Raw genomic sequence first — 282,060 nt, 5'->3', positions numbered from 1 at the left:
TGACTTTCTAGGTTTTAGGGGTTTGGGGTGGGGGAGGGAGAGAATCTGGATCCATCAGAGGCAAACACTTCCTATAATTTTTTTCAATCATTTATTTGGCTCTTGTCACAGAGCTGAGCCTGTGGACACAGCCATGTCCGCTGCAGAGATGTGCGCACCACCCCGGTGCACATGGCAGCTTCAAGGGGAAGCAATCGTCTGGGCCGCAGCTGCCCAGACTGTGTTCCTGGGGCCCAGGGTTCCGAGTTGCTGCCTAGACGGCCTCTGAGGGTGCAGGGAGTGGGGCACAGGCTGGCGGCTCCTGGCCTCCCACCCACCCCCACCACCCCGAGGGCTGTGTTATATATGAATTACAAGATTGCATTTGGAAAAGAAAGATTTCCTCTGCTTACGAATGGTTTAAGCTGTAGACGCAGGCAGTACTGCATCGTGGGTACACAGCCCGCGTCTGTGAGCAGCTGGGTTACCTCTGCGTGACCGCCAGGCCCGTGGCCAGGACGAGCTCCATCTCCCCGACACAAGGACTCGGCCCTGCCATCACTTCCTCTCCATCTCATCAGTTTGTACTTCGTAACGGAATTGTTTCATTAACATGTAAACCCTTACAATAGACAGGAAAGGAGGAAGGGGAGAAAGAGCATCTTCTTTGACCCCGTACAGGGTGGGGCAAACGCTGGTTTAAGTTCTTTGTATGGAAAAGACAGTAATTAATAAGCCCTAATACAAGACTAAACTGCTCTACATACTGACAACTGTGAACCTACGTCTGCCCACCCTGCTGGCTCTACCTCCTGCTTCTTCTCTTCTCTTCTCTTCTCTTCTCTTCTCTTCTCTTCTCTTCTCTTCTCTTCTCTCCTCCATGCCTCCACATTTCATGCCTCCACGTCCTCACCCCATGAGCCCTCGAACCCGCACCCCCAGCTACCTTGTCAAAGTCACTGGCCCCGAGCTCCGCGCCCCGGGTCACGCCCCATCGCCCCGGGTACTTGTCAGCAGCAATGACTGGGCTTGGCATAGACCTGGTTGTAAGAGAAGTGTCTTCCCTTGGGGTCCAGGATGCCACGCTTCCTCTTCACGCCCCTTGACTGCCCAGCCTCCTTCCTTGCTCCTGGTTCTGCCCGAGTCGGCCTTTGCCAACCTCCAAGCCTCACTTCCAAGTTCCCTTTCCCTCTTCCTGTCCAGGCCTGCGGGTGCTCCATGCTGACTCCTGCCGATTTCTGCCTCCAGCGTCCAAGCTCTCTTCCGCTGCTGGACGTTGCCGCGTGGACCTGGGAGTGGCCACTGCACCTGCCTGCCCAGAATGGAGCTCCTGCCGCCTCCCTCCTCCCAGACGCTCTGTCCTGTTCCCCATCCGCCTGGCAGCGAGGGTTTGGGCCGGGACTCGGGAGTGGCCTCTCTGGCGTCCTGCTCTTTCCCCCTCAGGCCACACTTAGTCCATCAGTGACTCCCATTGGTTTGACCTTCAAATCTGCCCAGAGCCATCTCCTTCCCATCTTCCCCTGTTGCCAAGGGGCCCAAACTGCCCTTTCCCTCCTGTGGCTCTTGCAGCGGCTTCCACCGGGTCTCTCCTCCGCCTTGGCGCCTCTGTCTACCGTGGTTCACTCCGAGAAAAGCTCCCTGTGCTCACAGCACACAGAGGACAGCCTGCAAAGTCTCTATTGCAGCCGACACAGCCCTCCGGCCAAGCTCCGGGTCACCTCCTCACCCTCTGGGAGGCCCAGTGACCACGCCCTGCGTCCATCGGCCATGAGCTCACCCACAGAGAAGGCCAGCCTCCCCCAGCAGGCAAGCTCCTCATCAGATGACCCAACAAAGCATCGCTATGTCCCCTCTGGGCCTCCCAGGATGGGGAGGACATGCCACAGCCACGACCGTGACCCCTACCCTGAAGGCAGAGCGATGGCTCCTGGTGGCGGTGTGCACAGCCCCCGATGGAGGCCGAGAGGTGGCTTAACGAGTGGCTTTTCTGGGTAGGAATCATGAACCTTCTCTTCCTCTTCTCCGTGGCTTTTGTTTTGGTCTCCTTCCGGTTTCACAGAGCACCGCCATACATGCCTCTCACCTCCTCCTCAGGGGACCTGCACGCAGACCCTCTGCACGGCCGCGCCCGGCAGGCAGGCCCAGGCTGCGAGGGGCTCCCCGCAGGGGCTCAGGGTTCCTGGCCTCACAGTTACCCTCTTACCTTCCAGCTCAGGGTCTGTCTCTCCCAGCGGGTCTGGGGTCTCTGTGATCTCAGCCCCAACCCCCCCCCCCCCCCCCCCCCCCCCCCGCTGAGCCTGCCTCACAGTGGGTCTCACCAGTGCCTCCTGCCAGCCCGCGAGGCTGGCGCAGGGCTGTGGGTTTATCACACCAAGTGGCTTTAAAAATATAAAGTGGTCACTCTGGAAGCCTGAAGACACAGACAGCGCCAGCGGTGATGCCTGCCCAGGCGGTGGTGAACACATCTATGTTTTTCTTGCCAGTTCAGAGCACAGGGGTGATGTTGGGTGTCTGAGGAAGGAGTCTGTCTTTGGCCATTAGAACAAAGCAAGCAAAGGAACTACACGGATGGAAGGAACACTGTCCGGGCCTTAGTGCGGGAGCACTTAGGAATGTCCCCCGCATCCCTCCTGATCTCTCAGGGAGGGACGCAAGTTTGGCCAGTCCCTCCGAGGTCCCGGCTTTGGTGCTGCAACCGGGACTGAGCTAGCGGCCCTCGTCCTCTCACGAGGAAACAGGAACAGGGGAACCACACACGCGGCTGAGCCTGTAGGTAGCACACGATGAGTGAGAGGCAAGCCTCCCCTCCACCAGCCACACACTGCACTGAGGACGGAGTCCCTGCACCCACAGCCTCCCCTCCACCAGCCCCACACTGCACTGAGGACACAGTCACTGCACCCACAGCCTCCCCTCCACCAGCCCCACACTGCACTGAGGACACAGTCACTGCACCCACAGCCTCCCCTTGACTCGAGGGAGAGACACCGGCACCTGCCAGCTCCCGTGAGCCACTCCTATACCCACGCCGAGGGAGGGAGATCGAGGACCCTGGCCGCCAGGGATGGGACCCCCACCCCGGGGAAAACTGGGTAACTTAGCGTCCCCGCCTTCCACTCTGATGTCACAGCATCAGTCTCCCCAGAAATACAAGGCGCAGTCAATAAGTGCCGAGTGCATGGCACCGTGCACCTAGCAGGGGCTCGACAAGTTCCATGGAACGTGTGAGAACGACACTCAGCATGAGGGAAGCTCCAGAGCGACCACCGTCCTTGTGCCCTAAATGAAGGGTTAGAGCTGCACACGCAGGACAGACCTCCAGGGCCGTGGTCTGGGTCCAGGACGGACCTCCAGGGGTGTGGTCTGGTCCAGGACGGACCTCCAGGGGTGTGGTCTGGTCCAGGACGGACCTCCAGGGGTGTGGTCTGGTCCAGGATGGACCTCCAGGGGTGTGGTCTGGTCCAGGACGGACCTCCAGGGGTGTGGTCTGGTCCAGGATGGACCTCCAGGGGTGTGGTCTGGTCCAGGACAGACTTCCAGGGTTGTGGTCTGGTCCAGGATGGACCTCCAGGGGTGTGGTCTGGTCCAGGATGGACCTCCAGGGGTGTGGTCTGGTCCAGGACGGACCTCCAGGGGTGTGGTCTGGGTCCAGGACGGACCTCCAGGGGTGTGGTCTGGGTCCAGGATGGACCTCCAGGGCCATGTCTGGTCAAGGACGGACCTCCAGGGCTGTGGTCTGGTCCAGGACGGACCTCCAGGGGTGTGGTCTGGTGCAGGACGGACCTCCAGGGGTGTGGTCTGGGTCCAGGATGGACCTCCAGGGGTGTGGTCTGGTCCAGAACGGACCTCCAGGGGTGTGGTCTGGGGCCAGGACGGACCTTTAGGGCCCTGGTCTGGTCCAGGACGGACCTCCAGGGCCGTGGACTGGGTCCAGGACGGACCTCCAGGGGTGTGGTCTGGTCCAGGATGGACCTCCAGGGGTGTGGTCTGGGTCCAGGACGGACCTCCAGGGGTGTGGTCTGGTCCAGGATGGACCTCCAGGGGTGTGGTCTGGTCCAGGACTGACCTCCAGGGGTGTGGTCTGGGTCCAGGACGGACCTCCAGGGGTGTGGTCTGGGTCCAGGACGGACCTCCAGGGCCATGTTTGGTCCAGGACGGACCTCCAGGGCTGTGGTCTGGTCCAGGACAGACCTCCAGGGGTGTGGTCTGGGTCCAGGACGGACCTCCAGGGGTGTGGTCTGGTCCAGGACGGACCTCCAGGGGTGTGGTCTGGGTCCAGGACGGACCTCCAGGGGTGTGGTCTGGTCCAAGACGGACCTCCAGGGGTGTGGTCTGGTCCAGGACGGACCTCCAGGGGTGTGGTCTGGTCCAGGACGGACCTCCAAGGGTGTGGTCTGGGTCCAGGACGGACCTCCAGGGGTGTGGTCTGGTCCAGGATGGACCTCCAGGGGTGTGGTCTGGTCCAGGACTGACCTCCAGGGGTGTGGTCTGGGTCCAGGACGGACCTCCAGGGGTGTGGTCTGGGTCCAGGACGGACCTCCAGGGCCATGTTTGGTCCAGGACGGACCTCCAGGGCTGTGGTCTGGTCCAGGACGGACCTCCAGGGGTGTGGTCTGGTCCAGGACGGACCTCCAGGGGTGTGGTCTGGGTCCAGGACGGACCTCCAGGGCCATGTCTGGTCCAGGACGGACCTCCAGGGGTGGGTCTGGTCCAGGACGGACCTCCAGGGGTGTGGTCTGGTCCAGGACGGACCTCCAGGGGTGTGGTCTGGGTCCAGGACGGACCTCCAGGGGTGTGGTCTGGTCCAGGAGGACCTCCAGGGGTGTGGTCTGGGTCCAGGACGGACCTCCAGGGGTGTGGTCTGGTCCAGGACGGACCTCCAGGGGTGTGGTCTGGGTCCAGGACGGACCTCCAGGGGTGTGGTCTGGTCCAGGACGGACCTCCAGGGGTGTGGTCTGGGTCCAGGACGGACCTCCAGGGGTGTGGTCTGGTCCAGGACGGACCTCCAGGGGTGTGGTCTGGGTCCAGGACGGACCTCCAGGGGTGTGGTCTGGTCCAAGATGGACCTCCAGGGGTGTGGTCTGGTCCAGGACGGACCTCCAGGGGTGTGGTCTGGTCCAGGACGGACCTCCAGGGGTGTGGTCTGGGTCCAGGACGGACCTCCAGGGGTGTGGTCTGGTCCAGGTCGAACGTCCAGGGGTTGGTCTGGTCCAGGACGGACCTCCAGGGGTGTGGTCTGGGTCCAGGACGGACCTCCAGGGCCGTGGTCTGGGTCCAGGACGGACCTCCAGGGCCGTGGTCTGGGTCCAGGACGGACCTCCAGGGGTGTGGTCTGGGTCCAGGACAGACCTCCAGGGGTGTGGTCTGGGTCCAGGACGGACCTCCAGGGGTGTGGTCTTGTCCAGGACGGACCTCCAGGGGTGTGGTCTGGGTCCAGGACGGACCTCCTGGGCTGTGGTCTCATCCAGGACGGACCTCCAGGGGTGTGGTCTGGGTCCAGGACGGACCTCCAGGGGTGTGGTCTGGGTCCAGGACGGACCTCCAGGGGTGTGGTCTGGGTCCAGGATGGACCTCCAGGGGTGTTGACTGGTCCAGGATGGACCTCCAGGGCTGTGGTCTGGTCCAGGACAGACCTCCAGGGGTGTGGTCTGGGTCCAGGACGGACCTCCAGGGGTGTGGTCTGGGTCCAGGACGGACCTCCAGGGGTGTGGTCTGGGTCCAGGACGGACCTCCAGGGGTGTGGTCTTGTCCAGGACGGACCTCCAGGGGTGTGGTCTGGGTCCAGGACGGACCTCCTGGGCTGTGGTCTCATCCAGGACGGACCTCCAGGGGTGTGGTCTGGTCCAGGACGGACCTCCAGGGGTGTGGTCTGGGTCCAGGACGGACCTCCAGGGGTGTGGTCTGGTCCAAGACGGACCTCCAGGGGTGTGGTCTGGTCCAGGACGGACCTCCAGGGGTGTGGTCTGGTCCAGGACGGACCTCCAAGGGTGTGGTCTGGGTCCAGGACGGACCTCCAGGGGTGTGGTCTGGTCCAGGATGGACCTCCAGGGGTGTGGTCTGGTCCAGGACGGACCTCCAGGGGTGTGGTCTGGGTCCAGGACGGACCTCCAGGGCCATGTCTGGTCCAGGACGGACCTCCAGGGGTGGGTCTGGTCCAGGACGGACCTCCAGGGGTGTGGTCTGGTCCAGGACGGACCTCCAGGGGTGTGGTCTGGGTCCAGGACGGACCTCCAGGGGTGTGGTCTGGTCCAGGAGGACCTCCAGGGGTGTGGTCTGGGTCCAGGACGGACCTCCAGGGGTGTGGTCTGGTCCAGGACGGACCTCCAGGGGTGTGGTCTGGGTCCAGGACGGACCTCCAGGGGTGTGGTCTGGGTCCAGGACGGACCTCCAGGGGTGTGGTCTGGTCCAGGACGGACCTCCAGGGGTGTGGTCTGGGTCCAGGACGGACCTCCAGGGGTGTGGTCTGGTCCAGGACGGACCTCCAGGGGTGTGGTCTGGTCCAGGACGGACCTCCAGGGGTGTGGTCTGGGTCCAGGACGGACCTCCAGGGGTGTGGTCTGGTCCAGGACGGACCTCCAGGGGTGTGGTCTGGGTCCAGGACGGACCTCCAGGGGTGTGGTCTGGTCCAAGACGGACCTCCAGGGGTGTGGTCTGGTCCAGGACGGACCTCCAGGGGTGTGGTCTGGTCCAGGACGGACCTCCAGGGGTGTGGTCTGGGTCCAGGACGGACCTCCAGGGGTGTGGTCTGGTCCAGGTCGGACGTCCAGGGGTTGGTCTGGTCCAGGACGGACCTCCAGGGGTGTGGTCTGGGTCCAGGACGGACCTCCAGGGCCGTGGTCTGGGTCCAGGACGGACCTCCAGGGCCGTGGTCTGGGTCCAGGACGGACCTCCAGGGGTGTGGTCTGGGTCCAGGACGGACCTCCAGGGGTGTGGTCTGGGTCCAGGATGGACCTCCAGGGGTGTGGTCTTGTCCAGGACGGACCTCCAGGGGTGTGGTCTGGGTCCAGGACGGACCTCCTGGGCTGTGGTCTCATCCAGGACGGACCTCCAGGGGTGTGGTCTGGGTCCAGGACGGACCTCCAGGGGTGTGGTCTGGGTCCAGGACGGACCTCCAGGGGTGTGGTCTGGGTCCAGGATGGACCTCCAGGGGTGTTGTCTGGTCCAGGATGGACCTCCAGGGCTGTGGTCTGGTCCAGGACAGACCTCCAGGGGTGTGGTCTGGGTCCAGGACGGACCTCCAGGGGTGTGGTCTGGGTCCAGGACGGACCTCCAGGGGTGTGGTCTTGTCCAGGTCGGACCTCCAGGGGTGTGGTCTGGGTCCAGGACGGACCTCCTGGGCTGTGGTCTCATCCAGGACGGACCTCCAGGGGTGTGGTCTGGGTCCAGGACGGACCTCCAGGGGTGTGGTCTGGGTCCAGGACGGACCTCCAGGGGTGTGGTCTGGGTCCAGGATGGACCTCCAGGGGTGTTGTCTGGTCCAGGATGGACCTCCAGGGCTGTGGTCTGGTCCAGGACAGACCTCCAGGGGTGTGGTCTGGTCCAGGACGGACCTCCAGGGGTGTGGTCTGGGTCCAGGACGGACCTCCAGGGCCGTGGTCTGGGTCCAGGACGGACCTCCAGGGCCGTGGTCTGGGTCCAGGACGGACCTCCAGGGGTGTGGTCTGGGTCCAGGACGGACCTCCAGGGGTGTGGTCTGGGTCCAGGACGGACCTCCAGGGGTGTGGTCTGGTCCAGGACGGACCTCCAGGGGTGTGGTCTGGTCCAGGACGGACCTCCAGGGCTGTGGTCTCATCCAGGACGGACCTCCAGGGGTGTGGTCTGGGTCCAGGACGGACCTCCAGGGGTGTGGTCTGGGTCCAGGATGGACCTCCAGGGGTGTTGTCTGGTCCAGGATGGACCTCCAGGGCTGTGGTCTGGTCCAGGACAGACCTCCAGGGGTGTGGTCTGGTCCAGGACGGACCTCCAGGGGTGTGGTCTGGGTCCAGGACGGACCTCCAGGGCCGTGGTCTGGGTCCAGGACGGACCTCCAGGGCCGTGGTCTGGGTCCAGGACGGACCTCCAGGGGTGTGGTCTGGGTCCAGGACGGACCTCCAGGGGTGTGGTCTGGGTCCAGGACGGACCTCCAGGGGTGTGGTCTGGTCCAGGACGGACCTCCAGGGGTGTGGTCTGGTCCAGGACGGACCTCCAGGGCTGTGGTCTCATCCAGGACGGACCTCCAGGGGTGTGGTCTGGGTCCAGGACGGACCTCCAGGGGTGTGGTCTGGGTCCAGGACGGACCTTTAGGGCCGTGGTCTGGGTCCAGGAAGGACCTCCAGGGGTGTGGTCTGGGTCCAGGACGGACCTCCAGGGGTGTGGTCTGGTCCAGGACGGACCTCCAGGGGTGTGGTCTGGTCCAGGACGGACCTCCAGGGCTGTGGTCTCATCCAGGACGGACCTCCAGGGGTGTGGTCTGGGTCCAGGACGGACCTCCAGGGGTGTGGTCTGGGTCCAGGACGGACCTTTAGGGCCGTGGTCTGGGTCCAGGAAGGACCTCCAGGGGTGTGGTCTGGGTCCAGGACGGACCTCCAGGGATGTGGTCTGGTCCAGGACGGACCTCCAGGGCTGTGGTCTGGTCCAGGACGGACCTCCAGGGCTGTGGTCTGGGTCCAGGACGGACCTTTAGGGCCATGGTCTGGGTCCAGGACGGACCTCCAGGGGTGTGGTCTGGGTCCAGGACGGACCTCCAGGGGTGTGGTCTGGTCCAGGACGGACCTCCAGGGGTGTGGTCTGGGTCCAGGACGTACCTCCAGGGGTGTGGTCTGGGTCCAGGATGGACCTCCAGCGGTGTTGTCTGGTCCAGGATGGACCTCCAGGGGTGTGGTCTGGGTCCAGGACGGACCTCCAGGGGTGTGGTCTGGTCCAGGACGGACCTCCAGGGCTGTGGTCTGGGTCCAGGACGGACCTTTAGGGCCATGGTCTGGGTCCAGGACCGACCTCCAGGGGTGTGGTCTGGGTCCAGGAAGGACCTCCAGGGGTGTGGTCTGGGTCCAGGACGGACCTCCAGGGGTGTGGTCTGGGTCCAGGACGGACCTCCAGGGGTGTGGTCTGGGTCCAGGATGGACCTCCAGGGGTGTGGTCTGGTCCAGGACGGACCTCCAGGGGTGTGGTCTGGGTCCAGGACGGACCTCCAGGGATGTGTTCTTGGTCCAGGACGGACCTCCAGGGATGTGTTCTTGGTCCAGGACGGACCTCCAGGGCCGTGGTCTGGGTCCAGGAAAGACCTCCAGGGCCGTGGTCTGGGTCCAGGAAAGACCTCCATGCCTGGTCTGGGTCAGAAGTCCCCTCTGCTGTCCCGGGCCAGACCCGTCAGTGCACTTCAGCCTCTGGTGCTAGTGAGGGAAAGGAGTGCCAGTCCTCGTGTGCTGTGAAGGCTGGCGGCCTCAACTCTGACCCAGGAGAGGGGGAAGGACATTCTTCTCACTCAGGTGCCCTGCACAGGCTGCTGCTGTGTTTCCCTTCCAATGGTTAGTGTGGTGTTTTGCTGTTTTAACGGCTGCCTGAAACGATATGGCTGTTATTATCAACTAGAAGCCCGTAGCATGAAGATTCGCGCAATAGGCCTTCCTTCCTCTGGCTGCTGGCATCAGTTTTCCTCCAGCACCTGGGACCCAGGCCGTTGGTCAGGCCACAGTGAGGTTTGACTTCTGTTCTTTAGGGTTCAGTGGTCACAGTGGAGAAGCCAAGCCTCTTCAGTCTTCAGTCTTCACTCTGGCCTGAGCTTCAGTCTTCGCTCTGTGCCTGCATATGCAAATTAACCGCCATCTTTGTTGGGTTAATTTGCATAGTCGCTCTGATTGGCTGGTGGGCGTAGCAGAGTGACACCAATTTGCAGGTAGTAAATTATTAGTGTAGATTATGCCACAAAAAAGTCTTAGGTATTTTGAGGGACAGACAGATAAAAACACAAGGTCTATGAGTCTCTCCTGGGGTCTGTGGTGCTGACACTTGCCAGATACACCTGCGGCCACACATTGAATCCCATGGCCACCCTGCGACCTTGTAAGACAGGTGGACATTGGTCTGGTAGCACATGGGGAACCTATGCGTTTCAAGTGAAAATTGGTCCCTTGCAACTCCCGTTGTGTAATGTGGAAGCTCGGCCATTTCTTTGGCGGTGTGGGGGGGCCAACCACCTCCAACTCCTGGAGCAGCAGGTGATCTGTACTGTGAGGAGGCGACCACTGAACCCTAAAGAGCAGAAAGCTAGCCCTCAGAAGCTAGAGAGAGGTTGGGAGACTGTGGGCAGAAAGGTGTTCTGTCACTTTCCTTGACCAGAAACCTGGAGGTCCACCTTCTGACCCTGTTCTCTGCTGACCATTTCATAATGAGGACTTCTCATTAGGCTAATGTGGGAGCCACCTGATGGCCAACAAAAAAATACGCCACTTGATTTAGCTCTTCGCCAAAAGGTCTTGTTTTGCTGGGTGCTTTATTGGGAGATTTACGGGGGCTTTTTATATCTGTTTTTATAGTTTCATAATCCAGCTAATTGCTGTTAACTGATTGAGGAGGTTTGGGGTGAACAAGAAGCATCAGGAAGAATTAAATACAGGGGGGCAGAGTCGGGCCATGAGCGAAGCATCAGGACTTTTGCAGAATTGCCGCCGTGTTTTCCATGGTTACTCAGCCTGCGTGCTCGCCGCACTCTGCAGTGAGGGCTGATTTAGCGGCTGGTCAGGAAAGCCATGATAATTTCAGGAATGTGCTGCCTCTCAGGACTGACCCTCAGGAGGACGGGCTGAGAGCCAGGCTGTGGGGTCCTTGTTGAAGGACAGAGTGAGCCGGGGCACGGAGGGCCCACGTCCATGGTGAGGGTCAAGCTGACATCCAAGGTCAGGGTCAGGCATGGAGGGCTGATGGGGAGGGTCAGGCACGGAGGGAGATGGGGAGGGTCAGGCACGGAGGGCTGGTGGGGAGGGTCAGGCATGGAGGGTGATGGCGAGGGTCAGGCAAGGAGAGCTGATGGTGAGGGTCAGCCCATTTCTAAAAGAGCAGCCAGTATGCCTTAGCAGGTTTGGCTCAGTGGATAGACATCGGCCTGCGGACCAAAGTGTCCTGGGTTCCATTCCGGTCAAGGGCACGTATCTTGGTTGTAGGCTCCTCTCCAGGGCCAGGCCCTGGTCTGAGTTCATGCAGGAGGCAACCAATTGAAGTGTTTCTCTCACATCAATGTTTCTCTCTGTCTTTCCCTCCCCCTCTCTCCCTAAAAATCAATGGAAAAATATCCTCGGGTGAGGATTCACAACAACAACCAAAAGAGCAGTAAGTACTTGAGGAGGATCCTGCTTCTACATGTGGAAAGGCTCAGCCACAGAGAGAAACCGTCTGAGACTCCGCGGCCCCCCTGCCCGCCCTGCCACTCCCGGCGCAGGCTGGCCTGTCAGCCCTGCGACTCCGTCCCCAGCCTGGGCCTGCCTGCCGGGCGCGGCCGTCAGAGGGTCCCTGCTCTCCCCACCCTGGGAGGCCCGGGGGGGGGGACATAGTGGTGCTTTGTTGGTCATCCGAGGAGGAGCTTGCCTGCTGCGGGAGGCCGCCCTTCTCTGTGGGTGAGCGCGTGGCCGGCGGACGAGGAACGGCTGGACCCTGACCCACTGGGACACTCCCGGCCACGCTGTTGGCGCCCCCGCAGGTCCCACACCTGGGTCCTCACCTGGTGGCTCTGACAGCTCCGCCTCACCCGGGCCACCATGCAGGAGACTCACTGGGAACCACAGAGCCAGGCACAGCGGGCTCTCCTCCACGGATCCGCACCCGCCCAGCGCCCCACGGGGCACCCTTTCCTCCTCATCTGGGAGGGAAGGGCCTCGGCGCTTAGCTCCGGGTCCCTGCAGACAGCGCGCTGTCTCCCCGGCACAGGGAGCCCACAGGACAGACCATCGCTCCATTGGCAGCAGGGCTGGGCTGGATGCAGACTGGCAGGCTCGTAGAGTTGTGTTCTAATTTATGTCTGTATTTCTTTTAAAGAAGAGAAGGGGAGCGGGCCTACTCCCAGCCTGAACCCATTGAGCTCCTCCCCCCCCCGCCCATCCCCTCGGAGTGTGTGCCACCGTCTTCGCAGCCACAGAGCCAGCGAATATCGATCCAGATGTGGAAATTGGTATTGACTGATGCCACGCTCTGTGCGCTCCCGGCTTTTAAAGGCACAGCGTATCGGTGATTTCACTCTGCATGTGACGTAGCCCCGGAGACTCTCGCGGGAGCTCACTAAATAATACAAATTAAAAATCAGGGTTTGGCTCTCGCTCCCCCACTTAAACCAAATGGGATCCCAAAGAGCTTTTGAACAGATGGAGATAAAAACGCGCATGCGACGCCCCACTAAGGGGAGAAGGGACGGTCAGCGCGCGCTCTGGTGTCCTGCCCAACGTGAGTGTCTCCTCGGCCGGCGCAGCAAAATCCCTGGAGACCTGGAAGCTGAATGGGCGTGTGGTCAGCCGGGCAGAGTCTGAAGCCCTAACCCCCACCCTACCCCCGCCCTCAGGGCAGTGGCGTGAGCAGCACATTTATTTCTTGCAGCAAGCAGCTCAGGAGTCTGGAGGCTCTCGCAGCCCGCTCCCTCCTGGGCTTTTGGGGGACCCAGACTGGGGAGAGCTTGGTTCCTGGTGTTCATGGGCCTGAGGTCCCAGCTCTGAGAAGCTGCTCAGGGCCTCTTTCTCCACCTTCAGAGCGAGGGACAGCCTCTCTCCCACCCACTCGGGTGCATTCCTCGTCCATTTTTAAGGCTCATGGATTCCATTGGGGTGACCGGAATAACCCCAGGTAACCTCCTTTCGCCATCGTCCTTCCCTGGGCCAGGCCTACCAGGCCCCCTGGGAGGTACCATGGCCCAGGCTCGGGAGTGAGGGCGCGGCCATGTGCGGGAGCCACTGCTCTGCCTGACGCAGAGGCCCTGGTACTGTGCCCCTCCATGTCTGTGTCAGAAATAAAAGGAAGAAGCCAGCATTTGAGGTTCAATACAGACAGCAGTGCCCCCCCCGCATGGGGAGTGAGCACCTCCACAGCGAGGTGCCCTCCCTCGTGCCGGGCTCTCTCAGCCTGTCCCCTGAGGCCAGTGACTGAAGAGCAGGCACTGTCAGCTCAGAGTATGCTGCTAGACTCAATGCCACACGGAGCACAGCCCAGGCTAGGTTTTCCAGAAACTCACCATTTAAGGAGAGACAGGCGTGGAGCAGGTGATTCCAACACAAGGTGGACCCGCCCTGCCATCCTGGTCTGCAGACCCCAGTGAGCCAGGGTGGCACCGGCCAGCGTGTGGAGGGCACACCTCGGCCCAGCACCTCCCCCGAGACAGACACATCCCGTCCTGCAGCGCCGATTGCTCGATGATGATTGGGAATGAGACCTCTGCTGCTCACCTCACGGCAGCCCATGGGAGCGTGGCCCTGTGTCAGGAGCCCTGATTCTAGTCCTACTCACGGCCACCGACGGCCCCCACAGGACACTGTGCACCAGAGGGATGACTCACTTGCCCGCACTTGTTTGGATATTCCTGAAACCCTCCCTGTGCTCCTGAGGACCATATGCTGTCATCTTTGCTCCACTAGAGCCCAACCCAGGGCAAGTCTGTCTCCCTCTCCTGCCACTCATCGTCTGTGCAGCCCATGGCGGCGTAGGGCCCTGGCTGAGGGTCCCCGTCAGCCCGGACGCTGATTCAGATGCCCGTTAGCTGGGCTGGTGCAGAGGCCCACATAAGCAGCCCTTTAGACGGGAGGGAAGGGGGGCATCATGAATATTTAATCAGATCAAAGTAAATATTAATGAAACAATTGTGTCTTTAAATGGTTCAATGACTTTCTGTGCTCCAGTCCAGCAGTCACCAAACTTTCAGACCTCATGGACCACCAGTCCGTGGACCACCGCTTGGCAACCGCTGCTTTAGACCACCTGGATGCTCTTTCTGGGAGGAAGACGGGTCTGCCTGTTCATCCAGGACCTCGGCGATCCTGACACCGTGTTTCTGAAGAGGCACGAAGAGAAACATGAGGGCGGCGGTCCTGAATGGCAGCCCCTCAGAGCTGTTAGAAAGCTCCATCTGCCCGTTTTCCAGGACGCCTATCTGTGGGGGAGAAGTCATGAAAACAACCTGGGCTCTCCAGGGGGCAAAGGCAGGACAAACAAAAGCCTTTCCCCCAGTCACAGCTGCAACACAGTCAGCACTGGCAGCTCATGGATTCCATTTGGATGACCAGAATAACCCAAGGTAACCTCCTTTCGCATCCCAGGGTCACGCCTTCCCAGGGTCACGCCTTCCCAGGGTGCACCTTCCCAGGGCCACGCCATCCCAGGGCCACGCCTTCCCAGGGCCACGCCTTCCCAGGGTGCACCTTCCCAGGGTCACGCCTTCCCAGGGTCACGCCTTCCCAGGGTGCACCTTCCCAGGACCATGCCTTCCCAAGGTCACGTCTTCCCAGGGCCACGCCATCCCAGGGCCACGCCTTCCCAGGGCCACGCCTTCCCAGGGTCACGCCTTCCCAGGGTGCACCTTCCCAGGGCCACGCCTTCCCAGGGTGCACCTTCCCAGGACCATGCCTTCCCAGGGCCATGCCTTCCCAGGGTCACGTCTTCCCAGGACCATGCCTTCCCAGGGCCATGCCTTCCCAGGGTCACGCCTTCCCAGGGTGCACCTTCCCAGGGCCACGCCTTCCCAGGGTCACGCCTTCCCAGGATGCACCTTCCCAGGGCCACGCCTTCCCAGGGTGCACCTTCCCAGGACCATGCCTTCCCAGGGCCACGCCTTCCCAGGGTCACGTCTTCCCAGGACCATGCCTTCCCAGGGCCACGCCTTCCCAGGGTCACGTCTTCCCAGGACCATGCCTTCCCAGGGCCATGCCTTCCCAGGGTCACGCCTTCCCAGGGTGCACCTTCCCAGGGTCACATCTTCCCAGGACCATGCCTTCCCAGGGCCATGCCTTCCCAGGGTCATGCCTTCCCAGGGCCACGCCTTCCCAGGGCTACGCCTTCCCAGGGTGCACCTTCCCAGGGTCACATCTTCCCAGGACCAAGCCTTCCCATGGGTCACGCCTTCCCAGGGCCACGCCTTCCCAGGGTGTTCCTTCCCAGGGTCACGCCTTGCAGGGTGTTCCTTCCCAGGGTGCACCTTCCCAGGGTCACATCTTCCCAGGACCACGCCTTCCCATGGGTCACGCCTTCCCAGGGCCACGCCTTCCCAGGGTGTTCCTTCCCAGGGTCACACCTTGCAGGGTGTTCCTTCCCAGATTGCACCTTCCTGGGGTGCAGGTGAGGAGGAGGCAGAACCCCAGCAAAGATGCTGTCTGGCATTGCCAATGACTTCACGCCTGAAAGAGAAGCCGAGATGCCTCCCCACACTTCAGATTTTTCATCCCAGTTAATTGTTCTTCCTAAATTGAATGATCTATTTTTAGAACTAAAAGAGGCGCAGTGTGGAGAGAAAGGAGCTGACAGAGCCCAAGGCCAGGAGGGAGGGAGCGGAAACTCGGGAGATGGGGTGCTGTCTGCACCCACCTCCCTCCTAACAAACACAGGCCCAGGGCGGGCCTCTGTCCTCCTCGCAGCAGGTGCGGAGGCTTCCGGGCGGGAGGTTCGCTACAGAATGAGGAACACGGGACGTAAAAATGTCACATTCCGGTCTCAGAGCCACTGGACTTGACCCACAGTGGGGGCCACGTCCACATCACCGAATCAGAGGACAAGGAATGGTTACTGTGTTTTAGACGCTCACTCATGGATAGCGCCATGGCCTCAGGCCTGAAACGGGCGTGTCTGGGTGCGGCTGCAGCTGGCGGCAGCTTCACTCCGCGTGGGCCATGCGAGCACAGGGCGGGGGCAGCGTCCACCTGAGCAAGACTCCTGAGCTACGGTCAACATGCATCTGAGAGGCCATGCTGCACACACTGTGCCCAACGAGCCAGCAGTGTGGGCACGGGCACCTCTCGTGGATGCGCTGCGTGACCCCGCGAGTCCCTCTGGTGCCCTCCGAGGCCGTGGGCTCAGCGCTCTGCGGCGCCTGCTCTCCCGCCTCCGCTGCTGTTCTCCTGGCGCGTCCATTGCTGTGATGTTTTAAAAGAGTCTTTGATGCTTTTGAATGTTTAGTGAAACTACCAAGCAGATCACAGCATTTTCTTCAAAACACACAAACATCTTGGCCTGTGAGAGAGAGACAGACCGCTCCAGGGACAACCAGCTGACGTGAGAACGCCCAGGGAACGCAGACCTTCCAACACCCCGGCCTGCACCCCTCAGTCAGTCCTGAGTGACCGGCTGAGGAGGGGGAGTGGCTGCAGGTGGCCCCCCGAGCCACAGGGGCACCGTGGCTGCCAGCACAACCTTTCCCCGGGGACCTTACAGAAGCTCCTTGGAGCCGTACACCCCCAGCCCTGGGGAACCACCGTGCCCTTCGACATCTCCGTAGACAGCGAGCCCTTGGGCAGCGTCTCCTTCAAGCTTTTTGCAGACAAAATTCCAAAGACAGCAGGACACTAGCGCTCTCAGCCCTAAGGAGAAAGGATCTGGTTCCAGAGGTTCCCGGCACAGAACATTCCGGATTGATGTGCAGGTGGAGACCTCACACCCCTGATGGCACAGGTGGCAAGTCCGTCTATGGCAGCTGTTCTCAACCTGTGGGTCGCGACCCCATTGGCGGTCGAACGACCCTTTCACAGGGGTCACCTAAGACCATCCTGCATATCAGATATTTACATTACGATTCATAACAGTAGCAACATTACAGTTATGAGGTAGCAACAAAAATAATTTTATGGTTGGGTCACAACATGAGGAACTATATTTAAAGGGCCAGAAGGTTGAGAACCACTAGCTATGGGGAGATTTGATGGGAATTTCATCCTGAAGCACACAGGTCCTGGCATCTGTCCATGGCGAGGGCTGGACCCCGCACAGGGCTCCCAGCTTTCCTCTGCACCCCAAGCCGCAGAGGTGTGTGCCAAGCGGGTGTCTTCGCCAGGTGAGCGATGGCGTGGAGGTGGCAGTCACGGAGCCGGCCAGGAAGGGCAAGGCCAGCAGCAGACCACATTGCTCACTGCGGACGCGGGTACATTGGACTTGCGTTTGATCTTAGCAGAGCGACCCCTGCACCCCCTCCGCTTGGCGTGCCCTGTCACCTCGTGCTCTTGCCGCAGCTCCTCGGGTCTGTGCTGTCCTCACCCCTTCCCGGTCCAGCTGGATTTCAGAGCTCGTGTCTGACCATGAAATGAAAGCTCAACAACAGCCTGTCCCTCCCCCTGCAGGAGTCTCCGCGTCCAGTGGACAGCGAGGCCACAGTGCTGTGGTCCCAGCACCTGCTTTCCTCCGCTCTCCGGGAGACCAACCCCAGGGGGCGGAGAATCCAGCGCGGGCACACAGCCTGTCAGCCAACAGAGCAGCCGCTCGGCCAGGTTGCACCACGGAAGGTCATGGCCTCCTCCTCACACCCGTGATGCTCAGGCTGATCCCTTTTGACCCTGGACAGTTGCTACCAAACCCCAACGCCGGTGAACTCAGATGAGTCCCACAGCCTGGAGACAGAGAGCGCGGGCTTCGCAGCAGCAGGCCTGGCCTGTGCCCCCTGGAAGGACGGGTGACCTGGCTGGTGGCTGGCCTCCGTGGGCCGGTGCACTCGCTAGGAAACGGGAATGACAGAGTGCATGGCAGGAGGGCCGCTGCGAGGGTGATGTGTGTGGCTGATGTGAAAACACTTACCACAACAGAAAGTGTTATACTGTTGTTGCTAGCACCGGTGCTATTTCTTCTACATATTCAAAACCCCTGGCAATGATGTGGTAGGAGACTGGGTTCTAGAAGATTCGGGAGAGAGAGATGGACAGTCAGGGAGGGTCTGCCCCGTCCACAGGTGCTGCAGGAGCTCAAACCCCGTCAAGTCCTGCCGGAACCTCCCTGAGTTCTTCATTTCCAGAAGGACCTGGGAGTGTGGTTACGAAGAGCAGACATCTGAACTTGAGAGGGATGTTTTTTCTAGGCGCCCTTTGACAGCCACTCTGAGTCTGTTCTTTCCGAGGAGAAAGGGGTGGGAGCACTTCTGTGACTTGGACGCGGCGCAGTGGTGTGGGGTGATTGTCTCCTGTTACCACTGGAGTCAGAGATGGAGTCTGAAGGCTGCATGACCGTGGGTCAGTTACCTAGGGCAGCGGTCGCCAACCTCTCGGACCTCACTTTCTCTCACCCCTACATCCAATTAGATCCCAGTTTTTATTCTCTTATGTTTTTATTTTATTTTATTTTATTTCTTTTTAGAAAGGGAGAGGAAGAAAGAGAAAGATTGATGCGAGAAATCTCAGTCAGTCAACTGCCTCCTGCACACCTCCTCCTGGGGAAAGAGCCTGCAGCCGGCATGTGCCCTGACTGGGAATAGAGCCATGGCCTCTCAGTGCACGGCGGACGCTCAACCACTGAGCACACCGGCCGGGGCTAGGTTCCAGTTTGGCCGCTTTGCGTCCACACCCCCTCTCAGCCCTGGCTTCTCTCCACCCCACGCCACCACCTGCGCACAAGCTCTGGCTGCTGCCTGGGGGGCTGTTACAGGCACCTCAGCAAGGCTGGGACCCTGACGTGGCTCTAGCCCAGCTTCCTCGTCATTTCTCCTTTGGTGTGTGTTTCCATCACCAGGTAAGCCCCCCACATTTGCACTTGATTTTTATTCTCATGTTACCTTCAAACACAGCTCCTCCTCAAATAATAGTGTTCTTTAATATCAGCTTTTATCATCTGCTCTCCTGAAAGTCTTCATTCATGGGAATAAACACCATCATCACAGCATCTCTCTTAAATGTTTATAAAAACCCTGGCTCTTCACCAGGGGAGTTGCTGTCTATGGAAATAAAACTGCATGTAGGTCAGTTTTTTTCTTCTTAGAAAGACCATTTTACACACACACACACACACACACACACATGCACACACACATACACATACATACACACACATACACATGCATACACACACGCATACAGATGCATACACACACACTCATGGTGAGTAGACCTGGCAGTCCATTCCCACATGAAGCGGCAGCTGGAGTCTGGCCTTGGGGATGTGCTGTGCTTAGAACCGCACAGACACCCGTAGGGGTCCTGTTGCTTTGTTCACCTGCTGCGTTTGGGTGTCCTTCAAGGGCATATCTGTGCATCATTCCACAATGACGATAAATCCATAATCAATAAATGAAGGACTAGCTATCAATGCATCCTCGTCAAATGATCTCTGAGTCTGTGTCAGGATGTCACCTAAACATCCCAGTCGCAGTGCGCGGGCCCCCTTGCTCCTTTCCTCCAGGAGACAGGTCTACGGAAAGCAGTTCAGGTGGAGCCACAATCCAATGACCTCGGCAATGCATGGACCGGAAGTCACTGGAGCAGCGGATTTGAGCTGGAGGATGCGAAGACCCACACTATTGCTCCCTCTTCAGAAGCCCAGAGAGGGATGAGAGAAGGAGGGAGGGAGGACAAGGTCTGGTCATTAGACCGCGTGCTGGATGAGACAGCTGGGGACAGACACGGTCACGAGATGCCGGGGGACCTCTGCACCTGTTTCTGTCTCTGGGAGGAGAGAAGAAGTGGGGTAGACAACAGGCCATGTGTCTCCGGGAAGTTGCATCAAGACCTCGTTTTTCAACAAGAGGAAAGGGTGCCCCTTTATCATGCTGTTGTCGAATGTTTTGATACATTTTTAGGATGAGCTCTATTTTTCACTCATTCTACTTCTTGCATAATTGCATCAGCCATATCTTGGACCAGTAAGCAGTTTAGGCCGCATCTTGAACATGAGTCCAGGTCCTTCTGTGTGTGTGTGTGTGTGTGTGTGTGTGTGTGTGTGTTTGTGCGCTCGCACGAGTGATACAGGAATAAGTGTGATGTCATTCCCATCTATATTCACAAGTACAGGGGTGGGCAAAGTAGGTTAATAATAATAGCAGTGAACAATAAAGTAATCTACACTAATAAAAGAGAAACATGGTAATTGGCGTACGACCACTACCCTTCCCATTGGCTAATCAGCGTATCCTTATGCAAATTAACTGTCAGCCAAGATGGCGGCCGGCAGCCAGGCACTGAAGCGAGCAGGGAGGCTTGCTTCCTCCAGGAACTGCAGACTCCAACGTTCCCTGCCTCACTTGCCGGCCTCTCAACTGCAACTCTAAGCAACTATTACTATGTTGCAAATAAGAAGCTAAACAAAACCAGCTTTCAGTCATCCCCGGACCGCAACATTGTATCCATGTTTTCAGCAGCGAGACCTCAGAGCTAAAGCTGGCCCAGAATAAAAAAAAGAAAAAGAAAACAAGGAGCGGTTGGGAGCTTTTAGTCAACTGCCAGAGGGAAAACAGCCCTCAGCCCCTCAGCCAGCCTGGCCAGGCACCCCAGTGGGGACCCCCACCCTGATCCAGGACACCCTTCAGGGCAAACCAGCCGGCCCCCACCCATGCACCAGGCCTCTATCCTATATAGTAAAAGGGTAATATGCCTCCTGGCACCGGGATCAGCGGAGCAGCGAGGCTCCCGGCACCAGGATCAGCGTGACAGGGGGCAGCGCCCAAACCCCCTGATCAGCCCTGCTCTGTGCCTGATAGGGGGAGCTCCCCAATCCCCCGATCGCCCTGCGGCTCTGTGTGTGACAGGGTGCAGCGCACCAACCCCCTGATTGGTCCTGCTCTGTGTGTGACAGGGTAGAACCATAACCTCTCCATTGGCCCTGCCCTGAGTGTGACAGTGGCGGCGCCCCAACCCCCTGATTGACCCTGCTCTGTGGGTGATAGAGGGTGGCGCCCCAACCCCCCTCCACGGGCCTTGCTCTGTGTGTGACAGGGTAGAGCCATAACCTCCCCATTGGCCCTGCCCTGAGTGTGACAGGGTGCAGCGCCCCAACCCCCTGATTGGCCCTGCTCTGTGTGTGACAGGGGGCGCTGCCCCAACTCCCCTATCAGCCCTACTCTGTGCGTGACAGGGGGGAGCTCCTCAACCCCCTGATGGGCCCTACTCTGTGAGTGACAGGGGGGAGCTCCTCAACCCCCTGATGGGCCCTGCTCTGTGCGTGACAGGGGGGAGCTCACCAACCCCCTGATCGGCCCTGCTCTGTGAGTGACAGGGAGCAGCGCCCCAACCCCCTGATTGGCCCTGCTCTGTGAGTGACAGGGGGCAGCGCCCCAACCCCCTGATCCGCCCTGCTCTGTGCGTGACGGGGGTGGCACCGCAACCTCCCCATCGACCCTGCCTTGAGTGTAACAGGGGGCGGTGCCCCAACCCCCCAATCAGTCTACCCTGAGCGTGACTGAGGGTGGCATTGCAACCTCCCGATCCACCCTGTTCTGTGCATGACGGGGTGGCGCCCCAACTCCCCAATCGGCCTTGCTCTGAGCCTGACCAGGGGCTGCACTTAGGGATTGGGCCTGCCCTCTGCCACCCGGGAGCAGGCCTAAGCCAGCAGGTCTTATCTCCCGAGGGGTCCCAGACTATGAGAGGGCACAGGCCGGGCTGGGGGACCCCCCCCCCCCCCCCCGAGTGCACAAATTTTTGTGCACCGGGCCTCTAGTTAATAAATAAGTAGCAATACAAGAATGAGCTCTGTCTTCCTGCACTCCCCCCTGCGAGCCCACGGTGGCCACCCTGGACACGGGCGGCTCTCGCTGACTGTACGCTTTCGTTCCACCCGCGGAATGCCGGCCCAGGACTAGCGTACTCCTTACGGAAGGCCTGCCTTGCTCTTTTGTCATCTGTTTCCTGTTTCTTTGTGTTTTAACTAGGATGCGTTCGGGGGCTGTTTCACCCTTCCAGCACCGGCATTTTTACTTTCCCTTTTCCGTGAAAATCAAAGCTAAATGAACCTCTTTCCTGGTTAGTTACTCGTTTGAATGCAGCAGAATTTTGGCATAATATAGTGATATTTAGACATTTAAAAAGAACAGATTGTAACGTAAGAAAATAATCTTTTAAATGAAGTAAATGTGAGGAACATGTATTTAATTCTGCAGTAACATCGCAGAGAGGGAACTAGTTTCTGGGAATAAGACAGAGGCGTCTCCCACTTGCCAACTTTCCTGAAACCCACTTTGCCCACGGACCTGCTTTCCCTGCTGCTCTTGATACGGGGACCCTGTGCATCAAGGAGCTGTCTGCCGTGGAGACCTTCCTGGGAGCAGACGACGAGGGGGGCAGCGGGAGGCCGGGGGCAACGTGGCTGCTAGGGGCCGGGCCAATGGCCTCCACCAGCACGTGTTGGAGGTAAGTACTTCCTTTTCGAGCAGCCGTTGTACAAAGAGGTGCATGTGTCAGAGGCCAAACACTGCAGCAGATGGGAGGGCCGCCCGGGAGCAGGTATGTCCCCGGGCACGTTCCCGCGTCGCCTCCTGGGCTGAGCTGTGACGTGCGGCTTGTTTCCGGGTGGAATTACACACGGCAGGCTCCTGTATCACAGGAGCGACAGCGCTCACTGGGGACGTGGTGACGGCGGGTCTTATCTGAGGCCTCCGGCACATCGCTAAAAGGCTGAGGTTCTGCGGGTTTAATGGGGCACGGGAGAGGCCAGGCTCCTCCCTTATCTTGACATTTGCTTCTCCAGACCATCCTACAGCACAGGCTGGCGTCTCCCTCGCCGCCCGGCCCCGCTGTCCTGCCCCCTCCTGGGGGCCGCTCCCTGGCCTCCCACGCAGCCGCGGGATCCCTGCTGGACCCGCTCCTGTGCGGAGGCGTGGTGGTGCCTGAGTCCTGGCTGATGTCCTTCACGCACCCTGGTCCAGTTGGCCAAGCTCTGACTTCCACGCGGCTACGTGCCACCGGCTCTGCCATCAGGACCTAGAAAGGCCCCTTCCCGCTGTCTAGACCCCACTCCCAGGGCACGGCTCGGCTGTGGGAGCGTGGGTAGGGCTTCTGCACACCTCAGGCTGAACACAGTCTATGTGAGGTGTAACAGGGCGTCGCCCAAAATGCAGAAACACTAACAGCTGGGAGCCCAATTTTGAAAATGAAATGTATTTTTAATAAACACCACCTTTGTAATCATTCAACTTGTGTGTATGCACATCTTGGGGGGACACCCTATACAGTATGTATTAGGCACGTATTAATATAATTCATTATGTAGTATGTGTTTATATTATGTAAATATGTTATGTAATATAAATTCTATTATACTTTATTATAAGTTTGCATACATATTATAGACATTTCTGAAGACATATTGAAAAGCAAGTTCATTGTTTTTGCGAGGCTCTCTCCCCTCCCCTCCCCTCCCTCAATGACCATACGAGCTGCTTCTCCCTCTGGGTCTGTGTCTCTGATGTGCCCACAGCCTGCCCAGGCCCCGGAGCCAGCTGCTAGCGTTTTCTTTGGCCACTTGCTCTCTCGGTTCTAATGTGTCACTAGAATCTACACATTTTATCTCTGGAATGTCTCATACCAGGACGATTGAAGACACACATGTGGTATGTGATCCCCTGACTAAGAGTCCTTGAGCGTAGACTAGGACAAGGTAAGGTAGATCGCCATGGTCTCCCCCACTCCGTTTCTCCTCACTGCCATGGCCACGTGCTCCAGACCTGGCTTCGGCCAAGAACTCCGGGCCTCATCAGTAGCCGTGGCGTACTCTTCAGAGCCTCTGGGGGTTGGACACACTGTTGCCCTGGCAGAGCACGTGCTGGTGAAATGCGGGTCTTTCCAGGCCCCGATGTCATGCCTGCATGGAGGCTCTGTGCGTCCGTCCTCCTCCCCTACATGCACTCCTGTTCCTCAGTCCCGGGGGCTTGCTCCCCCCACTGTTAGTGTGTTCCCGCTGCTTCACGCGATGAGATGCCGTGGGGTTGGGAGCTCCTTAGAGTCGGGGACTGTTCTGTTGACCTTTGCAATGCCTTACTCAGTTCCCGATTGAACACAAGGAGAACTGACTAAGTGGATGCCAGGAAGTTCCCGGATCCCATCGGGGAGGGCAGAGGGTGAGGCGCCCCCTGCGGCATGCCGAAGCGCACTCCCAATGAAACAGTGCCGAGCGCCCCTGCGAAGCTCGGACATGAGGTCACGTCCCCAGGAGCAGACGGACACGTCAGGAGATAACTAGTCCTCTCGGTCCCCGGCAAGGAGCCAGGTCTTTCCACTTTATTAAAGGTGGAGCCTCAGGAATGACTACGGGAGGCCTAGAGGTAGCGTAAGGGGCTCCCCAAGTAAAGCCATCAAGGTGGGGATCACTGGCACAGAGAAAAGTGTGTGACTTGAGTGTGCGCACACGGGTATTTAGGCCACAATGAATGAACATGGACTGGAGCAACGGCCGCCAACCGGTGGTCCATGGACCACTGGAGGTCCGTGAGGCCCGAAAGGTTGGCGACCGCTGTTCTAAAGGGCACTGCTGCGTGGGACATGCTCGCCGGAGCATCCTCCATGGAGACGTGGCCACGTTTGGGAACGGGGAGCCCCTCCGACTGGTTCTCCCGCGTGGCTCTGCCTTCCAGGTCCTCTCGGCTGGAGGAGGTGGGTGCTCCCGGGATCCTGTCGGTGAGGCGAGGACAGTGTCACTGTCCCACAGTGTCCAGGATGGCTCTCTACTCCAAGAGTTACCCAGGCACCGTGGTGCTGGCGGCGAGCAGCCCTCCTGCAAGAGGTGGGTCAGTCTGACCTCGATTGGAGTTCCCCTGTCGCTGTACAGAAATCCCAAGAGATTTTTCATGGTCTAGACCAGTGATGGCAAACCTATGATACGCGTGTCAGAGGTGACACCGGAACTCATTCTTTTGGTTGGTTTTTCTTTGTTAACTGTCATTTAAATATATAAAATAAATATCAAAAATATAAGTCTTTGTTTTACTATGGTTGCAAATATCAAAAAATTTCTATATGTGACACGGCACCAGAGTTAAGTTAGGGTTTTTCAAAATGCTGACACACCGAGCTCAAAAGGTTCGCTATCATTGGTCTAATGCATGTTTTCCAAACTGGAATTTATTAAATCAGTTTAGTGGTTTGTGGCCAGCATTTTTAAATATTTTGTTAAATATATATATATATATATATATATATATATATATATATATATTTTATTTCAGAGAGGAAGGGTGAGGGAGGGAGACATAGAAGCATCAATGAGGAGAGAGAATCATTGATCGGCTGCCTCCTGCACACCCACACTGGGGATTGAGCCGGCAACCCAGGTATGTGCCCTGACCGGGAACCAAACTGTGACCTCCTGGTTCATAGGTCAACACTCAACCACTGAGCCACACCAGCAGGGCTGGCCAGCATTTCTTTTAAATGGAATGAGATGAAAAAGAAGAGAATGGAATGCAAAAGAAGAGAATATATCATAGTATTTAGTAAGGATAAGTATCATTTCATGAAACCTTACTTTCATTGCATATATGAATTTCATTATTGTCAAATATTTAAAAGAGGAGGTAAAAAATGTATCTTTTTGTTGTTGCTGTTAATCCTAACCCAAGGATATTTTTCCATTGATTTTTAGAGAGAGTGGAAGGGAGAGGGAGAGACAGAGAGAGAGAAACATTGAAGTGAGAGAGACACATTGATTAGTTGCCCCCACACGTGCGTGGAACAGGGCCTGAAATGGAGCCTGCAACGAAGGTACATGTCCTTGACTGGAATCAAACCTGGGACCCTTCAGTCCACAGGCCAACACTCTATCCACTGAGTCAAACCAGCTAGGGCAAAATGTATCTTTTTAATACATCTTTTTATTATTAATTATATCACATATCCATAAACGTACATAAACCGTAAGTATGCGACTTCATGAATTATTATATTCATAATGTGATTATGCAGTACATTGTGTCACCATCACCCAGGACAAGACGTAGAACTTGGTGGCTCAGAGCTCCGGGGGACCCTTCACCTCCTGACCCTTCCTCCCCACTGAAGTTAACTACCCTAACTTTTATGGTAGTTACATCCTTATAATTCTTAAGTATGTCTCCCTGACTGGTTGGGTTGAGTTCTGCCCAGTTTGAACATGATGTCAATGATATTCTATGGCATCTGACCTCTTTGGTTCAACTTTACGTTTGGGATATTCTCCGATGCCGTTGTGGGTAGCATTAGTGCGTTCATTTGTATGACCATACGGTATTCCAGGGCATGAATATTCCACTTTATTTACCTTTCTACTGTTTGGATGTTTGGACTGTTTCCAGTATGGCGCTGTTATAAATGGTGCAGGTGTGAGCATCCCTCTACACCTGCTGGTACCCAGATGCAGGTGCTGTGTGGAATATACACTTAGAGTGAGACTGACAGGTTTCAGGCGGGAGCACATTTAGCTTCAGTAAATGACGGTGCGTGTACTCCCCAGGAGAGGGTGAGAGTCCCGACAGCTCCCGCCCACTGTCTCGGCACTGCCTGCATTTTCAGTGTCAGATGTTCTGGAAGTTGTATCCTATTGCAGCTTTAATTTCCTGTTCCACGATGATTGATGAGAAGGGGATACGTTTTCCTGTGATTCCTAACCATGAGAACATCCTATGTGGTGACATGCCTGTTTAAGTCTCGAGCATTTTTGTATTGGATTGTCTGTTCCTTTTTATTAATTTGTAGGAATGTTTAAAGTTACTTTCTCATCCAAGCCCTGGTAGGTTCTGTGTGCTGCAAACACCTGCTCCCGCCGAGCAGCTGGCCTTGGCGAGCTCTTACCGGCCTTGATGAGGGTTACTGCCACGTAACCTGCTTAAAGTATCATCCCGGCCCTAATCCAGGAAGGTGTCCTCCTGCCTTGTCTTCTAGAAACTTCATTTTTCTCTCACACGAGGCACACAGTCCACTGGGATGATTGCAGTGTGAAGGGGACGTGAACTTTCGTGGTTTTCTCCTGGGAATGGCTGTGTGTCACTGAGGCACTGAGGACCGGCTTCTCACCAGGCCCTGGGCGCCACCTCTGGCCGGAGTGGAGATTGCACATGAGCGCCATCCCATCCTGGCCAGGGGACTCCTGTTTTGTGCGGTTGTCCCTGCAGCAATGCCAGAGTGTTAGACCAGCGACTGCACATCTTGGTAGGAGGTGGAGCAAATCCTGCTTCCTCTGCTTCAGGATCACCTTGTCTCCGTGGCGATCTGTGCATTCACTAGATATGGAGTCCGCTTGTGAAGTTCCTCAGAAGATCCTGCTGCGTGGTGCTGACTGCAGATCAATATAATCCATACAGAAATCATTGGCATCTTTAAGCATTAGGTCTTCAACCTAAAAGCACAGCATCTGTCCCTACTACATCTTTCTAAGTGAATGATTATTAAAGTTTTCTGCATAGAGAGCTTTTGCACATTTTGTTAGATTTACTCATCAGGTTTTTATACTTGTCAATGGCATTGAAAATGGTAACTTTAAGAAAAATTTTTAGTTTCTATCTATTGTTAATTACAGAAATGTTTTTTGATTTCTGTTTATTGAGCCTGTATCCACCAAATTCACCTATCAATACCAATATACTTTGTGAATCCTTTGGGAATTTCCAAATATACATATAACTTATAAACAATGACAGTATTTCTTACATTCCAGTAATTATTATTTTATTTATTTTTATTTTTCATTCCCCTCAATAAGAGAATATTAGTTGTAATCTAGCCAACGTGGCTCAGTGAGTGAGTGTTGACCTGTGAACCGGGAGGTCACAGTACAATTCCCAGTCAGGTCACATGTCCGGGTTGAGGGCTCAATCCAGCAATGGAGGGCATGCAGGAGGCAGCCGATCAATGATCTCTCTCATTATCAATGTTTCCCTGTTTCTCTTTCTCTCTCTCTCTCTCTCTCTCTCTCTCTCTCTCTCTCTCTTCCTCTCTGAAATCAATAAAATATATTTTTAAAAAGAGAATCCCGGTATGAGTCTGGATATTAGACAACCTGGTCTTGTTCCTGATCTCAAAGGAAACTTTTCCAAAACTTAACCATTGCGGTTTATGTTTCCCGTAGGTTTTTTACAATCTTCATCAATTAAAAATACTTCTTTATGCTCCTAGTTTATGAACAGGTTTTTATTATGAATGAATGTTGGTTCTATTGCATGCTTTTAGTACAATATCCAATTGATACCATTGTTTTTTTCCTTTATTCTGCTAACGTGTCAAATTATATTGATATTTTAATTAATGCCAGCCCTATATTAATGAAATAAACTCACCTCGGTCATAATGCACCCCCTCCTGCATACGGAAGGAGTTGGTTTGCTAACAGTGTTTTTTGGATTTCTGCACCTGTATTAATAAAAGCAGTGGGACTGTGCCTTTTCTTCCTCACGTGTCTCTGGATTACCGGCATCACTGCCACAGTGCTATGGAGTCCTGCTCTCTGTGTTATTCCCAGTTCTCTGGACGAGTACGGACAAGGCCGGTGCCCTTTGCTCTTTAAATGTCACGTTGAAGACAGCAGGAGGCCCTGCGTGCGGGGCGCCTTTTATGGAGAAGTTCTTCATTAGAGACATTTCTTCAGCGGCCACGCTCTCAGCCTCGCTCCGGCATGTCAGTGGTTCAGTTTAGTAAAAAAGAGTGTCACCACATTGTTGGCAAAGTCATTCACAGTGTCCTCTTATTGCCTTTTTAGCTGCCATAGAATCTATGTGTATGGTCCCTTTAAATTCCTAATTGTCTCTTCCCTTTTTCTTGATCCATCCTGCTAGGAATTTCCCTATTTTATGAGGCTTTTGAAATATCAGACCTGTGGTTTGTTAAGAGGAATGTGTTAAAAATGTCTGCCCGAGATTGTGAATGTGTTTATTTCTCCTTGTAGTTTGGAAAATATCGTGTCTTATATATTTTGAGACTGTTTCGTTATATGCATACAAATTTAGAACAACTAAGTATCTATTTGGAAAATATTAAGGTAGATCCATATCTCCATTATATATCAGAATAACAAACAAAAAACTGCTTTAAAAATACTGAGCCCTGGCCAATTTGGCTCAGTGGGTAGAGCATCAGCCTGCGAACTGAAGGATCCCGGGTTCGATTCTGGTCAAGGGCATGTACCTGGGTTGCAGGCCATTTGGGGCCCATGTAGGAGGCAACCAATCAATGTGTTTCTCTCACACGAGATGTTTTTCTCTGACTTTCCCTCTCTCGTCCACTCTCCCTAAAAATCAATAGGAAAATATCCTAGGGTGAGGATTAACAAAAAAGAAAGAAAGAAAGAAAGGAAGGAAGGAAGGAAGGAAGGAAGGAAGGAAGGAAGGAAGGCATTTAGACTTTCCCCCAAACCTGGAAGCCCTCCAATAAAATATTATTAAATTTGACTATATAAAATGCATTTTTGTATGGCAAAAACACCATAAGTAAAACTAAAAGACAAATGACAGAGCTGGAAAAAATATTTGCAAATCAGAACACAAAGGATTAATTTCTCTAAAATATAAATCCTCCTGTAAATTAATAGCGACCTAAAAGAAAATGAGCAAAGAGTATTAATAAGCAGTTCAGTTGAAAACAAATACAAATGGTGTAAAGCTTTGACTTAGTGCTCAGTCTATGCGCTAAAATAAAAATGATGTTTGCACTGAGATGGTTTTTGCCCATCGGTTTGGCATAGATCTTAAAGGCTGGTATGCATTGGTTTGATGAGCGGGAAGAAAATAGAAACTCAAACGTTGATGGTGAAATTAAAAGTTTTTATAACTTCCATGGAGGGCAACAAACTGTGACGATATCATCTAAATACGAGCTGTCTCTGAACCAGTAATTCCACACTGAGGAGCCATCCACAAACACACGTGCACACATGCAGAATGATGCGGGTGAAAACTATTCATCCCAACCACTGTTCGTTATAAAAAACAGTAACACAGCCCAAACATCTAGCAATAGGTGACCAGGTAAACTAGTTGTGGCTTATCGGTTTACCCAGACAACGAATGTTATGCAGCCATGAAAAGTGAGGCAAGGATGTGTGTGACATTTAAAAATGTTAAATATATATATATATATAGTTAGTAAAACTAACCTAGTGCGGAGCAGTGTGTATGCTGTGCTACCACGTGTAAAAGAGGTAAAAGAATATGTACACTTGTCTGGTGTGTAGAAGGCCACATGTATGCTAGAGTGTGTACACAAGAATCTCAGCCCAGTTTCCGCTCAGGGAAGCCTGGAGGGCAGGTGCGGGGAGGAGGATTTTAGGACCCTGCTGTTTTCTGCCCTTACAGAACTTACTTCCTGTCAATAAAGAAAGAGCAAGTCACTGGTCTACATGGTCAGCCAGGCTTCTGCATGTCTCCCAGACACCACCCCCCTCAGCTTCCACACACCATCCGCCTCAGCTTCCATATCACACACCACCCCCCTCAGCTTCCATATCACACACCACCCCCCTCAGCTTCCACACACCACCCCCCTCAGCTTCCACACACCACCCCCCTCAGCTTCCACACACCACCCCCTCAGCTTCCATATCACACACCACCCCCCTCAGCTTCCATATCACACACCACCCCCTCAGCTTCCACACACCACCCCCCTCAGCTTCCACACACCACCCCCCTCAGCTTCCACACACCACCCCCCTCAGCTTCCATATCACACACCACCCCCTCAGCTTCCATATCACACACCACCCCCTCAGCTTCCATATCACACACCACCCCCCTCAGCTTCCACACACCACCCCCCTCAGCTTCCACACACCACCCCCCTCAGCTTCCACACACCACCCCCCTCAGCTTCCATATCACACACCACCCCCTCAGCTTCCATATCACACACCACCCCCTCAGCTTCCATATCACACACCACCCCCCTCAGCTTCCATATCACACACCACCCCCTCAGCTTCCATATCACACACCACCCCCCTCAGCTTCCATATCACACACCACCCCCCTCAGCTTCCACACCACACACCACCCCCCTCAGCTTCCACACCACACACCACCCCCCTCAGCTTCCATATCACACACCACCCCCCTCAGCTTCCATATCACACACCACCCCCCTCAGCTTCCATATCACACACCACCCCCCTCAGCTTCCACACACCACCCCCGTCAGCTTCCATATCACACACCACCCCCTCAGCTTCCATATCACACACCACCCCCCTCAGCTTCCACACACCACCCCCCTCAGCTTCCACACACCACCCTCCTCAGCTTCCATATCACACACCACCCCCCTCAGCTTCCATATCACACACCACCCCCTCAGCTTCCATATCACACACCACCCCCCTCAGCTTCCATATCACACACCACCCCCCTCAGCTTCCATATCACACACCACCCCCTCAGCTTCCATATCACACACCACCCCCCTCAGCTTCCATATCACACACCACCCCCTCAGCTTCCATATCACACACCACCCCCCTCAGCTTCCATATCACACACCACCCCCTCAGCTTCCATATCACACACCACCCCCTCAGCTTCCACACACCACACACCACCCCCCTCAGCTTCCATATCACACACCACCCCCCTCAGCTTCCATATCACACACCACCCCCCTCAGCTTCCATATCACACACCACCCCCCTCAGCTTCCACACACCACCCCCCTCAGCTTCCATATCACACACCACCCCCCTCAGCTTCCACACCACACACCACCCTGCTCAGCTTCCACACCACACACCACCCCCCTCAGCTTCCACACACCACCCCCCTCAGCTTCCACACACCACCCCCCTCAGCTTCCACACCACACACCACCCCCCTCAGCTTCTGCAGGAAAAGAATTGGGTGGTAACAAGGCAGGGTAGACCCGGAAGAATCCTTGAGGGTGAATGATTTATCTTTGCATCTGCAGTTTTCCACGTCCTGAAGTCCAATTAGTAAAAAATATGCACCAGGAATACTGTCGATACGAATACAAATCTTTACCTTCCGTAATGTCAACTAAACCAGGAACCTTGAACTTTTTTAACATGACCAACAGTACGAAATACATTCTGTACCTGACCCAGTATATCTACAAACACACATACACAAAGATTTGTTTAAAAAGTTAAACATTTTCTAGTGAGCTGTATAATTTTTTATTTCTCAAAAATGGTGCTTACTATCCATTTAATTGATTTTATAACCTACCAATGAGTAGCATCAAAAATTTGAAACATACCAAAGTAACAATTATATAATAATTGATATGTTAATATATTCACATTAAACAAGCCTATATAATAAAGCCTAATATGCAAATTGTCCCCTCAGGCAATTTGACTGGGAGTTTGACTGCTCGCTATGACGTGCGCTGACCACCAGGGGGAAGCGCAGGACATGGCGGGTTTTGGCGACGGCAGTGGAGGTGCTGCCAGCCCCAGTGGGCCCCGAGGAGAGCAGGACCACGGCGTGATGGTGGAGCAGGTGAGTGGGCGGCGCCAGGCCAAGGCAGGTGCGAGCAGGGGCCTGATTGCCCAGCCAATCACCTGCAGATGGCGACCAGCAGCGGTGGTGGGGGGTGGGGCCGCCTCCCAGCTCCCAGGTGCTGAGGGAGCCAGGCGGGGGGTGGGGGGGTAGGGGGGCCTGGCCCCAATCGACTGCCCCGCTGGTGGGAAGGTAGAACAGGTGAGGGGGTGGTGCCAGGCCAAGGTGGGGTGCCAGGTGGGGCTGGGGGGCTGCGAATCTGGGGGCACGAGCTGGGGCCCGATCTCCACAGGCCACCTCAAGGGACTCCACCTGTGCATGAATTTGTGCACTGGGCCTCTAGTATAAACAGGATATCACGCAGTTAACAGTGGGAGTGAGGAGGGCGTGGTCTGGGGAACGCTCCAACCCACAAAATCGCCATCGGCAAGTGCTTCTCTGTCACCCAAATAAACAAGCGTCTCTGAGAAATCTGTAAGAACCAAGGACGCGTCCTGCCGTTTGGATCGCTCCTCGGTTGACCAGAAAGACTTTTGGAGCCCAAGCCTGAGCCTTAATCCCTAATGTGAGAACGAGCTGCCGCCGCCTGATCATCTCAGAGTTGTCAGAGATTCTGAGCGCTCACCTGTGTATTCATCCACGGGCGGCAGGTCTGGTGTGTTGTAAGGCAGACTCTGCTGGGTGCTGACAATAATACAGATTCGAGCCGAATGCTAGGCCAGGCCAGGGCTCCCAGTGGATCAGGCGGCACTGGTACCTGAGACATTTCCAAGTTGTGGGCAAACCTTTGATTTTGTCATAGAAACCTGGGAAGATCCGAGGTGTCCCACCCTTTGGGACATTATTAAAAAAATATAGATTCCGCCCAGCAGTGTCGCTCAGCAGTTGAGTATCATCCCATGCACGAAGAGATGGCTGGTTCAATTCCTGGTCAGGGACAAGCCCGATTTGGGGGCTTGATCCCCCGTCGTGCAACTGATCGATGTTTCTCTCTCATCAATACTTCTAGCTCTCTCTCCCTCCTCCTCTCTCTAAAATGAATAAAAATATATTAATAAAATAAAATGTGAGAGTCCATCAGCAGAAGGGACCCGTGACTACCTCCCCATACCTCCCCCTCCCCCACTTTGCTAAGAGAACCTTGACTTCATGATCCAAGGTACCAGTGCCGGCAGTTGGGTCAAAATTTGTTTAGCCAGTGTGACAATTGTGTTTTGGCCTCTCTTGCAGCTAAGAGTGGTCACATGACCACTTCTGACCCACCATACTAAGCTGAGATTGGGGTTGCTGAGAAAGCTTTTGTCTTACTGATAAAGGAAGGGGAAATGCTGATCTCTCCTCACTTCTGCCTTCACATGAACGTAGGGACTTCCTTGTTGCCATGATAATAAGAGCCAAAATGCAAGGCTGATTGAGCAGAAATACACGAGTGTCTCAGTGTCTCCGGGCCCAGGGAGATCCTGACTCCAAGGCAGCACTGCCTGAGTTACTCTGTCAGCACCGAGACCTGCTTTTCCCACAGGACACTCCGACACCAAATGTGTGAGTGTTTTCCCTCACCAGCCAGTCCCCAGCATTGGGTTTCCTACAATTTAAGTCAATCCCCACACTATCTGCCTGGCGTCAGCATCACACCCCACAAGTTAATGGCTCAGTCTCGCAAGACTGACCCCACTTTAATCCCCAGCCTCCTGTACTCCCGACGACCATCTGTACACCGGGGTCCCCTCAACCCCTCCTTGGGCTGGATAATCTGCTAGAAGTGTTAGGGGCAAAAATAGAATGTTGGGGACTAGCTTTAGTTATGGGAAATATTAATCATGCTCTGTAACCACAATGCCTTGTGCTGGTTAAGGAAAGGACATTCTGCCCTGGCTGGGAGTTGTACGCCCCCAGGACCTGGGAGTCAACCTTGGAATGTGGTCCATTCTAATCCAAGAACTGCCTATTGAAATGGAAAGATTGACAACCTTGTTGCCCAAACAATGGAGTCCCACCACAGCATGCAAAGCCTACTTCCCCGTGCCTGTAACCCCACTTCCCCATGTAATCTTTGTCCTGGTACCCCATATAAGCAGCTGGTTTATGGGGGGGCGCAGAGCAGATCTTTGTGGACAACCTGCTGCTCTCCACTCTGCTGTAAGTATTGGAATAAACGCTCATATATGAGTCAACCCTGTCTCTGCTGAATTGGCTCAGGTAGTGGCAGGCAGCACAGACCCATTGATTGTCCGGTTACAGAATGGCTCACAGGACTCCAGAAGACACTTTACTTACTATACTGGTTCATTACAAAGGATACAAGTCAGAAACAGCCGAATGAAAGCGATGCCCAAGGCCAGGCACTGGGAGAAGGAGCACTCAGAGCTCACTTGCCCTCTCCAGGTGCACCAATGCGCCTTCACACTCTGGACGCTCTCCAGACGCCATCTGCTAGGGTTTTAGTGAAAGCTCCATTATGTAGGTGTGTTCGATTAAATCCCTGGTCCTGGTGATGGGCTCAATCTGCAGCCCCTCCCCAGAGTTTGACAGGTCGTGTTTCTAAGGGGGTGGGGTGGGGGGACTTCAGCTCCTCTGCTCATAAATTAGCCTCCATTACAGAGCGTGGGCTTCCTTGTGTTTGCACAGGACGCTGGGGGGGGGGGGGGGGGGGTCACCTTGCCACGGAGGCAGCGAGGTGCTGTGTGTAAGTGTGTCACACACTCGCCTGCACTTCGCTCCTGATCTGTGCAGGCAGGAAGGCAGATCCAGCCAGCCTCGGGCCTCAGGGCTCCCTCTCTTTTCTTTGCCCCATTTGGTAAATAATCCCCTGCTTTCAGCTACCTTATAATTTGGGGAAGTGCCATCAAAAACACTTAGTTAATCCCAACTAATGTAGAAAGTCAATAATGAGTTAAGAAAGATAGTTGCTAGTAACTTAGATACTTGATGTTCACTTTATAACGTGATGTATTGAAGAGAAACATAAACATTTCCACCACTTTATCATCATTACTTAGTCTATTAAACTAGTTTGTGCTGCCTTGAAATTTGTTGAAATCCCAAGTGCTAATTCAGGAATGTAAAGTTCATTGATTTCAATTTACTTTTTATCTACATCTAAATACAACTAAAGGGAAGAGTTCAGACAATCGGTTGTATAATTGAATTTTGAAAAGATAACAGCATAGAGTTTGGGAGCTGGAAAAGGCCTTAGAGGTTTTTGTAGTCCAACTTCTGGAAACACGAATCCCTTCCCTAGAAACAATTGCCTGGAAATAGTTCACTTTGTATCTGAAGACCTAGATTCAATGCCATGTTAATTAGAGGAAATAAAAGAAAGAGAAGAAAACATTCTGTGACGTGAACTCTCCCCGCCTGTTCTTTCCCGGGTGCGTTGAGCTGTCCCCAGCGTCCACCCACCGTTCAGGCAGCGATGCTCCGGCAGCCAGTCCCGGCAGGTACTGACTCAACAGCCAGCAGGGCCCTGATGACTGTTTGCCTGGAGGAGGTGAGGACTGGGAGCGGTTGAACTGTGGCAGGATGGGTGCCTGCGGGCACCACTGGTTACAGGATGCTGAGAGCAGGGCACCTGGGAGGAGAGGCTCCCTGCAGAGGCCACAGGGAGCAGAGCTGCAGGCACCCCTGGGGGAGATGTGGGGCGTCCTGGGGTGCCAGGCACGGGGGTCTGATCACTGTCCCAGCACCAGCTTCTCACATCCTAAAGCAAAGGGGCGGCACGAGGAGCTGGTTTGAGGAATGCCACCTCGCGGAACGGGGCTGAGGCAGGGACAGCAGGTCCTGGCGGGTGTCCAGGTTGGAGGCGAAGCTGTCCTGAGCAGTGATGTGCGGTTGCCTGTAGACCTCTGTGCTCCTCACCCACGGCTCAGAAGGGTGTGAGTTAGGGGTGCACTCAGGAGCATTCGGGGTCACGGGGCTGGAGGAGAGGAAACAGTTGTTGGCTGAGGAGACAGGCAGCTGGTGATGCCCTGGCTCAGGAAAGAAACAGAGAAGGAGAAAGTTCAAGAGGAGGATGGGGGTCAGTCAGCTCTGGTGGCCTTTCGGGTGACATCGAGGGAACTTCCATGTGGTGGGCATCTGTAGCATCTACAAGGACTCCCTCTCTCTCCAGATGCCCCCCGTCCGCACAGCTACGGCCAGATTCCCTGCCTTTGCGGGATCCCCAGACCTTGCCCACATGCTGTCCTGAAGCACCCGACGCTTGACAATGTCTCTGTTCTCAAAAGAAAATGGCTTCCTTGTTTCTTCTCCAAGTCACTCATGCTGCACTCATCGCACCCACCTTCACTTTGGGGACCAACTTCAGCAGTTACATTGGTTAAGATAGCCATGCATCCGTCTTATTGTATCCGTAATAACGTGGCTGTGATATTGTACCAGCTAGGCTACATGTATCAGTAAACAGATCGCAATGACTTCAGCAAATACGCAATTATTCGATCTCAGAGGACGAGAAATCCAGAGGCAGGCAATCAGGGACCTGTGTCGTTTTCAAGGAAATCAGTAGGGACCTAGGCCATTTCTGGTTTCTTCTTCCACCATTCACAGCAACACCGCTCAGCCTCATGGTCTAAAAATGGTCATTTTACCTCCGGACAGTATGTCTATGTCCCCTGCAATAAATAAGCAAGAGGCAGAAGTATGCGAAGTCCGTCCATTTTTAGCACTGAAACAGCTTTCCCACAAGTTCAACCCGAGACATTTATTCCTGTATCTCATTGTCCAGAATTATGGCACGTGGCCATGCTGGGTGCAAGGCAGCCTGGGAGACCCGTCAGCTAGCGGGGGCCTTGCTGTCAAAATGGACCGTGATTTGGAAGAAAGGAAGAAAGTGTGTTGAGGGCCTCCAAACAGCTGCGTCTGTCCGTCACATTTCCTGCGCAGCTCGTATTCTGTTGCTCTTTTGGATGTCCAAGCAGGCTGAGGACAGAGAAGGTGAGGTACCTACGGGAGGAGGCAAGCTGAGAACGGGAATCTAACCTGCTCCTCTGGCAGCAACTAACTCTCTAATCCTGTGTGGGGTTTTTCTCCCTCCAAATGCTCCCCTTCTTGGAAAAGAAGTGCTTGGAATTCAAAGACAATACAGATCCAGAAAGGCTAGACGACAGGAGGAGAGAGTGGTCTAGACTGGCATTACTGGGGCAAAGAGAAGTAGGCCCAGCATTACCCCTGCTGGCTAGGGAAGGAGTGACGGGTACTCAGGCTTAACAAGAACAACCAAAAGACCAGGTCAAGGGTCCACCCTGGTCCCCAACTCCCCAAATGTTCCAATCCTCCACCTCTCCCTCAGCAGTGGGATTTTCTAGCTCCTGTCATCTTGAGATGGTGAGGTGATGCCAATTTTCCAGCCCTGGAATCTGGGCTGGCCTGGGACTGGCTGTGGTCCACAGACTAGAGGCCGGTTCTGGGATCGGCCTCAGAAGACTCACGTACTCCTTGGAACCCTGACCACCACGCAAGCAAGCTGAGCTAGACCGACGGACGACAAGAAGCGCAAGACCCAACGCTGCTGGCGCCCAAACCACAGGCAGCCGACCTTCCCACTGAGTGGGGCTGTCCTAACAGTCCCACGGGTTCAGCCTAGCTTGACCCCGCTCAGTGCACAACCAGCTGCCTGGAGCTGTGAGCAAGAAAAAGGGGTTATGCTCTGAAGCTGCTAATTTGGGGTGTTTGATGCATACCAATAGGAACTGATATAGTTTGACAACTGGGGTCCCCTCCAGCAAAGCTTCCTTTCGGGACTATGTCATGGGTCACAGTTCCACTTTATTTAGACCGTGAGGTAAAGTGCGCTCATCAAACCGGAATGGGGACAGTTTCAGGAGAAAGAAAGTCTGGTTGGGAAACGAGAAAAGAGAAGGTATTCAGGCGGGTCCCTAGTCTCGCTCTGCAGGGCTTGGCTCTGAGACTGAGGAACCCTGGGACAGCGGGGCACTGTGGCGGCCTCCAGGCAGGGAAGGTCCGAGGACATGGGTGGCTGCAGGAGAAACTCCCCCAGAGGAATAGAAGGACTTAAACCGAGTCATGCACATTGTTCTCCGCCAGGCCCTCTGCCGGACCCTCAGCACTCACCACGACCTGATGTTGACCTGACTCAGTCTCAGAAACTGAAAGTGAGGCTGCAGATAAATAACCTGCTGGCCAAGGTCATGAGGGGGGTGAGCTCTGAGCCACGCCGGCTTGGCCTTGCAGCACCAGCCCTGCGCTCGGCGTGTGTGTGCCAGGGCCCTGGTGCTGGCCGTGCCCTGGAAGGCTCTTCCGCATCTGTCCACAGAGGAGACCATCCGAGCTGCGAGGCTAGGACTCTGTTACACTGTCAGCTGTTTCCAGGGTCCGACCTGGTACTCCCAGCTCAGCTGCTTCTCCCTCTCCTGTCCCGTCCCCCTCACGGATGGAGATGCTGGAGAGAGTGCTTCTGACGGCATCTTCAGCAAGGTGCGCACACGCGCGCACACACACACACACACAGACACACACATACAGACACACATGCACACACACAGACACACACATGCACACACAGACGCACACAGTCACACAGACACACACACAGAAACACACACAGACACACACACAGACACACACACACACACAATGCCTCTTGATTTTGCCATAGGTTCTTTTTTCTAAATGGTTAATCAATTGGGCAACCCCACTCTTGGCAAACGTGCCCTGGTGGATCAGCATATGCATTGGGGTCATATATGTTGCACCTTTGTCTTCTCATCTGTGAAATGGGAGCGGTGATATTTACCGGGCAGGGCTGCCTCTCCATCCCAGTGAGTGATGCCACCATGTATTTCCTCAGCCAAACCCAAATCTGGTAGTGACCTTCGGTTCCTTGTCCTCCCCCAGCCACATCCCAGCCTGCGGAGCCCTGTTGACTTTACCTCCAAAAAAGTCCCGGAATCAGTCCTGGGCCCTGTCCGGAGCCGGGACACGCAGTCACAGTGCGCCAGGCATGCAGGTGTGCGATACTTCCTAACCGTTCAACCTGCGTCACTTGCCCCACCCCACTCTTCCAATGCGTTCTTTCGACCGAGGCAAAGGATGCTTCCAGAAGGAGAGTCGGGGATGCTGCTCCCCTGTGCTCCAGACCAAGTGTCTGTGTTCCTCCGAGGCCCTGTGTTGAGATCCCAGTGCCCAGCGTGAAGGTCCTGGGCGAGGGGGCCTTTGGGAGATACTTCGGTTGTGAGGGTGGAACCTTCACGAATGAGACTCTTATCAGAGACCCCACCGAGCACCCTGCCCGCCCCGCCGTGGGAAGTACTGACACAGATCGGCCCCCTGACTTTGGGCTTCCAACTCCAGAACCGTGAGAAATGAATGTCCGTTATTCATAAGCCACCCGGTCCATGGCATTTTGTTACAGCATCTGGACAGGTGAAGGCCTCCTTCTAAACGCTCCATGCCTCCTCCTGGTTCAGCTAAAACTACTTGCCTGTTGGCTTCAATTTTCTACCACTCCCCCCTCTTGCCAACTTTGCCTTAGTTCTTGTCTCTCAAACATTCATTCCTTCCTGAGAGCCATTGTCTTGGCCATTTCTCCTGCATCGCGCCCCCCCCGCCCCCCCCCCCCCCCCCGCCCCCCGTGGCTTCTCCTGACCTTTCCCGTCAGAGCTAAACGTCCCTCCAAGGCACATCCTCCATGACCCCTCTGTCTCTACCGCGCCTGTCCACTTCCTCTTCGCTATGGAGCTCATCATTGTCCATTGTGTGCTCCTTGCTCCATCTGTTGACTGTCCCAGTAGAAGTGCAGGCTCCAGGGGAGCAGGCCACGCCCAGCCTTCAGGGCGTGGGGAGAAGCTGTTCAGTGAGCCAGTGTCTGCCCGTGGGTTTCAAACACAGTCAGTGTGAAATCCAAATTCTCCCCCTGGCCCGAAAGGCCACAGGATGCCTGTCTCCGCCTCCTCGCTGACCCCATCTTTGTATACTCGCTCCCTGGCTTCTTAAGCTCCAGTCTCTCTGGTCTTCTAGCCTTCAAGTTCAAATCCAAGCTCACTTCCTCTTTCCCACCCTACTCCTCCGAGTGCTGCTTCCCAGGACCCACACATCCCCGAGTTCCCCTCACTCGAGACCAGCCCAGATGCCAGCTTCCGAGAAAGCCTCTGCTGGCCACCCTTTCGAAGCCACCTCCCCGCTGCCCTGTCACATTGCTCCGCCTCCTGCTTCGCTTTCTGCAGAGCATGTGTGAGTCTCTGAGCGTGTAGATTTCTCTCTTAGCTTGTTGTCCATCTCCTCCTCTAGAATGCAAGCTCCGTGGGGTCAGGGTGCCCCTTGGTCTTATTGCCGTAGCCGTGCCAGTCGGTGCTCAGGCAGGGCAGCCAAGTCCAGGTTCCAGCACAGAGCCCTCCCTTTCCTGTGGATTTGCTTCCGTTGGCCCCTGCAGCGCTTAGGCCTGATGCTGAGATTGGGTTGCCTGTCTTCCATGGCCAGTCCTGTGGGCTGTCCACAGCGTGGCAGCTTGCTCCAGAGGACAGAGAGGCTCGTGTTCACTCGGAGAGCGCAGGCCGAGAGCCAGCTGCCTTCTGCACTGCTGCAGGGCCACGGTGACCATTTACTCTACTCGACAACCCACAGCTGGTGTGTGGTACCTTCTTTGGGTCTTGAAATCCCTTGCGACTCAGATAAACATAATGGGCGCTGCTCTGAGCAGGATGCAAAGTTGCACACACCACCAGCCTGCGGATGCCATTTCCAGGAGCTCACAGAGTCCCCGAGCTGGCTGATGGGCCGGGAAGGGTCCCTGCCCTGACAGAATGCAGGGCTCCTGCAGGGGGTCTCTGAACTGCCCAGGGTGGTGGGCAAAGGGCCTGAGCAGGGAGGGCACAGAGGAGGCTGGACAGAAGAAAAGGCAGGGCAAGGGCACTGGGGTGGGGGCGGAGGTGGGGCAAGAAGGAAGGATTCAGGGTGGGGGTGTGAAGGAACCCAGGAGAAGCTCAGAGAAGAGCTGAAAGGGAAAGGGGCGAGTCCTTGGGCGAGGTCTAAGGCCGGCCACTGCCCCAGGTGGTCTCCGTCCAAACTCCGGTCCTGACCCCTGGGCAGAGGAGAACTTCCCGCCGAGAGTAGAGAGTTCTAGAAACCGAGAAGCCAATTCAAACATAGCCACAAACACACAGGGGTGAGTGTCTGCTCAGAGCCTGTGGGGCACACTGCAAGGAGTTTATTCCGGCCTGTGTGTCCCGGGCCCTGCACACCTCGCCGCCCCGTCAAGAAGAGGAGAGTGCGAGCTCTTGAGGTTCCGGTGGCCTCTGGAAGGGGGTCCTCAGAGGAAATGACATCCCTACAGAGGCCGGCATGGGGAGGGGCCTGAGGGCGTTAGACTGAGGTCAGTAAGAACCACTCTGCTAGTTGGACAAATTTTGATGCAACTATGTCCTTAAACATAGTTCTGTGGACTTCATTTATTATTCATGAGAAATGCAGTGTGACTGCTAGGTCATCCATTCTCTCAGCACGCACTCGTTACACACCTGTTAGAATCAGAGCCCCCGCGAGACAGGCGACACACAAAGGGGCCGACTCACCCATGGCCACAGCCCGCAGGTAGGGAAACCCGCGTGAGTTTCTCCTCGGAGTCTACCGCTAGCCATTCCTCGATGCAAAAGGAGATTCTCATTTTAATTCTGTTTCACCTAGGGTAGTTCCTTCCTTAACTGCCTCCATTCTCTGTAATGTATTAAAAGCAGGAGAGTTTTAAATTCATACTTTGTCAAGTAGCTCAACTTCTAGGAACTTTGGTTTCTCCATCTGCAAAGTAGAGATTATAACCTCACAAGGAAGTTGTTAAAAGAAAGTGTCAAATTGTGAAAAGTTGGTGGTAATGTGCACACAGATTGAAACATAATCAACACCCAGCAAGTTGTGTCCATAGTGCCACTGGCATTCCGCCAATGCTGCCCTTCTTCCCACCACTCCTCATCCCTCTTCTCTCCTCCCTTTTCTTCTGCCACCTTCCTCCTTCATCTTCCTTATTCCATCTTCGCCAAAGGTTTTGTGTTGGGCAGCCAGATACTTCTTCCTAAAACACACTTTTCTCCTCGCCTGCTTAAAACAAGCCAGCCGCTCCCTCGGTGGCTCCCGGGTGTTCACCAAATAAAAGGCACGGATGCTGCTGCTCCATGTCCTCCCATCTCACCTTTCTCGTCACTTCCATGGTGCCTGGAGAGGTACTCTGTCCTCCTGTCAAATTCATTAGCGCCGGCTTTCGGATCCAGTTCATCCTTCAGACCTCCCTCAGAGTCTGCGTCTTGTCCCTCTAACTGGGTCACCCCTTCCCGTCCCATAACGGACACTGAAGGCCTAGTGTCCCTTCCGTAGCATTTATGAGACATCGAAACCTACTTTGGTAACATTATAGGTAATAATTAAAGGCATAGGCATTGAGGCCAGACAACGATGGTGATTAATTCATAAAGTACCTTAAAAATAACAGAATCATTGTAAAGCACCGGATAAAACCCAGCTTTCCTTGGTATCATTGTGTGTATTTCTTATTTCTCTACTAAAATGTTCCTCCATGACAAGGACCTTCTGGTGTGGGTCGTACCCTTCACCTGAGAACTTCTGTTAGATTTCCAGGTAGAAGTACTTGCTCCCCAACTGATTTCTTACAGGCTCTGCTTTACTTGTTTTTATGCTGTAAGAGTTGAGAGTTTCTTCTTTGTAAGAAATATGCTGATCACCATGATTGATGTGTGATTTCAGGATATAGTTTTGTACTCAACTCTTTATTAGTGTTGATTAAAAAAAACTCACCCGTTTACAAGTCAGGGTATGGATGTGAATGAACAGTTGTTATGAATATCACATCAGAATTATAATGAATACCTCATTGCATGCCTTCATGCCAATAAGCTCCAACTCACTTGTTAAGAACTGTTTTGAAATCCTTTCATATATGCCCCTTTTCTTGCCAAACCTGTTTTTCATAATGATTGGAAGGAGGTTGGGCTGCTGAAAAGAATACATTTTATCTGAGGATCTCAAAGCACCTGGCAAGTTCCCTCCATTTTGTGGACTGGGGAGTGCAAAGTTCGCAGCAGTTCCCTGCATTTCCCCAGGCAGCCCTGCCATCCAGGAAGAGAGCTGGCAGAACATATTGTCTTCCAGAATATTCCGGGCTTTCCTCGGTAATTTGTCTTATGTCTGTTGTGACTGCATAGCAGTCAGAATCCCCCTCTCACCTTGCCTGATGAAAAGATGGGGGAGGGGGGGGGCAAATTCATGGCCTAGCTGGAGCAATGGGATTGGACTTGACTATGGATTTCTTATTAGCTTTTTTTTCCTGATCCTATATTTTTTTCATTCTTTTTTACTCATTTTCAATGGAAGACATCTTGTTTGCATAGACTTAAACACCTTAAGTCTTTTCAAAGAAGATGGGTGATGTGTACAAAGCTAATTTTTACACGGTTCCATATTTTTGGATGCCGAGGCAGGCTGCATAGCTGAAACTCGGGGCTTCGGGAAAGAGCCACACTTGGGTTTGAATTCCAGCTTTGACACTTTGGACCAGTTATTTAACCTTTCTGAGTTCCCGCTCTGTAAAATGGAAATAAAGCTCCATAACTCACAGAGATGTCTTGGGGATTAAATAAAATAACTTGTGTAAATTACTTGGTGCATAGTAGGCATTCAATAAATGTCAGTTCCCTTCTTATCCCCGTTAATAATGCTTATTAGACTATATTAAAAACTAGAACCAGACTGTGATAATGCATTTCTTTATTACGTATTTAAGCCAAATAACTAATTTCCCTCAGGGGGAAGGGAGAGATATGCTGAATTAGTTTCATTTTGTGAACTTACTTATTAGTCTCTTTTTTTCTTTAGCATTATTTAGTTTCATACTCTGTAATTTAGTTTTCATGCAACAAAAATGTCACAGTTCCTATTCCTTAACTCTACTGCGATTAAAAACAATCTATTATTACACTGGCCACTTATTCAAAATCATTATTAATGATATTAACAGCTCGACTGTGTTTCATAAGGGCTTGGTGCTGACGGACTTTTGCCCTCAACAGCTTCCCTGAGGTCTGAGGATTTGAGAGGATCAAGTTTTAAATGGCAACCTTACAGCAAAAGGAAGACAGGGCTGGGGAGACCCTCACGGTCTGTGTGCTTTCCTGTTAATTCTCTACGCTTGCATTTAAGTGCAGCCACGTTTTCTCAAGGACAGGACCTCAGAGAGGCAGGCAAGCCCAGGAGGAGCTGGCTAAGGAGCGGGGACCATTGCACCTTTAAGGACCCAGTCTCAGCTCGGCCTCCTCCCCGGCCCACCTCTGAACCCTGATTGACAGGGCGCCGGGGAGGAGCCCAAGGAGGCCCGGGAGGAGGCGCGGCAGGAAAGTAGGGAGGAGGGACCGTCTTCCCTCCAGTGGCCAATCGCAGAAGGGGGCGTGGCCCTCCGTCTCTCAAAGGGCCAATCAGCACAGGGGGCGTGCCTCCTGCATCTCCTCCCTCTCACTGTCCTCCGCCTCCTCCTCCGCCCCTCCCCCTTCGCGGCCCCCCTTCCCTTCCCTCCTCCTCCTCCTCCTCCTCCTCCTCCTCCTCCTCCTCCTCGCAGGCTGTGGTTTCTGTGTGTTTCTGGAGTCCTGAGCCTGAGCTAAACAAAAGCAGGAGCTGGCGGGGCTGCCGGAGTTTGCGGAGCCGGAGGAGGAGCGAGCCGGCGCGGTGCCCGCCGCGGCGGGGGGCTGTGGCTCTGCTCGCCCACCCCTCTGCGATCGCCGGCCGGTGGGGGCTGGGGCCGCGGGCGGGGGAAAGTTTGCCTCGCAAGCCCCCTGCCTGGCTCTGCCTCCTCCCGATCGCTGCCTGTTTGCAAAGGGATTAAGCCGGCGATCTGAGCGCGCAGCCCTTGCCTGCCCGGAGGAGCCGGACTGCACGCCCTGAGCCAGCTCCGATTTCTTGCGTCCAGTGGGAAGGTGGTTTATTTTCCTTGCTCTTTGGAGTCGACACCCTTCCCCAGCCGCCCTCCCCCTTCGCCCCGCAACCCCTCCACGCCCCCGCCCCCTCCCCCTCCCCCTCCCCCCACCACCCTGCCCGGAGAGGCAGAGGGATTTTTTCTTCTGGGCTTCTTTCCCTGCCCTGTTTATTCTGAAAAGGATTCGGAGACAGCCGGCCGGATCGGAGCCGGTGCTTCCCGGGACCGCGCGCAGGAGCCGGGGCCGGCCGGGCTGCGCTGCTCGGAGATGGACGAGCAGCCCAGGCTGATGCACGCCCACGCGGGGGTCGGCATGGCCGGGCACCCCGGCCTGTCCCAGCACTTGCAGGACGGGGCCGCGGGCACCGAGGGGGAGGGCGGCAGGAAGCAGGACATCGGGGACATCCTCCAGCAGATCATGACCATCACCGACCAGAGTTTGGACGAGGCGCAGGCCAGGTGAGAGGCAGCCTATTCTTCCCCTTTCTTGTGTGTGTGCGTGTGTGTGTGCGTGTGTGTGTGTGCGTGTGTCCCTCTCGCCGGGGAAACAATGGGAAGCTAAGCAACACAGCGCCTTCTTGTAAAATGTTTCTTTCCCCATTTTGAGGACTGCGTGGGGGCGCGTTGTGATCTCCGTGGGCGTCCCCGCCGCGCGGTGGCCGCTGTGCGTGCGGACACGGAGGCACTCGCCGCGTCCACGCACACTCGGCACGCGACATGCTGCCACGGCCCGCGGCGGCGGCACTTTTTACTGCTTCGACAAAGTGCCTCGGAGCGAGCAGATGCTCAAGTTTTCAGCAGATTCCGTGTCTTCTGGGTGAGGGGCCCCGTGACACGACAAAATAAAATGTCCCAGGATCACGCTATTTACACATTTAGTTGACTCCTTACCCAAATTAGAGACTTCTGATTTTTTTTTCCTGGATGCACTCCTCCAAAATTAATTTTTATTTCTTCCCCTTTCTCCCCTCTTTAAAAAAAAGCAGGGTAATTCTTTGTCACTAGTTGTCAACTCTCCAGAAAATACTCTGTATCCATTTAATTATCGTGTAAAAAAAAAAAAGGCTGATGGAAAGATAAAAGAGGTAATTTTACTTTTAGACACATTTGTTAGTTTTAAGAAACTAGGACATTTAGTTGAACTTTATTGTCTCAATCTGAGTCGGGTTCCTGACCCCCGTGGCACAGAATGTCTGATCCTTTAAAAAGGGTGCGGGCAGAGCCAGCCTGCTCTCCCTGCCTCTCCCAGGACCACTCAGTGAGGCGCGTGGGAATGTGACCTGTTCCGATGCGGAAGGCTAGCCGATGTTTAATAAGGAAACATAACAAATAAGCCGTGGGCTCCTCAACTTAACCGGCTGCTAGGAACGGAGTCTCCACTCCAGGGCTTTACAGCAAACTCCCTTCCAGAATGAAACACAGACTCAGTGGCAACCCACTCCAGCTTGCTCAAGGCCCGTCTCGAAAGGAAGAATTTAAACAATCCAGTGACCACAGATGTGTTTACAGTGACCCAGCTTTGTTAAATATCTTAGTCTTTTTTTGCTTTTATTTTTTTATAACGTATACACACAATTCCTATACCTCAAAGGACTTAGTCACGGGGGAAAGACATCATTATATGTATTTTTGTCTTAGGAAAATAGGAATTTGAGTTGAGAAATGAGAAGAAACAGTTAAAAGCGTGGCTGTTAGGAATCCCACTCTTATTTCAACCGCTAGACACGCCACATGCAAACTCCCAGCGCTGGGCTTACGGGGGTTTGAAAACTCGGAAATGTTCAAAGGCCAGAGCTGTTCTAAATTTTTTTAAATTGGGGAAAGTTTTCCCCAATTAATCGCTGTTCTTTTAGAATTTTATTTTCTGAAGAAAAGCTAGTAGGTATGGTAAGTGGAAGCGTTCCCACTGGCATGCGCTTTTTGAATTGGAACAGATTTCTCCATTGCATTGTTCCAGAAAAATAAACTCCGTCATACCAATAAGCTGCTTTATCCACAAGTTTGCGGAGTGGAGGGCCGGTGAGGTGGGCGGTGAGGTGGGCGGTTCCCCACTTTACTGATGTTTCGTCCTTCTTCTTTTTGTAAAACTGAGGTGACCGAGGCTTGGCGGGTTCCCTCTTTTAATGGCCTAGATGCCAAGAGAGATCAGACAGTTTGGGGTTCGGGAAATTTCTGTTCCCTCTCTAACCTCACTGATGTGCTGTGGGAATAAATGCAGTGTTTCTGTTAAGCTGTGTAGGCTCTATTGATGTTGTGTTTTCTTTGCATTTGGGCCTATACATACGAGAAAACTATTTTAAAAGCCTCCCCCCCCCCCCCAGATCTTTGCTACATTAAAGTCTTTCCACCCCTTTTCACCCTCAGAGCCAGGTCACCACTAGGCTTCCCTCTGGTTTAACAATGTAACTACTCGGCAAAAGTGGACCTGATTTTCCTTTCTCTCTGGTTTAACAATGTGACTGCTCGGCAGACACTGGATCTGATGTTTCCTTCTGTACTTGCACCTTCTTTACATACATGGTTATCTACGAAGTGACCCATTAGCACTTTAGACACAATGTGTGTGTTTGTTTTGATACTCTCAGCTTATTCCTCCTTTGCTGCGGAGCACAGACCTTCTGGTTTCTGTTCTTCATGAGCACGGCATCTATTTTTTATTTATTTTTTTTTACGTTCAAAGGGATTAAAAAAGATTTGCATGCATCTCAAGTGCCAGGGGTTTCCATTTATCTTTACAAATTAATTTTAATTAGTACACAGAGTTCCGTTAACTAATAGCTGATACGATCAGTATTTTGTTTCCAAAACAATATCCTTCTGCTAAATGCTTCCATAGTAAAATGAGGGGAAAGGTATTGTTTTGTTCTTCAAGTGCATTCTGAATGCAAACACGCTGGAGAGCCAGGTAAACCACTAATCTAAGAGGCAGAATTGTATTTATTTTCCCCCCAATGGGTACTGGGTCCTAATTGTAAATAATTTAATTTCCAACACCTGCAAATACGTGTTGTGTGCACGAGAGACATAATGTGAACACAGAGAAATGAATTTACTCCCCATATGGGCACGCCTGCCCCCTGGCAATGCATTTCCATACTCTTTAACTCAGGGACTGAAATTTTATAAATTGACAGTTTTGCTCAGAAGACCTTTCAAGCATCTTGTGTTTATGAGAATATGGGGGAATCCTCGGAATGAATTCGAGCACATGGATGAATTAAATTTGAAAACACACACACAGACCGAGAGGCAGGCAGCTCGCGGGCTGTGGTGGTGAACACAGATTTTATAAAACTGTTAACCCGTGCTCTGGGCTGTGCGTACGCACGGCCCTGGATGGCGTTTTCGGTTTAAGAATTCCGCTTTGATTAAGCTACTTGAAAACCGAAACAGCTTTGCCTACGTGGGCAGTATTTAGGTGAGCGCTTTTCTGTAGTTAAACCCTCCTCGCCCTGCTGAGTACCGTGATTTCTTTTTCTGTGGCGGGTTCTCTATATTAAGTCATAAAACCACTGAAGCTGCCACGGAGTTATGCTTGGGATATAATTTTGGCTTAAATGTTCATTTAGCCCCTGTGCATTATCAGCAGTTTGATCCTGAAAAGTCCACCTGAGCTATGATATTGTTTCTTTTTTGTAGAAAACATGCATTAAACTGCCACCGAATGAAGCCTGCCCTGTTTAATGTGCTGTGTGAGATCAAGGAAAAAACAGGTAGGACCTTTCAGCATTTTCTTTGGCCAATTGACTCACTTCCCCAGCAATCAGGAGCCCATTATTTAAATATTAAAATTGCAGAATGGGAGTTCTCTCAAGATTGATCGCGTGTTCCAATACGGCGTCCTGGTGGCCTGTTTCCTGTAAGGGAAGCACCAAGTTTCTCAGACAGTTATTATGAAGCGTTGCTGGTTTCTTTTGCTTCACTCCGTTCCTGGCCCCTTTGAAATCAGGGTGGACATAGAGGTTCTGAAGGAAGTTTATAGAATTAGTGCCTTTCGGGGAGAAATATGAAAGTAAAAGGCTGTTTCCGAAAGGATATGTTTTGGCCCACATTTAAAACACTCCGTGGGGGGAGTTGTTTAAAGTTCCCTTTCCATTTCTCTTGCCGTCACAGGAAGCAGGCCTAGGGCCTGGTGCTGGCTGCTACCTGTGCCGGGGCTGCAGCAGCGGGGTGTCCGCGCTCGGAGCGCCTGCAGTGCACAGCAGGGGAGCGGCTGGGCTTGGGAGAGTGTGATGCCAGGAGATCGCGCTTTCTGTTGTGCTGTTACTTTCTAGATCTCATAGCATGGACTGACACACTTATGACACATCCCAGGAGGGCCTTTAAATTTTAAAGCCACAATTATAAAACAGCAGCCAGCCACCCATGGGAGGTGTGCTTCAAGGACAGCTGCTCCAGACGGGACATGTCGCCATGTCCTCTCGTTTGTTTATTTTAATCCCTAATTTCCCAAAGTGGGTGATTCTGTGTCTCTTGAAAAGAAGGAGTTGAGAAGGCGATCTGCTAGCAGGGCGGGAAGCCGAGGGCCCGGGTGGCGGCGGAAGGTGAGCGGCGGGCCTGGCTGGCGGGCTCGCTGAGGCAAGTACCTGACAGCCTCGTTATTTATTTATTTTTCCCAACAAGGAGTGTAACAGTCAATAATTCATATCTAAACCATATAAGCAAGGGCATGACATGGATGAAAGTGACAATAAATATGATTGCATGCGGGTGATACACATTGATGGGCGCACATAAAGGGGCAGGCGCACGGCTTTCTCTCTGGAGCTCTCTGTGTTTCTCTTTTGAAAAATAAATAGTTTCAAGATGTGACCGTGTGATGGACTATGTAATTACTCGGGGCCTGAATTGTATGAAAAATTAGCGAGCAGCTCCTTTGTCGAGTGCTGTTTGCGCTGCACAGCGCATCCCAGACAAAGCTCCGGGCAGCGGCCGCCAGGTTGCTCGCGCGCTGACCTTACTGCCAGCTGCTAATTGCATTGTTTTAGCTGCGAGACACCTTTTAAGAGATTTATGGGCTGTGCATACAGATATCAAGGGCTGTTTCAGTTTGTCAGACTTTTTAGTTTTTCTTTTTCTGTTCGCCGAGAGCAGGGAACCTAAGTACAGATACACATTTTTGTTGTCTTTTTTTCCCTTCTTATTTTTCCTTTTTTTTTTTTTTTAATCTTGATGCTTATTTATTATGAGTATTTGGTTTGGTGACATTGGGTTCTAATCTAATATGTGTCCACTGATCTTGATTTATAAAATGTGGAATCAAGACATAAAGACATATTTGAGAATCCAGGCTAAAGAGACTCTATTTTTGAGGACGCTTTATCAGATTTTTATTGAAAGGAAGCCCATCAGGGCACTTACCTGGATGTTGTGGCCAAAGTGTTTCATTCCAGCCTCCTAATTAAAGCCTCCCGGGGAGACGGTGGAAGTGGGCGGGCCTGGGGGAGAGCTGGCCGGGTGGGCTAGAGAGTGGTCCTTACTCCTGAGGCTGAGCTGGTGGGAGAGCAGCCACGCTGGTCACGCCGTTCTCCCAAGGTGTAATGTCTTCTCGGAATATGTATTTTGTTTTTTAATTTCTCTGTCATTTAATGACATTCATATTTGGAGATTTTAAAAAAATCTAAATTAAGGGTTCGCGTGTTGCCTCTGGAATAATATATTTTTAAAAATACTTTGTCAAGGCTGTAAATTGAAAATGGTAGGCTCACTGCCCCGTGATAAGGGGCACAGAGTTTTGGGTCGAGAGGGCATCCATGGGTGAAAGTTAGAAGTAAAAAAAGGAAAAGAGAAAAGGCCTCCCCCCTCTGTCCTTCCGCGTGCTGCGGGGAGGAGAGGAGAAGCCTGCCTGGGGTGCAGGGCGCTCGGGTTAAAGGTGGGAGTCTGTGCGGGGGTCCCAGAGCAGCCGCTCACCTCCCAGCTCAGCTCTGCCACCGGCCCCGCAGGCTTGCCTCCTGCCTCCTATGTCCTGTGTGGGTGGGAGGCAGGCATGCGGCTTGGAAAGTTGCGGGAGTGTCTTTCTCTCTTGGTCCAGAGCTAGTGGAAGGTCACTGGGTAGCCCACGGTCACGGGTGGTCCTGCATGTACGTTCCTTTGTGGTGTCGCTCCTGTTGAGCCCCCTTGCATCTACCAAGGGTTTCCCAGCCTCCCTCCACCTCCGGCCCGTGGAGGCCGGGCGCAGGGTGCAGGGCGAAGGGCGGCTTTGTGGGGTGTTGTGTCCTCCCTGGAGGGTCAGGAGGTCACGCTTTGGCTCAGCTGGGCAGGTGGGGCTCAGAGGAGCCGGGCATGCCCTGTGTTTGCTGCTTTTGCTTCTTTGGCTTTTGTTAATGATTTTAGTTGGGAAACTCAGAGCCAAGTAGGAAAACTCGCTGAGACTGTCTCACCAACCTTTTGGAAGTTTAAGGAAACACAGGCACAAGCCCCCGGAGCCGGCAGCGGCGCGACAGCACGGTTGATTGATAGGTATTTGAGTCAGAAATTACCGTGGGGATATTAGAGAAAAAAAGAAAGAGCCCCTGTGTTTTCTTGCCTCAAAGTGTGGGTAAGTTTTTATTTTCATACCTTTGTGCTTTTTAAGTAAACGCGACGAAGGAAGAATGCCTGGCGGAGCCGCAGGCGGGCTCAGCCCCGCAGAGGAGCCGCGCGGTCTCCGGCGGTTCCGAGGGGTCTGTCTGCTCCTGGGACAGATTTGGTGGGGGGTTTGGGGCCATGTGGCATGGCGTTCTCTTTGTTTCCGGAGCCACCCGGTGTCTGCCGGCAGCAGGCTGCGTCTACCTGTGTGTGTATGTGCTGGGAGTGGGCCATGAGTGCGAGAGGAGGAGAAAGTCAAAGGTCACATTTTGTAGAAAGACCTCGATTATTTCGGTGAATGTCCCTTGATTTCTCTTTTTTATTTCAATGTCAAAAATCACACAGGTTTAAAAACTAGGAAAACAAAAAATGCCGTGCGCCAGTTCCTCAGGAGGAGATTTACCGAGAGCAAGGAGCTGGGCGGCCGACAGCTTTAATTTTAGAACTTCAGGGCTCGCTGGCACTGCTCGGCGTTTTCTGCACTGGAGTTAAGTCACGGGAGGACATTAGAAAATGCTTCTTGCTGTCTTAACACCCTTTGTTCTCTCGGTCTTTTTCCTCTGTGTTTGGTTAGCACCCCCACCGGAGAGCTGTTAGTTACCACCCTGTTCCCTTCGACACCTCCCTCCAGTCTCGCCTGCCGCTCCTGTCAGTAAAGCGATTACTTATGGGAGAATAATTTGTGTGTGTGCGCACATGTGCACGTGTGTACATGTGTGCTCTATGTAGGTCGGGCTCTGGGCGGAAGCTGTGCACCACAGGGCAAGGTTCTGACGGTGAGGCCGGGAGCACGGGACAAGGGGAAGGAACTTAGACAATTCCCAGCTGCCTCTGCAGACGCCTTGCGGAGTAGAAATGGCCGGTGGCTTTCACAGAAGTTTGTCTATAGCAGAACTCATGTGTGTATGTGTGCACGTGTGTGTATGTGCGAACACATGCCTATGTGTGCACACATGTATGTGTATGTGTGCGTGCACATGTGTGCATGTGTGTGCATGTGTGTGTGTGTTCCGGGTCTGAGAGAGGCGGGGGAGCAGCCCAGCACGGGGAGCTCACCTCGCTTTACGTTCCGAGAGCACTGGGATCGGACCGTGTGCTGTTCATTGTCATCGGGGCATAGAGCGTGATGTTCGTGATGAGAAGAGTCCCTCCTCTCCAGTCGGTGTTGGATAATCCATTTTTGGGCAAATTCTGGCATCTGAGAGGGGAGGAGGGTGCTCCGAGCACTAGGGTCAGACCTACCAGAACGGGATTTGGGGAACTTGGTGTCATGTCTTCTAACCAAGGGGGTGACTGTGCGGGTTGGAAATGAGACTGAGGACGCTGGAAGAGGTGGGGTGTGCGGGAGGCTTGTGACCTAGGAAGTGGGTGTGGGTGGAGAGGCTGGGGGAGGGTCCCAGCGGGTGGGCTGCTGGGGGAGGGGCGCTGTGCTGTGTGTTCAGCTCCCTGCTGGTACCAGGCCTGTCACACTGCGGCCTCCACCTCTACTGTCAACATGAACTTCTGGTTGTTGTTGGCAAATTACAAAAAATGTCCCCAAACAAGCAAATGAACCAAAACTTGGATATTGAACATATTTAAGTGGGAAGGAGTTGTCATTGTCGCTGAAAGCCTGGCCCTGGCTTGGTCTGAGACTTGGTTCACACGCGGCTGGAGAATTCCGCTTTAGCTTTGGTCTCAAGCTTCTTTCCATGGATGCGCTGTGTTTTCAAGTTGGGGAAATGAATCTAAATATAGTTCTGTTCCTTTTTATAATTTCCTTTTACCCAGAATGCCACCTGATAGAGGCAGCGTCCAGGCCCAGCTCCCAGGGCAGTTGTCACTCATTCCCACGTGACCCTGTGCCCCCCATCCATGGCGTAGCCTGGGTGACAGGAGTGACGTCATTGGCTCCACCCCGAGATGTGAGGTGTAAGGAGCCCACTGATTGATAAATAAAATAAGTGGCAGATTAATGAGTTGTTTGCAAAGAGCTTTGCACTCTCCAGGCTGTATAAATAAAAGATGCCGTGGGCTCTGTAATAGATTATCGCGGGACTCGTATCCGACTCCATCTCATAGGACGGCACTGTGTGAACTCTTCTGGGCCAGAGGCCCCTCCTGGCTAGGACGGTCGGTGGCCAGTGGGCGTGTGAGGGCTCGGGTGCCGTCTTCTGCCTCTGCCTCTTCGAGGTGTCACTTCCCAGACTCAGCAGAGTGGTTCCCAGGAAGGAGAGTGCAGTGTGGACTGTCACAAGCTTGTGACACCTGCTCCCTTCCTGGTGGAGCGGCTTCTGGCCGCTGCTCAGCTCGGAGCTCTGCTCTGCCTTGTGACTGGCAGTGGGGCCACCATTGCAATGCGGGGAGACTCACCCGTCTTGGTTTAGGTCACAGCTTCCACTCCCATCTTCCACTGACATTTTTGTCATTAAGTGGGGACTGGGGTGCGCGTCGCACACCTGCTCTGGTTTTAGACCTACCACTAAACAGTTACAAGATGCTTGAATAACTTTAGGAGTCACTATACTAGCCGAGGTGAAGGACTTGGTCTCCGAAGCCAGACCACCTGGGCCGTGCCACGGATCTACTTTTTAGCTGTGTGACCTTATTCAAGTTCCTAAACCTCTCTGTGCCTCATTTTCCTCATCTATAGAATGGAGTTAATAGTCGTATCTGTCTTAGAGGGTTGTTAGGATTCAATGAGATAATCCATGTAAATTGCAGTGCCTGGCACAGAGTAAACAGTTGGTAACTGTTAGCTTTTATTCTTTCTGGCCCTGCTTCCTCACATGAAGAAAGAGCGGCCTGCGCCAGATGGTCCCCACAGGCCAAGCCAACTCCAAGGCGCCGAGGCTCTGCTGAAAGGAGACCAAAATTGCTGAATTTAAGATTCGCTGTCTTTTGTTTCTCTTGCCATTCTCTTAGAGCGAGAAATAGCTATCCTGGCCAAGCAGGGCTGGGCTGGGCTAGAAGAAGGGAGGGAGAAAGTGGGGATGAGCAAAGACAAAGACTGTAATTATCCGCAAACTGGACTACAAGCACGGAAAAGCTCTAGAATCGCATATGTTAGCGACAGTGTTTTCTTAGCATCGGCAACTGGAGATGTTATGTAATCACAGTGAAAATCCTCCATTCAATGCACAAGTTTCCAAGCAGGAAGAGAAGAGTGAGGTTAGGGCGACCTGACCTCTTCTTGTCTTCTTAATATGTTCCTTACTTAAGAAAGACGCTCATCATAATGGCAGCCTCGATACAGAGTAGATTTATTATTTTCTCATAGTTTTTTTGAAATACATTTCATAAACCATGGAATTCACTCATTTGCAGTGTGTATTCAGTGATTTTAGTATATTTGCAAAATTGTGCAACCATCACCACAATCTAAATTTAGAATATGTTCATCACCCCAGTCCCCATTACCAGTCAGTTTGTGTCTCTCCCTTTGCCTCGCCCTCAGTGACCACTAGTCTGTGTCTGTAGATTTTCCTGTTCTGGACATCCTATGTAATAAGAAGCTAATATGAAAATTGGCCCAATGGCAGAACGACCGGTTGTTATGATGCACACTGACCACTAGGGGGCAGAGGCTCGATGCAGGAGCTGCCCCCTGGTGGTCAGTGTGCTCCCACAGGGGGAGTGCCGCTCAGCCAGAAGCCAGGCTCTCGGCTGGCGAGTGCAGCAGTGGTGGTGGGAGCCTCTCCCGCCTCTGCTGCAGGCGAGTGGCAAGGAGCAAGGGCTTCCGGACTGCGAGAGCTCTGGACTGCGAGAGGGATGTCTGACTGCCGGCTGGTGGCCATCCCCTGAGGGGTCCCGGACTAGAGGGCGCAGGCTGGGCTGAGGGACACCCCCTGCCCCCCGCCCAGTGCACGAATCTCATGCACCGGGCCTCTAGTTTTCATCTAAATGGAAACAGACACCATGTTTTGTTACCAGCTTTCATGTAGTGAATGTTACTATAGTGATGCTGTACGCCGTTCCTCTTTTACGACTGAGTGACATCCCCGTGCGGCCGGCCCACAGTGTGTTCACCTGTTAGCCAGCTGGTGGCTGTTCCAGGTGTTGTGTGTCGGGTGGCAGTGGACGCTGCACACTCGCTTTTCGGGGGCCTGTCGCTATTTCTCAGGGTCTGTGCCGGGGAGTGGGGGTGCTGGTCTGAGGTTAGCATTTTGAGGAGCTGCCAGCTGTTCCTGGGGTGGCTGGCGCAGGTGCAGTCTCCGGGCACATTGTGAAGGCTGCTCGGCTCTGCCCCGTTGGGGTGCTCCTGCAGGGACAGGTGCAGGGACAGGTGCCGCACGCCGGGCCCAGGCGCTGTCTCCTCTGAGCCGCGCCCTCTCGGAGGACAGGGTGCTGGTCAATCCATGAGGCCTGCCATGCGGAGCTGTTTGCATTTTGAAGAGGAAGAATAGTAAGTCGAAGGGATGACTCTGCTGTGGAATCCCAGGTGTCTGGGCCCCAGAGGAAGACGTGGGCCCTGAGGATGGGACAGGAGCGTGGACTCTGGGGACGGTGGGCTCACGCCCTGGCTTGTTGTGCACGTGAGTGAGTTACTGGAGGTCTCAGAGCCCCGTGTCCTCACCTGGACCGGAGAGACGACAGCACCGTGTGGCTCGCTGGAGGCACGAGGCGGGACCAGAATGTAAAGCACATAGTTCATCGAGTTTGCACACGAAATGGCCACGGCGATTGTTTTTCTGAAACCACGTGGCAGAGTGTGGCCACTCCTGCCTTCGAGAGGCTCTGTCTGCTCAGGGGAGGTCTCCAGCGCCACCTGGGTCGCCATCTCGCCACCTGTCCCTGTGTCCATCCGCGTGGGAGGCACAAGTCTGGGGGTCTCCCCCTCCCCCCTGGGGTTCTCACGAGGAAACCCGTGGGGGACAGTGCTGCTCTGTGAGCCCATGTGTGGTTTTAACTCCAGTGTCTCCAGCGTTCCAGGAGCCACCTAGGAGAGGAAAAAGAAACAATGGACAGGAATTTATTAGTACATTTTATTTAAACCCGAATATGTCAAATATTCCACCGTGATCAGCATAAACACTGAAGAGACACTTTGCTCTTTATTTTTACTGGGGCTTGAGGTCCGTCACGGATTTCACATTCACCGCGTCTTCACTTTGGACGAGCCCACTTCACAGCCCACGCGTGGGCGAGTCCCTCCCACTGACGCTCGGCCGGGAGGGCCCTGGCAGATCTGTCCGATTCGTGTTTGTGCATCGTTTTCACAGCCTGAGGAAGACACGTGCTTCTTTCCTACTCAGATGTGTCTGGTAGGTCTGTGGCGATTGCAATCTGTTCCTGCTGGATAGAATGTTCCAGAAAGCATATCTGAGGCCTCCTTCCAGAGGAACGCTTCGCTGCTGGCAACTGCTGCGTGGCGCCTCTCTCCCCTTCTCTTTCCTTCTTCCCTCCCTTCACCCCCAACGTCGTGCTCTATGCTCTTCCCCTTGAGCTTAAGACAATCTGAACTGTTCCCTGAGATTGCACGGTGGGTGGGCGAGCCCCCTGTTCCCCCAGCAAACCCTGGGCCCAGCTGGGGCCACGGCACGGGGTCACCGGCCCGGGCAGGAGCTCCGAGGCGGATGCCGCCGATCAGGCCCGCCTGTCATTCAGAGAATGACTGCTCACCCGTGGTCTCAGGTGACCACTCCTAGAGGCTGACTCCAGAGAGCTCTGCTGTGCCCTGCGCTGTGGCTCCTGGGCCCTGCCGTCCCTGCAAGGCCTGGCTTCTGTCCGGGAACACCCCTCCCTTGTGCGGCAGTTCCGATGTGGCCATGACCCGTCTCCCGTCCAGAGAGCCAGGTGTGGCGGGTGTGGTGCTGCTGCAGCCACTGCCATCAGTCATGTCGGACTGAGAAGGTGAACTGGAGGGCAAAAAATCAGTGATCTTTTTTTCAATCCTCACCCAGGGAGTGAAATTTTTTCCATTGATTTTAAAATATATATATATACTTTTATTGATTTCAGAGAGGAAGGGAAAGAGAGATAGAAACATCAATAATGAGAGAGACTCATTGATCGGCTGCCTCCTGCATGTCCCCTACTGGGGATCAAGCCTGCAACCTGGGCATGTGCCCTGACCAGGAATCGAACTATGACCTCCTGGTTCATAGGTTGATGCTCAACCACTGAGCCATGCTGGCTGGGCTCCATTGATTTTTTTAGAGAGAGTAGAAGGGAAGGGGAGAGAGAGAGAGAAACATTGATGTGAGAGAGAGGCATAAATTGGTTGCCTCCCACATGCATCCTGACTAGGGGCGGGGAGTGAACCCAAAACCCAGGTTTGTGCCCTTGACTCAGAATCAAACCCAAGACCCTTTAGTGCACAAGTGGATGCTCTAACCACTGAGCGACATGACCAGGTCTGATGTATTTTAATTGAAGCAGTCAGCGTTGCCTGGCAAGGCTGGTTGAGGCCGCGGTGCCATCCGCCTGCTGACTTTGTTTCTTTGGCGCAGTGTGTGTGTAGCTCGGACCCTGGCTTGGACCTTGCTTTCAGGGGGCCCAGGCCTCCCCAGCCCAGGAGGCCAGGCAGCTGGGGCTTGGTTTCCACTTTGGAACTGAGTGAACTTGTTCACCACTCGACCCCCCCCCCCCCCCCCCCCCCCCCGCACCCGCACCCGCCTGTCAGGGGCTCCTGGAGACTGGGCGCGGCAGAGGGAAAGCCGGCCAGCGGGTGTGGCGCCCTGGCTGGGACCGGCGTGCGCCTGCGGGTGAAGGACTGTGCCTGGGCCTGGAGGGCAGTCAGTCAGTGTCCTGGGCTGCAGGTGCTTTGACACCAGGTGTGGACAGTGTGAGGGAATCTTCCCTGTAATCACATCGTTCACCGAGTGGAAAGGTGAACTTCGGTCCCTACCAAAGCAAGGCTCTCAGGCCCCACAAAGGCCCGGCTGCGGCTGGGCCTTCTTTGAGGCTGTCTGTGGCCACAGGCGACAGCAGGCGGAGAGACAGCTGTCCTTCAGGCGGCCCCTTCCCAGCTGCCTGTCACCCTGCCCTCTGGGGGGGCTGCTGGGTGCAGGGGAGGGTGTGTGCACAGCACCCAGGGTGGAGGCCCAGGGGCACCCACATCATGGGAGGGTGGAATTAAATCAGCTTTGTCCTGAGGCCAAGAAGGGGAAAGGAAGGACCACAGACAGGACACAGGCCAAGCGCTGGGCTAGGCGGAAGGAGCTGCTGGAGCGGGAGGGTTCCAGGACGCCCGGAGCTTGGGGAAGGCAGGAGCCGTGGTGAGCCCGGCTCAGGGGCTGGTGCTGCCCGCGGGGCCTGGGGCTTGGAGCAGTCCGCCCGCGGAGGAGGGCTGGCCTGTGACGGGTGGGACTGGGATGCTTGGGATGCCGGGAGGTGCCCAGTGTCCAGTGTCCTCCACCTTCCCCGTGGCTCCCACCCGCCCCTCTATCCAGGGTGACCTGTGGGTGTACGAGGGGACCCCGGCCCCAGGGAGATGCCCCAGGGACTCACTGCCTTTATGAAGCACCTCAGCTCAGGCCTCACAGTCCATCAGAGCCATAGTCTGAGCCGCATGTGGTGCAGAGTTGGGGGCGGGGGGGTGCTCGTGGTGGTTGCACTCGAGGTGAAGGTCAGGAGGGTGCACTGTGTGGAGGGTGTGCTCAGCGCAGGCATGTGGATTTGCAAGTTCTTCCTTGTTGGCCCAGTGCTGTGTCTCTGTGCAGGGAAGGTTCCAGATCACGCTTCATGGCTGGAGGGACCAGATACCCCAGGACCAGCTTCAGAGGTTCCTCAGCGCCCTTCTGAGCTCTCCTCTGTCCCTCAGCCCTTGCAGGGGCCCCTCATCTCCCCGGGAGATTTTTAACCCAAACAACCGTGATGTAGGTCAGACAGCCCTGCTCGAGGGCCTCAGCCTGTAAGGGGGGCGGCGGCCGGGCCCTCAGACAGCCCTGCTGCCTCCACGGTGGCCTGTCCCGGCCTAGGAAGTGCCGCTGCCTTAGGTTTGCAGGAGTCCTTGGAGAGCAGAGAGCAGACTTGGGGCGTCTGCCCGCCCTGCCTTCAGGAGGGGCGTCCCCTCCCCCACAGCTGGCTGGAGCCGGGCAGGAAGCGGCTGCCATCAGGCTCGGCCGGAGCCACATCACTTCACTTTTCTTCTTGGGCGGCTCCGCCAGGAAAGATGTCTTGATGTGTGAGAGTTGTTCCTAAATGGAGTCTGTGCTTTCCTCTTGTTGCGGTGACAGCCTCCCAGGCAGCCAGGCCCTGAGGCCCCTGGCGGCTGTGGAGAGCAGGAGTGGGCTGAGTGATTTTCCTCTTTGCTCCGAGTTGCCCAGCCCAGCCTCTGCTCCACCTCACAGGACAGGTCTCACCCCTGTGGCGGCGAAGGGCAGGGACCTGCGAGGGCGAGGTCACCGTCCTCTGGCCGTGGCAGGTGGTGACAGAGGCGCGGGGCGGTCGGAGCCCCGGGTGATGGGAGGAAGGAAGTAGCGCTGGGGATCCTCCTCTCCTCCCCTCTAGTCACCTCCACTCGCCCTTCCTGGGGGGTCCAGAGGCGGCTGCTGTGGAGGGCTCTGGACTGTGCTGAGCCCACCTGTCCTGGGAGGGGTGGGAGCTCTCAGGTCCGCAGGCTGAGCCAGTGGAGACGTGAGGCCTGTGCCTGCCCTGGTGGCTGAGTTTCCACACCAGTCCACCTCCTCATTTTAGTCCCCCGGGAGGGCGTGGGCATGGCCGATTGTCCTCCATTCTGGCCCCTTCGTCCTGGTGGCTTTGTGGGCTGTCTCCGTGGGAGGCACGATGAGCGAGGTGGCGGGACCCAGTGTGCCAGTCTCGGGCTGACCCACAAGGAGCTCGGGGCTCAGGAAGGGGCTTGTGATGTCTGCTGACCGCACCCACCCCAACTCCTGGGCCCAGAACAGCACAGCCTTAGGGTGGGAGTGTGGCTGTGAAGGTCCTCGGGCTGTGGGCGGCCGGGCTCTGGGCGAGCCAGCTCCTTCGCGGCCTGGCAGGGCCGTGTCCGAGTTCTCGCTCAGCTGGGCTCCTTGCCCTTCCCGGAACCTGTGCCCAGGACCCCCTTGCCGTTCTGCTTTCGTCCTGTTCCCTTCCTCCCTCCACCGGGGCCTCCCACAACCCAGCGATTTGCTATTTGCCCAACTTGTGACCCGAGAGCGCTTGGCATTTCCCGGGCGGCTGGCATTTACCACCCGCCGAGCAGGTGCCTGGTGACATTTGCTCACCTGGGCAGCGTGCGCTCGGTGCCCTGGCCGAGGGGCCGCTGAGAGCGAGCGTGACCTTTGCCTCCGCCGCAGAGCTTCCTGGAGCGGGAGGAGCCTCTGGTGGCAGGTGCGGAGCTGGTGGCGCTGCACTCCGGTGCGTCCAGCCCGGCATGTGGACAGTGCGCGTGCGCTCCCGTCATTACTTTAACAAGTGCAGGTTCACACTCAGCTCAGCGCTCACTGTGCGCCTCCTGCTTCACAGCCTTCTTCCTGCTCCCCTCCCTCCCGCCGCCAGGAGGTGCTGGGCTGACTAATGCCTCAAGCTATCCGATCTCCAGTCCCTCCGTTTCCGAGACCTGTGACGGCGTCCGACTGGGGTCTGCCAGGCCGGGCCGGGCTGCTGGCAGGAAATAGCTGCTTGTCTCTTTGGACCAAACTGGCCAAGGAGCTGGGTCAGCCCAGTTCCCGGGACAGGCCGGCCTGGGGGCGTCCTGGCTCCTGGAACCCAGGGACGCACAGGCTGCGTGCCCTGGCGGTCAGCCGAGGAGGCGGCCGCTGCAGGCTGCGTTGTCACCTTATCCTCCTGTTTACCGAGTCCAGTCGCAGAAGGGCTAGGGCTCCGGGCCAGGGGAGGCGGGTCACCCTCGGCTGGCGCTGGGACAGTGTCAGCGCAGCGTTGCCCTCCCTTCTGAGCCGGGTCCTGGGCGCAGGTCACACGGCTGAGGCACGGAGCCCTGACCACACACAGGCTTCAGGACAAGGACAGCGAGATACAGGGAGTGTAATGATGGTCCCTGCAGCCACACAGCTAACGGGAGGTGGAGTTGGGGCGGGTTTTACTCAGGACGTTTAAATGTAGGTTTCTCTAGGAAATGCTCATTCCCATTGAGTGACAGCCCTTCAAATTGTGATTCTTCCAAGGAAATGCTGTGGAATGTACTCAGTTGTCCCCAAACAAATCATGTTTCTGGCCCGTCTCCGTCACAGACTTGGTCTCCCCGGCCTGTGGCTGCCTGCAAAGCACAGGAGAGGCCCGGAGTCCCCAGGCCGTCTCCTGACTCCCCTCGGCCTTCCCGGCTGCCGGTGCGAATCTAGCGTGTCTTTCATGCAGGGGTGCACCTCGTTTCCATAGGCGCCTGAAGCTCGACGGCCCCTCGTGTGTGTTCATACGTGTATGCATGTGTTTATATGTTCATGTGTGTTTATGTGTAGATGAGTGTTTATATGTGCATACATAAGTGTAGGTGTATATATGTGCGTGCACGTGTGTATATGTGCACATGCGTGTTTACACATGTATATGTGTGTTTGTGCGTCACCTTTCCTAATTTCTCTGTGAAGCCTGGGGTCTTGCAGGAACGTACAGCTGGTGCAGTGCCCTGGCCTCGCGTGCCTATCCTGGCCTTGCCGTTTTTCTGTCACCTCTCTGTGCGGCCACACTCCCTGCCGGCGCATCGCCGTCCTCATGTCTCCCGTTACAGGCCCCTCTCGGCAGAACGGCTGGCCGAGCAGCTCCTTTTTGATGGGGGGGGGGGGGGAGCGGGTGTCGTGTGAGGAGGGACATCTGCTCCCCAGGAGGCTTTGGCCCAGAGAGCAGTTCCCTCAGGGCCCGGGTGGAGGTGACACCAGGTGATGGCGGCGCTCCTGGGCCTGTTCCCCTTGCCCCCCCAGGTGTTGGAGGGGAAGCGGTCTCCTGTGTTGAATGCCTTGTTTAGAAACAGGGTCACCCAGGAAGACCTTGATGAAGACAGTGTTACCGTAGACAGAACCGCACTGCCGGCTCAGGACCTGGTCCCGCCCCTGTGTTCCTTTTCCCCTGTTGTCCTCTGCCTGTATGACTTCCTTTCTGCGGGATGATGACATCAGCGATAAAATTCTCTGTGTATCCACAGTACCTGTGATATATCTGATTTGTTTATTTATCTCTCATCTCATTCCAAAGTGGAATCAAACAGCTTACCAAAAGATACAAGTGATGCAAAGAGATGTACTAAATGACTGTGGAGTTAGGGGAGAAGATTCAGCAGGAAAGCAAAAGCAAGGGGTGCTAGTGTGGGGAAGGGAACACAAATGCCCTGCTTTTTGCTGCCTGACTGACCTGTTCCTAGCAGCACAGTGTGAAGGAAACAGGCTTGGTTTAGCTTTCAGAGCCCTGAGAACTGAAAACAAATCGGCTGCTTGGAGAGGAAGACGTGTTCTGTCCAGGCTGTGCTGATGCCTCCGTCGTTCGGACCGAGGAGATGCTACAGTGACCACCCACATAGTCTACTTCATGTTTCCTAGTGCCCCTCCCTCTGCCCCTCCCCAGTGTGCTCACCAGGCTTTACTGCAACTGTGGGCTGAGGACCTGGTTCCTCTTAGACTAAGGAATTTCTGGAAAACAAAATGCCCAGTACACAGTAGATGCTCAGCTAATATTTTAAAAATTAAAACACTGTTTTACCTATTTATCTAAGGAGAAAAATCCATTTATTAACTTTTACTGAGTACTTGCTACTAAAAAACAAAAGGATCAGTAAAAAGTCTCCCCCTTTGCAGAACGGACGGTCTACTGGGAATAGATGCATCTTAGCAGATACGTTGGACTCGAACTTGGGTGCTGTCTGAGGGAGGCGGGACATGCTATCTTTTGTGAAATAAGGTCTCAGAGTGCTGGCGGGCATCTTACTGCAGCCGCCCTCCAGGGGCTCGGGGTGGATGCTGGAGCCGGCGGGAAGTGGTAAAATGCATGATGGGCACCTGGAAGGGGAGTGGCTTTTTGGTGCCATTTCTTGTCTAATTAACCCAGGTCACTGGGATCGGGGGTAGGGCTCTTTCTTGGTGTTTTCTGATTCTATCTGGCAGCTCCCGGGAGCTGGCAGCCCCTTTGTCCATTGTCTGGAGTGTGACCACCACGAGCTGTCCTGTGACGGGTCACAGAGCAAAGCCAGTCCTAAGGGCCAGAAGACCTCACTGTCCCTGGGACATTCTAGTGACATCAGAGAAGAGCCAGTGGCTGCCACACTGGCTTTTCCCATCTTGTTCATTTGTAGGGGGTCCTCTAATCTACACTGATAGTCAGAGGTGTGCCCCCTTTCCCTCTCTCTCTCTTCTTCCTTCCTTTCATTTAACATGCATTTACCAGGCGCTGCGTCTAAGCTAGGCATGATGAGAATGCAAGCTAGGCCCTGGTCCTGAAACCCCTTAGGCGGCAAGAAACAAGAGAGACTTCAGGGCCAGTGGACCTAAGTGTGCCACAGCAGGAAACCACAGCTCGCATGCAGAAGAAGGTTCCAGAAAGACGGCTCCATTTCCTGCAGGACGCTCAGCTTCCCCTCCAGGTGTGGACTCCGGAGGGCCTTGCCTCGCCCATCTTTGCATATCTGGCTTGGTGCTTGGTATCTGATGATGCTCAATCAATGTGAGTTGGAGGCAAGAGAAGAGTCACAGATAATTTATCTAAATCTAATCAGACTTATTTTTCAGACAGAACATCCTAAGGAATTCTACAATTTCTACCTCTGCTGTGAGCACAAGAGGGTGGGCACCTTGGGGTGTGCTTCCGTGATGAGTTGGAGATGGGAGGGCAGGACAGAATCATTCTTAGGTCTGTGCCACACCAGCCACGTGCCACACCCGGTGCTCAAAGACAGGTTTCTGGTTGGAATGAACCTGTTGGGGGTGGGGAGAGTCCTTCAGTGGCTGCTCTGAGTCTGAGTCTTCTAGTGACAATGCTGGACTTGGGGTATGAAGGGTGAGTAGGGTGTGAGCCCTCAGTGTGAGCCCCTCAGTGTGAGCCCCCCATTGTGAGCCCCCAGTGTGAGCCCTCAGTGTGAGCCCCCCAGTGTGAGCCCCAGTGTGAACCCCTCAGTGTGAGCCCCCAGTGTGAGCCCCCCAGTGTGAGCCCCCATTGTGAGCCCTCAGTGTGAGCCCCCCAGTGTGAGCCCTCAGTGTGAACCCCCAGTGTGAACCCCTCAGTGTGAGCCCTCAGTGTGATCCCCCCATTGTGAGCCCTCAGTGTGAGCCCCCAGTGTGAACCCCTCAGTGTGAGCCCCCAGTGTGAACCCCTCAGTGTGAGCCCTAAGTGTGAACCCCTCAGTGTGAGCCCCCAGTGTGAGCCCTCAGTGTGAGCCCTCAGTGTGAGCCCCCAGTGTGAACCCCTCAGTGTGAGCCCTCAGTGTGATCCCCCCATTGTGAGCCCTCAGTGTGAGCCCCCAGTGTGAACCCCTCAGTGTGAGCCCCCAGTGTGAACCCCTCAGTGTGAGCCCTAAGTGTGAACCCCTCAGTGTGAGCCCCCCAGTGTGAGCCCTCAGTGTGAGCCCTCAGTGTGAGCCCCCAGTGTGAGCCCCTAGTGTGAGCCCTCCAGTGTGACCCCCAGTGTGAGCACCCAGTGGGAGCCCCTCAGTGTGAGCCCCCAGTGTGAGCCCCCAGTGTGAACCCCTCAGTGTGAGCCCTCAGTGTGAGACCCCAGTGTGAGCCCCCAGTGTGAGCACCCAGTGTGAGCCCCCCAGTGTGATCCCCCAGTGTGAACCCCCAGTGTGAACCCCCCAGTGTGAGCCCTCAGTGTAAAACCCCAGTGTGAGCCCTCAGTGTGAGCCCCCCAGTGTGAGCCCTCAGTGTGAGACCCCAGTGTGAGACCCCAGTGTGAATCCCCAGTGTGAGCCCCCAGTGTGAGCCCCCCAGTGTGAGTCCTCAGTGTGAGACCCCAGTGTGAGACCCCAGTGTGAACCCCCCCAGTGTGAGCCCTCAGTGCGAAACCCCAGTGTGAGCCCTCAGTGTGAGACCCCCAGTGTGAGCCCTCAGTGTGAGACCCCAGTGTGAGCCCCCCAGTGTGAAACCCCAGTGTGAGCCCTCAGTGTGAGCCCCCCAGTGTGAGCCCCCAGTGTGAACCCCCCAGTGTGAGCCCTCAGTGTGAAACCCCAGTGTGAATCCCCAGTGTGAGACCCCAGTGTGAATCCCCAGTGTGAAGCCCCAGTGTGAACCCCCCATTGTGAGCCCCCAGTGTGAGACCCCAGTGTGAATCCCCAGTGTGAGCCCCCAGTGTGAGCCCTCAGTGTGAGCCCCCAGTGTGAGCCCCCAGTGTGAATCCCCAGTGTGAAACCCCAGTGTGAGCCCTCAGTGTGAGCCCCCCAGTGTGAGCCCCCCGTGTGAGACCCCAGTGTGAGCCCCCAGTGTGAATCCCCAGTGTGAGCCCCTCAGTGTGAACCCCCCAGTGTGAGCCCTCAGTGTGAGACCCCAGTGTGAGACCCCAGTGTGAATCCCCAGTGTGAGCCCTCAGTGTGAGCCCCCCAGTGTGAGCCCTCAGTGTGAGACCCCAGTGTGAGACCCCAGTGTGAATCCCCAGTGTGAGCCCCCAGTGTGAGCCCTCAGTGTGAGCACCCAGTGTGAGCCCCCAGTGTGAATCCCCAGTGTGAGCCCCCCAGTGTGAGACCCCAGTGTGAGCCCCCAGTGTGAATCCCCAGTGTGAGCCCCTGGTGTGAGCCCAGTAGCATCTCTCCCCTGGGGAAGAGGAGAAAGAATGGCCTGACCCTCTCTCCAGCAGGTCCCCCCCTCAGGGAAGACTCAGGGTGGAGCCTAGGAGTGCCCCTGGCCTCAGTCCTCCTGTGCCCTTCCCCAGCCATGTGCCCTCCGGGAGGAGGACCAGCCCGGCCCGCCTGCTCTGTGCTTTGTGATGGAGCCTCCTCTGGCGGGGCTGCAAGGGTCTCAGACAGGAATCCTGGGCTCTGAGGACCATGCTGTCCATAGGCATCCTGAGGCTCCCGGGCTGGGGTAGAGGTGCCCCTTTGTGTGATGCTCCCTGTGCTGCTGGCCAGGCTGGCGGAGGAGGTGCAGAGCCCACAGACTTGCGTGGGTGCAGGGCGCTGTCAGCAGGCTCCGTGGGCCCTGAGACACTGGCTTTCCCTGTGGCTCCTGTGGAGGTGAATGGTGGGCATTAAACACTGCACCAGGGTGGGCAGGTCACACCGCAGAGCTGCCAGCCAGGGTGCCATGCACACACACACACACACACCACCACCACACACATGCACACACACCACACACACCATGCATGCAAATGCACACATGCACACACACATCACACACATGCACCACACATATACCATACACACACACACCACACACACACCACATACACACACCACACACACACACACCACACACATACACACACCACACACTCCATGCACACAAATGTACACATGCACACACACACCACACACACACCACACACAGACATACACCACACACATACACACACCACACACTCCATGCATGCAAATGTACACATGCACACACATGCACCACACATATACCACACACACACCGACACACACACATACTCACACACCACACACACACCACACACACATACACCACACACATAACACACATTACACACACCATTCATGCAAATGCACATATGCACACACACACCACACCACACACATACACACACACCACATACACGTACACACACACACCCTATACACACCACATGCAGCACACACACCACATGCAGCACACACATACACCACACACATACCACATACCACATACCACATACACATGCAGCACACACACATCACACACACCACACACACATGCACACACCACACACACCACACACACCACATAACACACACACACACACACACCACCACCACACACACACACCACATGCACCACACACCAAACACATGTGCCACATACACATGGACCACACACACACTACATACATACCACACACACCACACACCACACATGTACCGCACACACATGTACCACACACACACACACACACACACACACCATACACAGAGGAGAGGAGAGGCTCGTGGGCATTTGGGGTGGTGCGTGGCGTGTGTTGTGCGTAGTGTGTGTGGTGTGTGTGGTATGTGGTGTGTGTGTGCATGGTGTGTGTGGTGTGTGTGGTGAGGTTCCCTGCACACACCTTCGCTTTCTTTTGCAGAACGCTGGCCCTGTGAACTGTCTGTCCCGTCCCTGGGTCCCTGGCGCCCTCCCCTCCCTTGTCTTTCTGCAGCCCTCAGTGGCTTTATTAGGAATTCCCTCTGCTTTAGGGAAAAAATAGAGGGAGAAAGAGACCAGCTGGAGGCGGAGGGACAAAACTGGATCCTGGCGGGCGGCCCACAGCCTGGGCCCAGGGGCTCCTGGGAGCGGCCTTGTTTTCTTAAGACACCCTGCCCCCACCCTGCCCTCTTCTTTCTAAGGGGCTATTTCGAAACTCCCCTTTTTCCTTTCTGTTTAAAGAGAAATCTCCCCGCCCCCCCCCACCCCGCCCCAGGCCTGAGTGGAGAGCAGTGATTCTCGGGGCTGGCCTCCCCTCTCCGCCCCAGCCCCCTCCCTGATGAAGAGTTCATCCAAAGTTCGCATCCAGACTCTGAACAAAGTGGTGCAGACCTTTTCCTGACTCCTCACCCTTTGTCCCCATCACTCAGTGACAGACAGGGATCAAATGCTGAGGGCCCAGCCAGGAGGCCTGGGGGAGGGAGGGATGCAGAAGAGTTCCATTAACTGCTGGGCCCTGGGAGCCCAGGAGGGGATGAGGAGGGGGAGGGGGAGCTGGGAGGAGGGGAGGAGAGGAGAGGGGGAGGAGAAGGGGGAGGAGGACCAGAGGGTGCTGGGCCAGGATGGCTAAGCTGCCCAGTTGCACACTGAGCCTCCCCCGTTCTGCTGAGGCTCCCGTGGTTTCTGTGGCGCAGACAGGACGCGCTGACCCGAAGGGGGCGGGTGGCAGGCTGCGGGCTGGTGGGCAGAGGGCGGGGAATGCTAAAGCAGGAAACGCGCGGCATCGCGTCCTGCTGCGAGAGACCACGTTCTCCGGACATGGCGGACATGGCGGGCTCACCTTTCGGAGGGGGGTTGGCCTCCTCGGGCACCAGAGGCGCGTGGAGCAGATTACTTCCTGCGATGCTAAGTGATCCCCGGTGCCCGGGAAGAGCCATTTACCTCCAAAAGGTGAGTTGTTTATTGCCTGCCAGTGGCACGTGGGCCGTCATGCGGCTCATCCATCCTCCCACGTCCCCGCGAGCCTTCAGGTGGAGGTGATGGCATCCGCCTGCCACCGCGGGGAGGGCCGGCTGGGGGGTGCGGGGGCCCTGGCCCGGGACTGAGGTGCTGGGGACGGAAAGTGACTTTTCCGGGTCTTGTGGGCAGCGCCGCCGCCAGGCCGCCAGGCCAGGTAGGTTCCAGGTTCCGGCCACAGAGAACAGCCCGAAGCGCTGCAGCCTCCGCAGCGAAGGGATGAGGACGCCGGCAGCTCTGTCCCGGCTCTCACCGCACTCAGAGGCCAGAGGACGCCCAGGACCGTCCGCCTCCCTGGGCTCTGGCTGCTGGCTCCCTGTCGCCACCCCCCTGTGTCGCAGGTCAATGCTGAGGGTTCAGGCAGCTGCTGGGGAGACGGGCAGTTGGGGAGGAGGAAGTTAAAGGGCCGGTGCCGCTTTTTGGTGAGAATGGGAGGTCACTGGGAAATCTTGGTGTGGGTCCTGGCCAGAAGACCTACCCTTTTCCTCCCTAACTCAGCACAGCCCTGAGTCTGGCTCCGGAGCAGGCCCCGCCCAGCCCGCCGCTGTGCGCAGGGAGCCCCACGTTTCTGTTGCCAGGTGAGCAGGGCCGTGCTCTGCCGAGTCAGGGCACGAGGGCTCCGTTTCTCCCTCCTGGCGTGTTTTACGGCCACGGTACCCCGAGTAAAGGACAGAGGCGCTCTTTGCTGGGAAGCTGAGGATGGTGGCCGGCAGAGAGCTCCGAACCACAGGCTTCGTGCCGTTTACGCAGGTCCGTCCACTCCCGTGCAGACCGCACGCATGTGCACTGGTGTCACCTCGTCCTCTGCACAGCGCGCTGTGCGGTGGGCACGGTGCCTGTCACAGGTGAGAGGCCGAGGCTAGGGGTCGGCTCGGGAAGCAGTGGCGTGGATTCGGGGGGAGTGGGGTGCGCGCCCAGCGACTGCACAGCGGCTCTGCGCGAGGGGCTTGGGCACCAAAGGACCAGGCCGTGTCCTTAGGGGCTGGCAACCTGGGCCCTGCGTCACTTCCGGCCCTTCAGGGCGAGGGCACCCGTGCCCGGGTCACTGCGTCACTTCCGGCCCTTCAGGGGGAGGGCACCCGTGCCCGGGTCACTGCGTCACTTCCGGCCCTTCAGGGGGAGGGCACCCGTGCCCGGGTCACTGCGTCACTTCTGGCCCTTCAGGGCGAGGGCACCCGTGCCCGGGTCACTGCGTCACTTCCGGCCCTTCAGGGCGAGGGCACCTGTGCCCGGGTCACTGCGTCACTTCCGGCGCCTTCACTGGGAGGGCACCCGTGCCCGGGTCACTGCGTCACTTCCGGCCCTTCAGGGGGAGGGCACCCGTGCCCGGGTCACTGCGTCACTTCCGGCGCCTTCACTGGGAGGGCACCCGTGCCCGGGTCACTGCGTCACTTCCGGCCCTTCAGGGCGAGGGCACCTGTGCCCGGGTCACAGGGGCTTTCTGACGACCTCAGCGGCATACATAGTGTTCCTGATAGTATGTATCCTGCTCCAGAGAACAAACTTCCCCAGGATTTAGCAGCTTCATTTGCATACAATAAATATTTTAATTATGAATGATTCTCACCAATTAATTAAAAAGCCTGTCACCACGCTGCTTTCCTGACACCATTTTTATTGACGATGAGTCTGAGTGAGCATTCAAGGAGCAATGACGTTTCTTTCAGCGTTCCCTCGCCCAGGCTTCTGGGGGCGGGACATCCCGTGAGCAGACACAGGTGGGTTTTCCTCGTCCACAGGTAGAGAGACGGGAGGCCTGTGCCGTCGGGGCCTGGGAGCAGCAGGCCACAGGGTCTGTCCCGCAGGCCCTCCTGCCGCCCCTCCGCGCTGGTGTCTGGGAGCTCCTGGAGGCGTCTGCGGCGTCGGGTCCTGCAGGCAAGCGGGGTGAGCTCCCTTAGATGCCGTCTAGACTTCCACTCCCCCGTGGCACTTGGCGAGTTGACGGGTGTAATTGATGAGTTATTCTGAGAATGTGGCTCCTGAGTAACTAGGTGGGGTGGCTGGGTTTCTGGTGGCTGCGAGGCCGGGGGAAGGGCAGGAGGGGCCGGGCGGGGAGCCAGCAGGGAAGGGGCCGCGAGAGGCTCTTTGTTCCCGCCTCGTGCTCTGGGTCTGGTTCTGACAGGGCCGCCATGTGAGCGTCCGGGGCCTCCCCAGTTCCCAGCATGCCCCGGGAAGGGACAGACACACTCCCCGTCGATTGTGAACATCCGTGGCTACCTTCTCAGTTGAGTTCCAAGCCATCCACCAAGCAGTTTCACTGTGTCCATCAACCTCGCTGCCCAGCTGTCCAAGGTCATGGCCACCCTTGATGGCTGTGGAGCTCTCACGGGTCAACAAGTTGAAGGTCTGCTGAGAAAGGCAGGGTGGCATCGAGGCCGAGGTCGTGCCTGCCTTTCCCGTGGTCATTGGAGATGAGCAGGGCCTGGTGCGGGGGGTGAAGGCGGGGCCTGAGGAGGTGAGCTGGCACCCTCACCCAGCAAGCACAGGACCTGGGGCCGTCGGGAGCCAGCTGCGTGGGCGCTTCTTCCTCTGGGGCTTTGAATTCTGTCCCTCGGGGCTGCACCCCCCTTGCCTTGCTGATGGGAAGCAGCCTCCGGGTTTTCTCGGGGCCACTCAGGTGTGACGGGGCCCCCTCACTGGGAACCACGGCTCCCCGCACCCCCACTATGCATAGACCCTTCCTGGATTCTCACTGTGGGGGTGACTGTGGGAGCACTTCTATTTCCAAGTGTTGGGTGGGCCCAGATTCTGGGGCTACTTGTGAAGAATTAAGCCATGCCCCGAGAGGTTGGGAATTCTAGGTTTACCCCACATCCCCTCCCCTTTTCCCTGATGGCAGAATTAATCAGGGAGGGAGCCTGGGGGTGGCTCTGGCTTCAGGGGTTACCAGCTGATTACCAGCCGATGACCCGGGACAGGCCTCCACTTCCCTGTTTGTTTTCATCTGTAAAAATCCAGGTGTTTGGGAGGCTGCAACATAGCGAATCATAGCGTCCCTGCTTAAGAATGGTGCTGACTCCTCCTCCCTGGAGCTTTACGAGGTCAGCCACCTGCTGTCTCACCTGGAGAAGCGTGCCTTGCACTGTGCTTTCCGCGCCGAAGCAGGGACCGTGCCCGCCGTGGCTCCTCCCGCTGCCTGGCTGGGCTGGACCCGCTCCCGCAGGTTCAGCCCCGACTCTAGGGTCCTTCTTGGCGGGCACTTGGCAACCTCGAGGTTCTCTTCCTTTGGGAGGAGCTCCCGCTCCCCAGGCTGCCCTCCCTCCCCTCACACCTGTCGCCCAGGTGGCTGCTTCAGGAGGCCCTCCTTCCAGGTAGTGGCATCAGGTGGTTCTTACAGTGACTTAATTTGCATACATTGTATTAACTTCAAATCACTTTCCCATTTCATTTCACATCAGGGTTGGCATTATCCCCGTTTTCCAGGTAAAGACATTGAGTCTCTGAGAAGCAGCTTTACACCCTGTTCTGCTGCGGACTCGGGGGAAGGGCCAGAGGCCCGGCATGAAGCTGGGCCTGAGGCTGTGGAGACCCGTTAGCCCAGCACCGAGAAAAAGATGCCCTTCCAAGAGCAGCTGGACAGTTTAAATTTGCAATGAAACATTTAAAAAGTATAGGTGAACTCAATTTAAAAAATATTCCCATCGATCCAAAACTCCGTTTCCACGTGTGATCCCTCAAAAACGTGTAAAGGAGATGCTTTACCTTCTTTCTTGTACCAAGTCTTCGAACTCGGAGTGCCTCTCACTCTCACAGTGCAGGTGAGCCCATGCCAGGTGCTCCGTGGTCACGTGGCAGCAGCCACTGTGGCAGCCGGCTAGTCTGCCGCTCACCTGGACAGAGCAGGACGCTGAGGCCCGGGACCATGATTCATAAGAAGAGGCCTCAACGAAACAAGCCCCCTTCAGACCTTTCGCCGCGGCGCCTGGCTCACCGGCCTTCCGTGTGAGGGCAAGGGCCCTTCCCTCTTGGGCTCCAGGGATTGGGCTCGACCGGCCTCCACTGGTCCCCAAAGCCATGCTGTCACTTTCCCCGTGGCAGAGGGCTTTCTGGTTGCCCGGTCTCCTGCCCTGGGGCGCAGGGGCGGGGGGGGGATGCGTGAGTCCCAGCTGGGTGCGGACCCGCAGAGGGAGGGCTCCTTGCTGCTCAGAATCTCCCTCGCACAACTTCGGAGTTGGGCATGACTCTCCCTAAACATCCTGAGAACCTGAGCATCACCCACGTGGGGGGTGAGCCAAGTGGGCGGTGTAGTCGAGGGTGACAGAGATGCCTCTGGAAGCGGAGACTGGGCAGTCTTGATGGAAAAGAAGGTCAGTCACCTGCTGGGAGGGAGAGGAGGAGCCACTTGTTAGTCCGAATTGTGGCGCGCTGTGTGCTCGGTGCTCATTGTCACACCCGCTCGGCTTCCTGTGAGCAGGTGATCTCCACACCCCTGTGCTCACCGCCGGCGGGAGCTCTTATCTAAGTGGGGACGGATGGTTATGGGTGTGGTTATGGTTATGATTATTGACAGCCGTTTTATCAGCATTGTTGCTATTAGTGTGAATCAGCAACAATGTGGAAGGGGCTCTGAACTCAGACCTGGACGCTGCCCTGGAGATGGGCTCAGAGGGGAATGACAGGCGGAGGCCCGGCCTGGGCTGAGCTAGGGAAGTCCGTCTTGTGGACACGCTGTGACCAGAGAGCCCCGTGGCTCTGATTCAGGGCTTTGGTGGCGCCCACAATGAGGCCCTGGATGCTGACTAGATAAATAGAAAGAAGAATTTCCCAGTCAAAGACAGCTGGTTGCTCAAGCCCAGTTTTCCTATGAGGCTGAGTTATAAACAACAAACCTGGAGAAAGTCGGGTGTCTGTGGGTCTCAGTGGCGAGCAGGCTGGTGCTGTGGTCTGTTGTCACTGTGTACTCTCCCCTGTTACAACGGCTTTGATTTCAGGTCACAGTGTTTAACTTTTCATGCTCACTGTCCTGTGTGAAGTCGGTTAACTGCAGGGTAGATCGTGTCTTGAGAATTAAGATATTGCTATTTCGATGACAATTATTCCACCCTAATTTTGTTTCCGTATTAACCTCTGAGCTTTCTCTCGTGTATCTCCACTTCTCTAAAAAACACGTTATCCAGGAGGAACCTGGACCCAGAGAAGTTTAGGTCTTGGCTGAGGCCACACAGCGGAGCGGCTGGGATGAGGAAGGCCAGTCCCTGCTCTGGGACAGGAGTCCTCTGTTTTGCTTTGCTCTGGTTTATAATTTGCCCAACGGTGTGAGCTTTCTTTTGGGAAATGGTTATTGCAGTTAAAAACATTGAAAATGCTGCCTTAAACCCATCCCTGGAAGAGAGAACATTGAGTCAGACTGTCCTAAAAAATCCGAGATGTATTGTCCCTGTAAGGTTAGACCAGTGTGGCTCTTCCACAAAATACCACGTGCAGGCGCGCACGTACAGTGCGATTTCAACTTCGTGGCCACACTCAAGGGGACAAAGAGTCGCATGTGGCTTGAGAGCCGCAGTTTGCCAACTACTGGGTTAGACTAAAGGATGAACCTGTGAAGGACCGAAGTCTCCACTGTGTTTCGGGCCTCCTCGCGGTTCTGCTGACCAACCGGGACACACTGTGTGGTGGCGAAGCTGCTGGCTCCTGCCACCGTGAGGGGCTCCCATGGGCCGGGCCTTCCCTGCAGTCCTCGGCCACAGACTCCACCCGGACAGGGTCTCACCGAGGGAAGTCACGGTCTGGTCGAGAGCGCAGTGACCCAGACAGATGGGCCAGCAGGATGACCTTCCCGCCTGATGGCCTGCGCTTCAGAAAGATCAGAACTGCAGACCATGCGGCCAGGTAACCGGATCACTGTTCACCAGCAGCCACCACGGGGCCTGGACCAGGCAGCGATGGCAGCAAGGCACAGCGCGGGGTGAGGAGGGGGGGGCGGTGACAGGCGGTTCTCTCGGAGGCATGTGACTCGTGGTAGAGGGGTTTCCCAGGGCGCCACACCCGCTGGCCAGGTGACTGATCTGACCACTGATGGGGAAGGGAGTAAGCACCCCAGTGGGGCTATTTCTCACCCGGGGAGGAGCTGGCCGCCTGGTCCCTGCAGGAGTGGGAAGGACGCTGCATGGCTCTAACTCAGGTTCAGTAGGAGGGGCAGGGCCAGGGGTGGCAGCTACCCGGCCCAGGGAGAGGGTGAGCCTTGTCTCCGTCCCTGCCAGTGGCTCCCTCTGAGCCTGCACTGCATTTCCCTGGGATCAGGTGGCTGAGGCTGTCCTTGGCCGGACGCCTGGAAGATGAGCCCTTAGCCTGTGGGATGAATTGTCACAGAGCCACTGGGAGGGGCTGGAAAGAGCACCTTAGAACGAGAAATGAGGACAAGACCTGCTTTCTCCATCCGGGTCCTGGCTGAGGGCAGCACCAGCCTCCAGGCCCTGCACCCGTCCGGGGATGACCCATGTGGTTAAGCTGTTAGTAAGCGGAACCTGGTCAGCGCCCGTCCCCTTCGCCTCTGCAGCAGGAGCCAGGACCCTGCTCTGGCTGGTGGACAGGCTGCTCATCGAGGCCTGAGGGAGGCAGCCCAACCAGCTCCCAGGCCCTGGTTAGTGAAACCCGCCCCTTTGCTCGCAGGTGCAAAGCCCAGGAGAATGGGCAGAGAGCTTGTGAGGAGGTGCTGGGCCATACCCCCGCTGAGTGGGGATCTGGGTGTGGCCCTTCTCTTCATCCTTAAAAACCTGTGTGGCCAGGGGACCGCCCCGTCCCTGTCTGTGCCTGGGTAAGGGGCATCTCACGGGAAGCAGCTCCATGAGTGAGAACAAGGATCCTCAGAAAGACCTAGAAAACACGCCCGCATTCCCCACCTCCGTGTGGTTTGAAGCCGTCTGTGTGTTTACGCTGCGGCCTGTAAGCCGGGCAAGGCAAGAGGTTCTTTTTTTTTTTTTTTTAATATATTTTATTGATTTTTTGCAGAGAGGAAGGGAGAGGGATAGAGAGTTAGAAACATCGATGAGAGAGAAACATCGATCAGCTGCCTCCTGCACACCTCCTACTGGGGATGTGCCCACAACCAAGGTACATGCCCTTGACCGGAATCGAACCTGGGACCCTTCAGTCCGCAGGCGATGCTCCATCCACTGAGCCAAATCAGTTAGGGCAGCAACGGGTTCTTTTGGTTAACAAACTTCTGAGCTTGTTTAAGGGGTGATTGACTTGACCCCAAATCCTCCTCTTCTCCACTGGTACTGAGGACACTGCGGGGGAGTCGGGGGCGGGGGGACCCTCCATCGTCCTGTCCTCGGTGGTAGCTCCTCCACCCGCAGTTTCCACTTGAGCCTGGTGTGCTTGGCAGGGAGCAACTAGTAACTGCGCCTGGCAAACCGCAGCGTCATTTGACACACATGCTTTTCCGTAGACGTGGTGCCAAGCACTGTGGACCCGTGTCGTTGCGTGTTGCTATCCTTCCTGTGTAGGCAGCGAGGAAGCTGAGGGCTACAGAGCTTAGCCTCCCGGGCCCGCCCACCGTGTGCTGACCTGCTTGTGGTGTTCTCCCTCCGCCTCCCACTATCCCACTGCTCTGGGGATTGCAGTGTAACCTCTGAGGCCCCTTCAGCCCTGATATTCCTTCTTCCCTCCTTCTGCTTCCTCCCTCCCTCCTTCCCTCCCTCCCTCCCTCCCTCCCTCCCTCCTTCCCTCCCTCCCTCCCTCCCTCCCTCCCTCCCTCCCTCCCTCTCTCCCTCCCTCCCTCCTTCCCTCCCTTCCTCTGCTTCCTCCCTCTCCTTCCTCCTTTCCTCCCTCCCTCCCTCTGCTTTCTTCCTCCCTCCCTCCCTCTCTCCCGCTCCCTCCCGCCTGTGTCCCGAGGGCCCCCTGTGTACCAGGAAGCCCTGTCACTCAGCCCAGCCCTTGGTGATAACAGGACCTAATGATGCAGCCCTAACACCCAGGAGTGGACATGGCTTCTCTGTCCTGTGAGCCTGGCCTGTGCGTCTGCTTCTCGGAGGCACCCATATGCCACAGATGACTTTATCACAATAGCCGTGAAGGGCCGGCAGACACGGCGAGCTGCTGAAGGGGCGGCGTGACATTGTAACCTCAGGAATTCTTCATGATACGCTGAACATGCCTCTTGGTGTAGAGCTGGGCCATTCTTTTGAGGCTTTCCCTAAGACCCCTCATGTCAAGGAAATACTTTCTTTGCGATGAATTGCATTTGAAATGTGTTACTGTTTCCAAAATACACGAATTAACAAAATAAAGATGGGAGAGGACAGGACCAGCATCTTCCTTTCTTCCGTGAGGTCAGTGCATCTTTGCTCATTGCTGGAGAGTCCTCAGATCCACCCCAGACCCTGGTCTCTCAAGGACAAGGCTGCTGGGGTCCAATCCCAGCAGGTCCAGGGGTCCCCAAAGGTGTGGACGGAGTTGGCGAAGAAGGAATGACACGAAGACAGCCTTCAGTTGGTCAGCAGCCTAGTCAGGACCTATAGCCAGGATCTCCAGCCAAAGTTCTGGTCGGAGTTCTGGTCAGGAACTGATGAGGATCTGACGTTTATTGTCTTATTACATCCATATTTATACCAGCCGATTCCAATCCCGTCAATTTCTATTACAAGGGTTAAGGTGTTTCTCATCTCCATTCCAGGGAGTAAAGACCATGTAGCTTAATTACCCGCCTGGCACTTAATTAAGGGGTTGTATCCCCTCCCTAACCTCAGCGAAAGATCCCCACCTGGGGAAACAACCTTTCTCGGAGAGGTGACCTTGGTTAAAACACATGGTGCTAAAGGGAGCAAACATATTAAAAACAGTATGCTACATACGCCAGGTCCACTGAAACACATGCTGTGCAGATGCCTCTTTCCTGCAGCGACTGCGTCAAGCAGCAAGGATGGACCGGCCTCCTGTAGGAATGAGGCCCCGCCCTTCTGTAGGGACAAGGCCCGCCCACCTATAGGGACAAGGCCCACCCTCCTGTAGGGATGAGGCCCCGCCCTTCTGTAGGGACAAGACCCGCCCACCTATAGGGACAAGGCCTGCCCTCCTGTAGGGATGAGGCCCCACCCACCTATAGGGACAAGGCCCCGCCCACCTATCGAGACAAGGTCCGCCCACCTATAGGGATGAGGCCCCGCCCTCCTGGAGGGACAAGGCCCGCCCTTCTTGAGGGTGTGGTGCTGGGATGGGGTTGGGGAAGGCTATGGGAGCAGAGGCTTAAGGATGTCATCTCAATGTGGGGGTGGTGAGCCCCACAGAACTCTCTCCGAAGAGCTGACAGGTGAACAGGGATCGGAGATGAAGGGGAATCGCTGGGTGGGGTGGGCGTAGGGGTGCAGAGGAGCAGAGGGGCAGAAGAACAGTTTGATAAAATGCATTGGTTTTGGAAAAGATCCTTTTGTCCTATGAAATTCTACAGCAGAGCTGGTCAGGTGCGTGACCCTAAGGCAGGTGGACGGACGCTGGGCATGGGCTCCTGCCTGGAGGGTGAGGACGGCCTTCACACCCAGCAGCCGCTCATGGCTTTCCCCCTTCTTGCCGATGAGGCATATTCAGACCCCGTGTTGGAAGGCGTGGGGACTCGGGAAAGCTTCTCCATCAGAGGCAGTTGGCCAAGCATGTAAGTAATGTAACTTGTAAATATATGCTGAGTATGGAAATGTGCAGGGTGCGGGGTTTGTATACTCGAGCTTGCTCAGGGCCTGAATAGCCAGTTCAAAGAGGCCAGCTTTTAGGAGGCGTTACAACTGGACGGAATCCGCTGGCGCCCAGCTCACCTAGGCTGCTCCCAGGAGTGGGCCTGCGAGGGCCTCTGTGGAAACGCCCAGAAGTGGGGGGCCTCTGTGGAAACAGCACCCAGGTCCTGAGACGGGCTTAGATCCTTAATGATTCGATGTGGGTTCAGGAGGGACTGGTGGCCGCTCGCCCTGGCGTTTTCATTTCTGCACTGAGGCCTCCTTCATTCATCATCAACAATATCCACTGAGCACCAACGTCCGCCAAGCTCTGTGCCCACAGGTGCCCAGCAGATGCCTCCTGAAAGGAGGTGGGAGGCAGGGTGAAGGCCGGCGGCAGCTTCCCTGCGGCGGGAAGGGACTGACGGGATGGAGTGCGGAGAGCCCAGCCCAGCTGCCTCTGAGCCCGCCACCGGCCAGAGCCGCTCCTCAGCCCAGGTCCCGTGGACAGGATGCCGCTGCCAATGAATGACCCAACAAACCCTCTTCACCTGCATCGGCGCCTAACGCCGAATCTGGCGTCCCCTGGTCTTTGCATGACTCAACCAGAGCGGTGGATCGCGTGCTGTCGCCCGTCCTGGGCAGACGAGAAAAGCAGCAGGTGCACCACTGGGGGGTGAGCTGAGCGGCCCGGACCCAGGGCTGTCTCCACCTTGGCCAGACTTCCGAGATCACAGAAGGCTTCGCCCCAGACCCCTGGCTCTGCCCAGGGCTCCCCGCTCTGCCCTGGTCCCCGGGCCTCATTTTTCAAGGGGTTCTGTGAGTCCACAGGGTGACAGGCAGCATTTGGGGTGGCGGGAGGTGTAGGAGGAGGGACAGTGATTGGCTCCCGGAGGCTTCAGCAGGCTCCCCACTCATGATTCATGATTCTTTCTCTGGAGCTAATTTCTGTTAATATAGGAATTCCAGGCATCTTTCGGGAATTGGGGGAGACTGCGCTCTCCTGAAATATGAACCATCTGCGCTAAGTCTCTGTGGAGCTCCAGTGTCTGGGGGAAAACAAGGGAAAGAGTTGATATGAAACAGACATTGTTTCAAACAATAAATTCCCCTTTGCTCATTAATGAGAAAATAAATTCAGGGGCAGAGGTGTCAGACGTTTCAGGAGGCCTCGCTTAGCACGGCTTGCCCCCCGAGAAAGTGAGAAGGTCCGAGCAGGAAGCGGGTCTGAGCGCCCGGCAGCCTCCCCGGGACCCCCTGCCTCTCGCAGTCGCTCTGGGATCTTCTTCCTGAGCACTGGGGCAGAGCAGGACAGGACCTATGAGCCATCTCAGCAGGGCGTGGGGACTCCTCAGAGCCCTGTCCTGCTCCCACTCCCTGCCCCATTCTCTGCCCCCAGTTCCTCTCTCTCCTGGGTCTCCTTGAGGCCTCCAGGGCCCACACGGGCACTGAGCTTCCTGGCCTCGCCCGGAGCCAGCATCGCTCCTGTGCAAATCGCTGAACCCCTGGTGTCAAGAAGAGCTGTGCACGTGGGGAAGGGAAAGGAAAGCCGGCCACTGGCAGGGCGGGAACCACTCCCCTTTACCTCTGCACCCCCAGCTCCCGATGCAGCACCACACACTGCGGGTGCAGAGTCTGTCCAGTGAAAGGAGGTGAATGTGGGGGCCATGGTGAAAGGAGGGGCTACTGCATGGCCACCTTCCACAGAGAAGAGAGTGCGGGCAGGGGCCAGTGAGGGGGTCCCAAGTGCTTCCTGGCCGAGGGACACAGCGACTCCGAGACCAAAACCCCTACGCCCCGGGCCTTTCGAGACCCCAGATGCTCCTGCTGTCACAATCAGTACCGAGGCCAGTGGCGGCTCTCTCGTCCCCGCCTGCCATCCGCACGCAGGCCTGCAACCCTCTCTGGCGCCAATAACAGTCTCCCCACGGACAGGGGGATGGGGGCCAGGACTGGGGGACATCAGCTCTGAGCTTGGAGGGTGGTCCAGGCCCCTCCCGTCCCTTCTTTGAACCGGGCAGCGCTGGCTCGCCGAGCCCTGGGCCCCATTCCCTGTGGTTGGGGCCTGTGGTTTCCAAAGACAATGAGTGGGTCCACATGAAAGTGGGTGTAGCAGCCAGAAGCCAGCTTCCAGGAGGCACTGGGAGGGGCAGCTTCCTAAGAGGCGATGCTCCCTGTGGGGGCGCAGGGCCAGCAGCGCTGGTGGGAACAGGCGGAAACCAGGAGGAGAATGCATGATCGCTCCGCCCCTCCTGTGCTCGGGCTCACGGTGGCCGGCGGCCCGAGTCAGGCCGCTGTCCTGAGTGGCCGCAGGGCTGGCACCACGCTGGCTGGGGCAGCCGGGCCCTCCTTAGAGTCTGGGCCGGGAGATGGGGGAGAAAGAAAGGCGAAAATTGAATTAAATGTCTGCCCAGCAGAATGAATTCTGTCTCCAGCCAGGCTGGCTCACATCTGTCCGCCTTTTTAGTTTCTGAACTTTCTCTCACCATAAATCCTGTTTCTTCTCCTTTTATCATGAGGATGTTTTATGTCTCTGCCAGCCCTCCGGCTGGTCCATGCCTGCCCAGCCCGGTCCTCCCGGCCTTTATGTCCCCGTCTCCCGATCCGGACCCCAGCCCTTCACTTTGAAGCACCTTTTCCCTTTTTCCCATTTCAGGATTTCTTGCTTTATGGTTGGTGTTCCCTTGACCTTTCCGGGGTCGTTTACTTCTCTAGTTTGGGCCGCATTCCAATTTCTGTCTTTCAAGTAAAATTGTTCCTCTCACGCAGCCTCACTGGGGCTCAGTTCTCTGGTGTCTGCGCAGAACCAAATAAAATGGGCCCTGGCTCGGCCATGCTCCACCAACTGCTGCCTCGCTCTGAGGCGTGGCTCATGCTCTCCGCCAAGAACAGAAAGGAGAGGGACCCCCCAGGAGTCGGGGACACCGTCTTGTGGGGCTGCTGCCTGATTCTGGGGTGTCGTAGCCAGGCCTGTGGAGCTGGCCCCCCCAGCCTTTCTCCCATCGCCCTTCACCTCCAGCCCAGGAGAGGGACAGCCCCCAACAAAGGCCCCTTTCTTCCAGGCCTCTGTTTTGATAGTCTCAGGTTACACCCGGCCTCCCTGCCGTTTATAACCCTGACACGGGCAGCATGATGTCATGTTATTTTTCAGGATCTCAAGGAGGGACTTTTTGCCCGGGGTCAGGGGAATGCCAGTTGATTTTTGCTGAAATGAACCATGGCAGCCACCACATGGGTTCCCAGTTCAGGAGGGCGGAGGCGAGGCAGCGTGCACTCCGGCTCTTCCGCCCCACACCTGGGCCGCCCTCTGCGGCCGGGCCGCCCTCTGCACGGGCCGGGCCGCTGCCCTGCAGCTGTCCCGCTGGAGTCTGTCGTCCTTGTCTTGACTTCCAGTGTCTGGTCATTGAGCTGAGACTGAGCGAGGAGTGACACAGGAAGGAACAAGGGACATGGGGCTCGCCTCTCCCCCTGGAGCCTGGGGTGATCCCCGGGGTGCTCACAGTAACTCCGACTCCCAGAGAGAACCATTCTGGGATATTCCTGTGGGGTGAGCTGATGGGGAAAACTTCAGACAGAAGCAGCTTCAAGCAGAAACCAGGCCTCTCTGCTGAGTAACACTCGGGGCAACGCGCAACTCTCGGGCCTGAGTGGGAGCGCAGGGCACAGCAGGAGGCACACTCAGCGGAGCTGCTTGCACACAGCTGTCCGACCCTTCCTTACCAGGAGAGGCTGAGGCAGCGCGGTTCAGAGACGGGGCGGGGGACCCAGACCTGTGCCGTGATGAAGGCCGCCGTCTGCCCGTTGGAACAGTGGTTCTGTCTGAGCGGCCAGGCTGCCTGCTGGGTCCCAGTGTGACCGTCAGGCTCGCCCAGCAGCCACGGGCGCCTCCTCTCTTCTTGTCAGCCCCCCTGGCTCCCCTCCCCCCTATTCTCTCCATCACTGAGGACATGACTCCCACACCCATGGCACTACCTGGTCCCTGACCTTTGCCAACGGGCTGGTGAAGCATCTGCCTCCATGTTCACCCTCGGAAATGCAGAAGCAGCTCATCACTCCGCAGATCTAAATGCAGGCTCAGTGCAGTGCAGTTCCCGTGTCCGTGCCCGTGCCCGTGCCCGTGCCAGGCTGGGAGCACGCCCACGGAGGCCTGGCTGGCCTGGCCACGCCCATGAACTGCGAGCATGGCAGCTTTTTCCTTCATTTTCTTCAAAACAGCGATTCTCAGGTCAGAGGCAGTGGGGGCAGATTCTGCAGGGGTCACCGGAGCGTGGCCTGCTGAGCTGGGAGGGATCTCATCTGTTTTCTCTTATTAACGATCCTGGTCTCGTCAACCACTGTTCCCCCTGCTACTCGTGGCTGAATGGGCTTTCAGAGAACCACAAGGAATCTGTAAAAAGCGAACTCATTATTTTTCCTCCGCATCTAATTTCCTCTGCACTGATAGATACAAAAATAACGACGCGACAGCATTGTTTTTCTGAGGGAGTTTCTCCTTTCAGGCGAGCCACTCTTTAAAAGGTGGAATATTCCTGATGGCATCACCGGTGGTTCCCCACCCAGGACAAGTTGCAGACGCTCGCCTTCTAAATGTTAGGTGCCAAATGGACCTTTTTGTGATCAATTTGTTTTAATCCCGAGTTACTACCAGCAACCGCGTCCCACTGATGGGGGCGAAGTGGTGAGGTGAAGCAGTTCATCCTGGCCCACGTCACCAGGCTGCCCTTTGTGTGGCTTTGTTTCTTGCACACAGACTCGGAACAGTGCCCACCCCAAGTCAGTAAGCCAGATGACCTGGGGAGGAAGAGGAGGAGGCCCGGCAGCCCACAGCCCCTGTGAAGGACCGGCCTTGGGGGTGGCTCCCCTGCCTGAAAGACCTCTCCGAGGTTAAGAGCCAGGAGCCCCGGGAGGTGAAGGGTTATTGTATTTGGTGATGAGGTGCTGTCCAGGTGGTCACCATGGAAACCCTTTGCACTGGGGTCTCCTGAGATGACGAACCAGCCGTGTCCGTGTGGAATACAGTCACGTGGATGTGGGACAGATCGATGGCCCGGCCTAGTCTCCGTCTATAATTGGTCTCTGGAGCCTCGGCTCTGTGACTCCCAGCAAACTTTCCAGTGGCCGTTCTCCAGACCTGGCTGACTCGGCGCGGGGACAGGTCGGGGCCAGCCCTGACGCAGCCACCAGTGCTGCTCCCGGAGGTCGCCACTGCTGCTGCCCTGGGCCCTGGGGTCTCATATCTGTTGGCCGGCCCTGCGGCCCTCTTTCCCTAGGCCTCCGGCACCTGTCCCTCCTCCTGCTGCTGGGCTATGCAGCAGGGAGCGCCGGTCTGGTCTATGTTCCAGTGTCGGTGGAACCCAGCAGGCCAGGCCCAACGATAATTCCTTGCATTATTCAGTATCATATTGGGTGAGTCCCCTTTGAGCCATGCATCCCTGGGAGTGCACCAGTGAGGTGAGTTTCCGGCAGCTGAATCACATCCTACAGCTACTGCGTGATTCATTTAGGAATCTGTTCTCAAGGACAAACACCTGGCCAAGGTCATCTCAACCACACTGACATTTTTAGTGAAGGTTTAAGAGGCAGATCCATGATAAATTACAAGGTCAAAGCACTTTATGTAACGGGGTGGGGGACATCCAAAGTGGCATTTTCTTGGTGCTAAATGGAGAGGGAGCTGCATTTCCTGAGCTTATTCGGTCCTTTGAAATGTGGTAGCAATGGCTGATATTTATGATCTTTACCGTGTGCTGGGCCTAGCGCTAGATCCATGGACATAGATCATTTCCTGTAATCCTCATGATAATCCTCTGAAAAATGGGATATATTTATTCCAATTTACAGATTTTGAGCCCAAGGTCCAACTAAGTTAAGTTAATTTGCCCAAGGTCACCAGCTGCTAGATGCAGGCCTGGGACTGAGCCCACCTGGAGTCCAGTCCAGAGGTCGTGTCGATTTCCTCTGGACTGTTCCTTTCCTGTTGGGGCGAAACAGCATACCTTCACCTCAGATATTATTCTAAAAGATCAGGAAGTTCATCCGCCCAAGCCATGTCCATGTGCCGGTGCCTTTACATTTCATTTCCCATGGAGATTGTAACTACGGCCAAGGTCTGGGGCTCGTCAGCTCAGCTGGTGAGCGCTAATGGGGCTGAGGTGACGAGGTTCGACCTCCAGATGAGTCTGTCGCTGGGCTCAGTTTCACGGCCACAGAATTAACCTCTCACCCGGGCCAGCTGCCTCAGTGCACGAGCTGAGCTGAGAAGGTGCGAAGGGGATTGTGCATAAAACGGCTCCACTGGCCGCCCAAGACTGGATGGACCTCAGTCACGTTCTCTCTGGAGTTTGGGGTGACAGCCATTTGTGATGGCTGAGCACAGCACTGAGCCCCCGGCTCTCTGGCTCAATGTGTGGGGCTCGGAAAGGCTGCCTCGTGCAGGGGGGTTGGGGCGGTAGCTTCGCGAGCATCTTGCTCCCGGGCCTTCCTGGGCTGACCGTGTGGTGAATCCAGAGGGCCTGGTGCGCCCGTGGTGTCTGCAGAACCCATCTGACCCGAGGCCTTCTCCCTGGACAAGCATCCTTAGAACCCCGCCGCCCCCAGCCCCAGAAAACGTGGTTCTGTTGATTGTCAGTCCCGCAGCGGAGTCTTCCCTCCGCAGGGGGCAGTCCACCAACGCACATGTGGTTCTTTGCTCAGCACACGGTATCTTTACCTCTGAAGTCCTCCCCATCGCGGCCCCGCTTTCTCTCCTTTGCCTTAATTGTGTAAGTGGGATTCTGTGGCTGCCACAGCACATGCCCGGCTGGGCCACGGTGGAGACTAGAACCCAGACCTCTGGGCTCTGGCCCTTCATCTCCCTCACGGCCTGTGCTGCCTCCCGGTGGACAGAGCATTGCAGGGAGCAGAGGCGAGCACCATGGCTTTCGAGGAGGCGTGGCTGGTGACGGTCAGCATTCCCTCCCATTTCCCACCTCTGGGCCAGCCCAGGCAGCCCCTCAGCACCCACATGGGCTGCACTCTTCATAAAGACTCAAAAGCATCACTTCCAGGGCCTAAGAAGACTCCAAGCCAACTTTCTACTGAGAATGGTCACATTGGAGGGACAGGGACACGGGCACCGGCCCCACCTTCCCCGATGCCCTTGAGTCTGGAGGGACGGTCTCCTGTCCAGGGCTCTCTCCTCGGTCACTCTGCTCAACTCGCACAACCCCACTGGCACCGCTAGTGCGCTGGTCACTTGGAAAATAGCTGAAAAGGGGAAGATAAATTTACTTTACTTTAAAAAGTCAAACTTGAGCAAATATCTCTACGATTCCCCAGTGTTACTCAGACACGACTCTGGAGAACAGCAAAGCCTCGGGGCTCCCCCCGTGCTGCACTCAGGATCCAGCCCCCCCACACCCCTCAGGCCGAAGCAGACACATTAGGGAGCCTGGTCTCCATGTCTCGGGCGTTTATGAAGAACTGAGGCTCCCAGCCAGCCGCGCAGGTGAAGTCCCGGCAGTCAGTTCAATAGCCATTGGTGGGATTGGATGGCAAATACAGGCGCCCTGATCAGTGCCCGATGTGGCCATGCGTTGTTCTTCCTTCTGTCAACCCGCATAAGTATGGCTATCTAAGTGGCTGCTGCGTTTAACATAGTTACTTACCTTTCACTTGGCTTTGTTGTCAGCTCAGATGTGTCTCCATTGGGACTCAGATGCAAAGGGGAGGTGACCAGGCTGTAAGCAGAGAAAGGGTGCCCTGATCCCAGACAGTTAAGCGCCAGCAGGAGGTTAGGGGTAAGCAGAGGGAGCGGCTCAGAAGGAAATTCCAGGAACCTCCACACCACCCTGCCCTGCACACGCCCACTGACACGCCTTCCATTCCCTCCTCAGCTGTCAGGGGGGACAGGTGCACCCAGTGGAGCCACCATTTACCAGCGGGATCACAGCCTGGCCTCCTCCCTGCCCCCAAGATCCGAGCCAGAAGGGCGTGCGGGCATGCAGGTCGCTGTGCACACTTGAGACCCTGAGTGAGGGCTGCTCGGGAGCTGCTCCAAGGAGCTCCTGACGGTGTCCAGGCACGGATGCTGATCCTGTGGGCGAGGCCTGGGAGGTGACCTGCAGGCAAGGCAGACCCGTGATGTCAGCACCGCACAGGTCTCAGCAGGTTTTTACAGAAAAGCAGGTGTGTCCAGGCTCGTCACAAACACCCGTTTGTCTTAAAAGCTTGGAGTGCAGGCCCGTCTGTGTTACTTCACTTTGTAAAAGCGGGTCTGCTGGGTCGCCCTTGGAGGCTCGGTTTCGTTGGTGTGATTCTCCGTGACCCTAACCGCACGCATGCAGACGCACATTCCCATGGCTTTACAGTGGTCTTCCTCAGCTTGGGCTCTTACCTGGGCATGTGCTCTGGCCCATGTGTGCGCCCATGTGTGGTGGTGCTTTCTCCTGCCCTCACGGCCCGTCCCCCCTGAGTCCCCACAGCCCAGCCCCGCTGGTGCAGGGAGCACTGAGCACCTGAAAGGCTTTGTAACGTGGACTTCAGGTTTGGGGAGGGAAGCCAAAGACATGGTTCTTTTCCATTTTTTAATCGTCCTCCAACTCATTCTCTCTGCTTTGCTCCCCTTTGGTTTACATCCGGAGGGAGAGAGAGGTGCCTGAATCCACAGTGGACATTCCCCCGACGGCCAGGACGGGGAGGGCAGGGTGGGGAGGAGCCTCCCCGGGGCCCGCTCCTCAGTCCCACGCTGGCTGCTTGGCCAGGTCATGAGCCGCAGGGACTCGCGGAGGAAATAATCATGGCCTTTGGCCCCACAGGCCGTGGAGTCGGAAAGGGCTCGTGGTCAGCGCCCCCTCCCCCCCGGACACCGCTGCATGGAGACGGCATTCAGGTGGATGCTGTCTACCTTTGCTTCCATCTTTCCATCTTTCTGAATGAGACAGTCAGGTGTTTCGTGCCCAATCTGCTAACTGACTTTTGCTCCCCGAAGCCCTGGCTGTGTAGACGCACTGGGTCATGGGATTGTGGATACACCTTCAGGGCCCTCGGCCCATTCAGGGTCACTTGGGTGGACACTTCCATTTGGGTGTCGAGTTTGCCCCACTCTCTGCCACGTGGCCCCGGCTGGAGTCCCTGCAGTGCCAGTGGGTGGGTGCTGCTTTCCGCCCCCGGGCAGCTGGGAGCAGATACAGGGCAGTGGGTGGCTGCCGTCCGTGCGTCTTTGCTGGAGTCTTTTCCGAGCCGCCGTGACACTGTGTGTGCGGGTGGCGTTCACACCTCAGCTGCTCCAGGTCATCTGTAGAAATGCCAGACCCACGCAGATTCGCCCAGGGCATCTTCACGGCTGAAAGGCTGTGCGGCCTTTGGAACCCACGTTCTAGAATGATCTCTTTATGTGGCAGTGGCCAAAGGAGTGAGGGTCTCTTGGTTGCTTCTGAGGCTGCTGCCTTCTCCCCTCCACCATGACCGAGGCCTAACTCCCGTGGACGGAGCTCAGGTGTGCACATGCTCAGACCCAGCCCTCCAGTTTCCTGCGTCTTCTCTACCCATCTGCTTGCCACTTTCCTAAACCAAAGGCTTCATGCTGCCCTTGTCCTGTGAATCTTCACAGGCTCGCTGAGAAACGTTTCCGTGAAGTGCGGAAGGCAGGCCATGCAGCACTGCTGGTGCGCACTCACACACACGCCACACATGCCACACAGACACCCAGTTGCCATTTTTTTAGTGACACCACCTTCCCTGCACAGAGCACGTCTGTCACCTCTGGAGGTGAGGGCCTGCCCATCACACACGATGGTCACTGACGCAGAGGTGACACCGACGGGGCGCGAGCAGTGTGTTAATAATGGGCCCGAGGGGCACGGGATGCCGGCCGTTCCTGCAGGAAGACCCAGAGGGGGGCAGCGGAGGGGCATCTGTGTCCCGGGTGTGGGGGTGGGGGGTTCCCTGCTGTGTTTCCTTCTTGTCTGGAAATTCTGGAGCCTCTTCGGCTCAGGCACGTTGAGAGCCTTGCTGGTTTCCCTCCAAGCGGGAAGGATGCCTTCGGTCTCACCTTCGTGTCCAAATAGCCCCCCGAAAGCCAAAGGCACCAACTTCCTGCTGCTCGTTGGGGTGTTTCTCTGGCCCCTCCTTGCCTTCATCTGTCTGTGTCCCTGTCCCTACCTGGTGGCCCGACATCGCACGGACGTTCCACCTCTCCGTGCCCCTCCGTTCCTGCCGAGCCTGCCTGCGCCTCCCATCACCACATTAACAAACTCGAGTCGTGCCTAACGAGGACGCCTCATACGTTATGCTAATGATCAAGAGACATGTTAATGATATTTTAGAAGCCTAATTAGTGGAATATATAACTATATGCAATTTGGTAATGGACTGTGACAACAAGTTGTTAAAAGGGGGCTTGACAAATCCAGTTGCATGTGGCCTCAGACAAACAGGAGCGGAGAATGGATGAGGGAGTCAGGCTCGGGAGCGGGGGAGGCGTGTGCGGCTGTGCACGGCGTGGGCGTTGACGTGGGGTCGTCTTCCTGGTGGTGCTGTGGCTCCCCTGCCCTCCTTCCACTGTCCTGAACCATCTGAGGAACCAAAGGGAAGAATTATTTACCAATGTTTCTTAAACAACTGCTACTGCTGCCATCGATCATGAACACACATCTTTGTTAGAAATGTTATTTTGATTGTGTTATTCTCCATGATACCCTGTCTTGCAATTTGTAGCAGAAGATGTATACACCGAAGATAGAGGAAGATAGACTCTTGTGCCAAAGAGAAATGTTATTGTATTATAAGCCAGCAGCCTGCAGACTGGGAAATTATTTGTATTGTGCCTGTCCAAATGTTGCTAGTGTTTGTGGGAGCAAAGGAGTGGGGCGTGCAAACCATGCAGTGTCTTAGATGTCCTTTCCTCTCAATGCATGACTTGGTTAGCGGCCTACATTTCCTCGATTGGAATCTTCCTTTGTCCAGTGCAGAGATTCCGTTTGTGGGCCATGGACCTGGAGGAGCCTTGAACTTGGGAAGGTTTGGTGAATCCATCCATGTGCATGCCAAGCACTGTCTGTAACCAGGACAATGTCACGCACACACTCGCAGACGCACTGACAGGTTCACCTACGTGAGTTCTTTGGACGTAGGAGATGCTATTTGGTTGGTAAAATGCACATTCATGTAGGAAAGTATTTTCCCGTTCCTACTGGCTTTTTGTCCAGGTGAGTCTTTCCAGCATCTGTAGAAGCTAAAATAGGGTGACCCTTTTGTGGCGGTTCCTATACTTTTTCACCTTAAAAAGGAGACTATACATTATGAAGGTAGGGAACTCCCACCTGGCCTTTGTCATAAGGCCGCCTACAAAAACGTAAGCAAGTAACTTTCCCTCTGACCAATATTTTTATTCTAGGAAATGTATTTGTGAAAATGTCCTTTAAGTGTTTCCTTCAAGTGTAAATTACTGTGAATTTGGAAATATATTTCTATAGGGTAGAAGCTCCCCTTAGTCAGGATTGAACAGATTGCGAATGGAACGTGTCAGGCCCACCGCACGGCCCCTGGGGCGCTGCAGCGTGCAGGTGGCACTGGCTCATGGCGCTGCACTCCCAGGCGCCGCTCGCTCTGCACAGGGCTGGGAGCCGGAGAGGCAGGCCTGCACGCATGCTGAGGCCTTCCCCTTCCAGTGGGGCTGCGTCCTGATAAGCCTGTCCCGAGCTGAAAATACATTGAGTGCACCCCCCTACCCAGCACCATAGCGTAGCCATGCCCACCTTACATGTGCTCAGAACACGAACTCATTGGGTGTAAGCACCTGTAATGGTCTCTTCCTCGCCTCACCAGGAGCAGGAGGCACAGCTGGGCATTTTGTAATAAACATGGTGAGATGTGAAAACAAAACAATATCCAAGAACGCTGGTGGCCAGTGCCCTGCAGAGGGTGCGGTGTCTCCTTTGTGTCGTGATCGCGTGGCTGACGGAGCCTCAGGTCACCACCAGGAGTGAGCATAGCGCCACCGGGGAAAGAGCCAAACTCCAAATCCGAGGTACAGTGTCTGCCGAGTGCGCAGCGCTTACACCATCGTAAGGTCCAACCGTCAGACCGCGGTGGTCGGGACCATCTGGGTGCGGAGTGAGCGCGTCCCCAGTTTGCTGCGTCTTGAGGGATGAAGACAGTTACCAACTGGGTTCTGTGTGTCCCTCTGGGCGCCTGCGGTGGGTGTGACCAGGCTGTTGGCGGCAAGGGTGGCTTCATTGCTCAGGGAGCACCTCTCTGTGCTGGGGTCTGAGGCCTTTCTGAGCTGGTTCAGGCCTCAGCATGTGGCCCGCTGGTGCGGTGCTGGGACCCGGCGTGGGGCCCGAGGGGCCTCCCTCCGCAGAGCTTCAGTGAGCTCTCTGCTGGCCTCCCTTTGCCTCTCTCTGTGCTGCTAACGAGGAAAAACAGGTATCACTCAGCTTATTAAATCGTGCCCTCCTGACACCCAAGACGTTTGGTCTTTCGAATTTAGACACTCCCCGTGGTCGGGCTGGGCCCCCGCTCACCGGAGAGGGACCTTGTCTAGCGAGGGCAGCAGTGGTTGTATCAAGAAGATCCCTCCACCCCCCAGAAGCCCTTTAAAATATATATATTGATTTCAGAGAGGAAGGGAGAGGGAGAGAGAGAAACATCAATGTTGAGAGAGAAGGGTGAGAGAGAATCATTGATCGGCTGCCTCCTGCACACCCCCTACTGGGGATCGAGCCCACACCCCGGGCATGTGCCCTTGACCTGAATCGAACTGGTTCTCTTCAGTCCCCAGGCCTGTGCTCTGTCCACTGAGCCACACCAGCCAGGGCCTGAAGCCCTTTTTCAGGGTCGAAAGTCACAGGCATGTGGCTCTGGTGCTCGGAGGGACTTGCATGTTTCTCTCTTGTGTTCTTGCGCCTCCTGCCCCTCCACTCCCCCACCCCCGGGGAGACTAGAGCCTGGGACCCTGACTTGAGGACCTGACCCTGTGATTGGGGGTTCCGCCCGTGGAGCCACTCACACCCGCCGCCTCGGTGTCCCTCTTCCTTTCCGGCCCCCGAGTCTTTACTTTGCAACGTCCGGAAGGAAGATGGCGCCTGAGCTCGGGCCCCATGCTCACACCCGACCCTCCTGTCCAGTGAGAGGGCGAGCGGCTTTGGGAGGCGGCGCAGGGACGTCTCTGCGCGGTGCTTGTGGAAAGGCTCCTTTTCACGTCTCTCTCTGACCGGCTGGGAGCTGGGAAATTAGCCGCCGCTTTGAAGCTGGCTCTTTCATCTCTGTGTGTGCAAGTGTGTGTGTTAATATTGAGCTGAGATGCCTTTTCTTGCCACGTTTTTGTTTTTCCTGCTAATAATGGAATTAGAGTGAGATCTTTGATTTTTTTTAGGGAAAAACACTTTCCTTGAATTATTCTTGGCCCCTGCCCTGTGCCTTTTGTACAGTCTGTCCCGCATCCTAGGCCTTTGTCTCTGGGTCTGAGGCAGAACCAAGGAGCCGGAAGCAGAAATGTCCCCGTGTGCTTTGTGGGGTAGGACACCAAGTGTCGGGCAGGAAATTCCCTTCCCCGCACCCCCAGTCCTGTCCCTGCCCTGCCACTCGTCCTGGACCCCAACTCTGGGGTAGAGACAAAGGCAGGAGGTGGTGTTTTTGCAGCTTAAACCTTCCATGTATTTGGGGGGCACATGCTCATCCCTTTAACCTGGGGCAGAGGATGTCCCCCTGTCTGGCCGCAGAGGCCACGTGTTTGGACCGTGGAGCCTCCCGCTCAGGGGGGGCTCCCTCCCCGTGTATCCGTCCCTGCACCTGCACCTCGATTGGTGGGACCCATGTAGACAGCGCTGACTCGGCTGCAGTGCAGCGTGTGGGCCAAGCAGAGGAGCCCTTGGTACAATGGATCGTGTAGAGAATATTCCAGAAAGACACATTCCCTAATTCAGGAATTTCTCTCGCAGCAAAGGCAGTGCGGTGGTCTCTCCCACTGAGCACTTCAAGCCTCAGCGTCAGAAGATTCTCCCATCATCCCACCTAAACCTTTTCTGCTTCAAAAGTCGGAGAAGGCCGCGGCTGCTTGCGGTCCTCACACTCGGGAAGAGTGGGGGGTGGGGGGTGGGACGCAGCAGAGGCTGCCTCCCAACCATGGCGTTTAGGTGTTTCTGATCCATGCCGATGACAGCCTCTCGGCCTGCCTCCCACTCGGTCTGCAGTCCCCTCTCCTCCTCACCGTTAACCAGGTGCCAGGAGCCAAGCCTCTACCAGTTGGTGATTTCACACTATGGGTCAGAGGTCAAAGCAGAGGAATAGACAGCAACTGTAAAATTAACTGCTTTCCGATTTTACAACACCTTCCACGGCAGAGAGTCTTATAAATTTAATATTAATTAAACACTTAGCTTTTAACCTCCTCCTGCACCTACTTTCGGCTGGTGGTTGGAAAAATTAATTGGGCATCTTAACTCTAGTGTTATGGATGCCTGGGGGGGCTCAGAAGCACTCCTGACTTCAGCAAATGCACTTGGAGCATTTGTCCTTCCCCTCACCTATTGAAAGTGCCCTTTCCCCTTCAGAAGAATGAACCACTGGCTGAGGTTTTCCAAGGAAGTCTGTCCTGCAGTCCCCACTCCGAGCCTGAGCTAATTCCACCCCTGGCACTCTAACCCCTCACAAGCCGGGAGCCGGGAACCACCATTGTTGTAAGTGTCCTGTGACTTTGGGATGCGTTGGTCCAGGGGTATGGCTGGCGGTGGCCTGGCCTGACCACTGTGCCGCCTGCAGGCCCTGTGCTCACCCAGCGAGAGTGGCCTCCTGCTCTGGTGAGTGTGGTAGGGACAGCGGCAGGGCGAGCCCACGTGGGGACCCAGAGGTGGTGGCACTTGAGCGTGGACCCTTGGCATGGTCAACAGGAGAGTCAGGGCAGCAGAGAAAGGAAATACCAACCCACTTGGAGGAAGTGCCAGGGGATAGGAAGGCAAGGTGACGGGCGAGGTGTTTGGGGGAAGCCAGATGGGCAGTTGAGGTTCCACAGCTGTGGACCGGACGGCCCTGGGCCTCCTTGGGAGTGGACCTCCTCTCTCGCCGATAGCAGGTGCACCTGGGTCTCAGTGGAAATAGCAGCACCGACAAGCGCCTGTCCACAGCTTGCCTTCTCCGGAGAGCGGAGCCCTGGCCTCACGGGTCCCTGGCAGGCTTTCAGGTGGGCAGGCTCCAGGCTGAGTGCCCCCCTGCTCCGCCGGCTGCCTGCGGGTGGGTTGGGAGCCAGAGCTGGGCCCCAGGAAGGCATCTTTCTGTTCCTGTCTGCAAGTCGGGGGCTCGGGGGAGTGGGGCACGGATTGCTTTTGGGGACATCTGTTCTTAGCGCCGTGCTCAGTGGCAGCATCTGGGTTACGTATCCCTCACTTTGAGAAAACTCATGAGAAACTAAATTTTGGGGGGAAATTAGAGAAGTCGTCATTCATTTTCTATAAATGGTTTCCTGCACGTGTGCTTTATATCACTGTCTTCTAGTCCCATAACCTTCTAATGAGACTGTAAACGTGCGCAGCTGGCTCCGGGCATGTTGTGGGTGAGGTGGGGGCCGGCGTGGGCACAGCCGTCTCACCTTGTGTGCTGGGCTCCACGGTCCTCGATCTTCAAGTCCTCGAAGGTGGCCTTGTCCACCCTGGTGGCAGCAGGGAGCATTGACTGTCACCTCGGACCCTGAGTCCCTGCTTCGGCACCCGGCCGGTCCGCACCCCCTCACTGCGCTGAGCCCTGCACCGCTCAGAGCGGCCGGATGGGCTGCGGGTTTGATGGCCCTCACTGCGCTGAGCCCTGCACCGCTCAGAGCGGCCGGATGGGCTGCGGGTTTGATGGCCCTCACTGCGCTGAGCCTGCACCGTTCAGAGTGGCCGGATGGGCTGCGGGTTTGATGGCCCTCACTGCGCTGAGCCCTGCACCGCTCAGAGCGGCCGGATGGGCTGCGGGTTTGATGGCCCTCACTGCGCTGAGCCCTGCACCGCTCAGAGTGGCCGGATGGGCCGTGGGTTTGATGGCCCTCACTGCGCTGAGCCCTGCACCGCTCAGAGTGGCCGGATGGGCCGTGGGTTTGATGGCCCATACGTTAAGGCGATTTTGGAATTGAGCGACTCCATAGGAGGTGGCATTTTCAGAACGCGTGGCTGCGTGGGCCCGTGCTGGTGAGTGGACCTGCAGATCTTTACCTGCCATCTCTGCCTCTCCGTCTGGAAGTCTGTGATTTGTGGGTGCAGTAAGTTTCTGTGTCTGAGTTTGGGTTGACTGCCTTATGACTCACCAGTGGGCCCTCGGGCCTCCTTAACAAGCGGCAGTAAAGGCTGCACGGCACCCTGAGCACCGCACGCTTTTGTCCGGGCCACGTATTGTCTTTCTGTTTTTAAGTCTCCCTTTGCTCTGGCCCCCCTCAAGTATCCTTGTTGCCATGGCAACGGTTCCATTCTGGCTTTGGATGGAGGGAATGACATTGTCCTGCCAGATTATATAAATCACTGCTTGTTGGGGCCGACCCCACACCCTCGGCCGGGCTGGGGCCCTCACCCTGGTCATTGGTGCACTTTTTTTCTTTTTTCTGCCTGAAACACTGCTCCTTAGATGGCATGGCCGTCCCTACAGCCATCATTCTTTGAGTCTCCATGGACCTGCCCTCTATGGAAAGTGAAGAAGTTGACACTCATGGTCCAAACATTGAAAAAGAAAAGTGCTAAGCATTATGAGTCAAATCTGGAGCCATGTAAGTGGTGGCCACAAAGTAGTGTGGCCAGACAGACGCCGAAGGAGGCCCGGCCCCTGCACAGCAGAGAGAGGCCCCCCACACAGCAGAGCGAGATCCCCCCGCAGAGCAGAGCGAGGCCCCCGCCCAGCAGGCCCTAGGAAGCAGTTCCCACGGGGCTCTGTCTCTGCAGGTCACCTCGCTCTGTTAGGTTCTGGGTGTCCCCAGGTGTCCCTCCAGCAGACTCTGCCTCTCCTCTGCACGTACACAGACTCCCCCTCGGGGGTTGGTCAGGTCCCTGAGTTCTGGCCGTGGTGTTTGCTGGGCTCATGGGCCGTGGGGTTATCTGGGCTCACGGGGCGTGGGGTTTGCTGGGCTCACAGGGCCGTGGGGTTTGCTGGGATCATGGGGCGTGGGGTTTGCTGGCTCATGGGCCATTAGTGGAGCAGGTGATGGAAAGCCCTGTCTCCCAGCCCAGCTGGATGTCAGTGTTGCCACTATTAGTTGATTCTTTAAACAGAAATTATTTAAAAGGTGCAACTGTTGGGTCAATTTCCCATCAAGCCACCTGAGCATTTTTGCAAAACGTGAGGCAGCCGCAGTGGAGAGATCGTTGGCACAAGTAGACAGGCGCTGAGGAAGCGCACCCCCAGATCTCTCCCTTCTTCCGACAGGCAGGTGGGCTTGCCAGCTGCTTGATAAAAGGTAGGAGTTCCCATAATCTGTTATCTCAGCCACATTGGGGATGCTGGCATATATGACTACATATATTTATATATTTTATAAGGGCAATATTTTGACTGTTTCTTTTTTGAAAGACAGTGTGAATGAGTTTGCCAAAAATCGCAGATGATATGAGAAATGCTATCAAAAAAAGCCACTTTTTCAGGAAGGTGAATAAAACAATGTAAAAATTTCCCCCATCATTTTGCAAAATCATTAGAAAAGCTGATGCCCGTGATCCGTGGGGGATGTCGTGGCATACTTCGTGGCTGCCATCAGGGACCTGGATCAGGGGAAGTAGTTCAGACCAGGCGTCGTGGATGGGCATAGAGGGAACGATTACCTCAGCCGTTCTTGGGCGGCATGAGAAAGAACCTGAATACGTTTTTCCTTCCTGAGCGGCTTACGTCTGAGTAAGGTGTGTTACTTGCGCAGTAAACGCCTGGGTGAGGGGGCGTCTTAGGGGCAGGTTGGTGTTAGAGCTTCTCATGGGGTTTCCGCTGGGAGCTGGTCTCACCCCCGGGTTGAGGTGCCTTTGTCCTCCCCCGGGGGTTCAGGTCGTGTGGCCTCACCCACAGTGGCTGCGGGGGGAGACACATGGCAGTCGGGGGTGGGCTTGAGAGGACGAGCCTCACACACACAGGGCTGCTCACGCTTTGTCTTGCAGGTGAGCGTACGTAGCTGTTGTCTCACTTGTTTTTTAAAGACCCGCTTTAAAAGCCTGCACCTGGCTTAGGTGCCGGATACAAGTTCTAGTGAGAAAGACACACGACTCCATAGGCCGGGGAGAGACCATTCCCCACGCTGTTCAAAGTGCTTTTTGAACAAACCAGCATGTCTGTGGATGCCAACAACATGGAGGAGCCGGCAAACCCTGCTCTCAGATTCAAGCAATAAAATTGGGGGTGGAGGCGGGGGCGGAGGAGTGGGGGCAAAAGTGAAGTAAAAGAGGAAGGCAGAAGCTGAAAGATGTAAGTGACAAGGGCACGTGGTGAACTCAGCGTTTGCTCATCGGAGAGGCGTGTGGCCAGGCACAGCGTGGGAAGGAGACAGCCGCCATGGCCGTGTCGTCGCGATGACATAGAAGCAGCGGATCGCGGGTAGCTGGGCACTTGGTCAGACGCGCTGTCAGCAAAGGAGCAAATCCGAGGGTGAATCAGCCTTGGCAGCAAATGCAGGAGACGCATGGAGGAGCTGGAGCCCCTGGCTCGAGTGGACGGTTTCCGGTTTGAAGACACCCTGTGGAGGCCGCCCTGCAGCAGAGTCAGAGCTGGAGAGCTGTGACCTTGATCCGCAAGCCCAGCCTGGACACTCACCTTCCCGGGCCATCAGCCGGACACTCCCAAGAGCCGCCTGGATCTGTGTGGATGGGCCCTTCCTCGCTGTGGGGATGTGGGAGGCCCCAACACTGGAGGCTGGGCCTGCGCTCGACCTTGGGGAGCACCGTGTCCCCTCTACCTTGGGAACATAGTTCCACGCGCGTCTGCCCAGCTCAGGTGGCAGAGGCCATGCTGTCTGCCCACAGAGAACCGCGTGGGCAGGAGCAACTCCAGGCTGCCTCAGGCCCAGCTCCTTTCTTGCTCCTAATAGGAGGCCAGACATGCCACTCAGGGGAGGTTGGAGTGTGTGTGGGGAGGGGTGCTGTAGGTGGGGGAGGGGGAACAACTGTAAAAAATGTTAATTTATTAATCACTGAATATATAGCAGTTCATCTGAAATGCTGTTGCCATGCCAACACCCTGGGAGTTTATTTTCTTAATCCAAGAGAGGCCGCTCAGCCCCCGCTCCCCTGCTGTGTCATTTGAAATTGCTGCTGCCACCACAGTATCTGTTTTAAAAAGTGGGGGTCGAGGGGTGGGGGTGGGGGCTGGGCGGAACCACCAAAGCAGTCATATGCAAAGCAGTCCTAGGCCTTTCTCCCTGCGACTTAGTAAAAATGACACAAATTAATATACTCTACTTAAACCAGACCAAGATTAATGGTTCTCTTTCAGTGCGGCTTAGCCCGACTGTCACTCGACAGGCGTTTGTCGGACAAAATCAACACTAATCAACATTTATTCGTCTCTTGCCCTTGGGTCTGAGGAGCGCAAGCGTCTGCGCCAGTCCCAGCTCCGCTCGCCACGCTTTTCACCCTCCATCCAGCCTCGCCATACATCACCCTCCTCGGGGCTCTCCGTGGACGGTCCGCACGCTCGGCGAGCAGGGAACATTAGGGGCATGATAGATTTTCTGTTTTAATTTACATCTATTATGTGACAACGGGGCTGCTTTGATTCTGGGGAGCTGGCCTCCCGTAGCCAGCCTCCTCGAGGGTCCTGCAGCAGCTGATTAGGGCTCCCTGGGATGCAACGAGGGACTCCTCCCTCCCGGCTCCTTCTCTATCCCTCATGGCCCCCTTGGCCACTCAGCGAGGACCTGTTGGTGCCTACTCACCAGTGCAGCTCCCTCTGGGGCCTGGGCTCCCTTTTGCGGGGCCACAGGAGACGCGGGGCCACAGGAGATGCGGGTCCCATGGAGACACAGAGCCACAGGAGACGCTGGGCCACAGGAGACGCGGGGCCACCGGAGATGCGGGTCCAATGGAGACACGGGGCCACAGGAGACGCTGGGCCACAGGAGACACAGAGCCACAGGAGACGCTGGGCCACAGGAGACGCGGGGCCACCGGAGATGCGGGTCCAATGGAGACGCGGAGCCACAGGAGACTCGGGGCCACAGGAGATGGCGCCCTTCCTCCCTTGATTGGACTTTGCTCAGCCAACAGTGAGAGCTGAGTGCTCCCTCTCTGTCCCTGGCTTGGAAATGGGCCCAACAAATCTGATGGCCTCCAGTCCCTGGCGCCCCTCCCAGGCTTTAGTCCGAGCTCCCGAATCCTTTTCTTCTCTTGTCCCCCCTTTTCCTTTGATCTCAGTTATAGTCAGACTTTATTTTTACTGAAACACAGGTCTGCAGACTGAGGGGAAAGAGGGAGAAAACAGTTGGTGGGTGAACCACGGAGAAGAGGGCTGAAGGGGGATGGAGGCCTGAGCACCTTAGTCCAGCGTGTAGCCAGGGAGCAGGGCCAGCTTAGAGCCAGGGACAGGTCCGGCTTGTTTTCAGCCTGTGGGTCGTTGTATTTATTGCTCCCGTGTAGACTCGCTGATGAAGTTAGCGTTTAATTTTTATCCATTTCTCCTCCTTCCTTTCACCAGAGATGGTGCTAGGTTTTATTTGGTGACAGTATTTCCGTGGTTTGGGTGCCACTGGTGATCTGTGGCTGCTGAGGCGACGTCAGGCTTTGGGCATCTGGTCGCTGCTAGCTGGCTACAGAGAAGACCTGAGGGGGCCCGAGGGCCTCCTGTCTGCTCAGGCCCTTTGCTCTGGGTTGCTTCACGTGTGGACACCGTGGCTTTGTCAAATGCCAGGGAGACGGTCCTCAAATTGTCTGTAAGCTGGATCCCTGGCCACTTAGAAGGCCTGGCCACAGGCAGGGCAGCCACGGCCGAGGTGGGGTGGGGTGTGTTCTGTGCGTGGCTGCTGAGGTACAGCCTGTGTTAGGAGGACACCTTAGGACTCCGGTTCGGTTTCTTAGTAAAGGGGGTCTCGCGCTCCTCACTCAGCAGCTCAGTCTAGGGACCCACGCTCCACGGCAGGAGGCCCCTTGCAGCTCGGGAAACTGGCCGCGCTACCTTCAATGAGGGAAGTACCAGCAAGGCTATCACAGTGATGCTCTCGCTGAGTTCAGAGTGGAGTCCGGACAAGGCCTGGGGGGTTTCTAAACGTTAGGAGACCATGCACAGCCCCCGGTGGCACCAGGAGGCCTCCTCCTGGCAGCAGAGCGGACTCCAGGCCCTGCGGCAGGCCTGTTGGGACAGTGCACGTGCAGAGAAGTTGACCCACAATAAACTGAAAAAAAAAAAAAAGAGAATGAACACGATTGTTAAGTGGATTCAGCCTGCAAACAAGGAAGCTGGGCCCACGGGGGCTGGGACAGGCGACGAGCAGTCACGCCTGAGCGGGGCCGCTGGGACGCCACCGTCCCCCGGACTTTGGGCAGGAGTTGGCCGAGGGGGTCCGCTGTGGGCCAGCAGATTCCCTGTGGCCACGGTGAGGAGCTGACGACGTGAGCAGAGAGGAGAGGGGCCGGGCACAGTTATCCCTCCGTGAGGAGAAGCAGAGCCATGGAAGGTGTGTGGCCCTCGTCCTGTGTGCCCTCCACTTCACAGCTGAGCCGAGGAGCCGGCCCTGCCAGATCTCCTCGGAGGCGTGGGGCCCAGCACAGCTTCTCCTCCTGAGGCCCGAGCCTGCCGCCCAGGCTCTTCCCGGCCATGCACGCCACCGCCCGCAGGGAGGCTCTGCCCCATCAGGTCCAAATGCCAGTGTCACCACAGGGGGACTTTTGGGAGAAATGGGCACCGTGCCGGGGCCTCTGCCTAGCCCCGGGATGCCAGGTGCCAGGGACAGGGGCACCCATTCGTCCTCACACACTCCCCTCAAGTCCCACCCGTTCTCTGAGGGCTGTGAGGGGAGAGCTCAGGGCACTGTGGCTGTGAGTGTGTGACAGGAAGTGCTGGTTGCCAAGCAGCAGGAAGGGACCTAATCCTGCTGCTTAGCAACAGAGCAGCGTGGCCACTGTGCCCATGTCTGCACCTCTTCCTGCTGGGCCTGCTGGGAACACAGAAGCTTCCAGGGCGGCACCTGCACGCGTGCACACGTGGATACCGTCGCTCTCCTGACCGCATAGGGCCGGGCCGGCCTCAGAGTGGCATCCCTGTTTCCCCAGGGAGGTCGCAGTGCCCAGGTGGCCCGAGGGGCCCCTGAGCCCAAGAGGCATCCACAGGTGCCGGGCTTCCCGGTGCTGCGGGACTGGGTGGGCAGCCTGCTGTGCGCGTGTGAGCATACCAGCAGCCAGCTTTCTGATGGACACGGAAAGGCCGGAGGAGCAGCCGGACCTGTGCTGTTCTTGGGGGTCGGGAGCCCCAGACAGACGCCCTGCTGGCTCGCCCCTCCTCCCTGCTCTGACGGCCACCTCTGCACAAGGCTGTGACGTGGGGCGAGGTCACCTGCTCACCTGGGGGCCAGGCTGCCTGTGGCCTTGGCTCCTGCAGTGGTGGAGCTGAGGGCCTGGGGAAAGGCTGGTGCTTAGGAAGACCACCCGGCAGGGAGCATGGGGCGTGGGTGCTCCCCATCTCACCCCACGGGCGAGGTGCCTGTCCCTTCCTGTCCATAGGAGCCCCGTGGTGGCCATGCTGGCGTCCAGAGGCCCCCACAGACAGCAGTGAGCTCTGTCCTTGTCTCCAGCGGCAGCGTCTGCCTCGAGGTTCCGGCGCACTGGGTGCTGGTGCTGGTGCCCACTGCACACGGGGAGCTGCTGTGAGCTTCTGCCCCAGGCCAGAGGGCAGGGCGCGGGCGGAGGAGCCGAGCCTGGCACCCCGCCTGTCGGTGCCGATGTGGCCTTGGCTTCCTCCGCAGTCTGCGCCTTCCACAGGAGTCCTGCCCCCTGAGGCTGGGGAGGGCCAGGCCGCCTGCTCCCTGCTCGCTGGTGCACTTTCAGCAGGTGCAGGGCAATCCTTCCGGAATTGGGCCGGGTGGTTTGTGTGCGTTGCACGGACGATGGGACAGTTCCATGGAGCAGTGAGATTGTTGGGGACCTGGGGACCCCTGGTCCCAGGAAGAGGGGAGTCCCAGGCCTTGGGGCCCGTGGAGCCGCTGGCAGAGCCAACGGGGAGGAGTGTGGGGCCAGGAGGCTCTGGGGCTGGGCGGCTGGAAGTTTGGGCGTCAGCATCGCCCAGCCAGCAGTGCCCTCCAGGCAGAGGGCAGCCGCCCCCGGAGCCCTGCAGCGGCCGCAGGGAGGCCGTGGCTTCTCGGCTCTGTCTGGACTTGAGGTCTGTCACCGGGCGAAGGCGTCCCTTGGGGAGGCTCCCATCTCTCACCTGGTCCCCCGCTGATATCCTACTAAGCGCTCTTGTCCTCGGTGTCCAGGCTCGGGGAGGTGGACCTGATCTCAGAGGGAGGGAAGGCTGCGTTAGGATGCTCAGCTCTGGTGCCCCCACTCAGCCAGCGGTCCCTCCGGGCCCAGCCCCGGTCCTTGGAGACACCGAGGATGGCCACGAGGGACAGTATCTTCACTCCCATCGGCCACCTGTGTCTTGAAGCAAACACAGGCACGACTTCGGGACAAGCAGCCTGATTTCTCTGTACGTCACAGGAGGGATCTGGTCTCTCAGAACCTTCTAGAGGACTTTCCAGGCTCATGGAGAACCTCTCCAGATCCTCCACCCCGATCTCCGAGTGGGAGACACCGCGCCTCAAGGCCGCCATTCGGGGCCCTGCAGTGTGGCTCTAAGATTCCACGCCAGCTGTTCCCCTCGCCGCCGCCTCCCTGAGCCATGCGGACTGTTGCGTTCCATGGCCCCATGCCACTGCCGCCTCCTTACACTCATCTTAGCCTTTTGCGTGGGGCTGGGGGCTGGGGGCTTTGGGGGAGGGGAGCAGAGAGGAGACATGGTGGGGCCTGTTCACCATCTATCCCTCGGCCAGGGGGCCGCGGCTCCCACCCCTGCTCCAGGAGATGAGGCTGGCTCAGGCCCAAGGACGCCGGCCCCTCCCTTCACCCAAAGCATCTCCTCAGCTGACCCTCCCCCCCCCCAATATCTGCAGGCGGCCTGCTCCTGGCACCCGGTCCCACGTGCCTCTCTCTGACCCGGCAGAAGCGCGGTGCCACCAGAGGCAGGTTGAGGGGCAGCGGGTGGTCGTCCCTGCGGGTCCCGCGGCTGATCTCTCGGTGGGCGCCCGGCGAGGGAGGAGCAGGGGTAGCAGGCTGGACAGCTTCAGCTTTACTCCGCGTTCCTCTATGTCGGGGCCATTGTGGGGAAGGAGAGGGCACTGTCCCCATCAGCCCACACACGGTGCGAGCGCGGGATTGGTATCCTGTGCGCGGCCCGGGGCCTTGCTGTTCGGCCAGCACCCTTCCTTTAAGGGAAGTACAACACGTGATAAGTTTGAAGCCTTTGTCTTCACAAACACCCCTGGGAAACAGAGGTCCTGGAGCTAGAGGACCCTGATTCCTTATATAGCACCCACACTGCGTTTGGGGTGTTCCTCCCTCTCCCTCCCTCCCTCTCATTTTGTTAGAAATCAGAGTGGACCGGAGTGCAGTGCAGGGATATTCTAGCCCTGGGGTTAGCCCCTCAGGCTGTGTATCGCTCGGGGGCCTCGCCCAGCGCCTTCGTCCCCATGTGTCCGAGCGGTTCTGTGAGAAGTGAGCAGGGGGACCCCCTTTGGGACTCGGAACCGGCTTGTTGCGCATGGCAGAGATGGAGCCCGAGTGAGGGCCAGCATCTTGCCCAGGGGATGAGGCAGCTCATAGCAAATGGGAACGAACACAGGCCCCAGACGGTCCACCTCTCTCACCCCCTGCGTGTCACGGCTCGGACAACAGGAGACAGAGAAGGAAACGGACAAAACCGCCCGCCCTCAGGGAGCTCGCAGTCCAGCTGGGAGGCAGGCACCCACCCTCTGTTCTCTGCTGTGACCGGTGTCACTGGGACCCTTCTCAGGCGACAACGCCTCTCTTGCTTGCCCAGCCAGCTGTTCCAGATGTCAGGAGGCGGTGCTTCGTGTCCGGATCGAGTGTGGAAGCGGCTGGCTGATGGGTTATAAACTGGGCATCCAGGAGAAAGCTTCATTCTGGGCGTTATGTATTTCATGAGGAGCCTCCTGGGCATTAATTCTGCCATTAATGTTATTAGAAGCTCAACCAAACACAGGGAAGTGGCGACACTCGAGGCTGGTCTGACCTTGATGAGGCAGAGATTTCACTACGGTGACGGCCCCCATCCATCTGCACCCAGCAAGGCCGCTGCGGTATGCCAATGCAGCTGGAGATGGGGCCGGGGGGAGGGGGGGATGGGGCCATGCCACTCGTGCCCAGAGCTTTGCCGGATGCAGAGCGGGGCTGCCAGGGCAGTGAGGTGCAGTCCCGCCTGCAGAGTGACGGGCCCATCAGAGTCCTGCCCCCAGGACGGGCTGCAGAAGCTCGGTGTCGGGCGAAGGGCTCGGTCTCCGTGCTCCCTGTGACTCGCCGGAGCCTGTCCACAGAGGAAGCAGGCGGCCACCCTGAGCGGCCAGGTGGTGAAGCGCTCTGTCTGCACGTCCCAGCCAGCGGCTCCCGCGTCCTCGGCTCACCTGTCACCATGCCCGCTTGCATCTCTGTGTTTGTTTCCAGTGGTTAAATGAACCTTTTTATAAAGTTGTAATTTATTGGGAATGTATTGCATATATGACATCCATACATCCTGGGCACACTCCCAAGTTTTTTTTATGCCTGAATCTAATTAAATTCTTTCAGACGCCCACAAAGAAGTGAAATTACAGCATATACTTTACAGATGAGGCTTGAGAGGTTAAATTCATGTCCAGGATCACGTAGCCAGTAAGGGGCGTGGTTGGGGCTCACACATGTCCAACCAGGCCCACAGCCCTGGTGTGACTCATCCACGCTCTCCTGTGGATGTGTGTGGGAACGCTCCTGACGCTGGGGAGCTGGGCTCTCCTGTAATCTTGCACTTCATATTCCCCGCAAAATCCCATCTTTCCTAAATAGAGTGCAAACCCTGAGGCCCGGCCTGCCCCCACCCCCTCAGGCCCCGGCCCCCTGGCGCCCCGAGCTGCTCCGTGGAGCTCCTTGGGCCTGGGCTTCGGCAGTGGGTGGAGGATGAAGCTGGCCAGCCGCCCGATGGCTTTCATACATTCCATGAAGGCCATTGAGGGTTTTATTTGTCTTTACCAGTTAATCCTGCAGGAATCACAGGAAAATTTCAGTTTGTTGGTGGACTACTTCTGGTTCCTGCTGGCTCACTGGCTCCCTCCTCCCCGCTCTCGGAGACCGCGCAGAGCATGGCTGCTCTTCACACAGCAGCTTTGGCCGGTCCATTCGAGGGGCCGTGTGCAAAACGGTGCTGACCCCAGACGTGAAGGGAGCCAGCCCACCTCTTTCCCCAAGTGCCCACCCGGAGCTACCAGGTGGTTAGAAAACTTGGCACAAGAAAATCCCAAATCTAAAATGATTATCAGCCCTCACTCCCACCCTCTTTTTTTTTTATTTTTTTTTTATTTTTTTATGGAGATGGGGGAAAGCAGAAGCTAAAAAGAAAAAAATAAAGATGTATTTTAAAAACCAATGTGAGATGCGAGGAACATAAACTCCTGAGACAGACTGAGCTAGAGTTCAGCCCACGGGCCTCCTGTCCGTCCTGGCGTTCGGGAGTCGGTTCTGAACTGGGGCCCTGACTCTTATTACAGAGCAGCTCCCGGGATGCCAGGGTCCCAGTGTGTTGGCAGAAGGTGACCTCTGCCAGGGGCGCGGTGGCTGCCGGCTGGCAGGTCCGACGGGGCTGCTCCTCCTCACCCTCTGGTCCTGGGTTCAGATGCCGTAAATCTTTCTGGATAAAGCTGTTTTTCAGATCTGACTTTGGACCAGGGACTGCTTTTTCTCCCAACGCAACAGCTGTTAAACATGGTGTGCTGGGCACGGGTGCTTCTCTTTGCTTAGTTTTGGTTTTTAGTAAGAGCAGAGACATAAAGGGTGGGAGGCGCCGTGGGTTTTTTCCGCCCGTGGGTCAGCCTCTGTGTTTGGAAATACGGCCTCCAGCCTCCACAGGCCGCGGGCTCCACAGGCCACTCACCCTTGAGGACGGAGCCCGTTGTCCCCGAATAACCAGCACGGGGCCCCTCCTTTTGGTGACAGAGAATGTGGGGTTCGGGGTGCCAGCCAGGCCCCCGGCCCTGTCCGTCCTGGTACAGGGGAGAGGCTTCACCCCTTGCCCTCTCGTCCTGTCAGGGCCTCTGTCCCCAGTGCACGGGGGAAAGGTTCACAAAAGAAATGAATTATGCATATGGCATTCATTTCCTGGATGAATAGGGAACCTGAACACACTCCCTAGCTGTTTGGTTTTAGGGCATAGGGACGGGTGGCAGGACTGGGAGTAAGGGGGAGGGGTGATCAAAAGGAATCGGGAGCAGGAGGTGGGAGCAGAACCAGAACCATGGCTGGACTTGGGCTGGAAGTACTAAGGGCAGAGTTCATGACCATTATTCCTTTTTCTTTTCTTTAAAATATATTTTTATTGCTTTCAGAGAGGAAGGGACAGAGAGAGAGAGAGATAGAAGCATCAGTTTTGAAGGAGAATCATTGATAGGCCGCCTCCTGCACACCTCCCACCGGGGGTCGAGCCTGCAACCTGGGCATGTGTCCTGACTGGAAATCGGACCATGATGTCCTTGTTTACAGGTCGATGCTCAAGCACTGAGCCACGCCGGCCGGGCCACAACCATTATTCTTGCCAACACACCCACACAGATACACAAACTCACTCCCAATGGGTGTGCACGCTTGTCAGCAGAGGGTGGTGGTGGGGGGTAAGAGAATCCTGGGGAGAAAGGGTGCCCCATAGTGACATAGTGACAGGAGCCTGCAGGTTAGCAGCGGGCACCTGGCCTGGCGAGGCAGGAGCTGCAGGGGGAGCGCACAGTGGGAGGTTTGGCCCAGCTTTGGGACAGGACATGCCCGCCCTGTGGCCTGGGCATGTCCCGGAGCCTCTCGCAGCCTCAGTTGCATCTTCTGTGAGTGGGGAGCATGGCGTCCGCCTTGTGGGGTGACACAGAGTGTACCACGCTGAGCTGAGAAGTGTCCCCAGGAGTTCCCGCGTCAGTTCTGGGGTCTCGCCTTCTCCCCTCGACAGCCATCTCCACATCCAGACCCGGTCCAGAGAGCCAGGCGCCCTGGAGCAGGATGGAGGGCCGGGGTGGGGGCTCCTCGGCTCTCTATTAACGTCATTTGACTTCATCGCCTGATGCTTTCCGCAGCGTCGGCCTCGGGCGCTGCTGTCGTGCTGCCTGACTGGTGGGTGAGCGTGGGCAGCTGGCACCAAGGCACGCGGACCTGAAGGTGGCCCAGGCCTCTGCAGGCCGCCCCCGAAGGGGTGCCTCTGTCCTGGCGCTGAGCACAGGGGTGGGCCGGGCGGGACCCGTGGCCTCGCTGAGTCCTGCTAGTCTTCATCACTCCCTGCCTGAGCTGGAAGGAGGCCTGGGCACGTCACCCATGCAGAGGTTGGGGTGTTGCCTGCTGGGCGGAGCGGGGGCCTCCAGTCCAGGCTCAGGATCCACTGGGCGAAGCGGGCCCACCCCCTGTCTCTCTCCCTGGTGCACTCGTTTATGACAAGTGCCAGCTCTTCCTTGTTTTGGGGGATTGTGTCCTCGGCTCTGTGTGTCCGAGGGCTGGGGTTCCCCATCCACGGGGCCCCGGAAGGGTGAGGAGTGCCCACGCCGCCCTCCTGGCTGGGGTGGGGGTTGAGTCCAGTCCAGCTTCAGCCACTGCCCTTCTGCTTCTTGGCTCTATCAGTTTGACTCTGGGTAGGGGTCTGCTTCAAAGAAGTGTTTGAAAGCCAGCCTTGGGGAGAGCAGACCGACACTTCGTGTGAATTATTTATTCGTTTATGAAGATTTTCATGGCATCTTCCTCTCCTGCTCCAGGCATTCAAGCTGATGGCATTGGCACCGAACACGGAAAACCAGGCTGGCTGAGAGGAGATGCGGGGTGGGGGGTGGGGGGTCAGGGTCACAGGAGATGTGGGGAGGAGGGGCGAGAGGAGATCCTGGGAGGAGATGCTGGGGTGGGGGTCAGGGTCTGGAGGAGATGGGGGAGGAGATGGGGAGAGGATATGGGGGAGGAGATGCTGGGAGGAGATTTGGGGGAGGAGATGCTGGGAGGAGATTTGGGGGAGGAGATGGGGGAGGAGATGGGGGGCAGGGGAGGAGAAGGAAAGAGAAGGAGAAGAGGAAAGGGAGTGGGGTTGGCAGTTCAGGCCCAGAACCAAGGGAAGCAGGTGAAGAAGACCGGCCTGCCTTCAGTCTGTGGGCTGGTCGGCCTCAGGGAGTGCTGGGGGGCGGGGGTGGGGGGCATGAAGTCACTGGCTCTCTGGGTCTCCCTCACCTGGCGCCCTCGGCGTGGAAGTGCGAGCGGCCGGAGGTGAGCAGGCCTCCCCCGCCAGTCAGTGTGATGAAAGCGTTCCTATGCTCCGCTTTGCGCAAACCTTTCAGGAACCAGTGTGTTTGGTCCAGATGGGCTTCAACCTGGCTGCTCAGGGAGCAGTGAGCTCGACGCTCGGCTGTAAAATGCTGCCGGGACCCGGGGAGGAGATTCGGGGGCGAGGGGCAGGTGTCCCAGGAACAGGAGCTTTATTCTTGGGGTGATATTCCATATCACTGTGATGCTGTCAGAACATAGCTCATTCTTGCATAAGTACTTCCTTTGGCACATGGGTGAGTTTTCACACCGTCAAGGCCCGGGAATGTCAGCGCCCCGGCACCTCCTCGGGGACCTTCTCAGCTGCCTGTTCCTCTCAGAGGGTATCACCCCTGTTCCACTCCCCGTGTTTACGTTTTACACAGCAGAGGGGTCCTGGTGCCACTTTAGAGGGGGGGAAACTGAGGCCCAGCAAAGCTACACAATCTGCTCGGGGCCCCAAACTTGTCTACAGTGGAGATCGAACCCGCTTATCTCCTCTAAAGCCACCCCGCGAGCCCTGTTGTCACTGCGTCCCAGGCGGCAGGACTTAGTTTGTAGCGAGCCCTCTGGGCTGGGCAGGACTTCCGTGGAATCGGCTTTGCAGGGTTTCCACGGATGTGTGCAATGGCACATACTGGGAGCTGGGCCTCCAGCCTCACTCAGGCCAAGCTTGAATCAGAATGCAGCCGAAAGGAATTGTGGGCAGTGGGAGCGTGAGGGCTGTGGAGACCTGCCTGTGGTGCCATCGGTGAGCTCTCTCCTCTCCCGTTGGCGGGTGGCAGGCAGGGGGTGTTGCCTCTGTGGTCACGACAGACGATGGGCACCGGGCTGCCCTCAGGTGGCCTGTGCCCAGGCGCCACGTGGGCCTGCACACCTGGTCCCACCCTGTCCCAGAGCCAGGCCTCATCACCCCTCGCCGCCTTCTGCAGCACGTGGCTGAGCGTGCCCCCTTCCCGCTGCAACATGTTCTACAATCACATTTTCTTGCTTAAAACAAAATCAGTCTCTTAAATGTAAAGCACTTCCGAAGCCCTTTTAGGAAGGGGCTGCTTTCCTTCAGGGCTGTGAGTGTGGCAGAGGGCGTCTCCTTCCGGCACCTGTTCTGGGGAAGCTAAGGCCTGGCCAGTGCTGAGTGCAGGCAGAACAGCTCTAGGCCTTAAACCCGGGCCCGTTCTGTGACCCTCAGATCTGCTTTGCTCCAGGAAGTGCACCAACAGGCAGTTCTCTGATCTCCGTGGTTCATCCTGTGGCTCCCTCTGGCACGGCCCACGAGGGTCGGGGAGGAGCACCATGCTCTTCAAGTCCCTGCAGCAGGCCCTGCCGCAAACTTGCAATTAGCTCTCTTGCCCCTCCCCGCCCCCCCCTGCCGCCGGCCTCCGCCTGCCAGGGGTGCTGCAGGGCAAGCTCTCCTCCATGCTCTGGGCGGCCATGCCGTGGGCCTGTCTGGGAGTGAATGTGGCGGTGGCCCAGCCTCCCCAAGAGCTCTCTCCCTGTCGTCAGTGCCAGCATGGTGGCTCTTTCCTCCCCATAATAATATTGCTGCTTTTGGGGGGGTTTGAAATACCCGCTTAAGAAATTCATGGCCAAAGAAAACAATATTTGGCTTTAAAGTATAGGCTTTGCTCACAACATGCTCCCCAAAGAAGGCTGGACCCAGTAGAAGGTTCTGGGAGGGGGCGTGGAAGAAGCTCCCAGCTTGACCCAGACCAGCCCCGGGCCCACCTGGGGACCAGCCCCGGGCCCACCTGGGGACCGCTCCCATGTGTTGGGCAACCTCAATGAGCTGGCTCCATTTGGAGATTTGGAAGCCCCTTCGTCTCGGGGAATGGCGGGTTACGGTGATATCCCTGTGCTCCTGTGGAGGTAGGATTATTCCCATCCAGACAGAAAGCCTGCGGTCTGATTACCCACAGTGCCCTTCTTTGCTCTGTGTGCAGAGGAGACTGTCCTGGTCCCTGAGACCGTCCTGGGCGGTGAGCCCTCCGACAGCCGGGGACTGAGCAGGTCTTGCCTGTCCCTGCGCGCCTGCAGGCTTCGCTGCGGGGTCCTGGTGGCCCCAGTCTTCTCCGTCAGCCTCCTCCCGGCCCCACACCTGGGAGCAGGGCACCACCTCCGCTCCTTCCTCCACCTCTGTCCGTGCTCCCTGTGGTGTCAGAGAGACCGTCTCAGGGCTGGAAGGGGGGGCAGTGATGCTGCTCAGGAGAAGATCAACCAGGTGAGCTCAGGGCTGGAGGAGGCAGGGACCCCCCCGCCCGCCCGCCTCCCTGTGCCTCCCCTCGGAAGGAGGCTGATGAGCGGCTACGCCAGCACTAAACTGATAAATGAAATTTGTATGTTAAAGCCGATCATTTAATTGTATTCCTTCCTTCGTTCCCATGCACACTTCCTTCTCACCCTCACCTCTCACTCTGCAGCAGGGGGGGGCCTGGGGCTGGGGCCGGAGGGGGCCCTGCAAGCTGTCGGTTTGCATTGTGGGGACGAGCAAGGTCTCTACCTGGCTCATTTTGTCCCCTTTGCTGAGGCTGTCACCGCTGACAGTCCTCATGTTTATTTCATCTCGCGTGGCGGCTGTCTCGTTTCCCTACCCCCGATGTCATTAGCGCACAGAGAGCGGCCTGCAGTGTGGCGCCCTAATGAATTCCCTGTGGCTGCTCTGCTCCCGCCTCGTTACCAAAGCTCTACGTGTCAAATTAAACCCAGCCCCAGAGAAAGTGCAGAGAGAAGCAAGAACGTGGGGGCGGGGGGCACGGTTCACTTAAACAGCCGTCAAAGAGAGCAGGAGGGCGTGGGGGATGGAGAGGACCCCGCAAAGGCAAAGGGGCGCCTTCCTGCAGCCCACCTGACCATGACCTCTGACTCTCAGCGGGACCCATGGGGGCCCCGCACGTCTGCCGTGGGGAAGTGTCTTGCATGCTCTCATTCTGGTTGATCTACCCACATGCTCTATGCAGGCTGGACACCGTGCAGAGCAGCCAGGGCAGCCCTCCCAGAGCAGGACAGACAGCACTCAGGAAGGAATGTGTGTATGTGGTGTGTGTGTGCGTGTGTGCATGCATGGTCTGCCCATACGTGTGGTGTGCATGTTTATGGTGGGTGCTTGGTGTGTGTGCATGAAGCATGTGTGGTGCATACATGGTGTGTGGCATGTACGTGGTGTGTGCGTGGTGTGTGTGTGTGTGTGTGTGTGTGTGTGAAGGAAAGATGGAGGCCAGCGTGAATCCTGGTCCGGCTCTGATGGCTGCAGACATCATGCGCCCGTTGGTGGAAAGAGAAAGTGACCACACACGTTAAAGCCACCCCAGCAGGGCCCTGCCCCCTGATTGGGGTAATGATTCCCTTTATCTCTGTGCACATAACATTATGCCATGCACAACACCTTCTTCAGTTACCGGCATCTTATCTTTGAGCATTTTGTTCCAAGCAGCCAAGCAGCCGTGGACAGGGTTCCCCTTTTACAGGTGGGGGAGGTGCAGAGTGTGACCCTGAACCCCGGGTTCAAGGGCACAGGGCTGTGAGGGGAGAGGACAGGGTTTCACTTCAGCTGCCCCTTTCCCAGAGTTGAATGTCTCCCCTTACACCACTACACCTCCCACATTCACTCGAAGGCAGGCGGAGGCTGGCTATGACTAAGCTTGTGAACTTTAAAAACTGAAGTAAACTTACACCAGTAAGGCGGGTGGTCCTTCAGCACTCCCTGTGCAGCAACCCCTGGTGAGGACAGATTTCTCCGTCACCAGAAAGTGTCCCTCCGCCCTGGCACTGCAGGGACCCTCCCCACAGCCAGCCGCGTCCGGGAGCTGCGTCGCAGGTGCATCCTGGCAGCTTCCACACCACGGGCACGGAATCAGTGTGTGCACTGGTGCCTACCCATTGCTGGTCAGAGTCTGAGACTCCACACGCTGCTGGCACCGATGGTTCGTGCTTGTCGCCAGGTGGGTCTTCCTTTGTAGGAATGTGCTGCAGTTTATCTACTCACTTGAGGTTTTTCTTTAAGAAAAAACAATCTTTTGAAAATAATTTAATGTTTACGACACAATTGTTCCAATAGTTTTGGAGCACATGGTGCACTCACCTGGCGCCCTGGCATTGCGGCCATTTCTCACAGCGTGGCTCAGTGTCTGCAGCACAGCGTCCCCTCCGCTGGCGCTCCGTCACTCTCTGTTGGTTATGCGAGCCTAAAACTGTGCTCCCCCTTCTCTCGACATTAAAGGGAAGCTTTATATTTGAGAAATTGTCACCATTTTCTTCCAAACAGTAGAGCGAACTCAAGGACATCACAAGTTGGAACTGGAGACCTGGGACAGACTTTCTTAAACGCAGTTGGTGGGAGGGTCCGGCTGTCGGAGCCTCATTTCCTAGATGGACAGTCTGGGACACTTTGTCAGGTTGTTTGGAAAATGTAGAAAAGCACAAAAATTCAGGTCCCCTGACTGGGAGCCCCGTGCCTTCACCTGGGACCAGGCAGAAAGGTGTATTGGTGTCTTCATGTGTGTCCATGTGTGTATCCATGTGTTCATGGTTTGTGTTCATAGGTGTATGTATGAGTGTGCATGTGGGCGTGTGTGGGAATGTCCTGTAACTATCTGCCTAACACATTAGTAACATTGTGACCCAGCCACGGCGGGTCGTGGCTCCGAGATCTCAGGGATCGATGGCCAGCGGTAGCACCAGGATCTTGTCCACGCAGCGGTTCAGAAGCACAGGCCGAGTTTGTGTCTTGGAGACTTTTGCCCATTGGTGACTCTGTATTCTAATGACTCTAATCTAACCCATATTTTGCAGAGTCAGAAAATTTAATAATAGGGTGCATCTCATCTGAGCTCCTCCAGGTCAACACACTGGTTATGCGAGCTTGTTCACTTCCCTGAAACTCAATTATGAAAAATGCTTCCTTGTAGCACCTCCAGACTAAGTAGGCTTCGCGTCCGTATCGGGGCGCACGCCATCCATCCCCTTCGTCTCCGATGAAGTATGAGCAGGAGACTGGGGTTTGGCTGAGACGTGGCACGCCGTGGCTGCCACTGGAGGATTCGCTGTGTCAATTTAAGATTGAGTGATGGACAACGAGGAAATGAAGACAAACCCTGCTCAGTGGGAAGTGGGAAGTCTAAAGGACAAATAAAATGCTGACAGCACAGAAACTCCTGTGCTGTGACGGATGGGGGCAAGGCAGTGGGTACCGGTTCTGCCGCTGGCATCCTAATGCCGTATAAATGGAATACTGTGGTGTTATCTGTTATGGTGCCTATTACATGTTGCATATGACACATTGACTCTTGTACTGAACCAGCCATAGATGATAGGTTTTTACCCACTGGTGACCCAGGTGTGAGTTTGTGGGTGGGTTGACTATGGATTATATGTGTGACATCAAACCTGTGTTAAAAATGAAAAAAAAAAGAGCCCCAGGAGGGGTATTTGACTATAGCAATGATATTGGACAACATTTTCTAGTCCCAATAAGCGGATACTCTTGTGTCTGACCAGCAGAATGAAGCGAAGGGGTGCCCTGGTGTTCTTCTCCCCAGCAGTGGGTAGCAGGAACGTGTAGAGAGATGAGGGGTGGTGTGACTTGGGCAGACTTCCGAGATGTGGCCGTTGAGGTGGACGGCTCGCCTCAGTGGCCGGGGCTCTGCATTTTAGGACGGAGCAGATGTGTCTCGAGCTGGTGTCTGCTCCGAAGGTGGGACATCTGTCTGTCACAGGATGGGGAGACGTTCGTGTCACCATAGGCAGTGACAACGCGGGAAATCACACCCTGGATTATCATGACGTATTACGTCTGGATTAAGTGAAGCAATAAAATAAAAATAACAGTAAATGCTTGTGCGTTAAGTAAGATTTGCTTCAATAGCAGAAATAAAACGGTAATTTCTCACTTGCGGTGAATTTCCCGAGACCTGTTTTGCAAGGGCAGGAGCCGACCCGGAAGCCACGTGAGGCTGCCTGCTGCCTGACCTCTCACCCGCGCTGTGGGGCATGGCTGCATCAGCCCCTTCATGCCAGCTCTGAGTACCAGTGGCTGCAGGGCGGCTGTGTCGGCCGTGGCAGGTGGCCCAGGAGAGGAAACGCCCTCTTTCTGAGTTAGATCTGCTGGCCCTGCCTCTCGTCCCCTTGCGCTGATCGGCGTGGCTGACCAACGCGGAGGTGAAAGCCACGCACCCGCGTGCCATGGGGGAGGAAGGTGACGGGCGGACAGTCCAGGAGTTAGACAGACCTGGGGCCCCTGGCCCTCCGTGACCTGCCACCCTCATTCCGGTGGCTTTGGGGACGGCCTCTGGTGAAGGCACCTGCAGAGCGGCTCCCAGCAGCCCCAGGGCCAGGGCCACTGGCACCTGGCGCCCGTGTCAGGTGGATGCGGGGGGAGGGGAAGACGCTGGGTGGCAGGTGGGTGGCGGCCCAGGACACCTGGACTCCAAAGGCGGGCCCCTCTCTCTTGACCACATGGCGTTCAGAAGTTGTGGTTCTCTCTCAAATAGCAAGTAAGAGAGAAAGCAAAACAAGGAGAACTGGGGAAAGGACAAAACGAAAACACAAAACAAACCAACCTTACACCCCCTCCCCCACCCCTGCAGCCAAGGCCGCGCCCGCTGTGCCAACACCAGGCAGGAGGCAGGCGGTGGGAGCCAGTGCTGGTCCCTGGTCATCGGCGTGCCTGGGAGTCTCAGCTCTTCCTCTCTAAGGACCAGCCTATAGACAGGTGGTCCTTAGGCCAGTGACCTCCATGTGGGGCTCTGTTCCCCTCATTTTCTAGCCCAGGAAACGACACGGGGCCTGAGAACCTGCCCCACGCACCCCTGGTCCTGGTGGAGCCAGGCTGTGATCCGAGACGATTTCTAGGACCCTCACCCTGTGGGTGGCGATCATGTGGGTCACTGTCTCACAGGGGGGCACTGGGGAGCTCGTGTCCCATCACCACCCTCTGCCCCTGCCGGGGACGGTGTGGGGGGCAGAGGGGAACTCCCCCCCGGGCTGGGAGTGAGGTTTGCTGTCTGTGGCTCTGGAAGCCGCATCCTAAGGCTGTGCCCACACTTGCCCATCTGTATCACCTCATCTCAGCTGCGGGGGGTGAGGGTCCAGGGAAAGGCCCTTTGGCCCCGTGGCTGCCACCTCGTCCCTGGGGGGCTGCCCCACCCCACCCCTGTGCAAAACCCCGCTTCTCCGAGAGCAGCCGCTGTCCTTGTATTTGCCGGGCATCCCCTGAGCTCCCTGCTCAGCCGGTGTGCTCTGTGCTGACACTCGGTGGCACCCTGTGGGGTCTGTGCCAGTGAGGGCTCTGGGCTTGTGGCTGGGGAGAGGAGGTGGTGCTGGCATGGAAGCAGGAGCCTGGCCTGGTTGGCAATACGGGCCCAGCCTTGAATTTGGGGGAGACAAGCAGAGGTGGCCTCAGGATGGAGAGGCGGCCGTAGCTGGGATGCGTCCCCAAAGCCAGCAGTGGGCGCCCGTCTCAGACTGGCTTGTGCTCGCTGAGCTTGCCCTGGTCTCCTGAGCTGGGCCTGCGCTCTGTCCAGTCCATCCCTGGCCTTCCCGGCTGAGCTGGGCCCTCTCCCATGGTCTGCACCTGACCGGCTGGTGAGGAGGGCGGGCCAGGGCTGGCTCACGCAGGCAGGCAGGCTCACGCAGGCGGGCAGGCTCACGCAGACGGGCAGGCTCACGCAGGTGGGCAGGCTGGAGGAGAGTAAAAAGGAAAACACACTCAGGACCTCCGTCAGTTGTCTGAACGCTTTCTTCTTAGACACGGAGTCCCTCCCATCAGTGCCCTGGACTCGGAGCGGGAGCCCCTCTCCCTCCTCAGCCTGTTTTTGGAGCTTCCGTCCTGTGTTTGGGGGCCACGGTTCTGGGGGTCTGCTGTCGTGCACGAAGCCCGGGTCTTCCTGACTAGCCTGGAGCCTCCCAGCCTGTTGTGGGGTTCAGGACTGAGCACTGGAGCCTCCCTGAACCTCGGCCTCTTGCCCAGACCGGGGCGGGGATGCGGGGGGAGTGTGCGTGCCGTTCCGCGCCCGAGCCACGCGGGTCATTTGCATAGTTGCCCGGAGTCTGGTCACACCCTGGCCACTGTTGCCTCCGTGCGTGAAGCCTCGTCACTGTGAGGCACACTCTCCAGGACGCTCGCGCAGATTGGCTGCTTCGGGTGGCGAGCGCAGGCTTTGGTCAAAGGTGCCCTTTCCTCCTCCGGACCTTGTCCTACTGTGTTTCCACGAAGAGGTGCGTCTCTGAAACACACCTGTTTCACGCTGGCTGACACCGTGGAGGCAGGTGCTGACACAAGCCCTCTGTGACTGAGCGTCCTGCCCGCGAGGTGACTCTCCGACGTCTCCCAGAAGCCACAGCCGATGCGCGTCAGCAAACGCCAAATGCAAGGCGCTCATTATTTTCTTGTCAGTTGTCCATCTGAGACTTGGTCAGAGCAGAAGGCGTCTTTATGGGGCAGCTCCGAGGGGGCAGCTCTGAGGGGCACCATTGACTATATTTATCGGGCCTCTTGGTGACCTGCCCAGAGGGGGGCGGGGTGGGGCACGGCCCTCAGCTGCCAGACCCAGGCTCTGAGATGAAGATACTTACTAGCGACACGCTGGTGTTCTTAAAGGTAACGCGATATCCGAGATACTTACATCTAGTGAGAGGATGGCGCCTGTCAGTCATTGCAATTAGAGCACGTGAGCTGGCAGACACGATCCGGAGCGGCTCTGGGGTGATGTGCAACCACCGCCGCCCATCACAGTCCTGGCAAAAGTCACCTCAGCGGAGGCTAGCATGATGGAATCCTGAGTCAAATAGCCACTGCCCGGTGAGCGTGGGCGAACCCGGGCACCCCGCAGGGCAGCGCCGACTGTGCAGGGGATGCTGGGGGCTCGCTGCTCTCCCAGGAGCCCATTGCTGGGGAGGCTGGGACGGGGCCTGCGCTGTGACAGGCACGCCCTGAGGGAGCAGCGAGCTGTGCAGTCAGAGACCAGCAGCCCCTGGGCACGTGGTGAATCTGAATGTGAAACCACGTGACCAGGGAGGGGCTGCGTGTCAGGGACAGCACACAGGAGTCCCCCCTGGAGTGACGGCGGTCCTGGGGTTTGGGGAGCAGTTTCCCTCCGCTCATGAGGTGTGGGGTTGACTGGCTGGGAACCTGGGGGTCCTGAGCCCTGAGGCTCCCTGCTTCCTCTGTGAGGCAGGAGCTTAGGGGCGGCAGCTTCCCTGTCACTCACAGGTGCCACAGCGCCAGTGGTGTCAGCCAGCATGGGCTGGGGCTGAGCTGAACCCCACGACACAGGGTCCTGGTGCCGCCTGTCCCGGTGCCCGTGTGGCACAGACATGGAGTCTGTTGTAACAGGTAGGGGGCTGGTCCTGCAGTGGAGTCTGGCAGTTTGGTGACGACATCTCGTCCAAACGGGCAGAAAGATTCGCTGGTCATTTCAGATCACATCGTGGCCGCATTGCCCAGAGCCTCAGCTGCATTACAGATAATGCACAGTGGTGCCTTTAAGCAGGATTTTAAAATTATGAAAAGATTTTCGGTTTGAAGAAGCAAAAGTTAAGCATTACCTGGGAGCCCGGGAGCTCTGGGTGGCCCGCAGGCCCAGGCTGTGTGCCCTCCACGGCAGGAGGCTCATCCGTGCAAACCCCCTCCCTGGGCTGTCGGTGGCCGGGCATGTTGGACCGCTCCTGGGACTCAGCCCTTCTGTCCCTTCGGGGCTCGTGCCTCGTCACTGCAGCCAGAAGATTAGGCCTGAATCATGGCTGCTTTTCTGACGCCGCTCCTGAGGCTTCAGGAGCTGGATGGAGCCCGTTTTCCCACCTGTTTCTCGTGGCCTCTCGTTGTCCCGAGTCGGGGTTTCCATGTTGGCCCTGGGACTGGGGTCCCCCAGTGTAGGAAATGGTCAGAATCACAGTGTTGAAGACATGAGGCTGCTGTGAAATGAGGGATGGGATTCTCAGTTTGAGGTAACTCCGGGTCAGGGTTGCCCTGCCCACGACCAGATGGAGTTCAGGCTGTAGGATGGGACCCCGGCACTGCCCCTGCTCCCATGAAGGCCTCACGTCCCCAAAATGCCCCGTCTGCCACCCTCGGGAGCACATCTCAGTGGCTCTCTCCTGGGCCTCCTCTGCTGCCTGGGCAGCCCTCCCCCAACGGCTTCCGGCTGATGGAAGGAAGGAGGAGGCTGTGCCCACGTCTGCACGCAGCGGACACGCTGTGAGTGCAGAAGCCGGTGCAGGTCCGTTATTATCATTATTCTTATGTGACGCCTTTGTGTATAAATATGCCCAGGGTTTCAGAGATTCTGTGATGTATTTAGCTAATGCTGATGTTGCCATAATGCACTCATGTGTTCATTTCTCAGATTAGTCTGAGAAAGAAAAATGAGATCATGCGAGCTGCTGGGAGGAGCCCGGTAAGTTCTGGCTGATGGAGCAGGTACTCTGCGGCCTGATGTACTCGGAGGGCTGGGCTCTGTCGGCGCCCGGGAGAGGCTGGCCGTGCAGACGAGGGTGCGAACAGATCCTGAGGGCTTCCAGACACTAAGGATCTGACCTTGGTCCTCACCCCTAAAGGTCACGATGAATAGTGATTGCATAAGGACCCCACTGCATTGAGTCCTGCTGACGTGCTGAGGTCTTTGCTACGTCACCTTATTTGAACTTCACAGAACCCGGTGAGGGAAGCCCTGGCTCCACGTTTCTCAGATGAGTAGACTGAGAATTAGGGATTTTATGGAACCAGCTTCGGCACACAGCTGGGCACGGGCAGAGCGCCGACGTGAACCTGGGTTTGCTTTCAGCAGGAAGCTATGCCTTTCTTAGACCTCAGATCACCTTGCGTGCGGTGGCTCCGCCCACTCCAGCTCACGTTCTGAAAACCCCTGTGGGCTCCCCACCCACATGGAGCTGCTTGGAAGGCGTCTCAGCACCTGCTCCATCACCTGCTCCATCAGTGTGACCTGACCCCGCGACCTTCCCTGGCTCTCACTGGTCTCACTTGGTCGTCCAGCCTGTGTTTTAGTTCCCGTCTTTACGTGGCCATGAGCTAAGTGAAAAGCAAGTGTGTGAGCGAGGGTCCTGCCTCGTACAAGTTTACACTCTGAATAAATAAGTGTGACAGAGCAATAGCTCCGGCTCTGATGGGATGACAGGGTGGAGAGAAGCGGAGTACATTTGGGCCAAGACGGGAGCCTGGGGTCGTGGCCCTGAGGGCGTCTCAGGCCCTTTGGCTGCTTCGCTGCCGGCCGTGCGGACAAGACCACGGCATCAGCAGGGTGAAGCGCCTGCTTTAAGGAGTTGGTCTGTTAAAGGAATGACCACAAATGCCTGCAGCCTAGAACCCCTTAGTCTCGCTGAGGCGCCCCTTAGAGTGACTTGTGCAGATGTGAGTCGTTCCGTGGTGAGAGCCAGGTTTCCAGGGCAGGGGCTCTCCACGTGGGGCTCCTGTCGGTGTCGTTCATGCTCCCGCTGTTTTGCTTCCTGGCCTGTCCTAGTCCCGTGCTGGCCTTGCGAGGAAGGAGGCCGCCGCCTTCACACACCACCCCTCGCCCCCCGATGGTGGGACTTGTCTGTGCAAATGGGACTGATGTCCACTTCCGTGTGCTTTGCCTGGGGAACTCCCCCTGCACGTGTCGGTCAGGGACTGTCATCGCTGCCACCCTCCCATCGTCGGGGCCCCAGGCGGCCCTTTGTCCCATGGTCCTTAACTTGCCTTTCCAGGATTCTGTGAAGCTGAGTTTCTAAGAAAGGCGTAGCCTTGTGCCGAAAGCAAGTCCAAGTTCAAGTCCCACACCAGAGGCTGGTGTTTCCTTGGCGTCCATGGTGGCTGACCTCAGCCGGTGTGTTGGTGAGGGGATGGGTGTGCTGTGTCCATTTTTATTTCCCCACCAAACCTGACTGCGTCTTCCCTGGGGAGATGGTCGACCCTGAGGCTCGGAAAGATTGGACAGCATGTGCAGTCCTGGCCCCTCCCCACCCGCATCTCCTCCCCGCCGCCTCCACCCGACACAGTCTCCCAGCCAGGGCCCGGCCGGACAGGGTCCCAGGTGGCCTGCGAGTGGGCGCAGCCAACAGGGAGCCCCAGGCCCTGCCAGGATCACCTGGCCACAGCCCCCAGGTAATGTGTGAGGCCGGTGGTAGCAAGTCAAAGCATGGTGCACTGGTCCTCGCTCCCTCCGGCCCGGCGCGGCGCGGCAGCCCTGAAGGCCTTTATCAGACGAGCCTGGCAGCACCCCGACAGGCTCCTCGTGCCAATGTGGAGGCAGCCACAGCCCCTCAGCTTGTTAGACTGAAAGAATGTGCCGTTTTAATTAATGATATGTAAATATCCTTGAATGGGCCGCATTTGCATATTAAGAGAGATTTGCGGAATCTGCGGAGTAATATATTTTAATTAAGGATTAATTAAAAATAATGGGAATTTCATTTCGCCTGGCAGAATCCGTTTAGATTTTAGCACACGTCTGCTTGGGAGTCTGCTAGGAAGGCTCTGTGTACGATTCCCGTGATGACGGAGGCACCCCTGTGTTTATGGTCCTGGAACCCCGTTTGGGGCTGGGGACCAGAGAGGGGTAAAGTCTCCTGCCGCCGCCCCCATCCCCCCCTTCCCTCTGTGTTTTAGGGCTGTTTTGGTATTCTTTATGGGGAAGTAAGTAAATGGCTCTGAGACACGGAACACTAGTCGTGTTGGCAATTATGTTAATGGGATGCTATTAGGCTATGATTCTCTATGAGCAATTGGGGAGAAGAAGCGCCTTACGGAGGACGCCGCCGCAGACGTCTGTCGCCTGACAGAGCTCAGAGCTGCTTTCTGCATAATTGCACTTGGCCACTTTCTTGGGGGGGGGGGGGGGGAGGGTTGAGGCGGGAGCCCGGGACCCGCGGGGTTGGGGTGCCCACAGGTGCGCAGAGGACTCGGGGTCACACAGGTGAGCGTGCCGGCTTCTGCGGCTCCTGGCCGTGTCTGAGGATGGGCTGAGCTCGGGCCCAGCCGCCCTCCTGAAGGGGATTTCTCTGGAATTTATGCGGCGCAGTCTCTCTGACCGTCTGTCAGTGCGATGGCCCTCTCCTGAGTCCACACAGCAATCCATCCTCTCTCCAAACTCCTCCCTCCCTCTGGTCAGCCCCAGCACTTCCTGCCGCCCAGTGCTGGAGGGCTGCGAGGCCAGTCCTGCCTCCCACCCAAGGCCACTGCCAGCATGGAGGTTGGCCCCCTGCTTGCCGTCCTCCAGGGCTGGGGGTGTCTTTGGCTCCGCTGCCTGCCTCACAGACGCGAGGGCGCAGGAGGGGTGGGCAGCCAGCACCAGGGCCCCCGCAGGACCTCTGGGCGCTGCCTCCACGGAAGAGGCTTACTGGGCTTACTGGGCTATCTTCCCGGGGGACGCCCTGGGGAGACGGGGAAGTGGCCTGGGACCCCTGTGAGATCCAATGGCCAGAGGCGTGTGTCTTCAGCAGATTTCCGGGTTGTTCTGCAGAAATGGTGGGAGGAACCTGGGGGCCCTGGGCCAGCAGGAGGCCTCCCCTAGCCCCTTTCCAGGGAAGCCCGGGGGTGTCAGCTCTGCCTCTAGAAGCTTCTCCGCTGTCCCCGGCTCAGGATGAAACAGGCTCATCAGCCACCTGCCCCTGGGACTCCAGTCACTAGGGAATGTGGGGGTCACTCAGGAATGTGGGGGTCACTTGGGAATGTGGGGGTCCACCTGTGAGCTCTGCCTGGCCTTGCCCCCTGGGCCTCCGACATCTCAGGAGCAGCCCGCTGCCCGAAGGTGGGGTTCAGGGCTGACAGGAGGGGTCGAGTGAGCAGGCGACATCCGGAGGCCGGGCCCTGAGAGCCACCAGGGAGGCTGGGAGGGGAGTGGCACCAGGGTGGCACCAGGGACCAGCTCGGGACGGGCCCAGGGGCCTGGAAACTGGGCCTGTGGGGACATCGCAGAGCCCGGGAGGCCTCCGCAGGGTGCCCTCTGCCCATGTCCGCCTCTGAGCACCGGCCAAGGCAGCCTCGCGTGCCTAATGCAAATGGAGAAAATGCAGTTTCTGGTAAGTGTTCCCTAATAAATAACATCAAGTCTTCTTCCCTATCAGCCGGGGACATCCGCATTCCTCTTCGCTCCGCGCCAGCCGAGACGTGTAATGATGTTCTGCTCCTCTCGGGATGTGAGGTCCATGCTAATCTCCGTCACGGGCAGGACTCACACACGCAGATAACCCAGATACAGTGTCCTTTTTCGGAAGTCAGTGCGGCCTTGTGTTTTCTTTCGAAACGTGGGAATCCGTCCAGGGCTAGTGCTTGGTCTCTGGAGGATTTCATTAACGGGGTGAAGTAAAAATAATCCATTTCAGACGCGCCCAGTGTGTGTGGTAATGGCCTCTCCAACCATTTTGATTGGCCGGGTGCAGTGAGGTTTTTCTTTTAAATGACGACACATTGACATTGAACATGGGCAGACTTCAGGTGTGCGTGTGCGTGTGCGTGTGCCCCGCGGTGCCTGGTGGAGCGGTGGGGCCTGCTTCTTGCTGCCCCCCGACCCTCCACCCTGCTCCTGTCCAGGATCCCCGTCCCTGAGCTGCTCTCCCTCCTCACAGTCTGGCTGTTTCTGGGACCATGTCTGAAAGGCCGGGTGTTTGTAAGTGGTGGGGGAGGGGAGGAGCCCTTCAGTCGCACTGGGATCAATAGGCAGCCGCTGGCCGGGTGCAGGCATCTGAGTGGATGCCTGAGTGGGTGCCTGGAGCTGGCGTGCATCCGGGACCACCAACCCACCGGGGTCTTCACCCCGTAGGAACCTCCCTCCTGCCTTCCTAGACCCCCTGCACTTTCCGAGAATGAATACATTACCTGCAGCGAGTCCGCAGTGGGTTTTCCATTATTAATATGGTTCTTTTTATTTATTTTTCATGCGTTTTTCTTGCTCTGGCTATTTTCTTTTCTTTCTTTGTTTTTTGTGGGGGTTTTCTTGCTCCTACTCCCTGGTTAACTCACCAGGCTTCCAGCCCTGCCCCCTCCACTCTGCACACGGCTGGGGCTTCTCTGCAGCCCCTGTGCAGCTCCACCCACCGCACAGATGGGCGCACACCAGCCTGTGTGAATTGGGCACTTTTTCCATTTGATGAGCCGTCATCTGTGGGCACTGCTGGGGATTTGACCCCGGTGACCCCCGACCATGGAGCACATTGAGCACCCGCGGACCCTCCCCTCTGCCTGTGTCTGCGGACCATTCACTCCCCTTAATGAGAATTCCTCCTAATTATTTCAGCGGCTGCAGCAGGGACCGCAGTGTACTTAGATCTCGGGCCTGGGACGTGACTGCGATGCTGATAAAGGCGAGAGATCAATAATTTAGGCCCAGCTCTAATGGCAATGCCGGGAGCTCAAGTGTCTGCATTCAGGTGGCGTCTCAGAGGTTCCCGGGGCCTTGATGGTTTCCAGAGGATTTCTCCCCTCTCAGCTGCGCGGCGTGCGTGCCCTCCTGGACCGTCTTTGTGAAAGACGTTTCCTCGTCTCTGTGAGCATGTGTCTGGATGTCACACGGGTGTGCAAGGCATGCATGTGTGCCCATCTGATTCTCTGGAAAGGTGTGTGGGCCCGGTGCACTTGTGGGTTATGTGTTTCTTCTCAGTCCTGTGGCCTTGACCTTTGGGCTACCCCTGGCCTGTCCTTCCTAAATTGGCAACTGCAGACACTTCAAAGGCAGGAGAAACGCCTGCCTTTTCTTTCCTTTTTCTTTTTCCTTCTCTGTCTACTTCCCCCCGTCTTGAAGCTACAATTGTACTGGACGGCGGGGCGACACCGAAGTCCTTGTCACAGAGATATGCATCTGCAACACAGTTCCCGGCTGTTACCCAGTGTCACTTTTCAGGAATTCCAGCAAACCTATCTGGGCCTCAGCATGTCCAGGCAGTACATACATACTCACCAGCCAGGTCAAAGCTGAGAAACGATCGCAGTATAAGGCAGTCTATGTTCAGGTGGGAAGGCAAAGGCAAAAGCATAGCCATGTTAAGGAAATTTCCGGAAGACGAGCCAGTGCAATGCTCATCACAGACAATCTAAGTCTGCAGATAAGGTGGGAGCTCCGAAGAGGGGAGGACACTGCCCCCCAGGAGGCCATGTCCACAGTCACCACTCTCCACTGCCACCTGGCCACCAGGGGGCAGAGCGGCAGGCAAGGCTGCAAGGTTGGGAGGAGTCACCTTGTCCGTCCTGAAGAAGCACAGCTATGGGAACTTGTGCTTATACGTCGGGAACCTGGGGCACAAAGATGAAGTGACCCTGAGCTGAAACCATGTCATTTCCAACAACGAGAGTGTGAGACGTTCCCCATCCAGGTGGCCTTGCGTCACATGCAGGTTCTGTTTAACCTTCTGCCGCCAGTCACGGGTCTGCCTGCCTCCCAGCTTCCCGAGTTCACTCAGGCTGGGTTGTCGTTCTCGTGTCCCTAAAACGCTTACTTCTGGAAGCAGATGGCCTCAGTCTGCTTATCCCCGGCCCTGGCTTAGCCCAGCAGCAAGGAGGAGTGAGGGAGGCCCGGAGCCCGCCACGCCCAGCCTTGGCACCCTGGTGTGTGGGGCTGAAGTAGGCGAACCTCCGGTGTCCTTCCGCTCTAGACGCTGCTCTGCCAGGCGTCACCGCTCTGCCACGTTGGGTGCCTGACCTCCTTTTCAGTAACTGCAACCACAACCCCTTTTCCAGTTCAGAGGGAGCCCAGGGACTTGGAGTGAAAGCCAGGAGTCAGGGGGCCTGAGAAGACCATCGAGAGGCCTGGGGTGTTCTGGGTAATTCTGTGGTGGAGGAATTAATTCCAAACCACTAAGCACCATTAAGACCCGATGCCAACTCCATAGGCAGGAACTTGTACACCTGCTGCCAGAACTTGGAAACCACCTCAGGGGAGTGGAGCTGCTAACGAAACACGTGGGAGGAAATGAAGAAACACCTGGAAGTCTGCATCCAGTGGGTCAGGAGGCCACTGGCCCTGGGCTAACGCAGACCGAAGGCGAGAGGGAGGCGGTCAGCAAGGGCCTTACACTGGGGGGAATGACGTGTGACTTCCCGGGACCCCGACATTAACCCCCTCTTTATAGTTTATTCCTTTCCTGCCACGAAACAACCCTAGGAAGTTGGCAAAGGGAACCTCACGCCTCCTTTCAGACGAAGAAGCTGAGTGCCACGCAGCTGGCTGGCAGAGCCAGGCTTACCTGCTGTCCTGGGCTGCTAGGTGATGCCACAGGCCCTCCCCGAAGAATTTGGGTGAAAATATTGTAAAACGCCCTCAGCTGTACTCCTGGGCCGTTTTTCTGCCTCCCTCATCCCTCACTGAGGTATTAATAATAGCCATCACCCTCCGCCCAGCTCCTCCCGGTGGGACAGCGTCTCCGCCTGTCCTACACCGCCTGGCACCCAGCACCGTTCACACTGAGCCCCAGAAGCAGGCCTGGCGAGCGGTCGGGCTCTTCCGGTCAACAGGGTGTCGGGAGCTAGAACGATGGGTGACATGGGTCAGGCTGCCCACCGTTAGGAGGGTCGGGCACTGGCCTTCCCCACGTTCATCGTCGGGAAGAAACGATCCAGGCCTGGGCCTGACACCAAGGCGCTGCTATCGATCCCCTGGACACGCTCAGAGGAGACGTCGGAGCAGAGCCCGTGGGGACTGGTGGCCACTCCTGTATTTCACCAGCTGGGCCCTTCCTCAGCCCAGGAGCTTTCACACGGCGCAGGCCCAGCTGGCGGAGCACAGGCGATTCTCACAGCCTGGCGCTGGGAAGTCTGAGGTCGCGGTGCGGCAGGTTCAGGCCTCGGCGAGAGCCCACCTCTGCTTGCAGCCCTTCTCGTGTCCTCACGGGGTGGAGTCGAGCTCTGGGGTGTCTTCCTTGTCCCTCAGGGGCCCGCGTACACGACCTCATCGAAAGCTTCACCTCCTGCTGGCCCCTCCTCAGGCCATCACACTGGGCTGGGGCCTCGGCGTGTGCGTCGGGGCACACACAGCGGTCCACACACTAGGGCAGGCGTTCTGTGCTGTGTTTGGTGTCGTCTACGAGCCAGGCTCCGCCCATATCTGCACTTGGAGTCTGGTGACTCTCACCGCCTTTCCCTCAAAAGGCCTCTCCCATGATGCCTTGCTGGAGCCATGGCATAAACTCGTGCAGGAGGCAGGCTCGGTGCCCTCCCCAGTTCTTGAGCCCACCTGGGTCTGAGCAGCGCACCGCACGGAGGGAGCAGGAGGAGGGCATGCCCTGTGCTGCCCAGGCCGGTCTTGCATTGCCGGGCAGCCCAGGCCCGGGCCCAGCACTGGTTTATAAGCGGGCTGCACGCGCCGCCCAGTGCCCGGGCTTCCTTCCTCTTTCCATTCGTACCTGAACAAGCTGACCCTGGGGTACTGGGTTTGGGCAGTAGAGTAGGCCTGACTCGAGACCCACAGACAGTGGAACTCAGGGCGAACCGAGGTGTGACAATCAAATCAAATCCGAGAAGGAAAGTGAAACTGAGATGCCAGGTGGAGAGGCAGGACGAGTGTGAGGGTGGGAGCCAGGCCCTGGCACGAGCTGGATGGTCCCTAAGGATCGGGAGATACAAGGCCTCCAGCCCTGGGCCTGGCTGCTGCCGGGCAGTGTGCAGAGCATGAGGCTTGTGGCTCAGATACCAGGGCTGGAAACGGAGGTGCAGTGCGTGGCTCAGCGCCTGGCCCCCAGCCCCCTGCCTGCGGCTCAGAGATGCAGCCTCGTGGCTGCTGCCAGTGCCTCCACTTCTACCCCCCGGCCACACCCCACTCCTGGAGCTTCAGTGTTACTCTTCTCTCTTCATCCTCAATGACAAGTCCCGGCATCTATGGAGCCCACTCTTCGGGGGCCTGGCATTTCGAAGAGTGCACACTGTTCCTGGCACGTCTCGAGGAGGGGCCCGGGGAGAGGACTCGGTGGAGAGAGCGTGACTCCCGCACCTTCAGGTGGCATTTAAGCCTCTGAGTCACCTGGTGTGTATCAGTGAGCGGATGATGACCTGCGTGGCCCCAGCGCAGCAACACTGGCATTGGTGTGGTGGGCGTGGCTCCCCAGGTACCTGGCAGCTGGCACCTCTGTTGTTCCCCTCGCCTGGTTTTATGGAAGAGGAAGCCAAGGCTCCAAGCAGTTTGCTGGGGTCCTGCAGAGCGTGCCTGAGTGAGACCTCCACTCTGGGAGGCCAGTGCCCCTCCCCCCGGCCACACTGTGCACCTGGCATGGTGACTCCGCGGCAAATGAGAGAAAAGGGTCCGGTCATTGTTTTCCCTTCATGGCAAATGAGAGAGATGGGACCGTGAGGCCCTGCCTCCTGGTGGCCCCAGTGGCAGAGCCAGACCCGGACCCGGACCCTCTGGGCAGCTCACTGATGGGAGGTTGTGTGTTCGGGGGTTTCTTCTTCCTTTTCGAGTTGATGGGGTGTCACTTCAAGATTTGCAGTTATTCTTAAGAGTCCCTTCCTGTTCATGTACAGAACCTCTAATAGGCAGACTTGCGTTTCAACCCACGCGTAAATATCCCCCCACTTCCAAGCTCAGTGTCCCTCCCGCCTGCTGTTCGCAGGTGGACCCACAGATCTCTCCCCTGCATCCGGCAGGTAGCACTGTCAGGAGGCCCGTTTCGTGATGTTTGGGGAAGTTTTACAGAAATGAAAGGACTGGCTTTGTTCTTTGATCTCTCTTCTGCTTCATGAGTTCTGAAAAATTGAGGGAGAACAAAGGAGATCTCTGTGCTAGTGCTTTCCCTAAGTTTTGAGAACTAGGTTTTAAAAATGCTTTAAACATTTCAGAAGCCCAAATGGAGAGACACCAGAAAGAGGGTCCTGAGTGGTCCCGGCAGACAAGGCTACTCCCGAGTCCGGCCCTGGGTGGAGACGGTAGCTGGACCTCTCTGGGCATCGGGGTGCGCGGACGTTACGTCCCGAGGACAGTGAAGAAGGAAGGGTGCCCACCCGCCTCGCACATCCAGTCGCTGAAGACGGAGGAGCTGCTCGTCCTGGGAGCTCCCTGGACGTGGTTCTCACGCCACAGACACTGGCAGGAGAGACGAGCCCTGAGCCCTGTCGGCACTGCCTTGCCGGTGCACAGGCGCACTGCAGAAGACAGCCCGCCTGCACTCAGACCCACAGAACACAACACAAGTAAACGTGACCTCGTGTTTATGGTTGAGAACCATGGGGTCCTGTGCGATGAACTTCAGTAAGAAATAAAACTCACCTATAGATTTAGCTCATTTAATATTTAATCGTCTCCATGACCCTGGGAATTAGACATAAATTAAGAGAGCCAATCAGTACTAAGGAAACGGAGTCTGAGAGAAGTGAAGCGACTTCCTCAAGGACCCAGGATGTCACAGTCTAGGACAGGGGTGGGCAAACTTTTTGACTCGAGGGCCACAATGGGTTCTTAAACTGGACCGGAGGGCCGGAACAAAAGCATGGGTGGAGTGTTTGTGTGAACTAATATAAATTCAAAGTAAACATCATTACATAAAAGGGTACGGTCTTTTTTATTTTTAGTTTTATTCATTTCAAACGGGCCGGATCCGGCCCGCGGGCTGTAGTTTGCCCACGGCTGGTCTAGGACGAGACTCGGACCTCGTCTTCCGCGTGGAGAGCTTGCGCTGTCTGTTAGCGCGTCCAGTGACCTGAATAAGAACCCAAAGTCTGAGCAGACCTGCCCGGAGCCCAGTGCCTGAGGCCCTGCTGTTGGCTCCTGGGCGGGGGGAGGGCCTTCCCCAGCTCTCTCTGCATGACGTGGGTGCAGTTCTGCTTTGTTCTGTCTTCGTGATCATGCCCTTTCAGCTCATGGACGTCGCATCGCAGCCGCTCACGACGGTGCTCTGGGCAGCGGGGTCTCCTCTCCCCACAAATGAGGCCCCTAAGGCGGGGGACGCAGAGCCAGCGCCCCCGTGGGCATCAGAGCCAACAGTCGCTCCTCCTACCCCAGAGCCCACGCTCCGCCCTCTGTTCCCCCTGCAAGGGCGGGCCCTGGCGACCAGAGAAGTCAGATTCATAGATTCTGTACAAGGAACAGGGCCAGGACCCCACTGTCCGCAGTCCCAGAAGGTGGGCACCTTCTCCATTTCAGACGGGGAGCTGGGACTTGAGGGACGTTTCCAGAGTTGCCAGGTGGTGAGAGGTGAGGCCCCAACAGGAGCTCCTCAGGGACGTCCTCAGCCTTGGATGAGTTGTGGGGCCAGTGAGTGATGTGTGACCCAGCCAGGTGGAGCGCACAGGCCCTGGGGCCGGAGCCCGGAGCCTGTGGGCTGGGTCCTTGGGAAGTGCAGAGGGGCGCTGGGAGGCTGAGAGGTGGGCACAGCTGTGGGGCGCTGGGAGGCTGAGGGGTGGGCACAGCTGTGGGGCGCTGGGAGGCTGAAAGGGGTGGGCACAGCTGTGGGGCGCTGGGAGGCTGAGAGGTGGGCACAGCTGTGGGGCGCTGGGAGGCTGAGAGGTGGGCACAGCTGTGGGGCGCTGGGAGGCTGAGGGGTGGGCACAGCTGTGGGGCGCTGGGAGTCTGAAAGGGGTGGGCACAGCTGTGGGGCGCTGGGAGGCTGAAAGGGGTGGGCACAGCTGTGGGGCGCTGGGAGGCTGAAAGGGGTGGGCACAGCTGTGGGGTGCTGGGAGGCTGAGGGGTGGGCACAGCTGGGAAGCCCCTTTCCAGACTGGAAGGAGTCCCGATAGAGTGGAGTCTGCTGTGTGGCAGCCCCGCTTGTGTGACTGCCAGGATTTCCAGTGCGAGTCTGAAGAAGCCGGAGACACAAGCAGGTCTTGCGAGTGTCGTGGCCACATTGGCAGCAGGAGGTGGCACCGTCGTCCAGTCGCCATGGCAGCACTGCTTCTGGGTTCTGTGCTGGGCTCTTGTTTGGAAATGTCTCTGGAGAAGCTGTGGACGTAGCCTCACCTGAGGAGGAAATCAGTGGCCTTGCCCAGCTGTGCCCGGCCGGGGGCCCTGGCGTGGCACCTGGGGTGCGGCATCCCCAGCATGGGCTCTGGGCTCTTCCCCTCGGGCCTCCAGGGAGCTCCCCCAGGTGGGTCTTTGTGGCAGATGTCTTTGGGGGCCCCTGCCCCTCCCGCTCTCCCACTGTCACCCAGGGCCCACATGTCCTGCCATCGTCACCCTCACTCTCAGCCTCAGCCCGGCTGTGTGTGAGACAGTCACCGCCTTTAGCTCATCACTCACTGGAAAGTGCCTGTTCGGATACACGTCCGGGTGGTGGCGCCCATTGTCGAAAGCTTCCCCGGTGTGTCTGAGTGTGTGTACAGGTCAGTCCTCGCTCGGAAGGGGGGCCTGGCGCATCGCTGCAGGTGCGATCAGAAATCGAGATACAAACGACCTGTGTTCAGTCCCCTCGCTTTACACAGCCCATCCACACGTGTCCCCGTGACATGTGCGGCCCTGATGCTTGGCAGCACGGGCGCGCTGCACATACATGTCTGACACCCGTGGGGGTGGCGTCAGCAGCCCCTCCATTGCACCGCCTCCTGCGCACCATGTCTAGGGTCTTCACCGGTGACAACTGGCCTGTCTCCACCCCGTTCTTCTCCCAATACTTCCCTGTCTGATGCCTTTGCTCTTCTCCACACCATGGTTGGCCTCAGATTTAGGCCAAGAACAAACTAGGATTTCCTTTCCTTTCCAAAGTCTAGTTTGCACACAGCGGCCCTCAGGTCGCCCTGACGCCCCTCCATCCCACTGTCCCTCCCGGAAGGGCTGCGTGGCTGGAGGGTGGAGCCAAGTCCCTGGGCTCCTGGGATCGAGCCGGGAATGAGTAATTAGGACTCGCCAAAGTGTTTAAACACCAGGATTGAAATTAATGTCCCCTCATGGCTGGCTCCGCTGACAATACATTACAGCAAGCACCTTCCCAAAGTAAAACGAATGTTTGTTTATCCTCATGAAATATACATCGAAACACACTGGCGGGAGACGCATTAATGAGGGCCGGGCCCGTTTCCGGTTAACCCGCCAAGAGTCAGCCGAGGGGGAGGAGGAGGTGGCCCTCCTTCCTTCCTCCTTCCTCCCTCCTTCCTCCTTCCTCCCTCCTTCCTCCCTCCTCCCTCCTTCCTCCTTCCTCCCTCCTTCCTCCCTCCTCCCTCCTTCCTCCTTCCTCCCTCCTTCCTCCCTCCTCCCTCCTTCCTCCTTCCTCCTTCCTCCTTCCTTCCGAGTGACCTGTCCACAGCTGTGTCTGGGACATGGATGTGGCTTTAATGAAAACTCCAGTTGATCTGTCCAAAGATATTGATGAGCGTGGCCCGGAGTATTAATCATCTCCTGAGGGAGGAAGCGCGGCCGTGGCAGCCGGCCCGTCACGTGCGGGTCCAGATGAAGAGGTGTGGAAAGAGCGCTTCCAATCCTCCGTCGCTGCATCCGTTTCCTGGGACGTGGGCCGGGCCAGTGGGGACTAGAGGGACCCCACAGCACAGGTAGTTCGGGGCACATTTCGCGTTCACTCATGATGCTCGTGCCAATAAGCCCGTTACTGTTAATTATATTGAGATGGCCAGCAACCCATTGACAATAGTCCCCATCGATTTTCATTCGCCGGGAATCGATGCCCCGGCTTTAATCTCTTCGTGTTTTCATCCTTTTATTTCTTACCCCCTCCTGGTCCCCCCGCCCCACCCTTCCCCCCGGAGCCTCTGCAGCTTCTCTCTGTGATGCAGCTCGCTCCCCGAGTGCCAAATGTTTCTTGATAGGAACAAGCTACATTTCTTTACGGCTTATGGCAAGCTGCCTTGATTACTTCTACTGCTGTACCCATTATGTGAATTAAATATGTATTCGGTGGCATGCTGCTCGCGGTGTTATTGCCGGGTGACATATGGTACCGACGCAATTAGAATGAAACTAGCATTAGATAACCCTTCTGATTACAAGCATCCTGACCGGCCCCGCCCGCCTCCCCTCTGCGCCCGCACGCTCTGCACGGAGCCGCGGGTCTCTATTCCGGGTGCTCATCTCCAGGGCCCTGGATGCGAGCAGGTGGGAGGGAGGGGCTGTGGGTCTCTGCAAAGGAGGACCTGTCAGACAGACAGACAGACAGCAAGGCCGGGGAAGGAGGCTGGAGGACCCTCGCTTGCCTTTGGAGGGGTTCCGGGAGGCTGTAGTTGTGGATGGGTTGCCCCGCCTGCTCTCAAAGAGGCCAAGCATCTCTGGGAGGTCGGGATATCAGAAAGGGAAGAGAAAATCGTGAAATGAGGCTGTGTGCATGGTTAGCTGGGCCTTACCTTGAAATTGAGGCATTTGGAAGTCACCTCCTTTCTCCCGCGGTGGAGAGCTAAGCCTTGCTCTAACCCGGAGTGTGTTTTGTTCTCGGGGACTCCTGCAGCCCGAGGAAGCTAACCCTGGACCATCCGCACCTGAGGCCCAGGTGGAGCAGCAGTCCCATCCCCGTCACACACACGAAGCTCGGGGACACGACGAGGCTGTGTCACCTGATGGTTCAAGGTCAGAGAATGGCCATGGCGACGTGAGGAGCAATCCTGAAACAGTCAGAGGTCTGAAGGGCGCCGAGGGCGTCAAGGAAGGGATCGAGAGTTGTCAAATCTTAAATGAGCCAGCAAATCCCCGGAAGGCACTGCCGGGGCGGGCACGGGCGGGAGCATGGCCCCACCTGAGCCACACAGCTCGCGCCTGAGCCGGTCGGCTTTGTTGCAGGTGGTCCGAGCTTCCTTCCTTCTTGCTCCGTCACAGCTCCTCCGCAGAATGACCTAGAGACTTAGGCAAACGTGGCTCACATCCTGGGCTTTCTCAGGACTGAGGGGAGGCTGCTGGGCCCTGGGACCCCTTGCCCATGCCCAGTTCGGGCTGCAGGCGAGTTCGAGCAGCTGGGGTGTGTGTGTGTGTGTGTGTGTGTGCGTGCGTGTGTTCCACACCGTACGCTGTGGGAAGCATCAAATGTTCACAGTCTTTGGTCACCGGGCAGAGGCGGTTCATCCCCGGGACGTCCTTGATCACAACACATCCACCTGTGTCTTCGTGGAGGACAGGCCTTCCCGCTCTCACCCGCCTCTGCGTCCAGGCGAGCAGCATAACGCCTGCAGCAAGCACACAGCCAGTAACCGCTTATGGGGCAAATGGTGGATGAACCTGCTTCCAGACAGACCGATTCTGCTTGTTTCAGACCCGCACGTACGGCTGCCTGGCCGGTGCTGCGTCCGTGTGCAGCAGGTATCGTGCCGCCCCTCCCGGCCCACCCGCCTCAGGGCCGTCCCTGAGCCTCAGGTGCCCCCGTGGGCCTTCTCTTTCCACTGCCCAGTCCAGAGCCCTGAGTGTGGCGGCCTCCTGACCACTGGTAAACACGCCCAGCTACAGCCACGCCTTCCGCTCCCCGCCTGCCAGCGTGAGGTCGAGCCTCCCCGTTGTCACGGAATTGTGCGCTGACCCTCCTGGTGTCCCTGTCCTGATACCGCCGCCCCGTCCCCGTGAGGCCTGTCGCTCAGCTGCAGACCCGCTCACCACCCGCTGAGAGTCTCCACCAGCAGCTCAGAGCCAACGTGCAGGCCCCCCGTCTCAAAACCCGGTGCTGCCATCAGCCCACTGTGACCCTCACATAGTCCACGGCCTGAGGTGGACCTTCTGTAGAATTTTAAACCACTTCCATCACTTTCGCTCCCCTGAATGCCCACGCGATTCCCGAGAGGAGGAGCCGGGCAGAGTGCGGCTGCGGGGCTTGCGCCTTCCCTTCTCGCCCTCTGCGGGGCCTCGATCTGATCCTCGGCGAGCACGTGTGCGAGCACAGAGGCTGAGGCTGCGGAGGAACCTGAAGCCCTGGGTCCAGCTGTGCCTGCCTCCCCGGAGCCATTTCCCACAGACACGCTGAGTTACCCGCGGCACGGAGCCTGCGCCCTCTCACCTTTGAGGGTTGTCTCTTCTCCTGGGACTCCCTGTATGACCGTGCTCACCGCGAGCGACTGCGCACTCAGGTCCCTCCCAGCAGTACCCTGCCCGCCCGCTCGCCCGCCCGCCCGGCTTGGTGTGCACTTTGCTCTCTCCCTTCATTCTAACTTCCAGTCCCTAGTCTTTGTCCTTTAATTTTTACCGTTCATTTTCCCGTTGGATTGCAAACACTTTGAGGTTAATGCCATTTGACATCCTCCCTGTGTTTCAGGAGGGCTTGGGTATACAGTCGGTGCCCCATAGTCACGCCTCGTATGCACTGGGGAGTCACGTGGAGAATGTTACCCACGGGTGCCAACGTTCTCCAGACGCAGGACACATCAGTGCTGAGTCACACCGTGATGGACCAGAGAGCCGCGACAGGGCGTTGGGGGCCCGGCCAGCTCACCCACGCGTGGCCCTGCGGCTCTGTACACTTGTGCACGGTCTGCTGCAGGCCCCGGGAGGCGGCGGCTTAGCCCAGAGAGAGGCTGTGTGCTGGGAAGTATGGGAGCTGGTGCCTAGTGGGTACCGGGAGCTCTGGGGGCTGGCATTGATGGGGGTCCTGAGTGTTGGCAGAGGGTAGACTGTGTAAGAGACCCACTGGTCCCGGAGCAGCGGGCTATTCACGGGAACCTAGGGCTCTTCGTGGGAACCTGCATAGAGGTGCCAGGCGGAGACCAGGGGCCTGGCGCAGGGCAGATGAGGGTGTTTGGGATGAAAGGGGTCAGGCTGTTCTGAAGGAAAGATGGACAGAGCCCGGGGCACCTTCAGGGGGAGGGGAAGGGAAGGTGTGAGTCATGGATGACAGCATCTAATTCATTTATGGATTTGGAGTCCCCGGAGCTGGAGCTGACGATGACTCAGTGCAGTGAAGACCTGTTTGGCGGTCACAGCTGCCCCAGACGGCCCGGGGCGGCCACGGAGCCTGCTCCGCTGTGACTGTCAGGGGTGAGGGTGGGCCGGCTGCGGAGAGGCGTGGCGCACGTCCCGTGTGAGCCTGACCCAAATCCGCGCACCTCCCGCCCTCCTGTGTCTGGTGATGGGTGTTCGGATCTGGGCCCCACAGTCAATTGCGACCACGCCTGTGTAGCTGCTGGTTTTCCTGTGGCCGTTCCGCTGACGTGCCTCTGGCTTATCTCGGCGATGAAGCGTGGTGGGCTAAACCCGGGCTCGATTTTAGGGTTCCGAGGCTGAGCCTCTGGTTCCAGGATGTCCCTTCTGGGAGGGGCCAGACCTTGTTGGGGACCAAAATGGACACCCTGGGCCTCTGTCCCCTGTCCTCCTTCCACTGTATGACACGGGGTAGGTCCCTAACTTCTCTCAGGTCTGTCTTCTCAATACCAGGAGTGGACTCCGTGGTTCAGCCTGCTTCCTAGGGCTGGGGAAGGATTGTGATACATCGCTGGTGTGAATGGAGGGTTCTGTCCGGCCACTGTTAACACACTCAGGGTTTCGTTATATCCTCCTGCACCACTGGTGACATCTGCACTGCCAATGCCTCTGTTACTTCGGCAAGTAAACTGAGCTGAGGGGCAAGTAACGGCTCTGAGTTCCCGGTAGGAACGGCCTCCATGGGGCAGAACCGCAGGACAGAACCGCAGGGCAGAACCACAGGGCAGAACCGCAGGGCAGAACCACAGGACAGAACCACAGGGCAGAACCACAGGGCAGAACCGCTGGACAGAACCACAGGGCAGAACTGCAGGGCAGAACCACAGGGCAGAACCGCAGGGCAGAACCGCAGGGCAGAACCACAGGGCAGAACCGCTGAACAGAATCAGGTTGAATGACCAGCTGCTGAGCCCTTTGTGGCCTGAGCGCGCCCCTCTCGCGAATGCCACTCTTTCTGTGGAGTGTGGCAGCCCGCTAAGCCGTTCAGCTTACTCACGCCTCTCCCACGTTCTATAACACGCGCCTGCAGCTTTAATTAGCGTGTATTTTATCACTTTCTACCTTTTACTTAACCATTCATTTTAGCCATTTGTTCCTATATTCCTCTCTTCACTAAATTATAAACTTTTGATGCAGGAACTGTGCGGACCTCCGCATTCCCTCTGATGCCTCCTTTATATATGTGAGGTCGGAATGTTAATCCACAGGGAAGGAATTATGTGAAAGGCTCCCTCCTTCCCCGGGACACCTTGGATGCCAGGAGGCCGCCTTTGCCTTTCTGTCACCAAAATAGAAACATTGGAGTGCCCAGGAGTGCTGTGGGCAGCATGGGAAGGGTCGTCATGGGAAGTAATGAAACCTGCCACGCAGTCGGATCATGGTGCTGTCCGGACATCCACCCCAGAAAACGTCACGACGGCAGGATGATCTTCCCTGGGAGAGGGGTTGCTGGTGGTTTGGCGATGGACAGGGAAGGGACAGTCCCTGCGGCCCCCGCACCAGGCCCGCTGCAGCCCTTCCGGCCTTGCTGCTCTCCGGGGACACTGCTCGCGCACGTCATTCTGAAGCTGAGCCGTGAGCGCCTCGACGTGCTGCAGAGGGACAAGACATGAAGGGTGATGGGAGCGGGCAGGGGATGGATGTGAGTCCCAGGGTTCCCATTGTCAAGAGGGTGGGGCCCCACACCCAACTTTTCTCACTGCAGGCACCTGAGGGACAGCGGAGGGAGGAAGCAAGACCCTCCTTCCTCTGGGTGTAGCAGTGCCCGATAGTCGCCTGGGCGCAGCGTCCAGTGAGAAGATGGTCCTGGGTGAGGGAGGTGCCAGGAGTTCCTACGTATCCAAGCCCCCGTGCCCAGCGCCCTCCTCCTGTCTGATGAGAAGCCTGGGTGCCCGGCCACAGGGCCCGAGTTCTGGCCCAGAGTTCATGAAGGCGCTGTCTCCTCCTTGTGTCCCGGTCCCGTCGCTTCCTTTCCCAAGTGGGTCTGTGCCTGCATCTCAGCGTCCAGAACTCAGGCAGCAGCGGGGAGCCGGACACCAGCCCCGAAGGTCTCTCTGTGACCGGAGTGAGGCTCCACGCACGCCGGCCTGTGCAGGTGGCTCGTTAGAGCCTAAGGCCCCCCGAGGCCCCTTCCCTCTCAGTTCACACTGGATTCTCCCTGCATGTTCGTCGGGTCTCCCAGCTCCAGCCACCGCACCTGCATGGTCACCAGCAGCACCACTAAGTGAAGGCGCTGTCCTCAGCTCGCAGGCGCCGGCTCGGCGACCCTTACCGCCACCGGGAGCTCGGCGACACGCTTGCCTTTATGTCACGGTGGCCCCAGCAGGTTCAGGAACAAGGACCCACAGCCGTGAATAAGAGCCTGGCCTACAGGTTCCGACAGGACCGTGGAGCCCAGCAGCTGGGGGCAATGCGGCGAGGGAGATTTGGCGCGGAGAGGAAGCCGCAGCAAGCCTAGGTTGCCCACCCTCCCTCGGGGCAGCCCTTAAAGAAGCTCCACGGATCTATCTCCAAAATGATGCGCTCTGAGGGACAGGGAGCCCCTTTGTGTGAAGGGAAGAGCCAGGGCTGGCCCTCAGGTCTGTGCTGTGTCCGGGGCCAGGAGGGCCGCTCTCCGTGGCTCCCGCCGCCCCCTTCGTCTCCGTCCCTCGCAGGCCCTCTGAACGTGCGCAGCACAGGGCCGCGCGGCACCGTCCCGCCTCGCTGTTATTTATTTTCCTCAGTTGCTGCTCTGGAGGCTGGAGTTGACAGAGCGGTTTTGTAGAATAGAAACATTATAGACTGTTACTGTCAGGGTGTTAAATGTGATGGATAGAGAAGCAGGCGAAGGAGGGGACCGCATCCTGAGACCAGGGTGCTCATGGGAAGGGAAGCCAGCCGCGCAGAGAAATGAATGAGGTAATGGGTCTCCGACAGCCGGCCGGGCAGGGACGCTCATCACGGGCCTTCCCTGGGCTCTCGGCTGCCCTCCGCACCCTGGGGACCACGTGGTCCTCACGAGGCTGCTGGGACACGGTACCCGGAGGCGGGCCGGGGAGACGGAGCTGTTGGCTGGAGGCTGTGCGTTCCTCCCCTGCAGACCTGGGAGGGGGCTTGGTCACTTGGGGGAGAAGCACATCCAGGTGACTCGTCTCCGTGGGGGCACCCGGGGATTTCCTGGCTCTTGGTTTCTGAGTCCAGCACCGGGGGGGAGCGAGGGCAGGGGCGAGGGGAGACCTCGCTGAGTGGTGGGTGGGGGCAGGGGAGCAGATGTCACCCCTCGTCACTGCAGTGCGTGCCGTCCAGGTGACGAAGGTGAGCACTGCAGGGCCGGGAGACTCTGTCAGGTGGGATGACGGGAGGGCCCAGGCGGCCCAGGGCAGGGAGCTGAAGGGCCTCAGGCTCACTGCTGCTCCTTTGTCTCGGGCTCCAGTGACCTGTCCTCCTGCCTGTCCTGTGGTGGCCGGCCCCGTGCCTGGCATAGGACAAGCATGTACTAAATTCTGAGGACCAGCCGATAGGGGCCCCCAGCCAAGCTCGCGGCGACCTGCTGTGTGACCTTGAGCAGGTCACGTCCTCTCTCTGGGTGCTGTTTCCTCATCTGGAACAGAGTCATCCACGATGGAGCGTAAGCGTCCTAGGAAGTGCTGGCAGGCTATGAGCGTTGCACACACACCACGGGCTGCCATTGTTTCCGCTGTTAGAAACAAAACAGCACGTGTGTGTGCACAGTGATAAGAACTTCGCCACGAAATGCTGTTTCCCAGCCCTGCCCTTCTCCAGACCTCGCTGTGCTTGTCCAACGCTGAGCGGGTTCCTGCTTTCAGGGCTCTCGCTGAGGACGCCGGCGGGTGTGCACTGTCAGCACTGGGGCCGCAGGGCCGCGGGGGCTGAGGGCCAAGGCCAGGTCCTGCGGGACCCACAGGGAACGTCTGTCAGGCCTGCTGTGGTTTGGAAAGCGCTCCAGGCGGAGGCCCAGGCCCCGCCTCCACAGCCCTTGGTCTTTCCACCTCAGCCTCCTGAGGTCGAGCCCCTGAGCCCTTCCTCCTGAGACGACGAAGGCCACATCCTGGGGTTTTGCTGGCCGTTTGCTTGCACGGCTCCTCGGTCCACCCAGGAGCAGAGGCCCCAGGCCGGCTGCACGGTCAGCAGTCAGCACTCTGCTCCTGCCTCAGGTCAGCACGCGGCCGGCAGGCCCGGGGCCTGTCTCGCTCCTTGCTTCCTTTTCCGTTTCCTGCCTCCTGCCTCCTGCCCCCGCTCTCTGTCCTCTGTGCACAGACATCTAGTCTCCATCCGCCTTCGAACGTTGCTCCTTTGACTGCAGCACCAGGGCTTGCGTCGCGCCCTCGCTTTTCTGATCCACGAGTCTGTCCCGCTGGGGGAGCAGCCGGCGAGGCCGGTGTGGGTGTCTCTGTTCTCTCCGTGGGAGTCTCTGGTCTTCCCAGGACGTTACACTTTCCTGGAGAAGAGCTGTGTCCTGTGTGTGCGGCTCCACGGGGCCTCCTGCTCCCTCTGCAGCCATGCTCTGGAGTCGGTAGCTTTCTCTTGCTGGTCCCGTCTTCCTGGCGAGCCTGGCAGTCCTGCCCGGAGCGAGCACCGGTGCCTTCTGTGCCCCCCGCATCCGTGGGTGGCCTCCTGTTTCTTCAACTTACTGGCAGGTCCAGCAGGAGCGTCCGCTCCCTACCCCGCCCCCTCCCAGGTCAGCCAGGAAAGGGCCATGCGTGAGTCACAGATTGTGCCAACCTGTGCCCAGGCCTCCTCTCGCCCTAAACAATGTCACTGGCACCTTCGAGAAAGAGGAGCTCCGAGGCGAACATTGGCGGATGCTCTGCTCAGGCAGAGGGAAGCCTGGCCTGTGGCCATCAGATGAGTCCGTCAGCGCGGTCGTTATGGTGACGCTGGGGGCTACAGTGGCTCCATTTATATCGGGTAGCGTTCCATCCACGTGGCCTCACGTAGCAGATGGGCCCTGATGCTGGGGAACAGGGACCCCAACCCCTCCAGCACACTCTCGTCGCTGGTGTCCTCCTGCCCTTCCTCGTCCAGGAGTCAGGAACCCGTCGGGGTGCCCGTGGCATCGCGGTGCCCTGTGTGGCAGCAGCGGGGGGCGCTGACCGTCCCGTGCGGCTCCTGAGGGAGCCAATGTTAGGGTGCAGTGAGGTACAGGTTCCGGTTGGTTTGAAATGTATGAGGACAGTAACAAAGGAAGGGGAGAGGCCAACCCCTGGCCTTTTTGGGAGACGCCTTGCCTTTCTGGAATTTCTGAAACCCTCGGAGGTGCAGAGCAGCCGGGCGGGGTCGGGGGGCAGGAGAACTCGGCCTCCAGGCCAGTCCTGCCCTTGCTGACCAGTTACTTTTCTAAACCCCTTTCTTTTCTGTGTCAAAGCAGTGTCAGAGTTTGGAAGTCGCCGGCTGTTACCTCAGAAATTCGAGTGCTGTGGCTCAACATGTTTTAAAAGGGGGTGAGTTGGGGACCCTAGGCCGCCCTGCCCTCAGGAGTAACCTGGGTGTCTGTGAAGTGGGGCTCACAGCCCCGCCTCAGAGGGTCTGGCTGTGGCCTGGGCGTCGCGCACCTCACTCTCGGGAAGCCTCTGCCCCATCTTCCTGGCTGCTGTGGGGAGAGCTCGCGCCTCTGACACGTGGGCGCGGGGAGTGGCGGGCCGTGCGTGGGGCATTGGCGGGCCACGCGGGGAGTTGGCGGGCCGTGCGGGGAGGTGCGCCATTGGTGAGCATGAAACATTTTCCCCCGAACTCACAGCTGTGGTGTGCGCACTGTTCTGTGTCTGCGTGCGGCCAGTTTAAGAAAATAGCACCGACGGCATTTTATGGTCCTTCCACTAGTGTCCCTGTGCCGCATGGCCCCAACCCAGGAGCCTCTGACCCACATGAGAACCACAGTGAGGAGGGAAGAAGCAGCTCATGGGCCTGGGACCTCAGCGGGCAGCTGCTGGAGGGACCGGGCACAGAGTCCTGTACGTGTTGTTGAGCTGGGGCGGGGGGGTGCCAGGGGAGGGAAAGTGGAGCCTGTGTGCGCATGCACATACATGTGCACACACACGTGCACACACACACATACACACATACACATACACACACACATGCACACACACATGCACGCACACACAGGCTCTTTGCTGGTTATCCTGAGCCAAACTCATTTCAGCAGAGGGGACCTGCTCCAGGAGCCCATGCCGGGTGGACAGCTCTGGGTCTGTCCCTGCTGGCCCTGGCTGCACCCCCACCCCACCCCCGTCTCTTCATCCGAGGCTGGGAAATGGCCACTTGTGCCTGCTGCACTCGGCCTCCCCTCTGAGCCCAGAGCACAGCTACCCTCACACTGAGATGGGGCGGGAAGGAGCAGGGCCCCCCCTCCCCCGCCCCTGAGCCTCACCCCCACACACAGCCAGCAGCACCCGCGAGGACCCAGCCGCCGCATCCCAGGGGGCTCCAGCGCTCAGAGCAACTTTCCTACAAATCTGCTTTATTGGCGTTCCCCGATGCAACCGGCCCTGCATCGCATCCGAATCAGCCGAGAGGGACAGCAAGGAGCGGAGGGAAGAGCCCCCTCGCTCCTGGAAAGGCAGCTCACAACCAGCCTGACTTGGTAAAGCGCTGCAATAGATGGTTGTCAGAAATAATTTATTCCTGTTAGCTGTAATCTGAAGGAAAACAGATACAAGTCCCACAGTTAAAAAAAAGGAAATAGTCTTGCTTTTGCTGACAGTACAAAGGTGTCACATACAGAAAGGATTGACACAGACCAAGGGGTCTTGTGGGAAATATGATAATAACTATAAAGAAGACAGATTATTCCCCAGTCGCCAACATTCAAACCTTTTTACAGTCAGTTCAAACATATAAAACTTTATTGCTCTAGTAGAAAGGGGAACAATTTCTGGCTACACAGCTTTCCCAGGGCTGGGTTATACTGTCTGTGTTATTGCTCTGTAGTGGCATTTTAAAGTTTATTGAACAAGACTTTTACAATTGAAGGAAGTATATAAAACTGTAAATTTATTAGATTTTTCAGGATAAGTGCCCTTTCTAGTTGTGCTCAAGAATTCGGAGCTGTGAGAAATGGCTAGTTACAGGACTTATTAATATGAAAGGCTGGGAGTGCGCACACTTGATACCTTAACCGAGCTCAAAAATAACAGTATTACCGAGCGTCAGGGACCTGGTGCTGTAGAAGTGGGTGGGGGCGGACGTGGACGACTGTCAATACCAGATGCGTTTGTTTTCTACGGCCTGAAAGTTAGCTGTCGCTGTGTCTAACTGGGCTTGACCAGAGCCCCAGGCCAGGCGCCCTCTGCCCCCGGGAGGGTGTCGCAGGGGAAGGACCCCCCTCCTCTCAGGGCTCCGGGGCTCGGGAGCAGGTGCAGGTGGCCTGACGGGCGTGTTTCCGGGAAGTCCTGTGTTGCAGCAGCAGAGAAGCAGCTATACTTTCGCTCATCACAATGTGGCTAAAAGGTTTTCATGTTTTCCAACTTCCTGTTTTTTATTTCTTTAAAGTTTTTCAGGGACCTGATTTGAGGGATCATGGAATGTTTGTGACAATCTGTACCAGCTTTTTGACCTTTGCACCATTGAGGTTTGGGGCCAGAGAATTCTTTGTTGTGGGGGTTCCCTGCTTACCGTGGGGTGCTCAGCAGCACCCCTTCTTCACCTCCAACGCTGGCACCTCCCACCTCCACTGGGGTGGCCACAACTATCTCCCTGGGCAGCCTGTCCCTGTGAGAAGCACCCATTTAGGCAGGAGCAGAATATGTCCCAGAACATAAGACATTTTATCACAAAGGTAACACAGGCCGTGTCTGGCAATAAAAATACTGTAGTCACCAAATATGGTGACATAAGGGTTATTCTGTTTCAGAAACAGGTCTGACCACGGACTTGCCATAAATAGCGACTCCTGGAGGAATGCCGCTCGGCTCACATGCCTGTGACTTGGGACCACACGGCCGCAGGAGGCCCTGGTGCCGCCACAGTCCGAGGGCCTGTGCTGCGGGGACATCCACTTTCAGACCCGATTGCACCTGCTTTTCCTATTCCCTCCCCCTGGGCCCTTCCAGGCTCTGCCTCCGACTTCCCAGGTGCACGTGCAGACTTCGGGACACAGACGTGGACGTGTTCCCGTCCCCGGCCACACGGCGAAGGGTTGGAGAAGCACAGACCCCGCGGTTGCAATGCTCTCTCCCGGGGTCCGTGAGCGCCTTTCACCCTGTCTGTGCTCCGCAGCGTCTGGGCCGTCGGAGGTGTGATGAGTGGACACATGAGCAACACCCACAGGGGCTGTTCACGCACCTGCTCGGTCCGCTGCCTCCTGCCGCGGACGCATCTGGGCGCGGATGGCGCTTTGATCTAGGATGTTGTGTTCGCTTGCCTAATGGCTGCCACGTTTACGGAAATAATTAAGATAATATGTGTTCAAGAGATTAAAGTATGACAGGCCTCCCGCTTTTCACTGCCTGAGTTTTGGAAGTCTGTGTTTCTGTGTTTGCTTCTTCTCCTTTTTAAAAATTCTAGACAGGGCCCGATTCTGTGACTTTGTGGCGCCTCACCTGTTCCTGGCCTTGCAGTGCCCTGGATGGTGAGGGCAGGCGACACGGCCTTTCCTCCCGCTCATGCCAGCCACGCACCACTGAGCCCGCCGGGAGCTGCACCGGGGCTTTGGGGGAAGCTGCGTGGCGAGGGTGGCCTCACTCACATCATCACCGACTGTCTTTGTGATACACTGGCGAGAGCTGTGACTGGGCAGCAAATGTTATTAGAAATGCCGGGGGGTCTGGCCAGACGCCCACAGTGATCCTTCCCGTAGCCCGGGACCCATTCCCATTGCCTGACTCACGCCCGGCTTCTGAAATCACAGCGCACCTTGCTCCAATGTCTAACCTGGAAACATGCCAGTGTGGCATGCGTGGTGCATGGCAGCTGTGGAGTCACACCCATGGACACACGGACGCAGGTAACGTCCTGCCTTTGAGTGTGGCCGCCAGGAATGTGTGTGGCTGTGTGGTCTGCAGGAAACTCGCACAGCCCGTGGCCTCCCTGGTCTCACGGACCTGGGGGTGATCCCACACATGAGGTGAGGAGGCGGCTCCATCGGCCCCTCAGCCTCCGGACTGAGCCCCATTCCTGGTACCGGGGACTGGGGACTGGGGATGCGGCAGCAGGGAGGTCATCCCAGAAGCATCCGCCCTGCAGAGGGAGCCACAGCAGAAGCCAGAGCCCAGGCGTCCAGCTGGGTTCCCAGGAGGCCAGCCTGAGCCGTCCTGGGTACTTGGGCCTCTTGGCGAGTGGGCAGCGAGGAGTCGGAAGGGGACCGAGGACTCAGGAGGCTGAAAGGGCTGCAGGGGACGGAGCAGAAGGACATGCAGAAGCGAGCGGTAGGCTGTGAGGCCCTGGATGCTTCACGCGACCGCGATGTTCTGTCCCAGCTCTGCGGAGGCCAAGGTTGGTATACAGGTTGCAGAGGGGGCGCCCGTGCTAAGCCAGGTGCTGTGTGTGAACTCACTGCTAAGCCAGGTGTTGTGTGTGAACGCACTGCTAAACCAGGTGCTGTGTGTGAATGCGATGCTAAGCCAGGTGCTGTGTGTGAACCCGCTGCTAAGCCAGGTGCTGTGTGTGAACCCGCTGCTAAGCCAGGTGCTGTGTGTGAACCCGCTGCTAAGCCAGGTGCTGTGTGTGAACCCGCTGCTAAGCCAGGTGCTGTGTGTGAACCCGCTGCTAAGCCAGGTGCTGTGTGTGAATCGCTGCTAAGCCAGGTGCTGTGTGTGAACCCGCTGCTAAGCCAGGTGCTGTGTGTGAATCGCTGCTAAGCCAGGTGCTGTGTGTGAATGGGCTGCTAAGCCAAGTGCTGTGTGTGAACTCGCTGCTAAGCCAGGTGCTGTGTGTGAACCCGCTGCTAAGCCAGGTGCTGTGTGTGAACTCGCTGCTAAGCCAGGTGCTGTGTGTGAATCACTGCTAAGCCAGGTGCTGTGTGTGAATGGGATGCTAAGCCAAGTGCTGTGTGTGAACTCGCTGCTAAGCCAAGTGCTGTGTGTGAACTCGCTGCTAAGCCAGGTGCTGTGTGTGAACCCGCTGCTAAGCCAGGTGCTGTGTGTGAACTCGCTGCTAAGCCAGGTGCTGTGTGTGAACCCGCTGCTAAGCCAGGTGCTGTGTGTGAACTCGCTGCTAAGCCAGGTGCTGTGTGTGAACTCGCTGCTAAGCCAGGTGCTGTGTGTGAACTCGCTGCTAAGCCAGGTGCTGTGTGTGAACCCGCTGCTAAGCCAGGTGCTGTGTGTGAACCCGCTGCTAAGCCAGGTGCTGTGTGTGAACTCGCTGCTAAGCCAGGTGCTGTGTGTGAACCCGCTGCTAAGCCAGGTGCTGTGTGTGAATCACTGCTAAGCCAGGTGCTGTGTGTGAACCCGCTGCTAAGCCAGGTGCTGTGTGTGAACTCGCTGCTAAGCCAGGTGCTGTGTGTGAACCCGCTGCTAAGCCAGGTGCTGTGTGTGAACTCGCTGCTAAGCCAGGTGCTGTGTGTGAATGGGATGCTAAGCCAAGTGCTGTGTGTGAACTCGCTGTGGCTTCACAGCGAGGAGAGGTGGCGAAGGAGGAAGCTCCACACCAGAGTCCATGAGTTCTCTGCCTAAGAGCTGGTCTTGGGAAGAAACCTGAGGTCCCTGTTTTGGGAAAAGGGGAAACTCCATAACTTGGAGCCTGGAGGCCAGTGGGAGGAAGTGGCCCCGAGTAGCTGCTCCTCCGGTCCTGCTGCAGTGAGCTGTGGGCAGGAGGCCTGTTGGGGTGCCAGCACCGAAGGGAGTTCAATTTCCAGCACAGGCTGTGCAGAGCAGGCACGGTGCAGACTGGGGCCCTGGTGTTGGTTGAGGGCACAGACAGGGCCTGGAGAGCGGTGCAGGGTGTGTGTGCAGGGTGTGTGCAGAGGTGTGTGTGGGGTGTGTGTGCTGAGAGTGTGTGTGCGGTGTGGGCAGGGGTGTGTACTGAGGATGTGGGGGTGTGTGCAGGGGTGTGTGCAGGGATGTGTGCTGGGGGACTTGGGGGGATGTGTGCAGAGGGGTGTGTGCAGGGTGTGTGCGGGGGTGTGTGCGGTGGGTACTGATGTTGTGTGCTGAGGTTGTGTGCTGAGGGTGTGTGCCGAGGTGTGTGTGGGGGGGTGTGTGCTGAGGGTGGGCAGGGGTGTGTGCGGGGTGTGTGTTTGAGGGTGGGCAGGGGTGTGGGCAGAGTGTGTGCCGGGTGAGTGCGGGGTGTGTCCTGAGGGTGTGGGGTGTGTGCAGGTGTGTGTGTGCTGAGGGTGTGTGCAGAGGTGTGTGCTGAGGTGTGTACCGAGTTGTGTGCAGGGATGTGTACTAAGGGTATGTACAGAGATGTGTGTGAGAGCATTGAGGTGTGTGCAGGGGCGTGTGTGGGTGTATTAACGTGTGCGCGGGGGCGTGTGTGGGTGTATTGAGGTGTGCGCGGGGGCGTGTGTGGGTGTATTGAGGTGTGCGCGGGGGCGTGTGTGGGTGTATTGAGGTGTGCGCGGGGGCGTGTGTGGGTGTATTGAGGTGTGCGCGGGGGCGTGTGTGGGTGTATTGAGGTGTGCGCGGGGGCGTGTGTGGGTGTATTGAGGTGTGCGCGGGGGCGTGTGTGGGTGTATTGAGGTGTGTGCGGGGGCGTGTGTGGGTGTATTGAGGTGTGTGCGGGGGCGTGTGTGGGTGTATTGAGGTGTGTGCGGGGGCGTGTGTGGGTGTATTGAGGTGTGTGCGGGGGCGTGTGTGGGTGTATTGAGGTGTGTGCGGGGGCGTGTGTGGGTGTATTGAATTGTGTGCGGGTGTGTTGAATTGTGCGCAGGGGTGTGTGTGGGTGTATTGAGGTGTGTGCGGCGGGGTGTGGGTGTATTGAGGTGTGCACAGGGGTGTGTGTGGGTATATTGAGGTGTGTGCGGGGGCGTGTGTGCGTGTATTGAGGTGTGTGCGGGGGCGTGTGTGGGTGTATTGAGGTGTGTGCGGGGGCGTGTGTGGGTGTATTGAGGTGTGTGTGGGGGCGTGTGTGGGTGTATTGAGGTGTGTGCGGGGGCGTGTGTGGGTGTATTGAGGTGTGTGCGGGGGCGTGTGTGGATGTATTGAGGTGTGTGCGGCGGGGTGTGGGTGTATTGAGGTGTGCACAGGGGTGTGTGTGGGTATATTGAGGTGTGTGCGGGGGTGTGTGTGCGTGTATTGAGGTGTGCGCGGGGGCGTGTGTGGGTGTATTGAGGTGTGTGCGGGGGCGTGTGTGGGTGTATTGAGGTGTGTGCTGGGGCGCGTGTGGGTGTATTGAGGTGTGTGCGGGGGAGTGTGTGGGTGTATTGAGGTGTGTGCGGGGGCGTGTGTGGGTGTATTGAGGTGTGTGCGGGTGTGTGTGTGGGTGTATTGAATTGTGTGCGGGTGTGTTGAATTGTGCGCAGGGGTGTGTGTGGGTGTATTGAGGTGTGTGCGGCGGGGTGTGGGTGTATTGAGGTGTGCACAGGGGTGTGTGTGGGTATATTGAGGTGTGTGCAGGGGTGTGTGTGGGTGTATTGAGGTGTGTGCGGGGGCGTGTGTGGGTGTATTGAGGTGTGTGCGGGGGCGTGTGTGGGTGTATTGAATTGTGTGCGGGTGTGTTGAATTGTGCGCAGGGGTGTGTGTGCGTGTATTGAGGTGTGCACAGGGGTGTGTGTGGGTGTATTGAGGTGTGTGCGGGGGCGTGTGTGGGTGTATTGAATTGTGCGCAGGGGTGTGTGTGGGTGTATTGAGGTGTGTGTGGGGGCGTGTGTGGATGTATTGAGGTGTGCACAGGGGTGTGTGTGGGTATATTGAGGTGTGCACAGGGGTGTGTGTGGGTGTATTGAGGTGTGCGCGGGGGCATGTGTGGATGTATTGAGGTGTGCACAGGGGTGTGTGTGGGTATATTGAGGTGTGCACAGGGGTGTGTGTGGGTGTATTGAGGTGTGTGCGGGGGCGTGTGTGGATGTATTGAGGTGTGCACAGGGGTGTGTGTGGGTATATTGAGGTGTGCACAGGGGCGTGTGTGGGTGTATTGAGGTGTGCACGGGGGTGTGTGTGGGTATATTGAGGTGTGTGCGGGGGCGTGTGTGGATGTATTGAGGTGTGCGCAGGGGTGCGTGTGGGTGTATTGAGGTGTGCACAGGGGTGTGTGTGGGTATATTGAGGTGTGTGCGGGGGTGTGTGTGCGTGTATTGAGGTGTGCGCAGGGGTGTGTGTGGGTGTATTGAGGTGTGTGCGGGGCCGTGTGTGGGTGTATTGAATTGTGCACAGGGGTGTGTGTGGGTGTATTGAGGTGTGTGCGGGGGCGTGTGTGGATGTTTTGAGGTGTGCAGGGTGTGGGGGTGTATTGAATTGTGCGCAGGGGTGTGTGTGGGTGTATTGAGGTGTGCACAGGGGTGTGTGTGGGTGTATTGAGGTGTGTGCGGGGGTGTGTGTGGGTATATTGAGGTGTGCAGGGTGTGGGGGTGTATTGAATTGTGCGCAGGGGTGTGTGTGGGTGTATTGAGGTGTGTGCGGGGGCGTGTGTGGATGTATTGAGGTGTGCAGGGTGTGGGGGTGTATTGAATTGTGCGCAGGGGTGTGTGTGGGTGTATTGAGGTGTGCAGGGTGTGGGGGTGTATTGAATTGTGCGCAGGGGTGTGTGTGGGTGTATTGAGGTGTGCACAGGGGTGTGTGTGGGTATATTGAGGTGTGCAGGGTGTGGGGGTGTATTGAATTGTGCGCAGGGGTGTGTGTGCGTGTATTGAGGTGTGCACAGGGCTGTGTGTGGGTGTATTGAGGTGTGCAGGGTGTGGGGGTGTATTGAATTGTGCGCAGGGGTGTGTGTGGGTGTATTGAGGTGTGCACAGGGGTGTGTGTGGGTATATTGAGGTGTGCAGGGTGTGGGGGTGTATTGAATTGTGCGCAGGGGTGTGTGTGCGTGTATTGAGGTGTGCACAGGGCTGTGTGTGGGTGTATTGAGGTGTGTGCGGGGGCGTGTGTGGGTGTATTGAGGTGTGTGCGGGGGCGTGTGTGGGTGTATTGAGGTGTGTGCGGGGGCGTTTGTGGGTGTATTGAGGTGTGTGCGGGGGTGTGTGTGCGTGTATTGAGGTGTGCACAGGGGTGTGTGTGGGTGTATTGAGGTGTGTGCGGGGGCGTGTGTGGGTGTATTGAGGTGTGCAGGGTGTGGGGGTGTATTGAATTGTGCGCAGGGGTGTGTGTGCGTGTATTGAGGTGTGCACAGGGGTGTGTGTGGGTGTATTGAGGTGTGCAGGGTGTGGGGGTGGTGTGCGGGGTCCTGCAGTGCCAGGCGTGGACCTGCCTCGCTGGAGCGTGACCGTCCTCAGGTCTGGGGGCCATACCGTCTCTGGCCCACCTGCAGGTCACTGGGGGCGCGTGACCACACTGGCCGCGGGCCGTGGAAGCCACAGAGAGGCTGAGTGACCAGGTGGCCGTGGGTGTCCTAGGACGCTGGATCGGAACCTGTCAGGGCAGGTCAGCCAGGCAGCAGCTCCGTGCGGGGCAGGTGGGCAAGAGTGAGGGGCCTCCCTGGGGGTGAGAAGTACTCCCCGGGTGGCTGCTGTGTGGGCGCTGGGCAGTGCTTCCCACACCAGGACCGCGGGTCAGTGCTCAGGCCAGTCTCCTGCTCCAGAGGCGGGAGCAGGGGCAGGCCTAGCGGGAGGGAGCCAGGGAAGCCCTCGGGGTTGAGACTAGGCTGCCTTCAGAGGACTTGGCCTTGAACACCCACCGGGGCAGGTGTGGGCCGAGCACATACATCCCTTCCTCTCAGCCATCATTTGTCGAGGGCCTCCTGCATGCCAGGCTGCAGCTGGGTGCCGGGAGGCAGCGAGGAGGAGGCAGCGCCCTGGTCCTTCGGGCTCAGTCACGGGCCACCCACCCGGCCCCGCAATGCGTGGGAGGGCAGGACCAGGCCTCTCAGGGCTGCCAGCCCCGTGTGGCGCAACAGCAGACAGGAAGGATGGCTGCAGCCCACCCACGTCGGGGTCACTGTCCCCCTGTGGCCCTGAGGCTCCCTCTGCCTCCAGGCGGGACGCCGAGTGGGCCGGCCTCTGTCTGTGACAGTGATCCTTCTCAGAAGCAGGGTCCTGGCGAGTGAGGAGCAGACCCCCGAGAAACAGCCGCTCGAAGCAGGAAATCTCCGTCTCCTTAGCCCGAAACCGAGGACAAAGCTGGTCCATGGGAACAAAGAGAATAAGAAAACAAGCAGAAAAGGGGAGAGCGTTCAGTTGAATAAACGACCTCTGAGCTGACAGCTCAGGGCTCAGGTTTCCAGGGTATTTTCAGGTCCAGATGCTGATTAGGGAATGAGGCTGCCACCTTGTCACCATCCTGTCCGAGCTCCAGACCACCAGGCCTGGCCCTGCCCACCAGACCCCGTCCCGCCCACCAGGTCCCCCCCCCCAACCCACCAGGCCCCCCCAGCCCACTAGGACCCCCTGCCCATCAGGCCCCCACAGCCCACTAGGCCCCTCGCCCACCACGTACCCCTCAACCCACCAGGACATCGCCCTGACCACCAGGGCCGCATCCTCGCCATATTGTTGGGAGAGCACAAGAGTCAAGGCAGGTGTTGAAAAGTCACAAAAAAAAAAAAGGAACTAAAACTGAAACGTGCCCGGGCTCAGCTCAGCCAGCAGCAGAGGCCTTCTCCCCCTGGAAGGTGCTGCTATCACAGGAGCATGGTCACGGACTGGGTTTCCACTGGAAGGTGGGCTGTGGCAGCCGAAGCCACAGTGCTCTGTGGTCCATGGGGTGGCGGACCGCACAGACCAGAGGCCCCGAGACAGCGCTCCCTGGGGGTGAGCAGGACGAAGGGGACCCTGGGATTGCGTAGCTGAGCCAGGAGGTCCCGTAGGTGGGATGGTGGCATTAATTGTGCTGAGGATTACCAGCAGGTTTATGGAGAATGTCAGGCTGGTGCTGGCACAGGCACGGTGCTCGGGGAATACACTCACTGCCCCGTCCTCCTGGGCAAGCGGCAGCGCCCGCCATCTCTGCCGAATGGAGGTGTCCGGCAAGGGGTCCCGCTGTGGTGGGCGGCTCCCCTCCTCCCCCCTCCTCTCCTTCCTCTGGATCAGGAAGCCACCGGTGGGATTGAAAGGGCGGCCCTGCACTGGCTGCAGGGGGCTGAGCCTGGCTCTCTGTGAAAGGGGAACACGAGGCTCTAACGAGAGGGGGACAGAGGGGGGGCAGGACGGGAGGCCACGTTGAGGGTGTGTGATTATTGGAAATATTGAGAAGCGTGGGATGAGAGGAAGGGGGGTCAGTGACGGCTGAGCCGGGGTTCTGAGGACGCGGCCGTGGGGGACAAGGTGAGGCGGTTAGGCCAGGCTCCGACCTGGATGTGGGGGCTGAAGGGAGAGAGTCCCCCCAACCCCCCTCGTGCTGGTTTTGTGTGTTTTTTTTCTGTAAGAGAATCGGAAGGCCCCCCTGCCTGTCAGGGAAGGGCCACTCATGGTGACCGCACATCAGGGCGGGCCTGTCCTTACGCCCCGGAGCACCCGCGGTTCAGGCCTTGGAACAGGGAGGACGAGGGATTAAAGCCGGGGCTGCTGCCAGGCGGGCAGCGCTGCCTGCCGTCTGCGGCGACCCACTCGTTACAATTAAAATGAAGTGTCCGTCAGCGGCTATCTTCTCTGTGTGGCCCATATGTTTCTGAGCTGATACTGTCCGGATTATTCTGTTCGGGAGGACGATAACGGCTGTTTATAACCTTGGCAAAGACTGCGGCCTAATCAGACCGGCGCACATTTCCAGCGACTGGCTGATAACAGGCTGTTCGCAGCCTTATCGCCGCGGAGAGATAGGCCCGCGCCCGCTGCCAGCGCCCGAGCAGCGGGCAGGCTCTCTGCGCTTTATTTTTAGATCCCTTTCCAGGCCGCTCAGAGGAAGAAGGGGGTGGGCGGTCATGTGCCCCTCGGGGGTCAGAATGAGGCCAGGGGATGTTTAATCAGCGCGGAGGCAGAGGGTCGCCCTCCAAATGAGGGAAAACTCGTGCGGGTCCAGGGAGACAAAGGCGGGGCGGGCCTGTGTGTGGGCCGAGGCTCCCTCAGAGCCGCCGGCCTGGGTGCTGAGCTTCCCGACTCCGCTGCAGGGCCCGTCTGCGTTCTGTCCCCATGGCTTCCCTCCAGGACCCACTCACCCTCCTTGCTGGGGCTTGGAGACCGGGCCTGGGGTGACAGGACAGGGGTGGGTGGGGGGTTGTGGGGGGGACACCAGGCCCCAGAAAGGCCTGTGTGGATAATGGAAACTCTGACCCTGGGAGGAGCTGAGTCGGCACAGAAGTCCCGGTTTCTGCCTCTGGGGGAGCCTCAAGGCCCTTTGAACTTGTCCCTGGACTGACAACCTGATTCTCCCATCTGGGCCGGGATCCTGTGTGTGTGTGTGTGTGTGTGTGTGTGTGAGTGTGTGTGTGTGTGTGTGTGTGAGTGAGTGTGTGTGTGTGAGTGTGAGTGTGTGTGTGTGTGTGTGTGTGTGTGTGTGTGTGTGGCTCTGGAGCAGTTAGGAACGTGCTGGGAAGGTACTAGCTGAGGTCAAGCATGTGACCAGCACGAAAGGAGGAGGTAATTTGGGGTGTTGTTTGCATTAAATAGCAAGACTTGTATTTCCTGTTCATTTTCAAAATCCTCTCGACCGCAGAGTGCGTTAGACTTTGACTGCTTATCTGCCTGTCTGTCTATTTGTCTGTCTGTGTGCATCTCTGGGCTCCCCTCCTTCCTGTCCGCCCCCGCCCTCTGTGCCGCTGCCTGACCCCCAACTCCCAGCTGTGGGCCCCGGGGAAAGGGCAGAACCAGCAGGGTCTGGGGTTGGAGGCCGGCCCAGAAGGCAGAGAGCAGCAGGAAGCCTCCTGCCCACTATTTTGCTAACCTGTTTAGGAGGCCCCTTTAGTCATTGATCTTGAAATAGAAGCCCTCACAGCCTGAAATGACCACCTGTGCCTCCAGGACCACAGGCCTGAGTGCGGAGGATGGAAGGGAAGGACTGAATATAATAGGACCCACCCCCAGCTCTGTCCTTACCTCTCCCCTGTGACCTCACAGCTCACATGCTGCAAAGCAACCAGCTGATTGGTGGTTCAGGAGACACCCCCAAGTTGAGAGAAAATCTCAGGGAGGGTCCACAGTGAAATGAAATTTTTAGTTTGTCTTTAAGAAACCCAAACAGAGGTTTTTCTTTATTAAAATTGAATTTATTGAGATGGCATTGGTTAGTAAAATTATATAAAGTTCAGGGGTATGATTCTATATACATCATTTGTATACTGTATTTATTGTGGGTCCACCACCCCAAGTCAAGTCTCCTTTCTTTACCGTTTATCACCCATTTAGCTTCTTCTATCTCCCACCCCCCCCCCCACCCCCCTTCCTTCTGGTAATGACAATATTTGTGTCTGTGTCTGTGAGTTGTGTATATATACCTGGGACCCTTCCGTCTGCAGGCCGACACTCTATCCACTGAGCCAAACCAGCTAGGGCTGTGAGTTGTTTTTTGCTTAATCCCTTCCCCTTTTTCACTCAGCCCCCAAACCTCACCCCTCTGACACCTGTCAGTCTTTTCTCTGTCTCTATTGGTCTGTTTCTGTTTTGTTTGTTAGTTTATTTGCTCGTTAGATTCCATACACAAGTGAAATCATATGTTATTTGTCTTTCTCTGACTGGCTTATTTCACTTAGCATTCCCTCTAGGTCCATCCATGCAGACACAAAAAATAAGATCTTTTTTTACAGTCCAGTAGGATTCCATAGTGTAAATGCACCACAACTTTTTTATCTGGTTACCTACTGATGGGCACTTGGGCTGCTTCCATATCTTAGCTATTGTAAACAATGCTGCTATGAACATAGGGGTGCATATATGCTTTTGAATTAGTGTTTCAAGATTCTTCGGATATATTCCAAGGAGTGGAACCACTGGGTCACAAAGCAGTTCCATTTTCAATTTTTTCAGGAAACCCTACTGTTTTCCACAGTGGCTGCACCAGTCTATGTTCCTTACCATCAGTGCACTAGGGTTCCCTTTTCTCCACACCCTCACCAGTGCTTGTCTTTTGTTGATGGTAGCCATTCTGACAGGTGTGAGGTGATATCTCATTGTGGTTTTAATCTGCATCTCTCTGATGATTAGTGACATCGAGCATCTTTTCACATGTCCATTGGCCATCTACCTATATGTCCTCTTCGGAGAAGTGTCTATTCAGGTCCTCTGCCCATTTTTTAATTGGATTGTTTCCTTTTTTGGTGTTGAGTTTTATAAGTTCTATGTTGATTTTTTTTGTTTCCCTTGCCTGAGGAGATATAGAAAAAAATATTGCTTTGAAGAATGTCCATGATTTTTTTCTTTTTTTTTGCCACCCCGGTTTCCCCCCCCCCCGCCCCCGCCCCCACAATGTCCATGATTTTAATGCCTGTGTTTTCTTCTAGAATTTTTATGGTTTTGAGTCTAACATTTAAATCTTTCATCCATTTTGAGTTTATTCCTGTGTATGGTATAAGAATATGGTCTAGTTTTATTTTTTTTGCATGTATCTGTTCAATTTTGCCAATTTATTGAATAGATTTATTGAATAGATTATCTTTTATTTCATTGTATGTTTTTGCCTCCTTTGTCAAGAGGAGACAAAAACAAATATTAATTGACCATATAGGTGTGGCTTTATTTCTGGGCTCTCTATTCTGTTTTATTGATCTGTATGTATGTTTTTATGTCCATGCCATGCTGTTTTGATTACTGTGGGCTTGTAGTATAGTTTTAATATCCGGTATTGTTCTTCTTTCTAAACATTGCTGTGGCTATTTGAGGTCTTCTGTGGTTCCATATAAAATTTTGGAATGTTTGTTCTAGATCTGTGAAATACGCCATTGGTGTCTTGATAGGAATTGCATTGAATCTACAGATTGCTTTGGGTAGTATGGACATTTTAATGATGTTAATTCTTCCTATCCATGAATACGGTATATGCTTTCACTTATTTGTATCTTCTTCAGTTTATTTCTTCAGAGTCTTATAATTTTCTGAGTACAAGTCTGTCACATCCTTGGGTAAATTTATTAATAGGTTGTTGTTTTTTTGAGGCAATTGTGAATGGGATTGTTTTTTTTTTAGTTTCCGCTTCTGATATAGTTCATTCTTGGTGTGTATCAGTGCAACTGATTTCTGGATATTTACGTTGCATTTTGCTACTTAACTGAATTCCTGTATCAGTTCTGTTAGTTTTTGGTGGGTTCTTTAGAGTTCTGTATGTGCAGTAACACGCCTTCTGCATATAATGACAATTTTACTTCCTTTCCAACTGGGATGCCTTTTTTTTCTTCTTCTTGTCTGATTGCCGTGGCCAAGACTTCCAGTACTATTTTGAATAAGAGCGGTAAGAGGAGCTGTCCATGTTTTATTACTGATCTTAAGGTAAATGCTTCTTTTTAGTTTTTGCCCATTGAGTATGATGTTGGCGGAGGGCTTGTCATATATGGCCTTTATTCTGTTGAGGTATATTCTTTCTATTCCCATTTTGCTGAGAGTTTTTATCATAAATGGTTGCTGGATTTCATTAAATGCTTTTTCTTCATCTATTGATATGATCATGTGATTTTTATTCTTCATTTTGTTTATGTGATGTATCACATTTATTGATTTGCATCTATTGTACTAGCCTTGCATCCCCAGAATAAATCCACTTGGTCCTAGTGTATGATGTTTTTAATGTATTGCTGGATCCAGTTTGCTAATATTTTGTTGAGGAATTTAGCATCTCTGTTCATCAGGGACATTGGCTTGTGATTCTCTTTCTTTGTAGTGTCTTTATGTGGCTTTGCAACTAGGATAATGTTGGCCTTGGAAAATGAGCTTGAGAGTCTTCCCTCCTCTTGAATGTTTTGGAACAGTTTGAGGAGGGTGGGTGTTAGTTCTTCTCTGAATGTTTGGTAAAACTCCCCTGTGAAGCCATCTGGTCCAGGACCAAGAAGTTTTTCTATACTAATTTCCATTCTTCTTTTGGAAGTCAGTACCCATACATGGGAGACCATGATTCGAGTTGATGCTTTTGGTTGAGTCCATAAAGGAATCTTCCCATTATCTCCACTGAAAGCATAGAATATCATGTAGAAGGCGAAGGCTGGAAGGGCCCCTCCAGGATGTAGCTCAGTCCTCTCGGTGGCTGTGACACCGTTGATTAAGAGCCTGTTACATGCAGCCCAAGCCCCACTGGTCACCCCACACGTGACTGGTGCCATATCTGGGGGCAGCAGTTTGCACAGGGAGCCCGCTGCCCTGCAGACACGTGTAACCCTGCATGACAGTTCGCTGAAGGCAGAGGTAGGGCGGGCTCAGGACTGCTTCGCCGTTGTTGCTAAGATGGCAGAGGTGCCCGTAACGAAGTCTACGGAAGGGGACATACCCATGTAGGCCTCAGCATCTTCTAGGAAGGAAACAATAGCAACACGAGGAGCGGCCTCCATGTTCCCCTGGTAGGACCTTAGGAGTTAGCTCAACCACAGTTCGTATTCAAGTGTGTCCCTTTGTCCAGTTCTTTAGTGCTAACCTCCAGGCCTCTCCGGTAACAGCGTGTGAGCCAGAGGCTCCTGGAGCGGGAGGGCGCTCTGAAGAACCACCCTTTGTAGGTGCAGACATCCGAGCCCTGGGGGGGCTGGGCCTGCCCACCACGCCCGACCGGGACTGGACCTGGAGGCCCCGCCTTCTAGCGCGTGCTCTTTCATCTCTCTGACGACTTTATGTGATGGCTTAGTCATAGGATGAAGTATTTAAAATAAACCCCTCACTGTCCATCTGTAAAATGAGGATCGAACTTCACAGCCGATTCTCAGTTCCCCTCAAGCTGGACGGTGATATCCGTCTGTGTCCCACGGCGCCAGCTCGTACACTGCTTTGCACACGGAGCAGCACGGTACGTGTTGGCAATTGAATAGCTGAATGGATGAATGACAGGACTCTTCATTGGACTTCTCACACGTCGGCTCTTTCGTTAGTGAATTTCTGAGCTGCGTGCACGGTCTCCGCCCTTCATTTCCCAGGGTCCCTGGAGCAGCAGCGATAACGAGGATGGTGCCTTGCAGATGCGAGGGACGCCTCTCAGGGGCCCCTCAGGATCCGGCATTTTCGTTGTGGGTTTTCTGTGCCGACGGAGGTTCAGGAACCTCAGGAAGCCTGGTGTCCTCAGGTCCTTGACTTTGAGGGTCTCAGTGGCGGGGTCACTCTTCAGGGCAGTGCCGTGGGTCTTCTCACTCACTGGTCCTGAGGGTAGAAAGAGAACCCACGCGGGTCATGGGCGGGACCTCATCACCTGTGTGCTGCTGCGGTGAGTGCTGCGGGCCCCTGGGTCGCAGCAGGGAGCGCATCCGTGTGCACGCTCTGCTTTTGTGCGAGAAGCCTAGGCCGCCAGCGTGGGGGGCCCGGCTGGGGGAGTCCTGTGGTTCCTTCCCGTGAGTGAATCATGGAATCTGTGTCTCTGATTAGGGATCCTGGCCAGGACAAACTCTACCCTCAGAGTGTAATTCCATCAGTCCGTCAAAAAGCTGGATCTTTGGATCAGCATTCACCCCGCCAGGCCCTTGGTACCCGGAGCCTGCTCTCACCACCAGCGTGAGGTGACTGCCCAGAAAGCCGCTGTCCACTTCCGCTTCCAGAAGCTGCCATTCACTGATGTCCAGTCCCAGGCGGGAGATTGGGGGGGGGGGGGGGGTGGAGGGGTGATTGGGTTATACCACAATTCCAGTTTTATTGGCTCTAACTCGCTTCTCAGAGACACAGGACATGGGTCACTGACTGTGAAGACGTTCTGCCTGTGAATGACGCCGGCTCGTGGTGGTGACCACTGAGCGCTGTTCTGCGTGTGTGACTCCCCCCCACCCCCTCGGCCCCTCAGCTCTGTGTAGGCCGTGCACTCGCCCTAAAGGCAGCAGCATGCGCTCAGGACAGCAAGCCTTTCACCAGCACCCGTCACTACGGCTCCTGTGAGTTAAATAAATAATGGGATCCTCACCCTCTTGAACAGAATGTGAAGCCTAAATATTGAAAAATTAGGCGCTTTAGCCCGAGGCGAATGTGCAGAAGCAGCAAGAGGGGGAGAGCTGAGTGCCGCAGCCGGGGGCTGAGCGGAGAACTCCTGCACCCGCAGCTGCCACTGGCTTGGCGAGGCGCTTCTGGCAGCTCCGAGGCCGTGGCTCCCACCCGGCGTGCCTGCTGCTGAGCAAGAGACCGTGAAGGAGAAGCAGCACAGGACACATGCAAGTCCTTTCTCACAGACCCGGAGGCGCAGGCCTGCGGGGACGTGGTGGGAATCGTGTTCGTGGGACACACGGTGACGCTCCAGGGGTAGCTGGGGCTGGTGGCTGGGAGGGAGGCGGGGCTGGGGGGGGGAAATGGGGGTTGGACTCGGTAGGAGGTGACCGCATGGAGAGGAACCCAACAGGCGGAGGCCAGCAGGAAGGAGGGTGGCGCGTGCATGGCATCGCCTCTGGGCCTCGCTTTACTGGTGGGAAGAGGGGAGCGATGCCCACGCGGCAGCAAGGCTGGGTGACTCCCTGTTAGCGGCCAAGTCGGCGCCCGGGCTCCACCCGCCTCAGCCCATGCTGGCGTTGGGCTCTAGGGTTTCTCCGGAGCCTCTGGTTAGGAACTCGACATTGGAGGGGCTTCCTCCACCCACCGGCCGCACGATGCTAAGCCAGACCCAGGGCAGCCGGAGGCTCCTGGGCCACCGAGAATACAGACCAGCAAACCGGGTTGGGGCGGGCGTGGAGCTCCCATGGCCCTCCCTCCCAGAACTGGGCTCCGGCTAGGATTGTCAGGCAGGTGTTTGGATAAATAATGCGGCTAAAAATACTTCCCCGGCACCCGAGTAGCTCTGGGAGGGAGGGAGCACAACCCCGGCCATCGGGGCAGGTGTCGGCTCCAGAAGTTGAGTGCAAACAGCCCCCAGACACATCTCCTGGGGGGACCAGGGCCCGTTTCAGAGAGAAACCAGCAGCATCTCTTCCCTGCAGACCTGCCTGGGGAGTAGGCAGGCCTTGGCTGGACCCCACAGGCAAGCCCCAAACCAAACGATTCCAGAGGCGCCCACCAGGGGGCACTGTGGTCTCAGTGGTGGTCGGAATTCCACTGTCCACTCCCTGCCCTGTTCTTGCCCGCCACCAACAGGCCTGCCCAGCCTCAGGGAGGTTCCTGTCTAGTGGCCATCGTAACAGTAACTGAACAGACGGGCAGTCTTTTACTCAGCACTTGCTTGTGTCAGACACCGTCTCGGTTGTTTCAGTTCATCCTCAGAAGAATGCCGAGGTAGGTAATCTCCCCAACTGCGTGGATGCAGATACCGAGGTGTGGGCCACCCGGGCTGGGAGTTTGGTCCCGTCTGACCCCTGAGCTACCCATGCTGCAGTCTGATTGGGACTTGGAGCTCCAAGTAGTTCGTCAGTGACAGCGTGTCTTCCCTTTGTTGACTAACCTTACACAGGTAAGTTCAGGTGTAACACTCTGCGGTGGTGCTGGCCCTGTAGCGAATCCGGACTAATTTTGGGGAACCCAGATTATTTTTTGCAAAAGGCTCTGTCGTCTCAGCCTTACCTGGAGGGAAGCCGGGTGCTGCCCGGGGCAGCTCCTGTGGGGCCACACGCGGGGTCCCAGGCCTGACTCTGAGAGGCCACCAGCTGGTGACAGCCCTCGCCTAGGACGCTGCTCCGTGGGGCTCACTCGGTGCGTGCAGGCCTAAGAAGAGTATTTGACAACCACACGTGTTTAGGATTTGGGTGACAAATGTCGTTCTTAAAGTGCTTCCCACAGGTTTACTGTGCTCATTGCTGCTACAGTGCGTCTCCGTGGGGTTTGGACTGAATGCCAGGCTCTGGGCAGGAGCTAGGCCCCCGGGGACAGTGACATCAGCGCTGAGGACCGGGTGGCCCGGCTGAAGTCGCCTGAGACTCATGCTTCTGCCTCTGACCCTCCAGACTTAGTGTAAAGATGCTGAGATGCAGGCGGCCTTCCGCCTTCATGGCAGGGACTGGTTTGGAAAGAGCAATCTGTTCAGAACATCAGATTCAAAATGCAAAAAAGTGTGCTTCAGGGAAGGTGTGGTTTAGCTCTGGAACGGGGACTGGAGTCCTGTTTTCCTTCTCTGCGGGGCCCCTCCCCCCGTTAAATCGCACTGGCATTTACGGGAAGAGGAGCGCCTGGCCCTGGGGAGCCGGCCAAATGACTACTTTTGGCTGATAAGAAGCATCTCAGGCTTCTGCGCAGCCCTGCCCCAGGCCAGCGACCCTGTCAGATCTGATCCTCCGGGCAGGCTGGGCCGGAGCTGCTGGGAGGCTGAGCAGGGTGTGGTCCTCCGGGCCACCTGGGCCCTGTCCTGGGAGCTGGCGACTCCACGCTGAGCCGCATTCCCTCTGTTCTCGGTCGCATGTAACTCAGGTGGGTGAGGAGGATGCTGCCAGGGTTCCGTCCTGAGGGGGCGGCAGGCAGCAGCGCCTCACATCTCAGGTGAAAAGTGATGTGAGCGGGACCCCAGGTGCTGCTACCCCTGACACCCGTGCACCACCACTGTGTCCAAAGGGAGCTGTTCCCTGGGCCTGACGTGTGAACGCTGGGGGCTGTGGATTGGATCGTAGGTACCGTGTTCACGGGGCCGGGTGCGGCCCGCTGGCGTTGCCTGGAGACCTGTAAGCGCTACGCGTGGGGTCTTTCTCTGGCCGTGGGGAGGCCTGGGCGCGTGCCCCTCCCCGCTGAACTGAGACCCATTCTGCGGGTCCTTCTACCCCAGTGTCCCTGTGTCCTGCTCGTCGGACACGCCTGTGCTGGCCCCGTCTTCCTGTCTCCGATGTTGGGGCCTGGGGGCGCATTTGCCGAACAGCCCCAGGCGGGACTCCGAGTCCCGCTGCCTTTCAGGAAGCATTACAGTCAAGCCGAGCATCCCCACTTCCCAGCCGCCCGCCCCTTGGGAGAGCACTTCCCCGCGTTCGTGACAATTGGTTCTGATTCCGAGGCCCTAATTTGTATCGAATGCAAAATGTCCAGCTTCACAGGAAACCAGAAAGGCCCCTGTCCAGGCGGGTCCAACACCGTGTCTTATTGGGAAGACAGGCCAACAATGAAAGGTTGTGTTTTCTGCTTCAGAACACCCTGCCGAGGCTGCCCTGCGTTTCTCAGTCCCCTGGGCCTAATGGCAGCAGGCATTCCTGCAGCCTCGGGCTCAGGGAGAGGCCCCGCGGCGAGGCTGAGCTCCCGTGGCAGAACCCCCGGCGGGGACTGTGTGTGAAGCGCGTGTGCCCGGGACCTGGGTGTGCACAGCTGACCCCTCCGAGCGCCTCTGGAGATGTGGTGACATTTGCGCTCGTGCCAGAGGCCTCTCACTCCACGTAGCCACTGAGCCGCGCTGCTCCCAGGACCGCAGGACGTGTCCCAGGGCCCGGAAGGTACAGGAACACAAGCTGCTGCTTCTCGGGCTGACGTCTGCTGACGATCTGGAGCCCCTGGAGGAGGCCTGTCCAGTGCCCAGACAGGCTCAGGAGAAGGACTGTCCCGGGACGGCCATGCCTCCTGCAGCAGGCACAGCCAGTGGTGCCGGGCAGCGGGCGGGGAGCGGCCATGAAGGCAAGGAGACGCCCCTGCAAGTCACTGCTGGGCCCGAGGCAGGCGCTCCCTCCGTCCTGAGCCGAGGCCCCTGGGCTCTTGCAGTGTTTGCTGGGCACATTCTTGCACAGCGGCTGTGCTCCATTGCGAGAAGTCACATTTGAGGCGCATCTTCTTGGGCAGGGGAAGGTGTGCCAGGACCTCTGGTGAGCATCCGTTCTGTTTACTCGCGTCCATGACCCAGGGCAGGTGAGGGTCTGCTAAGGTTTCTTCTACCCCGAGGGGGTGTAAGCATCGCAGGTTCGCGGCCACTGTCCACTCCTGTTCCTGGCATTTGCGTCTTGGAATTGCCGGCGGGGCTGGGGTTCCTGTGGTGAAAGGTCAGCTGTGCGTCGGAGGCGGCCTCCGCGCTCTCCCTCAGGCCCTGGAGCAGGTGGGACGGCTGCCTGGGGGTTTGGGAGCCAGAGGGTCTGAAGACTTTGTCTGACCCCCAGAGTGGCCAGAATTCTGAGGCGCTGCTCAGTCCAGTGGCTCCCTCTGTAAGACTGGGTGGGTGGAGTTTTTATTTTTTATTTTGTTTGTCTCTGTACAGGATCGGGAGAGATCGGAGGTGGAAGCATAAGGATTAGAAACAAAAACAATGTGTCCTTTGAGCTACAGAGCTCGGCCTCGCTTCCCACTGTAGGATTTTCTCCCAGGCAGGCCTTTGTCTGGATCCTCCCCCTCTCCCGTTGCCGTCATTAGCACGGATGCGCGAGCTGCTGAGATTCACGCGTGTTCCCCAGCTCTGAGCACCGAACGCCTTATTTAGCTTCTCATTGACGGCTCACCTGGGGGTCCCTGCCCTCCCCCTGGCGCTGGCTCACCCCAGGGAAACGGGGGGATCAGGGCCAAGGACCGTCAGGGGTGCACACATTCGGTTACAATGTCTCATTCATTCATTCAGCCCGTGTCTGGTCTCAAACAAGACTTTATTAAGCATCTTCTTTGTGGACACAACCTGAACAAAACTGGCAAAATCCTTGCCCTCCGAGAGTTTCCACTCAGTGAAGGAGATAGAGTGACTGTGAGAGGACCCGGTATAAAACCAGACTCTGTCCTACACACTAACACCCATTAAACCCAGTTCCGCGTCAGACCCTGGACTGGCTGTGAGAGCCAGGCTCCCTGGCACGTGGTCCCTGGGTGCCACGCCCGCTGCCACTGCTCCCGGACCCAACGCTGCAGCTCCAGCATTTCCGTTTCAAGGTCCCCCTGCTGCTCACCGAAGCCTCCATCTCCTACGCCACGATCCACGGGTGTGCGCCTTCCCGCTCATTTCTTAACCCTTCCTGCCTCCCTCAGCACCGCCGGTTCCATTTTTCTTTATAGAAGTCAGGTCTGCCGTACCTACTGATGGCTTCTGGGAGCCGTGGGAACCTCCCTAATTAATGCCGTTAATTCCAAATCCCATGAGGGTGGAGGCCCGTAGATGTCTGAGGCAGCAAATGGAATGCCCAAGTTCCCACCTTCCCGTCTGCAAAACGTTGGGCCACCGAGTCGCCGGAAGGAAGGGCTGTGGTTTCACTCGCCTGAGGAGCGTTTCAGTGGCAGGGCTCGCATCTCAGCAGATGCAGGGGGGATGGGCGCCTGGCCCTCCCTCTCCCTTCCCCCCTCCCCCTCCCCCATCAGGAACCTGTCCTCGTTCTCTCCTTCTCTCATGTGTGTCCCTAACGCTGGGCGAGCTGGGCCTTGTCTGGGCAGCCAGGGGTTTGCTGAGTTCTGTGAAGAAGGGTGTGGGCGCCCCCTGCCCCCCCCCAGGACTCCTTTTCTGAGGGGAGCTGCCGGGTGTCTTCCGGGAACACACAGCTGATGCTGGCAGTGATCTTGTCCAGTTACAGAAGGCTGGTGTAACCGCTGGAGAGATGGAGCGAGGGGCCGGGCACGGGTTCTCCATCCTGCTGGGCATCGCGAGGTTGGGGAGGGTGGCCTCTCAGGACGTGCGAGGTCGGCCTCCGAGGGGCCGTGGCGATGGCCAGTCCCCTCATTGGAGGAATGCGAACATGGGTCAGGGCCTTGGCCCCACGTGGGCCTGCACGTGCCAGGCCCTGGGCTGCTGGGACTGTGTGGTCACTGAGGAGCACAGGGCATGTCACCAGCTGCAGCAGAGCCCCAATCCCTTCTCATCTCTGCACTGTGTCCTCCTGAACCAAAAAACCGCCATGACGGGGAGGCTCTGTGCGAGGCGTCTGTCCTCAGGGGCTGCGCTCCGCTCTGCCCGCTCAGTTAGCGGTTACTGTGGCCCGTCCTCAGGGACTGGGCGCCAAAGCCAGGTGCTGGCCAGCGCGTCATGCCCAGAGCGTTGGCGTCCCCAAGCGTTACTGTTGGTGAGTGTGGCTGGTGGGAAGGGGGCCTGGAGGGAGCCCCTGGTGCCACCTGCCCTTGTGAGTTTGGGCGTGGAGGAGAAGGGTTGGGGGCGTGGAGGAGAAGGGGTGGGGGGTGTGGAGGAGAAGGGTTGGGGGGCGTGGAGGAGAAGGGTTGGGGGGCTTCTGCGGGGGGAGGGTGAGGCGGGGCTATTGCTACACGGATCTCTCTCCCCCACTAGAGCCTGTCTCCCAGGCAGCTGGGGATGTTTTAATGAAGCTGGAATTGTCGAGTCTGGCGCTGGAGAATCATAAGCTGCCGAGTCAGAATCAAATTAATAATTCATGAAATTAAAGTGTATAATTAATTTGAACCGTGCAGATGAGAGGAAGGGCTGGAGCCCACAGCTGGGGAGGGCTGAGTGGGGGCTGTTTGCTGAACTGGGCTCGGTCCGGCTTGGTGGAGCAGGGCCCTGGGCCCTCCGGCCTGCACAGGTGCGCACCTGAAGCCAGGTACCCGCACCTGAGACGGGGACCCGCCTCCGCAGGTCTCCGAAGCCTGGCTGGTTTCCACCCCTCCCCGGGGCCCAGGGGCCTGGCTCCAGGGGCAGGGAGGGGGCAGGTGTTTGCAGTGTGGGGGCTGCTGAGAGCTGTCAGACCTTCACGCCTCCACGTTGCAGGGATGTAAGTCAAATCCCAGAAGTCAGAGGTTTTCTGATCTTCGGGGCCCCTTGGTTTCTGGGGCGCACACACAGACACGTAGCCCACGGCGGACGTGACTGGCTCCACGGACGGCAGCAGTGGTGGTGTCACCGCGAGTGCCTGAGGGGCCCTCACGTGCCCTTGGCAGGGCCCTGTGGTGCCATTCTCAGCCTCCAAGGGAGGGGAGGAGCCCGTGATCCCGGCTCCCAGGCGAGAGCAGGGCTCCTGCTCGTCGTGGGTGATGCTGGTTACCGTGCCAGGCGCTGCCCGTGGTCCCCTCGGTTTGGATGACGAAGCTGGCGCTCTGAGGAGCAGCGGGGCCTTTGGGTTACGCTTCTCACTGGAACATCCTGGTGCTGCAGCCGCCCAGGCCTGGTGCCCTTGTCCCATGGAGACTCGCAGAGCTAGGGGAAGCGCCCCCCCGCTTCTCAGGCCCGGAGAGCCCGCACTCTGAGGGGCACAGGGCTGGGCCTGAGGCCATGCCCCGCAGAGACCCCCACGGTGCGGTTGATTGGCTGCTGACTTCACAGCCTGGGTCCTGAGAGAGCTTCGCCCTCCTCCAGGGCTTGCTCTGCTGCCTCTGCAGTCACAGCAGCGGGAACCCCAGGTCTCTACTCCTCACTCAGTCCATGGGCTTCCTGGTCCTGCCTTGCTGGCTGGCCTGGCCTCCGCAGCGCCCCCTGCTGCCACAGTGCAGGCTCACACCCTGCTTGCCAGAATGCTGACCAGACAGCACAAGGTCCCGCCTGGCTCGGGCGTCCTGATGGACGCATTTCAGGGCAAAGACATGGATGTCCCTGTAATCTGTCTGCTTCCTCTCTTCTGTGCATGGCCACACGAAGGTGGGCCCTGCCTGCGAAGGGCGATCCGCCATGATGTGGCAGGAAAGCCAAGATGCAGTGACAGGGACTCAGCAGGTCGCGGGGGGACCGCCCACGGTGGGGTTTGCTCAGTCTCTGCTCAGTGGGTGGCCGGACTCCTCGGCAACCCCAGGGTTTGGAAGTGAAATGTAACCACCCGAGAGCTTCTGGAATTTTCCGTGGGTGTTCAGTTGACAGTAGTGGCTGCCTGAGTGAGTGGATCTTCGTTATTCTACATGGTTGCTTGTACGGCCCCTCCACGGGTTCAGTGTAGAGAGAAAGGACAGGACAGGAGGCCGGACCCAGACCCTGCCTGTCCGTCAGAGTGGGGCACGCAGAGCCCTGCTCCCCGCTTTCCCCAGAGCCACTCTGCGCCTCCGCCTCCGCAGTGCAGCAGCAGCTTCCCTCGTGGGGAGGTCCCTTCCCCTGGTCAGACCTCCTGGCTGCGCATAACGAGCCTGTGCACGCTCAGCAGGTACCTACTGAACCTCTGTGCTTGTTGGAGCTGCGTCCTGACTGTCTGTCCTGATGGTGGGAAATGTTGGCAATTGTGGGGGTCTGGGTGGCAAGATCCTAGGAGATGGGGGATCCTGCCTGGTGGCGCCCCCTTGCGTGTGGGTGAAGCCACATGTGGTTATGACTCAAGGGGTCCACATCCCACACGGCATGTGGGCCAGCATCTTTGTCAGAGCTTCAGAAGCGAGGAGGCAGATGCCCTTCGCTGGCGGCTCTGCGAGGGCTGGTCTTTCTCCAGGAAGGTGGCCACCGCCCCATCCACTCCCACGAATGCCCTGGTTTCATTGCTGAGGGTTACAGCTGGCTGCGAGCTGTCCACACTGGCGGTGGTTAGGGGAGTCGAGTTGATTTGGAACAAGAGTCAGCAGTCTCCTCCCGCCTCAGAGGTGACGCGCAGCCACACCCGCTGTCCTCGGGCCACATGTGCCATGAGCGCTGCCCGTGTCGCTGCCAGGCCGGAGGTGCAGGCCCCGGGACACGGGCTTTTCATCTCTGGGGTCTTTGCCGCAACTTCCGAGTGAGCAGTGAGCACTCCTCCCCCTGCCTGGCAGGGGCGTGTGCCAGCTGGTCTGCCCCTGGGCTGAGGGGCGCCTGCCCCGGCGCTGGCCGGACCCCGCGGTGTTCCTGTGGGCGGCTCCTCAGCACTGGGCCTCCCTCCTCTGCTGCAGGTTCAGGGCACAGAGTGGCTTCCCTCGTCCTTCTGGTGAGGACCGCGTGGCTGAGCCCAGGAGGGAGACGGCCTACGTGAGTGCGGGTCTCTTCCTTCTGCAAACCAACCATTTATTTGTTCTCCACAAAGAAGCCAAAAGCAGAGATGTAATTGGCAATTTTCAGAAACTATTTACTGTCGTGAGAGCATGTCCCCAGGCAGCTGCCCTCCCTGGAGTCAGACGCGGCCTGAGCAGTGAGGTCAGAGGAACGAGGAGGATGTGGGTGTTCGTGTCAGTAAACACGCCTCACTCAACGGAAAGACTTGTTTCTTTCCCCCCAAATGCTTTTTTTTTTGCTCAGGCCTCTGGGTTTTCACTTCACACCACCAACCGAGAGGCACTGAGTCGCTGAGCTGCATCATCTCTCAGTTGCACTGCGTCTCCTTCCCGATATCCACACCCTCCCCCCCCACCCCCCGTGGCAGCGCACTTCAGGGTGAAAGGCCTGCTGTTCTGCATAGAGCCGGCTTGCATGGCTGGGAAGTACAAAAGCCTTCGGAAGGAATTCCAACCGACACGCCACATGGGTCAGCCGTGCAAACCTCCAGGAAACCACAGGTAACTGTGGCGTCGCTGGTGGGAGGCGCCTCGGCTCCTTTGTGGTCACTGTTCCTGCGCGACTACCAATGGCTGCTTCACAGGCGCCTGGGTAAGGGTGGCGGGTGTGCATCTGCAGGGCAGAGGTCGGTAGCTGACCCAGAGGTAAAGCAGCGGGAACATATGTGTGCCTGCGCGCTTGCCGTTAGGAGGAATAGATCTTGGATAAATCTCGGACAGCCTCGCTCCCATCATCACAGAACCTTCGCTGATAAAAGTGAATGTTCCCTGAATGATGTCCTATTGATAGCGGCGGCTTGTGGGAAGTGGTCAGGTTTGACCTGCTGAAGTTTCTTCTGCCATTGATGCACCTGCTTCCACATTCGCCTTCATTTTCCCCTCCTTTTCCTCATCTTTATCATCAAAAGGAATTCATTAAGAATCCATTCTATGAAGGTAGGTAGGTTGGGCTTGCTTTCTAGGGACTCGAACGGTAATACAAATGCTTTTTACATGGATATAAAGATTTCAAAGGTATTGCCAAAAGATAATGTAATATATCTTTATATGTAATACACATTATTTTTAATACATAGTAGGCGGCATTTATATAGCACTTACCTATGCCTGGCACTACACTCAGCATTTTTTAGCCAATTTATTTCAAAGAAGCAGATAAAGTAGGTACAGTGTTACCCCTCTTTTGCAGCTAAGGAACACTAGGCCCAGAGAGGTTAAGTAATTTATCCACGGTCACACAGCTCATAAGTGCGTATTTAGTTAACGCAGGTGGGCAATCTGGCTCTCCAGCCCATGCTTTCACCAGCATATGCGCTGTTTCTCAGTTACGTGCATAAGCAAAGGACAGATATGAAAAGTAATAAGGTAATAATAATTAACAAACTGAATATTTCCGGTGCATCAGCATCATGACCTCACGTAATCCTCCCAGTCAGTTGATGATGTAGGTGCATTAGTGTCCCCCAGGGAGCACAGTTCTCCCCTGGCCTCACCTCATGCATCTGGTGAGCTGCAGGGCCGCTGGTTTTCCTGGGCACTAGAGGGGCCTTTGTGACATCTGAAGGCCTCCATAAACAGTGCGGGTGCAGGAGGCAGCGTGGGCTGCAGGAGGAGCCGGCCGGCCGGCAGGAGCACGGTGTCCGTGGCAGTGCTGCTCAGGACATGGCCCTGGGCGGCGGCCAGTGCTGATGGCGATGTGAGGACAGCGGTGCGGTGGACTGGCACAGACCATCCCCCAGCCAGATCGGCTACCAGACGCTGGTGCCCTCAGTGGCTGTGACCTGGCGAGGCCAGCGGTGCCCCCAGCGCTGGGCGTGTGGATCCTGACCTCGCAGCGCTGGCTGCACGGAGTGGGAGGTGTGGGTCAGGGCGGCTCCACGTGTGGCGATGATGAAAGGGTGTCACCATCTCAGCCTCATCGTAGGGTGAGTTCGGTGTCAGAATGGGGGAGGCGATTCTGTGCTCTCGCCTTCTCCCCAAGGCTTCTCCTGTCCCCCAAGTGATTTGCTGAATCAAAGGCCTGTATGCCCCCCCATTGCTTTAGCCCCCACAGCTCAACTGGGATCTGACCGGCCTGGCAGGTCAGCTCCAGATTCTCCACCCAGGCCTGCTGCTCCGTGTGGCGTGCGCGAGGCAGAGCGGCCGTGGAGGCGCAGGCAGGGAACTCCCTTGCGCTGGCCCTGGCCCGGGCCCTGCTGTGGAGGAAGCAGCCAGGAGAACCATTTATTGCCATGTTTTCTCTCCGGTGAAGGATTTTGAGTGTATGCCCTCATTTCAATGAGCAAGACTGTGATGCTGGGGTGGGTAGCACTCACCTAGGTGAGGTCAGAAAAGTGTCGGACTCCGGTGTTATTGTGCCAATGCGTTTATTCTGTGTGCGCATGTGTGTGAGTGCGTGTGTGCAAGTGCGTGCATGTGCGTGTGCGTGCGTGTGTGTGCATGTGTGTGTGCACACACGCCTGAGTCTGTGACCCGGGAGCCACCTCCCGGAGGCTCCGCAGGAGCTTGGCCCCCCCTGACCTGTGCTGTCAGGTGTCTGCCTTTTCCACCCCTGCCTCCCCCTCAGACATGGTAATGGCTCCTATCATCTTTCCTTTTCATCAGCCAAAAAACATCCCGCTCGGCTTCTCTGATTTCAGCCTGTCACTTGATGAGGCCCCTGCTATTTATATTATTTATATTTTGTCGTTGAGGAAGGAGGGGGCATATAAAGAGAGCTGGGCGACCTGGGCCTCGCTGGCGGTGTGGCTGCGCTCCGTGGCCGCGTGGAAAGGGTTACGGGAAGAAAAACAAAAGCCATGGCTGCGCACCGGGCACTCAGTGGCCGCGTGGAAAGGGTTACGGGAAGGCAAACAAAAGCCACATGCAGATGAGGCCAACAGGTAGGCTTAATCAGGGCTGTCGGCGGATTCCGCGTCTCTGATTGTCGCCTCTCCGTGCCTCCCGTTCGGAAGCCCTCATCTGCTCCAGATGTGGTTTAATTTACTGCGACTTGGCTAATTACTGTAATTAAGGATTAATTACTGTTAATTACTTTCACATAAACTCAACGCCAGTCAAAGAGCGGAGCCTTATGAAGTCTGCCACAGAAGTGAGCGGGCTCGGTGGCCTGCGTGAGCCCTGCGGTCTGCGTGTGGCGGGCCCAGCGGCCACAGACCTTCCCAAACCCCGCGACCTCCAGCATCGCCCGCGGGACGGGAGGGCTGAAGGCGAAGGAGGGGTCAGCGCTCGGGCCCTCGCAGGGCGTCCACCAGCAGGACAGGGGCCATGCCGGGGACAGGGCCTGCACAGCCGGCGAGGCCTGCAGGAGCCCGGCGCGGGCTGCTTTTCCTGTGATTACACGGTTGGTGTTGTGAGCTGTAAGAGGCAGCATCCCATCTTGGCGCTGAGCGTGGCGATGTCCATCACAGGTAATTGGAGCAGAGATAAAGCAGGAGGCGGGAGCCGGGGCCAGGCTGCCACTTCCTCCCAGGCACCGCCGTCCCTGACCACGCGGTCTTGTCCTTGGAGTGAGGAACGGCCAAGGGCTGGCTGAGCCACTGCACATCCCGAGTCCCACAGACACCTGTGCCCCGTCCCCTGGCCCTCGGCCCGGCCAGTTCATACTTTCACTTGTGAGAGCGAAGCTGGGTTCTCCTTGTGACTTCAAAAGTGTCCTGTCCGCAAGTCCTGGGCAGCCCCGCCGCGGCCACCCCGCCTTCCCCTGAGGTTGAAGGCCCTCTGAGTCCCACATGGCTCCGCCTGTGTCCCTCCCGACATCCTTTCCTGCTCTCTCAGCGAGACGCAGTGGGTCTTGCTGTCACTGTCTCTCGCCACCTGCTGCGCTCTCCCGTGTGGTCCCTGCAGCCATGGACCTCGTGTCCGTCAGTCCACAGACCTGCCCTGGGCCAGCGTCTCCTACTGTGCCCGTGCCTGTTCTTCCTCTCGTCCCTCACCTTGTCCAAGACGCCCTAGCGAGTGCCACCCAGGCCGCAGCCGCTGACCGTGAGGACTTTTCCGTCCTCGCCATCCTTGTGTTGACCTTCCTCCCTGAGCTCCTCCGCTCCTGCCGGGACCTGGGATGCTGGGGACTCTGCCCGCCCCCCCCCCCCCCCCCGGCTTCCCTTTCTCCATCAGGCCCCCGGGGTCGGTGTTGCTGCAGCTCTGCCCCCTGACGGGTGGATGGAGCTCATCTACTCGCTTGCTGGGTGACCTGTCAGTCTCAGGGAGCTGTGATCCCCGCGTCCTCATCGGCCTCCCCCTTGGGGTGAGAGCTGCCGAGCACATAACCAGGATCCCGCTGATCTTTTAAGAAAATCCTAGGACTAGATTGTTCAACGTGGGGTCCAGAGAGGGTCTTTTTCGACGTGACATTCCAAAGGCTGCAGCGCGGGGGCTGGCGTGTCCCCCCTGGCGCAGCACCTGTTCCTAAGGACGGCCGCCTGCACGCAGACGCTCGCCGTCACGGGCGAGGATGCTGCTGACGTGTGAAGGGAACATAACTTGGTGCTAAAGAAACTAATTAACATTTCACTATATCCAATTAAACATTTCAATACATTAAAAATAAAAATATTCAACAGCTTAATAGTTGAATCAATTATAAGGGAGATTTTAACTTTTATTAAATATTTTTAAATCTTATACTAAACTTATCAATAACTTAAAGGGAAATGACATATAATGAAACCAAATTTTTTTAAAAATAGATTTTTTGTGGCTTGTCCACAGAAATACTCTATTAATTTTTCTCCAGGTAATTTGCAGTGGATGGCTGGCCTTCACTGTGTTACTTGCTGTGTATCGCTGCTGTGACGCGTGGTTCATGGTGTACGTGCGCTTGTGTTTCCCTGAGCTGTGCAGACTGGTTTTCACGGACATTCAGATGTGTGTGGTGCGGTGGGTGTGGACTTTACGTGCCATGCAGACACAGCAGACCTCCCGCACACAGGGCCGCCTGTTGTGTGCCACACACAGTGCTAGACCCAGAGGATAGCACGGTGTCAAGTGAATTATCTGCAGAGATGAGCAGGTGTGATAAAGAGACACTGGGCCGTTTCCAGGAGGGACACGTACAGTTTGACATGGGAACATCCCCCTCGAGGAGTGGCATTTGCTTAAGGGCCGGGAGAGCAGCGCAGGCGGGGGGCGGGGGGGGATGTGGGTGCCATGACCGAGGGGTCAGTCTCCACAGACCACTCTCCTGCCAGTGAAGCCAGTTGCTTCAGGACTCCCCGCAGGAGGTGGCGTCAGGTGATGTCATAACGTTGTTTCCAGGCTGCGGGGCAAGTGCTGTAGATTTTCAGTGAACAAGAGACCTAGGCCATTCCACATGCCTCTACACCCATCACCGCTAGGAGATCAGAAATACGCATCTTGTTAGGACGTGATGCAGATGCTCAGGTGTTTGTATGTGTCGTGCAATTATTTACACTATGTTGCATAAGCTATATATACACCATAGCCTGAGCTCATCTACAACATACACGGGTTCTGTATTTGCAACACCACTTTCACTTAAAAAATATGTATCGCCTTGTAACTTGAAGTGTTTAGATATAAGTCTCCATTTGCTGTTAGGCAGCATAAGAATTCACCACATGCAAAGAGAGGACAAAAATAAACATGCGCAGACACGCATGACCTGCATACAGTGAGAGTAAATGGCTTATGTTACAGTATGGAGAATGCATATTGTGGCACCTCAGGAACTGGTGTGAGTGTGGTATATTCTGTGCTACACGCGTGCTGCATGCGTGCTTCCGCAGAGCCGTGGGTGTGCTGGGCCTCCGTGGGCTGCGGGCGCCGAGCTGCAGAGGAGGCGGCGTGAGGAAGGAGGGCCGAGCAGCATGTGTAGCCGGCATTGTTCGGCCCGTCCCCGCCACCTGCCGTTGTTTCCAGACGTGGAGATGGAACGTCCATTTAGCCTTCAGAACGGATGGCTTTAATAAGGGCAGAGCGGAGGTGGGGTGACGCCGGTCACTGGAGAGACCATCAAGGCCCCCCTAAGGCCATTGCATCTGCGCCAGGACCACACGCCGCGACCTCTGCGGTGAGGACAGGCTCTCGGCGTCCGGGCTCCTTCCTGCCTGCAGCGCAGGGGTCACTGGAGTCCTTGGAGGGGAGATGCAGGTCAGTCCTCACTGGGTGCTGGCCTCCCTCTGAGGCTGTCTGTGGTGAGGCGGTGGGAGGGCCGGCAGAGCAGAGGCTGGTCCAAGCCCCGCCAGGAGAGCAGTCGCGCCACGGGCCACAGTCTGCGCCACGGGCCCAGGAGTCAGGTGGCCCTTCTGTGGTGGAGGGACCCTCCTTCCCCAGCAGAAGCTGGTTTCAGGACAAACCTGGGGCTGGGAGGGTGGCGCTGGGCTGGACAAGCTGGTTAAGGTCAGGAAGCACCCACGCAGCCTCTTCCCGCTACCCCACCCCCAACTCTGCATTAGTCAGCCTCAGGCCGCCATGGCCCTGCTGAGCCTCAGATCATTGTAATTACCAGTATTAGAATGGCTGCAGGGCAGCGGGACACCGAGGCAAATGCGGGAGTGTGGCCGGTTCCGGAGCCACGGCCTGAGCTCAGGGGACCACGGGCGCGGGGTTCCAGCAGGGCCAGCGAGTGCGACGGCTGTCAGCTCCACTCGCCCCACCTGTCAGCAGGGCGATGCGGCAGGATTCATTCTTTTAATTGACACCTTCCTCTCGCATTGCACGCTCTGCCGTCTCAGCCGGCTCCCCTTTCATCTCCCTTCTTTGAGGAAAATCCATCCCTGCTCCCGGGGAAGAAAAGGGGAAAGGCACACGAGGGACAATGACAGACGCATTGTCCTCCAGAAAACACGTCGGTCCCAACAAAGGCCCCAGCCGGGAAGTGCGCTAAAGTCAGGGAAAAGGTTGTCAACCAAATAGGAGGCAGAGACGATGGGCAGATGGAGGAGAGAGACAGAAAACACGTCGCCAAAGCAGGATGGAAAGAAAGAGAAAAGGAAAAGACTTCGCCTAAACACCGGGAGGGAGAGGAGCTGGAGGAGCCGATGAGAACACTGCGTCCGGTCGTCCGGTCCCGCTCCCCCGTGTGAATGCCGCCGGGGCTCACGGGGGCGGGAAGCGAGGGGAGCACGGGGCAGCGCACACGGCCTCAGGGTGGCCAGGTTCCAGTTCCTAAGCCCTCCCTGTGGGTTTCGGGTTGTGAGCTGAAAGGGAGACGGGAGGAGAGGGGTGTCCGGGCGGCTCCCCCAGAGTGTCCGGCGGCTGCCACCTGGGCTCCCGCAGCCCCGGGACCCGCCCCAGCACCTGCGGCGTTGGTGGGGTCGAAGGTGGACTGCGTCTGCCCCTGTCAAGAAATAGACTGGGATGAAGTAAGGGAAATAGACGAGTTACTGATATCTCTTGTTTCTTTTCTTAGTGATTTTTAATGAACTCAAGGTATAACGTATACAGATAAACACACCTACTTTTGCATTCAGTTCCGTGAGCTGTGACAAATATAAGTATCTCCCCAAACCACCATCCTGATCAAGACAAGGACATTTCTGTCACCTCAGAAGTTCCCAGCGCCCCTCGCAGCCACGCCCAGCACATCGCCGTCCTGGGGACCGGTCTGCCTGCTGCCCTGGAGCTCAGTTCCTCTCTCCCAGAATCCCTGTAGGTGAAGTGACGGGAGCGCAGTCTTCCGTGGCTTCTTACTTACAAGGTCCCTCCCAGGACAATATTTTAACATCCTCCGCCTTGGTGCGTGGCTCTGGGATTGTTTCTCTTCATTGCCAAGTAGGACTTCCTTGTGGGCCACGCCACGGTTTTGTTTATGATCCCCCTCTGGGGGACACTGGGGTCATCTCCAGTTTGAGGGTCTTATGAATAAAGAGAAGGTGGACACTTGAGTCTAAATCTTCATGTGACGTAATATTTTCACTTCTGTTATGTGAGCATCTGGGACGGGGTGGGCAAACTTTTTGACTCGAGGGCCACAATGGGTTCTTAAACTGGACCGGAGGGCAGGAACAAAAGCATGGATGGAGTGTTTGTGTGAACTAATATAAATTCAAAGTAAGCATCATTACATAAAAGGGTACGGTCTTTTTTTTTTTAGTTTTATTCATTTCAAATGGGCCGGATCCGGCCCGAGGGCCATAGTTTGCCCACGGCTGATCTAGGACTTATATTCCCAAGACCTGGGGTAATTTTATATTTAATTATTTATTTAAAAAAACATTAAATTGTTTTACAATGTGGTTACACCTTCAGCTCTTCTTGAGTGAGATCAAACCATCTTTTCCGCAAAGAAAAGAGCAGCTATTACATGTAGTGAGGGAAATAGGCATGGCCAGTTGATACAGGCACCTTCTGCTTTACAAAGCTGCCTTCACAGCCGGATGCACAGGCCAAGGTCCTCCTCGTTTATGGCTGCACAGCGTTAGGACACATGCTGCCTGAACCGCAGGCCTTGCTGGATGGTTGCTGAGCTGAATTGCGCAGTCGCTTAGGGAGAGAGAACATGGTCTCTACCTGATGCGTTAGGCTCCGTTTCTCCTGCGCTCCAGTAACCTCCCTAAATAATTCCACCCTGAACCCCCCAAATTCTCCTTCGCCCCACTATCATTTATGCAGATTAGGCGGTGGCGCCCTCTGGAGGGGCGTGTTCTTGTACGTGTGCGGTTGTTCCCAGTGGGTGTGATGTTGGTCTGTTTAGTGACACCCATGCGGGTGCACGTCCTCTTAATGGTCACCATGCAGCGTGCTACTGTTGCGCATACCGTCGGCACCCAATAAACACTCGCCTGGTGAACATGGGGACATGGTCCCCAGAAGCCGTAGTTCAGGAAACTCCCTGCCACCCTGTCGTCTAAGGTAGAATGTCCGAAAGCACACGTAGTGTCCCCTGGAGGAATCCGTCCTGGACGCTCACACGCGTGCGCCGTCTCCGTGTGTGTCAGGAAACCACCTCGCCTGCTCATGTGCCTTGCATGGGCTCCATAGCCACCTCCCTGCCTCAGCAAATACCTGTGCAGCAAAGCTCAACTGTATTCGGTTGACGGTTTTATTCGTCACCTCGGCTGCTGGCATGTTACCTCGCGGGCCGATCTGCACCCGCTGGGCTCACTCCCCCGCGTGTGGGGAGCACATTTATCCTGAGACTCCGTGAAGATCTGCTGCTGAGCAGCTCCCGCCCGCCCCGCCCGCAGTCTTTGTAAGGGTTATTGAGAGGATTGTCACAGCCACTGACCTTAGCAGTTTTACTTCGGAAGAAATGAGCCTTTTCTTCCCGTTCCTTTCTAAAAGCAGAGCTGGCAATTTGCTTAAATTGCTGTCTTTAAAAGTTTAGATGATTATACTTCCCCCTCGTGCCTTTTTCCTTTTTTTCATTTAAGCAGCACAGCGGCGTCTCTTTGTCTGGGATTAGACGCAGTTCCTGCTGCAGTATTTATGAAATGGTTGTGTGTGTCTGTGTATGTGTGCACGTGTGTCTGTGTGTGTGCGTGTCTGTGTGCATGTGTGTGTTTCTGTGTGTACCTGTGTCTGTGTATAAGTGTATCTCTATGTGCATATGTACATGCATGTCTGTGCATGCATTTGTGTGAGTCTCTGTGTGCATATGTGTGTGCTAACATGTGTCTCTCTGTGCATACACGTCTGCACATATGTCTGTGTGCATGTGTCTATGTATGTTTCTGTGTGTGCATGTGTCTGAGAGTGTGTATGCATGCATTTATGTGCATGTCTGTGTGCATGTGTGTACATGAGTGTCTGTGTGTGTTTGTGTGTGGCATGTGTGTCCTCACACAGTAGCATTCATTTATCTAAGATCTCAGATTATATTGAAATACTTGGTTAACATTTTATATTTTAATTCTAAGGCCCATGTTTTTGGAGAGACAAATACTAGAGGTTGATAGCAAAAAAAGAAGAAAAAACACAGAACAAAAATAAAAAATAGTCTGCCAGGATGGCTTAGTGGTTGAGCGTTTGACCTATGATACAGGAGGTCATGGTTAGATTCCCGGTCAGGGCACATGCCCCGGTTGCAGCTCAATCCCCAGTGCAGGGCGTGCAGGAGGCAGCTGATCAATGAGTCTCTCTCATCATTGATGTTTCTATCGCTCTCTCCCTTTCCCTTCCTCTCTGAAATCAATAAAAATATTTAATTAAAAAATAAAAAACTACAGAAATCTCTGCCTCCTTGTGAAAGAAGACCTGCGGCCAGTTGTCCCCGAGGCTCGGAGCAGGCGTGCCCGGTGATGTTCTGAGGATTTTCCTCCTGGAGAGCAGACGGTCTGCTGTAAGGGTGGGGCTGGGACACAGTGGACAGTGTGGTGGTGCCGGAACGCCTGGGCCGGTTGGTACAAGCGTGAGCATCTGATTCACGGCCCTGTTTCTGTAGTTCACAGTTTTCTTTACTGTGATCTGTGACCATGGCAACGGAACATCTCGGGCCATTCCTTCCTGCCATGTGCTTTCTATGTGCTGAATCATGTGATGAAGAGAATTCATTTTAAATCATAGATGGGAAGGCTGAAAAATGTGAAAAGACTCAGTTCTGTCTTCAGGAAGCTCACAGCCTCATGGCCATGAACTTCACCCCCAAAGGGGCCAGCTGTGCCTCCAATAGGCGACCTTGTCGGGAGGGCTCCTGGGTAGGCGATGAGCCCGGGCCCCGGCCCCGCTGTGTAACACGGGGTTCGTGTGTGTGCTGAGCGCCCAGTGTGCGCAGGCGCCTGTGGGAGGTGTTTGGGATACAAAGATGGATTCGTGAATGAATTCATGAAATATTGAGTGTGTGTGTACGTGCCAGGCATGCATGCGACATCGCTGCTCTCACGGAACTCGGTTAATGTAGAGACAGACACGTAACCAACTCTTTCAGCACGTAATAGTAGTGTTTTGCGATACAGGTTTCAGACTTCTGTGGGAAGAAGGAAAGGAAGGGAGGCCTGCCTGTGGGACTGATACGCGTGGTGGTGACTGGGTGCAGGATAAAGATTGGGAACCGTCAGACCTGCGCATTGTTAGCTATGCAGCCAAAGCAAATATAAACGTGCAAATCTAACATGCCCCTGATTTACATGTGCGAGCGTGGGCATTTGCATGAGCAGCGGGCTGCTCTCCCCTTCTCCTGCGCTGGGCGGGATCAGCGGCTTGCCCGTCCTCACTGAGGTCTAGACTGAGCGGCACAGCTTCTTAGAATAAGCAGAGAAGGTGGCCATGTGGACTCTGTGGCTCTTGGTGCTCATGGCGAGAAGCCGGCCCCCATGGGCCACGGGGGAGATAGCGCTGCACCTGCTGGGCCAGCAGGACCTCCGGAACAATTCTTAATGACCCGGGTTCCTGGGCCCAGCCGCAGCCCTGCTGTGCTGAAGCTGCTGGGGGTGTCTTAGGTGATAAACCACTATTGCTGCTAACAAGACCCAGAGAGAGGAAGGGTGCCCACTGGGCAATCCTGTCTTTGGCTCCTGTGCTTTGAAAGTGGTAGCTGCACAGGACGGTAGCTGCAGGCGTGGCCGGCGTCCCCGTTGGCTGCGCGGGTGGATGGACACCAAGCTCCCTTTTCTTCCCTTTGCACTGCACTGCTCTGCAAATGGGGGTCTCAGCACGCCCCCTGGCCGTCGGCGTTGTTGTGATCTCTGGATGAAGACAGTGGGGTGAGGCTGGAGTCAGCACACGTGTGTGTGTGCTTGCGTGCCTGCATCTGTGTCTTTCTGTTCATGTGTGATCATCCATGTATCATATAGGTGCGTGTGCACGGGTGTGCTTGTGTGTGCGTGCACACGTGTGCACTTGACTCAAACTACTAAAGCTACAATGAAGTAGGAGGTGAAAACTACCTCCGTTAACAAAGAAATTGCAAGAGGTACTTGTAAACCCAGAGCTAACAGCGGATGGTTTAATTCTTTTGAGTAGAACATTCGTTAGCCTTCAGCTGGAACAGGTCCTGCCTGGAAAACACAAATTCATGAGCAGGAAGGAGGCCAGAGTTGTCGTTTCCTCCAAGAGCCAGGAGACACACCAGCTGAGAGGGTCTTGCGGGCCTGGGGCGCGGGTGTCTCCTGCACAGGCCCGGGCAGCTGCAGACGGAGAGAGCGGCGGGGGCGATGTTGGCTCTGAGCCAAGGGAAGAGTCTTCAGTGCCTTCAAGGCTTGTAGGGTCTTGGGACCCTCGCGTATTGGACACTGAGCACCCCCACCCTGGTGCCCGGGCAGCAGTGGGCTCCTTTACACCAAGGGAGTGAGTGGGAGAGTGGTGCCTGGAGGCCAGTGTCTGCCTCCATCTCACGTGTCTTTCAGGAAACCGCTATAGAAACAGTTTGTTTTTAACTAAATTTGTTTGACCTCTGACTTACAACATGGAATCAGAGGGCTGCCCTGGCCCCAGAGCAGAGCCCACGGAGACCCCCGGACCAAGGGGGGTGTCCATGTGGCGATCCGCACCACGGGAGGCGGCAGGCCCGCTGGCTGCGGGCAACGCTGGGGGCAGGCTTCCCAAGGTGCCCGGAGCCCCGACAGTGATGGATGTGCCATAGGAACAAACAGCTTCACAGCAGAGCTGACGACACGCCTGGCGTCCTGGTTCCTGGGCAAGAGTGGCCCCAGCCCCGACTCCCATCAGGTAACTGTCCCGCTGTGGGGTGCGTCCCTGCAAACAGCGGTGTCAGCCAGAGGAGAAGGTTCCGGGCGAGAGCGGGACCGACAGAGACAGAGCCACCACGCTGGCCTCGCGGTGCTGGCCGCCCTTTAGCTGTGACGCCCCCTCCACATGAACATCCAGTCGGTGGACATGATAGGATGGCCGTGATGACAATACCCATCACACGGTAACAAAGTTGGTAAGGGCTCTAGTGATTGTATCCGTTCACTCCTTCCTCCACTGAGGTCTGATCCTGGTTGGCCCTAAAGTCCTGAATGGTTCCTTTTCTCTCTCTCTCCCCCCTCTCTCTTCCTCCTCTCTCTCTCTCCTCCCTTCTCCCTCCTCTCTCTCTCTCTCTCTCTCTCTCTCTCTGGCATCCTAGGACCCGCGGACCCCCACTCCTAGCCTTTGCCATCCACTGTGTTGGTTTTGTACTGAGGTACTTTTCTCCCCCTGCCGCTGTTGGGGATGATATAGGTCCAGCCGTACTTTGACAAAACCACATGCGCTGGACCCTCCGACTTCATGAGGCTCTGTCTTCGCCTCGCCTGCTGTGCGCTCCCCATATGGGTCCACAGCAATCGGGTTCCGTCAGACAAATGAGCGCTGGATCGCCCGGGATGAACCTGTCGCTGGCAGCTCTACATGTGTGGTGTCAAACTGCACCCCCTGACAGGAGCGCCCGGGAACCAGGGCCTCCGAGGCCTGCATCTGACTTCCGGCCTCGAGGCCCCACCTGTCCGACGTCCCTGGTGCGTCTCTAGGCATGGCCTCGCCGTTCCAGCAGGAAGGAGGGGAGGAGGCTGTAAAGGGCGTAGGTCTCATCCCGGTTACTTCCCTTCAAGGAGCCTTTGTGAAACTCCACGTAGTACATCTGCCCGCCCGTCCATCCATCCGTCCGCATGCAGTTCTTCTCCTGGTGTTAGGAGAGCTGAGATGTGACATCCTCCCCCCCCCCCCCCCCCCCCCCCCCGTCCCTGCCGGCCAGGCATGTTCTCTGAATGAACAGGATTCCGTTCGTAAGGAGGGAAGATATTAGAGTGGACATTGGCTGGGGACTGGGTTTCTGGGTGTCTGCTGGGACCCACGACACACTCGTCCATCTTGATCACTTCACCTCACCTCACAGCGTCAGAATGCACATCAGGGAGAGCTCCTGTTTGTTCCGAGATGCCCTGTACTTGCTGCTGAAGAACTTCCAACCACAACATCTCGTGTCCATCTAGTGAGCAAGCAGCCTCTCCTGTGCGCGGCCATCGCAGGCCCAGCGCTGACATCTCTGGCTCCCATGTGGCCAGGTCTGCTGGCCAGAGGTTGCAGGCGTGGCCTCTGCTCTCCGTTAGCTGTTGACCAGGAGGTAGGAGGTACATAGGTAGTAACCTCAGGAGCCTTTATTCGGCAGCATAAGCAGGAAGCTGCACGGCTCCCAGATCTGAGTTGAGGTATTTGGGCAAGTCCGCTCTTCCCGAAGCCGGGTGCGGCGGACAGAGCACAGGGCCTGCACCGCGCTCCGTGCCTGTCGCCTGCTGGGTCCAGGGAATATCCAGACTCACACGGTCGGGTTTTTATCCTCTACACCCAACCTGCAACTTAGCACTTGCATTCTCATTTTAAATCGGGAAATCGACTCCCAGAGGTCAAGAAAGTTGCTCAAGGTCACATGGCCGTGAGTGGCAAAGCTGATATTGAAATCCATATTTCTTCCCCTCGGCCGTATTGCCTCTCCAAGGAGAAATATCACAGCAGGAAACTGGAACTGCACAGTGAAAGGCAGAAGGAGTGCGCAGCCGCAGGCCCAGCAACAGCCCGGAAATGGTGGCTGGACCCCGTCTCCGTGCTGCTCGGCCTGTCGTCCCCGCAGGGGGTCAGCGTGCTTCTGAGGACTGAGCCCTCCGCAAAGGCCCTTTCATCTTGGTAACAGCCGCATGTTTACCCACGTCCTGCCCTCGTGAGATTGGGCTAATCACGCCGTTTCTGCGCCGGACGCTATGGCATGAGCATGTCGGAGGCGCTCAGACCTACAGATGCGGCACGTGCCTTTTCAACGCTGCAGCAGAGCATTTGTGGAGTGATTCTGGACCTTCTGGCTGAGCTGCATCCTTTAAACGTAAAGCCCCAAGAAGGAGGTAGTAACTGGCGACAAGCAGAGTGGCCCGGCCCCAGGCGAGGCCAGAGCTCCGTGCGTTTTGTGCTGGAGGGTTTGCTCCTGCTGTGACGTGTCGCATCGTGTGAGTAGAGTGGGAGCCTGTCTAGGTCAGACCTTCCAGGGGCCTTCAGAGAAGCCTAGTGGACCCCCTGCGTGCCGTCGTACCTTCCTGTGTGACCCACAGTCATAACGTCACCTGCCTGAGTCCCGTTCTCCTCAGACCCTTCCACTTCCCGGCCAAGCGAGTGGACATGACTGCGCCCTCCCTCACTGGCTCCACCACCACCGCCCACCAGGGTCAAATCATCGCTCCTCGCTCTGTTCGCTCCCCTCGGTCTTAGCCGGAGCTGGGTTGTTCCCAACATGCACGTGAGGATTTGAGGCTTAAAACAATTGAGGGTCCTAGAGTCCCTAACTCCTCCGTCGCTGAGCACAGCTCAGACCCCGGCCTCCCAGCTCTCAGTTTTGGTCTTTTCCCACCAAATACAAATGACTCCTCCCCAAGGTCAGAATGTTGTGCACCTGAGTGGCCGGATTCCTCTGGCTGGCCAGCTGCGGAGCTCTGTGCCGCTGCGTCCGTGTGCAGCGTCGCTGCAGGCGCCGAGGAGCACACAGTGCCGAGTGGGACCGCAGGTGCTCGCCAGGTGCGCTCATCGAGCTGGCGGCCCGACCCGTGCGGATGCGAGGTGTCGCTGCACTCCTGTACCGCCCGTGGTCTGTGTGCTGGCTCTTAGGACAGCCACGACTGCCCAGCCACCTCTGAACCGTGGACGATGGATGCGGGCTCCCGGGAATGGAGGGGCATTTGCCAGCTGCATGTGGCGAGTGGGCAAAGCAGAGTTCTGTTTGTTGTCTCCTCTTGGGCCGAGGATTAGGGCACGTGTGATAGTCAGTAGCCCTGTGAGTGGAGGGGTGACTGGGCCTCAGTGATGCTCAGGGATCCTGGGACTGGGCCCGGATGATTGGATGGGACCGAGGTGGTGACTACCTGCAGGGACCGAGGTGGGAGGGCCCGTGGACAAGGATGAGCTGGGCCCGGCCACTTTAGAATGTTATTTAGGCCAGAGGTTGAGAGCTGGAAGGTCAGGTTGACAGTTCAGAACAGAAATACACACATATCTATGTTGACAGACACAGATTGAGAGCACTACAATAACACACAGCATTCTGACTCCAAAATGAAGGCAGCTGGCCAATGGGATAAGTAGTATGGGTGCCTTGCATTCTCTTTTATTGTTGGTTAGTCAGGGAAAATGATAGTATTATTAGCTGCTAATAATACCAACAGATGAACAGGATTTGAGATGCAAAGTGTTTGAAGCTAAGAGCATCAAATCCAAATCCTTTATTCAACATACAAGATACAGAGAGATCAAAACACATCATAAATAGTTATTGTACAACACAAAGGGTGTGTGCATATGTGTATACATATCTATCTGCTTGCATGTGCATGTGTACAGACATGTGTCTGTATATGTGTGCATTGTGCCCCTGTGTGTGCCTGTGTGACTACGTATACATAAAAGTACATGTGTTTGTGTGCATGAACATGTTCTCTGTGCATGTGTGTGCACATGTGTGCATGTATTTGAGTATGCCTCTCTGTGTGTGCACCTGTGTGTCTCCAGGGAATGCAGGGAGAGTCATTCATGGGGTTCCACTGTCCTGCTCTGTCCCCTGCTGGCTCTGAGAAGCACTCGTGTGCACCTGAGGACAGGCCGAGAGATAATTGAGTGGAAATAAGGGCTCTCCATCGGCTGTTCAGATGGACGTAGCAGGCTCCTCGTCAGTTCTGACTCCTGGCTTGCTGCCTAAGGTCAGCCCAGCAGTCATTAGAAGAGGCAGCCACTCTGTGCTCCCTATCATCTGAGGTTAAGTAATACGCCAGGAACAGGCAGTTCTTTCCCTGTGACTCACGTATTCTGCAGGAGCCGCTGGCTTCCGGGAACTTCTATCACAGCTTTCAGAGCTCGCTGCCGAGATGTCTGCGCCCTGCCTTTCGGTGGGACTAGAGGAGGCTCCCCTCACTGAGAGAATGGGGACTGCGGTCACAGGTGCCAGTGTCCATGACACTGCCCTTCACTCTGGATGAGGAGCGGGTCAGCCAGGGCATCAGTCTCCAATGGGGACATGAAAGCCACACCCGCACCCTGTGGATGGAGTGGGAATGGGGAGACCGTCTAAGCCAGCCGTGGGCAAACTACGGCCGTTTGAAATGAATAAAACTAAAAATAAAAAAAAAAAGACCGTACCCTTTTATGTAATGATGTTTACTTTGAATTTATATTAGTTCACACAAACACTCCATCCATGCTTTTGTTCCGGCCCTCCGGTCCAGTTTAAGAACCCATTGTGGCCCTCGAGTCAAAAAGTTTGCCCACCCCTGGTCTAAGCCATCAAACGTAGAGAAATTGAGCACAGCTAGTGCCTTTTAAGATGCCCTTTCTTTTCTTCATGAGTGGCAAGGCAATATTAAAGCAACACTGCAAGTTTAGAAAACAAAGGGAGAAATACTGATAATCAATCCTATCCCACAGTTTTTAGTATCCCCTCCCATTTTTATTTGTGGACTGGTAGGAGGGTAGGTAGGTAGAGATTGAGACAGATATAGAAATAGAGATAGACATAGAGATAGAGATAGAGAGATATAGAGACAATAGCCAAGATAGATAGATATATAGATTAGATAGCTAAACTTGGAACATACACAAGTATCTTCCTTATCAAACTCACAACTTAAAAAGTATAGGAGGTTTCCATGTTGCTCTATCACTTTCCAAAAATTATTTTTAACAACTGCTTAATATTCTGTTTCTTAGATAGAGGTTTAAGGTGTCATTACCCAAGAAAGAGGGAAAAGTAAGGGTGAATAGCATTTATTACTTTTGTCAGTCCTGGGCAGGCATAAGGAGATAATGATCTATTTGTGGTTTTTCCTTCTTCAAATTCTACCAAACACTACTTGTCAGTGAAACAAAAGTGGAACAAGGTACAGTCAGGTAGGTGGTTTGAGTTGCTGGATGTTTTTGGTAGATTTTATTCTTCATATGAACTTATTGTGATTAGCAAGGCTTTGACCCTTTGATTATACCAAACATTTTATAGAAGAACAGTAGCTAGGGGATGATTGGATGGATCGGTAGATGGGTAGGTTGGTGAATGGGTTGATAGATGGGTAGGTGGGTGGATTGGTGGGTGGATGGGTGGATATATGGATAGGTGAGTAGATGGGGTGGGTAGATGGGTGGGTGGGTGGATGGGTGGGTGGGTGGTTGGGTGGGTGGATGGATGGGTGGATGGGTGGGTGGATGGGTGGGTGGGTGGGTGGGTGGGTGGGTGGATGGGTGGGTGGGTGGATGGGTGGGTGGGTGGTTGGATGGGTGGGTGGATGGGTGGGTGGGTGGGTGGATGGATGGGTGGGTGGGTGGGTGGGTGGATGGGTGGATGGATGGGTAGGTGGGTGGATGGATGGGTGAATGGATAGGTAGATGACTAGAAGAGTAGATGGATGATGGGTGGATGGGTTGGTGGGTAGGATGGATGGATAGGTGGATGAGTTGTTTGGTAGCTGGATGGATGGATGGATGGATAGGTAGGTGGGTTGGTGGGTGGGGAGGGCAGGAGGAGTGGGAGGATTTGCGTGTCTTTGATCAAAGCACCCACCAGTGCCCGGGTTAGGAGAACCATGGACCAAACAGGCCGGGGAAAGGTCTCCTCTGTCTGGTGGTGGTTACCACCATCTCAGAGATCAAGAGTCAATACCTGGGAATGTTAGTTTGAATGAATACAGACATGCCCAAGCCTTTTGTGCTTTACTTAAAAAGTTAGGACTGAAATGAAAACATTACTGTATAGGAGAAACCACATATTATCTTTTTAGTAAAGGTATTTAAGCTCTTCCATAAAAATACTTCCAATGTAGTGAACAGGTCACTAAGGCCAGAACATTGGCGTTTCCTTTAACAGGAGCTTCCATATTGGGGCTGGGTGGTGTGTGTGCGCGTGTGCACGTGTGTGGTCCCTGGATGCTCATTGCTAAGTGTGTGCTGGCCTTTCTTACTAAAATGCATGTGTGTGTGTGTGTGTGTCTTTGTGTATGTGGAGATATCTGAGAATCCAGTATTTGGACCCCGTTAGTGAGGATAAAAATGTACAGATAAGCTGTATCAATTATGCTTATGATATGGCTACTGTCAAAATAACATGCTATTTTGACAGTTGCTTTATCTTTACTCTTACTGCATCTGCAATAAGAAACTTGTTTCTTAGCAACTAAAATACATCCTGAAACAAGAGCATTAAAAATAAAAAAGCACCCACAAAAGAAGCCATATGCGCGTTGAAATCTGGGCCTCGGCCGCACCGCCGGCATGTCTCTGAGAGTCGGTGCGGAGGCGTGGGGAAGGCTCATTGTTCTTTTTTGTCTTCCCCTGGACGGCATTTCACTTTAAACGGCGCCGTTTCTTACATGCGAGGTAAGAAAGTTCAGTGAGAGCGAGTCAGCTCGGGAACGGCAGCCTGTGTTCCGATCGGTCTTCACTGTGCCAGTTGCCAGCGGCTTCCAGGCCCTGCCGGGGCTGGGGGACAAAGAGGGGCCACCTACTCCAGGCTGCGGCGCTATGTCTGTAAAGCGGTGAGATCACCGAGTGACCGTTCTCAGAGGACGGCCGGGGCCCCCAGCCCTTCCCAGGACCACAGAGCTGTTTTGGTGATAACGCAGGCGCTGTTTTCTTTCTCATGCCGCATCTTTCCTGCGTGCACATGGTTTTCTTGGCTGTGAGCTGTGGCATTGCCACCTAACCCTGTTGTCAGACATTGAAAAGATTTGCAAAAACTAAAACAAACCTACTCACTTTTTGTATCAAAAATAGTATCTATAATAATAAAAGCGTAACGTGCTAATTAGACTGGACGTCCTTCCTTCCGGACAAAGCCACAGCCAGTGGGGGCTGGGGCCAAGGCCCTTGCACGAATGTTGTGCAAGGGCCTCTAGTATTTCATAAAAACGTGTTATTTACATTCATGTATAAGGGGCTTGTCTTAGAGTGAATTAATAGACGTGAGAACTTTCTTCGTTTCCACTTTCTGACACAGTGATAGTGATAGTCAAAAGAAACAGAGCTCCTTGGAGTCCCCAGAACTTAGAGGGTAAGAGGCTCGAAAGCCCCAGACACTTGAGAATCACTTGTGTGACTCGTGGGCTCGGGGAGTCTCCAGTTCCAGAAAGGGATTCGAAACAGCTCCCCCAAATGGGCAAGTTCGTGTGTCCACATAGCTCCCTCCAAGGCTGTTTCCCGGACTTTCCGGTAGAAATCAACCCTTTTAAGGCCTCCCTCTGCCTGTGATTTTCTTCCTCTGATGCCACACCCATGGTTCCTAAGGACAGTGGCCCGCCGGGCACAGGTGCCAAACACCACGAGCCCAATACCGTGGCAGAGCGTCTGAGCCTCGCGGCGAGGGGGTGCTGAGTGTGGGAGAGGAGAGGGGAGTTGTGAATTAAGCTCTATTAAACATTAGTTAAAATATAAATTCAAAACCTCACCAACTCCTGACAGTTGTAGAAATCTAATGAGTTGTGGGGCCTCATGCCCCACGGTTGTCGTCGGCGTGTGTTTATCCCATCATCATCGTGAGGGCTTTGGATCCAGGCGTCGACCTTGAGGGAGGTGGGTGGCGGCAGTGAAGTGGACGTGAAGAACGGAAGGGAGATTCTGATCTGGGCGGGGCCCAGGGAGGGCAGCTGTCCTTGGGGTGGGGGGGTGAGACTCTCCGTGCACCCACTCAGGTTTTCGTAAATGTCTTCCGCACCCAGGAAAGACTGTCAGATCCTTGGGACTAGTTTCAATGCAGTAAACTCTCCTGGGGAGGAAGCGTGTGTGTGTGTGTGTGTGTGTGTGTGTGTGTGTGTGTATTGGCATCAGAGGGTCAACAGAACATCGCTGGGAGGGTTTGGAGACGAATTTGATTTCCCAATAGCACACGTGGGTGAGTGTGTGCGTGTTTTGCAGCCTTTTCAAGGCCAGAACGGTGTGGGCCTGCAACCTGCCCGCCCGCCCTCCCCGCTGGGAACCTGCCTCCCGCCTTTTCCAGCCGGGGGTCCGGGAGGATGTGTGTGTGTGTGTGTGTGTGTGTGTGTGTGTGTATTGGCATCAGAGGGTCAACCCGGGAGGGTGAGAAAGCGCACACTGCTGTCTGCGTGCTCTTGCTTCCAGTGGTGTATGATTTTAGGGGAATGCACACTGGGGGTTGGAGATTTGTAGTTGATAGAACTGTTTTGAAAATAATGACCGCAAGTTAAATGGGCAACTCTTACTCCTTATTTTAAAGCCTCCAGACCAGTGTGGCAGCCACTGTCTGTGTCAAGCAGGCACCTGACTTCTCCGTGTTTCCTCGGTCTGCGTTGCTCTTTGTGGTTTCATGTTGTCTCGTAGCAGGACTTCCTTCTCCTTTTAAACAGCATTTAGCCGTGGCCCTGAGAGTGGAAACCCCGCGTGGACAGGGGCTGCCCCGCGGTCCCAGGCCCCCCGATGTCCCGCCGAGGGTGCGATGGTGCTGGGCGGGCTCCCTTCTGCCTCCTGGTTTCACACCGTTTCTGGGGCAGCAGTCCCCCAGGCTGGGAGATGGCGTGTTAGTTTTAGGGCAGGACTTCCTCGGGATGTAAACGTGCTTTCTGCCAGGCTCTGCCAGCCCCTCACCCCCAGTCTTGGCAGTGTGGTCGCTATCCCTGGGGGCGCCTGGCGGTGTCTGGGCCGGGGGAGTGGACTAGAACTGTCACTCCCGTATGTTAACAATTTTACTGTGGTCTCTTATTTCCTTTTCAATTTGAGTCTGAGCACTCTCCCGAAGGAATGTGGGTGCAGGCTGTCTGGGTTGGAGCGGGAAGAAAGCGGGGGAGCAGTCGCGCCTGTGAGGGGTCCCCCAGGGGGTTCTGCCTGGGGTGGCCTGGGTGTGTCAAACAGGAAGCACTGTGCTGGCATGGGGTGGGCTCGGGGACGAACTGGCAGGCTGCACTGGGCACTGAGGGGTTCGGCCCGGCCCCCTCTGCCTGCCCGGCCTCTCTAGTGACAGTGAGCCTGCTGTCCTGTCTCATACGTGCCCGGCTCACGGCGGAGGGTTCTCCTGGAAGCGGTGCTGGGTCCCGGGCCCGCGCTGCCCAGGCTCAGACACGTGGGTGGACGGCGGGAGCCAAGGATCTGCCAGGCTTGTCGGGAGCACCTTTATCATTCCTGTCAGTTACATCACAACTCACTTGTCTCCCCATACATCTTCCTAAATGTGACAGAATACTCAGCTGTTATTAATTGAATCCTCTAATTTCACTGCTAGCAGGAGAAGGCTGGGCTGTTTCCGCACGCGGAGCGGGCAGCGACCTGTGTGTGCTTTCAACGCTGCTGCGGTTCGGGGCCTGGAAAAGGTCGTTGCATGAGGAGAAATGGCTGCCCCACCTTCCAAGGGGAACTGAACTCAGGGCGGGCGGGTGGACGCACGGGGACCACACCGAGGTCCAGGCGCCTGACACACCCTCAGGGACGATGGACTAGGAGCCTGAGCCGGGGCCCGGCCCGGTGCTTCTCCTTTACCTGGAAGGTCGGAAGAACGCGCCTCATTACCCCTTCGTTCTCTCCGTAACCCACGGCCTGCGTGCGGCGAGCCCGCCTTCTCTCTGCTATGGAATGCGATGGCAAGGCCACCCATGGGAGAAATTGAGAGAGAGAAATGCAAGGAGCTGAGGGTGGATTTTGAGAAACTAGAAGCACCGCTTCCCTCTCCTTGGACCCTTGAAGGAGGAGCAAAGACCCATCAGCAGAGGGTCCCACTCGTGGCTGTGGGAGAGGCCGGTGTGAGGGGCTGACATGCATTTATGTGGTCTCCACTCTGGGCCTTTTAAAGAAGATATAAAAATGCCCTCAGTGCCACATGCCTCCAGGTACATGTACAACATATTCTTCCCTTAAATTAAAGAATTCCCAGTGTGACAGTGAGTAGAAGGCAGACTTGGCTTGCATGGGACACCCTGGGCAGGCAGACCCAACGGAACAAAGGACTGTCCCCGCCGCCACCAGGAAGGTGGGCACCTTGCAGAGACGGATGAGGGCTCCGGACTTGGGTGGGGAGCGTGTACCTGTGGTCCCTGCGCTCGCCCATCATGGGACTATTAGCTTGAGCGTTCTAGAAAACATTATTACCCCCAGGGCGCCATGTAACTCCCGGCCTGACGAGCTGCCAGCCTGGTCTCCGGGCTGCAGAGCTGCAGCTCTCCTGGCAGCCGGCCAGGGTCTTAAGAAGGCTCTGGGGCCCCAGGTAGCCCCCTGGTGCCAGTCAGCACTCATTGTAAAGCCGGGCTCAGAGCCACCCCCACGGCCTCTCCTCCCCCCCACCCCCACCCTCGCTTTTCCTCTGCACAGCTGGCTGGCACACGGCCTGGTTTTAGACTGGCTTTGCTTTGGGATGGCATGGAGAAGGGGATTAGTGCACTGTGGCTTTTGATGTCAGCCATCATTGTCATATTCTGTGAATAGCATGGCAGGGGGATGGCCAAGCACAGAGGCTGGGCCCCGCCCGCCTTCACACTGCCCCCTGTAACCCAAGCTCATGTCCGAGAGGGCTTATGGATTCTCTCGACCCGCATAGGTAGTCTTATGGAAAATATGGCCCCTGTTGGAAACTTCCATTTTCAAAAAGTCCCTTTTAATTTGGGCATTTGCAAAACATGTTAAAAATTAGAAGAGTGTTTTTTTCAGAGAGATAACTTACACATTTTTACATTGAAATGCTGTACACATATGCTGACAATCATATTTATAAATGCTTTTTCTTTGCTGCAATGTAAACATGCATTTGGCTACAAGGCCTTAGGGCCCCCTCATATTGGGTACATAGTCCAGAAAATAAAAGCATCTCATACATTTTGGTAATTCGGAACCGTGAAAGTCCCAGAACCACGGAATCTACACACTAGAGGAAAGCTGATCTGAGAATTCCTGGTGCAGGTCTTTGCTCCCAGACTCAGTGTTTATAAGACAAATGGAGAACGGCGATGCATTTAGCACAGACTGCAGGTGTCTGGATACTTATGTATAAACATAGGCGTGTAGACTTATCATGACGTGAATGTATGTGCACAGGGGAGGGTGTAGATGAAACTCAGACAGTTCCTTCTGTGATAATGTAGCAAAAATCCTAATGCAAATGGTTGTCAAGGATAAAGTCTAGATGAAGAGAACATTGTCTATTTATGTAGCAGCTCATGGAAGAACTCACTCTTGCTGGATGGTGCATTGGGAGTGGTGAGGGGAGTTGCAGTTGGAGGAGCAGAGGGGATACTTAGCCATTTTTCTGAAGCTAAATGACCTGGAGGTTGTTTGTTTTGTTTTTGTTTTTGTTTTTTGAGTGGGGGGGTTGGTCGGGAGTAAGATGCTTTTTTTTGCACCAAGAACAGGATATAGTGATGAATAAGACAAGGGCCGTCTCGTCCCCTAGGGAACCCAGGCTCTTGTGGAGGAGACCTGCATAAACGAAGCTGGGCCCAGGGCATGGCCTGATGGGTACAGTGATATTTTTGGTGGCTTGACCATGACTTTAAGGTTCAACTTCAAAGGGTACAAATGGAAAAAAGTCTTGAAATCATTTTGTTTTGTTTTTTATTAACATGACCCCTGGGAAGGTCTACAGGAATGCCATTAAAATCTAACTAGTGTGGACTTTCAGCCTGGCCTGCGGACATCCCCTGAGGGGTCCCGGATTGCAAGAAGGTGCAGGCTAGGCCAAGGGACCCCACCTATGCACGATCTGGGCTGGGGAGGGACCATGGGAGGGCTCCAGGGCATGTCCCGATTGGCCAGACCCCAACAGCAAGCTAACCTACCAGTCGGAGCATCTGCCCCCTGGTAGTCAGTGCACATCAGAGCTACTGGTCAAATAGTCGAACGGTTCCTTAGGCTTTTATATAGAGAATAGAGGCCCGGTGCACAAAAATTTGTGCACTCGGGGGGGTCCCTCAGCCCGGCCTATCTCCTCTTGCAGTCTGGGACCCCTCAGAGGATGTCCACCTGCTGGCTTAGGCCCACTCCCTGGGGGATTGGGCCCAAGCTGGCAGTCAGACATCCCTCTGACAGCCCGGCAGCCCTCGGGGGATGTCCACTTGTCAGCGGGGAGCAGGCCTAAGCTGCAGTCGGACATCCTTAGCACTGCTGAGGAGGCGGGAGAGGCTCCCACCACCACCACTGTACTGGCAGCCGTCAGCTTGGCTTGTGGCTGAGCAGAGCTCCCCCTGTGGGAGCTCACTGACCACCAGGGGGCAGCTCCTGCATTGAGCATCTGCCCCCTGGTGGTCAGTGTGTGTCATAGTGACCAGTCATTCCCAATCGTTCTGCTGTTAGGGTCAGTTTGCATATTACCCTTTTATTATATAGGATAGAGGCCTGGTGCATGGGTGGGGGCCGGCTGGTTTGCCCTGAAGGGTGTCCCAGATCAAGGTGGGGGTCCCGCTGGGATGCCTGGCCAGCCTAGGTGAGGGGCTGATGGCTGTTTGCAGCTGGTCACACCCCCTTGAGGGTGGGGGTCCCCACTGGGGTGCCTGGATAGCCTGGGTGAGGGGCTGATGGCTGTTTGCAGGCTGGTCACACCCCCTTCAGGGTGGGGGTCCCCACTGGGGTGCCTGGCCAGTCTGGGTGAGGGGCTGAGGGCCATTTTCAGGCTGGCCAAGCCCCCCGGTGACAGAAGCTCCCAGCATCTCCTTTTTTTCTTTTTTTCTTTTTTATTCTGGGATTTATTTACCTTCTATAATTGAAACTTTGTAACCTTGAGAGGAGCTGAGAGCTGGCCAGGGCTGGTGGGATGGAAGGCTCCTGCTCACTCCAGCTCCGTGGCCACAGCCAGCTGAAAGCAGGTATCTGGGGTTTATTTACCTTCTATAGTTGAAATTTTGTTGCTTTGAGTGGAGCTCAGAGCCAGCCACAGCAAGCGGGAAGCTTAGCTTCCTCCATCATTGGGGCAACCAAGCCTCCTGCTTACTCCAGCTCCGTGGCTGCCGGCCGCCATCTTGGTGGGGTTAATTTGCATATAGTCGTTCTGATTGGCTGGTTGGCGTGGCTTAAGGCATGGCGAGGGTACGGTCAATTTGCATGTTTGTCTTTTATTAGTGTAGATAATAATTCTTAACTCTTCAGATTCCTATTTTTATTATTGTCTGAAGTCTGAGGAAATGGGGCTGACAGAGGAGTTGAGCCCCACAGTAACACTTCAACTTTCCAATGACTAAAAGGTTTAGGGCCTGGAGCGGTGTCATCCACCCTTTTAGCCGCACACATTGCATCACCATTTAACAGAGGCACTGAAGTCAGGGGGCCCCCCAAGTCCCCTGGGTGCTGGCAGAGAAGGAAGGAGAATTCCACAGGACATTGCTCAGCCTTTCCTTTGACCTCTATGTCACACCCTTACTCCTTCGTGCCCATGTGCTCCGGTGGGCAGTCACCAGGTCGTGTTGACCCAGGAACAGTGGCCCAGCTTTGCTACCACCAGCCCTGGCTCGCATTTGCTGAGGGCGGTCACGGCAGCCCTTGGGTCTAGGTGCTCCCATGTTTAGTGCTCACATCTGACACTGTGGTTTCTCGGCTTTGGAGGTGAGTGGGCTTTGGGGGCAAGCTGAACTCTGTGATGCCATTGGCAGGTCAGCTCACAACCAACCTGTGGGCCATGAGACCCTCACCCAGGACCCTCGTGTGTTGACATGGCCCCTTCTGTCACCACAGGATGCTGCCTCTGATCCCGCACGTGTCCCGTGTGACTGTCACCGGTCTGCCGTGGGCTCTGTGCCACCCTCACTGAGGGTTGTCTTGACCATTTCAGTGGTTGTCTGAGACAACCACCACCTCCCAGTTGTTATGGCTTCAATACATCATCACAGGGGGAGTCATGGCTCACGCTGATGGCTCCACGCGAGTGGCTGCGGCCCGGCCAGGTGGGAAGCGGCCTCGTGAGCGGCAGGCAGGCTGGCGCGGGGCAGGTTTTAGGTGATCTTGGCAGCACAGTCAGGAGGACGGTGGGAAGGCCGATGGCGGTGCCGTGCTCGGGTGGGACAGCCCTGCCTCTTTCTCATCCGTCCCCGTCAGAATCCACGCTGCAGCCTGCCTGTTCCTTCCCACCAGCAAGGGCAGGAGGAGCGAGCGGGCTCCATGTAAATGACCCCTCGAAGTGTGCTTGCCTGAGCCCCTCTGCCTCCTGCCCGCGGCCATGCTGGGAACTAAGCATGGCTGCTTTTCCGTCCAGTTTAGTCACACACTCCCCGCCCCCCGTATTCCTGCTTCTGGTGCCAGCAGGCCCGGGCGGCGTGCAGTGCTTCACATGTGTGGAGGCCCCACGGGCGTGAGGAGGAGCGGGATGAAGGGAAATTCAGTTCAGCAGGAAGAGCCTGAGTTCCAGAAGGTTGGCTGCCCCGCTGGCCGGGGACGGCCCCGCGGGCGGCAGGCGGGCGGCGAGGCCTGGGGCTGCCGAGATGTCCACCCCCTGACCCGGCTCTGGGCTCTGGGCTTCGGGCACCCGTGGAAATCCACCCACCACGAGGCTGTGATCCGTGTGCTTTTGCTTAATGTGTCCTGCTCTGCAAGGAAAATAAATGTAAAGGGCAGTGTCTGTGGTCACGCCACGCGGCGGGGTTGTGCGGGGGAGGCAGCAACTGAGCGTGGGCCATGGATGATGAGATTACCCGCGGACCCGCGTTCCAGCCCGCGCCATGGTGGCGGGCACTGCGGGCCATCCAGCTCTGCCGCACGGGTGGCGTTCACGCAGATCTCGGGGCTGGGCCCCTCCTGCAGCCCCACCCACACCCGAGGCGCCCACATCTGTGCCTCCGATGGCGCGGGAGCCGGGCTGCTTCAGAGGCGTCTGCTGGCTTCCATTTGAGCGTTTTCTTTTGTGAAGAGAGAAACATAAGGAAAACATTTGCTTTGACATTGAGTGCACCCCCACATGGAACAGTAATTGCAGGGCCTTCAGGAAAAAAGTATCGTTCCAATTTGGGGCCAACCAGCCCTGACAACATCGTTAAACCTTCCGCGGTGACGCCAGGCTGCCTGGCACAGGTGGGCAGGCGGGGTGAGACCCGGAGCAGGGGGAGCTCCCGGGGCCAGAGACGAACGGCAGCCACGCTGCCCTTCTGGGCATCCTCCAGGGCCAGGGCCTCAGCCTGGCTGGTGAAGAGGCTGAGGCTGACCGCTCGCTCGGGCTTTCGACGGGAGCTGGTCAGTGGCCAGTAACTGAGACCCCGCCACTGGGAGCCTGACCAGACGCCCTAACAGCAACAGTCCGAAGTCCCAGCGCCCAGAGCTTCCCGCCCCGTCTCCGGCGTCTGTGGAGTTCAAATCCCCAGTGAAGTTACTGCTCCTACCCCTTTATTTAAGTGTAGTTTCACACTCCGTTATGTGCAGTGACATCTTAAATGGAGCCTGACCCGCCCCCCCCCCCCCCCCCCCCCCCCGCCCCGGGAGCCTCTGCGAGGGGCTCGCGCGGCTCCCATGTCACACATTAGGCAGCCTGATTAGGGGTCAGAACAGCAGCTTCAGCCCCACCCCCCCTACATAGGGCCCCTGTTTTCACACAGGAAGATTTAGAACAATAGGGTCCTGCATCTAAAGTGAGAGGACTATGAGTGGGTGGAGTGAGGAAGCATCTCTCTCTCTCTCTCTCCTTCCCTCTCTCCCCTTTTTTCTTTAGCTGTTCTGAAAAAAATAAATAAATAAATTTAAAGGTCCCTCTTTATTCCCCAGAGCACGTTCGGTATGCATTCTCTCTCTCTCTTTGAGAATCGTGTTTTGTTAGGTTAATTGAAGACCCCAAAACAACAACAAAAACACGACAAAACCAAACACCACATTCCGGTCCCCTCCGCCACCAGGAGCAGCCTGCAGCCATTTGAATATTTCATCCCGGCCGCGCTGCCTTGCAGACGGCACTGGCGTCTCCTTCTGGAACCGGTTCAATTATAGATGAAAGTAGGAGCTGCGATTCGCCGTCTTGTCTCTGCTTAGCTGAATAACACAATGAAGGGTTAGGAATTTCTCCAGCTGCCGCCTCCGCCTCGGTGGGTCTCGATCGGTCCCTCCGGCCGCGTGCTGTGCTCCGCAGGAGCCAGGCGTGGGGTGTGGGGGACTTGGGGTGTGTCCTGTCCTCTCAGGGACAGCATTCTGAAAGCTAAAGTGCCCGCCCCCCACCGAGCCTTTCCTTTTGGGTTTCTATTGATTTTCGCCGGAACCTAGAGGGAAGCCACTTGCCTCCTCTGTCCGTCAGCACGCTGCTCAGGACACGCTGGTGGCCAGGCCCAGGCTGTTCTTCACATTGAGACACGCAGACCGGCTGGGCTCAGCGGCTCAGCACATGGAAACAGAGGACATGTGGACAGTGGATTATGCAAACTTGGGAATGAATCGCATATGCACACATTTATTAGACATGAGTAGTGTTTGTGTGTGCGTGCGTGCATGTGCATGTGTGTGCATGTTTGTGTGTGCTTGGGTGCCTATGTGTTTGTGTGTGCAATGGGAGCTTCCTGATATGGCCACACTCCGTTACACGAGAGCCTTGGGTGGAATGGCCTCTTAGCGCCGGGGCGGGCCCTGGGGGGCACTGCGCCTGGGGTAGAACCAGAGTGAGAGCCTCAGCAACCACCTCCCCGAGCAGGTGAGACAGCCGGGTGACCGTTTCCCTGTCCAGCTCTGACTCAGAACGGGGCCGGATCCACTGGACACCACCTGCAGGAGACAGAGGCCGCCTGGCCTTGTTAAGGAACGCCTGCTAGGTTGGCGCGAACGTGTCTGCAATGAGGGGTGCTTCCAGAGCCACCGAGACACTGCGTCTGGCTCTGATCCAGCCGGTGACGACCCTGAGACAGGGGGACCTTCACACTCTGGTGTCAATCCTCCAGGCTCTGTGCGCGTTCCCAGGAGAGTGTTTCTTTAATGTAGAGCCACAAACCCACAGCCCGCGCTGTCCCTTCCACTCGAGTCCTGAAGGACGGCTTTGGCCGTGGGGATTATGGAGTGGCCTCCACAGCCCAGGGACCCAAAGGCCCCACGGCCCAGGAGGGGCTCCCACTGCCGCCTTCACTTCTGGGAAAACATCCAGGTTTCACAATCGAGGGTGGGTACATTCTGCTGAGGAGCCCAGATCCCATTCCAGTCGGTCGGAGCAGCTCCGGTGGGCGCTTCCCTCACTGCCCAGGGCACGTCGCAGCCACTAACCAAGGCCGAGGTGCTCTCATGTGTTCGTTGTTGTTAAGGAAGGAGAGGGGAGCCCTGTGTCCATGACGGGAGGCATGTGGCGTGTGTTTGTGTATCTCTGAGCAGTCGCCCATGGTGTACGTAGCCCAGCCGTGGGCAAACTACGGCCCGCGGGCCGGATCCGGCCCGTTTGAAATGAATAAAACGAAAAAAAAAAAAAAAGACCGTACCCTTTTATGTAATGATGTTTACTTTGAATTTATATTAGTTCACACAAACACTCCATCCATGCTTTTGTTCCGGCCCTCCGGTCCAGTTTAAGAACCCATTGTGGCCCTCGAGTCAAAAAGTTTGCCCACCCCTGCGTTAGCCTCTGACTGTGAGTTTCCTCAGTTCACATGCCCATATGGAGTGTTTGATGGCTGCTCTCAGGCTGTTGTCGCCATGACACGGGCTGACCGCATCCATCAGAGGGCGCGCCGGTGTCTCCGGGACCCTAGGAGGAACTTTCTGGGCCACCTGCCCAGCGCATATTTTGTTTGGGCCCTAGGTGGTCCGAGCCATAATGCAGCCGTCTTATTCTGTTACATTTTCGGCTGTGTCTTCTTTCTTTCAGCTCACCCTTGTAATCCTATTGGAATTTGTCTTCATAGCGCTAGTCCAATACCTGGAAAAAGACTTCGTTGTGGCAACTTTGGTCCTTAGGCCTCTGTGCAGTGCAAGCTGAAGTGCACGGTGAGATGGTGTCTGTGAAAGCTTGCCCACGCTTCCGATGGATAACAGGCACCTGTTTCCTGACCGGGCCTGACGCTGCTCTCCGCCTTTCTGTCTAAGGACACTGTGCTCCTCACTGAAGGCTTCAGCGACATTTGTGTCCGTCGCCTGCCACCATCACTGCTCTGTGAGCGGCCCCTCACTTGGAAAGGGCGCTGCATCAGGAGGCGATGTCCATTGGGTGGAGGTGAGGATGCCTCCCTCCGTGCCCGCCTCCCCGCGGAGGGGCCAGCAGTGTGTGGGGCAGACGTAGCCCCGGCTCAGGCACACGGGGAGGGCGCCTGGCCGGACATGGCGGCGTCGGGCGACACGGTGCCCAGAGCCCTCTCCTAATGCCCCAAGTGAGTCTCTGCCCAGCAAGATTAGATGTTAGTTTAAAACTCGTCTTGGGTGGTTATATGTGCATGTCTGTGTGTGTGCGTGTGCATGTGCCTGCGTGTACATGTGCATATACAAGTGTGTGTGTGTGTGTGTGTGTGCGCGCGCGCGCGCGCGCGCGTGCAGTGGAGTGGGCATTGAAGTGTGTTTCCTGACTGGAGACATCAGGACACTGTTTGTTCTGATTTGTTTTGGGAACGTGGACCAGGAACAGGGAACTGGTTTGTCTATGAAGACTGGCTGCCTTCGGGGCCAGAGGGGCCCAGCTGCACCCTGGGCCGGTGGAGAAAAGGTGGTGCGCTCCGGCCTCCTCCATGCCGTGTGCCTGGCTCGTGGGGCCCTGCCGGCCGCCCTGCGGGACGACAGCCTCCGTCCAGTTTACTCCCCGGGCCCTGCCTGGAGGACACTGCGCTGGTTATAGACAGGCACATCCGGTCACTGTTCCCAAAACAGCTAATTTAATAAGGAAATACATTCTGAGGCGGGACGGACTCTGTAACGTGTGGGCTCAGGGCAAAATGAAAACGCAAGCCCCTGTTCAAAAATTCTAAATTCAACCTGTGGCATCAGCGCATTAAACCAAAGGCAGGTACTAGGGAGACGGGGCCCAGGGGACAACCCTGGCCGGTCGTCCACGGAGCAGGAGGTTTGGCTCAGAATACAGGGCAACCTTTAGCCCTGGACGCTTCCTCGGGGGGTCCTGGATGGTGTGGGGAGGAGGCATTCGCATGGGGGGCTGGAGAGGGACAGGGCGCGGGGTGCAGGTGGCCTCTCTGTCTGCCCAGCAGGGGTGAAGCAGGAGCGTGCTCACTCCCCACCACACAAGGAGAGCTCTGTATCACTCATTCTTGAATAATTCTGACCTGGAGCCGCGGCGAATGGACACGTGGGAGGCAGCACAGACACAGAAACTGGGCCTCTGTCCTCGCTGCCACCCCGGGTTTGGTTCCTTGTCGAGTTTGTGAGTTTATTCTTGTAAGTGTGGATAAGCCATCCTCACGACATGTTGCAGTGCCTTCCCTGCATATTTGTGGCACAAAGCAGGGAGGATGGAGGCCCACTGAGACCTCAGCTGCGGCTCTGGGCGCCCTGCGAGCTGAGAGCGTCCTGCCACCATCACAGGCGTACACACAGAGCAGTCCCCAAGAAGGACTCGCTGTGGGACCAGAGCATGTGATTAGCTCTGTGTCTTCTGCAGAGGGCCTTTCTCCATATATACGGGCCTTTCTCCGTGGATACAGGCCTTTCTCCATGTACATGGGCCTTTCTCCATGTATATGGGCCTTTCTCCATGTATACGGGCCTTTCTCCATGTACATGGGCCTTTTTCCATGTATACGGGCCTTTCTCCATGTATATGGGCCTTTCTCCGTGTATATGTACACATTGATACTTCCCAGTACGTAGTTCTCCTCTGAACCATCTGTCAGGAGGGACATGAGAAGGGGAAAGTGAACATGTATTTCCCACCAGCCTCCTGCGAGGCCCAGAGAACCGTTGAAGGAACAGTTCTGGACGTCATCCGGGCCTCCCGCCCATGGGGGTGGCGAAGGTGGGGCTTCGAGTCTGAGCCTGTGCTCCCCACAGCAGGGCCTGTCGGTTCCAGTTCCGATTCCCCCAGCAGAGCTGGTCGGGGGAAAGGACCCGGCCCAGGGGCCTGCTGTTAGGATTCGCTGGGTCTTTAGGGGCTGAGGTGCTTTATAGCTTTCCTTGTGGAATAACCAAAAAATAAAAAAAATAGCTTCGCTTGTGCCCCTCAAGTGTTTTGGAATGTGGCTTGGATTTGTAGCTTCTGTCATCTCTCCTGGGGGGAAGCCCGTGGTCCCTGACCCCCTCCCCTGACAGAGTCTCCTTGTCGTGTACTTTATGGCCCTCGTCCTCCTGCAAACCCGGCCCTCGTGGTGTCAGGAGTATGTCTGTGCAGCTTAGACACTGACGGCGGCATTGCAAGTGAGCGTGGGACCTGGCTCCCAGAGTGACCGCCCAGTGGCGGCCTTGAGCCGTGTTTAGAGCCGTGGCCCCAGTGGGGTAGCAGATGACTAGCTGTGCGTGATGATGAGACGCTCTGTTACTGAAAGGGGTTTGGGCCCCACTCCGCCATCATGCCCGTTCCCTCCGTCCATGCCTGTCACCTGTCCCTTCCTCATGGCGGCCCTGCTCCACCCCTTTCCACTGCCTCCCCAGCTCACAGCAGGGTGACTGGCCTGGGACCATGAGCCCTGCAGACTACAGGCAGTGAACGCGTCTCTGGGGACCAGCACAGCAGCCCAGGCTGGTGCAAAGAGCCTGGCCTTGACGGACCGGACTCGAGTCATCTGCAGAACCCTGGGCTGAGTTCAACACCTGTGAGCCAATTCGTAAAAAAAAAGAATGTCTAAGATCTTCTGAAGACCGACATCAGGGTCCGAGGCGCTGATGGGGACGCGCTGGCAGGAAAGCCGCGGCGGGGCGCGGGGGAGCCCTGGAGGAGAGCAGTCCGGATCTGCCGCCGGCTGTCTGCCCGCCCTTCCGGTCAGCAACGGCCTCCGGACCCCCGAGCCCTCCCTCACTCTGCCCGGGTCCCAAGGCCAAGCGGCAGACCAGGGCCTCGGCCTCCCTGGGAACCCGTGCTCTTCCCACAGAGGCCACAGGGGCCCCGCTGCCCGGGCCTCAGGCAGTGGCGGTCCCTCCGCCAGCCTCCACCTGCATCCGCGGCTGCGCCGAGTGCCGGGCCCTCTCCTCTGGGCGTGGCCAGGCCGTAGTCCCACTTCCTGCAGTGACCTTGGAAGCCATCACCATCGCTCCCTGTTATGCTTGTGGATCACACGCTGTCCGTGAGCAAGTGTGGTCTGAGCCGAGTCCCAGCACCCCGAGTCTTTGACGCCCCCAAACCCTTTTATGAGATGGTGTTCATTCCAGGGGTGTGGGAGTGTGCAGGGCGGGGATGAGGAGGGCGGTGGCCTCCGAGAGAGAGGCATGAGCTGGCGCCAGCAGCCCCACGCAACACTCATCACAAAGGTCCGTCCAGCAAGGCCGGCTTGGAAGTAGGTGTGTCGTGTCGCCTGGAGTCCGCTCGCAGGAGCGCCCGTCTCCAGCCCGGAGGCCTCTATCCCCACCGCCATCCTCCTTCACCTGAAAACCTCGAGGAATTGGGAACTTCCTGCCACATCTTCAACCAAAGGACCCGGGGGCTCAGCATTCATTGCTTTCTGCTCTGAGATGGAAACAGCTCCGGCCAGCTACTATTTGGAAACATCCGAGTATTCTTTCTTATCATCCAAAGGAGAAGGGAATTCTCTTGCAGCTAAATGAGAAATTGATATCTTTGTTGCCCTGATGGGTGTGTATGCCTGTGTGTGCAGGTGCTTGTATGTGTGCCTGTGGGCATGTATATGTGTGTGCCTGTGTGCATGCATGTGTGTATGTGTGTGCTTGTGCATGCACATGAGTGCAAGTGTGTGTGAGTGTTGGTGTATGTGTGTGTATGTTTGTGCCTGTGCATGAGTGTGTGTCTGTGAACGCTTGCATGTGTGTGAGTGCAAGTGTGTGTAAATCTGTGTGCACACGTGTCTGTATATGTGTGCATTAGTTTTAGTTTGTGCATGTGTGTGCATGAGTGAGTATTTGTGGGTGCTTGTGTATGTGAGTGCAAGTGTGTATGTGCACTGGCAGGAGTGGTGGTGCCCAGCCTTCGCTGCCTCCATTCCTGGCTCCCGGCAGCCGCGCTGAACCGCAGCAGGAGGGCCGGCTGCTTTTCCCCACAGACAGGCAGCTCCGTGATTGGCTCTCCCGCCTCAGGCCGTGTCCCTGCGCCCAGGCGCTCCCGCCTGTGTTGTCTGCACGGGCACTTGCTTGTCCCGAACACGCAGCCCTCTGCACTTGACAACTGTACAGTCTTTCTGCCTTTTCTCTGAAACAGCCTTTTTAAAGCCCCAAGGGACCCTTAAAAAAGAATGCAAATGGAAATTGTCCTGGAGCAGAGAGGAACGCTGCTGTGAGTCATGGGATCCTGGCCACATGGGGACAAACTATTTTTTATTTGGGTAGTATTTCCTCCTTGGCATTTATTACCTCTGTTAAACCCGGCTCATGCGACTCAGAGACAACCAGAGGAAAAGCTGGGAGCGGAGCCATCATGGGCAGGGCGAGGCGTTGGTCATAGCGGCCATTGACCCTGACAGGCAGATCGCCCACCTGCCCCGGCCGCTCGTCTGCGAGGCCTGGCCTGGGCTGGGCAGCGGGAAGCAGGTGGATTGCAGAAACTCGGGCTCAGAGCAAGGAACAGGGAGCTGAATTCAAGTTTGGGCCTCATCCCAAGAATAGAAACCCCACTGGTCTCCAGAACTCAGGCAGCATCTGTGTCTCTTCCTCCTTCCCATGACCGCTTTCACCCAAAGGCCAGCCGCAGGTTCGCCTTAGGGACAGGACACTCCGCAGGGAGGTGGGCGGGCGTGGGGCAGCGCCTTCAGTGCTGCAGAGCTCCTGTGGGATACAAGTGTCACAGGTTTGCCACACAGGCCAAGACTCTGCCATGCAGACCTTGGGGCTCAGCAATGCAATATTTTTATTTGTGAAAAGCGTATGATTTTAAATCCGTTCATATGTTCTAAATCAGAAACTGACATGCAACCTGCTTGCCTTAGTCTGACAGCCGCTCTCAAAGTGAGTGTGTTCATGGGGCGCCGTTGGCGGTGGGGGCCGTGTCTGCGGGGCCTGGGGAGTGCCTACACGGCTCACAGCAGGTTTGAAGAAGAAGGCAGCGCCCCTTCTGCAGGTGGTACTGCTGCACACGGGTGCGGGGACGGGCTGTGCACAGGTCCGTGCGGAATGGACGTTGGCTGGGAGTGTGGCCCTGCACAGCGCTGCCCAGCCCCCTCCTGCCACCCTACACTCAGCCTGCACCTTTTGGGTGTGGTATCGGAATGCAGTGAGATGCTGGGTGATTGGAAAAGTGGAGTGGCTGGCCCCGCGGGACCTCGGCTGTCTGTCTGTGTGAGGAGATCTGGTAGAACTTCCAATTGGGCAGCCCCTGAGCGCCCTGGCCAGCTGAGGGTAGAGCTGTGGGCAGACCAGCGAGGGACGCTGTGCTCAAGGTTGGCTCTCAGAGGTGGCCATGCCCGTTCTGGGCCTAGCACCCACTGCCTTGGCTACCAGACTGAGGGCCGTTCCAGCAGTGGCACTCACCACCGAGCGGGTGGAGGGTGGCCGCCTGCGTTTGCTGGCTTTGCCCGGAGAGCACCCTGTGTGTTGGGGCACAGTTGTAAACCCTCGCATTATTTTGGTTGCACGCTGGAGTGCATGTAAGCTCCCTCAGAGTGTCTTCAGCTCACATCGCTCACGAATGGAACCACTTCCTCCCCGACCAGCCCTTCCCATGTGACCCCGTTGTCTTTCCTTCGCCTCTGGGCCGATGGATTGGACCCTGATAGACAGAACTGGGTGGCGCACTGGCTCCCAATCGCCTAGGGACACAGTGACACCCCGTGTCCTGCGCGTGTCAACAGTGACACTGGGGTCTGTTCGCCTCTCAGTTTTTCCGAATCCGACAGTTTTGGTCTCAGGATCTCCTGTCAAGATGAAAGCCTCTGCTGTAGGTTCCCACAGGCTGTGGTTGGTGTGGGGAGTGCTTGAAGGGGGCGGGAGGGTGTTGTAAGGACTAAGAGAGTGAGGGTCGGCCAGGACAGGGGGAGAGGTGGTCCAGGCCCAGCATCTCAGAGCCCTTCTACGCCCACTCCCGCGGGCCATGGCTCCTTTCTCACCCTGGCTTCCCTCCAGAGGGGCTCCCGATGCACCTGGAGCACCTGCTAATGCCATGGCAGGCGGGTCCGGGAGGAGTGCCTGGAGGGAGACTTACGGAAGAGCAGCGGTGGGGGAAGTAGGAAGTGGCAGTGGGGGTGGGAGGGGATGGGGGCGGGCAGAGCGGCAGGCAGGTGTGTCTGTGCAGGGCAGCGGCCTCCAGAGAGGCAGGGACACGCTTCCCGGGTCCGCCACGATCGAGGAGCAGTTTCCTAAGGTGTCCTGTCCATTTGGAAACACGGGCAGGAGGAAGGGCGGAGGGCGCGGTGGGTGAGGAATGCCAAAGGGCGCCATGGTTTCTCTTCTCCGGAGGAGGCGGCAAGTCTTGGGCCACGTGGGGCTGTGACCGGGGTTAGGTTCATCGCCACACGAGGCAGAATAAGAAGGGACCGGAAACAGTGTCCTTCTCAGGCAGGCGCAGGCTCTGGGAGGCCGTGCTGTCTCCTCCCCTGGGATTCACTCGTCCTCCGCCGGGGCGCCAGGAAGGGCTGGTCGGCGGGTGACAGGTCTCAGCGGGGAGACACACAGCTCCTCTCGCATGCGGGCGGGTTTGGTGACGCCAGGTGAGGGGGGATTCTTACGTTATTGACTGGGATTCCCAAGGCCGGGCCACAGGCCTCTGTCATCTGCGTGGCCGTGGCCGTCACTGTGGCAGAGTTTGCAGGCTCTGTGCCCGGCGCCCTGCTGAGGCGCTGCCCTGGCCAGGGGAGGGGATGTGCCTGGGTTGTGATCTGGGGACGCTGTGTTTGTGCTGCACCTGGAAAATGTGCTCAAATACAGCAACGTCCAGACTTTCCCAAGGACCCGGGGGAGCAGGTTTTTGTCCCATAAAAACCTGGGTTCACCCTTTCTCAACGGCCACCTTCCCGTGTGGTCGCCCGCGCAGCCATTTCCTGTCCCTCCCTGGAGGTGCCCAAGTGGCCAAAGCCGCCAGCCCCGCGGGACCCAGCATCAGTGCGGCCGGGAACACGTCCGTGTCATTCAGCGGCTCATCCCCTCGGGGAGAGGCCTGCCCACGGGGTCAGGTTGTCAGGTGTGTGCTTCGTGCAGCAGGACGGCTTCCGGGGGCTCCTTGCTGGTCGCTCCGAGTTGGGCCTGAGGAGCTCCAGCTCAGACCCAGGAGGGGAGTGAGGTCTTGATTTCAGCTGCTTGCCTCTCAGCCTCTGCACCAGCCGCTAAATGCTGCTTCTCCGGTGAAGGGAAGGAGCAGACCTCGCTCTAGGAGCCTGGGACCTCGCCCCCAGCACCGCTGCCGGAGGCCACCACCCCCACTGTGCACAACCTGCGTTGGGGGCTGAGGGAGGGAGGGCAGGGGGGAGTGTGTGGTGGACTCAGCAGCCACTCCCCAGGCCCGCCCAGGGGGCAGGGTGGCGCAGGGACCTCGAAGGCATTCTCAGGGCCCAGTGCTTTCCTCGAAGCCATGCAGCCTGGAACCACTGGGAGCCAGGACGCTCCCTCTGAGGCGGTGACTCATCTCTGCAGAGTGAACGGTGTAGCCATGAGGCCACAAGCCCATCCTTGTGTTCATGGCTTGAGCTTCTAGCACTCATGGTGGACCCCAGGGTCTGTGTCCTGGGCTCTGTGTGAGGGGGTGGGTCTCTTGGCAGATGGAGGGGCCAGTGGGCAGGGAGCCTTCTCTCCACACGTGAACTGCGAGAGCCTGGATCTCTCAGGACCCACGTCTGGGAGAACCATCCTGAAGCCCCCTGTCATCTTTGAAATACCCTCAGAGATAAGGGGACTAGAGATGCCTCCCAGCCCGGACGGGGCGCTGACCTCGGCGTCTTCTCCAAGGATGATAGACCGACGGCTGTGGGAGACTCCGGGTCCTCCAGGCACAGAGCCGCCCCAGCAGCCACCAGGCAGAGGGAAGAGAAGAAGACCTGGGCACTGGGGTTCATTTCAACTGAGCCGCGAGGCTGTCACTCAGCAAAGCAGACCCGACCCGTCTGGCAGGCCAGGCAGAGTGAGCTGCACAGCAAGTCGGATCTGTTCTCTGCTGGGTCTCTATGTCCCACCGCCTTCTCCCACAGCGGGGACCCCTCTCTGTCCCATGGGGGCCCCTCTCCATCCCTCGAGTCCTCGTGTCCTCATCCCAGAAGACTCTGCATGGGCTGGAGGGCAGGCGGTCTGTGGGCTGAGAGATGTCGCCAACTCGAGGAGAACAAGACACATTTTCAGGCAAATAGAGTAAGAGCCCCAGTAGCTAAGGCCTGGCCTAGGTGGACAGGTCTCTGAAGGGAAAGGGAGAGCCTGTTATTTAAATAACGGGAGTGGCGAGTTATTTCCACCGAGTTGCCATCATGTGCCGGAAGCTGGCTCCTGCCCAGTGTGGCCTGGAAATCGGGCGTGGCGTTCGGGGAGCCTGTTCAGGATGGAGCTTGACGATTAGAGAAACGGAAGCCCCTGGACCGCCAGGTATTTCTGTCTTCGGGGGTCTGGCCCCTTGGATGGTGCCGGTGGAGAGGAGGGGCCCCTCGGAGGACACCCAGCTCAGCACCCGTCTCAGCTCGCGGAAAGGCCCCAACCGGAGATGGGAAAGACGGGGAGCAAGGGCTCCGCAGACTCTTCCCCAAAGCGGAGACATCACCCCCCACTCCCTCCAGTCACCGCTCTGGGCCTCTCCTGTCCCAGGAGCTGGTTCTCTCCGATGTGGAGGCTGGAGAGCGAGGCCCGAGGCAGGTCTGCCATGGTGCCCTTAGCCCCCTGCGCCCTCCCTACTCCCCCCCCCCCAGCACCCCCGGCGTGAGTCTAGCACACCTGCCCGGGGTGGGGTCTAACACCCACCTTCCCGCCCGTCACAGGTCACAGGCTTCGTGCCTCCAGGGCTGCTGGGATGTCCAAGCAGCAGCAGAGCCCTGTCTGCCCGGCCCCGCAGCCCTGCTGCCCCGTGCCACTGAGCCCACTGAGCCCACTGAGCCACACGGGCCGCACGGAGGCAGGTGTGGCTGGGAGGGGCTTTTTCACCCGGTGACCTTCCGTTCTGAGTGCCTGGGGTCTTCTTTATGGCGGCTTTGGGGTCTCTCCCCTCTGGTGTCTCTCTCCCAAGCCGCAGAGACAGACAAGCTACACCCCTGCCTCCAGCCCGGGGTAGCCCTCCTCGGCCTCCCGCAGGTCCGGCAGCATCCTCTCCTGGCTTTCAACCTGCAGCCACCAGGCCCCCCAGCCTTCCCCGTCCAGGCTGCACTGACCACCCAGCACCCCTGTCACTCACCCAGATGTCCCATCTCCCAACTCAGCCACGTGCCCGGCAGGACCCAGAGAGTCCCCTCCAAGGACTGAGGCTCTTCTGTCCGCTGCAGGCCTCCTCTCCCTGCAGATCCTCCCCGTGGTTGCTCGGACTTTTCTGTGACTTGCCTCTAGTTACTAACCTGCCTCTTTCTAACTCCCCTGTGATGTAACCAACGTGAAATCACTCTGCCTTCTAGAGCTCTCTCTTCCTTCCTTCCTTTCTCTCTGCAGCTTGTGTTTGCTTGGGTTGGTTAAGCTCCCCAAAACAAACAACCCAACCCTCCCCAAACCCCAAAAGAACTCGGCTAAATAAAATTCAAGTTCTCTCTCCCTGTCCTATACAGTTTCTATCTGGTTTCCCTCCCTCAGGTGGCTTCCATTCCCCAGGCCAATTCGTGGTCCAGAGTGGCTGCTAGAGCACCAGCCATTGCATTCACCGTCCAGCCGGCAGCAGAAGGGCGAGGGGAAGGAATGCTTTCCTGTGTTTGGACATTCCTAGGAGCTTTATGTCCAACTTCCACTGACCAGAATTTTGTCACAAGAGACATGACCACATGATGGGGGGCAAGAAAGTTCCTCTCCTCCCGGTGGCCATGAGCTCCCCTAAAATCAGGGCTCTGTTAGTCTACGGAGGGGGGTGTTGGAAGAAACCAACACATCAACCTTTCCCTTCATCTCTGTGCAGGTCCCAGGCAGGAGAGAGACACATTCTGCAGCTCCTATCCCGACATAAGTATTAGAGTTCAAGTGCACATTTGCATGGTCAGCGGTGGCGGCTGTGGGCAGGGTCAGTGTAGAGGTCAGCGAGCCCTTCTTGCCTGTTCACTGAAAAGCCTCCTTTCACGCCCACGTTCGACTTCCCGTCGCTTCCTCAAACCTCGATCTGAATGGAGGCTCTCGACTCTCCTGGTTATAATTTATTTATTTTTTAATGGAAAGTTGAGAGCAGCTATTAGAGATGGCTGGCAGGCCCGCTCGTCGGACACAAGGTGAGGTTGCCTCCCAGCTAAGTGGTTCCCAGAAGGGTCTCAGCTTCCAGGACGCGTCTTCCGGGGGGAACTGTGCCAGGTCGGCCACCTGGACGCTCCCTGGCCCGGGAAGGCTGGCTGGCCGGGGCTCTGCTCAGCAGGAGGCGTCCAGAGGGCGGAGGGCGGGGGGCGGAGGGCGCACAACTGCTCTTGAGCTCTGGGAGGAGGAGCAGGAACGGCCCGAAGGAGGAGAAAGAGGCGACCCAGGAGAGGACACTGCCCCCCCACCCGCTGGCCTCGGGTCCCCTTCTGCAGTGGTGGGCGGGGGGGGGGGGGGGCACAGACCCCCGTACACAGAGACAAAGCCTTAGCCCTGCCTCGCTCGGCGCTCTGTGCTCCCGCGGCCCTTCCTCAGGGGGCTGATTGAGATCCAACCAACAACTGCAAAGCTCCGTTACCAGCACTGACATGTGCTTTTATAAAGAGCGCGATTGCATCCTTCAGAGAGCTACAGTGTGGTTGGTGTTGTCGACACTGAGTGGTAAGGGAACCGAGAGGAAGGGGCAAGGTCACGCGGAGGGCATCTGGGCCCGGCTCTGTCCCATGCGCTCCTGTGCGCCCCGAGCGCCCTGCCGCGGGCTGGCAGGAGGACCTGCGCCCTCTGTGCGTTCTGGGGGCACTAGAGGAAATCTGCCGTGAATTTGCTCCCCCGGGGAAGCAGGCAGTGTGCTGGTGCCAGGTCCTCTCAGCCACCCGGTAGGTTCATCTCTAGGCAAACGAATATGGAGGCTTCTCCTGCTTCCTCCCCGGCCACGTCCTTTAGAAACTGCCACCGTCGAGGCGTCCCCGTGTCCAGGGGACACAGGGCACACTGACGGGGTGACGCACTTCTCACGCTTCGTATGTACAACTTGGCAGGAAGCCGTTTCCCGCTGTGGCTCCCTCTCGGGTGGTCTAGGCCCCCCAGGGCTTCCTGTCCCTCCACCTCTGGGCCTGGTGGGCTGGCCCACGTGGGTGAAGTCCCACCTCCCACTGTCCTCCGAAGCTCCTCTCAGGCAGAGGCCCGAGCAGCAGGCCTGGCCCGAGCCACCGAGGCAGAGGACACGCGCCCCGTCCTGCGTGCGAGACCAGGCCTCTCAGATCCTGCTGTGCTGTGAAGCCCTCGGGCCCCGGCCTTCTACCTGCTGAGCCCGGACAAGGAGAAGGAGAAGGGGAGTGGAGGGGGCTGCAGGACGCCTGTCTGCGAATCTGACCCCTGGCTGCCTCTGCGGCCCCAGGCCTGTGGGTCCCACCGCGCCCCTGAGCTTGGAAGGTGGAGAGACAGACAGCACAGGGTGCTCCGCCAGGTTGGAAGGTCCCAGGGACTGGCCTTCTCATCCACAAGCTCCCCAGGCCGACGGCAGGGCGTGGGGCCTGGGTCAGTCTGAGGCACCTTCTCTCGAGCCGGCGTGTCAGCCTCAGGAGCTGACGTTGTGACTCCTTTCCACTGGATGGATGGACGAGAAACTGAAGCCCACACAAAGGAGTTTCCCATCAGCCACCTGGGCGGAGGCCGGGGTGAGGAACAAGAGGACACGCTTTCAGCCCACCTTTGGTTCAGAAGCATCGAATGGTGTCACTGTCACTCCCAGTGGAGGGAGGAGCCTCGGGTTGCGATGTCACTGCGCCTGGGAAGTGAAACGAGGGAGGAGACCAGGGTCGCCCAGGGATGGTGGGTTGCCGTCTCCACACCTCCTCTGGCAGCCGCCGCGTCCACAGGGCAGCTGGTTGAGGTGTGAGGGTCCTGGGGGTTGGAACCCGGGGGCGTCTTGAAGCCCATGCTGAGTCCTGGTGGAAATCCCAGCACCCACACACTCCTGCACCTGCTGGTGCCGGTCAGTGATGGGTCCGTGAGCCGAGCGTTCCTCATGGGCGCCCTTGCATTTTCAGGAATTTAAAGAAATTCAGACGTCAACAAGGACTTCCTCCTTCCCTGCCTCATCCCAGGATCCATCAAGACCTGAGCATCAAAGGCAGTGTGTGTGTGTGTGTGTGTGTGTGTCTGCACATGTGCATTCACATGCGGATCCTTTGTGGGAGAGGCCGGCCTCAGGCTTCCCGAGTCCAGGCTGGAGTCCAGGACCCAGGTTCCGGGCGGCCCTGCCCTTTGCTTGGCCCTTGTTTTCCGTTCTCTGCTCCGTGACTTTGGAGTTCACTTCACCTTTTATGAGGTGATTCCACTCTGCGGGTGCGAGCGCTCGTGAACAGATAAAAGGCGTAACTGGTATTTCAGGAGGCCAGCACGTGGCTCTTTCTGTGAAAACGCAAGGGCATCTATCTCCATCCGACTCCTGTCCGAGTTCTGGCGGACGGGGTGGCAGAGCCACCTGGGGCGAGGCAGAGAGCCCTGCCTCCCGTTCCTCCCCCCGGGGGTCGTGAAGCCCGGCCTGTGGACAGTGGGACTCCCTGCCTGGAGGGACGCCCTGTGCCTTCCCATCAGACAGACAGAGTGGCCAGAGAGCGGGAGGGCACCCACCGGGGGAGGTCGCCTCACACCTGCTCCCGAACACCTGTCTGCTGTCGGTCTGTCTCTCAGCCCAGGTGTGGTCCCTGCACTGCTGTTCACATCCAAGGACAATGTTCTCTGAGCTCCGGCCTCCTCCCCACCTGTGGGTGTGAATCCAGCCTGGGCGGCTAACCTGGGGCCTCCCAGCCCACCTGTCCTCGGTGAAGAAACAGTGCCCTCTAGTGGGCCCTGTTGGAAGCTGGTCCGGCCTGGTCGTGGCTCAGGCCAGACAACCCGCTCCAGGGCTGAGCCTGGCGTTGGTGTGTTTACCTGGAGAGGAAAAGCGGAGTATGAACAGGGGGGTCCTCTTATCTCGGGGGTTTCAGTAAAGAATTAACCCAGGGCCAGTGCGGGAGAGGGTGGGTGTGACCTCAGATGCATGTAAAGGGGTGTGACAATTTCTATAGAAATCACTTACCTGCTGGGACTGGCCTCTGACATGAGGGGGTAGATTTGTGAGAAGGAACTCTTCCTTTAAGAAATACGGCCAAGAATTCTGAGCCGCGGCCTATTAAACCCCTTCATGCACAGGCAGCAAGGGGGATGGCCCTTTAAGGCCGGCTTCGGTGGCAGCTGCTGGGCTAGGAGCGCGGGAGGGCAGGGCGGCGGCGCCGTCAGGGCCGGAACCTGATCGCATGTGATGGCTGTGGATTAGGTAACAGCTCCGCCATGGAATTGGATCTGGAGGGCTCGTTTGAGTCCTGCAGGCGCCCGGAGATAAAAGGGACCTTTTAAATAATCATTCCGTCTCCTGCTCGCCAGCGTCAGAGCGTCGGTTCTGCTTAGGCCATCGCCTTCTTGTTTATTTCACGTTGGCGGGATTTGTTTAACTGACTGGTTTGCCTATCAGTCCCACACCCATGTGTCGTGGGCCCAGATGTGCATGCAGGGTGTGAGCTGGGCACGTGGCTCCCTCAGGCCCCGGTGGCAGCCCCGGGCCGTCGGAGGCAGAACCTGCCCCTGAACAGAGTGGAGGCGAAGGCTTTCTCTTATCCTTGCTGTTCCCATAGGTACAATTTTTTTCTCTGAAATTTCTTATCGGAGCCCCCAGCATTTGTGGTGCCTCGTATTTTTATCATACCAACTTCTTATTGTCCACATTTAGAAACCAATTAGATTACATTTCAGTAGATCCTCATTTCTTTTGGAAAGTATTTCCATAGGACTCAGAAAAGGACAGAATCTAAGTGAAACGCTCACACTTCTACTGTGATTTTTAAATTCTCCCTCAACTCAATGGTCCTTCATGTGTGCAGGCACCCACCCTTGTCCGTCGGACCCTCCGCAGCGGGCACGGCTGCCTCCCGGGGTCCTTCCAGCCATAGACATTTCCTCCCTTGTTTTATTGAAAACCAGGCCTTTGTCCAGACCAAGAAAAATAGTAACTAGGTCGGCATGTGGGCCTGTGCGTCGCTATGCTTCCTGTTGGTTGTTTAAAAGAGGAAGCGAGGCCTGGCCGCCAGCTCAGTGGTTGGAGCGCCGTCCCATGCCCCAGGAGGTTCCATTCCCGGTCGGGGCATATTCCTAGGTTGCGGGTTCGATCCCTGGTTGGGGCGTGTCTGGGAGGCAACTGACTGCTGTTTCTCTGTCATTGCCTTCTACCCTCCGCTCTGAAGGCCACCGCGGGTCCGCGCGGCCCATTGCACGGGCGCGTGCCTCAGGGATGTGATGCAGGAGTGGGTTTCCTGGTGAACCACTCTTCTGCTTGGTTCTCGTTGTCTGTTAGACACTCACAGCCCTTCCCTGGCACACTCCCGGGCTCACCAGGTGCACCCCTCCCTGAACAGCTCTTGCCCCGCTGGTCCAGTGGCACGTCTCCATGGGTCACAGGACCCTGCCAGCCCATCCCCGGCGTGTGGACAAACTCGGGACTGCTGCTCCCGGGCCTCAGTCACTCCCCTCCTTTCCTGCCCCTCCCAATGCTTTCCCATGTTTCTTCATTGGACATTCTTCCCAGGTTCCCTCTGGACAAAGACCTGGCTGCTGGCACCCTCACTGGGTGTGCTGAGCTGTGTGCCGGGTGCAGGGTGTGCCAGGGGTGAAGGAACCACCCGCTGCCCTGCTGACCAACTAGATCACTCCCTCCCTTAGTCCACCCTCTCCCCATCCTTTGCCTGCCCAGGCACCACTCTGCAGGCACCTGCAGCCCCGCCCTTCACCGCCCCCAGGCACTGTGAGTGCTTTCAGTTCTGGTTTTCCCCATCTGGTGCCCACTAACGCCCCTCTCTGTCTCCCTGCAGTTCTGAGCATCCGAGGCGCCCAGGAAGAGGAGCCCACAGACCCCCAGCTGATGCGACTGGACAACATGCTGCTGGCGGAGGGGGTGGCAGGTCCCGAGAAGGGGGGCGGCTCGGCAGCGGCAGCGGCGGCCGCGGCGGCCTCTGGAGGGGCCGGTTCTGACAACTCGGTGGAGCACTCGGACTACAGAGCCAAGCTGTCGCAGATCAGACAGATCTACCACACGGAGCTGGAGAAGTATGAGCAGGTAATGCCCGCCGGGCCTTGCTCCGCCCAGACTCCGTCACCTGCAGTCCAGCACGCCTTCCTTTCACATCGTGGGGGCATGCGCGGGTGCCCTCCGCCCCCATGAACAGAGCGGGGTCTCTGGGGCCCTGGAGTCAGACAGACGCAGGTTCCAATCCTGCCCTCTGCAATGGTGTGGGGCCTGTGTGACTATGTCTGTGAGTGTGTGTGGGAGTGAGTGTGTCCCCTGCAATGGTGTGGGGCCTGTGTGACCGTGTCTGTGAGTGTGTGTGGGAGTGAGTGTGTTCCCTGCAGTGGTGTGGGGCCTGTGTGACTGTGTCTGTGAGTGTGTGTGGGAGTGAGTGTGTCCCCTGCAATGGTGTGGGGCCTGTGTGACCGTGTCTGTGAGTGTGTGTGGGAGTGAGTGTGTTCCCTGCAGTGGTGTGGGGCCTGTAGGACCTATGAGTGTGTGTGGGAGTGAGTGTGTCCCCTGCAATGGTGTGGGGCCTGTGTGACCGTGTCTGTGAGTGTGTGTGGGAGTGAGTGTGTCCCCTGCAATGGTGTGGGGCCTGTGTGACCGTGTCTGTGAGTGTGTGTGGGAGTGAGTGTGTCCCCTGCAATGGTGTGGGGCCTGTGTGACCGTGTCTGTGAGTGTGTGTGGGAGTGAGTGTGTTCCCTGCAGTGGTGTGGGGCCTGTAGGACCTATGAGTGAGTGTGGGAGTGAGTGTGTCCCCTGCAATGGTGTGGGGCCTGTGTGACCGTGTCTGTGAGTGTGTGTGGGAGTGAGTGTGTTCCCTGCAGTGGTGTGGGGCCTGTGTGACTGTGTCTGTGAGTGTGTGTGGGAGTGAGTGTGTTCCCTGCAGTGGTGTGGGGCCTGTAGGACCTATGAGTGTGTGTGGGAGTGAGTGTGTCCCCTGCAATGGTGTGGGGCCTGTGTGACCGTGTCTGTGAGTGTGTGTGGGAGTGAGTGTGTCCCCTGCAATGGTGTGGGGCCTGTGTGACCGTGTCTGTGAGTGTGTGTGGGAGTGAGTGTGTTCCCTGCAGTGGTGTGGGGCCTGTGTGACCGTGTCTGTGAGTGTGTGTGGGAGTGAGTGTGTTCCCTGCAGTGGTGTGGGGCCTGTAGGACCTATGAGTGTGTGTGGGAGTGAGTGTGTCCCCTGCAATGGTGTGGGGCCTGTGTGACTGTGTCTGTGAGTGTGTGTGGGAGTGAGTGTGTCCCCTGCAACGGTCTGCGGGACCCAGTGTTCCACAAGCTGCCCCAGGGTGGTGGTTCGTGGCAAAGAGCTGAGCTCTTGGAGTTGAGGCTGTTACAGGAAAGGGTGGGAGCGGCTGCGAAGGGCAGAGCCATTTGTGAGGGTGAGGATTCTCATTGAAGGGCTCCTCCAGCTGAGACCTCCCCTCTACACCTGCACGCTCATTCACACACGTGCACTCACACACACATACACTCACTCTCACACTCACACTCAGTCACACACACAACCTCACAATCTCACACACACACTCTCACACACTCACTCTCACACACACAATTTCACAATCTCACACATGCATTCACACTCACACTCAGTCACACACACAATGTCACAGTCTCACACACACTCATACAATCGCTCACACACTCAGTCTCACACACAATCAACATCTCACACACATGCACTCACACTCAGTCTCTCACACTCACAGACACAGTCACACATGCTCACACACACATGCACTCACACACACTTATGCATTCACTCACACACACTCACAGACTCAGTTACTCATACACACTCACACTGACTGACAGAGTGACACACAGTCATACACACGTGTACTCATACACACTCACACTGGCTGACACAGTGACACACACTCATACACACATGCACTCATACACACTCACACTGGCTGACACAGTGACACACTCACACATCACACTGTCTCCGTGGCCAGCATGAGTCCCTACACCAGCCTTCCCTCATTGATTGACAGATGTCTGGTTTCCCCGCCTTGACGGCAGCCTTGTCTGGACACCACAGCTGACTTCCTCCCTTGACTGTCAGGCCCCTGGCTTTCTCTCCTTCCTTGGGTCCCAAAAGAAGAGGGAGGAAGAGCAAAAGGGGAAGGCCCTGCCCTCCAGTCCACTTACGACTGTCTAGGTCAGTGTTGGCGAACCTTTTGAGCTTGGCATGTCAGCATTTTGAAAAACCCTAACTTAACTCTGGTGCCGTGTCACATATAGAAATTTTTTGATATTTGCAACCATAGTAAAACAAAGATTTATATTTTTGATATTTATTTTATATATTTAAATGCCATTTAACAAATAAAAATCAACCAAAAAAATGAGTTCGAGTGTCACCTCTGACACGCGTGTCATAGGTTCGCCATCACTGGTCTAGGTAGAAGGCAGATGCAAACTTAATAGACAATCTAACTTTTAAAGTAGAAATAGGCATTTAAGAAGTTAAAGTGAAGAAGGTTTCATTGTTGTACTCAGATCTACCTACCTTCAAAGTGCATTCTGCCAAGGCCCTTCGTTAATGAGATAAACTGGCGCTTGGGCCAGGCCTGGTGAAGCAGACGGGTGGGAGGCTCGGCCGGGAAGCCAGCTGTGCCACCCCTGCCTTCAGAACCACGGCCCTACCGCAGGTTGGCTTGTGTGGACATTCCCGGGCCCAGGGGTGTGCGTGGAAAGCTGGCTGACCCAGGAGCCAGGGAGAGGGCAGTCGCCCTGAGGGATGGGGCACCCTGGGAAGACACGGGGACATTCCTACGAAGGTTCCCGGCCTCTGGCTTCTTCCTCCTTCCCTCCACCAGTCAGCCTGTCTCTGGCATAACTGCCTGGCCTGGCATCCAGGGAGCTCACGCCCAACTCCCGGGCACAGGAGAGCCTGGAGCGCGGCCTCCCCCCTACACCCAGCCCTGGGGTGGACGTTAGATGGGAAGGTGTTGGGAACTGGCTTTGTTCTCAGCATAGAGCTGACTGTCTTCCTGATTTAACCCCAACTCCTCTGTCACCCCAAATGAGGAAGCCACGACTACTGCATTTTCCTCCAGGGCATTCTGTGCCTGGGTGCCCGGGACAGGTACTGTCATCATCTCCGATGGGTACAGGCGAGGAAATGGAGGTCTTGAAGGTCAGATGATGTGCCTGGGGCTCAGCCAGTGTGGGCAGGTTGCCCTGGGGCCCGGCTGTGGCCACAAAGGGCCGAGCCCGCCCTCCGTGGCTCTGTGGACTACTTGCTGGCCCCAGGAGCCTGGAGTCATGTTCACCCTCAGCAGCTCCTCAGGCAGGTACCTGTGCCCCTGACAAAGGTGCTGGGTCCTGGGTGCTCCGGGGAGCCCGTCGTCACAGAGCCCTGCTCACGTGTGGTGAGGATGGCCCTGGCCATCACTCTGAAGAAGGACTGAGAAATCACCGCCTCACCCACGCGGGCATTTCCGGCTGAGAGCCGAATCCACTCAGCACATCTGTGTGCTTAATCTCGTGCTCATATTAGTTGTGCTGCTTATTATAGTGAAGAGCAGGTTGTAGGGGCCTGTGCCTATGCCGTTAGCCTTCCAGCTGGTCTGACTGAGACCGATCTTACTCACTTTTCTGTGACCATTCCTCTGGCAGCTTTTGAAAAGTAGGAAAGCTCAGTAGAGGAAATGGTGTTCGTACCTAGATGCAATGATCAAGTTGACTCTTGAATAGTTTTGTGTGTGTTGTTTTAATTTTAGTTTGTTGCTGGTAGAGAACCAGGTGTAAGGAGCCCTGAGGGCTTCCCGTAATGTGCCCTCCCCCCCACCCCTGCACCCCGCCAGCCACCACAGCTGCCTGCACCGCACTGCCCACCGGGTTACTGGTCCGCAGCTGCTGAAGACTCTCAATAGAAAGAAGGGGAGGAATTGTTTTGTTCCTTAGACGGGGTTGGTACACGTCTTCAGCAGCCACCCTGAGGCGGAGGCCTGGGGAGCTGGCTGTTCTAACAAAGCCGCCATGGCGGGAACCTGGGGGCTGGCCCACATGCTATCTTCAGAAAGCGGGGCTCCCGCGGCTTTGCAAGCTCCCAGCTTCTGTAAGCAGTGCTGCCGGAACTTGGACGGGCCAGTCTCCAGGGCTGACCTGGGCTGGTCGCTCGCACCCCCGATGAGACTGGCCTCCCCTCCTGGGGGAAGGGTTAAGGGAAGAAGGTGGATGTAAGGCCGATCCAAGGCCCGGAGCCAGACTTTCTCAGAGGCGTTTGCTCTCCCAGGAACAGCCTTTCAGAAACCGCCACCCCTGGGGGCCGCTGCAGTGCTGGCTCCGGGAAGGGACCGTCCCATGACCCTCTCCAGCAGTCCCCTCCGTCCCAGAAACCACCCACCTGTGTGGGTTGCACTGACTGGCAGTTGTAACCCGGCCATGGTTCTGAGGGGGCAGCCCAGCACCAGGGCTGAGCCTGGGGGACGGAAAAGGGATGCAGGCAGTTGAGGTCTGGAGAGATCTGGGTCGGGATGTTCTGTCCGTCTTCCCGGACTTGGAATGTCGTAAGCTGCCGGCCACACATCTGAGCAGCTGGCCAGCAGCTGTCTGGCTGCCCCTGGGCAATGGGAGGGGGACTCCACTGTCTGCCTGTGGCTGAGCAGGAGGCCCCAGGGAAAAGGCCCTAACAGCAGGCAGTGTGAGTACTTTTATTCTCAGCAGCGAAGCACATTAATTTTGGCCCCGCCCGTAGCTTTGCGGTGGGAGCCAGTGCCCTTGGCAATGCCTTCTCATTGGCCCCCCGAGGTGGGGCTGTGGAAAGCCGCTGTGGCTGCCCCAAACCCGCACCCCAACCCAAGCCTCCTGGAGTCCCACAGCTCACTGCTGAGTTTACCCCCTTTTCTGTACACAAAGTGGGGTGCTTCAGGGCAGAGGAAACTTATAATACAGAGCCTGTTTCTATGGCAGCATCTTAGTGGAGAGCAGAGGCCACCTGCACCGATTGTGCATGGATTGGTCCTCAGCAGGTGTCTGCAGAGTAGAAGGAAGGTACCTAGGAGCCCTTTTGTTTTTACCAGGAGGGAGTCTGAGGCCTGGAAGAGTTCACCCAGTTGTGATAATACTTTGGTTCCTAAGTTATCGGTCTTTGAAGAGACAGTGATACACGTTTAGATGGCCCAGTAACTCAGTTCCTGCTCGCCGTACCTCCCAGGTGGGTGTTGTCACCCACGTCACTAATAAGCAAGATGAGGCAGAGACGCGATGTTAGGTGACTCCCGAAGGCCCTCAGCCATGGGAGTCCCAGAGGGGACTCCTCCTCGGCCTCTGCTGTGTCCCAGCGATGGGCCCCACCCGCAGGGCACGGCTCAGGAATGTGGGCACTGCCAGGCTCGCTAGAGGGTCAGGAATGGTCGCGCCCACCCAGATGAACAGAGGGAGCTCTGGGTGGTGAAAGGGTTCACCCAAATCCACGAGGAGGCAGGTCAAGACCAGCCTCCCAGTCCCAGAGGGTGCATCTCTGCACACCTTAGGGCAGGCAGCCTCAGAGGATGGCTCGGGGAGGGGCCGTGGCTGGTACTGTCGCTGCATCATTGACCAACAGTAGGGCTTCGTGCTGCTGGAACGTGGCAACGCCTGTTGTCGATCACGAACGCATTTCGTGGTTAAGACTGGGCTGGACCCTCTGAGTCTTGGGTTCTCACAACAGCCTTTTCCTTTACACATCGACTCCACTCTGACGGCATTGCGTGAGTTCACCTGGGAACAGGTGCTTTACTGAGTGCCGAGCTGGGGAACCTGGCTACAGGTGATAAGGACAGACACTAAAGGAAAGGGCAGCGGGTCAGAGGGGAGGCCAGGATGCCTGGGCCCGAGGGCACCGCGGTTACACCCCACTAGTGTGTGCAGGGCGAGCCCCTGAACCCTCTAAGCCCCGCGGTGAGGCTATGCCTGCAGGCCCCTCGCGTTGTGGGCACAGGGCCTCCCAGAGGCCAGCGAGGAGGGACTCCTTGTGACAAAAGCAGGAGTGGAAATGGGTTGGTGGGAAGCTTAGAATCCCAGGATCCCACTCTTCCGTGGACGAGGCAGGACGTGCTTTTGTGGCCCCACACTCTGTGGCTGTGAACATGGGGGGGGGGGGGGGGTTGTGACGTGTATTTTACACTGAAGTTATCTTCTTGTCCTTTACAGTAGTAAAATCATGGGGGAAAAAGATCGAAACATGGTTAAGAATTTTCTTTTCTCTTAAAATCTATATGTGGCCCAAGGTTAGCATCAGGCCGTCACTTGGTCTGTGCCTCCGACTTGACAGAATGCCACTAACGCCCTGTGGGTCGCTGCACCCACATCCCGGGCGCCGCACGCCCGCCAGCCCTCACTGCGTGTCCTGTCCCCGCAGGCCTGCAATGCCCTGTGGGTCCCTGCACCCACATCCCGGGCGCCGCACGCCCGCCGGCCCTCACCGCGTGTCCTGTCCCCGCAGGCCTGCAATGCCCTGTGGGTCGCTGCACCCACATCCCGGGCGCCGCTTGCCCGCCGGCCCTCACCGCGTGTCCTGTCCCCGCAGGCCTGCAATGCCCTGTGGGTCCCTGCACCCACATCCCGGGCGCCGCACGCCCGCCGGCCCTCACCGCGTGTCCTGTCCCCGCAGGCCTGCAATGCCCTGTGGGTCCCTGCACCCACATCCCGGGCGCCGCACGCTCGCCGGCCCTCACCGCGTGTCCTGTCCCCGCAGGCCTGCAATGAGTTCACCACCCACGTGATGAACCTGCTGCGTGAGCAGAGCCGGACCAGGCCCATCTCCCCGAAGGAGATCGAGCGGATGGTGAGCATCATCCACCGCAAGTTCAGCTCCATCCAGATGCAGCTCAAGCAGAGCACGTGCGAGGCCGTCATGATCCTGCGCTCCCGGTTCCTGGACGCGCGGTGAGTCGCCCTCCGCCCGGCCTCTGGGAGCGTCCAGGGGGCTGGGGCTGCGGCCGCTCCAGGCCCGGGTTTCCCCAGGGAGCCGAGGAAGGGCGTGGGCCAGGGAGGCCACTGTGGCCAGAGCTGCAGGAAGCGTGGGGCTGGAGGGGCACGTCCATTCCGGAGCAAGGACGACGTGGCTATGGGGACAGCAAAGGCAGGGCTTTTTCCTAGTACGGGGGCCTCCTTTTTAAAATTTATTGATTTGAAAGAGAAAGAGAGACCGGCTTGTTGTTCCACCCATTTTTGCATTCATAGTCGATTCATTAGTTGATTCTGTATGTGCCCTGACTGGGGATGGAACCCACAACCTTGGTGTATGGGAGACAACGCTCTAACCCACTGAGCGCCCGGCCGGGGTGGGGACCTCCTCTGTGGGCCCGTCTTTATAGGGTCTCACTAGCACGCAGCCCGACACGTTCCCTGGAAAGGCAGTTCCGTTTGAGAGCTGGGACCCGCTCCGGGCCGTGTGCAGGCCGATCGCCACTGCCACGCTCCGGGCTGAGGTTAGGAGAACAGACGGCGAGACACGGTCCCGGGGGCACAGGGAGCGAGGGCTGGTGCACAGGGGCCGAACCTTGGCTCAGGTTCCATGTTTTCTTTGGGATTGCTGCTCAGGGCCTCGTGTGAGTTCAAAGAATTCAGTTGAAACCATGGATACAAAGGCCCTTTAAGACCGAACCTGAGAACAGATGACAAGCCATGGCTCTCAGCCCCTCCTCCCCAGACCAGAGGGTTCGGGCAGTGCTGGACTTCTCCGGCACCCGTGTGATCTCGCAGACGCCCCTCGGAGAGCCTGCCTCTCTGGCTGCACCTCGTCCCCAGGGGCATCTCCCACGAAGGCGGAGTCACCTTCCTTGTGCCATTTTCTGAAGACAATCCCACTCTCCGATTTTTATCATTAAACAGATGTATCAGGGGTGCACCGTTTCACGGTCATGGCTTTTTCAGACAGGCTGGCTGCTCTCTCTGCATTTGTCTCCCCTGGAATCGTGTGTTTCTCTCTGCTCCATCGTGGCCTTTGCCACCCACAGGCCCGGCATCCCCTCACTCCCTGTTGTTCGGTGTGTTGTGGGCCCCCCTGGAGCGTAGCGTGAGAACGCCAGCCAGCAGCCTGCCTCTGGGCCGGCGGAATAGCCAAGAGAGAGTGAAACTGAAGATGGCTTTTCCTGGCTGGGCGTGCCGATGAGCGGGGAGGGGGGTCCCCGAGGCAGGACCCTGCGTCCCCCTCCTCCAAGGCCGCCAGCCTGGCTTCTCTCACGCAGGCTCTTCCTCGAAGGGCGGCCTGCAAGTGACGGGCGGCCTCCGGTCCCTCCCTGAGTGCAGCCGCCACTCTGCCATCCCCATGGCAACACCCCGAGTTAAAATGCTGGAGTTGGTATTTATGTTGGCAGATACTGAAAAAAAGAAAAGTTGGACCCAGAGTGAGTTCTTTTCAAGAAAGGAGGCGGGGAGAAGGGGGCAGGCCGGCGCCCAGACTGTCCCTGCTGCATCCGGGCCGCGGTCGGACGCACAGCCAGGGCCTCGGCTCCCATGGCCTCCACGCTGACCATTTCCTGTGGCCCGAGACCATCCCTTCCAGGGAGCTTCGTTCCTGCTTGGGGTGCGACCTCTGAATCACGGCCTCTGAGCCACGGTCCCAGTGAGCACAGCTGAGCCAGTCGTTCTTGGCGCTTATTCTCAGGGTATATTTGGTGTCAGTGAAAGAATATAACCCCCAACGCCATCCAGGGCCAAGCCAATGGCTTTCTGAGCACAAATATAGTGTGCGGCGCCTGCCGGGCAGTCATGGCCCCTCCCCGCTGCCGCGGGCCAGGCTGCGGGGGCTCAGCAGAGAGCGAGGGGTAACGGGGAGGGGTAACACGCAAAGGGGATGCATGTGTGCTAGGTCACCACACATGTAGATGCACATGTTCCTGCTGTGCTGTGCACACCCCTGTGTTCACTCCCAGTTGTCTCCTATACCAGCCACAAACTTAGCCGCTAAAACAGTGCCTCACCGTCCCTGCTGCCTGGGCTCGCAAAGCTGTGACCCAGGTGCCGGCCAAAGCCGGACTCACCTGAGGCCCAGGGCCTCTTCCAAACTGTCTCCATGGGGCAGAGTTCAGTTCCCACAGCTCTGGGGCAGGTCCAGGCTCTGGGAGCCGCCCCCCCAACAGGCGGCCCGCACGGCCGGCAAGGGGGTCCCGCCATGGCAAGCGTTAGCCCAGTGCCCCCTCTCCTTGGACTCCCACCCGAGGACCAGAGCCTGCGCTGCTCTCAGTGTCCCCCCCCTTACCCCCCACCCCCCGCTCCCAGGAGCTGTGAGTGCGGGTCCCCACGGGCTCCGTAGAACCCGCCTCCCCCTCTTTCCCTGAGCTCTGCCCAGGTTTCGTCCATGCAAGTCATTTCCTTTTCCTCTGCCTTACGTTGGCTTAACTGAGCCAGAAAATGGCGGCTTAAAAATTCCACTCATTCATTAATTCACCCATTCATTCAATGTTCATCATCTCATGCCATGCACCAAGCCTCGTGCTGTGCAAGTGTGGAGATTAAAGCGGTTTACGGGCAAGGTGCCAGCACAGAGACCTAGCAGGCTAGCGCTCAGAATCCAAACTCTACTCCTTTTCTTTGCAGTTAAAAGAGAGAGGACTTATAAACCCCCTTAATCAGCGGTCGCCAACTGGCGGTATTTATGTTGGACTGGTGGTCCGTGAGGTCCAAAAGGTTGGTGACCGCTGCTCTTAATGATTGTCTGGCAACAATTTGCCTTTTTCCATAACCTTTTGCTGGTGAGAACAGCAAGAAGGTAACCATGGTGAGAAGTGCTGTGTGCGCCTCGCCCGATAGAGGGGCTGCAGAAAGGGAACAGCGATGGGGCCATGGAAGAGGAAGGACCGGGAGGGAGGCGCTCAGAAGGGCTCGGTAGAGATGGATTTGTTCACCGAATAGAGTCCAGATGCTGAGCTAGCACTGGAACAACAAAGATGAAAAAGGCGTGCATGGGCCCAGCCTTCAGGGACCTCATCTCATGGCACAGAGGCTCTTAGACACGTGAACTCCTGGGACACAACTGCCAACCCCGAGTGGCCAGGAGGGAGTCAGGGTGGGCACAGGCCTGAGTCTCAGAGAAGCGTGAGGTCAGCGTGGCAGGAGCCATGGACAGCGCCCTCCAGCAGCCACACAGCGCGGCCTGAGTGCTCACTGTGGGCTGGCACTCGGGTTTTAGATGAGCACGGGACAGCCCCTCCCCGTGGGGACCGCCCGGCAGTTGGGAGACATACACCTGTGCACATGCTGCTGAGAAAGGCACGGCGGGTGGGAAGGCAGAGTGTGGAAGCCAGGAGTGTCTTTGGGGGACGGGGCGCATGTGGTGTGGCTGGGTGAAGTTGTGTAAACATGGGTAGGATTGGGGGCAATGGGCACCAGGGACAGGATGGCCCCCCTGGAAAGCCAGAGCTGTGTCCTGTATCCAGGACCAGGGCACTGCAGGGCTCGGGCTCAGGTCAGCATTAGGGGTAGAGTCAGGGGTGGTGTTAGGGGTAGGGGTAGGGGTAGGGGTAGGGTTAGGGTTAGGGTTGGGTTAGGGGTTAGGTTAGGGCAGGGGACAGCATGTATGGTGCTTAGCAACGTAAGTCCACAATGCCTACGTGTCCCACAATAAAATCTGTCAGATTCAAGGAGTTTTTTCTCTAATATGCTGCATTTATCCGGGAATAATTCATCCACATCCATATTTCTTAAAATCAAAGTCTAAAGACCGACTCTCAGAGGTTTGAATGGCCTGGTTCGCGAGCTGATAACACTTAAAGCCAAAGCGAGTAGCCCGGTGTCTGCGTCCCTGCACCTATCCTGGGAAGTGTGTCACTTCCGCTAAGTTTCTTAAATCCTGACAAATCCTGGCCCCGGGGTTTCGCCGGCCTAGCTGTGTGGCCTAGGCTGACACAGCCGGGAAGGAGTGGGGAAGCAGGCCCACCAGGCGGTGAGGCCTCCCGGGAGACTGCCCCCACAGGAGCAAGGCTCTCCCCATCAGGGCAGCGTTCGGGGCGCAGCGCCCAGGCCCCGAACAACTCTCTCCAGGCCCAGAGGAAGCCAGAGGTGATGCGCGGACAAGCTTGGTACCGAGGCAGCTCGGGCTCCCCCCGAGACCCCGTCACACGGGAGCTTCAGACACTTGCCTACTTTTCAGTTGGGTTTTTAACTCAACTGCCCAGTTCTGATGCTGGTGACCCAGAAACCCAGCGTGATCGGGGAGAGCGACTCGTCTTGCAGTGTCTGGACAGATGTGGCTCATACCTGTGGACAGATGGTGCTCACCCGGTAAAATCAGGCACTTCATCGTGTTAATTAATCCACGCGGGACCGGAAAACACAATATTAGCTGAATTTCCTGTCTAGCACGGTGGTCCGTGCTTTCTGTTGGCTAAATTGGGAAACTCTATCCTGGCACAACCAGGGACGTTCTGGGCATCTTGTCCATAAGGAAAAGCTTTTGATAGAAGCAAGAAAGGCAAGTGAGCTAATTTTATTTTAAAGAAGGAGGCCCCCACTCGGGGGTGGGGCGACGACCAGCGTCTGCAGTGCGCGGTGTCCCCACACAAGGCCTTCCTGGAGGAGGCAGTGAAGGAATTCTCACTTTAAATTAGTTCAATTAGCACTTTTTTTTAAAAGGCAGAAAAATGCTTTTATTCAAAAAGTGGTCTTGGGCTCAGCCACCTGTGTGTGCATGAAAGCAGGCAGCAGGCATCTGATCTGCCATGTAGGGCTGTTCTTACCTGGAGATGCCGCTTCGCTCCGGGGCCGGGAGGGCAAGCCCTCGGTCCTTCTGCCTCGCCAGGCCCTCTTCCGGGCACAGTGGGTGTCTCGCAAGTGGGTGTGTGATGGCTGTGGCAGCCGGCCCCTTGGCACAGTCCTGTCTTCTCCCAGTGGACCCCTTCTCTCCCTGTTGGTGTGAATTTGGTGTGAACTCGTTTTTGTGTCTCGTTTGCTCCCTTTCTCCCGTGCAGGCGGAAGAGACGGAATTTCAACAAGCAGGCGACGGAAATCCTGAATGAATATTTCTATTCCCATCTCAGCAACCCTTACCCCAGTGAGGAAGCCAAAGAGGAGCTGGCCAAGAAGTGCGGCATCACCGTGTCCCAGGTGAGGCCCGGCTCAGCCTGCGCCTGGGGGCAGCCCCGGGGCCTGCAGGCTCTAGCAGCTGAAGCCCTAAGACAGCAGGGTCAGCCTGCGCTGTGTGAATAGGGAGCTTCGGGCCAGGGCCTGGGGAACTGGCCAAGGACCAGCTGGAACCAAAGACCCAGTGGAGGGCTGTTGAAACCAGGGCTCGGGTTCCTCCCACCGACAGCCCGCTGCCTCCAACACGGAGGAGCTTTCAAGGAAAGTTCTCCTGTAGTTTCTCAGACACAGCCCATGCCTTAGCCCACTTTCTGCCCCACCCAGGAACTCCACAGCCAGGGGACCAACTGTCACGTGAAAGGGACAGACGTTTCTTCTCTCTGCGCTCACTGACTAGGGTGTGGGGAACTAACGGCCCGGTGTGCACTGGAGTGGTCGCACACATCTCCGAGTGCCCCTCCCCCAGAGAGCCATGATGTGACTGGTGTCCGTTGTCAGGGCAAGATGCAGTATGTTCACAGACTCGAGTCTTCAGCATTCGTGTGAGAAGGAGAGGAGGCAACATTCATACGTAAGAGGGTCCGTGCCAACTTCTCGCTCAGTTGGAACCTCGGATTCCACACTGATCTCTAGCTGGGACCAGGAGGGAGAGTCTGAGATCTACCACAGAAAGACTTCCTCGGCATTATCTCACGTGCAAGAGACCCAAATGGGTCTCCATGGCGGGTGGGGGTGGGGTGGGGTGGGGGATTGATGTATTGCGGTATTGTGGAGTTCGCTAGACAGCTGCCTGTCCTCTTGAACAAGCTGCGCAGCTGTACTTTGTTGAACCGAGTCCTGGCTCCTGGTACTCCCTGCAGGGCGCACTCCCATCAGCCTGCGATGAGCCCAGCAGAATTAGGCCTGGCCAGAGTATAGTTTCAACACGGGACCCCAATGACGAGCTTGCCAGGGGCTCCCCAACAAGCTGTGTGATTTTGCAGCAGCGTTAGCAACACCTTCCAGGAAGATAAGGTGGGAAGATCAACCCCTTTGCAGCTCCACCTTCCTTAGCCGCTGACCCAGTGGAAGGTCATTTCCAGTCCCAAAATCCCAGGAAGCACCACCCCAGGGGCGGGGGCGGGGGCCCTCTGTCTGGGCCTCACCCATTGTCCTCTGAGCCTAGACCCGTGGTCCACGAGGAAGGAGAAGTGACTTTTCCGCCTTTGCTAGGTGTGTGGTGGCGCCAGCTGTGGACCAGGTCCCTGATGCCCAGCCAGGGCCCTGCCTCCCTCCCTTCCTCCCTCCCTCCCTTCTTCCTTAACAATGGCCCCTCACAATCCTGAATCAAAACCTCAGGGGCAGGGAGGAGGGAGTCTGTTCAGCAGCTCCCCATGCCCTTGGCTTGGCGAGCACTGTTCTGCATGCTGAGGGACCTCGTCCACATTCACGGCCGCAGACATACCTGCTCCCCCGGGGCGCCAGCTTCACGGGGACTCTCCATGCTGTGCCCACGGGCTCTGGGGGCGTCGTAGGTTCACCGTGCCCTCCAAGTCTCTCCAGAGGAGCTAGGGCTCCACCGGCCCGGGACTGCCTGTCAGACCTCAGGCCATGATGCTGAGCAGTGAGGTCATTAATGAGACACGGGTTCTATGTGTCGCCCAGGGCATGCGACAGCCCCTGGTGGGCCACCAGGCATTCCGGACAGAGCTGGCACCTTCCCTCCCGTTTGGCTGTTTTCTCCTAAAAGGGAACTGTCCCCAACATGTCCCCCTGCACCTCTTCCTTCTCCTGTTTTCTCGCTTGTAGCTGATTTCACCATCCCTCAGGCGTGTCCTTTCTTCCTCAGAAGTCCCCCAAACTACCATCATCCCCCGTTTCTCAGCTCACCCAGGCCCTCCAAGGAGCCCTCTCCTTCCGCTCCCTGTCCCACCAGCAGTCAAAACGCAGCCCAGCTACGTTGATGCTCATGGGGTGGGGCGTTGTCCAGGGAGAACAGGGATTGGGGGGGACTGCACAGCGTCAGAGAACGACCCAGCCATGCCCTCCTCTGAGTTTGATTTTTAAGCAGAGCCTTGGCGTTTCTGCTGTATCACCCACTGCGCAGAGCAACGGGGGTCAGCGTGTGAGACTGAATCTCGCTCACATATTCTAAAGTCGGTGTCGTTTGCAAGAATTCCCTTTGTCCGCCTTCGGCACAGACGCTGTGTGTGCCGAGGTGCAGGAGCACCGCCCGCCCCCGCCAGGCACAGCGTCCGCTTTGTGTTACGTAAGCCCCGGCATTTCAGTGCTAAGTCACATCTGGAATCTGGGGCATACACGCGCCTTCCTAGGCCGGGATCGGGGAGGGAGGCTCGCGGGCGCTGCCCCAATTGTGTCTGGCAGAGGCCGGGACAGCTGCTGTGAACCTTGCCAAGGGACTGAATTCACAGCGAACGGGAACCAGGCTTATTCCGAGTGTTGGCTTGCACGCGGGAGCCTGGAGCCCCAGTTTCTCCCCAGGTCGAGCGGGTGGCCTGGCACACACAGCGAAGCCTGTGGGCCTGACCCCACGGATGCTGACACGGTCTTAGCACCACGGCTAAGCACCCAGTCCACATGAAAGTTACCTAACCCCGAAGAGTCTGCATTTCACCCATCATTGTTGACCTAGGTTTACATGGATATTTAAAGGTCAGTGTATGTTTATTGCCCAAAGTCAGCGTCAGCATTGCTATGACAAAGAAAATTCTTGCCAACACTGCACTCATTGTTCTTTATTTTATTTTAATTTTTTAAAAATATGTTTTTATTTTATTTTAGAGAGAGAGAGGGAGAGAGAAACATTGATGAGAGAATCATTGATCAGTTGCCCCCTACTAGAGATGGAGCCCCAAACCCAGGCATGTACCCTAACCAGGAATCCAACCGGCGACCTCTCAGTGCCCAGGACACGCTCAACCAACTGAGCCACACCAGCCAGGGCCAAAACTACACTTATTTTTTAAAAGCATTTTGTTTTAGTGTCATACTTAACAGGTCAGCAAATTCCGGACGCTTGCCCGGCCTGAGAGGGTCCTGGTTTAAAGAGTGGCTCCTCCTGGGGAGTTTGTGTCGCTGTGGTTGTGTGAATTGTGTTGTGTTCAGCGAGAGAGTCTCGTGTTATACCGTTGCTGCTCTCGACTCTAACTTCAGACCTTTTCCTCAAGGTTGTGAAATCTTAGCTGGAGAATCCCCGCACCCACCTCTCCGGCTTCCCCTCCCCCTCACAATGGCCCCGTGTGGAGGAGGAAATGCTAACCTTCTCTTCTTCTCTCACACGCTCTAGGTATCAAACTGGTTTGGAAATAAGCGAATCCGGTACAAGAAGAACATAGGTAAATTTCAAGAGGAAGCCAATATTTATGCCGCCAAAACGGCTGTCACTGCCACGAATGTGTCAGCCCACGGAAGCCAGGCTAACTCACCCTCAACTCCCAACTCGGCTGGTTAGTTTCCTCTTTGATTTGGTGGGGCTGGGCTCCGTGTTTATACTTGCTTTTTCTGCATCGGGGTTTCCTTCAAACCTTCAGGTTTCTCGGTTTATGAATCTGCGTGTCCTTTGGTGTCAGTGCCCCTGAGGGGTTTCCCTTTCATTTCCAAAGAGTGATGTGTTCCGCTGTTTTCACGAAGGGCTTGCCTGGAGGTGAGCACAGGTGTGTCTGTTTACGGTAAATCGGTTGGTTTTGAGGAGGTGACGCCACGTTCCCCCTTCAGAGATGCCGGGAGGAAGCTCGATGGCTACGTGGGTACGTGGACATGGTCCCGGGTCCTAGCCCTGGGTCCGTTTCATGGAACTTGACACTTGTCCCTTTGCTGCATCACATACTGGCTGGGTCGCCTACGAGCACGGCTCCACGTGTGAACACTCACTCTTCCAGCCAACATCTCGGTGGGTGTTCGGTTCTGCAGTCAGACTGTAATATCTCTATACCTCTGGTAGTTGTTCTTCTTTGCCATTTTATTTTGTTGGGTTTCTGTATGTAAACTACAAAAGGAAATTGCCAGTCATTGATTCAGATGATTCAGGATTCAGTCTTCACGTTATGCTCAGTCCTGTGCTGTGTTCCTGGTTTTATGCACCAGAGTTTAGGCTCACAACTTATGTTTTGGGGTGTGCTGTCTCTCATCCAGTCTGCACTTCCCCCTGCGGAGAAAACATAGTCAGAATGCATAAACTGTAACCTTAGTGTTTGTGTGCTGTGGAGGATATGTTGGTGCTTTTTTCCTAAGGGAAAAACCAGAAATTTTCCTAATGAAATTAGTTTGACCTTAGATTATGGCAGTTTACCCCATGGCTGGGGTGCACATGTGAGAAAATCGATGCCTCCAATTTTAAAGAGTCGCACATTTAAATATGTGAGCTCTTAATATTGAAAACTAATGCCCAGCCTTTCTGGGGGCACATGGTATCTCTGACTCCAAAGCTTGCTTGTCCACTAAGGTCCCCCTCCCAGCTGTGGCGGTTGTTCTTGGAGACACGAGGCCCCTGGACGCACAGATCTATTGCCATAAGGTTCTCCACATCTCGGGGCTGTGCCCTTTCTTTAAATGGAACCCACTATGGAGGGGCCTGGGCTCTGCAGACTGGCGTGGGGAGGCGCAGCATCTGCCCAGCTGTTTCTCCCAGCACCCCAGGAGGGGGCGCGGAGCGTACGTGCTGTGGAGGTTCTGTGTGTTTCCTTCTCCCCATTGTTGTGTAAGACTGAGGATCGAGGCCAACAGGTTAAGAACCAGAGCTTCCTCCTGCCCCATTGGCCCGTGATGGAGCGTGTCAGACCCAGCGACCCGGTGGGCGTGCACCGCGAGCAGGCGGTTCTCGGCCTCTTTAAGAGAAGGACAGTTTGTCAGCAAAGCCCACTCCGCACTCCGCAAAGGTTATCATAACGCAAAGCAGAGGTGGAAACGGCTTTCCTCTCCCGTAGATCTGCCCCGCAGATGGCGGCGTGATGCATGGCGCGTCCTCGGACCGACGGGCCCTGCAGACTCCCCTCATCACTACTCCGTGACTGTTCCTCCTCCCTGAGGGAGGGAAGAGAGAGCAGGCAGCACGCACCCCTGCCTGGGTGGGAGGAGCCTCTGGCCTCTAGGAATGTCACTGATTACAGTTTCCTGAGAAGTGTTTCTGGTGGCTCCAACTTCATGTGACTATTCTGAGCACAAAGTGAATGATTTCGGGAAACCTGAGCCAAGCCCTCCAGTTGTTCTGAAGTCGTTGGAAATAACGTGTAGAGGAGCCCTGCGTGCGCTTTCTCTAAAGCAGAGAAAAGGGAATGTGCGGTGTGTGCAGCAGCGGGACTCCTAAAGGACACGCGTCAACAGGAGACACGGGCGGCTTGTCTGCGCTCTTGGGCTCTCTGCGCAGCCCACATCGCCCACAGGGCAAGGCAGAACGCGGACGTGGCCGAGCCGTCACAGGCTGTTTCTAATGCTGTGTCAGCTCTGCGATGAGTAAAGCATAAGTGACCGTGAAAGCAGACGGCAAGTTTAAACAAAAGGGAATCTGGAACTGTGTTTGGCTGAGTTGGAAGCCTCCTGCTCCGGAAGCCGGGATCGTTCTGGTCCCTGTCGAGGCGGGAGCGGTGTCGGAGGTTTGCTCGCTGTAAATCCGAGTTCCTCCTGCAAGGCGGCCGCCGGGCCAGCACGGCTCCCCGAGGCTCCCTCCAGAGCTGCTCTTCCTCCCGCTATGCAGCCGCTTCTGAGTATCCCTGTTGGCTGACAGATGCACGTCTGTTTCCTTAAGCATATTTCATAAAAATCACTTAAAACTGGGACCTGGGGCGGATTAGTGAGCACCTAGAGATTAGTGAGCATGCTTGGCAAATGTCATATTTTGTACCAGCAGAGTTGGCAAAATGGATGCAGCAAAGAGGAAGAATAAAAGGAAGAAAGAAAATGTAAAACAAAAACAGAATGCAAAAATGGGGGCCCATTGAAGTAGTAATTATAGCCCTGGGTCCAAAATTCTTCTGGGAAGACCTTGAGGGACAGTCCCCACGACTCATGGTTGATGAGATCACAGGAAGTGTTGATCTCGGATAAAGGGGGCCCTTTGGGGAGGGAGGATTGTCTTCTGGGAAGCTTGGAGGACGTTTTCGCGTCCAGGAGAGAAGAAATGGGCTGTGCTTTGCCAGTGTCCACGGTGGCAGCACCTACATTAGCATGGGATCCGGATCTGTGACCAGCGAGGCACGCCCAGGTGTCAGCCTTTCTGCTCAGCGGCAGGGATGTGCCAAGGGCAGCGGCAGGCCCCACGTGGCAGGCCGCCCTCCGGCCCCGTTCACTTAGTAGGAGCCCTGGTTCATGTTCGCATTCCTCCTGGAAATAGGAGGCCTCTGCTTTGGGGGTTGGTGGAGGATTGTCACATCAAAGCCTGGACCCTGGCTTCCTGAGAGAAGGCCACGAGCCCAGGGAGGGTGACTGGCAGGCCCAGGAACCCCCAGAATCCTTGTCATTTGTGTTCCAAGACCAAGTGGAAGACTCTGCCCAGCTGGTGGTTCTGTTGTGTCCTCGCTTCCTGTGTTCCTCCCCTTCACATCTCAGTGGAGAACAACACAGCCTCTCGGGATTGGGGCTCAGAACCTCCACCCACACCTGCCGTGGGGATCCCTAACCTTTCCCCTGAGCAGGAAGTAGAAGGGAGTTCGAATTGGGAGGAGGAGGAGACATGGAGAACAGAGAAGCCGGCAGAGACACTCAGCCTTCCTCGAGCCGCCCCTGGTGTGGGGCCTGACGGGGGGCCCCTCCTCTGTCTGCAAACAGAGGCCGACCTCCCCGCCGCTACTTCACACAGACGCAGTGGAGAGAACGCGCAGGGCTCCTCCCCACGCTGAGCTCCTCCGGGAGGACAGCACGTCTATCCTGTCACCGCGCTCAGCGGGGAGCTTGCGTCCCGGGGACACGCGGGACTGTCTGCAGGCACTTGGCGCTGCCCCCGTTTGGGAGGGTGGAGAGGCCAGGCACGTGGGTGATCATTCTGCCGTACAAGTCCGTAACACGTTCCCACCGGAAGACTGGGGCCAAGAGGGCAGCGGTGCCGGAGCCGGAAACCCCGTGCAGCATGGAGATTTCATCATTAGCATTCTCTTTTTTGGGTGATGAAGTCGATTGGTTTTCTTTTTCCTGCACAAATGTACGTGTCCTGAAGGCTCTAGACGTGCAGTCTCCGGGACCCCCGCACTCACACGTCTGCCTGCGCCAACGCGTGGCGCCCACGGGGACCCAAGCTCCCTCTCGGTCTCCTTCAGGCAGTGTAGCTCCATACGAGCCCCGAATGTCGGGGTGGCAGCTGGAACCCCGCCCCTCCCCAAGTCCAGTCTGAGCCTGTGGGCTGGCCAGCACGTGCGCAGCTGCTGGACTAATTGGTGGTGATGTTACTGCCGCCCACAGGTAAGGTCCCTGTGACTGACAAGCAGATGCTTCCATGGAATGGGAAGGCCACGGCACCGCGGAGCCGGCCGTGAGCTGTGCCCCTCCCGCTCCCTCCGGGCTCCCGCGCAGGAGGAAGGACCTGTCTTCGGTTGCTTAGATGGTGGTGTGACCGTCTGTCCCTGAGTGCAGTCGCCGCCTCCAGATACACATCAGGGTCGGGAGCCCTGGTTGTGTTACCCACGTGCAGGAGACAGCCCCGCACACGGGAGCCCGCAGTTACTGCTCCGAGCCCTTGCCCTGCGCCCGTCCTCTGTGTGTCTGTGATGCCCAGGCACAGTTACCATTACTCTGTGCTCGTATATTTCTGACATCGTGTGTTGATGGCGGCGTAACCTTGTAACTGGCACATCCCGGCCTTCGTGGTCAGGGATGCCACATTCCCTGGCGTTGGGTACGCCTTGGGGTTCTCCCGGTTCTCGGTGTGTGTGCCACCAGCCAGCATCTGGAGGGTAGTGTTCCTGCTATTTGACTGGGAAGGGTCGCACCCCTGCGCTCAGACTGCGCGCTCCTGGGAGCGCCGAGAGCCTATGAGCGACTCCAGTTGGTTCTCAGAGCAGCCGGTCCTGGGTGCTGATGGCATTGGCATGGGAGTGCATGTTGTCACACTTACGGGAAAGTGGCTTTCATTATTTCGCTTCTATTTCTGGGATTAAAAGGAAGATTCAAGAGGGAAATATCGAGGGCTTGGAGGCCTGGGAGTGACAGGTCACCGGGAGGCTGACTGGGGCCCTGGGCATCACCCCAGTTGGGAGCCAGAGCCGGAACCGCACAGACCTTGGGCCTTTGTTGCCTATTTTGCCTAAGACCCATCTTTTCTCATTTCTTTGGGACGAGCTACACAGAGAAATGTGCCAGGCGACACAGGGTGTGTGCAGAGCTGTGGCAAGGCCAGCGTTCTCCAGGCAGTGTCAGGGCGCCCACCCCCAAAGAAGGAACTTCCTGTTTCCCATCAGAAGGGAGCGAGCGCGAATCAGCTCATGCAGCAAAATAGCTGGGTCCTTGCGTGTTGAGGAGCGTCCCGAAGAGCCCAGAGAGACGCTCTTTCCATCTCGAGGCTGTCCCAGGCCGGTCGTGCTCAGCTCACCTTGCTTCCTCTCATGGCTCTTGAAGCGTGAGGCTAGGACAGCTAGTTAGCGTAGGAGGCACTGCTAGAAGGCCTCCTCCAGGAGAGAACCGGAGCCCCACCCGCGTGGCGGAGCCCTCCTGCGGGAGGCAGGTCGCTCCTGCAGAGCCAGGAAGGAGCCCGAGCTCAGGCAGGAATCCTTGTTGGGCGACTCCAGAGCGTCTGGCTGGAAAGGACAGAGTGGAAGGACCTGGCCCTGCGTCTCCTCTTCCAGGCTAACGTCATGACTTAACCACACCTTGCACGTCGGGCTTCCTTTCCTAATGCGCTGAGCTGCACGCTGCCTTCAGAGTAATCCTAAGCTTCCCACACCTGGTATTTAGGTTGTGAGGGTAGCTTTTCCCAGGGGAGCCGGGGTGGGGCCAGGATGGACCTCCAGGCAAACTCCAGGGAAAGGCTCCATCTCTGGGCAGATGCTTACTGCGCCCCTGCGGGCCCTGAGCTATTATTACTATTGTTATCAGCACTCCATACTCACGCATGCTCGCCCGTTCCTGGCCCATTAACCCTGCTTCCTCTTCCTCCATAGCGGCAGGTAGCAGGGGAGGGTAGCTCATTCTCACACGTTTTCCCCACCCCGGAGGCTTCTTGGGCTGTTTGCCACCCAGCAAGGAGCTTCACCTGCTTTCTAGAAATCAGCAATGTCAGTGGAGTCACACCTGGGTCCAGCCCGCGAGGGCACTGCTTCCCGCACCCCTCCCCGCGCTGCCCAGTGCAGGCAGGTGGGCTGACAGCCGCGCATTCGGACGCAGCTGCCCAGCTCGTGCGCTCCGGCGGGGGCGACCGTGGTGTGGACCAGCCCGCGTTTTCCCGCGTGCGGTCCCCTGGCTAACCCTAGACCCCAGGGGCGGGGAGAGAGGCCTTAGGCCTGGGACTGCCCCAGACCCACTAGATGAGCGGACAAGAATGTGCGGCCTCTCCCCCAGCTGGGAGCTGCTACGGGGCCCGGCCTGGGCGCCTGCCCACTGTGGCTCCGCCGCACGAGGACCCCTGCACCTCTGTCTGCTCTGTTCTCCATGCTACTAACCAGGCGTGGGAGGGGTTTGGGTGCAGTTTCGTTTGGGGGTTGCTTTGCATGTTGCTCTTCCTCTCGCTGTCAGTTGCGGGCGGAGCCTTTTCCTTTCTGTGATTCAGGTGCCTCATCCTTTCCTTTCCAGGTTCTTCCAGCTCTTTTAACATGTCAAACTCTGGAGATTTGTTCATGAGCGTGCAGTCACTCAATGGGGATTCTTACCAAGGGGCCCAGGTTGGAGCCAACGTGCAGTCACAGGTAGGGACCAGCCACTGTGCCGGCAGGGGGCACCTGGAGCCCAGAGCCCTCGGTCGTGTGGGCACTTCCTGGACGTGCTGGCACTTCCCGCTTCTGTCCAGAAAGAGGGACATGTAGAAACAAACCTTAGCAACAACCAAACCAAACCGAAACGGACAACCATTGTCGGGGGGAGTCTCGTCCACACTTGGTGAATGCATTTGGCTCTGGCTTGTCAGTCACACTGGGAAGGCGGGGCAGGAGCGAGGGGAGTCAGCCCTCTGTGCTCACTGCCCGGGTCGGAGGGGCTGCTCGGGCATCGGCTCGCTCTCCGGTCTCCCTCTCACGCCGGGTTTCCACTCGGTATCTGCCCGACACAGAGGTGAGTCCTGAGAGGCAGCCTTCCTGCGGGTCCAGGGACCCGTTCTGGTGCCAAGTCCAAGTCCATGCTGGGAAGCAAAAGTGAAGCGTGTGGTGTAGCCCAGGGCCCCTGGCAGCTCACCCTCCCATCCCTGATGGGTGAGGGGCGGTGGGGGGCTCTGGGTCAGGACGGCCCAGACTTTACCAGCCACGCCCACCCGTGTCATCAGCACGTGGCCAGGAAGCACAGCGCGCCCAGAATAGACCACGGGCGGGCGCTCCAGCCCTCACTCAGGAAGTGCCTGGGTCACGTGTGAGGAGATACGGTCACACCTTGGCCAGGTCGCAGCGCTGGCCATCATGTGTCCTCAGACAGATGCGTGCCAGCCACACCTGCTCTCGGGCGGTGGCTGGCCGGGTGCCCTCTATGGGACTCCAGCCGGGGAGAAGCTGCACGGAGATGTGGGGGGCAGTCCTCCCTCTCCCGTGGTGCCCCCCCCCCCCCCCCCCCCGCCTCATGCAGCTTCCTGGAAGCTCAGTGGGGCCCCCTTTCTGTTACCGTATTCCTGTCGCCTCACGGAGCTTGAGGGGAGACTGGGTTGTTGGCTTAGAGAGGAGCCAGCCTCCTCCTCCTGGACCCCCGGAGGAGCGTCTCCGAGCGATGGTGCGGGCCTGGCGTGCCGAGCGGTAGTGCCCTGACTAACCTCCTCTCTCGTTCCTCCCGCAGGTGGATACCCTTCGCCATGTTATCAGCCAGACAGGAGGATACAGTGACGGACTGGCGGCCAGTCAGATGTACAGTCCCCAGGGCATCAGTGTAAGGACACAAACTCCTCCGTTCTCTCCCTGCCAATTATTTCACAGCTACTGGGCTCACAGTGACACTTAGTGGGACTCAGCTGAGCTTAGTTTCTCGTGTCTTTATCGGTGTCGCCGTCGGCAGCATTCTGACCACAAAACAGAGGCGCTGGGGTGGGGTCAAGCGGGCCCCTGGCGTCCGGGGCTGCCAGACACAATCAGCGTTGGCAGGCACCTGCGGCCATATGCCTCCTCTGCGGGGAGAGCTGAACAGGTGACCGACGACAGGGTGGGAAGGTTGCCGAGGCCACCTGGGAACGGGAGCAAAGCTGGTAGCCGGTGTCCATCGCATCAGGTGTGTGGTCTGAAAGAGAACCCTGTCTCCGACCCGTTGGAGGCCGATTAAAAAGCCATCAACAGAGAGGCGCGGTTGGCAGAGGCACGGGAGGGTGCTGAGTCTCATCCACTGGCCCTTGGGTCCCCGCGGCTCCCGACCAGCATGAAAATCCATAGCGACAAGCTGTGTCGCACAGAGTGAAATCGATCAGACAGACACAAGGAGAGCCGAGTGTAGATTTGGGACAGCAATCCAACTCGATTCCTCAGATCAGCCGTCCGCTCCCTCACAGCGGTGACAGCAAGCTGGGACAGCTGAGGGTCCTGGGCCTGGAGCCCCGAGGCGGGGGCCCCGCTGGCCGAGCCTGTGCTGGGCGGGTGGGGATGGTCTCTGTTGTTTCGTTGGGATGATTAGACTAAACTGGGGAAGGAAGGAAGGAAGGGAGGGAGGGAGGGAGGAAGGGAGGGAAGGAGGGAGGGAGGGAGGGAAAGAGGCATGACAGGTCATCCTCGCTGTACTGACTGGGGTGTCTCGTCTGCCATGGAGGTGACGGGGCCCTCCGCTCCGTGGTGGCCAGTGGCATGGACTGCGGACCAGGGAACCCCAGCTGCTCCGTCAGAGGAGGCCTGGGTGCGAGGGCGAGGAGTCAGCCGGGACAAGAGGAGAGCGGAAGCACGTGCTGGCTCGGACGTTCTGTCCCGAGAGTCTGGGCTCACCACCAATGATCCACTAGAGCAGTGGTTCCCAACCTTCCTAATGCCGAGACCCTTTAATACAGTTCCTCATGTTGTGGTGACCCCCAACCATAAAATTATTTTCGTTGCTACTTCATAACTGTAATTTTGCTACTGTTATGAATCGTAATGTAAATATCTGATATGCAGGATGTATTTTCATTGTTACAAATTGAACATAATTAAAGCATAGTGATCAATCACAAAAACAATATGTAATTATATATGTTTTCCGATGGTCTTAGGCGACCCCTGTGAAAGGGTCGTTCGACCCCCAAAGCGTCGCGACCCACAGGTTGAGAACCGCTGCACTAGAGGGTCGGGGCCGCTGGGGGCAGCCCAGAGGCAGCAGCCACGCCAACGGGATGGGCCGTCTCGGTCTGAGTTCAAAGCGGGCAGGGAGTCAGAGCTGACCCTCGTGGGCTCTGGGCAGTCGAAGACCCTCGTCCTCTGGTGCTCATGCGAATTGCTATTCCCGTAAGACCTGGTGAGTCGCCAGTGCCCCCCCAGAAACCACCCATCCGTGGGGAGAAGTGTGGGCTCGGAAATGGGTTCCAGATGAGCTAAGTGCTGGGGTGGCGGGGGGGCTCCAGGCCATATGCATTCACCCACTTCCTGACACAGGGTTTTCCAGAAAGAGCTTTGCTCTGTGTGATGGGGATGAGAGTGTGGCGCGCTCACAAAGGAGCCGAGGCGTCTGCGTGCCGGGGCAGGAAACGGCGGGCAGCCGCGTTGGCATCTTTCCTAAGCGGGGAGCACGGGCTCGGACGTCACCCTGTGGGCTGGGCACCGTGTCTGGAGTGTCGTAACCGAACATGTGCAGACAATCACGTCTGATTGCACAAGCCGCGCAGACACGGCTTCAAAACGCAGCTTGAAAGAGCCTCCCGTTCGCTCCCTGTGAACTTGTTTATTTTGTTCCTGGTTTAATGTGCGGTGGATGAATCAAAGGCTGGCCCGACAGGGTGTTCCCTCCATGTCAGTTTTAAATTGTGCCACCTGCCGAGACCAAGCTTGTGAGGGTGAGATGACTTTTTAGTGGTGGGATGAGCTGGGATGTGTATGTGTCCGTGTGTGTGCATGTATTGTGTGTGTGTGAGTGTGTCCTTGTGTGTGTGTGTCCTTGTGTGTGTGCCCTTTGTGTGTGAGTGTATCCTTGTGTGTGAGTGTGTCCTTGTGTGTGTGTGTCCTTGTGTGTGTGCCCTTTGTGTGTGAGTGTATCCTTGTGTGTGTGTGTGTCCTTGTGTGTGTGAGTGTGTCCTCGTGTGTGTGCCCTTTGTGTGTGTGTGTGTGTCCTTGTGTGTGTGAGTGTGTCCTCGTGTGTGTGCCCTTTGTGTGTGACTGTGTCCTTGTGTGTCTGTGTTGTGTGTGTATTGTGTGTGTGTTTGTGGTGTGTGTGTGCGTGTGTTGGGTGTGTCCTTGTGTGTGTGCATGTGTGTGTGCATGTGTTGTGCATGTGTCCTTGTGTTGTTCTTGTGTGCATTGTATGTATGTGTCCTCATGTGTGTGTTTTGTGTGTGTTGTGTGAATATCTGTGTTGTGTGTGTTGTGTGTCCTTGTGTGTGTGTGTTGTGTGTGTTGTGTGCATGCATGTGTTGTGCATGTGTTGTGTGAGTGTGTACACTGTGTGTGTGCACATGTTGTGTGTGTTCATGTGGTGGGTATGTGTGTGTGCACGCAGCATGGGGCTGTGGCTGCCAGGAGAAGGAAGGGAGACAGAGAGGGAGGGAGACCAGAAGAGACAGGACAGGAATGAAAGGTTCCAGCCAAGAAATGCAATAAACGCCCGCAGCCCGGCGGCGCTGGAGCCCAGCTGGGCCCTGGCCGTGTTTCATCCGAGCAGGACGCTTTCTGGGCAGCCTCCTCGCTCCCCTGGCGCTTCGCAGCTCCCATGTGTTACAGCCAGTGTCCGTGTAAATCCGTGAAGCCACACCACCTGCCCTGAGTGAGACTGAGGGGCAAGGGGGCCCAGGGGCGGCCCGAGACCTCCATCTGGAGTCAGGGGTCGGCCCGCATGTGTGTCCAGGGAGGCGTGGAGCCTCCTCTAGAAGATGGGTGGTGGTTGCACCCTGATGCCTCCAGGGCTGCCGGAGGGAAGAGACTGTGGGTGGGAGAGGCCCTGGCCGGGCGTCCCGGTCCCCTGGGGTGCCGTCGGCAGCGTTACAGGGATAACGTGCTCATTGGCCTCTTTCTCCTCGTGGGCAAGGGTGTTCACAGGGGGTGTTCCCCGCGAGGCGGTGACGGTGTCACTGGCTGTCCTGAGGGGGAGGTGTGCTTCCAGGGATAGAGCTACCCCGGGCCCCTCGTTAGCACTGACGGGACCTGACACCTGGCCTGCTTTGTGCCCACGACAAGGGCGACCGAGCTGGGTGGGGGTGGCGGGGAGTCACGGGCGAGACTCCAGGCGCCTGCCGCTCACACCGCCCTCTCCATCCCGTCACCGCGAGGTTAGAAATAGAGCGTTATCTGGACGGCTGTGTATTTCCTAGTCGCTGTCCGGGCCTCTCGCTTCTTTCTCCCGCGGGTCCCTGAACGCTGGCCTTCCCTGCCCGGGACCTCGGCGCCTCTCCATTGCCGCCTCCGTGCGTTCAGCCTGAGACCCACCACGGCCCCCACACCTGGCCCAGTGGCCTTGGGTGCCGGTCGGTGTGGCCAGCTCACCACTCAGGATTTCACGACCAGAGGCTTTTCCATTCAGCTGTGAAGTATCTAGTAATGATTTTTATTTTAAATGTTTACTAATCCACAATACTCTCTTTTTAATTTTAAAAGGTTCTTCAGTCTTGTTTTTTGTAAAAGGTTTCTAAGCTTTTTGGCCAATGCATGCTCTCTGGGAATAAGATTCAAATCTGCATTAACCGTGGGAAGGGGATGGTGACGCTGTGAGGCCCTCCCTTGAGCCTCCGGCTCCGCCTGTCCCAGAGCACCGCCTGTGGGCTCCCACCGGGTAGCCACTCGGCGGCCTTTCTGACGGGGTGGTTCCGTCCTGTCTGCCAGGTCCGGGACTAGAACTGCCCCTGGGACAGGATCGCGTCAGTTTTGCCGCTCAAGTCGGTCCTGCCTTCTGCTCTATAAAGAAATCGTTCGCAACCTCCAAAGGGCAGCTCGTTCCCGGGGTCGCTCCGTTCCTCTACACTCAGGAAACAGTAAGCGAATAGACTAGATTTAATGCGGGGCCGTCAGCACTGATTTCCGAAGAGGCCTCTCGCCTCCTCAGAAGGAGGGCCTGGTTCTCCCGTAAGCTCGACTTTGGATGAAATAATGGACCTCTTTCTTAGGAAAAGTCAAGCGTAGTTTTTAAACTCTACTTATCTCTGGCTTGATTTGAATTGGGGACGATTCTTTTCCACATTCCTGAATATTAATATTTAGATCTCTACACACTGTCCATCTGAGAGAATAAGCAGAAGGCAGGACCGACCTGCATCTGGGACAAGTACCAGAGGAGGAAGGAAGTGAAGAGACGCCTGCTCCTCCGCATGCTCCTGAGCGCCTGGCTGCAGCACCTGGAACGTGGAGGCCTCAGCCCCACAAGCCCGAGGCAGCAGCCGGCAGGTGGGAGGTGCCTAGTGCAGGCCCTGCGCCTCCCCCAGGAAGGACCACATCACCCAGGAGTCAAGGTCATATTATTTTGAAAGCACCTGGGGAGTGGCCCTTGTAAGAGGACTTATATCTGATCCCTGTCAACTGAAAATGCATGTGTTCATTACAAGCAGGCGCTGGCACTGCCTTTCCTCATAGATTTTGCAAGTGGCAGCACCACAAGCCCCTTTCCCTGGCACGTGAGGTCTGAAGGTCCTGCCACGGGTGGGAACTCTGGTCACTGCTGTCCCACACGCGCCGTTCGCCACATGAGGCTGGTGGGCACCTGAGACGTGGCGAGTGTGGCCAAGACAATGAATTTCCATTTGTACCTAAAGTGAATGAGTTGATGTACAAATCAGCTTCATGGGGCTGGTGGCTGCCGTGTTGGGCAGAGCGGTTCCAGTGCCCCGACAGTCCTTTAGTGGCCACCAACGGCAGAGCAATGGTGTCAGGGAGCTGGCCACCGCGTGGGAACAGCGCCATCCTCACACAGAACATAGAAAACCCACTGCTTTCTGCTTAAGTATGTGTTTCCTCATAAAAACCTAACTCTTTATTAAAAATTAACTGTGTACAAGAGGTTAGCTCAGATTAGCATATAATGTGCTCTAAACACTGAAATAATATGGAGGGAGGATTTAAGATATCTATAATAATAAAAGCATAATATGCTAATTAGACCGGATGTCCTTCTGCATGACCTTCCAGATTAAGTCGCAGCGGGTGAGGGCTGAAAGTGTGGTGGGAGGGGGCTGAGGCAGAGGTGGCCACCGCGGTGGCGGGGGCCAAACCCCTGGCACGAATTCGTGCATTGGTCCTCCAGGAAATATATAAATGCCTACATCTGTTACTAGCAATGGTCAGCTCAGTCAGCCACTAATTCATCGAACCCAATAACTTCTCAAGCCTAAGCTGGGCCCAGTGGTCAGGTGCAGCAGGGCCGACCTTAGGTCCAGTGTCTCCGTGAGAGACTTGGCAGGTCATTACCACAGGTGGCAAGACTGTTCCAGGAATCTAGGTGCCAAATAGCAGCACAGGTTACCTTTTTTAAAACTCTGGGACCGCCCTGGCCTGCGGGGCATGGTTAGAGCATTGACTGTGCGTTGAGGGGTTGCAGATTCAATTCATGGTCAAGGGCATATACCTGGGTTACAGCCTCCATCCCCGGCCCCACTTGGGGTGCGTACAGAAGGCAACCAATCGATGTGTCTCTCTCACATGATGTTTCCCTCTCTCTTCCCCCTTTTTCTCTCTCCCCCTCCCTCCCTTCCACTCTCTCTAAAAAATCAATGGATTCGGGTGAGGATTAACCAAATACAACAACAACAAAAATTCGGGGGATGGCCAAGTGGGAGAAGAGTCCAGTTTTGCCTATTTAATAGACTAGACCCGTGGTTGGCAAACCATGTCTTGCGAGCCACATGCGGCTTTTTGGCCCCTTCAGTGTGGCTCTTCCACAAAATACCACGTGTGGGCGCGCATGTACAGTGCAATTGAAACTTCGTGGCCCATGCGCAGAAGTCGGTATTTTGTGGAAGAGCCACACTGAAGGGGCCAAAGAGCTGCATGTGGCTTGTGAGCCGTGGTTTGCCGAGCCTCAGTTTGCCGACCACTGGACTAGACAGTATTGGAGAGGCTCTGGAGGCAGCAGGCGCTCCGAGCCTCCAGGAGGCTGAGCAGGGCCAGTCGCAGCCGGGCCAGGACTGCCATCCTGCCGCCCCCTTGTCAGCTCTCTTCACTGAGTGAGAGCGTTACTGCTGCAGACTGCAAAGATAATACATGTGAACCAGAGTTAGACAAAGAAATAGAAAATAGAAAAGTAATGGCAAATTAAATTTGAAAGAGCTAGGAAATAAGAAAAATAGAGAAGTAGGAAGAAATAATATACGATTAAACTACAAGCCGGTGGAGGATGAAGATGGCAGGAGAAGGATAGCACGCCCGGACATGGCGAGAGGAAGTGCACAAATACTACGGAGAACGATACAAACAGAAAAGCAGCGCGGGCGCGTGGTAAACCCCGGCCTCGGAGAACGTACTGGCAGAGATTATACAACAGACCGAGCAGCAATAAACAGCAAGTGCCGTAAAGCAGGAAATTAAAGAACAATTAAAAATATGGATAGAAAATTAACAGGCTCAAACGACGTTTAATAATTGCATTAATAACTAACACTTACTGACTTGGTCCCCTGTGCTAGGCAGTTTATACGCATTAACTTATGTAATTCAAGTTTAATAACACAATTAGGTCGGTTTTAAAATGTAAACAAGAAAGTTAGGAGGCATCAGAACGATAACAACAAGATGGAAGCTCGTGAGACAGACCTGCAGACGTGGTCTCCCGCCCCGTGTGCTGTGGGCCAGCCCCGAGGACCCGCAGGACCTTCCTGTCTGGACACTGTGCAGAAGCGCCTGGCGGTTCTCCCGCCTGTTGGGAGCGCTCCGTTCCTGGAGGCCATTCCCAGCAGTTACAGTGTTCCAGCCAGAGAATTCCTGTCCAGTGCCTCGGGCAGGGGCAGTCCCGCCACAGCCCTGCTCACTCAGCACCTCCCAGGTCCTGCAGACCACGCCTGCGTAGGGTTCCCGGATTCTTGCTCTTACTTCCTCTCCAAGCCCTAGTTCTGATGACAAGCGTCCTGGTTTTGTAACCAGGCCTGATACATAGTAGGTGCTTAATGCATACTTTTTGAAAGGAGTCTACTCTAACCTTTGTCAAGAGGTCTTCCTTCTCCTCCCGCCTTCCCGCCCTCCCTCCCTCCCCTCTCCCTTCCTTCCTAACCAGCAGGCAGGCTGTGGCTGACTTGTGGCTGAATTGTCTGCCTGCCTCCAAAGGCTTATTTTTCATTTTTGTTATTTGGGGAGTCTTTCCCACAAAAGAATGATTTTTTCTTCCCTTTTTTTTTCGTTTTTCACAGACTGATACCCATATTTGAACCCCACCTTATCTAAACCTTGTACCCTCTAACCCTAGCCAACTCCCACCAGAAACCTGTGGGTGTGTATTCAGGGACCGGAGCAGTGGTGTCTTCTTCCTTCTCTTCCTCACTCTTTTTCTGGGACAGGTGCTGTCGCAGTGGCCGTGAGCTTGGTCCACAGCCATTCCTTCACTCGCTCATTTGTTCAGCGGGAATTTGCTTGGACTTGTAGTAACCATTGGACGTGAGGGCAGGGACATAAAAGATCTACTGCCTATCCCCAGGCAACTCCCATCTCCGTTAAGCTAAGGGCTATGTGGAGCGGTTTCCTTTACACTTTAAAGGGACAACAACCATTTAACTCTTCCAGGCCCCTGTATGCTGGAGAGAGCTGGGAATCCCTTGCTGACTCCCATGCTGGGCGGGTCCGGCAGCTGCTCTCCCGGAACTGAGGCAGCAGGGACTGGTCCTCGCCCACAGCTCTGGGGTTGCCAGGGCATCTCAGACACACCGAGACCTACATTAGCTGCGGACTCTCCTTCACATGCTTTGTTTAAATGTTACAGGCTAACATGTGATGTGGAACATCTGGGGTGTGCAGGAATCACACGGAAGGAAAGGACTGCTAACTCTTTTCTCAGCAGCCTCCGTGTGTGTGATGCATGTGGAAACGTGATCATATAAAAAATGTCATTTTGTAACCTACTTATTTTACTAAAAATACATTACGAGTGTTTTTCATAACATTAAACATGTCAAACATAACTTTAGTAACTACATAAGGAACCTGTTATAGGGAATGCCCCTAGTTTATTTAATCAGTCTCTACTGCGGACACTGAAGCTGCTTTCTTTTTACAATTTTAATAATTCTGTGGCAAACATCATAGTTAAGGGAATTAGGTGCATGCTTTCTGTTACTCCTTGGATACATTTCTGAAAATGGAGTCGACGGAGCAAAGGGCAGAAGATGTCTAACCCTTTTCTCCTGGAAACATCTATGCATTTGTTCTTCCCACCAGCAGCTCATGGTCTTCCCCAGTTCGCCACAAGCTCAATGACAATGACTTAGCCGTGTTTCGGATTTGTCAATTATCTATCTATATAAAAGGCTAATATGCTAAGTGCCCGTCCAAGTAATGACATCACATAGCAACGCCCGGCTTCCTCTCCCTAGCGACTAGCCTCCTTGCAGTTTCTTCAGCCCAGGAACATGACTTGCTTTATAGCTGGGTGGAAACATTTTACACTTCAACCTAATGTCTGTGAAGCATTTTTCCGTGCCTCATCTCATTTGATCCTCACAGAAGTCCTGGAGTAGGTAGATAGGAGACTCAGTGGAATCCTATTTTCTTTTCATTAGCTGGAAAACAGAGATTTAGAAAGCTTAGAAACTTGACCTGACTGAAAAGAAGTAAGAAATGGTGGACCTTGACAATGACTTCAGGTTTTCTCACTGCATAGAATATAGTCAAACACTGCTGCAGTTAAATATTTTATCCTTTGTTCTCCCTGCATGATCTACAATAATAATCTGCTTCGTGTTGATATTTATGTAATCTGCCGTGTTGCTGACAATTACCTGAAAGAGAAGTTGGGGTGCTTCACTGGGCTGGGAAAAGTTTAACTACATCAGAAAGCAGGTCCAATTAAGCAAGTTTACTCTAATCTATAAAAGGCTACGTTGACTCGTCCATGCATGATACATATAAAGCTCTCGCTGGCGCCAATCACACAGGTATGTTTCGATCTGTCATTGTCGATTGTGAATTTGGTTGACACTTCTATTATAGAGAAAGAGCAAATAGCGATACTAAAATATTTCTTCTAATTAATTTCCTTTCAATGTGCACGAATTTGTGCACCAAGCCACTAGTTAAATTATAAAAGGGTGTCTCACTTTCACTTGACTTTAATTTGTTTCTTTTTGATTACTCGTGAATTTCTTCATGTTTATTAGCCTTGTAAATGTATTCTTGAAATGTCCACCTTTTTCTCAGTGACTTCCCGAACTCTTCTGCAGTGTGATGTCCCACCACTGCACTGAGGGCGTGTGGAAAGTGGAGAAAACTCTGCTTCTAGATGGCAGGACGCCCGTGGAGGAGGCCTCCCCACCCCGTGTGCCATTCTGTTTATTTCAGTGGAAAGTTCTTCGGCAGGAAAGCCGTTGTTATCCTAGAAAACTAAAGGCAGATCTGTTAGTGGTACTGTTATTGATCTTAAAAAGATAAGAACCAAGCTGCAGTGGGAATATAGAATACCTTCTCTCTCCGTCTAGTCATTGCCCTGGCTAATCCGGACCCGCCACAGCCACACTGCTGGGGTATTTCTGGGACAATATAAAAGGGAAAAAGCTAAAATTTAAAAAGGCAGTCCACGTTCCATGAGGACAAGAATCCCAGCCTAACGAGGGTCCCGCATCAAGGATGTGAGTGGGAAGGCCGCGTGCGTTCACAGTCTGGATGCGGCGGTCTTCAAGCCTTTCTCTCGCATCACCTGTAAACAGTTCTGAGCGAGACGCCTCCCTGAATGAAGAAGGCAGCAGGGAGGCTGTGCCCCCTGCACCCCCCTCCTTACCCCCCACGCTCTGCCGGCCGCAACCCTGCAAGCTCTCAGCGCCATTTGAGCGCATTAAGCAGCCAGCTCTCTGGTGACATAGCAATTAGGGGTCTGAAATAGATTTGGTGCGTCACGGAGGATAAGGGCTTTGAAAGTTTCTGTTGTGATTACAGCTTGTACCTCCCACAAATAATAGGCTTCAAAATAAGTGGCTGCCACCGCGGCCTTTGTGGCTTTGTCTCAGTGATGGCATGTAAGTTGCTATTACTGTCCTGGCTGTACTTGAATATGCCAGTCTCTGGGCGTGGAGTTGGCTCCGTGTCTCTCCGCGGCATGTCACTGTGGGTCTGGTTATCTGGGGTGATGGCTGTGTGGACGGCAGACGAGTGAGAGGGGCTTCAGCTTCTGTGTGATGGTCAGTGGCCTTGAGGTGTCCACCCCGAGTGATGTGTGTGCTCCGTGGAGACCCCATCACGTGGAAGTATGTGTGTAGCCTCCATGTGCACCGTGAGTAAAGGATATCTTTCAACAAAGCAAAGCAAAATCAGAGGTTATAAGAATAAAACGAAGAACTTAGGGCTGTAGAGAGTCAGCCCATCAGATCACTTATACTGAGAGTAAAACAAATGCCCTTTGCTTGAATTACCCGGAGTTGGCTATGAGTAAACATAATAGTCTCTTACAGCTTTCTTCCCGCAGCGTGTGTGTGTGTCCGCGCGCGCACGCTCATTCCTGGGGTGCTGATGTTCTGAATGTGTGTCCAGTCTATGAGAATACATGCATGTGTGTTCTGCACACTGTGCCGATGTGTGTAAGGGGACATGTTTGGGGGTTTGCAGGTCTGAGTGCGGAAGGTGTCTATTCAGATAGAAATAGTTTTCTGTCCTAAGACACCTCTATTTAGCCAGACAAACTGAGCGTTTTTTTTCTCTCTCTCTCTCTCTGAAAAGATAATTAAACAATTCGTAAGTTTTAACTTCCTGTGTATACATCAAACCTACGGAGTCTGCAGGATGTGGAAACGTTCTGCTTAACAGTCACATTTGCACTTTTAATAGAATTAAGAAAGCACCTGACCCTAAAGCTGGGAACTGTACCCACGTGAGGGGACGGCCTCGACCAGCCCCTCCCGTGTCCCACGTGCCTGACATGGCGGCATGAATGCTGGGTGTTAGCCACAGGTGAAATAGAAAACAATGACGCTAAGAAGGTGCCAGGGTAGATCTCGATCCCAGAGCCCACTGACAGGTGCCCTCCAGTTGGATGGCACTAGGTGCTGGCAGGATGGTGCTGGTGGACGCATTGGCAGGTAGGGTTGTGTCTGGATTGTGACAGGGCACCCATAGATGGCAGTTAGAGTGTGTGGCACAGAAGGCTGAAGAAGTGACTTGTAACAAAAGAGTTCACATGTTACCAATGGACAGAGGGCAAGTTGACCGTCTTACTGTACAGTCTCGGCCAGGACCCCGCAGTGCGGTGTAAGAGAAGCCGAACTGACCAGCAGTGTGGTCCTGCGCAGGGTGGCATGTCAGGAAGTAAACCTGGGCGTATATGTCTCAGTACAGGCTGTCAAGGCTCTCGCGGGTATTTCCTGGGTGTACATGGCCAAGTACAGGCAGCCAGGCTCTCTCAGCTGTTTCCTGGGTGTACATGGCCAAGTACAGGCGGCCAGGCTCTCTCAGCTGTTTCTTGGGCCTACATGGCCAAGTACAGGCAGCCAGGCTCTCTCAGCTGTTTCCTGGGCCTACATGGCCAAGTACAGGCAGCCAGGCTCTCTCAGCTGTTTCCTGGGCTTACGTGGCCAAGTACAGGCAGCCAGGCTCTCTCAGCTGTTTCCTGGGCTTACGTGGCCAAGTACAGGCGGCCAGGCTCTCTCAGCTATTCCTGGGCTTACATGGCCAAGTACAGGCGGCCAGGCTCTCTCAGCTGTTTCCTGGGTGTACATGGCCAAGTACAGGCAGCCAGACTCTCTCAGCTGTTTGCTGGGCCTACATGGCCAAGTACAGGCAGCCAGGCTCTCTCAGCTGTTTGCTGGGCCTACATGACCAAGTACAGGCAGCCAGGCTCTCTCAGCTGTTCCTGGGCTTACATGGCTTGGTATTATGGTCATGGAGGTCACCCACCTGAGACCATATATCTCTCCACAGCCAGTGCTACTACATGTTCCCTCACATCTTCGCTTGACCCTCTCGGACATTGTCTAACATCTGTGAGGTGCAGGCACTGGTAGGCAGCGTGGAATCGGCCAGGAGCCCCGCAGTGGTGCTCATGGTCTGGCGGGCGAGGACATGCCCGTGGCAGCACCAGTGCCTTGTGATGTGACAGAGGACAAGGCTGCCCCCAGGAGACCATGCTAGGGGCACATGGGACACGTGCGCACCCTCAAGGTGGAGACAGCAGGTGTGGGTGGTGGGGACTGGGTGAGCGGCCCTCTGCTATGGGAACTCCTGAGTGGCGGGAGGGGGTGTTGAAGCATGAACCACGAGCATTGAGCAGGGCAGGAAGCGCAGGCCTGCGGGGGACACAGACCCTCAACTCAAAGCCACTGAAGGTGGAGGAGGGGTGGGGAGGAGGTCAGAGCTGCATTTTTAAAGGTCGCAGCTCTTTAAAAAAGGTGGGTCTGCAGTGGCTAGGCTGAGATTTCCCAGGGAGCATCCTGGCAACTCAGAGCAGCTCTCGGAAAGCTCCCTGTAAAATGTTGAGAAAGCACCTGCCGGGAACCTGGTTGCTCCAGCTGCTTCGGTGGGAGACGGTGGCTCTGGCCGTGCCTGCCCTGGTGAGCGTGTGGGTGCCCGTGCGGGTCATGGGGGCGGGGCCTCTGTGTCTGTGTTTCCCTTCCTGGCCTCCCACCAGCGCCGGGGACAGCCCTGAACTCTCCCCCCTCCCCTGCCACGCCCGAGACTGGGCTGCTGGCATCTGCCTGTGTGCAGGCCGAGCTCCTCGCGGTGCTGACATCAGCCGCTTTGTGGCACCTCAGCGCGTTCTGGGCTGCAAATGAGAGTTTCTCAGTGCCAGGCTCACTTGGCTGTCACATCCGGTGATGAATTCTCTGCATCAACCCTGTGCTACTAAGGGGAGTTCAGAGGAAGGAGGGGAGGAAGGGCGGGCCTCAGCCCAGCGTCACTGCTCTGGGTCACAGTCAGCTGCATGGATGCTCAGGACCCAGGCAGGCGGCCCCTGGGCCAGCTCAGGGCAGGTGCAGGGAGAGGGGATCAGGGCAGGTGCAGGGAGAGGGGATCAGGGCAGGTGCAGGGAGAGAGGATCAGGGCAGGTGCAGGGAGAGAGGGGATCAGGGCAGGTGCAGAGAGGGGATCAGGGCAGGTGCAGGGAGAGAGGATCAGGGCAGGTGCAGGGATTGGGGATCAGGGCAGGTGCAGGGAGAGGGGACCAGGGCAGGTGCAGGGAGAGAGGATCAGGGCAGGTGCAGGGAGAGGGGATCAGGGCAGGTGCAGGGAGAGGGGATCAGGGCAGGTGCAGGGAGAGAGGGGATCAGGGCAGGTGCAGAGAGAGGGGACCAGGGCAGGTGCAGGGAGAGGGGATCAGGGCAGGTGCAGGGAGAGAGGGGATCAGGGCAGGTGCAGGGAGAGGGGATCAGGGCAGGTGCAGGGAGAGGGGATCAGGGCAGGTGCAGGGAGAGAGGGGATCAGGGCAGGTGCAGAGAGAGGGGACCAGGGCAGGTGCAGGGAGAGGGGATCAGGGCAGGTGCAGAGAGAGGGGATCAGGGCAGGTGCAGGGAGAGAGGGGATCAGGGCAGGTGCAGGGAAAGCCTATTTTTTCTGGTCTAGAAAACGTGTCCAGATCTGCTCTTTTGCGATGGGTGGAGACCTCCCCTCATGCTTCGGGGAAGAGCTGCCCCCCCCAATGCCATAGTCACCCCTGACCCTGACCCCAGATATCCCAGGAGCGTCAGGCCTGGTCCGGGCCTCCGTCGCGTGTTCGGAGCAGAGGGCCGTTATCTGGGAGGGAAGGAGATTAGTGCCTTTCACACACACGCTGCGTGGCTCACACAGTCCGTGGGCGATCAGGGGTGGAGTCACGAAGTCGCAGCCGCAGCACGTCCGGCCGGGCTATCCGAGCGCCGGGTCCTTGTAGGGGTGCTCACTGACGCAGGTCCTGTCGGAGCCGTGTTGCTGTTTGGATGCTCTGGACTGAGCCTTAGGAAAAGAATGTACAAATGGAGGCCAAGCGTCGACACCCGGCTCACCGCCTCGAGACATCTTCCCACAGGCCAGGCCGAGGCGCTGGCTGAGCGCCCTCTTCTCCCCGGTCGCCCTCTGTACTCTTCGAGGTGCCTCCTCAAGACGGGGTTCGCCTCCCTGGAACCTTCCTCGCAGCCAGGCTGTGCATTGCTGGGTCCTGCCTTGAGTCATAGTTCCCCCAGGTGTGGTCAGTGCCTGCTGAGGACAGGAACGGCCCCCAGCCATTCACATGTGCCGGAGGCGCCTGGGACCCGGGGCTTGGGGAACTCGGAGCTGGAAGGGCCCTTCGGAGGCAGTTGGGCAGCCTTTTTGTTTTTCTCAAGGGGGACTCGGGGCCAAAGAGGTGGGAGTGCCCGGCCAGAGTCAGCACCGGGACTCGGGCCCCTGGACCTGCAGGGCAGGTGGTCTCACCTGACGGAGGTGCGGGACTCGGTATCACAGGCACAGGGAGGCCCCAGCCACTGAGGGGGCGGGGGAGCGACCACAAGGACAGCCTGCTGACCAGTGCCCCCTGGCAGGCCCTGAGCCGCCTTCTCACGGCTCCTCCTTGTCATCATCATCATGTGCTCCCACTGCCCTCACAGCCTGACTTCTCTCCTTCTTCCCTTCTAGGCTAATGGAGGTTGGCAAGATGCGACTACCCCCTCATCAGTGACGTCCCCTACAGAAGGCCCTGGCAGCGTTCACTCCGACACCTCCAACTGACCTCCCCGCACGCGCATCCCGGCTGACCCTGCGCCCGGCGGGCGGGGCCGGAGGGAGGGTCTCCCACGCTGAAGCGGTCAGACCGGAGGCGCAGCCATCAGCAGCCACCATGAGCTCCTCCCGCTCCTCCCGGGAGGCCCTCCGGCCAATCTGGACACTTCTTTATACTCTGTCCCTTTTTCTGGGTAGAAGCCAGCCTTCCCTGCCAGCAGCATCAGCCTGGTGCCCTCACCGCCCCTGCCCCTGCCCTCCACTCCCTGGGCCCCTGCCCGCTACATGTCACTGAAGGATATTTTCAACAATTAGAGGAATTTAAAGAGGGAAAAAATGCAAAGAAAACAATAAAAGCGTTTGTATGTGTTCACGCTGGTGGTATGAGGAGCCACGTTACCTCATCGAGCCCCGTGCCAGGCAGCCCTGTCTCCCATCACTCACTACCTCTCACAGGAACCGCCCCGCTGCCCTGCTCCTCGGCCTCCCCCGCCCGCTGCCTCCCAGCCCGGCTTCCCTGGGTCCTGCCATAGCCGGGCTCCCAAAGGCGCTATGTCCTGGGTTCAGCTCCACCAGGTAGATGCCAGGCAGGAAGTCAGCGACAGGAGAGGGCGCGGCCTGGGAGGCAGCGTCCAGGCTTCTCGTTGTCCTTGGACAGCTCCTGGCAGAGGCAGACTTGGGGGGCCAGACGCTGTGGAGCCAGGTGTGGGTCAGCGTGGTACCAGGTGCGTCACAGAGGGGGATCGTTCTCTCCTGAACCCTCCCCTCACATGCACGTGCACACATACCTGTAGGCACATGCACAGGCTCTCACATGCACAGGCTCTCACATGCACCGCCCCACGATCAGCCACATGTCTCATACAGATGCCTACATTAGTAACAGTGCCATGCGCCTTGTGAGCCCATGAGAGAGATTCTGTGAAGGACACAGACAAGCAGCCCGCGGCATACAGGACCGGCGGCCCCAGCACACACACACACACACACACATATGCCAGAACCACCCCACAGGGCAGGCCAGCTCCCAGGGTCCCTCCCTGCTGGCTCTGCCCGAGCCTCAGGCGCGGGCACGCGGGCCGTGGAGCGCTCTGTTCTGTCTTTGTCTGGGCGCTAGGGACCTGCCATGAACTGTTCAGTTCTGTGCACCGCGTCTAGGTCTGGAGGACGCAGTGGCGTGAGAGCTCGGCGCGGTACCTGTTCGCTGGCTTGTCTGAGGACCTGCGAGTGGCGGAGGCGGGAGGTCACGGTCTCAGCGAACTCCTCAGGTGACAGTCGCGCTGTGGGCCTGTCCAGGGAGACGTGCAGGGAAGCTGTCGTCTGTCGAGTGGGCAGTGCTCAGCTCTCTCAGGGCCTCGTCCCGGATCTGTGACGCGCAGACGGTTCTGGCCGGGCTTGCGAGACAGGACGCGGGGGCCCTTCTCCCCTAGCTGCAGGGTGAGGGCGGGAGCAGCGTCTCTGAGAGAAACTGGCTGAGGTCAGGCGGCAGCGGATATCCTGGTCTAACGTCTGGTCACATCGGCCCTCCGTCACCGTGATGGCAAAGGCAGGTCATGGCTGTTGCTTGTTTGGTTGCTTTGGTCTGTTTGGCTCCTTAGAAGAGAGATAACCTCCCACATGGAAACATCGGCCCTGGTTCTCTCAGTTTGTGCTTGAATCTAATGCTGGCCTTGCCAGTGCCCAGGCCCGGCTGCTGCAGGGTGTCCGGGGTGTGGCCCTGAGGGCGGCTCCGCGTGGTGCACTAATGGGCAGAAACTGCTCCCGAGCGTGTTGGAGGGCGTGCATGTTGGAAGGGAGAACGGGGAGATGTTAGGATCATGCTGATGAGGAGCGTGAGGAAGCCACGCCGGGCCGCTGTGCACCCTGAGCCGTCACCGGTCGGGCTCCACACAGGGTGCCGAGGGCACCGCGTCTCCATCCAGCCGAGGAGACCCGTCTCTGGCAGGGATACGCGGACGCAGGCACAGGGATACCTCGAGGACACCTGACCTTGGGCGCAGGGTTCTCCTGCAGCCACAGGAAGCCCGGTTTGGGCTGAAGGGTTTCCATTTCGGGTCAGTGGGAAGATGGGAGCAGAGTGCGGTGCCCGCCCTGCGGCAGCTGCACTCGCTGTCACCGCCACCACGCAGCCCTCTTTGCACCTTTACCTTTCTCCCTCCACGGCCACGCCCACATCCACTTGGCGCCCGGAGGTCTCTCAAGTTAAGCAAACCCTGAGAGCACAGTCAGCCAGCGGGCGGGGTGGACAGAGGGCCTGTGGGGGGCATTGCCCTGGAGCTCCTGCCCCTCAGGCCCACCCACCCGTGTGCCCAGGACTCCGCTTCCCAGGGACAGGGGAGCGGGCAGTGTCCTGGCCGGGGTGTCCCCTGGGGTTTGCCCACCTGTAACTGCTCATCGCCCCCCTTGCCATCCCTCGCTCTTGGGTGGGGTGGACCCCCGCACACGCTTCTGCCCGGTGGCACCTTCGTGACATGGTTTTATTTGGCTGCTGGTTGCCTTTTCTCTCACTTACCCTCCCCCCTTCCCTTCTGAGTTTTATTTTTCTGCCCAGAAAAAACCTGACTTCGATACCAAAAAAAGATAAAACTACAGAAACTCAAATTTAAAGAAAACTTTTTAAAAAAATACTCAACAATCCTCTCAGCTTTATTAACATTTTCCATTGTTTCTTGCGACTCGTGTCTTGTTCTTTGTAGTACTGATGACGAACATTTGATAATGAATGTTCTTGTATATTCAGATAAAGGGAAAAAAACCAAAAAAGCGGTCTGGATTTAATAGTGTTTATAATAAAAATTTTAAAAATGACCCTCACAGCACGAAAAGCAGGACGGGGTCGCCTCCGTGCCCACACCCTCATCTCCACGTCTGTTTTCACACGGAACGACCCGCATTGGCCATGCTCCCCATTTCTCTTTTATTTTCTTGCATTTGTGAATTAGTTCAAGAATGCTAGACAAGTGTCGAGTTGTGCACACCCATTTCCTGTTCCACGATGTTTAAAAGTGACCGTAATTCATTTTGTAAACTAAAAAAAGAAAAAAAGAAAAAAAAAGTTGGGATAGTGAGCATCATAGAGGTACAACCTAACACATTATTATGTTTCTTAACTTTGAGACCCAGAAATGAATTCTTTTTTCCCCCTTTATTCCTGCTCTTGAAAATATAACAAAAAGAATGATGTTTTGCTTTGTGTTATTTTGGTTTGTTTATAGGGGTGCTTTTTTTCATTGTCAGGAGTATGATCTTGCTGTTTTCTTCCTTACACATGTACCAAGGCGGTGTGAAAAGATGGCAGCCGGACAGAGGCTGTTTCTTGCTGCTTCAGTTTTGTCCCAGAACTGAGCTGACCTCACAGAGATCAGGCCCATGTGGACGTCACGCCCTGCGCCGGGAGTGAGTGCGCACCCGCAGTGCGCACCCGCAGGCGAGGCTGGGTGGCCAGGGTGCCTCCCCGGCCGAGGGGACTTTCCTTGCAGAGACTCCCGGGCGGCTGGGGTGGCACCGGGGTGGGCTGGGGGTCCTGGCTTTGGACAGGGTCCCGGATGTGATTCTCACGCAGCTTTTCGGCCGCCGTGCAGCACACAGTGAGACTGGCTGGGCTCGGATGCTTTTTTAGTTCCAGGAGAAAAGAAGGCGGTATTATCAGGAAGGAACTCTCTTTTAAACTCTGTCATTTAACAAATGACCGCGAGTTCCGAAAGCAGCCAGCACCCGGGTGAGGAGAGTGGAGAATCAGAGCCGGGCAGCGGCACTTCCTGACGGTCTCTACCCGAACCGCCGGCCGCTGGCTCTGTCACAGCCGAACGGCCGCGCGCTTTTCACATCGCCTTGATGGTTCACTCCCTTGTGCGAAGCTTTCTGGAATCTTATTTTTTATAACCTTTTTTTTTGCCTTTTGTTAAAATAAATGAAACATTCAATGTGTTCCCCCTTTTCTCGCTTCCTCCTTCCCTTCCCTTTGGCGCTTCCAGTTATTTTGAAGTGTTTCCCTCGGCTGTTGGTTTATCTCTGCTTCCTACCCTGCTCTTATATTCAGAGTGTAACCCTGCGAAGCTCTGCCCTGTTTGGTTTGAAAGTTGAGCTTTTCTGCTTCTGTGAGCACTGGCTTCGTTCCTTTGATCCGACGGAAGCTCTGTGTTCTCGATGATACTAACACGGTGTAGATTTTACAGTCTCCTAATTTGTACTGGTAATGCATATTCCAAATAAATAGTTTCTTTTGTTGCAAAAAATACACTTGTGTGTGGTGTAAGTGTTCTCTTTCATGCTGTCACTTTTCATCCCCCAGCGGAGGGCCGGGCCTGTTCGGACTGTGGTCTGTCACCCTAATCATCTTACAGTCTAGTACATGGTCCTGGGGCGGATGACTCGGCCACAGACCTCACCCAGGAAGGGAAGGATTTTTTATCCTCACCTGAGGATGATCTTTATTGATTTGAGAGAGAGAGAAAGGGAAACATCATGAAACATCGATCAGCTGCCTCCTGCATGCCCCCTACTGGGGATCGAGCCCGAAACCTAGGCATGTGCCCGACCGGGAATTGAACTGGCGACCTTTCAGTGCATGGGAGGATGCCCAACCCACTGAGCCACCCTGGCCAGGGCGGAAGGAAGGACCTTGTATGGGAAAAAGTAGCCGTGCTGCAGGAGGGCAGAGCACCCCCTCTTGCCTGCTTGTCTGTCTGTAGCTGGTGCCCCACCTCCCCCAAGCACCAACTACAAGTCTAGGCAGGTGCTCATACAAATTTTAAGTCTGCGAGTCAGCTCTTTGCCAGCGACTCCAATTCCCTTCTCTTTGTCTGTGATTTGGTCCCAGGAAAATCATGGGACCTAAGAGGTGTCCCCAGAGAAGGGACCGGGGTTGGAAGGGCTCTGCTCTCAGAAGCAGGGGGAGCCGCACAGGTCCGCACACCCCCCTGAGTTGTGTCTGCTCCCCCGCTGTTGCACTCCCTGCGCCCCGACCTTTGGGGTCAGAGTCTGTTAGAAGTGGTGTCCGGTGTCCTGGCTGGGACAGCGCCCAGCCCGCAGCGCCAGGCAGTGGTGGGACTTGTGCTCTGGCGGCCCACCTGTGCCCCTGGGGCACCACCTGCACTGTTTCCAGGGCTCCGTCAGGGCCCAGGGGGGCAGGTCTGTACCCAGTGTCCCCATCACCCTCTTACCTCATCACCGTTTGATTCTAATCAACAGAAAACAGCAAAGGAATGGAGAGTGGATGGGATCAAATTATCGTTTTTATGAAGGGCCAGCCTGAGGGCTCCATGGCCTCAAAAGTATCAGTTCACCTGCGAATGTTGGTGTTGAGAACATGGCCAGAGGACAGAGGCCTCGGGTCCCCTCTTCCGATCGGAACATTGGGACACGGGGTCTGGTGTGCAGGGCGACTTCAGGCCACTTCCCTGCTCAGCTGCCCAGACTCTGTGGACCTACTCACCCCGGCTCACTAACCAGAGTGATTACTGAACTGTCACAGCAAAGCGACCAAAGGACACAATGTGTCCACAGCAGAACCCAGTCCGTTTCACCCGAGAGCCAGAGACGTGCTCCAGTGGCTGCTGGCCTCGTGTCCAGGCGGTGCCTCCGGGATCCGGCTCCTCCCGGGCTGTGCCCCGCCCCCCAGGAATGTGCCCCCCCCCCCTCTGGTCCCAGAGGGGACAGGTGTGAGGGCTCACCTCTCCTTCCACTCACGTTCCTAAATGCCCTGGCCCCTGGCACTCAGCACACATGGGCGTTTGGATAGCTGGCCACCTGTCACACTAGTGGCCAAGAAGAATAGGCAAGAGCAAAGCAAGCCCACGATGCTCCCTGCACGGGACCCACCAGGAAAGTGCGTCGTCCCTTCCCAGGCAGCTTCCGCTCTTCAGTGAGGAAGGTCCAGAAAGGGTGTGGCCCAGGCCTGTGCACCCAAGACTCTCTCTCCCCGCAACATGCTCCATGGGGGTGCTGTCTAAACTCGGGGCTCAGCACCAGTCTGTGGTCCTGGAGGCAGCCGTCCACCTTGGACGGTCACTCCACGGGTTAATCGCTGCTGGAGGGGTCCCCTGGGAGCGCCGAGTTCCAAGGCTTAAACGCACAAAACCTGAGATGTTCCCCCATCGTGACTCCTGCCCGCGGTCCTCGCAGTCCTCCTCACCGCCCCGGCCGGAGCCGGGTGACCAGAGCAGGTAACAGTGTGTGACCACCATGCGTCATCCAGAACGTAGCCTCCTCTGGAACGGCCGCATGGACAGGCGGGAGCGCAGGTCTTCTGGGCCCTCTCGTGCGGGAGCCCAGGAGGGTGTTTCTTTAACCTGATGTCTGGACTGGCGCTGGAGTGGGGGTGGGCGCCCCACTCTCCTGACTCCCAGAGGAGCTCACGGTACAGTAGAGGGCGGCAGGGCCGCCAGCCCTGAGCCACTGAGGCGCAGCCGGCTGCGGCAAACTCCCAGGCCCCTCTGGGCAGTGTGGGTGGGAAGATAAGTATAAAGGGCTGTGGCGGTGACCACACCCAGGCCACACGCCTTGGACACTGTGGTCCTGGCGGACCTCCGGGGCCCGTGCAAAAGGCAGGTCGCCTGGAGCTCTGGATGCCTGGTCAGATCAGTAGGTCCACTTGTTAACGTCCAGGTCACTCTGCGCCCGGAGCCGAAGTCACTCAGCGCACGTCCAGGGCAGCTCGAGGCTCCTCGCCGCGCTGCCTGATGGCACACAGGCCCAGAGCTGGAGTGCCCTTGGTAGAGCCTCCACTACTGAGTGCCCAGAGAGAAACTGGAGTTCAAAATAAAACGCTTCCCTCCTTCTAAGTTCAAGCTCCAGGCGATGCCAGTCCACTGCTGTCCCTTCCCTGACAGCCCCCTCCCCCCGCTGTGTATTCCCAACCAGACGTCCTGCTCTGTCCCCAGAAGCAGGGAGGCCCCTTCCATCGAATGGGGTAGCCACGCCAGCCCCTCCTCGTCCAGTTACTCCAGACTTGCATCTCGCCAGTGCCCATGTTTTCCAAAAGGTTCCTAGAGGCTCCCCTACCCCAGATCACAGCCCTGTGACCGGCACCACTGAAGGGCCTCGGGGAGACGGTGTCTGGGGAGGAAGAGAGAGCTAGGAGAGCCGGTGAGGAAGCGGGAGGAAACCTCAGCCCTCGCGCAGGTGATGGGTGAGGGTCACCCCCTGGAACTGAGGACAAGCCTCTGAGTCCAGCGGGGACGGCAGCCTCTGCTCCGCCTTCTCACTCCAAAAACCAGCTCTGAAAGAGGCAGGACTTTCTGCAAAGAGGCCCCTCCCGGAGGTTGCCCCAGGGTGCTCACTTACATATTCAAGGCTTATCTCCAGACCCACTTCCCCACCAGCCCTGCCTTCATACTCCCAGGCCTGCCCGCCTCCTCCGGTGGCCCTACCATTGTCTGTGCTGAGCTTCTGTCTCAACTGGCATGACTTCCCCCGCCGCCCGCAGGCGGCACCGGTGCCCGAGGGGCCGTCCGCCCACAGAGCCCTGCACCCCTTAACCTGGGGATCCCAGTTCTTAGGAAGCAGCAGAAACTTCCCTCCTGCCATCTCTTTGGGGTTTGCCTGAGGCTTCTCTCCTGTTGCCCCTCAACTCCTGTTAAGCAGAGACAGCCAAGTTTAAACAGCCCATCGCCGCCCCAGTTCCATCCCTCTGGGCTTGTGAAGAGCTCTTTCTCTGCAAGTCCCGGCTCCTGTCCCGGGGGTGGCGTGCTCGGCACAGACGGTCCTGGACTGAGCGGTCCGAGCAGGGGGCCAGCCTTCAGGACCCTCACCTCTAGTGGGACCCTCACGGCAAGACTTTTTCCATAAGACAAACAATCAAAAAAACAACCTTAACCTCTAAGCCTTTGTCGATGATACAAATGCATTCCTCAACTTACAAGCGTGGGCAAGAACTTACAATCATGATGTCCACTAACAAAGCCCTCAGCTGGGGAGGAGAGCGAGCTGGGCTCGTAGGACAGATGTGGATTGACTGGAAACAGCTAATCCCCCGAGAGCAGAACAAGAGGAAGCTCTAGAAGCCGCTGCCGGGATGTGGGACCGATTATTTAGAACATCATGCTTCGGGCAGAGGGGGCGGAAGTGGGTAGGAACTCCTGACCCAAGAGCAGGACGGTGTCGGCCTCCCCAAGCCTGGACGACGGTTTCTCTACTTGCCCCAGTCCCATCTCACCCAACCCAAACCTCCTGGCCGCTGAGTGCTGGGCTATGCAGGAAACAAGATCACTAAAATCAGTCAGCAATTGCTGTGTGTGTGTGTGTGTGTGTGTGTGTGTGTGTGTTTTATTGATTTCAGAGATGAAGGGAGAGAGAGAGAGAGAGATAGAAACATCAATGATAAGAGGGAATCACTGATTGGCTGCATCTTGCACTCGTACTACTGAGGATTGAGCCTGCAACCTGGTCATGTGCCCTTGACCAGAATCGAACCAGGGGCTCTTCAGTCTGCAGGCCGATGCTCTACCCACTGAGCAAACCGCTAGGGCTAGCAATTGCTTTCTTACTGGTTGCTCTGTTGAGGTAAAGACACAATGTTAGAAGGATAGAAAATAAATATTCTGAATTTGGGTGGACCCTCCTTAATCTACCGTCCTTTTCCCACAGGCTGAAATAGCACTGCTGGTGGCCCACGGCCTCCTAGCAACCCGAAATTCCTTTCCTCTTCCTGCCTGCAAACCTCGCGTGGTGCCATGAGTATGGCCCCGTCCGCAGGCCCTCACACACTTGTTCTTGAAGCAGGCATGTGTCTGTGAGCCCACCTGTCCCTCCAGCTCCTCAGTGTGTCTTGGCCCAGCCTCCACTTGTGACTAAGTGTCTCGTCTCCCCATGTAAATTGTTGGCTAAGGGGCCAGAGCTGTCCCGGAAGGACCGTGTTACCTACACAGATAGGTGCCCAGGCTACAGGGAGGGAGAGAGACAGGCAAGGAGAGAGGGGGAAACTGGAGCGCAGAGGAGGGACAGGAGGAGGGGAATGGGAGGAGGAAAGCGAGGAGGAGTGTGGGAGGAGGAAGGGAGAATTAGAGGGGGAACGAGGCCATTCAGGTAAGTCCTCAGGGTCACGTCACATCCTTCTCCCTAAAGTGAGGTCCCTAGCACGGGGGTAGGAAGAAGCCTGAAAGGGGGAGGGGGTGGGTAGAAGAGAGAAAAAGGTTCCCAATACAGTGCCCAGCAGGTGTGAGGACAGCCTTCCATGGTGACCTCACGGTGTCGCTGCAGAGCCGCTCTGCCGACCCCATTTCTGAACATCAAGTCTGTGGTTTATTTCCAGAACCTAATGATTTAGTGTAAGAACCCGGGTGTGTAGCAGGCCTGTCCCGGCCGGCGTTTGGTTTGCATGCATGGTCTTTGCAACTACCGTACATTTATTCTCTCATCCAGCAAACGCTGAAGGCACTTGTGCCAGCGCCAGTCTGGCAATGAGGGCCCCAACAAGGCCCCAAATCTCTGTGGCCAGGGAGCTGAGATCCAGGGGTCGGGGAAACAGGCAGCAAACAAAATGCAGGAGTAGACGAGGGGTGGGGGGCGTGCTGTGCAGGAGAAAGGGGGACCGCGTGCTCCTGTGAGTGCTGACGGCGGCCTGGGGGCTGGCCGAGAGGGTGCTGCGAGGTGCTGCTACCCTCGGGATCTGAGAAGATGGTTCCAGGCAGAAGGGCAGCCGTGCAAAGGCCCTGTGGCTGGAGCACACCTGCGTCTGAGGAATCACCCAGGGCGGCGGAGTGGGACAGAGAGCCAGACGAGACCCAGGAGACACGGTCAGAACAGTCACGGGGAGGGTGCGGGGGTGCAGGCGGGTGGCACAGGCCAGATAGCCCCTTGTGTGGCTTGGTCAGGACCTGGCTGTTCCCTGAGTGAGCCTGGTGGCCTTGGAGGGACCAAGGCCGAAGAATGACATCATGCCACTTAAGAAAATGCGCCTGGACACAGGGAGGCCGGCAGGAAGGAGACCTCGGTGTGCGGAGCCAATGGTGGCGCAGACCCAGAGAAGCCGTGCGGGTCCTCCTCGGGGCCTGCCTTTGCCCAGCACCTCCTGTGCCTGCCACGACTCTCCCGCTCGAATGCCTCCCGTGCCAGGACTCAGTGCCCACGTCATCCATTCTGTTTACGTCCCAGTTGCGTCCCAATTACTCGCTTCCTTCTGCTTCTGGTCTAAAGTGTGGTTTCAGCCCTGACTGGTTTGCCTCAATGGATAGAGCGTCGGCCTGCGGACTGAAGGGTCCAGGTTCGATTCCGGTCAAGGGCATGTACCTTGGTTGCGGGCACATCCCCAGTAGGAGGTGGGCAGGAGGCAGCTGATCGATGTTTCTCTCTCATCAATGTTTCTAACTCTCTTTCCCTCTCCCTCCCTCTCTGTAAAAATCAATAAAATATATTTTAAAAAATAAAAATAAAAAAAATAAAGTGTGGTTTCAGCCGGGGTCACTCAATGGGGCTGGAAGGTGCAGAACTGTCGCCCGATGGCAATCAAACGGCAATCAAGTCCGGAGAAGACCCAGCAAGGACTCCCACACTCCGCACGCTGTGTGGCTCCGGCTGCCACGTGGTAAGTGGACAAAGCAATCTACCAGGAGCCACGCCGCCACGGCTGGAGGGGGTCCCGCCTGCAGGGTGTCTCAGGAGCCCCCGCCTGGTGCCCGTCCAGCTGGGATGGCAGCCCACAGGGGCCGCGCTGAGGGTCCCGCCGTGAGCGAGGGAGACGGCAGGTTCCGGAGGGGGGCGGGGGCGGGTGATTGCCGGCCTCCGTGGACGCGTCTACCGCTGAGTCCTGCTCGCTGATGCAGACCTGTCTCCCTGGAGTCTCTTGGTGACATTTGTTACTTGGCATTTCAGTCCTTAAGCAGAAATTCTCTGCTTTTCACTGAATTGCTCTCCATTGCTAATGTCTGTCTCCCGAGTCCCGGGCCGGGCGTTTGACGTTTGTTATTGTACAACAGCATCATTTGCTGAGTGTGGGAAAAGGGTTCCCAAGGGGGGATGACTGATGATCTCGATCGCCTCCCGCTTCCCTCTTCCTCCAGCCACTGCAGCCGCCACCGCAGCCGCCACCGTAGCCGCACAACCGCCACAACCCCCCGATCGCTGTGCTTTCTGGCTGTGGACCTGTGGCTGTGATCACGTGGTCTGGCTGTGGAGGGCCAACGGGTATGGGTTGTGGGGTAATAGCATGTGGTGAGGTCACGACCTTGCCTCATGGGGTGACGAGAGCCCTAAGTCAGGCTCTGGTCCTCCAGTCAAATGTTCCCTGGAGCTCCGGAGCGCCGGGCCCTGCTCTCAGTGCCGGAGTCACCAGCCAAAGAAAACTTCCTAGTCCCCCCTCTCAGGTGCTTCCTGTCCCGCGGGGGAGCCTGGCCTCATCACACAGACCTGCGTCTGCAGCGAATAGAAGACGGGGCGCGGGGAGGGTCTCGGGAAGAGAAGGGGCATCACGGCTCTGCGCTGCCTCCCAAGGATTCGCTCAGATGCAGGAGGGAGGCAGGTCCAGGCAGGGGGGCGTCGGTACAAAGATGTGCTGCAGGAGGAGGGGACTGAGCAGGGACCAGCCCCTGAACACAGGCCGGAGAGCACCCAGACAGCCCAAGGAGACGGGGCTGGGGAGCACGTGGAGGCCGTGCCACAGCCACCATCTCCTCACCCCTGTTCCGGAGGCCACTCGGAAGCTGCTGGGTGTGGAGCGCGGCTGTGACAGAGGAATGGCTCGGCCGTCCATCCCCAACATGTGCCTGTGAGCAGCCACTCTGTGCCTGAAGTGGGAATAACGCAGTGAGCAGTTCACACTGGTCCCCGTGAAATCACAGGTGGGGCGGTGCGGAGCAGCCCGGGCCCACGCTGTAGTGTGCCCACGCTGCGGCTAACCGCCGTGCGGTCAAGTTGACTCGAGATTGGTGAGTGTAGAGGGGCCGGGGAGGGGAAGGTCGCGGCCGCTGCTTTGAGTGGGCTCAGCTGGCCTCTGCTCCACCTGAGCGCCAGAGCTTGTGAGTCCCCACCGCTCTCCATCCTGGGCCCTGGCCCTTCAGCCCGCGTGCGGCTCGAGGTGTAAATCTTTCCGGGAGAACTGCTTCTCCTGTGGGCGCAGGAACAGGCCGCCCAACCTGCCTATGGGTGAGATACGAACTGGTCCCCGGAGCCCAGCCTCTGTGCCACGGCATGAATTGTGGGGCTCCCGGCTGCCGGCACCTTACTTATTTATTTGTTTGCTTTCGCATATATTAATCCGATCGTTAAAGCGCAATCTGCCACCCATCTCCAACCCCGGCTGTCTTCCCTCGGAACAGATTTTTCACAGGTAATGATACCTATAAACTTTCAGGATGGCAGCTGCCGCAGTGGCCTGGGTGGGGGCAGGGGCAGGAAGACAGGGCACCTGGCGGGCCTTGGCCATGTCACCATTGCCCCGACTCAGCCTGGCCAACCCCGGCAGCTCGAGTGGCCGGGTTCTCCTGGCAGCCCCCGTGGCCTCTCTAGGCTGAGGAGCGTGTGCTGGTAAGGCAGCGTAGCCCCGCCCTGGTTCTCAAAGTGTGCCCTCGGCAAAGGCTCCCAGCCGCGGAGTGTGCCCGCGGCAAAGGCTCCCAGCCGCGGAGTGTGCCCGCGGCAAAGGCTCCCAGCCTCGGAGTGTGCCCGCGGCAAAGGCTCCCAGCCTCGGAGTGTGCCCGCGGCAAAGGCTCCCAGCCGCGGAGTGTGCCCGCGGCAAAGGCTCCCAGCCGCGGAGTCCACCCAGAACAGCGTGGATGCAACTGCCAGTTGAACTTGGGTCAACTGAAAAAATATCCGCGTCTAAGTGGACCTGCACAGTTCAAACCTGTGTTGTTCAAGTGCCAACTGAAATCTAATTTAAAAATAAACCCATTGCATGGCACCTGAGATTCAAAAGGGACTCAGAAAGCCCCTGGCCCGTCCCTCCTCCTCGGCACTGACACAGCTGTGCCATTCAGTGTGTGGGCTCCGCCCACTGACAGTGGTGACTGGTGGTTTTCAGCAAGAGAGAGGCTTTTACTGAAAACCTGGGTTTCTGAGCACCCCCGGGGGTGACTGGAATAAAGGGAAGGAGGACGGCACCAGGAAGTCCACCGTGATATTAGGAGCTCCCCGAGCCCACGCGGCGCAGACAACGGCTTGCTCGCGGCTCCGGAGAGCGCCGGGTCGGGAAGACGGTTCCACTGGTCGGGCTGGACCATCTTGAGAAAGTGACCCAGCCTCTCTGAGCCACAGGGCCTGCTCCTCATCTGTGAAGGGTCGGCAGGATGAGGGAGGCACTGCATCCCAAGGGTGGGGGCACTGATGCCTGTGCATTCCCGACCTCCCACCCTGGGCGTCCCACTCAGGACAGGCGGTGCGGGTGGGCTCCGCAGCGTATCCCAGCGACCATGCCGACCAATGCCCCGAGGGAGCGAAGGTGCCAAGGAGAAAGCCACCATTTGCAATTTGAAAATTCCTGCGCAGGAGGCGGCCGGGCGGATGAGGAGCTGGTGGGTGGGTAAGACCACCTCCCATCATGCCGCCTGAGCGCCGCCTGGTCCTGCCCACGCACCCTCTCCACCAGCTCTGAGGGTTTGGGATACATTTTGCAGGAAGAACAGAGGCAGCCAGATGCCCAGGCAGGAAGGGAAGGGGAGCAGGCTGGGTTTCAGTCACTGCTCACCAACCGCCTCGTCTCCCCACGGGTTTCTCATCATTGATTATTCAATCTCAGGCCTGACCTTTCTATTCTAAATAACACAGCAATATCAGCGCGGCCCAGCCCACAGCTTCTGCAGGAAATTAACTGTATCTCGCTCTCACAGGGACCCCAGAAATCCCCTCAGTAACTAAGCCCAGGCTGGTTATAGAAAAGCCGCATTATCTCACATGCCGCCTAATCCCGTCTAAATATCACAGAGCTCCCAGCTGTTTCAGTCTAATAAATACTCATCTATTCGCAAAACAGACAAATGTTAGGTCTCGGTGGGCCCAGCACTTGGGCGGGCGGAGAAGCAGCGGAGGACGGACGGACGCTGGCCGCTGGCTCCGGTGCCCTTAGGCACGGCAGCTCCCAGGCGGCCAAGGGCTGCAAGGTCAGCCTTCAAAGGGAGGCCGCTGTCACGGTGTGCGTCCGCCCTGAGCTGTCCTTCCTTCCGTCTGTGCAGTCTCGGGTCCCAGAGTGGCCCACGCAGGGAGGGCTCTGCGGCCTGTGACCACGCAGGGCCCAGGGCAGCGTGGCGCCGAGGTGAAGGGCTCCGGCTGCCACTGGGAAAGCTTCCCGCTCTGAGGCGGTGTGTGACCTGAGTCCCGTGAGCCCCACAGGACGCTGCGCGGTGTGAATGCGAGGGGCTCCTTGAGTTCTGAAACCCAGTGTATTTGCAAACAACATGGTCCAAGGGGTGGGTGGGGCGAAGGGGAGAGTCACATGACCTTCCGCCTGGAAAATACTCAGCGGTGGGACGGGGAGCATGAAGACACTCTGTCCTGGTTTCTTAAAGAGTCCGCGTTTGCTGGGAGATGAGAGGGGGCTCTGAGCCCACACAGGGAGCCCCACAGAGTCTGGGGCCTGGCCCTCCCGGATATGCAGCCGGGAGCCCCGTGTGGACATGACTCGGTTCCCTCAGTCCTTCTAGGGGCCACTTACAGCCTGGGCCCCAGAGGCCTGGGTGGGAGGCCTTTGGCACAAGGACAGCTGCTGAGTCCATCCCAACACTGCCTCACCCACGTCAGCAGTTCTCTCGGTGGGGACCCGGGCGGGGGGGCCTTGAGGGGGTCTTGGGGGGACCCTGGCTAGGGGGACCCTGGGGGGAGCCCTGGGGGACCCTGTGGGGAGGGCCCTGGCTGGGGGTATCCTGGCTGGGGGGCCCTAGGGGTACCCTGGGGGCCCTGGCTAAGGGGACCCTGGCTGGGGGTATCCTGGCTGGGCGGCCTTGGGGGTACCCTGGGGGGCCCTGGCTGGAGGACCCTGGTGGGGGGCTCGTTGGGGGGACCCTGGCTGGCGGATGAGTCGTGAGTGGTGCTCTGGGCCGTGAGTGCTCCTGGCGTGGCAACCAGGCCTCTGGCAGTGTGAATTTTGGCTCTTGTCTCTGGCATGAATTAATAATGAACTTTTAATTTAGTAAAACCTAAACATCCCCTCAAACAGCCTGAGACGGTCTGTCCGTTGGCTGAAGTCTGGTGAGAGCGCTGTGGCCGCTGACAGGGCCGTCCAAGGGGCTTCCACTGCACTGCGAACGTGACCTCCCCAGCAGACCCTTCCACAACCGAGCCCACCTGCCTCCTCGGCTCCTCTGGCCGGGAGCCTGGAGACCACAGGAGGAGGGAACTCCCAGATTTGACTCCACGTGGCTCGGACGGTTCCTGGAAGAACTCAAGGACGGGGTGCGGCTGCTGGTCTGGCCTTGGCGTCCGTGCTCCTGAGTGTCCCCACGGTGCCCCGGACTCTGGCTTCTGTCCCGCCATCGCTGCCATCGCTCGCTGAACAAGACTTACAGACCCTGCTGTGCACCGGGCCCGGTTCAAGCACCGGGAGGGACTCTGAGAACACAGCTCACCGCGTAGCGCAGACAACACACAGCGAGGGACCAGTTAGAATGCCAGCCGCTGGAGCCGAGGAGACGAATGTGGCCCGGGCAGGCGGGAGGCACGTGTCGTGGTGGTGGGTTGGCTGGGGGAGGGGTCTCTAAGCAGGTGACACTTGAACAAGATCTAAAAGAGGCAGCAAGGCCCCTGGACATCGGGGTGAAGCAGTCCCAGCAGATACAGTCTGTTCCAAGGCCCTGGGGCAGCAGCGTGCCTGGCATTGAAGGAGCAGTCTGGAGGCCCGCGTGGCTGGAGCAGAGGATGGCAGTGGGTGCTGTGACTCGGAGCCCCTCGGCCATTGCAGGGGCTCCGGCTGCTGCAGCGTCAGCCCCCAGCAGCCCCCAGGGTTGGTCAGAAGAGCACTTACTTGAACTCGGGCCGTCTAGGTCCTTGTCTCGGTGCTGCTACTTGCAAGCTCCATGACCACGTAATGTTAATTACTCTCATCTTAAAACAACTTCACTTGTATTGACCTTGGTTCCATCACCTTTAAATGAGGAGTGTGCCCTTCTGAATCCATTCTCTTCCCAGCTCTAACATCCTGTGACTTTAGCCAAACAGACAGGTTTACAGTAAATCGAGGAAGGGAGGGTGTGTCGGCATCGGAAGGGCCCCCTCCTCGTCCTTCCTCGCCCGGGGCCTCGCACGGTCACAAGGACAGACCGGGGCCTCAGTCCTCACTGTTCAGTTCAGAATGTGGGGACCGCGGCGGGTGGAGAACTCACCTGCATCTCTGTGGGGTCTCAGGTCCACTCCCCATTCACAGGCACTTGTCTGCCAGGCCGGGCTCATTGCTGGAGACGCTCCAGTGTTCTCACCAGGATGCCCTCCTGGGCCGGGAGCTGTGACGTACTTTGGCGGGAGAGCTCCCGGGGCCCAGACAGGCTCCCCTCCCGGCAGCTGATGGTCTTATCAGGCAGAGCTTGTCTGTCTGAACCAAGACAAAATGTGCTCCAGGGTCCCGGACAGAGTGGGACGCGGTAGGTGCCTGAGGAGAGGTGCCCACGGGCTGCTTCGGGCTCAGGGGCCGGAGTGCTCTCAGCAGGCAGAGGCTGGGGAACTAGGAGGGACGGCGGTGAGAGCCCGGCCTGGCAGCGGGCGGGATCCCGAGGGGCGGGTTTGCCGCCCGTAACTTTGGGCCCGCTAACTCAGGCAGTTTGACGTCTGTGCCCACAGACATGGGCAGTCGGGGATTCGGAAACATAGACTTGCAAAGTTCATGCCCCACATTTTAGGACACGGTCCTGGGCCTGCCCCCACACAGGCCCACAGGCCAGTGATCCCCAGACCGTGCTGGGTTCTCAGGAGTCCACTGTTTTGCCAAATCTCCATGTTCCTGGGGTCCTTCGTGAGTCTGTGAACATAACCTCCTTCCAGAGCGGCGAAGGGGGCAATGGGCCTCTTGCCCCACCTGTCATAGTTTCCCCAAATTCCAAATGGGGAGGCACCTCCTCCCAGGAGGCCAGGACCCCTCTCCTCCCTGCTCCGCCTTCACCCCTGCCTGTTGCACGTGCTCGCGTAAAGAACACAAACTTGAAGTTTCGCTCCAGAAGAACAGCGGCAGCATTTTACTCCTCTCCCTGCCCCCAGCACCCAGCACATAGCGGGCGTTCAGTGAGTTGTGAGCCGCCATCTGCCAGCCCAACTCTCTTGATCTTTCAGGGGTGCCTTCAGGCTCCAGAAAGGATCTGCAGGAGGCCCTGAACCCTCTCCCCGGAGAACAAGTCCTATGGACACACGGGGTTTGGTGAATGCATTCTGGGGGCCCCGTGCTGCAGGCTGAGCCCGGCCCAGGGGACACGCTCTCACATGGGGATCATGTCCCACAGTCACTCCTGCTGCCTCAGCCTGGACACGTCCAGCTCCCTTCTGGGGAGACGGCATTAATGCTCAGTGGACCTTCTTCCTGAGTCCCCATCATCTAGTTCTCCCCTCATACCTCCCATAAGGAATGTGCTGGGGTGTGTCCCCCGGGGCTCAGATTCATCACACACACGACCTTCACTCGGAGTGTACATGCGTGGCCCAGCCTCCCGGGGCCTCCCTTCCCCCGCTGCTCTGTGCTCTGATGGCGCTGCTGTCTCCTCAGCATCCCGATCCTGTGCCACCCGTGCCCTGTGCAAGTGCTGCCCGGAGGGGGCCATGGAGACAGGCGTTCTGCTCCCTTGTTCAGACCATGGGCTTGCCTTCCAGGCCCTGAGCTCACCCCACAGAGCAGGGCCACGCAGCCCCCCTGTCTCCTCCGTGCACCAGCGAGAAGCCCGCTGGCAGCACGTGCTGACTGCTCAGACCTAACACAGTCCTTCCCAGGCGTCCTTGTTCAAAGCTCTCCTTTCAGATCTGGTCCTTCAGGCCAGTCCGGGGAGCCCTCTGGTCCGGATGCTGCCGGTAGCATGAGAGTGCGTGACTCAGACGGTTTCATGCAGGACAGAGAGCTAGTGTTTGCAGTCTTTCTCCGACGGCACTGCGCGTCTCACCCGACACAACGGGCACTCTCCCCATCCTAGTCTACCCGGGACTCAGAAAGGGACGGGTCCAAGGACGCACAGCCCGTCTCAGCAGAGCCAGAATGGGAGCCCGGCTCTGCCCGAGTGAAGGCCACGCCGGCAGCACCAGGCACGCTGCATCCAGCCGAGGCGCTAACGTGGTGGACAGGCTGGCGGGGCCTGGCGAAGACTGAGCTCTGAGGGCTGAGGGCTGACTTCTCCCTTTTGATTCCTTCCCCTTGGTTGGCATGTCACAGCCACAGCGCCCGCCCTGTCCGGGGAATAAGAGGACTTTGCTCAGGGCTGCTGTGAAGAGCCGTGGCTGTGGTAATGTAGTGCGGGCCCGGGAGCTCCCACCAATCGGAGATGCCGAGAGTGTGGTGTGGCTGGTTTTGGCAAATTCACCCTGGCCTCTGACTTCCAGGCCCCTTCCCACGCGCTCTGCAGAGACGGGTTAAAACAACTGAGTTCTGACTGCTGCCCAAGAATTTTGCGGTCAAATAGTGAGGCAGACCTGAGCGGCCTCCAGGACCGGGGGTCGCCCTTCCACCAGCTCCACGTGGGGCAGAGGACCCTTGAACTCAGCCACGGTCTGAGGGGGACCGTGAGCAGTGATAGCCAGGGACGGAGCTGGCAGGGACCCTTCTGGAAGGAGAGAGAGCAGTCCTGTCCACAACTGTCACGCAGCTGGAATGGACGTGCGGAGGTTCTGTGTCAGTTCCAGAAAGATGAGATTTCAGTGACTTACAGCACAGCAACGCTTGTTCATTCATTGTGAAGTAAGAGTATTGTTGCAACAGATACACTGCAAATGCAAAAAAGAATGCGCCCATATACACGCCAAATCGTTTTTCATTAAATATCTTACAGCAGGCACTTGGCCAGCGGTTGGAAGTGGCCTAAGGTGTCTCCAGAGGGGAGGTCGGTGAACTCGGCCGAGCCCTCGACTTTTCCATTAGTGAGCAGTGAGACGAAGTAATAAATAAGTTATGATTAAGCACTTTGCAAATAGTGTATGTAAATGCTAAATAATCATAATAATATAGTAGTTTGCTGATCTTGATAAACGGGGCGGCTTCCATGTCATTTAAAATGGCTGGCGCAGCACCGGCCGGGAGGATGAATGAGGTCCGAGTCCCAGCTCAATAGCGCGGGGCTGTGCTGCCCGCCGGCTCCTGGGGCCGCAGCTTTCTCCGGTCTCTGTGGGACAATTAGCGCAGAGAGGGATCCTGGCCAGCTGCAAGGGGCCCTCAAGGCTCCGAGTAGGGCTGTTTGACCTGGGCTCAGGTTAGAGCGCGTGCATTTGCATTTCTGAGAAGTCAGGTCTGGTCTCTAAGGGGCGGGGCAGGGAACTGACATTTGCCAGAGCCGCCTGTGGCCCAGAAGGGAGCAAGGTGGATGCATGGCTAGTTGCTGTAGGAAAGCAGAAAGACTGGCCCCGCGGTGAAGGCCTTTGTTTTTCGTGTTCTGGGCAGGAGTGGAACCGAGACAGGGGGTTGCGGCCCCAGGGAGCTCCCAGTGACTGACCGCAGCCCCGAGTGCTGGGACCTCCCAGGGCACACACTCTGTGACGACGAGTGACTTCCTCCTTCGGGGCAACACCCAGAATAGCCTCCTCCTCGTCCCCTGCTGCACCCCTGGCTCCGGACAGCAGAGCCCGGTGCGGCCTCCTTCAGACCCTGCACCTGTGCCTCTGGGAAGCTCCCCTTTAGAGTGGGGAACAGAGCATGGGAGACCTAAGAAAATGAACCTTGGTGTAAGAAAGGCCTCGGTGCAGGAATATTACAGGGAAATCCATAGGCCTAGTGTCCACCTAGAGGTGGGCACGAAGGAAAGGCTGGATCTGGCTTTGGAAACCGAACCACCCCAAAGATACACAGATTTTGTAAACAAGGCAGCTTTCGGTATCCTTTCTGCGAAGAGCGCGTTCTTCCCAGCATCCCACCTGGGCCTCCGCCTTTGCAATTTCCTGGTCCTCTATTTTATCTTCCTGCTGACAGGTTTGACAGCCCTGGGGACTGGCTGGAGCTAACCGCTTTGGTCAAGTGCTACCTCCCACAGGTGCAGGACTTCCTTGGGAGGGCCCGTTCCTCCCACACCCCCCACAGCCCCCCACACCCGCTGGTCGGGAGGGAAGCCCGCTTATCAGTTCCGCACAGACCAGGGAGCAGCTGCAAAACCAAATGAGCGCCCCTGGCTGGCGCTCAGGTCAGCTAATTAAATGCGCTATTGTTGCATTACTGATAAGGGCCATTTGGAAAGGGAAGACAGCCACTCATCCCGGCAGCCAGGAGGCCAAAGCCAAGAAAATGTGCTAATGGGAGCACTGGAAGGAAAGCCCGCTCCCAGCAGCGGCACCGGCACCAGGGTCTCTGCGGACTGTTTCCGGGACATCTGCCCCAGCTCGGTGCTCCAGCCCTCCCTGGCGCTGCTTCTACGAGTGTGGGTGCTGCTGCTCTGCGGCTCCCTGGGACCCAGCTGAGCCAGGGCAACCCTTCCCTGCCCCTCCCACCAGCTGCCCATCCTGCCGGAGTCAGGAGAGAAGCAGGGCTTTTCCTGGGAGAGGACAGCTCACTCTTGTGGGCTGACATGTGGTCTTTCCATCACATAAAAGCCAGTTGGTATTTATTTGCAAGAGCTGCCTAGAAATAATATCCAGGCCTCCGTTGTATGTCAGCTCCAGGCCCAGAAAAGCAGCAAAACCAGGCAAGCAACACCAAGGCTGCCCCCGGGACCAGCTGCCTTGGACAATGACCCCTAACCTGGCTCTCGCCACAACCCGGGAGACCACAGCCTGAAAGGACACCCCTGGGCAGCTGCTGGGTATTCCCTCGAGCTCCTCCCCGGGGACCTCCCCCACGTCTCCACCCTTAACACTCAGGGGCCACATCTTTGCTCTCCTCCCTTCTAAGCTCCAGGGCCCTTCCTTTGCCTCTGTCACTTGTTCCCTGGGCCACTTCTATGAGCTACTCCTCCCCGTCTGTGATTTTCTATGTCAATGTTCTCTAACAGTTTGAGTCCTGGCTCTGAATTCTTTCCCAGCCAGAACCCAAGTACCGAGGTCACGGAACCCAGGTCCGCTCTGAGCCCCCTGGTCTCACACCTGGTGCTTCCACCACCCACATGGGCTCACCTGAAGGTCAGGGAGTTGCCTTCCCATCCTGGGTTCATAATTAACAGCTATGTCACCTGGACGAGTTCCTATTCCTTGGACCAGTCACGTTATCGGTAAAGCCTGGGTGATAATCACTGCTTCTAGGGTGGGTGCTGAGGGTCAGACAAGCTGATGTCAGAGACAGCGCTTCAGAAGGGTCCCTGGGTTAATTACAAAATAAATTATCAACAGGTTACTTCATTGACCTGCTCCTAATATTGATCGTGGAGAATTCCCCCATTATCTGGATGAGAAAGTCACTTCCATTCCTTGATAGCTGATGAGTCCTCTCCTGAGTCCGCTGGGTCCAGCTGGCCAGCTGCTGACGGAGACCCTGCGGCCTCGACGCTGACAGCCGTTCTGATGGGACCTTCCTGGGCTGAGGGTGCTAACGTTGCACTAAACTGGAGTGTTGCCTTCTTACCAGGAAATTGCAAGAACCTGCTGACCTACCGATGGTGGGTGTCCTGGTGGTGGCGGCTGCTCATCTCCTGTCGTACAGAACAACCACACTGACTTTTTGGAGGAGGAAGAGACCAACCCTATTGACGTAACAGCCCTGGGGAGAGGGGCTGGCAGGTGGCATAAGCAGGTGACTTGTGCATCCACAGAGGCCAGAGGCCCCCCTCTTCCTTCTCTTCTCCAAGGTTACAGCGATCAGACAATCGCCCGCGAGCATTCACCAGGCACCGCCCTGTCCCGCCACGTGAGCGTGTGCCTGGATGTAGGAGACCCCTTAACAGCCCCCAGTGTGATAAAACATCAAGAAAGCAAGAGCTGGGCAAGTACCCCAAATCTCAGTTAAGCTCTTTCCACCATAACCAGGGGCCCCTAAATGGTAGTCTGAGCCTCCTGCTGGTGGCCGGTGTGTTGTCATTCATCTGTGACAACGTATGCCAGCGGAAGCTTGCCAATTTCCCTTTTGGACAAGCCTGTTTTTCATGACGAGATGACGTTCCTACATTTTGGTATTTTACGTTTTCTCCTGTATGAAAGTGATGACAAGTGGGGAGGTTCATGTGTTTGCTTCACAAAATAAAATATTGGCAACTACACAACAGTCAGTGTTTTCAAAAGTTAAAAACCCCAGAGGCTGAACAGGCAGTGCCCTCTGATTCCACTTACATCGTTGCCAGCCAGGTGGGCAGGGGGCCTGGGAGCCACGGTCTCACCATGTGGCCGGCATCACCCTGCCTGGTGCGGCTGACAGCCCCCCTTGCTCAGTCGGAGGCCCTGGGGAGGGGGCTCTGGGCTGTCTGTGGGGAGGGGACCCCTTCACCACAGGAGCTGGGGCTTAGGCAGTAGATGGGCTGATGTGACGGTGGCGTTGACCAGGCCTTCCCATGTCTGGGTGCCAGGCAGAGACAGAGGATGGGGGCCTCCCTGGCGTGCTATCCTTTGCCAGCGGGAGGCGCACGCAGAAGGACGGGTATGGAGGATGCCAGGCTGGGTCCGGGCCTTACCTTGTGGCGTGTGGTCATCAGCAGGTCCCTTTTGGAGCCTTGCAGTGCTGCTGTGACAAAGGAGTCAGGGAGCTTAGCCCAAGTCCCCGACTCTGGGCTGCGGCCTGGCCGGGGCCTCCCTTTGCTCACCGCCTCTCCCTGCATTGCCTCCAGGGCAGATGCAGGCAAAACTGGGAATTGCCTTGTCTTTGGTGCCCCCTTGTCTACACCCCTGGCTGCTTCCAGCCGAAAAGCGCTCCTTGATATGCAAGTCCGCACGGACCGACTCAGCCTTTGTGAGGAGAGGTCAGCGCCTCAGCACAGGGCATATCCTGGTGGGGCATCCGGCCCCACTGCCTCGGCCGAGGGCTTTGCAGCCCAGCCCCCACCCAGGCAGGGCCCGTCCAGGCGCGGGGCCTGAGCTGTCACTGCCCATCTTTCTCCTGCTCCGTGCGTTTGGTGTCACAGCTGATGCCTGGGATGTCACAGTCTGACACATGAGGCTACAGGGTCAAGTGGGTCAGGGGAGCGGGCGAGCACGTGCTTTCACTGCCAGGCACATGTCAAATCAAATCCCACCGTGACTGGTGGTCAGGCTTCGCTCAAAGCGCTGTCTGAGGCCCGGTGACAGTGCTGGTCCGGCTGAGGCCCAGCCGACAGGCCCAGCTCCCTGGCAGGCCCCAGACCAGGGAGGAGGCTGCAGGGACAGGTGGTGGGAGGCAGGTAGCCACGCCTTGCCCTCCTTGGCTGTCTTCTGATTGGTCGCTAGCTGTGTCCGCGGACATTTCCGCAGACCGTGCTAGGCAAATGGGCTGTTTGGCTTTATTTTGAGTCTCCTTCATGCACAAAAGCCACGGACTGCCACCGAGGTTTCTTTCCATGGTGGCGACTAACAGCGAGGACGCTCACCCGGCAGCGAGGGAGAGGCCTGGCGGCACAAAGTGTTTCGGACAGATGTGCCGCCTGAACGCGCAAGGGTTTGTGAGACAGAGTTAGACGGTCCAACTGCACAGACTTGGGGCCCAGGCCGGCCTGTGGCAGGCCCTGGGCTAGCCGCTGCCTGGTCCTCAGTGTGCACATCTGCCAAATGGGGGTGAAACGGCCCACACGGCCGGAGAGTGGCCTGCAGATTCGATAGAAATGCATTCGATAGAAATGCAGCAGGCCGGGCCAATGTTCGGTCTCGGAGTTAAGTACGGACAGTCTCGGTCTACTGCCATTTGAGTTTTACTGCTTTATTATGAATTTTTGTTCTGCCATCTGTAAAATTAGGATAATGAGTGTTTTCTCACACAGTGAAAAAGCAATGCTGACTCAGTCTGAGGGTGAGGGCGGCTGGTCTCACTCCGGTTGAGATACAGCCCGGCTGGGCGTTGCTGTATGCGCCACGGCAGCGGGGAAGGGAGGCGCGGGCACAGCCCAGTCCACACCGAGCTCATCCCCAGGGCGTGTGGGCACCAGGAACGCCGCAACCTTCGCTCCCTGCACGGCTCCTAGGAAGAAGTTTTCTAACTGCCCAACTCAAAAGGTCCCTCCCTTTGGAAAGCATCTGAATGAGAAGGACAAAGTGGGGACAGTTGTCACCGGGGTAACTGGCGTCTGCGACATCCAGGTCCTGCTGAGTGTCACCAGGTGGGCTCCGTAGCTGAATGCTCTGGTGCGTGTGCCCTTCGGCAGAGCCTGCACGTGAGGCTTTCATGCCAAGGGCTTTGGAGAAACAGAGCATCGTGCCCGGAGCAGGGCTGCAGGCGGTGCCCGGTCACTGTGGGGCAATAGTGACAATGCAGAGGACCCCCAGCCGCACCCAGGCCATGGGTGCAGGTGACTTTTTGCACAGTCTGTCTGTCACCTCTCAGGGTAAGTGCTGGCGGAACTTTTATTTACTGGTCCTCATCCAGTCTCAGAAGTGACCTTGCTCCTCAGGTGTTAATAACCGTGGGCACCCGCCCTTGGCGTTCCGTGTTCTGGTTTTTGAAGAGCGCTCAGCAGCAAGGAAGTGTGCATGCGATGTACATGCACAGAGGCGACCAGACGAGCTGCCGGATAAGCAGTCTATCAAGCGTGAGTCTGATTTACTTGCAACTCAGTTCATCCACAACAGTGGCCAGCGGAGGACGTGGTGAAAGGGTCGCTGTCGGATCGCCACGTGAGGAATTGCTCTGCATGGGAGCTCGCCAGCCACGGGCGACAGAACCGGCTCTGCGTGCCCCCCATCCTGTGGCCCGTGCCCCCCCACCCAAGCCACAAGGTGGGCGTCCTCCTCTCTGTCTCCCACTGGCCCCGTTCCACACCCTCATTACCGCCAAATGCCTGGACTGTGAATGCTGGGTGAACAGTGGTTAGATCAGGTGCTTAGAGAATAAGGACAAGAGGAAAAAGTGCGCCGGGTCCGCGAGGACGTGACCATTGCAGCACACAGCTCACGGTAACATCTCCCCTCCCACGCCCTCCATCTGAATTATGAATTTTTGTTCTGCCATCTGTAAAATTAGGATAATGAGTGTTTTCTCACACATGCATGGTGACTCCATGCATGAAACACACGGGTACAGATGATTTACAGATGATTATGAATGAGCACGTGTCAGTAGGCCCGAGGGCTGCAGACTCCTGGGAGGAGCGGAGTTGTGTGGTGACCACATCCCAGTAACGACGCCCAATGGGTGCCCCTGTACACAATCCCAAGAAAGACCAAGATGGCCAAGGTGCCCTTAAACCAGGACTGGAATCAGCAGGGCAAAAGGGAGACTGGCGGAGTGTGTGTTCCGGTGTCGGCCTGGTGGGTGAGTGGATTCTTGGCCCAGCTCCCTGGACGCCACCCACGGGCTCCCACCTGCAGGCAGGTGCAGGGCAGCCTGGCCCCTGAGCAGGGACAGTCTCCTCCCAGGTGGGCAGCGGCGGGTGGGTGGACGCACCTGAAGACCGAGGCCAGGAAAAGGGGCAGAAGCTGGGGCTGTATCATGCGTTTGCCCTGCGAGGCTGGCGGGTGCTCCGTGGCAGTGAGAAGTTAGCAGAGCCTGCCTGGCTCCCTCTGCCCCGCCCCCCCAGCTCACCTGCCCCCTCCCCCCTCCCCCACTCACCTGCCCCCTCCCCCCCTCCCCCACTCACCTGCCCCTTCCGCCCCCCTCCCCCCACTCACCTGCCTGGTGTTGCTCTTATCTCAGTGCCTTGCGCAGTGGAGGGAGGTGCCGTCTGCAGTCCCAGAGAAGAGCTTCACCCAAGAGCAAAGGGAATAAAAGTTTCCCCATCAAACTGTCCTCCCCCGCCCCCCTCACCCCCCTGGGAGTCAGTGACCTGTGGCTGAAGGCCCTGCAGTATGAGAGCCAGCGTCTCCCCAGCTCAGAGGTGTCCTTGCGGGAAGCTGGCTGCGTGCAAGTCTGCAAACCAGGAGCCGCTGTAAAGCTTTTCCTTCATTTCCACACCAGGAGCCTTTCGGGAGGAATTCAATCTCCGCTTCCGGTTCCTTCACACTTCACTTCTCACAGTGTCTGTCCAAAGAGCCGTTTGGCGCCCAGGGGAACCCGTGAGCTTTTCAACCACATATTCGTCTTTTAAAAACACTTTTTAACTGGCCAGGTCCTCAGCCCCGTCTAAGCTTCTCATGAACATGAGCTGGTTTTACATTCCGAATCCGGTGAAGTCCCTACGAGGGTTCTCGGAGCAGCCAATGTAGCGGGTCAGTGGGTGACACCTGAAAGCAGGTATCAGCGTGCCCCTGGGCGGGGAGCGAGAGCTGGGTGCAGAGGTGAGCAGGAGGGGATGAGGGAGCGGGGGAGGAGGGCAGGCCCGGCACCATGGCCCCACCGCCCTCTGACCTCCACTGCGCAGAGCCTTCTGTGTGAAGCACTGTGTAAGCTCCCTGTGCAGCTGCCAGTGGACAGGGAAGGAGACCCTGTCTTCCCGGTGAGTGGACTACAGTTCAGAAGTCAGTGTCCAGCTCCCATAGGTCGTCCTGGCCACCAGCACGGAGTCCAGCTCCTCGGCATTAACACCGTTGAGATGGGAGGAGCGGACGGAGGACACGGAGGACGGAGGAAGTGAGGGCATAGGTCTGCCCCCCCTCGGTGTGGCCAGGGCAAGTCATGGACCCAGAGCCTCTCCTCCCTCTCCTGTGCTCCTGGGCAGTGAGGACTCAGCCTCAGCAGGGGGACTGTCTCCTACTTACTCAGGCAGCGCCCAGGGGGGTGGGGGGAGGGAGGAGGGGGGAAGGGGGAGGGGGGAAGGGGGATGATGGTGCGCTTCCCCACCTTTATGTGAAACCTGACCATTATTCCTGAAAAGAACTGGACTTCATTTCCTGAGCACAGAGCGCAGCTATTTCTGGAGGGAGCTTGGATTTTTTAAGACCAAATTCCTTTGTAAGTTCTGGAGAGTGAAAAGAAAGAAATAGGTGTATATTTGCATGTGTGTGTGTACGTGTGTGCACATGTGCGTATGCATGCCTATGCGTGTGTGCATGACCTCTGATGGCAGGACTGCTGTACTGGATGGGAAACTGTCCATGGTGAGCAGGAGGCCGCACCCACAGATTTGGGTTGTTTTGTCCAGTATCTCTGCCTTTGTGCAGTTCACACGGACGGTGAGGGGAGGCCTCACGGCACCCGGGACCCTCTCCCGTCGATGGGCATGGGCTCTGTGCTCACAACGCTCTCAGTGAGGATGGCGCACTAACGTAGTGAGCACAGCTCTCCCAAACCAGACGTGACAGTGCCAAAGAGGATCCAGGGCAGGGGCCCAGGAGGACTTGACCACAGCCCATCTCCCTGGAGAGAAGCGGCTGTGGGCCCACCGGGCCTGGGGATGAGGAATCCAAGGGAGGTGCTGCCAGCACAGGACCTCCCCCCCCGCCCCCCACCCCAAGGTCCATCAGTTCTTTAGGATTGGAAGCCGACTATCTCATCGGCTCCCAGAACCTGATGTTCCCAGCAGATGTTAAGCAATCCCACTCCTAGGACTATATCCCAAGAAACCAGAAACACCAATCAGAAAGGATATATGCACCCCTATGTTCACAGCAGCTCAATTTACAATATCTAAGATTTGGAAACAGCCTAAGTGCTCATCAGCAGATGAGTGGATTAGAAAACTGTGGTACATCTATACAGTGGAATACTATGCTGCTATAAAAAAGAAGGAACTATTTGCAACAGCATGGATGGACCTGGAGAGCATTGTGCTAAGCGAAATAAGCCAGGCAGAGAAAGATACTAGTAAGTATCACCTTATCTCAATCATTTATGGAATATAATGAACAACATAAACTGATGAACAAAAATAGAACCAGAGACAAAGAAGCATCGAACAGACTGACAAACCTCAGAGGGAAGGCAGGGGGTAGGGGGTGGTAAGAGATCAACCACAGGACTTGTATGCACATGAGCATAACCAATGGACACAGACAATAGGGGAGTGAAGGCCTGGGCTGCGGGTGGGGCAGGCTGGGAGAGGACGATGGGGGAGGAAGGGAGCATACATAATACTTTCAACAATAAAGAATTTTTTAAAAAAGAAAAATAAGTAAATGGAAAATAAGCAAAAAGAAAGAAAGCTTGGAGACGGCAAGGGGAGGGTGGGAGGCCAGCTCCAGGAGGCAGTCATGGGAAGAGCTGGGACAGACGTGACCGGGGTCCTTCCTGTTCACTGCCCTGGAGTCCATGGCCCACCAACCCACACTGCCTTTCGCCACCGTCAGGCTCCTGTGGCCTCTTCCTGTCTCACGTGGGCTTGTTGTGTTTCCACACATAAACCTCTCACCACACTCCAAGGCCTCCCCTCGCTGCCCTGTGAGCCCTAAACTCCTCCCCAGCCTCCACCCCCTTTCATCATTACTCCTAACATGTCCTCAACAATGTACCCCAACCCTCCAGTCGATACAAACGGATGCATTTGTCATATAGTGACCCTCGTCCCAGTGGGCCCCGCACGGGGGGCCCAGGAGGCAGGGCTTGGTGCTGGGTAAGCCGGGAGGGTGGACAGAAGAGGCTTTGGGGCAGGGACGCCCTTCGTCCAGGTCCCGGAAACAAGTGAGGAAAGGCAGGGGGAGGCGGCCTCTGCCTCTGGGCAGCTGCCGGGGGCTTCCGAGGGCAAAGGCACCCCCCACCCCCCATCTCCACTGCCAAATGCAGGTCATTTGCTTGGGACGGGACTGGGAGCCGGGCCAATACACTCACCGGAGACTGATTCCCGAGGGGGAGGCCTGGGACTTGGGGTCCTTGAAAGACCCGGTCTCATTGCCGGCTCTCCATCCTGTGTCCCTGTGCCATGAGTGCAGTGGCCCATGTCACCAACAGCTCAAAACCCAGAAACCAGAACCACCCCCCGCCCGCCTCATGAATGGGCCCCCTTCTGCCTGTTCAGCACCGACGGGCTCGCACAGCAGGGCCCTCGGAATGAGTGTGTGCACAGGGTTTCTGGGGCAGATGCACTGGGGAGAGTGGAGGTAACGAGACTAAAGGTTCGCTTGTGCGGCATTTCTCGGAGCTCCGGTGTGCTCCGCGCAGGGACAGTCCCCGGGGCAGCTGAGCAGCAGGATGGGGCACCAGGGCCTGCCTCCTCCCGGCGCCCGCCACGGCCAGTGCTGCTCCAGCTCACCCGGATGCCAGCCGCGGGCTGCCTGGACACCTCTTCTCCCAGAAGAAGGGGAAGGAGCCAGGGAGGTGCCAGGCCTCCCGCTGGGTGCTCCTGCCTGGGAGACAGGAGGGGGAAGGGAGGGGAAAGGCCAGAGGCCTCACCTGGGCTGCTTCCCCGCAGGTGCTCTGCATGTCAATGAGAGAAGGTCAGGAAGTCAGAATGGACGAGACCCTAGTCAAGGCCACTTTAAAAGGAGGGCCTCTCAGAATTCAATGTACAGAAGGCACACCCTCAGAGAATCTTTGCAACAAAACATTGTGTAGATGAGAAGCTTGACTGGGATGGGAGTCGGGGAGCATGCGTGTCAGGGTGGAGCCTGCTCTCCTAGACCCCTGGGCGAACCCTGCAGACCCGGCGCCCGCAGCCCCTCTGCCAACCCACAGAGCCCATGAGCAGGGCCTGGGCTAAACCGACAGGGCATGAGATTTGGGGAAGACCCTCTGGGACCCCTCAGAGTCACCTAGAGCCAAGCACTGAAGATGCCTCAGCCTTGTCCTCTATGCACTTCCTCCAGGTGAGGAGACAGCTCCTGACTAACCAGTCGCAGTGACCGGCCGACTGTGGCCACCTGTCCGCTAAGGGTTCCTGGGGACAGTCTGGGCTCCAGCTAGGATTCCCATCAGGCACCTCTTCCCTTAGGGCTGCGATGACATTTCACGCGGTAAAGTCTGAGGTGTGGGGGCACTGGCTCACCACGCCCTCTGACCTCCGAGGGGCACAGGGCCCCGTTTCTTGCTGGGAAAGGTGGGCTGGTGTGTGAGCGAGCAGGAGAGGGCCCGAAGCCTGCAATGGGCTCAGCATCTTGCCCTTGTTACTAATAATCCTCCCCAAATCGCCGAATGGTTTCCAGGCATTAAAGTTATGGCGTGCCATAAAGCCTGTCTGCTTTCTGGAGAGTCTGATAAACGGCAGGAAGTCTCGCCCATAAAAGGTGCCGGCTGTGCTCCTTGCCGGGGCCGGGCAGCTGTAACTTACGGCCTTCATAAATGGGAGTGGGTCTCGCGAGCGAGTCCATCCGTCTTTGGAGTAATCTGCCTCGTAGTAAAATCTTTACTGCACACCCCAGCATGTGCCTGGGCGGGCGGACCTCCCACCCCCCCAGACTCCAGGCTGGGACCCAGAGCACCACCTTCCATTTTCCAGGCCCAGCTCAGCTCAGCGCCGAGGCCCCGGACGTGGAAAGTGGCAGGATGGAGGTGCCCTGTTTACCACAGTGCTGTTCCGGGGCCTCTTCCTTGCACCACTGGAAAGAACCTGCCCAGAAAGCCTTCGGCTTAACTGGGGACAGTTCTTCATGATCAATGGGACCGTGTGCCTGAAGATGCTGTGCAAGCTGTAGAGTCTTCTAGAAGCAGGAGACACCTCGTTACCAGGTGTAGCAAGCCGTTAAGGTTTTGCACCTCATCCCAGAGACACAGCTGGCAGGAACGGAGGGGCCAGTGGTCAGAAAGGAGCCGCTCTCCAGGGAGGAGGAGAAACAACACTCCCATCCCTGAGCGCACGTCTCGCATCACCAGCTGCTCCTGTGTGACACCGGGCAGTTTACTTACCTTCTCTGCGCCTCAGTTTCCAAAGGTGTGAGATTCCTCAAGCATCTCCATCGCAATGTTGTCGTAAAGAGCAAACTGAATACTTTATAAACAGCAAAAACACCCAGAAGTGATAAAGTTTTTGTGGTCGGGGCCACTGGAGGGGTAAAGACTTACAGGCAACAGAGCAACACACATGGCCAGGCCCTGGGCCCAGAGAAGGGAGACGAGGTGGGCCCGGCATTCAGTCTCCCAAGAACTTGACAAAAATAGCATTGGCCCAGCTGGTCGCACTCTACAATGCTCTTTCACCCTCAGGCCCCATCAGCCTCATAACAAGGCTCAGAGGTAGGATGTGCCTCCTCTTAACAGATGAAGGAATGGAGGATTCCAGATGTTGAGGTCAAAGTCACACCCTTACTAAGACCCAGGTCTCCCCTCTCCAAGTTGGGAGCCACTTCCATGTGCAAACCTCCAGTCACAGGTTCAGAGGAGCAGGCTCAGGCCCCGTCTCCGCCAGGTCACAGACACCCCCATGCACCGTGCGGTAAATGCGGTAAATGCTCAGTAGTCCTATGTGCCCTGTGAGCATGAGTAACAGAAACAGAGAAACACTCCCACTGGCGAGCAGCTGGTACCACACGGCCACCCTCCTAATCAGGGCTCCAAGTTCCAGCCCTGTTTGCTTCTCATGTTCCCAGCGCTTGTCCAACCGTCCCTGAGCCTGCCTTTCAGTGTCCAGAGCCCTCAAACCTC

General features: G+C 57.0%; 1 protein-coding gene across 2 annotated transcripts; it reads left to right on the top strand.

Annotated features, from left to right (window-relative positions):
* Nucleotides 1-44,889: 44,889 nt before the first annotated feature.
* On the top strand, nt 44,890-254,782 carry PBX1 (PBX homeobox 1). 2 transcript variants are annotated; one of them, XM_070397493.1, is made up of 10 exons: nt 44,890-45,210; nt 45,391-45,668; nt 48,849-48,922; nt 212,345-212,589; nt 219,236-219,426; nt 224,451-224,586; nt 227,849-228,008; nt 234,271-234,383; nt 235,450-235,539; nt 250,464-254,782. In XM_070397493.1, the coding sequence occupies exons 2-10, from the start codon at nt 45,478-45,480 to the stop codon at nt 250,554-250,556; spliced, it is 1,293 nt and encodes a 430-aa protein (XP_070253594.1). In that variant the 5' UTR covers nt 44,890-45,210; nt 45,391-45,477; the 3' UTR covers nt 250,557-254,782. The 2 variants fall into 2 exon arrangements, with proteins under 2 accessions (XP_070253594.1, XP_070253595.1); XM_070397494.1 differs by lacking the exon at nt 234,271-234,383 and having other exon boundaries at nt 44,891-45,668; nt 250,464-250,553.
* The last annotated feature ends 27,278 nt before the right edge of the window (nt 254,783-282,060 follow it).

The sequence above is a fragment of the Myotis yumanensis genome, unplaced genomic scaffold (assembly GCF_028538775.1).
Source record: "Myotis yumanensis isolate MYYU_CA2020_CCGP unplaced genomic scaffold, mMyoYum1.0.hap1 SCAF_17, whole genome shotgun sequence".
NCBI lineage: Eukaryota > Metazoa > Chordata > Mammalia > Chiroptera > Vespertilionidae > Myotis > Myotis yumanensis.
This window is presented reverse-complemented; position numbering and strand designations above follow the sequence as displayed.

Coding starts and splice junctions, on each gene's coding strand:
- PBX1 (XM_070397493.1), top strand. CDS start 45,478: ATGGACGAGCAGCCCAGGCTGATGCACGCCCACGCGGGGGTCGGCATG. Junction 48,923..212,344: donor TGAGATCAAGGAAAAAACAG/GTAGGACCTTTC, acceptor GTCTCCCTGCAG/TTCTGAGCATCCGAGGCGCC. Junction 212,590..219,235: donor AGCTGGAGAAGTATGAGCAG/GTAATGCCCGCC, acceptor CTGTCCCCGCAG/GCCTGCAATGAGTTCACCAC.